General features: G+C 35.2%; 1 protein-coding gene and 1 pseudogene across 1 annotated transcript; both read left to right on the top strand.

Moving 5' to 3' along the window:
* The first annotated feature begins 93,582 nt into the window (after positions 1–93,582).
* On the top strand, positions 93,583–104,866 carry LOC133092939 (small ribosomal subunit protein uS2-like; annotated as a pseudogene).
* Positions 104,867–128,329: 23,463 nt separating this feature from the next.
* Positions 128,330–270,918, top strand: USP25 (ubiquitin specific peptidase 25). Its single transcript, XM_061194023.1, has 24 exons — positions 128,330–128,562; positions 154,226–154,303; positions 157,478–157,622; positions 168,834–168,957; positions 178,347–178,509; positions 186,212–186,298; positions 192,304–192,441; positions 194,987–195,063; positions 209,946–210,019; positions 214,052–214,200; positions 219,521–219,648; positions 219,997–220,092; positions 221,277–221,438; positions 222,065–222,291; positions 225,305–225,375; positions 226,451–226,679; positions 228,112–228,312; positions 237,298–237,437; positions 255,743–255,921; positions 257,736–257,814; positions 262,178–262,257; positions 265,855–265,978; positions 269,404–269,599; positions 269,909–270,918. Exons 1-24 carry the CDS (start codon positions 128,518–128,520, stop codon positions 270,079–270,081), a joined length of 3,165 nt encoding a protein of 1,054 aa, XP_061050006.1. The 5' UTR covers positions 128,330–128,517; the 3' UTR covers positions 270,082–270,918.
* The last annotated feature ends 17,440 nt before the right edge of the window (positions 270,919–288,358 follow it).

Raw genomic sequence — 288,358 nt, 5'->3', positions numbered from 1 at the left:
AGTATGTTGAATAAGATAGGTCTTATCTTAAAATTCTCACACAATAGTCACTTTGGCCAGTGGGAGGGCTGCCATCACTTGACCTCTCTGTGTTTCATTTTCTTTGCATCTAAAATTGAGTGAGTTGGTCTTTCAAGGACCCCTGTCAGTCCTCTTCCTACACTCCTATGTTAGTGTAGTGCACGCTTTACTTGGCTGTTGAGAGAAGGTCAAATGGAGAAGCAGGACAGCATGCTTTTTGTAGCCCCTTCATCAGGTCATATGCTGGTCTTTGAAGCCACACCCTCAGTCAGATGCGGCCACTCATCATCCACACTGAGCCCTCCTAGCCAGCCTCTGCCTTGAGCCCTGGTAACTGGTTAAACAAAGCACTTCAGAGGCTACTCCTCCCTGATCCATGACTTACAACTAGCATCTAAAATCCTAACTTGTGATTCGGCTTTTACTTTGTATGTCCTTCCTCTGAAATTGCTAGCCTGCTCTCCTAAGGAAAATACACTACAAAGACACTAGCTTTCTTTGAAAACTTGATGTTGGAGAAGACTTAAAGGGACTGGAGTTGGGCCCAGAAGAAACTATTGGACTAAACTGGTTGAGAGAATATCTTGTTCACAGATGGCATAAGGGGCTCTTCTTGGCTGAATGTAGGGAATTTTTAGAAAAAAATAACGTGGATATTAAGTACAGGCCAAAGAGTTAAAACTTACTTAATATACAGTTTTGACCCTCAGTAGATATTTTTAGTGCAGTCAAACCTCAGAGAGATTGCAGGTTTGGTTGCAGACCACCGCAGTAAGGCAAATATGGCAAGAAAGTGAGTCACACACATTTTTGGGTTATAAGTGCATATAAAAGTTATGTTTACACTATACTGTAGTCTATTAAGTGTGCCATAGCATTATGTCTAAAAAAACAATGTACAGACCTTAATTTAAAAATACTTTATTATTAAACAATGCTAACCATCCTCTGAGCCTTCTACGAGTCACAGTCTTTTGGCTGGTGGAGGGTCTTGCCTCAGTGTTGATGCTGCTGACTGATCACGGTGGTAGTTGCTGAAGGCTGGGGTGGCCTGTGGCGATTTCTTAAAATAAGACAGTAATGACGTTTGCCTCACTGATTGGCTCTTCCTTTTAGGAATGATTTCTCTGTAGCATGCAACGCTGTTTGATAGCATTTTACCCACAGTAGAACTTCTTTCAAAGTTGGGGGTCAGTCCTCTCAAATGCAGCCTTTGCTTTATCAACTAAGTTTATGTAATATTCTAAATCCTTTGTTGTCATTTTGACAATCGATGAAGTTCACCCTCTTACATGGGCGCGGTTCATGACACCCCAAAACAATTACAATAGTAACAGCAAAGATCAATGATCACAGATCACCATAACAAATATCATAATGATGAAAAAGTTTGAATTATTGCTAAAATTACCAAAATATGACACAGAGACACAAAGCGAGAAAATGCTGTTCAAAAAATGGTACCAATAGGCTTGCTCGACACAGGGTTGCCACAAACCTTCAATTTGTAAAAATGCAATTATCTGTGAAGCACAATAAAGAAAAGTGCAGTAAAACAAGGTGTGCCTGTAATGACTAAGGGATTTTACAATGATCACACCCCCCCATTCAAGATGGTGTATGCAAGGTGCGCTAAAATTTAAGAATGCTGAACAACCAGTTGGAGGGTTTTGCCCTGAAGAAGTTTTACAATATGACAGTCAGTAACAACCGAAAATTAGGAGAGCTCTATACAATAAGCAGTAAGCCAGACTTGGTGACTTTACATAGACAAGAATTCAAAACAACCCCAAAATTGCAAATCTGAACACTTGTAAATGATGGTATGAATAACAGAAACAAAAGGGGATTTTTTAGAAACGATGATTATCTCAGTTTTAGACTTTAGAAAGTTTCAGGTGAGAGAAAGGCAATATCCTGTCCTGGAATCTGAGCTCAGAAAGGCTTTAGGTGTCAAATATAGCAAAAGGTAAAAGATTCAAGACAAATACATATATATATATATCCTTGTGTATAACTTTGGAGAGAAGTCCATTGTTGGTGACCATGCATAGTAAGTCTTCTATATAGTGGAGCATTCCAGAGACTAACTCAACACTAAATAGTTATAAGAAAGTCCACATGGTGGGACTTGAAAGGTAAAACAGGGATTAGTTTGGAGGTGTCAATGAAAAAAATGTTGTCTGCCATATCAGTAAACAAAGGATGTTGCAGCCATCAAGCCATCACATTACAGCCACCCTGACCGTGAGCCCTGAGGAAACTCAGGATGGAAACAGGATGCCTGCCATCAAGCCAGCAGCTTGATGGCTCAGTCACCCCCAACGATGCACCCTGAGGAGACTCAGGATGAGAAAGCATAGGTTACTGGCCCCAGAGAGCTGAGGTGCATATCAAAGGAATGATTTTAGTGAGCCCAGACTCTTGCATCTTCCCATACATAGAAAAGCACTAAATTCCTTAACTTGAGATGTCTGGTTTTCTTTAACAGTAATCTTTTGATGTTCTTACTACCTGGTCTTTGTTGCAAAAACTCCTATATATCCTGGCTCCCCTCCCTTGTCTCTTCAGAGCAGTTTCTCAGAGCTATCTGAGATGCTGTGTCCCAGGCTTAAGTCCTCAGTTTTGTCTGCTGAATAAAACATAACTCTCAACTTTTAGGTTGTGCATTTCTTTCAGTTGACAGAGGGTAGAAATCACTACCATCCTCATCAAATACTTAAAGAGCACCTTCTGTGTGCTGGACAATGTAGTGAACCCCGGGAAGAGAAAAGGATTAACTATGATCCACTCTTAACTGCTAACATCTGGTTCTGGTGGCTGGGTGTCTTCTTCAACACAGATTATATCAACTTTAGCTAACATTTATTAAGGGATCATTCTGAGTCAGTCAGAGTTCTACATGTTCTACATAGATTATCTCATTTAATCTTTGTAACAACCATATAAAATAGGTCCTCATTACCATTTTACAGATAAAGGAAACAGAAAGGAGGTGTAGGAAATAGTTGACATAACAGGCCTGACTGTTACCCTTTGAATTGTGTGCTTACACAGTCGGCCCTTAGCTGGCATCTGAAACTTGAATTTTGGAAGTGTACCCACCATTCCCCAAACTGAGAAGAGTGGCTCATTACGCCTAACTGCTTATACAAACAACGGTTTATCATGAGCACCTGATTTCTTTCTGGGAGTCTGGAATTTTGGTAGATGCTAGGCAGAGCGTACCTACATGATCAGCCCCCAGTAAAAACCCTGAGCAATGGGTCTCTAATGAGCTTCCCTGGTTGACAACACTTCACTTGTATTGTTGCAACTAGTTGCTGCCAGAATTAAGTGCATCCTGTGTGGCTCCCCTGGGAGAGGACTTTGGAAGTTTGTACCTGGTTTCCTCCATACTTTGCTCCAGATGCCTTTTCTCTTTGCTGATTGTGCTTTGCACCCTTTCACTGCAGTAAATCATAACTGTGAGTACAATTATATGCTGAATGCTGTAAGCCCTTCAGGAGAAACGACATCACAGTAGTTCATCATCCTTCAAGTCTGGGGTGCTAAGAATGACTTGTTTGGTTGGAAGAGAGAAAGAGCAAGTGGTAAGGGATTAGTTTAGTTAGGGGTAACTCCTCACTAAAACAGAACTCTTCTTCCCTCACAAAGGCAGTTTTGCTCTCAGTATTGCCTTTAGAGAGGGGAATGAGAAACTGGTTGCTCTAGGGCATTGGTCTTACAAAGGAAAAGTTATCATCTAGTGCAGTGATTCTCAAACTTTAGCAGGCATATAAATCACCTGAAGGGCTTAAGTCACTGCTGGGTCCCATCCCCTCGTTTCTGATTCAGCAGGTCTTAGGTGGGCCCACGAATTCACAGATCTAACAAGAATTTGCTGATAGTGATGTTGATAGAGCCACAGATCTACTAATTCGCTAGCATCTCTAAGCACATATGGGCAAGGAGATAATACTCCGCTTCGGGAGAAGAAATGTTCATCTCACAGGATGCTTCTTGGAATACAAACACAGAACAATTGATTCTATACACAGTTACATAAGAAGTTGTTTATTTGTTTTTTTTTAAATCAGACTTCTAGCTCTTTTAACTCAAAAAATGTTTCCAGAATCATTTCCAGATTGCAACATTTGTATGTGGGGAGAACTTCTAGGGATAAGAATAGTTCAAGAAAATTCTGTGATTCTTTATTTGATGTGGATTACTATAAATTTTGTATATGAAAATTTGCATGTGTGGGCTATTTAATCATTTAAATTTCAAGCATCAATAGAACTGGTTCTCAAATCTGTAACATTCATTCTCACTTTCAGTATGAAATCTAATGATTTAGAATTTGAGCAAAGGCACTTTAAAGTGGAATGTTTAAAATTGGAATACTTTTCCCAGTTTTTAGTTCTGATGTCTTAAAATTTATAATTAAAAGTAAACTGTTTTGTTCCTATATTTCCCTAAAAGTAAAGTCAGAGGCCATGAGAGCTGGCTTGCCTACCTTAAAGAAGCTGCTTAGGCCCAATTTCCAGTGCCCATGAACCAGCCTGGATTCTATCTGATTGAATCTGGGGTGAGTGGTATGTTAAGTCACACTGACAGAGACTAAAGTTGTTTCTTATTAAAAAAAAATTGTTTAATGAGAAAACTTTGATGTATTCTGTAAGTTGAACTGACCCCAATTCTTCTAACAGTAAGAATTACCCAACTGGATTCCTATCTCTGATTTGAGGTCTTAATCTCAGACCCCTTAAACATTGAGGTGATGTAGTTTATCACTTAATGCAGGCTGAGCAAATGACTTCAGACATAGCCTTTTTCTTCTTTTTGTTCCCTAGGTGCAGGAAGTTGCTTTGATTACATTGCTCAGTTCAGGGCACATTTCATTTTTGCAAAACCCTTCTTGCTTTTTATTCTTTTTCCTTCCCACCACTATTCTCATTTCCACCATGGAAATTAGTAAGTGCTACACCCAAACCTTTTTTTCCTATCTTTTTTTTCTTTTGGAGATCTGATTTGTAAACATTTATCAGCACATCACTGGTTCCAATTTTAGTGTGGTTACTTGTATCTTTAGAAGGACTCTATGCTTCACCAGGTCTCAAATCTTCACCTGAAGAACGAGAAATGTGAGGAGTAATTTTGTGTGTCAACTTGACGAGCCACAGGGGCCCCAATATTTTGTCAAACATTATTCTAGGTGTTTCGGTAGGGGTGTTTTAGATGAGATTAACATTTAAATTGGCAGACTGAGTAAAGTAGTTTGCTCTTCATAAAGTAGGTGGGCCTCATACAGTCAGTTGAAGGCCTGTACAAAACAAAATGCTGACCCTTCCCCCAGTAAGAGAGAATTCTCCTGCTTATGAGCCTTCAAACTGGCCCATCGACTCTTCCTGCCTGATGGTCTTTGAACTGGACATTACCTGTGAAGATTTTGGACTCATCAGGCTCCATAATCATGTGAGCCAATTCCATATAATACATTCATTTATATTGGTTTTGTTTCTCTGGAGAATGCTGACGAATACAAGGAATCTGAACTTAGGTGGTCCAAATCTTTGAAGGATGTGGTTCTAAATAATTCTGACCAGAGAAGAATGTACTAATTTTCTTTTCAAGATCCCTTCCAGTCTTGAGGTTCTAATTTATATTGATATTCAAATTTGCAGTCTCAAAATGCAACATACATCTAAGAAAACTTCGGTTAATAGGAACACAGGATAGTTCTATTAACTATCTGATTCAATTAACTTCATGCAAAATAGTCATGGTATTTACACTAGTGTATATTGAAACTGATGGAAATTGAACATTGGGTAAATGAGGAGGGAGTTTTTAACCCTAATGTTTGTAAGCTAGTGATGCTAGGATTGGGAAATTGGTGTTCATCAGGTCCCTTTCAAGTGTGGGAGGACAGAAGAGGCTTGGATCAAAATTTTAAAGAAAAAAGGCATATCTGCAATTTTAAAAAAAGATAAAACAGAAGTAATTATTTTAAAAATTAAGAGGAAAAGGATAACCATCTTGGGAAAGTTACTATGTTTAACCCAGCTTCAACATTGATGGAAATATTAAAAAAATGGAAAAATTCAATAAAATGAATACTACAGAGCAGTTGAACCTGGTTCAACAAGTGTAAATTGACGTAGCTATAGTCAAAGTCAAATCTCTGTCCCCATTTTCATAGAAGTGACTTCGGACCCCACATACAAAGACAAAGGAGAAGCTGCAATGAGATGGTAGGAGGGGTGCAATCATAATAAAACAAATCCCATAACATCTGGGTGGATGACTCACAAACTAGAGAACAATTATACCACAGAAGTTCACCCACTGGAGTGAAGGTTCTGAGCCCCAACCTGGGGTCCAGCAATGGGAGGAGGAATTCCCGGAGAATCAGACTTTGAAGGCTAGCAGGATTTGACTGCAGGACTTCGACAGGACTGGGGGAAACAGAGACTCCACTCTTGGAGGGCACATACAAAGTAATGTGTGCATCAGGACCCAAGGGGAAGGAGCATTGACTCCATAGAGGACTGAACCAGACTTACCTGCTAGTGTTGGAAGGTCTCCTGCAGAGGCAGGGGACAGCTGTGGCTCACCCTGAGGACAAGGACACTGGCAGCAGAAGTTCTGGGAAATATTCCTTGGCATGAGCCCTCCTGGAGTCCACCATTAGCCCCACCAAAGAGCCTCTAGCCTCCAGTGCTGGGTCGCTTCAGGCCAAACAAGCAACAGGGAGGGAACTCAGCCCCACCCAGCAGCATACAAGCAGATTAAAATTTTACTGAGCTCTGCCTACCAGAACAACACCCAGCTTTACTCACCACCAGTTCCTCCCATCAGGAAGCTTGCACAAGCCTCTTAGATAGCCTCATCCACCAGAGAGAAGACAGCAGAAGCAAGAAGATTTACAATCCTGCAGCCTGTGGAACGAAAACCACATTCACAGAAAGATAGACAAAATGAAAAGGCAGAGGACTATGTACCAGATGAAGGAACAAGGTAAAACCCCAGAAAAACAACTAAATGATGTGGAAATAGGCAACCTTCCAGAAAAAGAATTCAGAATAATGACAGTGAAGATGATCCAGGACCTCAGAAGAAGAATGGAGGAAAAGATTGAGAAAATGTGAGAAATGTTTAACAAAGATTTAGAAGAATTAAAGAACAAACAAACAGAGATGAATAATACAATAACTAAAATAAAAAATACACTAGAAGGAATCAATAACAGAATAACTAAGGCAGAAGAACAGATACGTGACCTGGAAGACAGAATGGTGGAATTCACTGCTGCAGAACAGAATAAGGAAATAAAATGAAAAGAAATGAAGACAGCCTAAGAGACCTCTGAAACAATATTAAATGCACCAAAATTCTCATTATAGGGGTCCCAAAAGGAGAAGAGAGAGAGAAAGGACCCAAGAAAATATTTGAAGAAATTATAGATGAAAAATTCCCTAACATGGGAAAGGAAATAGCTACCCAAGTCCAGGAAGCGCAGAGAGTCCCATACAGGATAAACCCAAGGAGAAACACACCGAGACACATAGTAATCAAACTGACAAAAATTAAAGACAAAGAAAAATTATTAAAAGCAACAAGGGGAAAATGAGAAATAACATACAAGGGAACTCTCATAAGGTTAACAGCTGATTTCTCAGCAGAAACTCTACAAGCCAGAAGGGAGTGGCACGATATATTTAAAGTGATGAAAGCGAAGAACCTACAACCAAGATTACTCTACCTGGCAAGGATCTCATTCAGATTCAACAGAGAAATCAAGAGATTTAGAGACAAGCAAAAGCCAAGGGAATTCAGCACCAACAAACCAGGTCTACAACAAATGCTAAAGGAACTTCTCTAAGTGGGAAACACAAGAGAAGAAAAGGACCTACAAAAACAAACTCAAAACAATTAAGAAAATGGTAATAGGAACATACATAGTGATAATTACCTTAAATGTGAATGGATTAAATGCTCCAACCAAAAGACACAGGCTTGTTGAATGGATACAAAAACAAGACCCATCTATATGCTGTCTACAAGAGACCCACTTCAGACCTAGGGACACATACAGACTGAAAGTGAGGGGATGGAAAAAGATATTCCATGCAAATGGAAATCAAAAGAAAGCTGGAGTAGCAATACTCATATCAGATAAGATAGACTTTAAAATAAAGAATGTTACAAGAGACAAGGAAGGACACTACATAATGGTCAAGGGATCAATCCAAGAAGATATAACAATTATAAATATATATGCACCCAACATAGGAGCACCTCAATACATAAGGCAAATACTAACAGCTATAAAAGAAGAAATTGACAGTAACACAATAATAGTGAGGGACTTTAACACCTCACTTACACCAATGGACAGATTATCCAGAAAGAAAATTAAAAAGGAAACAAAAGCTTTAAATGACACATTAAACAAGATTAAGACTTAATTGATATTTATAGGACAATCCATCCAAAAACAGCAGATTACACTTTCTTCTCAAGTGCACACAGAACATTCTCCGGGATACATCACATCTTGGGTCACAAATCAAGCCTTGGTAAATTTAAGAAAACTGAAATCATATCAATCATCTTTTCTGAACACAGCGCTATGAGATTACAAATCAATTACAGGGGAAAAAATGTAAAAAAACACAAACACATAGAGGCTAAACAATACATTACTAAATAACCAAGATATCACTGAGGAAATCAGAAAATACCTAGAGACAAATGACAACGAAAACACAATATTCCACAGCCTATGGGATGCAGCAAAAGCAGTTCTAAGAGGGAAGTTTATAACAATAAAATCTTACCTCAAGAAACAAGAAAAATCTCAAATAAACAATCTAACATTACACCTAAAGGAACTAGAGAAAGAAGAACAAACAAAACCCAAAGTTAATAGAAGGAAAGGAATCATAAAGATCAGAGCAGAAATAATTGAAATAGAAACAAAGAAAACAATAACAAAGATCAATAAAACTAAAAGCTGGTTCTTTGAGAAATAAACAAAACTGATAAACCTTTAGCCAGATTCATCAAGAAAAAGAGGGAGAGGATTCAAATCAATAAAATTAGAAATGAAAAAGGGGAAGTTACAACAGACCCCACAGAAATTCAAAGCATCATAAGAGACTACTACAAGTAACTCTATATCAATAAAATGGACAACCTGGAAGAAATGGACAAATTCTTAGAAAGGTATAACTTTCCAAGACTGAACCAGGAAGAAGTAGAAAATATGAACGGACCAATCATAAGTATTGAAATTGAAACTGTGATTAAAAATCTTCCAACAAACAAAAGTCCAGGACCAAATGGCTTCACAGGTGAATTCTATCAAACATTTAGAGAAGAACTAACACCCATCCTTCTCAAACTCTTCCAAAAAATTGCAGAGGAAGGAACACTCCCAAACTCATTCTACAAGGCCAACATCACTCTGATACCAAAACCAGACAAAGATACTACAGAAAAAGAAAATTACAGAACAACCTCAGTGATGAATATAGATGCAAAAATCCTCAACAAAATACTAGCAAACAGAATCCAACAACACATTAAAAGGATCATACACCATGATCAAGCGGGATTTATCCCAGGGATGCAAGGATTCTTCAATATACACAAATCAATCAATGTGATACACCTTCTTAATAAACTGAAGAATAAAAACCATATGATCATCTCAATAGATGCAGAAAAAGTTTTTGACAAAATTCAACACCCACTTATGATAAAAACTCTCCAGAAAGTGGGCATTGAGGGGACCTACTTCAACATAATAAAGGGCATATATGACAAGCGCACAGCAAATATCATTCTCGATGGTGAAAAATTGAAAGCATTTCCTCTAAGATCAGGAACAAGACAAGGTTGCCCACTTTCACCACTATTATTCAACATAGTTTTCAAAGTCCTAGCTATGGCAATTAGAGAAGAAAAAGAAATAAAAGGAATACAAATTGGAAAAGAAGAAGTAAAACTGTCACTGTTTGCAGATGACATGGTACTATACATAGAGAATCCTAAAGATGCCACCAGAAAATTACTAGAGCTAATCAATGAATTTAGTAGAGTTGCAGGATACAAAATTAATGCACAGAAATCTCTTGCATTCCTATACACTAACAATGGAAGATCAGAAAGAGAAATGAAGGAAACAATCCCATTCACCGTTGCAACAAAATAATAAAATACCTCAGAATAAACTTACCTAAGGAGATAAAAGATCTGTACTCAGAAAGCTATAAGACATTGATGAAAGAAATCAAAGATGACACAAACTGATGGAGAGATATACCATGTTCTTGGATTGGAAGAATCAATATTGTGAAAATGACTATACTACTCAAAGCAATCTACAGATACAATGCAATCCCTATAAAATTACCAGTGGCACTTTTTACAGAACTATAACAAAAAATCTTAAAATCTGTATGGAGACACAAAAGACCCCAAATATCCAAAGCAATCTTGAGGGAAAAAAAACGAGCTGGAGGAATCAGACACCCTGACTTCAGAGTACACTATAAATCTACAGTAATCAAGACAATATGGTACTGGCACAAAAACAGAAATATAGTTCAATGGAACAGGATAGAAAGCCCAGAGATAAACCCACGCACCTATGGTCACCTTATTTTTGATAATGGAGGCAAGAATATACAATGGAGAAAAGACAATCTCTTCAATAAGTGGTGTTGGGAAAACTGGACAGTTACATGTAAAAGAATGAAATTAGAACACTCCCTAACACCATACACAAAAATAAACTCAAAATGGATTAAAGACCTAAATGTAAGACTGGACACTGTAAAACGCTTAGAGGAAAACATAGGAAGAACACTCTTTGCCATAAATCACAGTAGGATTTATTTTGACCCACCTCCCAGAGTAATGGAAATAAAAACAAAAATAAACAAATGGAACCTAATGAAACTTAAAAGCTTTTGCACAACAAAGGAAACTATAAACAAGACGAAAAGACAACCCTCAGAATGGAAGAAAATATTTGCAAACAAATCAACAGACAAAGGATTAATCTCCAAAATATATAAACAGCTCATGCAGCGCAATATTAAAAAAACAAACAACCCAATCAAAAAATGGGCAGAAGACCTAAATAGACATTTCTCCAAAGAAGACATACAGATGGCCAAGAGGCACATGAAAAGTTGCTCAACGTCACTAATTATTAGGGAAATGCAAATCAAAACTACAATGAGGTATCACCTCACACCAGTTAGAATGGGCATCATCAGAAAATCTACAAACAACAAATGCTGGAGAGGGTGTGGAGAAAAGGGAACCCTCCTGCACTCTTGGTGGGAATGTAAATTGATACAGCCACTATGGAGAACAGTACGGAGGTTCCTTTAAAACCTAAAAATATAATTACCATATGACCCAGCAATACCACTACTGGGCACATACCCAGAGAAAACCATAACTCAAAAAGAGACATGTACCACAATGTTCATTGCAGCACTATATACAATAGCCAGGACATGGAAGCAACCTAAATGCCCATCGACAGACAAATGTATAAAGAAGATGTGGTACATATATACAATGGAATATTACTCAGCCATAAAAAGGAATGAAATTGGGTCATTTGTAGAGATGTGGATGGACCTAGAGACTGTCATACAGAGTGAAGTAAGTCAGAAAGAGAAAAACAAATATCAAATATTAACGCATATATGTGGAATCTAGAAAAATGGTACAGATGAACCTGTTTGCAAGACAGAAATAGAGACACAGATATAGAAAACAAACGTATGGACACCAAGGGGGAAAGCAGGGGTGGTGGTGGTGGTGGGATGAATTGGGAGATTGGGATTGACATATATACACTAATATGTATAAAATAGTTAACTAATAGGAACCTGCTGTGTAAAATAAATAAATAAAATAAAATTCAAGAAAAAAAAAAATAAGTGACTTTGGAAGAAGAGAGTTCAGATCAGTTTAATGTCATTGTGTTTTGGCGTATATTATAGACTGAATGATTTGTGTCCTCCAAATGCATATGTTGAAATCCTAACCCCCAATGTAATGATGTTAAGAGGTGGGCATTGAGAGGTAAGTAGATTATGAGGGTGGAGCCCTCATGAATGAGATGAGTGCTCTTACAAAGGAGACCCCAGAGAGCTCTCCAGCCCTCTTTCCACCATGTGAGGACACAGCAAGAGAACAGTCTGCAATCAGAAAAAGGAACTTCAGCAGAACCTGACCATGCTGGCAACCTAATCTCAGACTTCCAGCCCCTAGAACTGTGAGAAATAAATTTCTGTTGTTTATAAGCCACCCATTCTATGGCATTTTGTTACAGCAACCCAAATGGACCATGACAGGATGGTCGGAGAAATGTGTCAACCAGTCAAGAATATGAGTACCTGCAGGTACTCAGTGTCCAAGAAGCAACAAGCTGCCTGGGAGGAAGTAACTACTATTTTTTGTATAAGTATTGGTACCAGATACTTTATGTATAATATCTTAAATCTCTTTTAAAAATGATATCATTCTCATTTATAGAGGAAGAAACTGAGACTCATAGACAGAGTAACTCACCTAAGGCCACAGAGGCAATAGTGAAGCCAGGACGCACACCAGAACCATCTGGCTCCAAACTCAATCCTCCTCCCTTTCCACATCATTCGGAAAAATAGATATAGGATCTCCTTCAAGAAAATTGATCTGGTTAAAGAGAGAAACAATAGTCCAAATCTTTAAAAGCAGAAGGTATTGGGCTACTGACCAATCATAGTTGGATTTAAAACTTTTAAGCAATTAAAGAGATTAGCGAATATTTATTAAGGCAATTTTGACTGGAATGCTTCCCTCCCTTTGATGATCTCTTTTACACCTCATTCATTTTCCTTCCCTACCTATCCACTGCTTTAGAATCTAGAGTAATGGTAAGAAAAGGTATTTGGAAGAGGATTCCACAAGGAAAAAAAGCAGAAGAAATAGACTCTGAAGTTTACTTATTTGAATTACAATGGAAAGAAAGAATGCCTCAATCTGTTGTTCTCCCACAGACTGTTCTGGAATTGATTCTGAATCATGCTCTACTATGAAATAAATATCAAAAGATCAAAGACCATAATTTGTAAAGTACATAAATCTATGTTTCTCAAATTTTGGTCATGCTCTGAATTCATTATCCATTGTCACAATAATACCTCTTAACAAAACCTCAATAGCATATGATAATAATTTTTTTTCCTGCTCCTGAGTCTGTGGGTCAGGTGGATGATTTTGTTGATTTGAGCCAGTTGCAGCTGATCTTGGCTGGCTCACTTATGCATTTGTAGCTGACTAGGGGATGCCTGGGAGCTGGTTGACTTAGGAGGTCCACAGCTGTGAAGACCCAACTCTGCTTCATTTGTTCCCACATCATCTAGCAGACTAGCCTCTGCTTGTTCTAATTGCTCAGCAAGGTTGCAAGGGAGCACCAATGTACAAGGCTTCTGAAGCCTAGGCTTGGAACTAGCATCTTGTCATCCCTGCCACGTTCTGTTGGCCAAAACAAGTTGAAAGGCCAGCCCAGAGTCAAAAAGTGGGGAAAAGGACACCTTGGGAGGAGCTGCCAAGTCACACTGTGAGCAGATGGGAATTATTTTTGCAATCAGCCTACCACATTTACCTACCATCTTTAGGAATTTTGCAAGTTCCCTTTATCTGCTCGTTAACATGCCTGTTATTTAAGACGTCCATATTACCACACCATATTTGTGAAATCATAGGTTTCAAGTTTTATTTTGTATATGCATTAAAAGTCATAACTAATAAAACCTGGAAAAAAATACCACATACCAGTTGATATTCTCTCAGTGAGACACACTGAATTAAGGTAATGTTCAGAAGTTTCTATGAGATCCAAAGAGATGGAAGATCTCTAACTTGCAGTGAGATAGTCAAAGTGTCTCTCTAACAAGTGCTGGACTCCCTATTGTATCTGAAGTACTCAAATAAATTCAGAAGAAAATACTAAGAGCTTAAACCCTGTCTCTGGAAAGTTTGCAATCCAGGGTGGCAAACAAGATCATCTTGTCCAGCAAACTTGCTAACCCTTCATGAGCGGAAACACTATGTGTATCACACAGAAAATAAGTAAAATAGTATTTCAAATTAGGAAGTGATCGAGGAGAGAGGAGAGGTAGAAGAAGAAGGCATGGATGGAATTGATTTTGAGCTGGACTTTCTCATATAGGGAGGAGAAGAATAGGCAACCTTGAGGTAGGGAGACTTTTTAAATTGAAAGAAAGCCCCAGCCAGAGGCTCAAAGGCAATCAATAAACAAGCACAATTAGGGCTCAGCAAAATTAGATAAAGTTAAAACCATCATTATCCACATTACAGTAAATAAATTAGATTATGTACACTTTGGCTTTGGACTTCAATATGGTGGTCATTGTGCACATCTGAATTTAAGAGAGACAAGGAAGAGTATTAAAGACTTGAGAAACGGGATGGACTCTACTTCTGGTAAGTAGGGCTGCAAAATTTGAACCAACATTGCTACTAATGGAGAAAAGCTGGACATAATATAAAAACCATTAGCTAGATTGCACTGGAAAGCTTACAAGATAGTGAAGAATTATCAGGTCAATATCCAGGAGAAGATAAAAGTCTAGAAAGGTGACCCCAGATTTGGGGACAGATTTTCCTCTGGAGATGTTAGCTTCTGAGAGCCTGACCAGCACTTTGACAGCCTCTCAGGCATAAAGTCATCAAAGGTGGAGTCCAGGCTCATGCTTTAGTTTGGGGCCCTAATAGCTACATCCGGAGTCAAGTTCAGGTAAAACTGCCCATCCACAGACTACAGCTCAGCTTCAGAGCAGCTAAATCTCTAAAATAGATATGTGTCCCAGGGCTACTAGCATTTTAGAAATTTTGTTTTCTAAGTCTATTTCATTTTTCGTTTAGCTGAGTGCTCCTTCTACTGGACACAGACAGAATCTCAAAGAGAAAAGACATTCATGAAACTACTAAGAAAATATAAAATGATGTGTGATGCAAAAGGGAATTTTAATTATCACACTAAAGAATTCAGAGCAAAATATTGCATCTTTATTCATTATCAAAACAAAAGCAAACAAAAGTAAAACTTTTTTATTGGAACCCAAACATGGGTTATTCGTATATTTGGCTTTCTATTGCTATCTCCTTTACTTGGAATCTGTTGAGATGACTTTTTTTCATTGTACGTGGAGATTGATTGCAAGATGTAGAACAAAAATAATTCTGAGTGGCACATGAATTAACAAGTCATATAGGAGAGAAGCAGACCCAATTTCTGAAGGTACAATACAGTTAGCCTTGTGCCATTAGTTTTGGTGGAGTTTTTTTTTATGATGCTTTCAGAAATTCTTAACATATAATCTCCAGATATAACTAAGAGTAGGCTCTGCTAAGCAACAGAAGTGAATTGTAACACATGACAGTTAGCATGTAGGCTTATAATCTGCTACTCTACTTAAAATATCCTGGTATGTCTTCCTATTTAATTCATTTTTCTGATTCTCAATATGTCAGAACAAAATGTTCTCATTCTTTCATTTTTGAAGACACAATTGTTATTTGTATAATTTTAATTAGCACTTGTCTACTCTGTTCTTTACACTGTTTTATATGTGGGCGGCTGTGTTAAATGAGTAAGCAAAGCATGAGCCACCAGATGCTGACTTGCAGAAAAGAATAGGCCTAATGTATCCAAGTATGTTCAGTGGTAAAATTTGCCATGGCTGAACATTCTAGTACAATGTACTAAACAGGAGTCTTTATCTAAGATATTCAAAATCATTTCAAATATTTAGTAAAATCAATTGCAAACAATGGCCCTAAAAGAAACTACTGCAAGCAATTATAACCAGATTAGATACAAGTGTTCTTCCCCTCCAAAGCTTCTATGATGGTTAATTTTAAGTGTCAACTTGGCTAGACTGTGGTGCCCAGTTGTTTGGTCCAGCAGAAGTCTAGATGTTGCTGTGAAGGTACCTTTTAAATGTAATTAACAGTTGAGTCAGTAGACTTTGAGTAAAGTAGTTTATCCTCCAGAATGTGGGTGAACCTCATCCAATTAGTTGAAGACCTTAAAAGTGAAGACTGAGGTTTCCCAAAGTAGAAGGAATTCTGTCTCTGAACAGCAATATAGAACTTCTACCTGAATTTCCAATCTTTAGACTCAAGATTGCAACATCAACTCTTAGCTGAATTTCCAGCTTTTCAGTCCGCCCTATGGATTTCGGACTTGCTAGCTCCCACGATCATATGAGTCAATTCCTGAAAATAAATCTTTTCCTCTATATACATATATATATATATATATATCTCCTACTGATTCTGTTTCTCTGGACAACTCTGATAAATACAGCTTCCAAATTATAGAATGAAGGTGCATGCAATAAATTTCCCATAGTCATTTGTAATACTTTGTATAAATTTATCAGATGTATCTAGCATGCATTCTTAAAATGATATTTTAATATTGTCTTGCATTTTTTAAAACAAGTGAATAGTAGCCATGTACCACAACCCATTTATCATGTATAATTTTTTTAGATTGTCCAGGAGAATATGTTCTATTGACCCTCTCCTAGGTTTCCTTTCTCACACTTATCCTACTGTTGCTTCCATACTAATTCTTAAAGAACATTCAAGTTTATTTTTTCCACCCTGAGTAAATTTAAAAATTGTAATTGTGTACCTTATGGCCCTCTATAGATTTCATAACAATGTTTTTTTTCTTTTTTTCTTTCATGAAAACAACTAATGCTATTACTTTTTTCTATTTTGAAAAAAATTAAATTGCCATATGTTAAAATCTATGGAAAGAAATGCTGCTGTTCTCTAAAACGGTTCCCAGATAATTATTATCAAGGGCAGTTTATCTAAAGTATGAGTGTTAGGGCCATTGCAAGGGCAACTTTTAGTTGTGGGAGGGAACAAAAATAATTTATTGGAAAAGAAAAGTGAGTTAGGAATGGAGAAGTCTAGAAGAGAAGTGTTTAATGAGTATATGAAGGCAGGTTTTGATAGTTTCATTCTCAACTCTCTCTTCTTGCTGTGGCCAGGTGGAAGGAAAGACTTGGGTTTCAGAGAAGAGGAGGGAAGAATTCTAAAAGGTACACATAAGGCTGTTCCTTAATCTTTTCTCATGACCTAGTGAGACTGAATATATCACTGTTAGTTGTGATGGAAAATAAAACCAAGTGTAGGCAGCTAAGGGGAGGAGACGGAGGGACTGAAAAGAGAACAGTTGACAAAATGTCCAAAATTACAAAATCCATTAAACTAGTAATTTTTCTAATGTGCTTCTTTATATAGTCACTTGGAGACAATGATTAACTATATTAGTTTCTTCAAAACATGCCTGAGTAAGGTTTAACAAAGTTATGTAAGAACCCATGTTCACAGGATGGCAAGAGAGAATTTTATCTTAGCAACTGGTACCAGTGATCTAAAAACGTTTGTCTTGTATGAGCACCCTAAAATCTGTTTTAATACATGTCCCCCAGATTTTTTCCAATATAAATTGGCAAGTCTTTGATTTCTTGTCATGTATATGACCCCAACCTAACTTGCAAGGTTTTATTTGTAATTTATTTCCTTTGCTATACTGACACCTAACTTAGTAGCAGGTTGGAATGAGGTAGGGATAAGGAGAGACATGGGGGTAATGGACTTCCTCTTCAAGGAAATCACTAAGGTGACATGGTAACAGAATAATCTTATTCTGATGGGAATCAGACAAGCAGAGGGAATCTGTTTCTGAGGGCAAGGGATGCTTAGTTGAAGGTGGGAAACAAAACACCTAAATATCCTATTTCTAGTTCTCAAATTTAGATATTTGAATTTGTAATTCCTTTTCTTCAAATCATCTAATTCTATCAAAAAGATCCATGCCACCATGCAGCCTTGAACTCCTGCTACCATACTTTGGTGGTAGCAATGCTGTCTCCCAGAGCTTGTTCCCAAGTGAACACAGAGGATGATGGAATTAGCAGTTTCACAACTTTTTGCTGTGGATTACTAAATTCCCATGCCAGAATATTATAGGACTTTTAACTGCATACATCTAGACAAGATTATCAATCCCATTTCTCCATATTTCCCCTGGGATATTTTGCATGTGTTGATCTACACTCTTCATCAATTAGGACATTGTTTTACAATAGGTAACAGAAATATCTAGTGGCTAGCTTACGGCAATAGATTGATTGATTGATAGGTATTTAAGGATAGAGACATATTTAAGAATGCATATGTATTTAAGGATACATATATATTTAAGGATATATATATTGAAGGATATGTATATTTAAGAATATCTATATCTATCTAAATATATGATATCAGGAGCTAACTATATTGATAGAAGGCTCTTCTGAAAGGGCATCGCTTAGCATTTCACTCATCTGGCTCAGATGTGGGCACTAATGATCTGAATAAATTGCTTCTATCCTGTTTGAATCACCAAATAAAGAGAGCAGGTCATGTATGAAAAATCCAACTGAAGGGATTAAATCATTAGCACTACCTGACAATCAGGGTGTACCCTGTTCTCTTTGATCTATATAGCAGGAAATAAGACATTGTCTACCAACAAGATCACACATTGTGGGAAATTATCCCCAAATAGGACACTAGACAGCCTTAAAATGCAAGTGGGTACTAAAACTTTTGGTATCTTTTTTCCCCAGCGTAGTCCCCACACTGAGTAAAACTCACTGTCGTGTTGCTAACTTGTACATGCTTCTGAGACAACTCTGAATTACTTCCACCCGGACATGTCTTGGCCTTTTTCTCCCCACTAGCAAGGATCAAAAGCAAGTTTTTTTTCACTGTAATTGTTCAGTCATCATGAACATATTAACTTGTGTTGATTTGCAAGGGAGAAGTCAAATGGCTGTTACAATAGCAAAGCCAAGTGTCCTTTGATCATAGAAACATCAATAATATTCATTCACTGTCTCTGGCACATGACAATTACTTTTCTACCAGAGAAAGGCCATCTCAATTGAACTTGTATTTCCTGTTTCCCAGGCATTTTAAGTAGGAGGAGGGCAGATCCAACATCTAATGCAATGGTTTGCATCCACTTAATTTGGTTGGAGTCTTAAACATCCTAAATCCTGATTGCCTACATTCCAAGCTGTGGGGTGTGGCAAAGAGCCCAGTTGTTTTAATTCCAGAAACTGCTCGATGAAGTTTGGTTAAACCTCTTTTATGTATACACCCTCATGAAGGGTGGGAAAAGTTTGAACTCTGGGCTTCCATTCATGTGTTATATTTATTGAATATGTAAGTGATTGAAGCACATTTATTTACTTGGTTTTGACGTTTCCAGCCACTTAGTGATAGTTTTCTCAGCATGCCTAGAGAGAATACCAAGCAAATCTTATTCATCACTTGTTCCCAATAAAGTCGAAAAAACAAATGTTTGAGACATTAAGGGATAATAAAAGATCATTTGGTAAGTAGCAAATAAACAGTACAGGCAGCAATAAGAGTAAGAAAGAATTTTGTTGCTGGTGGTGGTGGTAATGGTGAATTAGCCCCCTCCCCCAAGTTCTGCTTCAAAGAGAACAGCTTTTATTTTTTTTCTTGTGTGTTCAGGTATAAATTAACTCCAAATTATTTTGATTTGTGACACTTCTAGATAAATGTTTCTGCCTTCATTACCAAAGAGGAAGATACTGTTGTTACCAGCAACATCTGTTCAAACCTGTTCAAATCTATTCAAATCCAACTTTGAATAAAGACAGCCCTGAAGCTGTTGCAGGTGGTCCCTTGGTTGTCAGCCTTCAATATGTATAACTTGGCATTGAATCCCAGGTTAAGACCTTGGGAAAGAAAAATCCCTGAATTGCTATATCCAGAGGAAAATGTCTGATAATGTGACATGGGGCATTAAGACTTTTGGACCAAAGACTGAGAGGAAGTGTTTTCAGATCATACCTCCATATGCAAGTTAATAATCCTTATAAAATAGATTAGGTTGTGGGACTATCTGTGTCCATGGCTTAAGCAGAACTGTAGAGTTATACAAATAGGAAAATAAGTATCTTTAATAAACTGGTGTTACAGAATTCTCCAGTATGAACTCCAGGATACCCTCCCTATAGCCCTCGGGGTCAGTTTTACAAGTGTAAAAGAATGAACAAGATAGTCTTGCTGGACTGGTTCAAGGTCCTTCTCTAGCACCTAATATGTTGTTTGGAATACACTAACATTTGAGGATTCCTAAGTGTCAGGCACCACACTAAACAGATTATGAGCATATGGGTATGGAAAGAAAGGGAATTCTTCAACATATTTTTTGCAAACCCTGCATGCCTCTAATGGGTTTAGGAACTCTTTTCTTAAATTACAACTTTACCAAAAGCTTCTGGAATCCTACAATACAGTGCCTCCACTGCATTTTTTTTCTTTTAAGTCCATAATACAATGAAGACTTGCCCTTAAACTATAAAATATCAGATGAGTAACAAAGTAGAGAAAACTAAATTCCCCAGAGTGTTTGGTGCAATTTCTTGATGGAGACAGCAGTAAGAAGAGAAGCCTACACTACATTTCCATTTTCCTTGATTGTCATGGGAAAGGCCGCCAGATAGTAATGTGATCTTTTGGAAGAATATGAAGGGAGAGGTCAGTAACAACAATAAAAGAGGCATGATTCATGGTGTGATCTCACCCCTCTCAGATAATTAGGTATTTGAAGGGGCTTAGGAATGCCAAATGACACTGAATCACCCAGATATTTCTAGTTATTACTAGAAATTATGTATTACTCCTAATACATTGCTTAATAAAATTAATAGAAAAAAATCTGTTGTCGGAGACTTCTGGTTCTGGTCTGGCATGTAAGAAGCTTAGAAGTTGCCACTCCATCCTAACAAGTAAAAGCTGAATAAACTGAAAAATCAGCAACTCTTCTTAGATCCCTAAGAGAAGTAAGGCCACAGAGCAAACTGCTGGCTCCAAAACTGGAGAGACAGACAAACAAATACAAAGAATCACAACTTACCAGAGCAGAAACCTCCATGGGAATCAGTGCTCCAGGGTAGGAAAACCTGGAGTATAACTGATGAATTGCTGGAAGGTTCATGTGGACAATTCTGGGAGATAAAAACTCCAGAGGAGCCCAGTCATCAGTGGGCCCCTACAATCTTGTGAGTTTTATCTCCTGGAGCTCCACCAGGTTCTCACAGTAAGTAGAGAAAATTCTCCTTGTGCTGCCAGCAGGGTAAGGGAAAAAGGAGCCATCATGAAAGAAAGCACATCATTCTTTTCTTCTTAATAAGTTTTGCCCTCAGGAAGAGCTATTTAACCAGAGCCCACCTGCTTTGGTTTTATAAGGGCCTAACTGACTTGGGGGAAGGGAAATACCCAGTTCCAGTCTACCCCAGCTATCCTGTCACACATAAGGGGTGGGTGGGGTGTGACTTCTGAGAAGTGCTTACAAAGTTCAAAGTCCAGTACATAGTCTCACTAAAAGACTGAGACCTAATCATACGACTATAGAACATTTCTGCTCTCCCCACACTTTCCCATCACATTACTAAAGTCTGGTTCACAGCAGTTTCTTTAACCTCATACATCATATCCAGCTATTGAGAAAAATTACAAGGCATATCAAAAGATTAAAAAACCACAGTTTTAGGGAATTTCCTGGAGGTCCAGTAGTAAGGACCCCGCGTTTCCATTGCAGGGGGCACGGGTTTGATCCCCGGTTGGGGAACTAAGATCCCACAGGCTACGTGGCATGGCATAGAATAGAATAGAATAGAATAGAATAGAATAGAATAGAATAGAATAGAATAGAATAGAATAGAATAGAATAGAATAAGATAAAATAAAATAAAATAAAATAAAAATAAAATAAAATAAAAATAGAATAGAATAGAATAGAAAGATAAAATAAAATAAAATAAAATAAAATGCCTCCCTGAAACCCACTGGGGAGTTCAGATTTAAAAAACAAACAACACAAACAAACAAACTCCACAGTTTTAAAAGGCAGAACAAGCATCAGAACCAGACTCAGATATGGCAGAAATGTTGGAATTATCAGACCAAGAATTTAAAACAACTATGATTAATATTAAAGGCTTTAATGGATAAAGTAGACAGCATTCAGTGGTACACCCTGACAATGGAATACTATTCTGTGCTAAAAAGAAATGAGTTATCAAGTCATGAAAGGACATGGAAGAATCTGATGAAAACTACTGACCATCTCTCCAGAACAAATGCATTTGCATATTTTACACATCCACCGAAATCCATCAAGGGTCCCCAGGTTAAGAATCCTCATCTAAAGTTTAAAGTAGTGTTTCACAACCCTTTTTCTTATTATGAAATCCATAGAAATAATGATATTTTTACAGCACACTGGGATAAATTAAAGGGGATTTGAAGGCAATTATATGGGGTTTAGTGGAAAAAAATTGATTTTTAATGCTATCTCATTATAATGAGTAATATAAAACAAACATATTAAGGATGATATGAAATACTGTGTTTGTATAAGCTTCCAAATGAAATCTTCTCAAAAATAAATTAGTAGAAGACATAGGGGAAACTTAAATGCATATTACTGTGTGAAATAAGCCAATCTGAAAATGCTACACATTGTATGACTCCAACTCTGGAAAACGCAAAACTATGAAGACAGTAAAAAATCAGTAATTGTCAGGAGAGATGAATAGGTTGAACACAACAGATTTTTGTGACAGTGAAACTACTCTGTATGATACTATAATTTTGGATAAATGTCATTACACATTTGTCCAAATGCATAGAATGTACAACACCAAGAGTGAATCCTAATGCAAACTACAGACTTTGGAAGAAATGATGTATCAGTGTAAGTTCATCCATGGCAACAAATGTACCACTCTGTGGGAGATGTTGATAATGCAGGAGGCTATGCATGTGTGTGGGCAAGGGGTATATGAGAAATCTCTGTACCTTCCACTCAATTTTACTGTGAACCTAAAAATACTCTAAAAAATAAACTCTAATAAGAAAATTAGAAATCTATTTTCTACTATGAACCACAGACCTGGGTCCTTTAAAAGCTAAAGATTTTTTAAAAATTAACTCTGCATTTGTATACTAACTTTATGATAAAGCTCAATTACTTGAACTACTTTATCTCCTCATATCTACCCTTCTTCTTACATAAATGTTTCTAAAGTTCATTCAGTAACTGAAATGTGAAGAGAATAAGAAAGGGGAGGAGAAAAGATATGAGTTAAAGTGTTAGTAGCATAAGATGTCTGGAAAAGTTGAGAAGGATTCTCTCCACTTCTTAGTGAGTTTTTACATAAAAGGACTGAGAACTGAGCCAAACATACAGTGTTGTTCCTGAGTGGCTTAAACTTCTTGGAAAGGATTTTCACAGTGTGAAGCAGAAGAGCTTTATAGATGTGGGCTATAGACAAAAGCCTGGGGAGGGTTATACAGGTAAGTTGTCTCAAAAGTTTAGTTCCTGAACTTGACTTCCACTTGAGACAGCATCTCGGGCATAGTAATGAAATACAGTGGTGACTGGAACAAGTCAGAGAGTAGTATCTGAATTCACAGGAAACTTGTGGAGCCTTGAAGGTCTTCTGGGGCATTGAAAGTATTAGGAGGCGTGGCAGGTAGGGGGAAATAAAGATGAGAAGAGAAAGCTACTAAAATCATCTTTCCTATTATTTTACCCTCTGATGATAGTTAATCCAAAGGTGAAATAGGTTTAGTCTCTATCTCAATTGTGTCTCATCATTTTTGCCTAAACATTTTGAAATAGCCTCTACTCTTTGCCATTTCTGGCCTGTCTTCTATATTGCTGTCTGAAATTATTCTAATTTATGAATAGGATTAGTGCCTGGAAATAATAAGCACTCAAATATTTGTTGAGTAAATGAAGTTTCCTTTCATGATTAAAACCCTCCCAAGGCTTCTAATTGCTTATGTTATAGAGTCCAAATTCCTTAGCATGATCTATCTCTAAGACTTTAATACTCCACGCATCGTCTTCTTTCCTAGGTACTTAATCACATGTACCTCCTCATGATTTCCTGACTTTGAGATGTTCTCTTATATTTCAAATGATTTACATATGCTATTTCCCCTGCTGTCATGCCCTACTTCCCATTTTGTCTTGAATGCTTCTATTCCACCTCAGGCCTGTTCCTCAACAAAATCTTCCCTGAGATTTTGAGATAGACTAAGTTGATCTCATCAAAAAGTTCCCATGCTACAAACTTGCAGTTAGAAGATGAAAGAGTCCTGAAGATCTAATGCACAGCATAGTAATTATAGTCAACAATATTCTATACTTCAAAGTTGCTAAGACACTAGATCTTAAATGTTCTCACCACAAAAAAGAAATATTTACATGATGTGATAGAAGTTTTACCTAACACTACAGTGGTAATCATATTGCAACATATAAATGTATCAAATTAACATGTTATACACCTTAAACTTACCCAATGTTATGTGTCAATTGTAGCTCTGTAAAAAAATAACAATAAAACAATTTTCTTAAAGTTCCCATGAAACTAGTAAAACTTATCCTGCTTTTCAAGTGTATTATAAATGGTTGTTTACGTTTGTTTCTCCATTTAGATGGCATTTTTTGAGGGCAGAGATCTCAGCCCAATTGTCTATGTCAAGGCATGGAATATGGTGGAACAAATAAAGCAGTGATATTAGGCAAACCTAGATTAGACTTCTGGCTTCCCCTGTCTAGTTGTATGACCTTAGTAAAATTAATTTCTCAGAAGTTTGGTTTTCTTCTCTAAAAATACAAAAGAAAAGTACCTTGGCTAGGTCAGCACCTGGGAGAAAAAATTTCTATTTCTGATTTAAATGTAGTGAGATAGAAGCAGTGTAGTGTGTGTGTGTGTGTGTGTGTGTGTGTGTGTGTGTAATTATCAAGTTTCCAAAGGATTCTTTTAATATTTAATGATTTTTAGATTATTTTTTTATCCAAACTATTAATCCCATTCAAAACTTGTAACAAATGCCGCCTTGACAAACTCTATTCTAATTATAAATATTTGAAGCACCTGTATTTCTTTGTGGACATGAAAAGCTGAAACTTATGAAATATGCTTTTAGTTTTACTTCAAAATAGCATTTCTGAAGTGTTTTCCTTTTATCATCTGACAAGTTACCTGCTTAACTTGAGTTTTAGAATCAGTAGTTCTTATTCACAGAACCTACTAATATATTGTAGCATCAGAGTAAGTGAATACACTAAGAGAGTAACATGGGTGTGAATTAACCAATGAATGTCAAAATATAAAACTATACATAGGCCAGAAGTTAGAATCGCAGATCTTACATGTGAGCCAAACTTGTAACTGGTCTATATGGAAAAATTGATTAAAAGCTCATCTAGTTCCTAGGATTTCGTATTTATTCCAAGCCATCCTGGTATATTCATGTTTGCTTGTTTGATTCTTAAGTGTGGAAGTGAGGATAACTGGAGAGAAGATGAGTGAGCTATTGTGATCAAAGATTTAAAACTAAAAATGGCATGAAAGGCCATGGAAATCCAAAGCCATTCTCAAAGAGGAAATGTGTGGCCAGGCCTCTGGAAAAGGATATTTCAGCCTGAATTCAGTATGTGGTATCTCTTTGTTGTAAAGTAATTGCAAATCAATGCACTTTGAGTATTAAGTTTTGAAAATGTACCTTGGATCAAATGTAAAATTTATCCTCATTAGATTCTTTACCTTTAAGGATTTGAATTTCCTCTTACCCTATGCATGCCAAAAAAAAAAAAAAAAAGAATAAAATCAAAGCTCCCATTTTAAAAAAACACCTCCACAATTTGAAATTTGGTTGTTCTCAAAGGGTAAAATTTCTGCCACATGGATGACAAGCTGTTGTCAAGGCATAATGGGAAGCTTCTGTGGGAGTATGCGAGGCATTAATGCACAGAAGTTGTATCACATTTTGAGCTCACATACTCTTTGAAACAGAAAGAATCTAAATTTCAAAGCTTTTACTAATGCTTCTCAACAACTGTAGCATTTATTCATAGATGTCCAATATAATCTTGTAGCATTAATCCTATAAATAAAAATATTAACTTTTTAAGGAAATATTAAAATTATTTTCAATGCCTTTTTACCTTATTACTTTCTTGGAAATCTAAAATAACGCAATATGTCAAAGAAATAAAAACATACTTATCTTACAGATTAATAAAATATAGTTCCCAAATATTAAGATAATAGGAAGAATATAAACCAAGACTTCGTGAGCAGACTGTGTCCAATGACCAAGATTCTTTGCTTGACCAAACTTTATTCAGGCTCCTGAAACTTCTCTTCAGCCCACCTGTGTACTTCCTTGTAAAATCCAATTTTAGCAAGATCCTTCCTAGATCATTTTAGCAAGAGTCCCCCATCCTCTATATCTGTTCACCCTCAATATCTCATTGGGTTTCTCATCCTCCATCATCCCGCAGGTGATGTCTGATCACCATGGCCTGTCTTTAGCAAAGATCCTGTCAGGTGAGTCTAGCTAGAATCTCTCTTACCCCTGATGTTTCAGTAATTTTCCATACACTTACCCCTAAACTGCTTCTTGGCTATAAATTCCCACTTGCCCGTACTGTTTTTGGAATTGAGCCCAGTTCTATAGTGAGATCTCTTTTCGTTATTGCAATGGTTCTGAATAAAATCTGTTTTTACCACTTTAACTACTATCCAGGTCTGGATTTTCTTTGACACCAAGGGTTGTTAGGTCCTTTTGCATACTTTTATTATTGAATCCTTACAGCAACTACTATGTATGTTTTACTATTCTCATTTCAAGTTTAGAAACTGAAAGGTAGAGGGATTATGATTTATTGAAGATCAAGGAACTAGTTAGTGGTAGAAACAGAACTTAAACCCAGGGGTTTTGTGGATTTTTAAAAGTCCTACTTATTCCAAAAGTTGTGTCATTTCTCATTTTTACACAGTGTTTCAAATTTTTCTTCAAATATAGAAAACATAGAAGCAGTTAAGCAGGCAGTTTTTACAACATGGGAGATGTAAATAGCTTCCTCTTCTAAGATATAGTAAATTTATCTTAGCATCAACACATTTTGGAAAGAAGCCATCATCATTATACAAGGGAGTTTCCAGAAGTGAGCCAAAACAGAACCTTTGAAAATAAAATCATATGAACCTTTCATTTCATATCCTCTGGGGAAGTAAATGAAGAATCTGTATCCCACATGGTAATGCTCCCTGCTGACCATCCCATCTTTGGGAAGGGTCATGCTACATTCCTGGAATGTTTGAGGTCATTTGGAGAGATTGGCTGCATTCCCATCTACACCCATCATTAGGGAAAATAGAGTTCAAATTCAGCCAGCTGATGATTGCGAACTAACTCTCTATAACACAGAGCTCTCATCCATTCTTGAACTTACAAAATAGCCTTCAAAGTTACTTTATGGCAATAACCTGTTACTTATTTCTAAGGAAACTCATCATATTTTATTATTAATAATGATTGTTTGTTAACCTCACAATATCCAGATTAAATAATTTAAGAAATTATTTGACTCCCAGGTTTAAGAGTGAGGCATTTTACCTCCAATCTGAGGGAGAAGGATGCCTTCCACAGGGAAGTACAGCACTGCAAAGTACTTTGCACTATAAGTGCAAAATACAACACTTACAACCTTACATAAGGTTGTAAGTATGTTGACTCATACATGCCTTTCTGGTTTGTTGGGATTCGTGTTTGAGAAATCAAGAGAACCCATTCCATGTACTTTGTTAACTAGGGATAGTGATTAGGGATAGATATCACGTTTTAGCTGTTTAACTCCTTAAACATATGATTCATATATCATATTTAAATAAATGGACATGATAAAGAGCTTGAACCATGGCCAGTATAGAAGAGGAAAAAGAATCCTCCTCTATCCTTTTATGTTCTGCCCTGAGCCTGATAATTAACAGGAAGTAAGACAGAGTAACAGGAGAAAAGCATACAATTTTATTTAATATTTTTGTGTGCACCCAGGAGCCATCATAGGGAAAAATGAAGACTCAAAAAAGCAATTAGGATTGAGAGTTTATATACCTTTTTAACAAAATATCATAAATTTGTGGGGAAATGACAAGACAAAGGAAGAGGACTTAGGCTTTTAGGAGCAGTAAATTGTAGGGAAGTGACTAGAAAGAATATGAGGGAAATTAATGGAAGGTTAGGGTTATTTTAGTAAGTTTGTTTGTACAGATCCATTTAGGAATTGATATCCAGTCTCCAGTGGTAAGAATGTTCTTCTCTTACTGGTATGGGGAGGGTACCTTTTTCATGGGAAATATGACCTGCTTTTAGGTAGAAAGTGGGAAGTCAGAGAGCCCTTCCTGTATCTACTGTTTCTTAAGTGCCTTAAGCTAAAAATTATCAATATGCCGAAGAGGCATGTTTTGGGCTGGCATGCTCTGAACACCTTCACCATCATTAGCAGTAAAGGAAATGTGTACTTTTAGCTTTGGAACTTCAGGAAATAGAACACCTGAGGGAACGCTGTTAAGAGTCCATTTAATTCACACTCACCATCAGGTAACACAGAAGTCACTAAAAGAAAAGCTGTGGGAAAGCACTAGCCTCCAATTTAATAGTAGTTTAGTTCAAACAAGTGAATTGCAGTACATACAACTGACGAAGGAGAACTTGCCAGAGAGAAGACATATCCAATACCAAAAAGAAGAAAAAGAATTTATTTTCACATGATTCCCAACACTCATATTAACTACTTTACATCACAGCTCTCAATTTTCTGAATTAACTAGGCAGTTACCATACTCTAGAACTATTTGCTGGTTTACTTGCGAGCCTGTGAGTAACCTCTACCAAGGTAGGGGTAAACTGATGTGAAAAGCTTGATTCTATCACACTTACCCTAGGACCACCAGTACAGAGCACTATCGAGCACCTATTTGGTTAAAGGCCCGGGGGGAGGAAATGAAAAGATGACAAAGATGCTCTAGGGAACTGGACTTCACATGGAAAATTGAGCACAACTGGAGGAATGAATATGGTAAATGCTGTAATTAGTACAGTTGGGGTGTTATGTCGATTCTAACAAGCAGGATTGGAGAAGACACTTGGAGGCAGATCACTCTACACTGAAGTCTTCTTGAATCCCAATTCCAAACTGAGACCACAAATGTGAACCTTGAGTGGTCGCCAATACATCATCTATTAAGTGGTCAAAGCACATAATTTGCTACATGATATGTAAAGTTCTTCTCTTTCCCCTGGCAGTATCTAATTTTAGAAATTCCAAGAATCCATTTTAAGGAAAAAAAGTTCGATGGGCAGATAAGGCATTTGAATACTTAATGGAATATGATAAAGAAGACAACATTATTAAATAAGTTGTTTATATAATATGTTATACAGCACTGAAAAAAATGCAGCCAAGAAAATGGCTAGAGTCAGAGACACTTGATTCAAATACAGATGTTTTAAAATCAATGCAATCAAATGTGGAGTCCTGAAGCTAAAATTAAGATAATTGTCTTATCTGATTATTGATTCATGTAAACGTTACTGGGAATTATCTCCTTGATCATCTTTTAAGGGAGCAGTTTACCAACACAAGTTGAGTTAAAGGGTGTCAGAAAATCTTTTCACAGAAAACAGAGGTATCCCCCAGCCCTTGTACCTCAATTTTCTCCACTAATAGAGATCTATCAACAAATTATGAATGAACTTTTAACATGCTGTTTTCCCAAGTCTCTAAGCCTTCAGTTGACCCCATTAGGGTTGGTGTGAAGAAGCATCCATATGACCATATGGAGCCAAGGACAGGCCATGGCCCACCATCTGTCTATCAGTAATGGATTGGGAGGTTGTCATCACTGATGAGGCATGTCTTGGCACTAAGAGCAGAAATTGGTCATCTTCTGAACAAAGCAGTTTATATCGGATACAAGAAGTCCTTTTCACACTAAAGTATAATAGATCATCTACAGGTGGCCATTTTGAATAGAAATTGCCACTTCTTGATCATGTAGTGCTTATTACAGACTATGCAGGGTGAATGCCATTGAATCACCAATGTGTTTGACTTCATCTTAGGGTCTCAAAGCTCATTTCTGTCTTTTGCTACAGGTCCTGGAGCCTCTCTGCTTTGTATGAGAGAAAAAGCTTTTTATAAATTAACCAAATTCAAAGAAGTCTTGTGTGTATTCTAGATAGTAATATAGTAAACTTGACTTTAACAAGGTCTATGTACCAACACTTTTGAAAATCCCCCAAACACAGACAAATACATATACAGTCTCTTAGTTTTCTCAGAAATCTCATTTTTTCAAGAATCATGGCATTTCTGCTTATTATAATGTTTACTTTACATCCAAGTTTTAACTCTCCCTTGAGGGCCATATTTCAGAACATCAACAGTATTTGGCCCTCCTTGAAAGCTACTGCAAGAAGTAGAAAATAAGAAAGAAATCAAAAAGGTAGAGATGGGAGTGCTGGGTGGTGACCTAGAATCATTCACCAGGTAAGGGACTGTCTCAACTCACATTGAGTGATCAAATTCATGCTTCAGCCAAATTAAAGATGACTGTGTTTAGGTATGTGTGGAATAGTCAAAATCATCTTCACTGCTGATACTCCACTTGACATTCATCCACACTGGAAAATAGATAAGACATTCTTGCCACTTTACATGCTGGCCTGACATCAATATGAAGCATTATCAGAGTGTCTTCCATGTTGTTGGAATCCTACTTGTTTCATGTGATCTTTCTTTCACCTCGCTAACACAACCTTGGTTCTATGTCCTGATCCAATGTTCTCAAACTTACTATCTTTATTTTAGTTCTCTCTAGTGGTTTAGGCCAACAGTGTTTATTGTGTGCATGGTGTCTCCCAATCTCCCAACATGAATGTCTAACTTTCTGTATTTTATCCTTGCCACTGCTGTCTGTGGTCCTCCAAGATGACAATGGATTGATTCATGGAATAGACAGAAACATCATTCTAGATGATTGGGAAGGTCAGATGAGAAAAGGCTTTCTTTGCTCACAAGTTAAAAGATTTGGTTTAAGACAACAGCAGAACACTGGGGTTCTGGGAATAGCAGTGGAAATGATACCTACCCTATTTACTCTGGAGAAGAAATATGGGCAGGATGGGATGATACCAACATTCATTAAATCTGCAGGAAGGTATTTTTCAGGAAAGGGGGCCTTAGTTATCTTCTCAGATTAAACATTAATTCTTCATACCTTCCTACATGTCCTGGCTAGCAAACTTCCTTCCTGGTATAAGTGTACCAGGAAAGGCAATTGCTAGAGAAGCCCAACTTAAGAAAGAAAATAACAGTTTTTAAAAGATATTGTATTTGTTTTGATAGAACTTAATTCAGAATCATTATTCTGATTTAGTCACACTCATTCATCAAAACTAAACTAACCCCTGACAATTATCTTGATTTTACTTTCTCCGTGTTCCATGTTGGGAAGAAAGTTAATTTTTAATATTACTCTTATGAACCTCAAACTTAGTCTGTTGGAATATTTTAATTATATAAGTACCTGATTCATATTCACTCTCTCATTCTGATTTCCCATATCCACTTTTACATCATTAATATGTCTTTGCTGGCTTCCAAAAGAGTTTGAAATTCCCTATGTTCATTAGTGTTTTGTACAGATGAAGAAACAGGGCACAGAGGAGGAAGCTTTATTTGTGAACTCGCTGTTCTCTCTTGAATAACCAAAGCTCTTTCTACTGGTATCTTTGGGGAAAAAATATTCTAAGTATAAAGGAGAATCTGAGCAGTTATGCTCTTCGGTTGGTAGACCTTATTTGCAAGAGCACTTTACTGGACTCAGATCAGAGCCTTCAGGTAGAATGAGTCAAGTGGACACTGTCATAGCAGATACTCTTCCAAATGTTATGCAAATAATGGTATCAATTTGAAATTCCTATTATTTGTGGACCAAAAAAAAAAGATTGATTGACTCACCATATGATAGGTAGTCAGGCATTGGAAGTCTCCAGATAACATTTAGGGGGCCTGTGTAAGCAAATAGAGAGGCCCATGGATTTAAAACAGTATCAGAAAACTTAGGTTACAGATAACCAAAAAAAAAAAAAGGCAGTAGTGCTGTGATAATCTATTCTTCCCAGCATGTATCTCATGCCAATTGCCTTTTTTTTTTTTTTTTTTTTTGGCTGTGTTGGGTCTTCCTCTCTGCGCGAGGGCTTTCTCTAGTTGCAGCGAGCGGGGGGCCACTCTTCATCGCGGTGCGCGGGCCTCTCACTGTCGCGGCCTCTCTTGTTGCGGAGCACAGGCTCCAGACGCGCAGGCTCAGTAGTTGTGGCTCACGGGCCCAGTTGCTCCGCGGCATGTGGGATCTTCCCAGACCAGGGCTCGAACCCGTCTTCCCTGCATTGGCAGGCAGATTCTCAACCACTGCGCCACCAGGGAAGCTCGTCAATTGCCTTTTATTTTAGACAAAACCCATTTTCCTATCTGCTTTTGGGATACCAGTATGTAACATAGTATGATAATAATAGTAGCTCCCATTTTTTTGAACGCCTGCAGTGTATTGGATGCTAAGTGTTTGTCTCTTTTTACTTTTATGGCAGCTTGGCAAAGAAAGCATTGTTATTCATATTTTACAGATGAGAAATCTAAAGATCAGAGAGGTTAAAAGACTTGCTTAGGGTCTCAGAGGTCATAGGGATTGGAAGTGGGATACGAACCCAAGTCCGAATCAAAATCCCTTGTTTCTTCCCCTATGTTTCTTTCCACATTATGTTTACTGTTATGTGATGGAAATCAATGTGTAAAATACTAATGTCAATATTTTTCAAATAAATATTTATTTCGGCAAACACTTGTCAGGTTTTGCTGAGCTAGCTTTAGCTTTACTATTTGTATATATGTGGTCAAATGGAAAGTGCTTCTCCCTCTCACCTCTTACCCCATTCCCCACTCTCAATTTCCACTGATATGCTGAAGTAAATCCTGATGTTGGTAAATAAGGCCAAATATTTAAGCAAGAGTTTCAATAATTAGTTCCCATTAATTCATTCTGTGACATTTCCTTGAACCCCAAGACAGTACTGACCTTTCCAAAGGAAATATCAAGCTTTCATATTACAAGTTTGATATATAATCACGAATAGCCCTTTCGATGTTTTGGAAAAGATGCTTGTGTTGCCTCCTTTCTATTCTACTGGTAGCATTGATAAGTAGTTTCTGTAGTTAACAGAGTCAAATAAAATATTTCAGGGAGGTGCAAACACTTACAAACACACAATAATCTATATGGAATGGCCATGATAACCATGGGAACTATAATCTGGTATATTTCTGAGGGAAAAGCTTCAGACTGAAATCTGCAGATAGTTTTTTCAACTTTCCAATTCCCCCTAATTTTCAGTTAATATTCTGTAATTGGGATTAAAATTAATCAAAACAGTAAAATAACAGGAGAATAGCATAAGTCTCCTAGACAGAAGATTTCTTTAGCACTGATTTATAGAATATATTTTAACATGCCCAATCTCTGTGATAATATTGGAGCTGCAAATATGATTAAGAAAGAACTTAAAAAAAACTCATTTTGAATGATTTGGGAAGGGTTCAATAAATGATGGTGTATTTACTTGATGGAATAGTATGCAGACATTAGAACCGATGTTTTCAAAGACATGAAATTATGAGGAACTGTTTGATATCATATTAAGGTGGAAGGGAACAGAAGGTACTTATATGTATAGTAAGAGTACTGATTTTTTTAAACAGTTCTACACTGGAAAAACCTACCTCGTGATAAACCAAAACATCAATAATGATTTTTTATAAGTAATGGAATCATGGGTGATTTTGCTTCTCTTCTTTTATATTTATCAATTTTATGAAAACATTATAACAAGAAATAATAGATTTTCTGGAGGCATGGACAAAATTCTTAGCAAGAGCATAGGATAGAGACACTAATCCTGCCTGAGGAAGTTAGCCAGATATCACAAGAATATTCAGTTGGTATTTAAGGAAAGGTTGGTTGGGCAAAGGGAGAGGAAAGGACATCCCAGGCATGGAAGAGTAAAACTACCTGGTGTATTCAGGAGCAGTGGTAGTGTGTACTGTACTTGACCTAAGCATGCCATGATTAATACACCTGAGCATTATTAGGTCATAATCAAGGCAAGTCTCTCCAAAAGTAGACCTTAAGTAAGCAAACAGGAATTTAGGTAAGAACAAAAAGAACTGCATGAGATATTACAATGGATGAAACTGATTTCAAGGAATATTGATAATTCTATTATGCTCCAATAGCTATAATCTCCTATCATCCTCCTACTTGCGATATTGTAGGGTTACTTGTCCTTAGTCCTATGCAACGTTCAATAATTGTAAAGAAGCGGGGGCAACAAGATGAGGATGGAGAGAGATAGGTGAAGCCAGATGACATTCTGTCCTACAGTCAATTAAGAGTAAAGGCTCTTTATAAGTCCAGAAATAAATTCACACATACACAGTCAACTGATTTTTGACAAGGCAGACAGGAATACCCAACGGGAAAAAGATAGTCTCCAACAAATGATGCTGGAAAAACTGGATACCCATATGCAAAAGAATGAAATTCGACCCTTATCTTACACCATATACAAAAGTAAACTGAAAATGGATTAAAGGCTTAAATGGAAGAACAGAAACTATAAACCTCCTAAAAGAAAACATAGGAGAAAGATCATTGACATTGGTCTTGGTAATGATTTTGATGAAATAAAATTTATATTTTAAGGCAGGACAAAAAAATTAAACATAAAATTATGTCTCTGTGTCCATTTGGGCCTCCTCCATCCCTCCCTTATGTGCAGTGTGCATCTGCATTACACACTAACCAGAGCTCCTTAAAGATGGGAATGCCTGCTCAACCATAAATTTCAATTTTTTTCCCTTTCTTCTGATGCTAGTAATGTAAATTCTTTAATGAATAGTGTTCTTTCACAGCTCTGTAGGGGGTCATAATGACTTGTTTCTTGCTTTGTACGTGCTTACCTGGACTATGTATCTTTGACGAGCTTTATGTAAAATATCAGTATGTTATTTTGATGTATAATCCTTTGTTTTGACTTCTAACAGGTGGAACAGTTCTCAGAACTTTCTGAGAGTCTGTCTCCTGGATAGAATCCTCAGTTTGGCTCAAATAAACTTCCCTTTTTTCTTCTTAACTTGATTGTTAATTGAACTTTCTTTGACAATTTCTTGGACATTACATCAAAAGCACAGGCAACAAAAGCAAAAAATAGGTAAGTGGGACTACATTAAAAATCTTCTGCACAACAGAGGAAACAATCAACAAAATGAAAAAGCAACCTATGGAATAGGAGAAAATATTTGCAAATCCATATCTGATGAGGGGTTAATATCTAAAATATTAATATATAAGGAACTCCTACAACTCAATAGCAAAAACAAAAACAAAATCAAAACAAAACAAATATCTCAATTAAAAAATGGTCAAAGAACTTGAATAGATGTTTCTCCAAAGGAGACATATGATGTTGGATGACAACCAAAGTATTTCAAAAGGTCCACACATCTTTAATCATCAGAGAAATGCAAATCAAAATGGCAATGTGATATCACCTCACACCTGTTAGGATGGCTACTATAAAAAAGAAAATAACAAGTGCTGGCAAGTATGTGGAGAAATTGGAACTCTTTTACACTGTTGGAGGGAATGTAAAATGATGCAACCACTGTGGAAAAAAGTATGGTGATTCCTCAAAAGATTAAAATAGAACTGCTATATCACCCAGCAATTTCACTTCTGGGTATATACCCAAAAGAACTGAAATCAGAGTCTTGAAGTGCAGAGTACCTGCACTCCCATGTTGGGATGGGATGCACTCCCATCCTCCCATGGATGGACCTGGAGGACATTATGCTAAGTGAAACAAGCCAGCCACAGAAGGACAAACACTGCGTGATTCCATTTATATGAAATGTCTAAAATAGTCAACATATTAGAACGGTGGTTTCCAGGAGTTGGGGGATGGGGAAATGAGGAATTGTTCAACTGTATAAAATTTCAGTTATGCAAGATGATTAAGTTCTAGAGAGCTGCTGTACAACATAGTGCCTATAGTTAAAATATTGTATTATATTCTTGAAATTTTGTTAAAAGGGTAGATCTCATGTTGAGTTTTCTTGCCACAATTTAAAAAAAGAGAGAGACAGGAGAGCTCTTTATGAGAATGGGAGCTGCAGCAGCAGATTTATTTCTGTCAGTAGATCATTCTTGTAGCTGTGTAAAGGATGACCTGGATTAGGAGAGAAACTGGGGGCAGGAAGGTCAGAGAGAGAGCTGGAGAATGGTTCCAGGGCAACATGGTAGAGTGGAGAGGCAGTAATTGTGAAAAATGGCCAAATTAAAGTTTCCTCGGTTAAATGACTCCCTAACTCTATGATCTGAGATAAGCCTCTTTACTTCTCTTTCTTCACTTGTAAATTGAGAGTGATGGACCTTCTTCAAAATATCATTGTGAAAATTAATATATGAGAAAGTATTTTATACGTTGCTAAACCCTATAAAACTACAAGGTTTTAGTTGTTGTATTGTTATTAGTAATAAGAATATTAGTATCATACTATTGTACCATCCTAACAAGGCATTTATTTTGAAAACATATACCAAAGGCAAACAAGGAAAACAGGTGAGAATTTCTGCTTATAATAAATTTTCTGGGAAACAAATATGCTATAGCAGTCATATGGCTGCATTTTATAATGCAAGACTTTAGTACTGGTCTAAAATCAGATTTGAAGTTAACATTTTTTATTTAAAAATATGCGGTTAAAAAAGAATCACTGGCTTATATCATCGACTTTTTTGATATTGGAAAACCACCAAATAAAATGTTTATTTTCAAAAATGTATATTTTATCTGGCTAACTCTAGTGTTAATACAGCTTGAATGTGTGGGCTCTTTCCATCTTTTCCCAAGACTACTTATTCTCTTAGTTGAAATTTCTTCTTAATAATTTTTAGAATTAAAGAAAGGAAATATATCCTTTTCTTTTCAAAAGCATTTTTTCTCAATCTTGAATAACATTTGGATTCAATTTTTGAAAAATGCTTAGACTAAATTCCTTTGGATATAATGTTAAATACAAATAAAACTAAGAATACTTTATAGCATAAGTACAAACATACAACCAAACAATTTTTTTCAAGTTAAGTAGTACAGCCAAGCAAAACATTTATAATATCTAAATTAATAATTAATAATGACAGATGATATCAGTTTAATAGAAAGATGAAACCTTAGATCTAATCCTAGATTTGATCTCTCTCTGTAGTTTTACATAAATCCTGCAAAGGTAAGAACTGCTTATTCACATATGCATACTATAGGAAGCTGAACAGTTTCAAAACTTCACTAGCTCAGAATAATGACAATTTACCCAACAAACAATCTTCAAGTGTCAATCTAACACATGAATAAGGAACAAAGCTATGTTTACTTAAAGTTCAGGTTAGCATTGTAGTTTGTTGAAATCGACATCAAATATTTTCTATTTTATTGATTGCTAAAATTGAAAGCAGCAAATTTCTTCACTGCATATTTAGTGCCCACTTACTGTTGCTGAATTATTGCACGTCTGTACCAGAAACATTCGCATAAAGCAGACATTTGCTACGTGAAAGAGGTGCGTATGTATCCATCGACTCACGACTTGTCTATTTCAAGTGCTTTGAAAACTTTGCGCAGTGATTCAGCTTCCACTTTTCAAACACACTATCATACCGCAATATAGACTTGGGGACTCATGTAATTGGGTGTCCCTTATGTCACATGTTTGTTTTTTGAAACACTTATTGTCAACACAAAATTATTATTTTGGAGTTGTGCATTTTTCCAGTGATTAAATCACCGGGTCAAGGTCTGAGGCGTATGATATTTATTCTTTTGTAAATTGGCTATTTTTAAGACCTCATTTCTTGGGTTTTCAAAAAAATCAACATAAAAAAGTGTCAACTCTCATGTCTGAAGTGATTATTATCACAGTATGCCTTTTAATTTTACTTGTAGTTTTTTTGAATAATGATCTTTTTGGGTAATAATATCTTTTTCTTTTTGTATTAGAAAGCCATTCCAATCCAGATATCTGAAAATTAATTATTGAAACTTTGTTAAGGCTTTCTTTTTTAGTTTTAAATCTACTTTATCTGAATTTTCAGTTGCATGAATCCTGTTTTAACATCTCTCTCTTCCATCTTGGAACTTGTTTGACCTCTAAGTCCTCTATTTTACCACAAGAGCTCATATCTGACACCTGGCTTATTTCAGCTGATAATGATATCAATTCTGTGAGCTTTAGCTTTCAACAGGGATTGCTGGAACACCAAAATCCTTTCAGACTCAAAGGCCTGTGTATATTTTTAAAAGAATTTATTTAAATTACAAACAATAATTAAATGTCTCCATATATTTGGACTGAAGCTCCTACCTAGAAATCCTAAAATCCTACCAACTAGTCCTCAGCCAACTTGTAAACATGCTATCTTTTTTTCTCATATGGACTTTTCCTAAAAATATACATTTTTAAAACTCTTACATGTAATATATTAGTATATGGAGCCTACTCATAGCCTTAACTCTGATTTAAACAATGTCAAACATTAGGTATTTTAAATTAAAAGTCTTAGAAGTGACCGACCCAAGTAGAAAATGAGACAACCTAATAATTTACTTATTCCAATGCATTCTTGAAATCTACCAATGTGGAAGATCTGCAGATAGCCAGTTACCTAAAAGTACTGGATTATTTCCACCTTCTTCACTGCGTGGTGTATGTGTGTGTGTGTGTGTGTGTGTGTGTGTGTGTGTGTGAGATCGGGGGAGCTGTTCAACTTCATCCATTGGACCAGGTATCTGATTAAATCCGATTAAATCTTTATCTAAATATAATTAAAGCACAATGCAATGGACTCAAAGTATCATGAGGTCTTTGAAACTGTCTCTTTTTTTATTGAGGTATAGTTGATTTACAATATTATATTAGCTTCAGGTGTATAGCATAGTATTCAGTATTTTTATAAGTTATACTCCATTAAAAGTCATTACAAAATAATGGCTATAATTCCGTGTGCTGTATAATATATCCTTGTTGCTTATCTATTTTATACAGAGTAATTTGTAGTAATTTGTATCTCTTAATCCCATACCCCTATATTGTCCCTCCCTCCTTTCCTCTTCCCGCTGGTAACCATTAGCCTATTTTCTGTAACTGAGTCTGTTTCTGTTTTGCTATATACATTTACTTGTTTCACTTTTTAGATTCCACATATAAGTGATATCATATAGTATTTGTCTTTGACTTATTTCACTTAGCATAATATTCTCTAGGTCCATTCATTTTGCTGCAAATGGCAGAAATTCATTCTTTTTATGGCTGAATAATAATATTCCATCGTATATATATATATATATATATATATATATATATATATATATATATAAAATCTTCTTTATCCAGTCATCTGTTGATGGACCCTGGGTTGCTTCCATATCTTGGCTATTGTAAATAGTGCTGCTATGAATAGGGGGGGTGCATGTATCGTTTCCAATTAGTGTTTTCTTTTTTTTTCAGATATATACCCAGGAATGGGATTGCTGGATCATATGGCAGTTCTCTTTTTAGTTGTTTGAGGAACCTCCCTACTGTTTTTGAAATTGTCTTTTTTCCTAAAAATCTGGAATTCCAAAAGACAGGGTAGAGCTCCAGAACACTTCAGCACCTCTCCTGTATTTAAGCAACACATGACTAGAAAGTGAAGTGACTATAAAACAAATGGATTTGAACACTGTCCAGGCTCAGAGGTAAATTTCTAGGAATTCAGATACAGTACATCCAAGAAGTATGAATAATAGCAACTAAAAAAATATCTGTTTCAGAATCTGTTTCTTGACCTAAATTGGGATTTCAGATAAAGTAGTCATTTTATTTGAAAATGCAAGTAGGAATCAAATGGAAAAAATTACAAAAATAATAAAAACTACCTATAATCAGTTGAAACTATGTACCAATTCTGCAGAATGTATGGATGACAGAGTTTGCAATCAAAATGTGTTTACTTTCATCTAGTCTATGTGGAAAACTCTGTCCTGTGTATAACTGACTATAACCATGACCAACTCAACTGTATATCATTCTGTTAAAATAAATATTCAATCAAGAAAATAAAAAACAGGTAAATTGGACCGCATCAAAATTAAAAACTTCTGTGCATTAAAGGACACTATCAGTAGAGTGAAGAAACAACCCATGGAATGGGGGAAAACATCTGCAAATCACATATCTGATAAGGGGTTAATATCCAGAATATATAAAGAAAACTCAACAACAGAAAAACCAAACAACCCAGTTTAAAAAATGGGCAAAGAACTTGAATCTACATTTCTCAAAAAAAAAGATATAAAAACTCTCAATAAACACATAAAAAGATGCTCAAATTCACTAATTATTAAGAAAATGCAAATCAAAACCATAATGTTGTACCATTCAGTTAGGATAGTTATTATTAAAAAAAAAGAAAGAAAAGAAAAAAACAACATAAAATAACAAGTGTTGGCAAGGATGTGGGGAAATTGGAACCCTTGTGCATTGCCAGGGGTATATAGAATGAGTCAGATGCTGTGGAAAATAGTATGGTGGTTCCTCAGAAAATTTAATGTAGAGTTGCTATGTTCCAAAATTCCATTTCTTGGTATATCTACACCCAGAGGGAATGAAAGCAGGGACTTGAACAGATATTTGTACACCCACCTTCATAGTAGCATTATTCACAACAGCCAAAATGTGAAAGCAACTTAAGTGCCTATGGACAGATGAATGGAGAGACAATATGTGGTATATACATACAAGGGAATATTATTCAGCCTTAAAAAGGAGAAAATTCTGACACATGCTACAACATGGATTACCCTTGAAGGCATTATGTTAAGTGAAATAAGCCAGTAACAAAAGAATAAATACTGTATGTTACCACAAATATGAGGTACCTAGAATAGTCAAACTCAAAGAGACAGAAAGTAGAATGGTGGATGCCAGGGTCAGGAGGGGTGAATGGGGAGTTATTTTTTAATGGGTACAAAGTTTCAGCTTTGTAAGATGAAAAATGTGTTTGAGATGGATGGTGGTGATCATTCACAAAAATGTGAATTTAATGCACTAAACTACACATAAAAGTGGTTAAAATGGTAAATTTTACATTGTGCATATTTTACCACAATTTTAAAATAAACAAATAGTAAAATAATTAAAAATAAAATGAATATTGGGAACAAGATTTGGACTTTATAAAATGCCTGTGTTTCCATGATAGTGGGTCTTGATGTCTCGTGTAGAGAACTCTTTAACATATTCTTGTTTTGTAGAATGAGATAGTGATATTTGTGCCATTTCTGCCTCTTCCAAAATTTATATTTTGTATTTCTGATTACTCAGGGTTTATTATTTACTGAAATCTTCCATTTGAGAAGGTAACTCTGAGCAGATTTGAGTTTCACCATCTAAAGATGGCTTATGAAAACTATTTTAGCCTTCAAAATGTTTATTTCTTTCTCAAAAACTTTTTCATGCAATGTAGGAATTTCACCAGGTGGTAAAATGTCTTTATGACATGTTGGAGAAGATTTGTGCTATTCTGGATGTGATGATTCTCTTCCTAACCACTCATAGATTTAATTTTTTTCATTAAAATCATATTTCCTTTGTTACAGAGACTGAAATCAAGCAAACATCAAAGGTGACACCCAAATATTTAAGTATTGGTATAAGCAAAACTAGAAAATACATCGTCATCTCTGTCCATTTTCTGCTAATAGTAACAGTATTGGCTACTAATAGTTTCTACTAATAATAACATTTATTGGCTGTTTTCTTATGCAAGTACATGCAAAGCACTTAATATTTTTCTACACTACTTAATATTTTTATTCCAGTATACAATAGTTTATCGAGTCAGATTATGAATATTTCATTTTAAGGAACGCATTTTGTGATGATATCCATAGGCTTTGAAGCAAATTCCTTCTGTATTTTAAAACCATCCTTATTTCCAGGCAGCCAAATAATGAGATGAAATTAGCACCTTACTCTTGAGAGAGAATTCTTCGTGAATACGATGCTTCTGGTAATAGAAAGTTTTTATATCATTTTACTCCAAAAAAAAAAAAAAAAAAAAACAGACAAAGAAAAGAAAGAAAGAAAGAAAAAGGAAGTCTCTTGACATCTTAGTCTGAGAGTTGTTAGAGCACTCTGCATGTAGAGAAGTGTTCTACTATGAGGAAGCCCTAGATGAGGGATACTTAAAAAGATTTGGGAACCTATATTAAATGTTCAAGCTAAGAAGTCTAGGAAGAGGGTGAATAAGCTTAACCTCACCACTTTAGTCTGGAAGTTTCTCCCTTCTTATTTCTCTGGGTGATGGGTCTTTGGCTAATTACTGCTGCTGGCCAACACTCTTCATTATCCTTTGACTTCAGAATGTTTTATAGTTGCCTTTCATGTGTCATGTCTAGTTTTGTACTAGAGATGTGTTCTTCATTGCAGTTTTTAGAATCTATGCAATCCTAGCTTAGCATTGATGTCACATTTTTGGGAGGATGTGAATGGCTCCATGCAATGTTCAAGATACTTAGACTTTGAGAGTGTCTTGATGTGCCTGGAAGTTTTCAAATACTGATGGTGATGTGTACCTGGCACAGCAAGAACTCAGGAAGTCATCAAATGGGATTCTCAAAGATAAATACCAACTTTTTCAGTCCCCCTGAGAACACTATAACTTCTTATGGGACATGGGTTACTTAAGTGACCAGAAGGGGAACAACAAAGCAGGGATTCATTAAAGAATTTGCATGTTGGGGAAGTCCTTAGCCTAGTTAAGGTTTATAAAAACTCATTTCTTTGAGACGGACTTAAAGTATAGCATCCCGTGTTGCCATGACACTGGCATTACTCATGGGGTCAATAATCTCTTAGACCCAGATTGGTCTTTGTTTTCACCAAAAAGTCATGACTACCATAGGGAGGGGACAATAACACCAGTGATAACATTTATTAAATTATGTATGAATAAGAGAGAATTGCTTTAGAAATGTACTTCTTTTAATATGCTTTAAATGGTAAATTTTGGCAAAATGTTCTAGTAAGGCTCACTCTCCATGTATTGGAGGTCTTAATTCAGAATTATATGGGCCTTTTAAAAGTCCTTAAGCCCAATTTCACACTCTGTGTGGATATGTCTTCTCAAGCATCCTCTACAAATGTAATGGAAACTCCACTTGAATACCTACAAAGATACAGCATGTAGCCTTCCAAGAAAACACATTATAAATAAGTAAAATGTATAGCCATTGTTTTCAGACATGTTTTGTTGTTATACTTACCTATGATATCCATCTTAACTAAAATTTCCAAGCTTACAAGAAGTACTCCTTGCTTGTGGAAGAGGATTACTACACGATGATACTATGTCTTATAAAAAGTAAAAAAGAAATAGAGGGAGAGAAGATGGGGAAATCTACTTCTCTAGTTGCTTCCCTTTTTTTCTCCATAAATGTGCCACCAAAAGGTTAGCAAACACTTTTAGCAATTAAAATAAACCTAATAAACACTTTCAAACAGCTTTATTGACATATAATTTATATACCATAAAATTCACCCTTTTAAAGTATACAATTCGGTGCTTTTAATATTTTCACCAAGTGGTGCAACTATCATCACAATCCAATTTAAGAACATTTTTATTGCCCCAGCATACATACTTTTCTATTTTATTTTTTATTTATCTATTTATTTTATTTATTTATTTTTTTGGCTGCGTCAGGTCTCAGTTTCAGCACACGGGATCTTCGTTGAGGCATGCTGGACCTTTCAATGAGACACAGGCTTCTCTCTAGTTGTGGCATGCGGGTTTTCTCTCTCTAGTTGTAGCACACAGGATCCAGGGCATGTGGGCTCTCTAGTTGTGGCACATGGGCTCCAGAGCGCGTGGGCTCTGTAGTTTGCAGCACACAGGCTCTCTAGTTGAGGTGCGCGAGCTCAGTAGTTGTGGTGCATGGGCTTAGTTGCCCCGAGGCTCGTGGGATCTTAGTTCCCTGACCAGGGAACAAACCCACATCCCCTGCACTGGAAGGCAGAGTCTTTACCAGTGGACCACAAGGGAAGTCCCCATACATACTTTTTTAGTTCATTTTGTTTTTTGTTGTTGTTATTCTTTTTTTATATATTTATATATACAATTTTAAAGGCTACATTTTATTTACAATTGTTACAAAATATTGACTATATATGCTATTGATACTATGTATAAAATAGATAACTAATGAGAACCTATTGTATAGCACAGGGAACTCTACTCAGTGCTCTGTGGTGACCTAAATGGGAAGGAAATCCAAAAATGAGGGGATATAGGTATAAGTATAGCTGATTCACTTTGCTATACAGTAGAAACTAACACAATATTGTAAAGCAATTATTCTCCAATAAAAATTTTAAAAAAATAAAAAATAAATAAAACAGGGTTTCTCAACCTCTGTACTACTGAAAAAAAAAATATTGGCTATATTCCCCATGTTGGACAATACATCCTTGAACCTATCTTATACCCAATAGTTTGTACCTCCTACTCCCCCCACCTCTATATTGTCCCTCCTGTCCCACTGGTAACCACTAGTTTGTTCTCTATATCTGTGAGTCTGCTTCTTTTTTTTATATTCACTAGTTTGTTGTATTTTTTAGATTCCACATATAAGTGATATTATACAATATTTGTCTTTCTCTGTCTGACTTATTTCACTTAGCATAATGCCCTCCAGGCCCATCCATGTTGCTGCAAGTGACAGAATTTCATTCTTTTTTTATGGCTGAGTAGTATTCCATTGTATATGTATATCATATCTTCTTTATCCATTTGTCTGTTGATGGACACTTAGGCTGCTTCCATATCTTGGCAATTGTAGATAATGCTGCTATGAACATTGGGCTGAATGTGTCTTTTCGGATTAGTGTTTTTGTTTTTTTGGATATATACCCAGAAGTAGAATTGCTAGGTCATGTGGTAGTTCCAGTTTTAGATTTTTGAGAAACCTCCAAGATGTTTTCCATAGTGGCTGAACCAATTTACATTCTTATCAACATTGTAAAGGGTTCCCTCTTCTCCACATCCTCTCCAACTTTTGTTATTTATGCTCTTTTTGATGATAACCATTCTGACAGGTGTGAGGTGATATCTGTGGTTTTGATTTGCATTTTTCTAATGATTAGCGATGTTGAGCATCTTTTCATGTGCCTGTTGGCCATCTGCATTTTCTCTTTGGAAAAATGTGTGTTCAGTTCTCATGCCCATTTTTTCATTAGGTTGTTTGTTTTAATGTTGACTCGTATGAGCTGTTTATATATGTTGGATATTAATCCTGTATCGGTCATATTATTTGCAAATATTTTCTCCCATTCAGTAGGTTGTCTTTTCACTTTGTCGATGGTGTCCTTTGCTGTACAAAAGCTTTTAAGTTTAACTGGGTTCCATTTGCTTACTTTTGTTTATATTTCCTTTACTTTAGGAGACAGATCTTGTATTTCTGGGTAAACATAGGAAGTATTTTTATTAATTTGGCAATGGCTGTGTCAAATCTAAAATGAAGGGAAAAATAGGTGAAAATTTAGACAGTTGGCAAGAAGAAGATAATACGAAATAACTCTTTTATTCACTGTCTTTAGAAATGTGAAGATTTCTGAGAAGAATCCTCAAATCTTAATTTTCAGTAAAGGAAATTCTGAAAAGTAAAATGTGCCAAGCACCAGATATTATCATTCAAATTCTTTTAAGCAATAATAGATTGTATTTGTTAGGCAAATTTCTACCTCAGATTACAAAGACGTAGTTATAGATCCCTTTTGAAGAATTTGTACTATTTAAAGGAGAAAACAAAACCACTCAGCTTTAATCCTAGCTTCTGGCTCTGTCAATGCATGAAATATATTATCACGTGATTACACAGTAATAAGAGTTTTTATAGTGCTTATTCATATAGAAAATATTCTTTGTAGTCCTATGGAAACTATTAAAGACCAGATAGATGCTGTGTTATAGCATCTAGCTAGAAAAAAAAGGTGTGCATTCATTTTATGTTTACAAGTCTTATACAATTCTTACTAATTTGTGTGTTTTATTTTAAGTTTGCACTGCATGAGTTGAAAGAAAGCTCAATGGTCAAGTATTTGGCGGGATTAGTCATTATTCTTTATCAGGTCATTGTTGCACTGAGTTCAGTTGTCTTTGATAATTTTCTTCCAAACGTGACTCAATGTGCTTACCAAATCAATAATAAAATTGCTTTTTAACTATTCTGTCACCCCAATTTTCAGATATTACAAAATTTTTCTGCTTTTCCCATGTTGCCTCCTCCCCCCAAAAAACACACTTTTTACTTATTTATTTATTTATTTATTTATTTTTGACTGCGTTGGGTCTTCATTGCGGTGAGCAGGCATTCTCTAGGTGTGGCGAGCGGGGACTACTCTTCGTTGCGGTGCGCGGGCTTCTCATTGCAGTGGCTTCTCTTCTTGCGGAGCACGGGCTCTAGGCGCGCGGGTTCAGTAGTTGTGGCTCGCGGGCTCTAGAGCGCAGGCTCAGTAGTTGTGGTGCACGGGCTTAGCTGCTCTGCGGCATGTGGGATCTTCCCCGACTAGGGCTCGAACTCGTGTCCCCTGCATTGGCAGGAGGATTCGTAACCGCTGCACCACCAGGGAAGTCCCCAAAACACACCTTTTAGAAGAATTTTTAAAACACATTTTAAACCTTTTTCAAAATATACGAAAATGTTTTAAAATAGAAATTGCTGGGTCAGTCCTGCCTATTGAAACAGAATCTCTGGGCCTCACAGGCTGAGAATCTAAACTTTTTAAAACATCCCAGGCGGTTCTTTATGAAGTTGTCTTATTCCTTTCTGAGAGAAAGAATTTGGGAAACACTGAGAAAATACAGTGCAGCAGTATTTGGGAAGCAACTTGTTCAAAATTGTGGGCTATGGTGTTTCAGGAGAAATTCATGAGGATGAAAGGCAGGCACCTTCTCTGCCTTGTTCTCCACTCTTTGTAACAGTTACCACCACATTGCATGCCCACAAATATTCGATAAATTTAAGAATTTTCTTTATGGGCAGATCTCAAATTAAACTTGAAGTCACTTCAGAAAAAAGTAAGCCTGGGGACAAAGGAATCCAGAATGAAATGAATATTTCCTATAACTATTTTTAAAAAGACCTCTGGTTATTTTAGAGTCAAGAAAATTCTAGACATTTTAGTGAAAACTACACCCTGATTTGATCCACGTTTCTGGATGTCCATTAAATCAAAAGAAAATGGACAGAAACTGAGGAGTATGGCAGAAGTCTTTCCTACGCCCTGAAATACTTATTTGAAAAATCAGTTTTTCTAGAATATTTAATAGAATGACAGAAGGCTAGCCTTGATTGCAGTGCTTTGCCTTTGTTGTGTATTTCAGGGGATGTTGTACAAACCCTTACTCACCAGCAATTTTACCTGTTGACTCTTAGTTGTTTGGGGGCACAGCTTCACTCCGTCTAGAGAAGAACAGAGAGAAAATAAAAGGAACAGCACAGCTGGTTCCTCAGGCAGCATGACTGGAATTCTTTCTCAGCTTTTGTGTTCACTTAGAAATGTTATCTTAATCTCAACTGACAAGCGTGTTCTTAAAACAAAACTCAGAGGTGGAAGGCTAGAGGAATGCTTCAGAGCCATCCAAGAAGAACAAAATGAATAGGATCTGCACAGCAATTACATTTAGAAACTGAAACTTGCTACCCACAATTTAGACACTAGATGGAAAGACAAATTGTTCCTTTCTATTTTGGGGTGAAGATTATAATAGACCATAATAGTGGCTTTTCACATTAAATAATGTTTTTCCATTTCTGTAAAAATGCCTTAATGTCAAAAAGGAAGGAAAATCACTAAGTCACACTACAGGGAAAAAATAAGCTATGTAGTGGCAATAATTCATTTATTCTTCTATCCAGCAATTACTAATCACCTACTGTGTACCTGGTTTTGTTCTAAGCAGAGAAAGAGATAATTATCATAAGGGCTCTAAGAGAGAATCTCTTTAACCAGGGGGCACCTCCAAACAAAAACCAGGGATGAGGCAAGGTTTCTCAGAAGAATTGTAAGTAGGCAATATGGAGATTTTAGAAACTGAAATTTGAAACATTTAAAGCAGTATCATAAAATTGTCTTTCTACATAAATGTAGCTAATATTATTATTGAAATCTCTGTGTGTCCTAAGCATATACAACTCACAGAAGGAAAAAAGCATCTCCGTGCCATGTGTGGGAGGGAGGTATTAGATTTAAACATTTCTGATAATCCAGTCTTCATTAAAAATAACTAATGATCTTCACATGATTCAGACATTATGCTAAAAACTGAAATTAGGAGAGAAGAATTTTTTCAGGAGTAACTGAAGTGAGCAAATTTGAATCATAAAGCTTTGTTTCTTTGTTTTTAATTTTTATTCATCATTGTGGGAAGGATTCATTTTATTCTCCAGGGACCCAAGGGCCCTTTTTTTCCTTTCCTCCCTCCCTTCTTCCTCCCTCCTTCCCTTCTTCCCTTTCTTCCTTCCTTTGTCAACTGAAAAAAAACAAAAACAAAACAAAAACAAAAAATGCACAGCCTGAAAGTTGAGAATTATGTTTTATTCAGGGAACTTACTGAGGACTATAGCCCAGAAGACAGCCTCTCAGGTAGCTCTGAAGAACTGTTCCAAAGAGGTAAGGGAGGAGCAAGGATATATAGGAGGTTTGTTGACAAAAACAAAAACAAAAGCCAAGAATCCACCACATAGTCGAACATCAAAAGAATTACTGCTAATCACCAAAACCAGACATCCCAAGTTAATGATTTTAGCGCTTTTCTATGTATGGGAAGATGCAAGGGTCTGGGCTCATTGAAATTATCTCTTTCATGTGAATTCTAACCATCCAGGGCCAGTATCCTGTTTTTCTCCATCCTGAATTCCCCTTAGGGTGCATTGTCAGGAGTGGACACAATGGCTCATGGCTTGATGGTGGGCAACATTCATTGTTTACTGAAATGGCAGACAACATTCTTTGTCCACACCTTTTCACTCTTTCTCTCTCTTTTCCTTTTTGGATACCTCAGACCTCTAAGATAGATGTGACACAATTATTTTCAGTTGCTCTTTTGTATCCACCCTAAAAGTTCCAGGACTCTTGTAGAGTGTGCAGAAAAAGGCGCAGTCATTTAGGCATTCAGTGAGGATTGGGGAGGGACGGAGTTAAGGGCTGTTATGCAGGAAGATAATTGTAGTCATCACAGAAGGGAATCTGAGGAATGAGAGGGAAGAGTGAAGAAAAGATATATTAAACATCATGTTTTCAGTACTGTTGATGTTGCCTTCTATCCTTTCTTATAAGATGCAAGATTTAAAATAATAAATAACAAATGATTGATAGTCATATTTCTAAGCCCTTTTATGCCCGTTCTCTACTCTCAGTCCTTATGATACTACCAGAGTCAGGAGAAATTTTAGGTCATAGGCTAAGAGGAAAACAATAGTCAAGGAGAAGAATTCCAGGTGTGGTGAAATGGAAAATGCTATAGTTTTCAGAGCAATGATCAGGACACCTTGCCTTCCGCTTCCGAGTATGGGGCTGGGGAGGGAGAAAAGAGATAAGGCTGCAGCAGATCTGATGGGATCCCTACTGCACCCATGACGTCGTTCCCCCACTTTCAGCCAGTGTTCTCAAACTGCAGTGCTTATGGAATGGCAAGGGTGCTTGTTGAAAATGCAGAAAACTAAACTCCATGTAAGTGTTTCTGACAGCATACCTCTTTCTGAGACACACAGGCTAAGAGATAAGTTGCTACAAGTTCCTTGGAACACAGTGCAAAGTCTGTTGGGGAACTAAAAGAAGCCAAGTTGACCATTTAACAATTATCAGGTTCTTTGGGCAAATATTGACAGCTCCCAGTGATTAGAGGGAGGTGTTGGCTGACGATCACATAACTTTGCTACCTCATGGTATGTTATGAAAACAAGTTTTAGATTAAGGCCTGTCTAACATTTTCTAACAAGCAAGCACAGTCACATAAACAGTGCTTCTAAGCTTGCGGTATCAAGGCTAAGATGTCCTGAAAGCAGATTAGTGAAACTTCTGGTTTAGGTCAAGCAAAAGTGTCCCCTCTGAAACGAAGGTGCATCGCCAAAGGGAGCTGTGGGCCTCGCAGGCTGCTCCAAAGATATTAGCTGCAGCCATACTTGCCATATCCTGACTCCATCTTCATCCATGGGTATTGGTGCTTGTTGCCTCCTTGTATTCAATCACACAACTCAAGCACAACTCATTTTACTATTTTAAAAAGTCATCTTTAATATTTCTTATGAACTAAAAACTCTGGTATAGACTTCCAAAATGATATTTGAAGTTTTTATACTGCTACCTCTGAAGTGTGATTACCTGTTTAAGGTACTACAAATGTTAAAATGATCTTAGAACAATGAACATAGGAAGCATTCAGATGTTAACTAATACTGTTTTTCTTGCAGTTACCATGGTTGTCATTTTCCTCTCTGTTATAGCATATGACATGTTCACCTATTTCTATACATGTCTAACTTACAAAACGAGTGTTTTTCAAACCCATTAGAAGGTTATAAAATCAATTTAACGGTTTCTATGTAGCATTTTTGAATAAAATAGACAGAAGAGAAGAGAAAATATTAGAGTATATCAACCTTTGGTTCAGTCATAGGTGTATAAACTGAATAGCAATAGAAAATCTATTTTCTACTATAGGTCATGGTCAAAGAGAAAAACCCTATACTAGATTGTATGCCTCAAAATAAAGGAATAACAGCCACTGTCTTATTTATGTTTCTATCCTCAGGGTTTAGCATATGTGTAGCTGCACAGTAAATGTTTGAAGGCATGGATTCTTTTTTCTTTTTCTGCTAAGATGAATTTCACTGTAAAATGGAACCAAAGATATTTAAACCTTTCGCATAATCTGAAACTGAGTGTAAGTAAGTGAGCATTTGTAATTGATATTTGTAGAACCAAAGAGGAAAAGTGTTCTCTGATGCTCTGGCTTGAAGAGAACTGCAATTATTTCCCTAGAAATCTTTATAGCTCACTTTCTCTTATATCATAGGGTTCTGCTTTTTAAAAAAATTACTTATTTCTATGAAATACGTGCCTGTGTCCTTTATACTAGTTTCCCGTGGTTGCTGTAACAAATTACCACAAACACAGCAACTTAACATAAATTTATTATCTTACATTTGTACAGAATAGACATCTGACATGAGTCTCACTGGGCTAAAATCAAGATATCCACATGGCTGCATTTTTTTTTTTTTTCAGGAGAATCTGTTTCCTTAACTTTTCCAGCTTCTAGAGGCTTTCCCAGGCTCATGGCTCTTTGCTCCATCTTCAAAGCCAACCATACAGCACAGACTTCTGTTTCCATGGTCACAACTTCTTCTCTGACTTTGACACACCTGCTTCCCTCTTCCATTTATAAGGATCCTTCATTTATAAGAACTGCCCCAGGGAACAACCTTCCCAAAGCATTTTAGATAATTTTCATTCTACTTGATTTAATGACATCACCGTCTGGGTAATTTCTTATAAGACTTTTTTTTTTTTTTTTATCCACACCTGTGATTTTATTTTATTTTTTTCTAGATTATCTTTTCCCTTATAACTCAACTCTTGGAGAAGTTAGAAACTTTTTTTAACCTCATCCTTTTTAACCAAAATTATAGACCGCAATGTTATGAGTGTGGCCTTTTTTGTTCTTGGCTAGGATGTGACAAGGGAAGTGTTTGTTAAAGGGGACGTAAAGGGAAGGCACAGAAATAGCATTAAACAAAGAAATATAAATGTACATGCATCATAAGAAATTAAGACCAATATTCTTTTTTAACATAGGAGGCGTTTTGGATAACAGAATATTTTTAAAGGTTTAATTAAAGAGTATACATTCTTTAATTAGTTAATAAAATGCAGTAGCCATGTGTTCAAAAACAAATGCAAGAACCACTTATGTAATAGAATGATAATGCTTTTTGATATAATATTTGTAACACTGAAACTTGTCTACTTAGCAGCAAAAAATAAAAACATGAATTGGAAAAATGTAGTTATTAATACAAAATTCAGACCTAATACATATTTTTCTGATCTTTAATTATTATTCCCTTCCTGTGAATGGATCATGGTGATGCTAGGTTTCAAATGCATTACTTTTTATAAATAAACTGTATTACTCCATATGTTGAAAATATGTTCACACCATGCTTTTTTTTAAAATTTCATATGACTTTGGGGATAAGGGCGAATATAGTAACATCTTACTATCTGTGATTTTAGCATTCTTAGTTTGACAATTTGCTGAAGTTTGTGTAACAATTCTAAATTTTATGTTGAAATTTTAAAAATATATAATTTTTAACATCTGTATGGTTTAGTTAATAGCCTTAAAAGAAAGAATTATAGAAATAGACATACAATGCACAAAATTCTAAACCAGTGAAAGTGGTTTGTTAGTTTACAAAGATGCATCATCTGCATAAATCTGCATAACACAAAACTTTGGGGAAAGAATATGGCTGTCCAGAAGAAAGTCATTGCAGTGTTTCCTGAACAATTGAGGAAAGTGATTCATAAGAGCAGCTACTTATTGACAGAATGTTCTAACCCTGTCTACTCTGGTTTCTTTTGGAAGCCAATGCCTTCTAATACTCTATTTTTTTTAAATTGAAGTATAATTGATTCACAATATTATGTTAGTTTTAGGTATACAGCATAGTGATACAGTATTTTTGCAGATTATACTCCATTATAGGTTATTACAAGATAATGGCTATAATTCCTTGTGCTATACAGTATATCTTTGTTGCTTATCTATTTTATATATAGTAGTTGTGTCGATTAATCCCATACCCTAATTTGTCCCTCTCCCTTTCCCTCTCCCCTTTGGTAACCACAGGTTTGTTTTCTGTATCTGTGAGTCTGCTCCTGTTTTGCATATACATTCATTTGTATTATTTTTTAGATTCCAGATATCAGTGATACCATACTGTATTTGTCTTTCTCCATCTGACTTATTTCACTGAGTAATACTCTCTAGGTCCATTTTCAGTAACCACATTTCAATTTTTTTCTACACATCCCTATTTTCTATGAGAATTTGGATTTCCAATCAGATTTTTGCTATTTATGGGATTTATCAGCAGCACAGATCCTTGGCCAGGAATTATGTCCCTTTACCTAAAAATTTTATGGTTCCTTTTAAAATAAAATGTGCTCTGCACAGCAAATTTTAAAATCAAACATCTATCAAAGGATTACATATTTCTTATTACCTTGAAGATGTTAAATTGCTCTTATAAATTAGTTTCCCATCTTCTTTTTCCAGTCTTACCTTAATTCTCCATGGTTTTAATAGCAAGGTGAACTTGCTGGTTTCTCTTGGTTTATTGCTTTCCCTAAAAATAATCTTAATAGCTTAAGTAGGTTTGTAAATTTGATTCTTTCTAATAGTTTCATTTATAAGTGGTCACATTTGCTCTCTCAAGCACAAGTTATTATTACTATAAACAATTGAGTTTGTTTGGTTTTGAAATTATGCATCTATTTCAGTTTGAAACTACTATTGTTCATAACCAATATTAGCTGAGGCAGATGTAGCAGAACCTACCTTAATAGTAAATGTTTCTTGGAGTGTTTACACTAAGGATTCAATGAAAATTGGTTTGAGTCAAAAGGATTAAGTTGTAAAGCAAGCAGAGTCCTTACTGGAAGAAATCAACTATAAACTTTGAAGTCAAAACCGGGTTTGAATCTGGCTTTACCACTGATTAGCTGTGACTTGGAGTACATTACTTGTCCTCTGTGAACCTCAGTTTTCTCATCTGTGCAATATGGAAAGCACCTATATTGCAAAAATGATGTGAGAACAACATGAAAGATTGTAGGTAAATCTTTAGTATAGGGCCCACAGTAAGCATCTAATCAACAGTTGTTACTATTACCTTGAATATTTTGCTTTGGCTTTTAAAGAGGTTCCAACTATTCTTAAAAGATTTTTAATTGATGCATGCTATAAACTGTTTTTAACATCACAAGGAATACACAACATACCAAATAGACAAAGATCACAAAAAAATTCAAATTAAAAAAATTCAATCTACCAAAACTAAATCAAATAATTTTTAAAATGTTAGATTGACAATAATTTTTTAAACAGAACCTTTTTATGAATAGACTGGCATTGCAGATAAGTGTGTGTATGTGGGAGGGTGAGGGATGAATTTTTCTATTAAGGTGCTGAGACAGTTAGTTATCTGTATATAAAGAATAAAACTGGTCTCCTACCTCACACCATATTGAAATACCAATTCCAAGTAGAGAAAAGACTTAAATGTAAATGAAAAACTGCAAGACTAAACCAAAGTACAAAATAAATATACATGAATATATACTAAATGTACATAAATATATACATGAATAAAGATAAATGGTTGCATAAATAAATATATTGGGAAGAGGAGACAAATCTTTCTTACAGAAGATTAAAGTTAACATTCCCAGTGGTGTCTTGTAGATATCATGCACCCCTTGATATTCTGGGATGAGAATATCTCTTATGTAGTATTTTTTTTCAAAAAACCCTTAACCCCACTCTAATCATGAGAAAAACATCTAAACATTTAGATTCAAGGACTTTCTACAGTTACCTGGCCAGTACTCCTCAAGATTGTGAAGGTCAAGAAAAACGAGAAAAGACTGAGAAATTGTCACAGATTAACAGAAGTGACAAAGAAATGCAATCTTACCCAGGACTGGATACTGGAATAGAAAGGTGAAAAACTGGTGAAATCCAAATAAAATCGGAGTTCAATTAATAGTAATGTACTAATGTTGGTTTCTTAGTTTTGACAAGTGTACTATTGTAATGCAAGATGCTAACAAAGGATGGAACTGAGGGAAGAATATATGGGAACTCTGTACTATTGCTGAAACCTTTCTGTAAACCTAAAATTATTCCAAAATAAAAAGTATACTAAAGAAAGACTGTAAGACTTAGAAAATAATATGAAAAATATCTTTACATATTTATGATATAGAAGGATTTATTAACCAAGAAAAGAAAGTACAGAAAATTGTTGATAAATTTGACTACATTAAATTCTAGAATGTCTGTTCACCAAACAATGCTGCAAAGAGAGTAAAAATATAAATCACAGCCTGGAGGAAGATATTTACAGCAAATACATTTCCATGGCAGAGATCTCTTGCAATGCAAATTGAAAAAGACAAGAAACTCTGTGGAAAAATGAGGAAAAGAGTTAAAAGACACTTCAGAGAAAAGAAAATTTCAAGGATCAATGAATATATAAAGGATATTCAACCTCATTACTATTCAGGAAAAGTCCACGGTGGGATATCATTTCATATTTACCTGACTGGAAATTTTAAAGACTGAGAATGTCAAGTGTTATCAAGGATGTGGAACACCAAACATTTATGCACTGCAGGTGGGAGTGTAAGGCTGTATTGTCACTTTGGAAACAATTTGGCTGTATCTAAAATTGAAGATGTATTTATCCTATGTGTGGCAAAACAATTGCACTCCTACGTTTGTTTATACCCTAGAGAAACTTTTCTATATATGAACCAAGAAATATGTACCAAAGTACTCCCAGAAACTCTGTTTGTAATAGCAAACAAACAAACAAAACAAAACAAAAAAACAAAACTAGAAGCAACCCAAATATCTACCACAACACAATTCCATCTAACAATGAAGATAAAATAGTAACAAGCAACAACAAAAATGCATTTTAAGAATATAAGTTGGAGAGAAAAGAGGAAACTGTAGAAGAATGCATACAGCATGATTTCACTACTTAAAATTTAAAAATGTAGAACTAAACATAGTTTAGAACTTAGTGTTTAGGGTTATGAGCATGTGGGAAAGCTATAAAGAAAAGCATGAGAATGGTAAACATGATTCTTACAGCTGTTACCTCTATGGAGGTAAGCACACAAGAAACTAAAAATTATGCAATATACTCTATATAATGGGATGGTGGTTTTATGAGCATCTGTATTGTTATAATTTACATATTATGAGTAGCGTAACTAGTATTTAATGTCTACCTAATAAAAATAAATGAAAGAGAAAGAAAAAGAGAGATGGAGAGAGGAAGAGAAACATGAGAGGAAGAGGGAGGGAGAATGTGGGTTACCACTCCCGCTAACAACCATACCCAGGAAGCATGGTTACCCCACTGTACTAAGGGATTCCCAAGGTTAGAACTAAGTTTGTTAGTTTGGTAGATTCCACTGCCTCTTTTTGTTATCCCATATCTAAGTGCCATTTAAATTAGCTGGGATCAAAATACAGACGTGAAACTCCATTATCTGTACCCTCTAGCTCAGCCTCTTGTGACACACAGCGTCACAGGCCTGGCCCCATGCTTGCTTTAGTAGAATCGCAGTTCTCTCTTCTTCCTCTTCTCATTGTCACAACAGAAACTCTAAATGTCTCTGTCTACAAACCTGGACTCTTCGACACTGTAATAAGCTGTCCTTCCTGAGGGTTTATCTCCAGAGACTGGGCTGCCTTTTCCTTCCTCCCTACAACTTCCTTCAGCCACACTTTGCTCAAATCCATTAATGCAATGGTAACGGAAGAATTTCTAAAGCAAAGCTGGCCAGTCATTGCCAGAAACACCTCTTATCTCTTCCTGTTCAAGGAAGCTGTCAGGGATCCTGCGAAAGTAGCTTGAGAGAAATGCAGACCTCTTTTTTAAATGAAAGATTCGTATTAGGTTTGAGAATGTCTTGTTTGCTTCCGATGCCAGAAGAAAAATATTGAGTAAGTGTAGAGGTGGGAGACAAATGGACCGGTCCAGACAGAGAAGATGGTCTAAACCAAGGCAGCGGATGTGGCAGAAGTGGAAAGAGAAAAGAAAGGACAGATCTGAGAGAGATTTGTCTGGAGCCTTGTTTTTTAGTAGATGAAAAGCTGTCTAGAGGGAATGATGTAAAAGTGAGCCATCCTCTCTATGAAACAACAGTGGATGGAGGCTTAAAACTGTAAACCCTAAACTTACTGTCTACAATGACACAAGGAGAAAATGGAATACATACGAAAGCTCAGATCATTGGAGCAAAAGTATTAATGGAGCACCCAGCTTTCTATTTACTGCAGAAAGCAACAGAGAAAACATTACTTGTGACATAGTAAAACCTTATAAAATCAATGATTAATCTTATTCATGACTTGCTGTAATTATTAGTATTATACATGGATTGGACTAATTTTTAAGATTATACATGATTTGTACCATGTCACTTTGACAGTTCTCAACTATTCACATTTATCCTTCTTTGTTCCATGGCAAAGAAAAGTAAACAATATATTGGGAAACATGGATGTGGTTCATTAAATGCTTTTGGCTGGATAATTTATTCTTTTAATATTTATAATACAAGGGTTTTCTGAGAAAATATTAAAAAACTATTATGAAAATGTTTTAAGAATAATTTATAAATGATGGTAAAAGATCTGGAGGAAGGAAAGTGGTTTGCTTAGATCAACACCTCATACCATAGACAGAGTTTTTAAAACCAAAAAGAATTCTGGAAAAAAAAAGAGTTCAGCCACATTGTTTTTATCAAGGAGACCAAGACAACTATTTAAACTATAGAAAAAGGCATCAGGTAAATGTATTTTATGACTCTGAGTTCATCATTAAAAAAGAGCTTCTAGATCTCAGGTATATATTTTGCTCTCCCATGGGACAAAAATATTTTCATAACATAATTTCGCACATTTTATGGCCAAGGTAAGATATGCAAAAAATACACTGTAATATCAATGATAACTCTACAAGCAAACTACAGGGGGGAAAAATTACCCAAATATCAATTAAGTAGAATTCAAGATAAGTGTGGCACTTTTTATCCTCTCTTACATGTAAAATGCTTATGTGCTGTAAGTGTTTAGGGTGAATTAGCTCAAAATGTGTATTCCCTGAACAAAAGTTTGTTTTTTGTTTTTTGTTTTTGTAGGCCTGTATATCTATTTTGCTTGTACTTCAATGGATACAATATCCCAGGTCACATCTTTTACCATTGCTCTCATTACATTGTACAATTTTTTTCTTTTTTAGTTTGTTTTCTCCCTTAGAATGTCAGTGCACTGAGACAAAAACTACCATTCTTTATCTGGATTTCTTTAGTTCTTTGCACAGTGCATGGCACACAGTAGATGCTCAATAAATATATAATGAGTTGATTTCTATCAATGAGTAAACACATGTAATGTTTATTCCAAGATACTTAATTTCCCTAAAAATTGTTATCACTAAGGATAGAGTTAGATAAGCAGTAAAGACATTCTCATCTTTGCAGATGCCTGCTTAGACTCCATAATTATATAAAGTTCTGTAGTAAAAACTTTGTACCAGCTCCGCAGTAAAAACTTTGATTCATCCCTCTAAAATACTACGTAAATTTTGTAAACCAAAGAAAACCTCAGAGTACCTTTTCTCCATGAAATATAATACAATTAAATGGCTTTCTTATATTTTGGAGAGGGACTGTCTCATCCAGAAATGTAATAGAAAATCATGAATTTTAACATTTCATAAAATGAAGCATATAGGAGTATGAATCTTCTCTCTGCTCAGGCGTACATATTTGGCTCTGTGGGTTGCTAAGATACACTAAAAAGTACAGACATGCGATTTGGCTCTTTAAAAATAGGCTAGGCAGCTTTCTTATTTCTAACAAATTTAATCTCTAGGGAATATACACAATCTCAGTACAATCATTTATTTTGGTCACTTTCTGGCCTTACTCAATCAAATTGTGGTTTGTAAAGATTTTAATCTTAGGTTTTAATGTTGAGGTCAATGTTATCTTCAAGCCTTAACCAAATAAATACTAAAAGGCAGAGGCCTTTCGGCTTCCCACTCTTTATTTAGGCAATCTGTAGAGAACAAGCTAGATTCATTCCAGTGAAGATCACTGATTTCAATTTGCACAAGTAGCTAACTCATGTTCTCTGCCATGTCTTCTCCTTTTTGCAGAAAAAGAAAGGCTACACCACAGGACAAAGCCCATTTATTTTGAGGTGAAGTGGTGGAGAAAATGAGTGAGGGATATCATGCTGAATTCTTAGGTTATAGCAAACCTTTGGCAAATATATGTTTTCTAGTTGACCCAGATAACAATCATTATGGATATCTTTAAAAGGTTCAAATTATTCCTGTTGTAGAACCTGACTTCAGAACCTATCACTTGTTTTCAGCTTTCAGTATTTTCCAGCTGAATGACACTCCTGGTCATGCCCCTGACCACAGTCTCACAATCTGTTCACAGATAAGAAATAAAGAGTTGATTTTCTTTACAGTATCCTGGTCCTAAGTTGAAGGTACAAAAGGAATATATATATACACACATACACTAACATGTATATATTATATATACTATATATAAAATATATATCTTGTATCTATTAAAGTTTGAAATATATATAAATTTTTAACAATCAACACAGACTTTAAAATCCCACCTATAGGATTTTATGAGATGTCAAGTGAGAGCAGAAAAAGTATGGGCAGTAAATTAATCTGCAGATCCAGCAGACGGGAGGCTGGTAAGCCAGTGGCCACTGGCATTTCCACCAGATGCTTAGTGGAAGGGTAAGAAGTGGTCCTCACAGGCAGGATCTGTCCCAGAGCAACGAGGTATGTAGGCCACCAAGTGCTCCAACCAAAAAAAAAAAAAAAAAAAAAAAAAAAAATATATATATATATATATATATATATATATAATACATTACATATTTTAGATGTTATAGAAATATGGACCTAGAAATAGTAGATGCAGGTCAAAAATCTCTGCCATGTACTATCTCCTAATACCTAAGTTGGCTTCTATTTTTAGTCTTCACGTTATTCACATTCCCTGTGTTTCTTTTACATCACAACCTCTCTTAATTCTTTGCAGAATTTGATTTCCCTTCCATCTCTCTTTCATATAGTATCTCTTATTTTACCGGTCGCAGAATTCCATCTTTTTCTTTCTTCTTTCCTCACTACACACTCAGTCTAGGTGAATGTGTCAATGTCATGTTGCAATTAATATCTACATATAAGTGAATTTAAAATATTTATCTCAAACCCGTTCCTTTCTCTTTTTTATGCTCTAAATTCACTTCTCTGAAGTTATGTTTTCAAATTAATACTCATAAAACCAAACTCATTCTTCAGTACTTCATATCTGCCCCTCCTCCTCTGTTCCCCATCTAAAATTCTCATGACTCAGATTTCTAGTAATGTTTCCCAGTCCAGTGTCGACCCTCTCCATCTACCTCTATTTATTTATTTACATATTTATTTGTGTTACTAGATAACGCATAAGTGAGGTAGCAAATGCAAAAGATGCAAGTTCTCCAATTCCTCTCCCCACAGGAACTATGACCAGTTACTGAACAGTTACAACTTTTTCCAAGATGGCTTTTTCTCCGTAAGCGTATGTGTAAATGCATCCGTGTACACACACACATGCGCACACAGAGACAACATATTGTTCTTCACTTTTTTCATTTGACAGTACATTTTGGAACATATCCCATATAATTCATAAAGTGGTTCCTCATTTTTTTCAAAACTGTTGCAAGTTATTCCATTAAATGTTTTATGTAGTATGGCGTTCCATTAAGGTAGAAAAGCAAAATGTATGACAGTAGTGCAAAGCCTGGGAGAGGAGAAATGGAAATATACTATTGTGAAGTTATACTGCATATGAAGTGGTATAATACTGCTCTAAGCTAGATTATGATATGTTAAAGATTTACACTATAAACACTGAGGCTACCACAAAGATGCCAAAAAGACAGCATCTCTTTAAACAAGCTTCAAAGAAGCTGCAGAAAATTACTTGGTACGAACAATAAGTCATTGATTTTGGAAAACTATGCTCACCTGACTCCACAACAAAATAAAAACAATTACACATAATGGGAATAACTGCCAATATTAACAGCAGAGACCACTGAACTTTTTCTGGAGAGGGGCTCCTCAAGATAAATGGAGACTTTCAATTTTTAAAAAGCAGACATTGCCTTTGTTCCCCTTTCTCTTTTCTGAAACCAAGTAATAATTTCATAATACAATATCTTTATTTCTTGCTGTCTTCTTAACCTTGATCAAATTTTCCCTGTTCCTGGTTGCCCTACTTCATACATATATACTAAGTTATGGGGCTAAATGGTTTCATCATTTCCTTAAAGTTGACATTTCCCTTTCTATGTCTTTATGTTCATTAAATTATTGATTGACTTAAGAAAGGAGAAACAAGGAAGAAACGATGTCTGCTCTTTTAAAGCTTCAAGTACCTATTTCCCCTTCAGGAATTTCTTCACACAAAAAAATTCAAGAGTCTCTACCAGAGATGAGATGTTTACATTTACTCACAGCTACTATGCTTAATATTTTGGTTTTTCTGCATTCAGGGTACTATGTTTGAAAATCTTTATACCCTTAAAGACTTGAAAGTCTAATTATGCAGGTATAAGGAAAGGAAAAAAAATGATTCTGTGAGTTGTAAACTAAAAATTGTCCTTTTTTTTCCTTATACCATCATTAAACCTTTCCCATATTCTACTAAGCAGAAATAATTACTGCCAAAATCAATTCCCAAAACCCAACTATTAGACTTCAAAAACGTTAAAGAAATAAAATATGCTATGAGAATCTCAGGATACACAGTCAAGGACCGACCTGGGTTGGTACAATCCTCCCTTTTCCTGATGTTTCAGAAATCCAAACAGATTGTTTTAAACCCTCCCCCACCCGTAATCTACATGTAAATAATCTACTTTGTAGGATCATCTGCATTAGCATGTATGTGTTTACATCTCAGAAAACATTAATTGTCCCTTCTCTGTGCTATGATAGCACTTATAACTCATGTATCATTATTTCTTTGTGTCCACCTGAAACAGATTTTTCAACCAAGCAGAGGATCTACTGCTAAGTGTGAAGTGCTTCCTGTGTCCTGGCACGGTGCTAAATTCTGCACATATTTAACCCTTCTGCAATCACTTGGCCCTCACAAAAATCCAATGAAGTAGGTACTATTGCTATCCTATTTTAAAGATGCAAAAATGGAAGCAAACAGAAACTAAATGACTCGTCCACACAGCAATAAATGGTGGAGCCAAGATGAGAACCCAAGCTGTGCAGCTCCAGGGCTTGTACTCCTAACTAGTACCAAACTAATTCTCTTAATAAGACATATGTAGCCAATGATTTCTTAACCAAAACCATATTGATGAACATTTAAGTTGATTCTAAACTTTTGCTTTTATGAACAGTGTTGTAAGGAGTATCTTTGTACATACATTATTTTATATGGGAGGGTTTATCTATAGAATAAATGCCTTGAAGTAGAATTTTTAAATCAAAAAGCATGTACATTTTACATTTTGATAAGTATTGCCAAAATGTTCTTCACAAGCGATAGTAAGAATTTATAGTCCCAAGAGCTATAAGTTAGAGTAAAGCAATTATATTTTACAAATTTTAAGTTTTTTTGGAGTGTATCCACAGGTTCTTTACTTTACTTCTCCCTCAGGTTCCCTCCTACACTAAAAATCGATGCAATTATCCAAGGATTTGGACCACAAAACATTTTGTTCAAATATTCAAAATCTAGGTAAAAGTATGTCTTTGCTACTTTGAAGGATAGGGAAGGATGAAGTTTTCTGGATAATTATATCTGTTACCCCATTTCAACTGGTATGTTTAAATTTACAGATGTTAAATAGGGGACCACTTTATTATTAGATTCTCTGTGAATCAAATATCAACTAGACATGGGAAAACTTGTTTTTCCATACATAAATTGTGAAATATCTGAAGTATGTTCAAAGCAAACTAACCACAAAATGATTTAAGAAAATAAGCTGTTTTTTTTTTAAAGAGGGAAATTAAAATGGAAGATTGTGTCAAAATAAATATTTGGCAATATTGAAGACTTTTTAATACAAAATTTTTCATCTCACAAATTCAATGTAGAAAACTTTCATACCTCGATTTTTTTCAAATGCCAAATGAAATTTTAATTGAACCTAGTGCCAAAAATGAAAAAAGTAGATAATTTTATGAAAAGTTATAGTAATGTTTAAAAAGCCATTATCTTATTTAAATTAAATTATACAAATGGAAGTTTTAAATCAATTTGAGGTTTCAAAATAACTCGGATGCATTTTAAAATAATTTAACTTGCATTATGATGACATATTTTGAATGTTTTTTAATTGAGTGACTAATAAGAATCAATCACCTTCTCATGTTAGCTTATTTAAGACCTCCAAGAGCCATGTGAGATAGAAATTCTTCATCTCCCTTTTACAGATAAAACTGCAGTTCCGGTAGGTGATGTGACTTATCCATAGACTTGTATAGATAAAGATAGCCAGATCTCAAGTCCCACAAATATAAGACAGCAGATTCAGTTTTGACTAACAAGAAGATATTTCTGTCTGATTTCTGAGTGTCAGCTGAACTAGCAGTGGCTACCTCAGGTTTTGAATATTGATTGTTTTAATTCCCTACTATTTTGTTTTTAACTGTACAAAATAAACGGGAGGAAAATCATTGTTCTTTGCGAGTAAATTACTTAACTCTTTGCACTGCCAAGATCTTCATGCCCAGAGAGACGCGAGGCATAGTCAGTAGCTTTACCAAGACTCCTTTAATATGGTCTTATTAGTATTGTTAGTAAAATAGGCCACTTATTATTGAAAACCAACAGAGTAACTTTAAGAAGTCACTTATTCAAATGCCTTCAAGAATCTTACAATTCTAGAAGTAAGAATACGGCTATGGGATGTAGTAGGTCCAGAGGTTTATGGAAGAGGCATGTTTTTATAAAGGTGCCCGACTTCAAAAATAACCACAATCATAGGGACCAGAGAAACAAAGTGTGCAGACTGGGCCTATGGCTTTGGTGTCAGTGTCTTGGCTATTTTACCAAAACTGAACCTGAATAATTGTGATATCTAGAAATAAAATAAAATAATAATATTAACAATAATAACAGAAAGATGATTGTAAATTGGATTCCAAAAAATAAACTGTTTGTTAATCATAACAACCGGCAGAATAAAGAATACTGTAAGTATATATTTATTTTCAGCTTTGCTTGGAAAGAAAATACTAGTTTTTTAACTATGTACATATTTAGGTAGAATAGGCTAAAAACCTTCCCTATACAAATTTTAAATTTAAATAAACTGCTACTCAGATCTAACAACAGAAGCCCAGTTCTAGATCTCAAGAGAGAGGTAAGCTACAAATGAGAGAATATGATGCTGCCCACAGTCAGTCACACTCCTCAGTTTGTTACCATCTCTTCTCATTGGGAGGCTCTCCAGTGATAAAAAGGGTTTGCAATGACCATAGCTCTGAGGGTGGCTTCTGTCCTCTAAATCTCTGATCCCCTTTCCATGGTACCTTCCCAAAAGAAGAATGAAGTTCTGCATATTTTTATACAGAGAATGACAGAATAAGCTAAACCCACTTAAAAAAAGCAAAACCATAAACAACAAGGATTTATTGTATAGCACAGGGAACTACATTCAATACCTTGTAATAACCTATAATGGAAAAGAATATGAAAAGGAATATATATATATATATTCTGAATCACTTTGCCATACATCTGAAACTAACACAATATTGTAAATCAACTATAGTAGAAAACAAACAAACAAAAACCAAAACCAAAAAAACCCTATGCCATATTGTTGTGCATTCGATATTCAAGTTCTATAATAGTCTATACTTTCTAAGTGAAGGAATGCTGAATAAATTGTCCATTATTTTAGGTGTGTCAGAAAAAATGCTTACGGGTTCTAACTAAATATCCAATTTGCTAGAACTTAAGATACCTGACAGAAGATACCCACAGACCCCTATTCATGATCAGGACTGAAGAGTCTCCTGCGACTCAACATATTCACACCCAAATTCATTATCCTTCCCTGGTAAAGCTTTTTCTTCATCATACATTTTTTTTATAAGTTATTCAAGATGCAGCTTAAATAATCATCCATGACATGTGTTGTGAGTACCCTAATCACAAGATCTCTCTTTCTCTCTCTCCTGAAACTCTGCAGTATTTGTCTGCAGTAATCAGATAATTTTATACTCCCATATAAAATAAAAATTAAATTAAAACAGAAAAAAAAGCCTTATTCATCATGACAGGCACTAATAGTCCACTCCAAAAGAAGAATATTTTGTTCCTGGAAATGCTACTTGGAATTGAATAGCCAATACAAAACGAATCGTCATCTGCACTAAGTACTTCCAAATTCTCAAAGGACCATCTTCAGAGAGAAAACAGACTAAAGAGACTAAAAAAAAAAGAAGAAGAAGAAGAAAAAGAAAAGGTAGACACATGGAAGGGAACTGTGAACGAGAGGAAATCCTCATTTTCCAGAACAGTCGATTACAATAAAGCAAAATAATTCTTTTTGGTTCTGTTAAAAAAAAATCAGGTATTTCATTTTATCATAGTTGTTTGTACATAGTTACCATTTCCAATAACACTGTAGGCTCCAAAAAAAATAAGGGTAATATTGTATATCTTAACTATGTTTTAGTAAGAAGATGACTATAATATATGGTCCCAGCTGTCAAGGCACCAGAAGTCTCAATTCTTAGTCTTCCACAAATTACCTTACATAAAATAAGTGTTCAGTAAAATTTTTGAAATTCTTTTACTCGCTTCCCAAGCCCATAATAATAGCCAGAAAAGAAATTCAGACAAAGAATTTTTTTTTAATTTTATGGGACATCATATGAACATGCCAATTTTTTAAATAGCATAAAAATTACAGTATAAAAAGGACAAATTATTTACTTAATACTTTCAGTTTCATTAATGTATTTTGGGAGGAAAAAGGAAACCATAATGAATAATATAATAATATTACATTATATAATAATATTAGTTTCTGTTTTTTGATTTATTCTTTAGTTTTAAAATAATTAAATAATTAAAAAGAACGAATTTTAATTTTATTAATATTTAGATTTAGTAAAATATTTCATATAAACTAAAATAGGTATTTATCAAGTAAATATACCACACTTTGAAGTTCATGTTTTTCCACTGTTTTAATGTTTAAATACAAGTAAAAGCTACAAGTGATCATATAGACCATGACAAAGGAGCCAAGAACATGCAAGAGGGAAAGGATAGTCTCTTCAGTAAATGGTGTTGAGAAAACTTATATGCAAAAGAATGCAACCTGACTGTTATCTTACACCATAAACAAAAGTTAACTCAAACTGGATTAAAGACTTGAATGTAAGACCTGAAATCATAAAACTCCTAGAAGAAAAAGTAGGTGGTAAGCTCCTTGACATAAGTTTTGGAGATGATTGTTTGGATTAGACACCAAAAGCAAAGGCAACAAAAGCAAAAATAAACAAATGGGACTACATCAAACTGAAAAGCTTATGTACAGTGTAGGAAACCATTAACAAAATGAAAAGATAACCCCCTGAACAGGAGACGGTATTTGCAAATCATATATCTGATAAGGGGCTAATATCCAAAATATATAAAGAATATATGCAACTCAATAGCAAACAATCTGATTTAAAAATGGGCAGAGGATATGAATAGACATTTTTCCAAAGAATACATACAGACGGCCAACAGGCATATAAAAATGTGCTCAACATCACTAATCATCAGGAATGCAAATCAAAAACACAGTGAGATATCACCTCATGTTACAATGGCTGTTATCAAAAAGACAAGAAATAACAAGCATTGGTGAGGATGTGGAAAAAAGGGAACCTTTGTGCACAATTGGTAGGAATGTAAACTGGTGCAACTGCTATGAAAAACAGTATGGATGTTACTCAAAAAATTAAAAATAGAACTACCATATGATCCAGCAATTCCACTTCTGGGTTCTTACCTAAAGAAAATAAAAACAGTAATTTGAAAAACTATAGGCACCCTCATGTTTATTGCAGCATTATTTCTAATAGATAAGACGTGGAAACAATCTAAGTGTCCATCAATAGAGGAATGTGTAAAGAAGACGTGGTATTTATATACAGTGAAATATTATTAGCCGTAAAAAAGAAGGAAATCTTGCCACGTGCAACAAGGTGGATGACATTGAGGACATTATGTTGAGTGAAATACGTCAAATGGAGAAAGACAAACAACATATGAACTCTGTTATATGTGTAATCTAAAAACAAACAAAAACACAAAAAGAGTTTATAGATACACAGAACAAATTGGTGATTACCAGAGGCAAGGGATGGGGGGGGGGGGTGCAAAATGGCTGAAGGTGGTCAAAAGGTATAAATTTTCAGTTATAAAATAAAAGTCATATAGCTACAGCATGGTGACTATAGTTAATAATACTGTATTGCATATTTAAAACTTGCTAAGAGAGTATATCTTAAAAGTTCTCATCACAAGAAAATAAATTTTATGACTATTAGGGTGACTGATGGATGTGAAATAGACTTATCATGGTAATTATTTCACAATATGTACAAATATGGAATCGTTATGTTATATACCTGAAGCTAATGTAATATGTCAATTATACCTCAATCAAAAAATATTCCACTTTGACTTTCATACTTTTCCACTGTTTTAAAGTTTAAACAAGTGAAATCTACAAGCGGTAACATAGAATGCTAGAATTAAAGTAAATCAAGTTCTATTTCTTCATATGTTCAGTGTGCTGTCATCATTTATTTTGACCCACTGTTTAAATATAAGAACATGTGCTATCACAGGCGTTATAGGAGGAACTGCTCCCAAAGAAAACTCAAATGAGACTAAACTGCTACAAACTTAAACTACGAGAATGAAACTGTGTACCTGAGTCTGTGTGTGTGTGTGTGTGTGTGTGTGTGTGTGTGTGTGTGTGCATGCACTTGTGTGGGGGGAGGCAACTATATCCAAAGAATTTTCCAAAGTTACTTCCATTTATAAAACAATGTTCATTGAAGGGTAACTAATTTAAAAATGTGCCAGTTTGAAGCTTGCATACAATTATCAAAACACAATAGTTACCACAGTTATTGTTTAGAATTTACACCAAGAGATCTTTTTCTGGCAGGAGTACTTTAGCACTGACATTGTTTGGAGATGCTGATGCCTGGTGATAATAAAAAGCAGACCGACTTTAGTCAGTTTTATTATTGTTTTTGCAATATCCCCGTGCAATGCACTCCTTCATCCCTGTTCTGCCCTTGTTATTCCACTGCCTGAAACCTAACTGAGATAATGAATGTGAAAGTACCTGGCACCAGGTCACGTTATATTATGGTGGTGATTGCAACAGTGAGTGTTAATCATTGGCAGAGTTTATCCTTTGCAAAATACACAGGCGCTTCTTTTTAAACTGCTTTCAAGTTTAGTACACCAACCGTTTTGTCAGTGGAATACTACTATTTCTGGATTTTAAAAATTTGACATCTGAGTCATTTAAGTTTGGGTGACTCATTTTAAGTCAAGGACTTAATTTGTTTATAAAAAAGACATGGGGACATCTGCATGTCTAGGCTAACTGGTACAAGTGTAAATCTCAATGAGCAAGCATCTTCTGGTGTTATCAAGAGTCAGATGCAAGAAAAATCCTTTTCTAGTCCAAAGACTTTCAGAACAAGTGAAATATAAATGTGAACAGGGCAGTGCACCAAAATCTCCATCAATGGATAATAAAACTAAAGGAGATCACAAACCCAAAACGTTTCATCTGAAAAAGACAAACTCAGCTTGACACAAATAAAATTTTACAGCCTCTTCAAAAACAATAAGTTGTTCAAAAAACACTTTATAAATTCATCAAATGAGAGACCAGATTGTTGAAGAAGGTGACAGAGGGAAACATTTTGATCGGTTAAAAACAAACTCAGTATACCCACCTCATCCCCAACTAGTTTAAACTCAGAACTGGAAGTTTTTTGATAAAAATAAGCTATTATTCAACTATGACACAACTGATTCATGTTGGTTAAAAAATAAATAATATTCAATTTTTAATATATCATGATTACACTGTCCTTGTTTTATATAGTGTTGATTTTATTTTTAATGAAACTTTTATTAGCCTTACCTACTAATCATTTATAATGTATATTGATTATATAATATCAATAATGATGTATATTGATTTTTTGTTATTAAACCTATGTTATATATAAGCATTATAAATGTTTATTAAAGTATCTATAAAAATTTTATAAATTTGTACATAAAATGTATTAAATCTCTAGTACTGGTGCTTTGTTTTATTAGTTCTAGCAGTTCTTAATGAAATATTGGTATTAATAGCAGTATTTAAGCATTTCCCGAGTTAACCATATTATACCGTATCAAGGTACAGGTACTACAGTTACTGTATGCATGCTGTCCCAGCTTGCTCTGAAGAAAAGAGAGTATCTTTGTTTGTTTTCCTATTGACAAATATACACTAATACGTATAAAATAGATAACTAATAAGAACCCGCTATATAGCACAGGGAACTCCACTTTGGTGTACACTAGAAACTAACACAACATTATAAAACAACTATAACCCAATTAAAAAAAAGAGAGAGAGAGTATCTAAAATCCATCTTCGGTTTATCTTCAAACTCAACTGACTCAATTTCTGGATAAGCAAAAAACATGTTAGATTAAAGTATGATGATCAGCAATTTTTTTTCTACTCTAACCTTTTTTTCTTGCTTTTAGAACTCTGTTCTATAATTTTCAGTACATTTCATGCAAGATCATTGAGGCAAATTTAAATGTGTCTTGAACATCTACTTATCTCTGCACAAAAAGTCAATCAAATGTCTGGTTTTCTTGTCATTTTGCAAATGAAAATATGTTCTCGGGACTTCCCTGGTAGTCCAGTGGTAAAGAATCTGCCTGACAATGAGGGTTCGATCCCTGGTCAGGGAACTAAGATCCCACATGCCACAGGGCAACTAAGCCCGCATGCCACAAATTACAGAGCTCACGTGCTCTGGAACCCAGGCGTTGCAACTAGAGAAGAGAAAATCCACATGCCACAAATAGAGAAAAGCCCGCCCACCACAATGAAGAGCCCACGTGCCGCAACGAAAGATCCTCCATGCCTCAACGAAGATACCGCATGCCGCAACTAAGACCTGATGCAGCCAAAAAAAAAAAAAAAAATGTTCTAATGTACTGGTGTTGAAGGAAACAAGAAGGGATTCCATGGATTGTTTTTGATGTCACCTTGAGGAAATTGTCATACACCATCTGCTAGTTTATTGAGCATACAGAATGGCAATGTTGATGAATTCTTCTTTAATAAATGATACATATTGATATAGCTACCAGCCATACCCTAATGCCCAGAAGCATGGCCAGGTACTTTGAAATACGTCCAGCTTAAATTATCTATAGGTGTTTTGTATTTGTGAAGTGACAGATACTCTAAATAATCTATCTTACTTTGTGCTGCACTTCATTTGTACATGCTGGCAAGTGTGTATTTCAATCCAGCTCACAAATGACAAGGTTAATAATCTTCCCTGTCTTCATTGTCCTTGTGGGTTGTCATCTGAGAATTCTCACCCTGTTAGGAATGCACAGGCTGAGAAAAGGTCAGTCTGGTTGAATGTCAGAAAATATTTCAGGAACTATCCTCTCTGTTTTATTTTCCTTGGATTTAATAACATGAATGGGGGATGGTTACAACTATAGCCTAGAAATGAGAATTCTTTCATAAATCATTAAAATCATTCAGTGACTCCCAAGGAAGAAGGAAATTCAATGAAACTTCTTAAGCCTCCCAAAATGTGGGTGATAAGGAGAGAGAGGGATTGCTCATATAATCAATAAATAATCAATAAATAACTAAATTTAAAAATAAATGAATTATGTGAAAAACGTCAAGGAATACTTCGGGATCTCAATTCTACAACTTAGTTTATTGGAACACAAGCTGATAGATTTAAGAGAAAATAGAAATATGCAGTCAATCATTGGATCTCTAGCATTTTGGCATTGCTTACAATTTATGGTATTAGTCAAGGTTCAGTTTCGCAGTTGGAATCACTCTATGTACTTTAAGAAGGAAAGCAATCAAATCAAGGAATTATATAAAATCCTTGGAAGAACTGAAGGTGTGGATTGAAGACTGGGCCTCCAGATCTGACTTGCCAGAGTCAGGAAGGCAGGGAAGCAGGAATCACTGATGAAACCACTGAGTTATAAAAAATCATCACTGCCATTCTGCTCCAAGGATTAAAAAAAGCCACTGCCAGAGCAACTCTCACAGCTCCCGGGAAACTGGCGCTGGAACACTGGCCCCCAGAGACCAGCTGCCTTCTCCAGTGCACTTTCCTCCTGACATCTCTAACGCCACTTCTCAAGTATGTCCACCAGCAGAACAGAGTGTAAGCAAGCAGGAGGTGTCTGCAGCTCACTCCCACTTCCTGGGATCTGGCATCTCTATTGGGGGAACTCATTTTATGAAGGACCCATAGGTGCACGAGAGACTGGGTGTGATGGATTTTGGTCTTCCAGTCTCTGCAGTACAGAAAGACCCACTAGAAGGAAGTGGGGATGGATATTTTACCCCAATAAAACATATTCGATATATTTACAAAGTGTTTTCACTGTTAGAGGGATATGTACCCTTTATAAAAACCTACTGAGATAGGTAGTGTTATGCCCATTTAACAGAGCAGGAAATTTACAGTTTGAAGTTTTTCCATGTCTAAAATTACAGATGAATAAGGTGCTAGGAGGAGTAACTTGATAACAGTTTTGCTTTTGAAATCCTCCCCATTAATACCATACTGCCTCTATAGGGGTTTGCTGAGTGAAGGCATTATTTGTATTTTGGTTATCAAACATCCATAAAAGATTTACTCAGTTAAAACTTAAAAGAGAAACACCATCCAGTGAGAAATAATAGATACTTCTATAATAAATATGAAGAAGTTATGTTCTGAAATTGATTCTGTTATTCATTTATTGAATCAAAGAAATGATATGCCTCAAATTGATTACTTGAAGAAGTAGTGATATATCAAAAATCCTGATATATTTGGAAATGTTCATTTTTTAAGAGTTTTTTTTGGACATCTTTATTGGAGTATAATTGCTTTACAATGGTGTGTTTGTTAGTTTCTGCTTTATAGCAAAGTGAATCAGCTATACATATACATATATCCCCATATGTCCTCCCTCTTGCGTCTCCCTCCCACCTTTAATAGTTTTAAATGACAGAAGTTACGAAATACTGTACAATGTTACCTCAATTTAGAAAAAGACATATATGAAGACTACATCAAAATCAAATGGCTATCTCTGGATAATGGTAATTTGAGTGTCTTTATTTCCTGGAGATTTTTCTCCTTTTCCAAATTCACATTTTAAGCTAACAGAGCAACAAATATTCCTCTTAAGACAAAACAAAAACTTTTAAGAGTATTAAAGCATTAAGAAATAATACACATAGGGCAAGGGTAGGTAGAAGAATGTTAGGCAGGCAAAATTATCAAAATAAAAACAGTTGAAAATAAGTTTTAAAAGGTGTGGTTCATGTTAAGAAGGAAAAGAGAAAATGTTCTCAACTTCCTCCCCATATTTTTTTAAAACAAAATCATAAGAACATTACAGATTCGGGATCACAGCTAGATTATGTTCTAAATGGATTTATTTTCTTTTTAAATCATAAAGCAACACTCACATACATTATTTTTAAAATCCTTTTTTTATAAATGCAAATTTTCTTATAATAAAACTAAAGCTGTATATCAGCAAGAGACAGTGTTTGTTCTCAGTATCATCTCTGAATATCTTAAGTGATGTTCTTATTTCCTTAACTCATTTGATATATAATCATTCAAACAAGTTTTAAATCTTATTCACTATTTTATGTTATCCAACATAGCATCGTTCCAAATAATTTCATTTTTTTCTATAAATTGCAACTTTAAGAAGAAAATGAGTACTGTGAAAATCTCATAGCAACTGTGAAAATAAGGTTTTGCCTAGCTTGATCTCTAAAAAGGACAATAGAAAATAATCTTCAAGCATATCAAGTCATCTAATTAGAAGAAAAGAGTGATAGTATATAGAAGACATGGAGTCTAGTGCCTACAATGTCTTATTTAGTCTCAAAGAGGTAATGTGAGGCTAAAATAATAATATATATAGAAATGAGCTTTCAAATGCAAAAGAATGCAACATATATGTATATATATGATAGAATGACTGAGCTCTTTATTTTAAAAATAAATAAATAATAATTAGAAAAAAATTATTCCTAAGCCAACATTTTAACAATGGACCATAATCTATACCTCTACACTTCAACTAATGGAATGAAAAAACAAATAGAAAGGCTTTTTCCTAAATACTCTTCATAGCTGAGTAATTTTAAAAATATCTGCCTGGCATGGAAGGACTATAATTCAGCTTCCCTTTGTACCCCAAGCCCATTGAAATTTAGTTTCTAAAATAAAAAGAAGCCTTCAAAATAAATCTGAGCAAGTAATCAGTATTGCTTAACTGAAAAATGATTGACCAAAATTAGTTATTGAACAAGTTTTCTTTTTTGTTGTTTTTGTTTGTCTTGGGTTTAACTCTCTGGATGAGATTATTTGGTAAAGCAAATATGATTTTGAAGTTTTTACAATGGTGGTGATTAACTTTCTTTTTAAACTGAGAATCTCCCATTTAATTTGCATTTGATGTTATAATGTGTTCAAAGATGAATCACTGACAATGACTTCTTTGCTTGTGTTTTAATTTCTAAAAAAAAAAAAAATTACATAACTGTCTAAAAGGAATCTAGAAATAATTATTATTGAATTAATATGCCTCTATATTGCCAGTGATTATGATTTATGTATAATCTAGCTAAAAGGTTATGATATGTTTTCCCCATCTCACTTCAAATATTGTTTTTGAAATAAAACCTTAAATGCAGAAGTTCATTATTAAATTAAAGTAAAATCATACATTCGAAACAGAAGTTTATCTTAAATACTTAGAAATTGGTAACTTTACTTTTTATGCCAATAAACTAGAACTAGGATAACACATTTTTCCTTCTGGGACCTTGAAACACTGCGTGCACACACACACACACACACACATAAATAGCTCTGGTTCAGATAATATGATTTTTAAAAGCATGTCAACTTAGTTGTGAATTATTACCCCAATAAGATATAATTAGCCAATCATTTATTTCCCTCATGAGTTTACTGAGAATTAACAATGCTATTCCTGAAATGACCTTTCAGACTTCACCTCTGGACTGTAGCACACCATGCCTAGCTTCACGTTATTAATACCCTTGTACTGAATTAACTCCAGTTTATAGAATTAAGGTGTCTTTGGAGAAATCAGCAAATACTGTACATTCATACAAACCTGAATATTCATGGATAATTTATAGCTTCCTACGTCAAACGTTGATGGAAAGCATTTGAGAATAGATTGTGGATTATGCAGGGATGACATTTCAAGAGGATTGAATGGGGATTAGCTGCTACTTCTTTGGAATCTCAGGCCTATGGAATGCTAGACTGCCAGGCCTCTCGTCTCAGATATGCTAGTGCAACAGATTTCATAGTCATTAGTGCCACTCACCCCAATAGCTTATGTCATCTCCCGTGACACATCATGTCTGTTTCCTAATTGCTCACTTTTTCTTCCCAAAATATGTATTTGAGCCCTTTCAGGAATAATTCTTATGCTCTCCCAAGCCCGGCAGTCTCCTCTCTGACTTCTCTATTCCGAAATGGACATCAGCCAAGACATTTTCAGGAGATGATTTACCATCTCCAGTGCTACTCTACTGACAGCATTGAAAACCTAGACGGGGTCAGAAGGCACTCCAATGGTGATCACACTCTAGTCAACACTGCATCGATATCCACGTGGCTTATTCATTTTGCTTAAATGTTAAGGCTCATTTTTTCCTGTCACTCTCCCCACTCACCCACTCCACTGCCTGTGTTATGAACTACCTGTGTTTTCAAGTAGTCCTTGTCTGTTTAGAAAATGCAAACACATTGGACTATCAGCCCAAACAAAATATTATAATATTAACCTATAAAGTCCTGCTATGACCGGCCCGGAGAATACAGGGATTTATTTATTCTTTATTTGGGGGAAAACATATTTTCCTAGAATCATGAAATTTTTAAATTGGGAAGATGTTGCTCCTTTATGTGGTAATAAGTAAGAGAGTTTGGTGTTGACAGGACTGAACAGAGGAACTTGAATCAGATGGGGAGTGTGGGTAGATGTGTGCTAAAGAATTCAATTTCAGTAAAAAGTGAAGCCAGAGATATATGCGTCCATAGATCTCACAAAGCACATCTTCCTCACTTTTTCCCTTGTTCTTTGCCCCATTCATTTAACTCCTGCTACCTTAAACACCCTCAGTGGCTATTGGAATGTGGGTAGGGAAAGGTGAGGTGGGGGAAGAGGAAGGAGAGAGAGTAGAGCAGGACAGAATTTTGAGGATTTTGGGGGAGCAGTTGAAGGACTGGAGTTTCCACTGTCACTGGCCAAGTCAGACTGGAAAATTAGCAGCAACTCCTGCTGAGTTGAGTAGCTGGTGATTTCATTCCAAAGGCAGCCACACAGAGCTCTTTCCAAAGAGGGAATCAGCAACTGTTTACATAAAGGGCAGAATTACCCAACTGCAACCCTAAGAGAGTTACATTACCTGTTTGTGAGTTGAGTGTCAAAATATTTGGGGATACCTCCCACTAATTCCGTTTACAGAGAACAGTTTAGCATTGTCGGGGGAGGTTTGGGGAGAGGTGCTTGACACTCACCTCCCCACACCTTTGGAAGAGGGACAAAGCAGTTTTCACCCCGGTAACGTGGAAGAGCTGTCATGTTTTTTTGTTTTTGTTTTTTATTTTATTTTTTAACATCTTTATTGGAGTATAATTGCTTTACAATGGTGTGTTAGTTTCTGCTTTATAACAAAGTGAATCAGTTATACATACACATCTCTTCCCTCTTGCGTCTCCCTCCCTCCCGCCCTCCCTATCCCACCCCTCTAGGTGGTCACAAAGCACCAAGCTGATCTCCCTGTGCTATGCGGTTGCTTCCCACTAGCTATCTATTTTACGTTTGGTAGTGTATATATGTCCATGCCACTCTCTCACTTTGTCACAGCTAACCCTTCCCCCTCCCCATATCCTCAAGCTGTCATGTTACTTAAAGAAATCAGCTAAGTCAAACACACGAGCCTGAAGTTGCCGTTGTATTTGCTTATTAACGGTGTGAACTTTTCATTGAAAAAACTCAGTATAGCATATACCAACCTACAAATGCTGTTAGCTCTTTGATCCAAGGATGGTGTAAAAATATTTAACAACTGGTATAGCACAGGAAATGACCAGTTAAAAAGGACACAGGCCAGAGCATTGGAAAAGAGCCTTAGAAGATCTGGGGGTTCAGGGGAAGGACTGGTGTGACCAAGGCATTACAAGTATTTCATTACTTAAGTGACATGTACCAGCCAAACAATGTACCACCTGAATTTCAGCCCCACCTTGATATAATTCAGCTGTCGATGACATACCATTCACGGTCTTTAGCTGACTGATGTGATTCTGCCAGAAAGAACTTGCTAGTTCACAGCGGCACATACCTTTGCATCCTGTGCAATATAAATACATGTTTTACTCCACTGAGTGTTTTAACATTGGCTAATTATGGTTTCCTTACCAAAAATCTGACTCACATGAAAATAATGTCAAAACAAATTCTGTTGCTTTTCACAAAAATTCCAAGAGTTTGGCTACTATATTAATCAAGGGTACTAATGTGTGAAATAATGGATTAATTCATCAGATGTTCAGTCAGTGTACAGCTAATACAATATAAATATAAATAATAACAAAATTTCACATCAGGAATCTGCAGCAAAATTTACCAATAAAGGACAAAAGGTCAAAATAAAGCTTGAATGTTTAAAGAATATTGGTATTACATTTCCATTTCTTAGATTACTTTATAAATGTCTGATTCTACACATGTAAAATGTTTAGGTATGTTTTCTCAAGTTCAGTTAGGTATGATTTTTATGTGATTACTTCAGCCAACTTACTGTTAAACATAGTGATCATGGTAAAAAATATACCTATTAATTTATCAAATTATTAATGTCAAGTTTCCAGAAATCCTTGGCACCCCTGGGCTTGGAGCTGCATCACCCCCAGCTCTGCCTCCATCATCACATGGCTTCCCCTCTGTGTCCGTGTCCAGATTTCCCTCTTCTTATAAGGACACCAGATGTTGGATTTAGGGCTCTCCATAATCCAGTATGACCTCATTTTAAGTACATCTGCAAAGACCCTGTTTCCAAAACAAGGCCTCATTCTGGGTTCAGAATGGATATAAATTTGGGGGGACACTACTGAACCCACAGCAGTGGGTGAGGTGTTGGAGGATGAAGGGAACGAGAAGTGCCCACCATTGAGACTGAAAAACGAGGCAGGCAGCTCCATGTAATCAATGGATCGGTTTATTTAAAAAAAAAAAAAGTGGGTAAATATTTATAAGAATTATGCTTATTTTTTAATGCTTACTGAACCTCTTTGACATTAAGGCTAGAATTCCACACATTGCCATATTGAACACCTTCAACTCCTCTGAACTTAAGAAAGTGCATAAAATGGCTTATGAGAGGTGTTTTTTTTTTTTTAATTAATTAATTTATTTATTTATTTATTTTTGGCTGTGTTGGGTCTTCGTTTCTGTGCGAGGGCTTTCTCTAGTTGCGGCGAGCGGGGGCCACTCTTCATCGCGGTGCGCGGGCCTCTCACTATCGCGGCCTCTCTTGTTGCGGAGCACAGGCTCCAGACGCGCAGGCTCAGTAGTTGTGGCTCACGGGCTTAGTTGCTCCGCGGCATGTGGGATCTTCCCAGACCAGGGCTCGAACCCGTGTCTCCTGCATTGGCAGGCAGATTCTCAACCACTGCGCCACGAGGGAAGCCCGGCTTATGAGAGTTTTATGCCTTACTAAGTATTTTTATGTAATTTAAATCTTAAAAAGTAAAAGCATAAATAATGAGGAACTGTTTGGGGGAACACTGAGATGAAATCTAAGTAAAATAGTAAAACAGAAATCAAACGGACTAAAAAACAGGAGAAAACTCTTTCACATCTAAGATGGAAATACTACTCTGAAAGAAGCAGAGAGCAGTTAAGTATCACAACCCAGTTACCACAGGACGAGTCGATATGGAGGAATATAACAAAGACTATAACAAAGGAGAGGTGTTCCTACCAAGAGTACTAGTATCAGTTAGAATACTTTGTTTGCAAATAATAGTTTTTCTCAGTTAGATTAGGCTCCAAAAGAAAAAAGAGAGAGAGAAGAAAGGAAGGGAGGGAAAGAAGGAGAGAGAAAGGGAGGGAGGGAGGGAGGAAGGAAGAAAAAAAAACTGGCTCCTTTAATTTCTAAAGCCTTGAAAATAAGTTTCCTTCAGAATGTAGAAAAAGACTTCATTTTCTGCTCACTTAAATGTACTCTTCAAATACTAGAACTTCAAAAAACAAAAAGAAAAAAGTATTTTCCCATTTATGCTTTATATCATAATAATAATAGAACAGTTATAAAAGTGTTTTCATCAGTATTTTTGCTACAAATATATCTTGAAAGAGCCTCCTATTAAATAGGCTTTGTAGGCTAGCCTGGGAACTAGAATGTTTACAATAAAGCAACATTTTCTTTGTTCCAAACAACTTAGAAGTCTGCTTTTGAAACACAGCTAACTCATAGGCTAACTGCTTATATCAATACACAGTTGTAAAAGGGATACATTTATTACCACATTTATAGTGCTTAGTAACATTGATCATTCTGACAAATTAAATTAAATTCAGACTTTGTTTACTTATTGTAGATATTTTTAGCTGATCAACTCTCACTAGCGCTACTTTGTTTTTTCCAGATTAAATTAAATCAAAGGCACAACAAAATATTTTGGAAAATATGAGTTTTATTTATGTCTGAATAAAAATATTTTTCCCCTTTAGAGTATCCATTGATGCCTGCCCCTGACATCTAGCCCATTCTTTTATCTCAAAAGCATTGAAACATTCACAAAGGAGTGATTCTGTATCCTTCATGTTACAGATTCCCCTAGAGGTACCAGCTAAAGAAGTAAAATTTGAGTCCATTTCTGTTTTTACTACATTAAGCTGGGTCATGTTTCACTCATGATCCATTTTGTTTCCTATTCAAAGATGATAATTCAGTCAAAGGATCTTCTAACACACATGGATATGCTTCATCAACTATAGGGAACGGTTTTCCTTTTGTATTCATCTGTAGTTGGATTTAACCACTGGTATCAGGCTGTCTTGAATACATTGAATGAAATCCTTTCACTGCTTATGGGATCTTAGCTTCCCGACCAGGGATCGAACCTGAACCCCCTGCATTGGAAGGCAAAGTCTCAACCACTGGACCGCCAGGGAAGTCCTGACTCCTGCGTCTTTTTGAACTGATGTCTCTATACTGTAACAAGAAGTTTAGTAATTTAGGGGTAAACTGGTTTCATTAACACCAATGGTGAATGAAGATTTTCAACAATTTTTTTTCCCATCTTGATAGGAAGAGGAGAAAGTAAAATTCCAGATTAGTTCATTTAGGTCTTATATTTATTGATATTTTAAGGGGGGGGGTGTTAGTTTCCTAGGACTGTCGTAACAAAGTACCAGGAAGTAGGTAGTTTAAATCAATAGAAATTTGTTGTTCACACTTTTGAGACAAGAAGCCTGAAATCAAGGTACTGGCAGGGCCATGCTCCCTCTGAAGCCTCTAGAGAAGGACCCTTGCTTGCCTCTTCCAGATTCTGGTAATCCAGGTACCCCTTGGTGTGTGGCAACTCCAGTCTCTGCGCCCACCTTCACGTCATCAACTTCCCTGTGGGTCTCTTTTCTCTTATGAAGACACCAGTAATATTGAATTAAGGGCCCGCCCTGCCCCAGCATGACCTCATTTTAACTTAACTATGTAAACCTGCAATGACCCTATTTCCAAGCAAGTTTACATTCTGAGGTACTGGGAGTTAGGACCTCAACACATCCTTTGTTGGTGGGGGACAATTCAACCCATAACAGGGAGCTACCAACATAACACATTTGTTTCCTACATGAGTTCTGAACTAATTGAGAAGTAAATCTGAAGAGAAGGTGAATGGTGAGTACAATATCACTTGTATTGATGATAAAGCTCATTTTCTGACATACCTGAGAACAGCTGAGCTTCCTAATTCAAAGACACTGAAATTACATTACTTACTTATTCATTCACGGACAGCCTTGGGCTGCCACAGCTCCTTCATGTGACTGCTTGCCCCTGAAGGATGTATAACATGGAGGAGCGAAGCAAAATACATCTTTTCTGCACACAGGCACACTGACCCACCACTCCACCCCCCCAATACAAATAGAAAGGGAAAGACTCAAGCATGTCATGTTATTAGAACTCCCTCCGCAGAAAAGTTTCTGTTTCATCAGAAACAGGGAAGAAGTTTCCGCACTACGATAACTGAATATGCTTATCAAGGCATTTTCATTATTGTTAATACCATCAGTAAGGCTCTGAACATTTCTTCTGGAGCTTGATTTTAATTAATTGATTTTCTTAATATTTGTATTATAAATGCATATATAGTTTATTGTATATGTTCTGCAGAACTTGATGTTCCGTTTTACAGAATTTTAGCCTAAGTTTAAGGTAGAATATTAAGATAGAATGTAAGTCTACAATATTTTGTGTAACAGTAAATAGTTTAGAATCACACACCATTAAACCCATCCTATGTTGAATAAATTAGGGCTGTCACAGAGCGGGCTACCAGGAGGGTCACTTGTCTAGAATTGCATGTTCATGAAGGGTGTCAAACATTGACTTTTAAAATATTCTCCAAAAGGAGTAACATAAAATAGTACAGGATTGAAAGAATGTGTTTCACAACTTTAATTTGTATCCTAGTACCAGGCCATACCATCTATAGTAAGCAATTCGTTTGTTTTTATAAATTCTGAAGTTATCTTGTAAATTGAAAAATTATATTTTCATCCTAAAAGGATTAATTTGTTTAATATAAACAAGAAAGTTAAACTACAATTTTATTAACTTTTTTTAGATAGTTTTATTTCTAATATGTTAGAAGTTGCAAAAATAAAAAGAAGAGAGCTGTGCCTCTCCAAAACTCTCAGCGCCTAGTTGAGGCTTCCCGTGAGACTGCAGCCCCAGCCAACAGCTTGACTACAACCTCATGAGAAACCTTGACCTAGAGGCACCCAGTTGAGAAAGGCCCAGGGTCCCTGATCCACAGAAACTGTGAGATAATAAAAGTCCATTGTTTCAAGCCTTTAAGGCACTTATTGTATAGGAATTTGTTATGCAACCATAGATAACTAATGGAGGAAAGGGGAAAGGCCAAAGATTCTATTGTAATATGGTGTTAAGATCATGGTTTTAGAAGTCAATTTTTCCAATAACTTGGAAACATTTCATTTAAGTAATGTATAATGCTTTCTTGATCAAAAAATATCAAATACTAAAGGGGTATAAAGAGTAAAATTCAGTCTCTCATCTCCCTAAATTCCATGTCCCTCTCCTAAATTAATCATTACGTTATTTTTCCCAGACCCTTTTCTCTGCATTAACATTTTCATATGTAATGTTTTCTTCCACAGAAATAATATGGACTATTCTGCACCTCTTTTTTTTTTTTTTACTTAACCTGTCAAAGATTTTCTCACAGCTGCACATAGATATCTAACTTATTCTTTTACCTTCTCTAGTAATCTACAGCACATCCATAACACAATTTTATTTACCCTGCCCTGTTCTGATGCATATTTGAGTTGTTCCTAGTATTTCACCCTGACCAAAACTGTCATAATTAATAGATTTGTATTTATCTCTTTGTGCTCATGAACTAGCATATTCCTAATATAGACTTGTACATGCGGAGTGTCCAAGGGCATGGGCTTTTTTTTTTTTTTTTATAGATTTCCCAAGCTGTCCTTTATAACAGTAACAATTTACACTGCCCCTGCAGTGTATTAGAACACTGTTTTCCCCACGTCTATGTCAATATGAGATATTTCCCATCTTTTGAACACATTCCACACTCTTCTTCCACCCCGCTGATAAGTGATGCTTTGTATTTCTTCTAATTTCTATAGTTTTGTTTTTAAATTGTTTAGATCTTTAAATCAACTATTAGTTTTTGAATAATGTTTAATTAACTTACAGATCAAATTGGAGGAGATGACAAGAAGAAAACACTTCCAAATCTGAAATAAGTAATATTTTTCAATTGACTTTAAATGTAAACTCTGTTGAATCTCTTATTTCCTTCTTATTAGAATATCCTGCAGTTTTTCTATATAGTTAAGACTCAATGATTGAATTGAATTGATTAAATTATCTTGAGGTTTCATGTCAACAGTCCTTAAATTGTACAGTGGGTACCTATAGCCCAGACCTTGGTTTCTAAATACCATCCTCCACAAAAAAATAATTGGGGTTCCTTAGAAAAATGAATTAGTCAATTCACAGCTGGGGCAGGGAAAGTACAAGATAAGCCTGGAACATCTTGTGACAGAAAGTATGGAAGTGCTCAAGCTATGATGGGGACGTGCCAAAAGGACACAGGAGCTGGCTTGACGGGACTCCAACTGGTCACATTAGAACAATTTAGCCATAAACATGAATAACAATAGTAACTGATTAAAACCTATTGAATAAAATAAGAACCCATGAGTTTATGCTGATATAAATAAATATATGAAAAAATAAATGAAGAAGAAAGGAAAGTTTTTCCTTAAAAGGCCAACTAAATGAGGGGATGACAGAAAATCACCATTCAGCAATCATCATAGCAATGCTTGATTCAGGCAGGAATCATCAGTGAATGCTGAACCTGGTGAGCAAAAGTCTTATGAGGAATGGATTGTATCAGTCAGAGATCTCCAGAGAAACAGAACCAATAGGGAATATATAATATATATAGAGAGAGAGTACATCTCTCTCTCCCTCTCTTCTTTGTATAAAACCCTATAAAGATATATAATCTATTATTTATAATATATATCATATTATATAAATATACACAGTTCTAAAAAAATCCCAGGTTTTCAGATGGTAACTAGACTTGTGCTGATCATTACATAATGTATAAAGATATCAAATCACTATGTAAAACACCTGAAACTAATATGATATTGTAAGTCAATTATACTTCAATAAAAATTTTAATAATAAAAATTATTATTATAAAAAATAATAAAAATTTTAAAACTTAGGTTTTCCTCTTATGGTCTTCAACTGATTGGATGAGCCCCACCCACATTATTGACAGTAATCTTTTTATTTTTTTTAACATCTTTATTGGAGTATAATTGCTTTACAATGGTGTGTTACTTTCTGCTTCATAACAAAGTGAATCAGCTATCCATATACATATATCTCCATATCCCCTCCTTCTTGCATCTCCCACCCACCCTCCCTATCCCACCCCTCTAGGTGGTCACAAAGCACCAAGATGATCTCCCTGTGCTATGTGGCTGCTTCCCACTAGCTATCTATTTTACATTTGAGAGTGTATATATGTCCATGCCACTCTCTCACTTCGTCCCAGCTTACCCTTCCCCCTCCCCTTATCCTCAAGTCCATTCTCTACGTCTGCATCTTTATTCCTGTCCTGCCCCTAAGTTCTTCAGAACCTTCTTTTTTTTTCTTTTTTAGATTCCATATATATGTGTTAGCATACGGTATTTGTTTTTCTCTTTCTGACTTACTTCACTCCGTATGACAGATTCTAGGTCCATCCACCTCACTACAAATAACTCAATTTTGTTTCTTTTTATGGCTGAGTAATATTCCATTGTATATATGTGCCACATCTTCTTTATCCATTCATCTGTCGATGGACACTTAGGTTGCTTCCATGTCCTGGCTATTGCAAGTAGAGCTGCAATGAACATTGTGGTACATGACTCTTTTTGAATTATGGTTTTCTCAGGGTATATGCCCAGTAGTGGGTTTATGCCCAGGGTATATGCCCAGTAGTGGGTTTGCTGGGTCGTACGGTAGTTCTATTTTTAGTTTTTTAAGGAACCTCCATACTGTTCTCCATAGTGGCTGTATCAATTTACATTCCCACCAACAGTGCAAGAGGATTCCCTTTTCTCCACACCCTCTCCAGCATTTATTGTTTGTAGATTTTTTGATGATCGCCATTCTGACTGGTGTGAGGAGATACCTCATTGTAGTTTTGATTTGCATTTCTCTAACGATTAGTGATGTTGAGCATCCTTTCATGTGTTTGTTGGCAATCTGTATATCTTCTCTGGAGAAATGTCTATTTAGGTCTTGTGCCCATTGTTGGATTGGGTTGTTTGTTTTTTTGATATTGAGCTGCATGGGCTACTTGTAAATTTTGGAGATGAATCCTTTGTCAGTTGTTTCATTTGCAAATATTTTCTCCCATTCTGAGGGTTGTCTTTTCCTCTTGTTTATGTTTTCCTTTGCTGTGCAAAAGCTTTTAAATTGCATTAGGTCCCATTTGTTTATTTTTGTTTTTATTTCCAATTATCTAGGAAGTGGGTCAAAAAGGATCTATCCATATACATATATCTCCATATCCCCTCCTTCTTGCATCTCCCTCCCACCCTCCCTATCCCACCCCTCTAGAGTGTTCTGCCTATGTTTTCCTCTAAGAGTTTGATAGTGTCTGGCCTTACATTTAGGTCTTTAATCCATTTGGAGTTTATTTTTGTGTATGGTGTTAGGGAGTGTTCTAATTTCATTCTTTTACATGTAGCTGTCCAGTTTTCCCAGCACCATTAATTGAAGAGGCTGTCTTTTCTCCATTGTATGTTCTTGCCTCCTTTATCAAAAATAAGGTGACCATATGTACGTGGGTTTATCTCTGGGCTTTCTATCCTGTTCCATTGATCTATATTTCTGTTTTTGTGCCAGTACCATGCTGTCTTGATTACTGTAGCTTTGTAATATAGTCTGAAGTCCAGGAGCCTGATTCCTCCAGCTCCGTTTGACAGTAATCTTTATCCAAAGTCAACAAATCATAAATGTAAACGTCTACAAAATATCTTCACAGCAACATCTAGATTATTGTTTGTCCAAACAACTGGGCACCAGAACCTAGCCAAGTTGACACATAAAATTAACTATCACAGAGATATTTATATAATCTCTAAATAACTCACCAGAAACTTATTGATTTTAAAGGGAAAGATAGTAACTTCATAAACACCAACCTATTCATTTTGTCAAACTTAACATCATCAATAATGGGAAAAATCCTCATTGGATAGGAATCCTTGTATTCCTTTCCAAAATGTCTAGTATTATGTAACTATGGGAAAACATCAGAGACACTCAGATTGAGGGATGTTTTACAAAACAATTGACCTGTACTCTTAGAAAATGTTAAGGTCATGAAACAAGACTGAGAAACAGTTCAAGATTTAAAGAGACGTGACCACGAAATGCAATATGCGATCCTGGGTTGGATTCTAGACAGAGGGCGGATCACAGGAGGAGGGCGAACAGGGCTTTAAAGGGTATTAGTCATTAATGGAACAACTTGATGAAACTTTTAAAAGGAATATGTGTAGTTAATAATGTCAAATTCATATGGATTTTCCTGATTTTAATAATTATACTGTGGTCTTTTAAGATCATGCCCTTGTTCTCAGAAAATATATGCTGTTATTTAGGGATCAAGCAGCAAGATGTCTACACTTATCCTCAAAAGGTCAGAAAAAGTTGATAGAGAGAGAGAATGATAAAGTAAATGGTGCTAGTTATAAACAGTTGTTCAATCTGGGTCAAGAATATACGGGAGTTATTCATAAGAGTCTTATAACTTTACACTGTTTGAAATTATATCAAAATATAATTTGCCCAGAAAAGCAATGTTTAGGATTTGTTTCCCGTACTATTGATAATCAATGTTCTCTAAAAGTGGAAATTTTTTTCTCAAAGCATTTGGCTATAGTACTCTCTCTTAGTTACTGAGTTCAACACAAACTCCACTTTTAATTCTCTAAGGAATTTGGGAGCTCTTTCCCACAGTTAAATTTTCATTTGGTACTATAATTACTATGAAACCTATGATTTATAGGTTTCAAATTGCTGCAAATCACAAAGCAACACAAAATCAATTGAAAAGTGTGCAGAATCAGGAGACTAGGCTAATAGTCTAGAGGCATGAGTTTTATTTGACAATTAGCCCTCCTTTACTCATGAATACTGTGGCTCTTAGTGTTCATGAACTATTTTATATACTCTTAACTATTTTTAATTAAAATTGTCATTGCATATGTTGAATTTTAATACAGAAAAGAGAATGAGACTCTAATCCAGGAGGTAATTATACACTCCTCTAGGAGGTATAGATTCACTTAGGAATATTTTTAATTATAAGAAAAACAGAAAGAGAACAGCCCTTACTAGTCCACCCACTGACTAGCTTTCATTGAAAACTCTTTGTTTTTATGTCTAGTAAAACTCAGAAAATAATTGGGGAGAAATAACACATTTTTTCAAATATTAGTTTCACTTTTCATTCCTGGTTCAAATGTGGAAAATTTAAACCAGAAATATTATTTGTTCAATACTGTTAATTAAAACATTCTGTGTCCATGAGTTACACTTTCTGTGAGTTACAGTTTCAGAGACCAAAAATAACAATGGATAAAGAGAGTATATTTTCAGGAATGTAGAGTTTGTTATTTAAAAACAAGAGCAGAAATTTTGACATATTTTTGAAAATGGATAGATCATACTATTTGAAATTATATGGTTATGGTTCTGAATATGAATGCAATTTCTTACATATAAAAATAGTTGTTTCCCTATAAATATTAAGTAAATTGAATTTGTAATTAAAAGACTCCCCAAAAAGAAATCTCCAGTACCAGATGGCTTTACAGAATCCTACCAAACATTAAAGGAAGAAGTAACTCAAAATTTACACAATCTCTTCCAAAAACTAAAAAAGGAGGGGACACTTCCCAACTTATTTTAAGATGCTAGTATTACTCTGATATCAAACAAGAAAAAAAAAAACCAGTTCAAACAAAGAAAATTACAGGCCAATATCTCTCATGAATATACATACAAAAATCCTCAACAAGATATTAGCAAATAGAATTCAGCAATAAATAGAATAATTATACACCATGATCAAGTGTTTATTCCAAGGCTGTAAGGCAGGTTCAATATTTGAAATGAGACAAGAATGCCCACTATCACTACGTCTGTTCAACATTTTATTGGAGGTCCTAGCCAGTGAAATAAAACAACAACAAAAAAATGAGATGCTTAAGAATTGTAAAAAGAGAAGTAAAATTTAATTATTTGCAGTAATATGATTGCTAACAGAAAACACAAAACAATTTATAAACTATTAGAAATAATTGGAGAGTTTAGCAAGATAATAAAGTCAGTTGCATTTCTACAAACACACAGCAAACAACTGGAAAGTTAAAGACAAGATGCCATTTGTAATATGGTCAGAGAATATCATGTATCTAGAAATGAATCTAACAAAACATGAGCAAGACTTCTACAGGAAATTATAAATCTTCATTAAGAGATATTAAAGCAAACAAACATAAATGAAGAGATATATCATGTTTATCAGTAGGAAGAACTATTATTGTAAAGATGATATATTCTCCACATTGATCCTATAAATTCAATGCAAGTTCAATAAATTCCTAAAATGGATTCTCATGAAAATTAACAAAATCTTCCTAAAATTTATGTGAAAGAATAAAAAGTCAAAAGTAGCCAGGCAACTCCTGCAGAAGAAGGGAGAGGAGATATGTCCTCTCAGATATCAGGACTTAGTATAAAGTTATAGTAATTAAGACACTGTGGTAGCAATGGTGTACCCAAGTCAACCAACAGAATAGAATAGATGCGCAGATACACCTAAGAATGTATAAAACTTTGGAATTTGATAGACATGGCAAATGAGATAAGTGGAGAAAGACAGGGCCATCCAATAAAAAGAACTGAAAAAATAGTTACTTGCTTGCCAAAATGATACTTAATACAAAAATGGTACCAAATGAATTAAGAACTTAAATTTAAACATTTGAAGCCTTAGAAGAAAAAAATTAATTGACTATCTTTTACACCTTAAGCTAAGACAAGATTTATTCAACAGTACAGAAAAACTGATTATAAAAGGAAATATTAATAAATTTACACACATTTGAATTAAAAACTTCAGTTTATTAAATAAATCTTAGAGATAATGAGCAGTAAGCAATTACAGACTGGATGAAGATATTTGCAATAAACAGAACAAATAAGGATTTAATAACAAGAATATGTAATTAAGCATAAAATCAATAACAAACTGCAAAGAATTTGATAGTAAAATGGGCAAAAGACAGGAGCAGTCATTTTACAGATGAAAAAACACTTATGTCCATTAAATGTATGAAGAGATATTCAATATCTTTCATCATCAGGGAAATGAAAATACCTAGATATTAATTAGATAACTCTTTATATCACTTTTATTGACACAATAGAAAAATCTGACAATACCAAGTGTTGGAGAGGATGTAAATCCACAGGGTCTGTTATTTTTCACTGGTGGGAATGTGAATTGATTCAAGTACTTTAGAAAACAGTTTGGTATTTTTTCTTAAAGTTGAATATTTACATTCCTTAGGATCCAACAATTCCTCTCCTAGGTATTTATCCAAGAACAACTTTCGCACATGTACAAGGACACATAGTGTATTCTCCAAACAGCAAAAATCTGAAAAGAACCCAAATGTCCATTAACAAGAGATTGTATGAATATACAGTAATATTTGCAGAGTGGAATATTTTAGTCAATATGAATAAACTGTAGTGACATGCATCAATATGGATGAATGTTAGTAATATATTAAATGAAGAACTCAGTTCCAAAATATTTACAAAGCAGTCATAAAGTGAAAACAATGAAAATAAAAATATGCTTTAAAAAAATAGTTGTTTCATGAAGAATTACACTTTAGTAGAAAATATGATTTGGAAATTATTATTCTTTAAATATCATTTATTGCTACTAAAGGAACTTGCAATTTTCTTTAATAGTCTTATAAATTCAGTCCCATCTAGCACAGTGGTGATGTAAAATTTTATCTATTTCATAAATTCTAATTTAAGAAATCAACAAAGTATTGATGTGTTATACTCTGGTGATTAAAAACCTTAATGTCTTTGGCCATGGAAGTAAAATGGGCTCTAATCAAAGCCTAGCATGAAAGGATTAACCATGTTATAGAGGTGATTGTTGTACATTGAAGCATCGGGTTTTCCAACGTAAAAAAGGTACAGTTGTCTACAAGTATTTTGGACAACTATTTGGACAATGGGGTGAAATAACTACAAAGCTATTCTGTTTTTTAAGTATTATTTATTTGGTAGTACTTGTATTTACAGAATACATTCCAAATTTAAAAATACTCCAGGTCCTAAATAAGTTTTAGTTGTCTTTCCATTCTCTGATTAGAAGATTAATCTTGTCAATGTATGAAGTTACCACTTCTTTTACTAAAATGAGTGCCTTGATGAGCCATTATTGTCGTATTTCATTAATTGTAGGGTATCTGTTTTCAAAAAGTTGATAGAATAATGTTCATCCCTTTTCAATACCATGACCTATTTATAACTAAAGGCAAATATTGGAAAGATGGCTGACTGAATCCAACATACTGGCTGAACTCAAAGTACTGTTTGTTAACTGAAACTGTATATGAAATAAACCTATTACTTTAGCCACAGCTATAGCATGCTTTCATAAAATGGCCTGTGGAGAATGGCAGTTGTCTTATGGAGAAATTTCCTATGTAAGATACCTGCTCAACTAGAACTTATTTGCAGTGTTTGCATATAGAGTTACATTTTGAGTCCAAGAACTTCACTCCAGTTTTATGGCTACTGCTCTGATTCAAGCTATTACCAGCTCTTCCTTGGTCTAATGCAATAACCAAACTGATCTCTCCCTCCTTCTTCTCTTGTTCAACTATACTTTATTTCCTATTACCGCCAGAGTAATTTTGTAAACTTTACATCATTCCTGCTCGAAATTCTCCTGTGATTTCCAATGGCAATTAGAAATCAAACCTGCATGATCTGGGCACGATCTCCCTCTTTGGCTTTGGGCCATCTGACTCTGTTCCTCTGAGATGCCACCATGGTTTCTGCTGTAAGTCTTCTGCATCCTTGTCTCTCTGTCCTTCCTCCAGCTCTTCGCAATGCATTCTTCTGCTCAGGATTCAAGTTTCAGCTCAAACATTTCCTTTCCAAATCAATCCCCATAACTCTATCTTGATTCACCCTGCATTGTCTTCAAAATATTTATCACTATCTATCATTATCTTGCTAGTTTCCCCTAATGAAAACATTAGTTCCCTGAGTATTAGGACATTTGTCTCTAAGAAGATGCTTGGAGTAAAAGCAGAACTCAATAAATATTTGTTTTATGAATAAATCTTCAAAATCAGCATCATTTTTTTTTTTCTTCTGGCTAGGAACTATTCCTTTTGGTGAAGCCCTGAAGTTTCATAAACTGCCTCTTGGCTCTACATAAACAAAAACTTCTTTAAAATTAAGATGGGAATCATCAGGGTTTTCTTAATGTTTATATTTTTATTCCTTTTAAAATTAAAAAATATAGAGGTAAAATTCTGTTTTGTGAGTTTAGGGAAAATGTCAAAATGTCTGCTTTGTGTTCAAATACAGCTACAATGGAAATGCGATTGCTCTAGTGTTATGAAGTGCGTAGTGTTATTTTTCTTTAAGCATTTACATAACAGAGATTCTGATCATTGTTGAATTTGCAAACAACACTTAGTGGAGAGAAGGAGATGGCAAAAGGCTATGTCTTGCTTCATTGCAGTGGAATAATATTTAGCCACCGTGTTGTTTAAAACACAGAGCAGGCAGATCATACAGGTCTTCATCTGGGAAATGACATGAGTCAGATTCTAACCATGCCCTGACTGCATAGTCTCCATTGTAATCATAGGTTTAGACAAAACTGAAAACTGTGCACAAGCCTCTTTCAGGTCATTTGAGCATTGCACAGTCAACAGGGAGTATGTGCTAGGCTCAGCTGCCCAAGGAGAGGGGCCCAGTTAGATCCATATCTATATTCCCAATACCTTGCATAGCCCTGGTGATAGATAAGAAATGAACAAATAAACAAATCATATAGGTAAGAACTGATCAGCCTAACATATTATCCGTCATCAATAAATTTAGTTGTTCTAAATTTTCATTTCCAAGTCAGCCATTTTTCTATTTGCAAATACATCCCTCATTCTAATGTTAGCTAAATTGGCTCATTAAGAAAGAAATTTTGCACTTATCCCTTCATCAATATTTATTAAATGATTTTTACTATGCTAGGCAATATAGGTATAATGGAGGGAGCAGGGGGACAGACAGACCTGCCTTCGTGGGACATATGATCATTTAGGGAGAAAAAGTGTGATCAACAATCACCCAAGTATATAATTATGAGCTGTGATAAGTGCATTTAAAGACGCTTATGAGAGTGTGTGGCAAGGACACATGACTTAGTCTGAGGCATCAAAGAAGGCTTTGACAAGAAAGTGACTTTTGAGTTGAGATTGGAAAAACGGTTAAGCATCAAAAGTGAGGAGTTTGGGGACAGTTGTATTTATAGGGAGAGAAGATCATGAACACAGGCCTGAGGTGGAAGAGAAAATGGAATATTGAAAGAAATGAGATAATAGCTGTGTGGCTGGAGATGACACAAGGAAGGAGAGAGACTGGCGTAAAATGGGACTGGAGAGCAAGTCAGGAGATAGATCATGGGGGAGGTGGGATTAGGAGGCATTGTTAACAGACATTGATAAGTTTTATATCTAGATAACAGGATCAGATTTGTGGTACTGTTATTCCTGCAATGTGTTGGAAGTGGGACCAAACGCAAGGCTTCTACTGGAGACTTGGAACATCTCTCAGGCAATGGCAGTGGTGGCAAAGGGAACTAGCTAATGGCATCTGACCTCTTAATCCTACCATTTCCTGGCACACAGATGAACAGGCTCTTACAGTAAGCTAGCAGAAACCTATGCTTATTATAAACCATTGGGGCTGGGGTTAGTGGGGGGAGGTGGAACACAGAGTTTGCCATGATTACACCATCACTGAAAAAGAATTGTTTAATGATGCTATAAACAATTGTAAACGAAATTCATAATGTTAAGGTCTTGTCATAAAATGATTTTCAACTCCAAATAATAATTTTATAGAATTCTCTCTTTGCTACATAAACAGATTTAGTGAGTGTATAGTTTTGATATGTTTAATTTATAGAAGCATAGAATTCAAGCATTTGATTTTACTGTGACCCTCAATGTCCTCCATGACTTTACTACTTGAAATGTGGTCCAGGGACCAACTGCATCATCATCATCATCTAGGAGCATTTGGAAAGTCAGAACCTCGGAATCTCAGCCCCCACCCAAACCTATTGAATTAGAGTCTGCATTTTTAAAAAATCTCCATGTGATTTGTTTACACATTAAAGTTTGAGAAGGATTGCTTTAGAACTTCATTCATGTCCAGTGTAGGAAACTCTATTTGAATAATTGAAAGGGTTAAGTTGTACGATTTTTTGTTCAAGTTCATTAAACATTAATATTCTGCTCTTTCAATAAGGAGCTATTTAACACTGAGTTGTCAGAGTCAAACTGGAAGAGTTTGGCAAATCAAACTTTTAAAATTCCTATTCCTCAAGCTTTTCTCCTCCTTTCCCTTCGATAAGCATGTTATTTATATATACCTATTTAAAATGAACAGTGTGAGATACACAAACATATTTTAATGCCTTCCTGGTAGAGGAATAATGTTATTTCTGGAGTCATACTTTGAACAATGTATTTGTGATAGAAATAAAAAATGTCATAAATATGATAAGAGGGCTTGAGCATGAGAGGGTTCTTTTCCATTCATTTTAGGGTTAGATAACTATTTTGTAAAGCAAAGTTTGTTAATGTTCTTTTTGATTTGGTAAAGCAAAGTCCCAGAGCTTGGACTAGAGCAGATGTTGAGTCAAAAGAATTAAGATATTTCACATCAAAATGAATTTGGATTTGTTATCTTGGTCCTTGTATTTGTGCTCTATTTGTTGCTATGAAAATTATTACAAACTTAATGGTTGGCAATAACACAACTTTATTATCTTATAGTTCTGTAACTTAGAAAACCAACACGGGTCAGCATGAGGGCTCAGTCCCTTTCTGGAGGCTCCAGGGAAGAATGCATCTTCTTGCCCTTTCCAGCATCTAGGGGCCTCCAGCATTCCTTGGTTGTGGCCCCTTTCATCTTCAAAGCCAGTAATGATCAGTGGAGTCTTACTGACATTGCTGTCTCCCTCTTCACTTTTGAAGAGCCTTGTGGTTACATTTGGATCCACCCGGGTAAACCAGGCTACTCTCCCTGCTTTAAGGTCAGCTGATTTGCAACCTTAATTCCTCTTTGCCACATAACATATTCACAAGTTCTGAGGATTAAGACATGGACACCTTGGAGGGACCATTATTCTGCCTACCATGATCCTTGTAGGGAGGAGTGAGTGGCACGACCTGGGGAGAAAAGTAGAGAAGAAATTCTGGAGAGAGATAAGGATTGGGCATCTCCTGGAAAGAGTGGTAGGTCATGTTCTCATGAGAAAGATATCCAGTCAGAGTTTCCCTATAGTAGGAATTGATTGTCAATGAGACTTTCAACTGTTTTTTATGATGGTCTTTAATACCTCACGTTGCATTGATTGTTTTGCCACATATTTCTGCATTTCTCCATTAAACCCTTACATGGAATGAAAAATCTGTTGCTTAGGGTGACTTTTTGGAATGGAGAAAGAGGGTCGGGAAGCCATGGTCAATGGAGCCTGGGGTAAGGCTAAGCTCAGAGGGAACAAGAGCTACAGGGAGAAGATGATAAAAAGGAATAGTGAGTCAAGCCAAGAGCAGAAATTCACAGCAAGAGAGTACAGGAAGCTCACCTCCATTCCCACGCCCTGCCACTCACAGTGTTCAGAGGAGGTGTGTTCATGACAATTCATTTCATCTAAGTAGAAGAGATCATTGATTTAACAAATACAGACGAAGTTCCTCAAATGCGTTAGGCTCTGTGATACAAAGGCACATAAAATATGTCTCTACCTTCATTTTCAAAAGTTACATTACCCCAAAGGACACATCGAAATCAAACCCACAGTGATTATTTTGAAACCCAGACAACTACCAATTTTTACCGAAAACAAGCAAAAAATGTGAACACGAAGCTATGTTTTTGTATAGTAAGTATATACTGTAATTGTACAAAGGCACATAAAATATGTCTCTACCTTCAAAGTGTTTGCCGTCCAAAGGAGAAGACTGACAAGTAAATGCAGTTAAATTATAAGGCAAAGTATGCATAGAGCAATGCGCGGGGAGCATCTGAGAGCACGAGGAGAAACTTCCAAAGCAGATTGCCCTTGCCAGGGAAGGCTTTCCAGAAACGATGTTTGAGCTATGTATGGCAATATGGCTGGGAGATGTGTGTACATGGAGGGACGATGTTGGGCCTTTCAGAAACAGCAAATAGCAATGTGTACAAATGTGCACTCCGAGTATAGATACTAAGGATAGACTCCAATCTTATCTTTGTCACCCATTAATTCTTTCTCGCTTCTGTCGCAATGGTGTAGAGTTTCTCTTCCTGTAAAAATGAATCGCATCTGATCCTATCCACTCCTGCCATCTAAGGGTCTCTAGGATACATGGGTTTTCCTCTTTCCTACTTGAGTCTTCATTCTGTCTCTGGATCCTTTTTTTCTGTCCTTAAACTAGTTCTCTAATGTCTCCCATGTTTAATAATTTTGCAGTCTCTATCCCAGCCCCACACCTTTATTCTGCTGCTTCCTCCTCTCTCTTTCCTTCCCTGTCAAACTTCATGAAAGGACTCTCTGCACTACATTTTTCTCCTTTCTAACATCTTGTTTACCTCCAACTCTTAACTAGCTGAGTTCCAAATGCTCCCTGCAAACCTGCCTAAAACTGCTTCCATCGAAGGTACCAACTTTTTTGTTGAAATCAAACGGTGTTTTTTAGTCACTAATTTTCTGAACTCTGACACATTTGACACTGTGACAAACTTCCTTCTGGGAACACTCTCTTCCTTTCTCCTCAGGGATGACAAGATTCTGATCCCCCACTTCGCTGGCCAAGCCCGCATCCCCTTGTCAGCTTCCTTTTCTTCCACTTCTCCACTAAGAATCCGTGTTCTAATGTACATTTATATACTTTTTTTATTTTAAAGTTTATTCAATCAAATAGATTCCTTGTTGAAAAAAATGTGTCTTAGAATTCACTTTAGTAGGATTCAACTTTAAAAGTTTGCTTCAAATAGACAAGTATTGCTTCAGAGAGATGACATTGTAATGAGAAAAATAAGTGAAGTCCGCAAAGATTACAAATAGCTTTGTTATAAGGAATAGAGTGTGGGAAATATGATGCCTTGTGCTTGTCCGCAGACACATTTTCTCCCAGACATTTCTGTTACTGCTGTTGAAGGAAAGCAAATATGCCAACTTGACTTGAAAAATTCTGTTCAAGAGTGGAGGAACAGGACAGTGCAGTGGAGAGAAGAGGGTAGAAAGTAATTGTGGTTTTGAACTTCACTTTGAAATAATGAGTGGCATAAGAATAATCAATAGTAATGAGCTAACAGTATTTACATACAACTTCTATTTCATGATTTTTTTTAAATTGGGGCAATTTTTCAGAAGAATAAATTAAATTATCAGCATCAAATAAACTGCCATCTCATTTCCTCTTCAATGACTGCGGTTAATTTTTTTTAATTGAAAACATCCTTTAAAAAAGTCAAGAGTATTTTTCTGGTGTTGAGAAATATTTTACTGCTTACAAGGCTCTACCACAGCCCTCTGCCCACAAAAGAGTGGTTTTGAAATAAGAGTTTATTTTCTTAAGAAAAACAAAGTGTTTATACAGAGCTGGCCAAAGCAAGTCTCTACAGGTTGAATAGATTAAAAGGTCGGAGCTATTGGAACCCCAGAGTGTCTTGCACAGGGAATCGAGTGGGAATGAATGGAGAACCTGGGCTTGGGCAATGAAGCAATACTCTGATGGTTAGAGTTATTCCACATATCCTATAGAAACTTGATTATGTAGACACATCTTTGTAGATGGAGACACAATAGTCAAATGGTATAATAGTGTTTACATTTTGACTTAAATTCTACAGAAATGTAGCAGTCACACTAAAGATAAATGGTATTTTACCTAATCTAAGTATTCCCAAAAATGTGTTGGCACCTTACAACTATTTTGTAAAAAGTCATCATTTTTTAACGTTCTGGATAAATTCAATATTTTCTGAAAATATTGGCTCTTTTGAAGTCGAATAATTATATCCTAAATTATTTTGTAAGTATGAATTATTTTTATGTCTGGCTCAGACTGTCTTTTTTCTGTGATTTATTGCGGAATCAAATCTTAGGGGAAGGCTTCGTTCTGGGGAATTATTTATAAAATACATGTGACAAAGGGTTAATATAGTGCTTTTGTAAGTCAGTAAGAGTAGGTATTACTAGTGCTACCATTTATTGATGTGAAGAAATCTTGGATATAATTAGGTTTGGGAGGAAAACTAAGAATTTTTTCAGGGAGTTCTCGATTTGAGCTGCCTGTACAACATACAAGAGATGTTATGTATATAATTATATATCATATTTACATAACTAAAAGGGCATTCAAAAGGTTTTTTTTTTTTTTGCTTATTAAGATTTTACCTTTAATATGCCATGAAAATCTTAACTTTATATTTTTTAAAATATGTTCCCAGGTGCATCTCTCAGGCTTCCAAAGATTGCTCCCATCTTCTTAATGCAATAAAAAGATGCTGGATACATAACAGATTACTGTGCAGTTACTTAAAGTTGTAGTTCTAAGTAACTTATAATGACATGGGAAATACATGTGATATAATTTAAGTGAAAAGCAAGATATATTTTATATAAAGTATGATCACAACTAAGTAAAAAAAACGTTGTATAGAAATAAATATTTGGAAATAAATATACCAGAATGCTAATTAAAAAAATATGCTGGATATAGCTCTATCCTGCTCCTCTTTTTCAAAGTTATTATAATGTCAATGACTTTATTTGTCACACATCTTTATCTAACAAAGGAAAAAAGTTTATAAATGTTAGAAACCTGGGACTTCCCTGGTGGTCCAGCGGTTAAGAATCCACCTTCCAGTGCAGGGGGTGTGGGTTCAATCCCTGGTGGGGGAAATAAGATCCCACATGCCGCGGGGCAACTAAGCCCTGGCGCCACAACTACTGGGCCCACAAGCTCTGGAGCTCGTGCACTACTACTAGAGAGAAGCCCGCGTCCTGCAACTAAGACCCGATGCAGCCAAAAACAAATAAATAAATAAATATTTTTAAAAAAGAAATGCAATTTTAAGAAAATGTCAGAAACATGGTTTTGAAACATTTCCATTAGTTTTTTAATTCAATAAGCATTTTGTGGGTTTAAAAAAGAAAGGCAACTGTTTGAACTCATAGCTTGCTGGTAAACACATTTCTCCTGAGGGAAAAGTAAGAGAGTGAAAGTGACCTTTGCATGTCTTCATTTTCAAAAGTTACATTACCCCAAAGGACACATCGAAATCAAACCCACAGTGATTATTTTGAAACCCAGACAACTACCAATTTTTACCCAAAACAAGCAAAAAATGTGAACACGAAGCTATGTTTTTGTATAGTAAGTATATACTGTAATTGTACAGCTTCTCAAATAATCTAAGAATTGTCTTACATTCAATGGTCAAGACATTTTTTTTTTAATTGGTAATTATTTTCATTTAAAGAGAGTGTTTCCCTTCTCCTTAAATACAAATACTGTATGATTTCACTTAAGCATGGAATCCCCAACAAAAGAAATGAACAAACAGAATTTTTCTGTAAACCTAAAACTGCTCTTAAAAATAAAGCTTATCAGTCATCTTTTTTTAATATTTGGTAAATTAAAAAATACTTCACTGCTCTGTCAGGGTTGTTGAAACCAGCTCATTGACATGATCTCATTACCATATTCTCATAAGACCAACCTGTCACAGGTGCTCTTTGCATCTTCAAAAAGGCTTTTGCTAAGACTCTTCTCATGTGCTGTCAGTGGGTATTGGGCTAGTAGTCACAGGCGTCCCCACTGGCTTCTGCCCAGGTTTCCCTTGTTTAGTTGCAGTAGGAGGTGCAGGTTCTGAAGATGGAGTCCTTGATGCTAGAGCGATGGGTACAGGTGCAGAGGTGGGAGCCAAAGCAGGGACAGAGGTTGGCGCTTGAGCCAAAGCTGCTGCTGTGGCTGAACCACTGCAGCAGTGGTGGCTGGATTTGATCTCTGGGCTGCATGTATCTGGGCCTGCTGTTTCACCGCTTTGGGTTCCGTCACCATAACCATCAGGAAATTTTCCTCATTATGATTATATTCTTTGTGGATAGTATCGTTGTTAAAGATTTTGTCTGCAGAAATTAATTTTTGTCTCACTACACAAAATGCATTGCTCCCCTTCAGTGCTTTTACTGCAAAGCTGCAGCCAACTCCAAAGGGTCTAGTCAGCTGCACTAAGCTGAATTCTGGAACCCAGGCCCTCACTGAGCCTGGAGCCTGCAGCCTAGATCACATTCCCAGGGCCAGACTCCTGCCCCCTTCCCCAGCTCCCCATGTCAGAGTGCACTGTCCAGGTCTCTAGAAAGCTCTCCTTTCCTCAGACCCACTGCCTCATGTGGCCCAAATTATCTTTAAATGATGAAATAGAATCAGTGTTTCTTGGTTTAAAAAGAAAAAGGGAGAAAAACAGTCCTATACTGGTTAGTTCTCATTACCTTAAAGTAAGCTAAAGAGGCATAGTTCACACTGGAGAGATTATATCACACTATTTTTTTTTAAAACAAATTTTAACTATTAAAAATGATTTTAAAACCACCTTTCTGTTCTTGGCATTTGGTACCCGGCAAATGTATACAGTGAAGAGGCTTGTGGAGGAACATTTAATCAAGAGTTCAATTTTGAACAGTCTATGTGTGAGGAACTTGTCAATATCCATGTAGAATTGTTTGTTGAGTAGGCAGATATTAATTTTAGAATTTTTATGGAGAGAGCATGAAAGCTATGGGACTAAATAACATTATCTGAAAAGTGAATATACGTAGAAAAAAAATCTCTGGGGCAGAGAGATGTAGAGAGTGTCAAGGTAAGGCAGAACCAAGTTCCTCAAAGGAGGCTGAGAGGGAGTGGTCAGAGAGATAGAAGAAAATCAAGAGCAAGGAAGGTCTTGACATGAAGTGAAGAAAAGTGTTTCAGGAAGGAAAGGATGATCATTTGTTAAAAAAAAAAAAAAAAAAGCTGTTGGTGGGCCAAAAGCTGCTTATAGGTAAGGCTATATCAGGACTATATCAGAGAAGTGACTATTGGGTTTGGCTGTATGGAGGTAACTGGTGACCCTGAATAAACAGTTCTTGTGGAGAAAAGGAGACAGGAGGCAGATTGGAATAGGTTCAAGGGAGCGTGGGAAAACTGGAGTTGTAGACAATGGGTAGAGGCAATTGTTTTTAAGAGCTTTGGCTGTAAGTGGGAGCAGAGAAATGGAAAATGTTGCTGAAAGAGATGTGGAATCAAGGTGAATTTGTTGTCCTTTTTTTTTTCCTTCTTTTTTTTATGGAAAAGAGAGGGGACAATTGCTGGAGTGAAGTCTGAGCAGGTGAGAGGTGATGAGAGGCAGTACACAAGAGGAGGAGTTGACCTTAGGACCAGGGACGGTCCATCATGTTTAACTACAAAAGGGAATATAGGATATGTGAGTACAGATGCAGGTTGGAAGATTGGTATTTTTTCTATGAAATAGGAAACAAGGCCATCAGTTTAAAATGATGGGAGGAGGTGCTGGAGGCTTTTGTAGAGAGGAGAACGTGTGAAATGGTTATGAGAGAGTGGGAGATGGAACTGTCTTGGAGAGATCTCACAAACTCTCCTCTTAGGCAAGTCAGATACCTATACAGGAAATTCAGACTGATAAAATAGTTTGGGGTCTTTTTGTAAATTTCATTTCATTGAAAAATTGAGAAATCCCAACTAGTTTCCATTCTTCATGAACTGCATCCAGAAGTACGAGGCTTCAAAATTTACCTTCTTCATTGTCCCACAGAATTTCAGGGTTTCAGTTTACTTCAACTAAGAATACAGCCCCATTTAAATTTATTTCTATTTAAGCCTATAATTATAGAGCAATTCAAGAAACCACCAAGATGTTTGAGTTATACAGAGGTACCCTGCTTCCGAGGATTGGCTGATTGAAACCACAGCCTGAGACAAAGGGTCACATCCCTGACCCACAGTTGACCTGACATGTAAGACAAGATATCAAATTATCACAGAGCTCTTCGAATGAGGAAATCCTTCATTATAATATACCAGAATAATGATCATTTAAACTTGGATAATGTTAATGGTTTGTTACAACATCTGTCAGTGACCACCTCATACTAACAAAAAACAAGAGACAAAAATAAAACTTTCTCTATTTATAATGTTTGGAAGAAAAAATATCACTTTTCCTTTACCTTCCAGGTTGTTGGCTGGATCTCTGTAACAAAAGACAGATTAATTGAGAAAAGCATATAAATTTATTTAATGTAAGTTTTGTGTGACACAGGAGCCTTCATAAGGAAGTAAAGACCCAAAGAAGCAGTTAAACCTAAGTGTTTTTATGCTGAGTTTGATGAAGAGTGGAAAGATGAGAAAAGATATGACAGGACAAAGGGTGTGAGGTAACTGTAGTCAAATGGGGGAAACTTAGCAAGACCGGTCCATTCACGTTCAGAGATAAGGCTGCTCCTTTCCTCCTACTATAGAAAGGGCACCTCTCACTTGAGGGCCTTATGACTTGTTTCAGGGGAGAAGGGGATGGAGAGTCCTTCCAGCACCTTCCATTTCTCAAATTCCTTCAACTTAAAATATTCAATATACAATGGTGCCATATTTGGGGTTAGCACATTCTAAACCCCATCAGTAATAATACTTTCCCTTTATTCCAGAAGAGCTTCAATAATCAAAATAATCCTGGGACTTCCCTGGTGGCGCAGTGGTTAAGAATCTGCCTGCCAATGCAGGGGACACGGGTTCGAGCCCTGGTCCAGGAAGATCGCACGTGTCTTGGAGCAACTAAGCCCATGTGCCACAACTACTGAGCCTGCACTGCAGAGCCCGTGAGCCACAGCTACTGAGCGCAAGTGCCACAACTACTGAAGCCGACATGCCTATAGCCCGTGCTCTGCAACAAGAGAAGCCACCACAATGAGAAGCCCACACACCACAACCAAGAGTAGCCCCGGCTCGCTGCAACTAGAGAAAGCCCGTGCCCAGCAAATGGCTTGGTTGCAAAGACCCAACGCAGCCAAAAATAAATTAATTCATTAATTCGTTAAAAGAAAAAAAACTCTGTAGGAGGTGCTTTACCTATTTACAAAAAAAAAAAAAAATCCTGAGATTGTGACACAAAATGTGATTTTTAAAAGTATTTTAGGTTAAGAAACCAGAGCAAGTAGTTTCATAAATACAGTGAAATGCTGAACTTGATCAAAGTTTCCAGACACTGTAAGTTATTTAAATAAAGATAATAATACCCAAAATAGACAGAATAAAATAAGACCAAACATTACTCTTGATTAATGGGAGTATAAATAAGGTAACCTCTGAGGAAGATTTCGTGAAATGGCAGTGACTGCTATTACTACGCTTATTAATTGAGAAGCAACAGTTTCTTAAATTAAATAACTAAAAGCAATGTTCACTATGTCAACAGTGAAAACTGACAAAAATTAAAATATTAAATGTCAACAAATCCTAAACACTGACTGTTTTTTTTAATTAAGTTTTAAAATATACTTAAATGACAAGATATTTAGTTCCGATAGAATAGTTTTAAATCTTGCATTTAACTATTATGTGTGTCTACAAGTTTAGAAACATACAATTAGAAATGATTTGATTAGGCTTCTGGGTTCAGCTCTGACAGACGAAAAATTTGGAAGTTGTCACTGCTGTCCTTACAATAAGAAAAGGCTGGATCAACTGAAAATCCATGACTATTCTTGAACACGTCAGAGAACTGAGGTTGCAGGGCAAATTACCAGGCAGAAATCTGAAGGGACAAGTTCATGCAGAGACGCACAGGTGAGACTTGCTGACCTGAAGCGGAAGCTGCTGGAGCCATAAACCGGCAGGAACACAAACAGTAATTCTGGTGAATATCTGGCTGGAAGCAGAACGTGCATTAAGATAAGAGCGAGAGGGCTTCCCTGGTGGCGCAGTGGTTGAGAATCTGCCTGCCAATGCAGGGGACACGGGTTCGAGCCCTGGTCTGGGAAGATCCCGCATGCCGCGGAGCAACTAGGCCCGTGAGCCGCAACTACTGAGCCTGCGCGTCTGGAGCCTGTGCTCCGCAACAAGAGAGGCCACGATAAGTGAGAGGCCCGCGCACCGTGATGAAGAGTGGCCCCCACTTGCCACAACTAGAGAAAGCCCTCGCAAAAAAAAAAAAAAAAAAAAAGATAAGAGCGAGAGACTTCTCGGGCTGCAGCCTTAAGAGGGTCCCTACATTTTCATGGACTTTGTGTCTGGTACCTCCACTAGGTTCTCACCATGAAGATCCAAGAAAGATCCCTTTGGCTCTCGGGGGGAAGGGAAGAGTAATCATTGTGAAATAAACCAACACTTGAACCATAATGAAGGATACTCTCCTGGCAAAAGGACTTTTTCAGAGCCTTATCCCAGCTGGTGGAAGGGAACCCCTCCCATTCCACCCCCTTCCAGGCTTCCTGTTTCACCTGAAGAGGGAAAACAAAAACAAAAAACAAAAGCATAGTCAACAGGGATCAGAGGTTCAAGGAAATAGACTGGGAAGGCTGCACCAGGGAAGGGAGTGCAGGGCAGTGGGTAGGGGAAGCTGTACCATGGAGAAACACCTGTGAAGGTCACAGTCCAAGATCAAGGCCGATTAAAACACTGAAATTTAATTGAAAGATTATAGAACGCTCCCCCTTGCCCACACCATACTACCACACCAACAGGGCTCCAGTAAAACAGTAGTTTACACTTCTAAGTCCTACAAGAAGCAGACTCTCTCTGAGGAGGCATTCTCAGGGAAGCCCAATGTCAAGAGGAAAAACAAAGCAAGGACACTAGAGGAATTCGAATCTTCTAGAACCTATTGCTACAGCAAAAGTTAACATAAATCTTCATACTAAAACCCTATTTACCTCATTCTAATTATTCGTACATATCATATTCACCATTCAACAAAAAATTATAAGGCCTGCCAAAGGCAAGAAAAAGCAGACTGAAGTGACAGAGCAAGCATTAGAACCAGACTTAGACGTGACACAGATTTGGGGATTATCAGACAGAGAATTGAAAATAACTGTGATTAGCCTTTATGTGCTACCCAGAGAGGGGTCCATACAGCATTGTTCTGGGTTCTGTTGTAACTTAGAGGGAAACTTTCACAATGTCCAGAGCCCTCAATGTCCTGCAAATAAAGAGGAAGAGTTCCTCAAATTCCTTGCAGCAGGAACACTTAGGTGGTACCAACCTTGACTTCTAAATGGAATAGTCCATCACCAAAGGTAAAGTGATAGCATCTACCTCATAAATCTGAAGAAAATCTGAGAGAAGCTTCTGCCGGCAGCTGGTGCCATTGTTGCCTTTGAAAACCCAGCTGATGTCAGTGTCGTATCATCCAGCAATATTGGCCAGTGAGCTGAGCTGAAGTGTTCTGCTCTATTGCTAGCTGCCTTACTCCTAGAACTTGGAACTAGATCCAGGAAGCCTTACTGGAGCCTAGAGACTTTTGGCGGTTACTGATCCCAGGGCTAACAACCAGCCTCTCACAGAGGCATCTCCTGCCTACTATTGCTCTGTGTGACACAGACTCTCCTCTGTGCTATGTGGACATTGCCACCCATACAAGGGAGCTCGCTCAGCAGGTCTGATGTGATGGATGCTGTTCCAGAAGTTCTACGCGTGCATGGCACCATCTCCCAGGAACACTCATGGAAGGTCATGCTTGATCTCTACTTCTACAGAAATACTAAAGAGGTTGAAAAGGAAGAGGAGGATGCTGCTGAAAAGGCTGTGACCAAGGAGAAATTTCAGAGTGAATGCACGGCTCCAGCTCCTGAGTTTACTGTTACTCAACCCGAGGTCGCAGGCTGGGCTGAAGGCATGAAGTTTCCTCCTGTGCCTTTTCAGCAGTTTACTGCTGAAGACTAGTCTGCAGCTCCCACTGCCCAGGCCATTGGGCATGTAGGAGCAACCACTGAGTGTTCCTCAGCTGTTCATCTACAGATTCTTAAACAGAAAATGGAAATAAGCTTGTTGGAAAATAAACAGTTTCTGAAAAATTTTTTAATAAAACAAAATAACTATGATTAATATGGTAAGGGCCCTAATGAAAAAAAAAATGGACAACATGCAAGAACAGAGAGGTAGTGTAAGCAGAGAGATGAAGAATCTAAGAAAGAATCAAAAAGAAATGTAAGAAGTCAAAAAACACTGTAACAGAAATGAAGACTGCTTTCTGTGGGCTCATCGGTAGATGTGACATGGCCGAGGAAAGAGTCAGTGAGCTTGTAGATCAATAGACATAGTTTAGTTAAAGAATCTAAAGGTTGGAAGAGACATTAAAAGTTATCTAATATATCTTCTCATTTTCCTTCTGAAAATTTGGATTAAAAATACATTCTCTTTTCTGATGGTATGCCAATGACGTAAATAATTATCTAACTCTTGCCATCAAGACTATTGCAAATAGAAGCGTATCATTTTGACACAACTAACACAGATGTAACAACTTTCGGCATTTAAATACCATTTGCCTATAAAGAACAATGCAACACACAAGTTATAAACATTTATGATTTAATTTGGAAAATTAGAACAGGATTTATCCCACAATTGCATATTATCATGAACGATTCTTTTTAACATCTTTGTACTGTCATTCTTTTACTAAGTGCCCTACATTTTTCATGCTTTATTTTTTATACTTGTCTACCGCTACTTTGATCCTACTGGCATTAATGATCAGTTGTCAAACATTGGAACTAAAAGCTCTTATCTATGGCCTTGCCTCCTTGGATTCCAGTATTTAACATCACTCAGTCAGTGTTCAACTTCAGTCCAGCTGTTCATGTTTGCACATTTAGGTAACTTGCTTCCAAATATTCATGACAGTGAACTATTGAAAGTCAAGTTACTGTTAAGTGGACTTTTTTATATATTGTAATGTCAGAAGAATAGTGCAGTAGTTTCTTAAGATTATTAGCTTTTCCGGGTTTCATTGAATGAAATTGGTATTTAAGCTCATATTCATATATTTCATGTACTCATATGTGAAATTCTGTGCTAGTGTGGAGGTGGCTAAGAAGAGGTGGCCCCTGCCTTCAAGGCATGATCAAGCTAGAACTGTAGTATTAGAATTAACTTGGAAGATTTTTAAAATTCTGTCATTCAGCCTTGTTTGAGTCGAAGCCCAGACATATAATATTTCTTAAGAATGTCTCAGATAATTTTAATGTGCCACCAGGATTAGAATTGCTGAACTATATTGATAAAAATATCATGCAAATAGATTTGAAAGTGATAGATAAGGATGTTACACACACATACACACACACACATGCATGCACTCATGAGATTTCAGAGGGTGGGGAGTTCATGTTCAATGGAGAGAGGGCAACAAATGTTTCTGAGCTTAAAGGGCTGTAAAGATTTTGGAGAGGAATACCTGACTGAGTGGAGTTGCATTCCTGGCAGGGGGACACTAATAATGAAAGAAAACAAAGAAATGCACTTGACAATGACCTTTTTGAATGATATAGAGAGGAGCCAGATCCAGAAGACAATACTGCAAGGAACTGTGGGAAGTAAGATAAGACAGAGAGCAGGGTCCCACACTAAGAAGACCTTAAAAACTTGAATTTCAGGGTGATGTCATTATAAAGCATTTCTTAAATAGTTTCTTTTTTTTGCATTATTTAACTATCAGGACACTTAAATCCATGATCCTGTTACCCAGCTTAAGTATTAAACATTATTAATTCAGTTGATATCTCTCCCTTCCCTAATCATAACTGTCCCACCCTCTGCAGAGGTAATCCTCATCCTAAATTTGGTGTTTATTATTCTCATACATTTCTTAATACTTAGATACATAGGGACATATTTTCCCAAACAAAACCAATTTTTCAAGTTAAAAATTTATTGTAAAGAATTGAAGGGAATAAATATGGCATTGAGTTTACAGACAAAGGAATGGATATCAAGGAATGGGAAGGAAATTTAGCGCCTTAAATATAGAGAATGAGGAAACAGAATGAGTCAAACAAAGGTACTGGGCTTTGACCTGAGAGATTAGAATCATGATGTGGTGTTGACAGGTTCAATGAATCATGGAGGGAGAACTGGTTCCTGGCAGTGTAGATGCTGTTTTATGGAATTTGGCTCTATTGACCATTCCCTCCTTGATGAAGCACTTGCCTCATGGCTTTCTGCCATAACTCTCTTTCGACTTTGTTTCTCCCTCTCCCATGGTTCTTTCTCAGTCTCCCTCGTGTCTTCCATTTTGTGTTACAGCTCACACTTCCCTGGATAGACTCATTCCCTTCCAGGGCCTTAACACACAAATGCTGATGACTTCCAAATCTGTCTGGTCAACATGTATGTCTCCTCAGTTCTAGACCTGGATATCTAATTGCTTGTGGTTATCTAGCTCCACAGTCACTTTCAATATGTCCAAAATTAGTCCTATTACCATCTTATTCTCCTTCTGTTTTATTCATCTTTTTAATGACATATTCCCTCTCCCTTTACTCTCTATCTTTGCAAATCATTCCCAAGATCTATCTTCTTACCCAAGCTAGAAAACTTTCCCACGCTTTTCCCTAAACATCAGCTGTGCCCGCTAATTAATGCTATGTCAAGTCAACTTCCTTAATTGTGCTTGTATTGACCCCTCCCCAACTCTCTCCACTACCCGAATCTCAGGTTCATTTTGTCTCTTCCCTGGCCAATTATGACAGTCTATAACCTTATCTCCCCAGCCCCAGTTTTGTCCAGCTCCTGCTATCTGTCTCCCATCTGCTCTCAGAGCGATTTTCTTAAATATAAATATGATCATTCCCTGCCCTCACGTGTAAAAAAAAAAGAACCCATTACCTTCTGCAGAGGCTTCCCGTTTTGCTCTTCTGAGCCCTAATTAGGATTCTACAGAGTTGACTCAAAGACAACCAATGGTACAAAGTTAGATGCTGAAAGGGCAGATGACTCTTTTGGGGAGACATAAAAGAGTTTTAGATCTGTGTCCTAAGGCAAAAGAAATAAATGCAAAAATAAACAAATGGGACACAAACTTAAAAGCTTTTGCACAGCAAAGGAATCCATCGACAAAATGAAAAGACAACCTATGGAATGTAAGAAAATATTTGCAAATGATATGACAGATAAGGGGTTAATATTCAAAATATATAAACAGCTCTTACAACTCAATATCAAAAAAATAAACAACCCAATCAAAAAATGGGAGAAGACCTGAATAGACATTTTTCCAAAGAAGACATACAGGTGGCTAACAGGCACATGAAAGGACACTCAACATCACTAATTAAAACAGAAATGTAAATCAAAACAACAATGAGATATCACCTCACACCTGTCAGAATGGGTATCATCAAAAAGAACACAAATAACAAATGCTGGAGAGAATGTGGAGAAAAGGGAACACGTACACTGTTGCTGGGAATGTAAATTGGTGCAGTCACTATAAAAAACAATATGAAGCTTTCTCAAAAAACTGAAAATAGAACTGCTATATGATCCAGCAATTCCACTCCTGGGTATACCTCCAGAAAAAATGAAAACACTAATTCAAAAAGATATGTGAACCCAATGTTCATAGCAGCACTATTTACAATAACCAGGATATGGAAGCAACCCAAATACCCATCAATGGATAAATGGATAAAGAGATGTGATATATATATACACACACAATGAAATATTACTTATATATGGAATATAAAAAATAATATAAATGAATGTATATGCAAAACAGAAACAGACTCACAGAAATAGATAACAAGCTAGTGGTTATCAAAGGGGAGAGGGGCAAATTTGGGGTATGGGATTAAGAAGTACAAACTATGTATAAAATAGATAAGCAACAAGGACATATTATATAGCACAGGGAATTATAGCCACTATCTTGTAATAACTTTTAATGGAGTATAATCTTTAAAAATACTGAATCATTATGCTGTATACCTAAAACTAATATAATATTGTAAATCAATTATACTTCAATAAACATGTTTTTAAATGTGATATTTTCACTATCATTATTTTTTCCAAAACAAAAAAAAGAGTTGGGGGAATTCCCTGGTGGTCCAGTGGTTAGGACTCCATGCTGTCACTGCCAAGGGCCTGAGTTGCATCCCTGGTTGGGGACCTAAAAATCCCACTAGCTGTGCAGCACAGCCAAAAAAAAAGAGTTGGGTTCAAAAGCACAGGCCCTTTCCCCGGCTTCTATCCTTCTGTTAAGTAATTCATTTACCTAGTATTTATTGAGCACCTACCATGTGCCAGATATTCTTCTCAGTGCTATTATACATGAACTCTTTTAACTTTCACAACAACTCATGGATGTAGGTAATATTTTTATCCCCACTTTACAGATAAGGAAATGAGTCATATAGATGTTAAATTACCCTACGTCACTCTGCTTGGTGGAGTCAAGAACCAGGACTTGAACCCAGGTAATTTGACTCTAGAATTTTGCTACTCAAAGTGGGATACATGACCAGCAGAATTGTATCACTGGTCATATTATTAAAAATTCAGACCTTCTGCCTCCATCCCAAACCTACTCAATCAGAATTTGACTTTCTACAGGATTCCCAGCTGATGTGTATGCCCATTCATTTTTGAAAAGCACTGGGTTCTTAACTATTATATTGCCCCCATATATCAGTAATTCACTTCCTCTTTCTTCTTTAGACACATGGGCTGGCTCTTCTTTTTTATGGGCCTGTCAAAAGCAAAATACAAACCCAGAATCTTGCTCCTTTACATTTCACTGAAAGGATGATAGCAAGAGGAACCCCATTTGTAATATATGAACGTGAGTTCCCAGTAGTGAGCTGAGCCTTCCTGAACACTCCTCCTTTTATGGCTGTTTCATCATTTGTCTCGAAACTGGCATCTGATAATCTCAGCATAGTGAAGACAGGAAATTAAGAAGCTAGAACTTTTCTGGTCAAGGGACGTAAAAACCAGTTATGCTAATAGTTATTATTCTAACCAGTTCTTGGTGTAGGTGAATTTTATAGCTCCTGAAGAGGAAGTGAGGGACTGATGTTCAAAATGACCCCTGGTTGTCCAAACACTTGATATTAATTTAGTACCACTGGCTAAGCAGGCAGGAGGAAGGGGTGAAAGCCGCTATGGCTTAGAGACCAAGTAGCAGGGAAAGTTGGAGATCAGATGCCAATACAACCCTAATTGACATCATAATCACACATCACAATCTTAACAGTGAGTTTAGGTGACACGTATCTTTCAAGTTAATACGGGAGGAGCAGGTGGGTTTCAGGATACACTGTAAACCATTCATGTTTATGAAACTCACTCATAGAGGTTTTTCAGGCCAGCCCCAGCCTTGGCTCCTAATTCACCTGGAGATTGTCGCCAGCACTTTGTTGGGTCTCTCACAGAGTGCTCAAAACTCAGCCAAACAGTAATGATAAATGGATGGTTTACAGAGATGGTTCAGAGAGATGGAGAATGTGCCACATCACACACCATGTGGCAGAAACTTAAGTAAAATCCTCATTAGACATGAGGATTCCTCATGTCTTTCTTTCCCAAGTGCTTTCTTCCCAATCTAGCTTTTTCCCCCTTTTCTTTCTTTCCTCCTTTCTTTTTTCACACAGTATCTAGCTAACTTCTGTATCGTTACAAGCATGAACTCTAAGTTAAATGACTTAAGCAAAACATAGACTGGAGAGTTCAAAAAAGAGTAGTTCATTTTCTAGCTGGTTTTACTATCTACAGCATCCATTCAGGGTCCTTATTCTCAGGATCCTGCCAAACAAAAGCAGGTCTCTTCCTAGCTGGGGGTAGGGATATCTATTGTTAAGAAGATAACAATAGTTTCTCCGTACTGCTATACTCTCCTCTGTTGTAGTACTTCTTCATGGTTATTTTTTTTTTATATATATAGAACTAAGACTAAAATCCTTTACCCTATTGGCAAAGGTCTGAGTGGACATGCCATTCTCAACATTCACAAGACAAGGTGCTTGCTTGTTGGAAGGACGTATTTATGTGAAAAGCATTTTAAACAGGTCTTTGTGTACTTCAGTGACTCTGGGTACCTCACACACACCTAATCAGAGAGGCCCGACTTATATATATTTTTATACATTGGATTTCCACATGATATTTCTTAGGAAAAGGAGCTGCAATTCAAGAAGCAGTTTTTAAAATATCAAAAACAAGTGACAGACAACATAAAGTCTTACAAGTGCAAACTTATTTGCATGGTGCAGGACTCTACATTATCTGGCCTCTGCCAGCCTTCCCAGCCTTAACTCCTGCTAGTCTCTTCTTACCCCACCAAGCCCTGATGCTGCCAGCCAGCACTCTTGGGGTTCCCAGAAAGCACACGACGCTTCAAGCTTCTGTGCCTTCGCTTGTGCAGCTCTATCCATTTACCTGGGGAGAACTTATATCCATTTTGAGACACAATTTGTGTTACTGCTGCAATGAAGATGTTCTGGCTGCTGTAACAAAGCACCATAGACTGGGTGGCATAAACCACCTAGTGGTTTCTTTGCTCACAATCCCGGAGGCTGGAAGTCCAAGATCAGGGTGGCAGTATGGTTGCGTTCTGGTGAGGGCACTCCTCCAGGGTACAGACTGCTGACTTCTCATTGTGTCCTCATATGGGGGAAAGAGGGCAAGAGAGCTCTCTGGGGTCCCTTTTATAAGGACACTAATCCATTCATGAGGGCTAGTTAATTCTTGAGGGCTCTGCCCTCAAGACCTAGTCACTTCCCAAAGGCCAACCTCCTAAAATCATTACATAAGGGATTAGGATTTCCAAATATGGATTTCGCTGGGGGACACAAACATTCAGTCCATGGCACTGATCTTCCCCATTAGAAGTGATCACGTCTGTTTTTGTTACCCTGAACATACTCATATCACTGTACCTATATCACTTGTATTAACATGTGTTTTAGCTTTTATAGACAATAAGCTTTTTGACAGCAAGGACCCTTTTTCTTATTTGTCCTTGAACATCAGCCAGTGCCTGACTAATATAAATATCCTTTGAATCTTTGAATGGGAATTCATTTGAATGGTTATTTCCAATCTTAAACAACAACAGACTTGGATGCAAGAAAAGTTGCATAGGTGTACAGTCTGCATTAAGGCATAATTCTGCCTGAGAAGAGTTAATATGCCATGGATCCTTTTTTTCACTCTTGTATTTATTTTTAAAGTATCTCAGGTAAATATACAACATTAATAGTTTAGTCAGAACCAGTATCAATAGTGCATTACAGGATAAAGGTGTAATTTTCAACTACTTCATAAAGTCTGAGAGGGCTCTCTAAAGTCTCAACAACAACAACAAAAAAACCCAAAAAAACACAATTGTGAATGAATCTTAATTTTTAAAAAATTTCTAAAATTTCTAAAATTTTGTCAAATTCTGTAGACAAACAGAATTTTTCCTAAGAATAATTCCATAATTTCATATATCCCCAACTGTTGTGTCGGCTTATTAAGAAAATAAACTTATAAAAATAAACATTTTCAGAAAGTTTGCAATATATATATTTGCATATATATGTGTGTGTATGTGTGTGTATATGTATGTGTGTATATATATATATAAATATATATATATGACATGATACTTAGCTGGTGATTGTCTTCTAGAATTGTTATTAGATACCTGGAAAAATTGAAAAGCAATAAGAAAGATTTACAAATTAATTTTCATTCTAAAAAGTAAGGCATACATTTGTGTTTGAATGTGTGTCAATAAGATGGGCTGCCTGACAGCACAAGAATATTGTGAAAAACTATCACTATGTTTTAAAAATGAGAAGTCAGAGTTAGGGCAAGAAATTAATGCAGACCAGACCACTTATACCTTGGAATTAGCATAGACTTGAATTAAAACTGAAATTGTTAAGAGTTCTTTTCTAATTGCACTGTAATAGAAAAACTCTATTTCTAGCCCTGTGATTTATTCGTATTCATTCTATGACTCACACTTATGATTAAATTTGGACACTGCCTAGATATTCATCTAGATATAAAGGAAAGAAAAAAAGCTGTTTATCACCTTAAGAATAGAATTAGGAAAAAAACACATTAAGGTGTGAAAAATGAGCAACTATTAGTATGATATTTTATCCAAAATATGAAAGGCAACTACTTAACCTTCTAAATTCAGTAAATCCTGTTATATAGGCAGAATATACTCTTTTCAAATGCCAACTTTATGTTCGGAAAAAAACAAATACCAAAAAAAAAAAAAACCACCAAAATCTGAAGAATCTTTTTATCTCCAAAAAAGAGAAGACAATAATTCCCAACTGTGTACATATTACTTGCATTCCTCAACAACTTAGTCCAAGAATAAGGAAGTATCTTAGGTTTTCATTTAGCTGAATTGAGGAATAAGAATATATAAATTTCCCTAGATTTTTAGTTATTAATAAACAGAATATAAACATAATTTTTGGCTTTGAGGACATCCCTGAGTACAATTTTTTGTCATTAAGTTTTCTTTTTGTCAGTTGTTCCCAAAGAGAATATCAATGTTGAAACTCAAAGCCAATTCCAATTTGTTTTAGTGCATGTCTAGTATCTGAGAGGTTTTCTATTTAATATTTAAACATGTTAATAAATATTTAAACAGCAAGTACTTGTGCTGGGTAAATTCTAACCACAGTAGAATGGAAACTACTTTACTGTTCCCAATTACCTTAAGTTGGTAATTCTCAGATATGAGGCTTTCTGATGTGTGATTGTGTATGTGTGTGAGTGTGTGTGTGTGTGTGTATGTATGTGTAATCACTTTCAGTCTATTCAATGTAAAGTAATTTCCAGATTAATTTTGGGCCAAGTTGAATAAGCAATAAAGCTAGTTGGAGGATTAAAATGACTCTTCTTAAACTTTTGTTTAGTATATGCTTTTGAACAAAATGAAAGTTTTAAGAGGAAAGCAAAATTCTTTTCTTTTTTTTCCTCCTATCTATTTACTATTATTATTATCCAATAATAATTATTTAACAAGAGATTTACCCTCTTAGCAATTTTTAATGTGTACAATATTATTAACTATAGGCACTATGTTGTACAGTAGATTTCTAAGATGTATTTTTCTTGCATAACCAAAACTTTGTACCGTTTGACTAATACCTTCTCATTTCCCCTGCCCCATCCCAGCCCCTAGCAACCACCATTCTATCTTTTGCTTTTATGAGTTTGACATTTTTAGATCCTTCACATATGTGGTATCAAGCAGTATTTGTCATTCTGTTCCTGGTTTAAATCACTTAGTATAATATTCTTCAGTTTGATCCATGGTGTAAGAGGAAAGAAAATTCTTTTCAGATCCTAATTCTTAGCCATTAGTATGTCTGCTTTTACTTTTCTTTTGCTTATCTTTGATAACAGATTACCATATTGCCCTTAAGCATACAATTTAGGGTCTCTAGAGTATAAATATTTACAAACAAAATACTTTGCAATTCTGTTAACTATCTTCATGACAAATATCAAAAGTAGAGTAATAAAACGGCTAGAATTTTATGAGGGATAATTATGTCCTATGTCCTTTAGAACAAAGGTCCCAGTGTACTAGCCAGTCCCGTAAAAGCTCTATATTTTAAATGACAAAAAAGAACTGCAAACTTCGACTGGCAGGTAAATTTGGGTTGGTAGATAAGAATAAAGAGAAAGTGGATTAGGATTAGAAGGAATCTTTTGATCTGTGTGGTTCTAGCACAGAACTGCCCCCTACAGACTATGAGAAGAGCCTAATGGTCATTGAAGATTTTTATCAGTGTCTTCAGTCTGTTGAAATGCTTTCAGAGTATGTGTTTTTTAAGGACATAAAATAATCTGCTATATATATATTATTAAATGAAAAAAAAACAAGGTAAAGGGGCTTCCCTGGTGGCGCAGTGGTTGAGAATCTGCCTGCTAATGCAGGGGACACGGGTTCGAGCCCTGGTCTGGGAAGATCCCACGTGCCGCGGAGCAGCTGGGCCCGTGAGCCACAATTACTGAGCCTGCGCGTCTGGAGCCTGTGCTCCGCAACAAGAGAGGCCGCGATAGTGAGAGGCCCGCGCACCGCGATGAAGAGTGGCCCCCGCTCGCCACAACTAGAGAAAGCCCTCGCACAGAAACGAAGACCCAACACAGCCATAAATAAAAATTAATTAATTAATTAATTAATTAAAAAAAAAAAAAAAACAAGGTAAAGAATCAAGTGTATGTACTGCTTTTTTCTCTGGTTTTGTGTATGCACAAAGTACAGGGAAAAAAAACTGTAAGAACAATTGTCCCCACAGAAGAAAACAAGGGGATTGGATGAAATAAATATTTTTATCTGTGTATCCTTTTGAAATGTAAAATTTGGTTATATGCATGTATTATCAATTAAAAATCTACACAGATGCTGGGTACCCAGCTCTCCTGAATCAGAATCTCTGAGGTCTGGCTGAGCTCTCTGAATTTGTATAAGCTATAACTCTCATTTGGTACTTACTGCCTTAAGAGAAGCTCACATGAGAGTATTAACTTTTATTCCCCTAACCAGAAGAGGATATGAGTTGGGAGTGGGGGAATCTTATGCTTCCTGTTGAGCAGAGAAGGGCAGGAGTATAACTGTCACTCTTCTATCACCTTACATTATAATGAGGAAGGGTTTTGGAAATAAATTTAACATAGCAGAATTATGAGGTCTTTAACATTATTGATTTGTCAAGGTCATATGTCAGTAAGTGCCAACAACATGATATTCTCACTAACTCTTATTTTTTTAAGGCCATAATAATGAATTAATTGAGCCCTAGACATCTGCAAAAGCTATCAGTGAAGTCCAAAGCTAAGACTGTAGGCCTTGGGGTTGTGAGGTTACCAGATACAGAAGTCACATTACCTTACAGAGAGGTTCTCAATCTCTAGGGTGATAGATGTGGGCAGTCCCATGGTTCTTTGTCATTTCTTCTATTGGTATGTCCCCAGCAGGATGTGCTTGTTCAGGTTATGAAGGGCATCCACGACAAGGATCTGTTGTTTCCCCATATTCTTCTTTTGGACACAGTACTGAAAGTCAGACCCCTTCCAGCCTCCAGGCAACTTCAGACTACTGATTAGTACTTTGGGGGGTATTCTTCAAAACTTCCCAGGATCCATTATTGTCATGTACCCTTAGTATTACCTTTTTTCATTGATTAACCCCTTTGGAGGGTAGGAAGATGGTCCTCATGCAGGATGATCCAAGATGCCCAGAAAGAAGCTTCAAAGGTCCACCGTCCCCCACAATGGCATATTGCACTGCCCGAGAGGAAGTAGCACATGGTGTCTGAAGATGGGGCAGCGGCCACCCTCATCCTCTCACATGGGAGAGAAATAGAAACAATCAACTGGGCCTTTTCTAGACTGGTTTGGATGAATGGTTTTAGGAATAAAGACGTAGATATAGAGAATGGACCTGAGGACATGGCAGGGGGAGGGGAAAGCTGGGGCAAAGTGAGAGAGTGGCATGGACATATATGCACTACCAAACGTATAATAGATAGCCAGTGGGAAGCAGCCACATAGCACAGGGAGATCAGCTCGGTGCTTTACGATGACCTAGAGGGGTGGAATAGGGAGGGTGGGAGGGAGGCTCAAGAGGGAGGGGATATGGGGACATACGTATGCATATGGCTGATTCACTTTGTTGTACAACAGAAACTAACACAGCATTGTGAAGCAATTATACTCCAATAAAGATGTATTTAAAAAAAATCACAGCAAATTTATAGCTCTAATTAAGGGGACCAGGACCCTCCCTTCTCCTTCTGGTATTAGCCAGATGTTGTCTGGTCATACCATTGATGAGAATGAGGACTGCATGAGGGAATTAGAAGGTCACTCCATTCCTCACCTCATACATGTGGAAGTTCATTAATGTTAGTTAAATTGAGGTTGGGCTCAATCTTCTCTCTAAATTATGAGAAGAACCTATCTCTGGAAACAACATGTGTATGGATATAGAGAAATGTAAGGGCTTGGGAAAGAGGATAAATATCTCTAAAAGAGATGCACGCTGCTCATTATTCTGTAATAACCTAAATGGGAAAAGAATTTGAAAAAGAATAGATACATGAACATGTATAACTGAATTGCTTTGCTGTACATCTAAAACTAACACAACATTGTTAATCAACTATGCTCCAATATAAAGTAAAAATTAAAAAAAAAAATAAAAGAGGTGAAGTGTTGGTGAGTCACTGCTAACCTGAATACTTGTCAATGCAAGTTGGTTAGAAGGTATGTCCTTGTCTATCTCTTCTTCAGATTATAATCCCTGAACGAGAATGTACAGAAGGAAGCTTTGTTGAGTAGAACTGAAAATGCCTCTTATAATCTCCTCTCCCTGAGTGTCGGTGGGACCTGGGGCTTACTTCTAACCAATAGAATATGGCTAATGTTTTGGGATATCACTCCTGAGATTATGTTAAGTGGAAAATGTGAAGGGATTTTGCAGATACAATAAAGTCTCTAATCAGTTGACTTTAAGTTAATCAAAGGGGAGATCTTCAGGGTGCATCTGACCTAAGAGGATTAGAGACTCTCTCCTGCTGCCCTTGAAGAAGAAAACTGCTATGACTTCTACAACTGCAAGGAAAGGTATTGTGCCAACAGCCTCATAAGCTTGGAAGAGGCCCAGATGAGATCCAAGTCCTGGTGCTTCCTTGATTGCAGCTGGGTGAGACCCGGAGCAGAGGGTAAGCTGGGCCCAGATAAACTGGGCCTGAACTTCTCACTCGTGGAAAATATGAGATAATAAAAGTGAGTTATTTTCAGCCTCTGAGTTTGTGGTAATTTATTATGCAGCATAGAAAACTAATATGCAAGCCTATGGAATATTACAGGTAACTCTGGTAGCCTTGTACCATTATAATAAGTTTTTACATGTCTGTATTCTCATACACTTCGTGAGAGCTGGACTCCTCTTTGGTTCTCTTTGTGTCTCTCTTCACTTAGTGCGTAAACATTCCTTGAATGTTCTTTGAACGAATAAATTAATGGATGAATTCCTTTTTGTTGTACTCTGGTTCTTTTTCAGTTCAGTCTTTCTGTTAAGAAACTGCCCTTCCCATCTCCTAGTTTTATTCCTTCCTCTGACTGTTCCCAACTGGAGAAATGGTTATATCCAATAACCAGCCATTTCTGGTTATAATTAGCAAGCATTACCATTGCCAAGTATAGTGAAAGTTTATCTCCTTGGGTTTGGGTGTCCTTGTGAGCTACTCAAATTAATGTATTGATATCTTTCTTCATATTCAATCATAAAGACATTTTTCCATTGGCATGTAATCAGCTGTCACTTAACAATTATTAGGACATTCTTAAAATGGATTTCCCATAAAAATTGTCCAATTAGAAATACTACAAGATACAATTATGCTATACATTCTGTTACTTAGGAAAAACTGTGTCAGTCAGGGTTCATTGCTAAAGTGACAGAAATCAATTCTGCCTTTAAGAAAAAAGTGTTGGAAACCTACCCGGCAGTTGACAGGATAAAAAGAAGGATAGAGAATTTGGATTGGAAAAATAGGTTGGAACCAGGGGAAGATGGAAAGTTAGAACCCAAGCTAAAGTGATGACCTTCATGCTGTCAGTGCAGCGTGTTGCTACATTCTTGGCTTGACGCTGGACATCACTCACGAAGCCCTCATCACCACCATCCTCCCATTTGACCCCCACTCCCACCACCAGAAATAATTCTCAATTGTCTCTTTTTTTGCCTCACTAGCTAAAGATTCAGTGGACTGGGGAAGCATCTGATTGGCAGAGTATTCTATGGATCTGAGAGAGCAAGTATCTGGCATTTTGGTTTCTGTGGCAGTAGGTGGAACCCTACCTCTCACCAAGATACAATGGCCATTTGTCCAAACATGGGGTTCAGATAGTGGGCTGCCTCCACCCAAAAACACAACCCCTGATACATCCAGTACAAAATGTTGGTGTTTTCTTAAAATAGTCTTAGTTTGATGGAATTGTTGAAAGAAAACAGATAAGAGTTTCCAGAAAGACTTGAAACAAGGGCAGAGAAATCTGGAACATTAGAGTAAGATTATTTAATGGCCAAGTGTACAGCCACTTTTGGCAATAGTTACATAAAGAAGGAGATAAACCCAAGTGGTTCTGGAGACTTCTTGTCTTCCCAGAAATTGCCATTCATATGCACAGCTGTGGATAATTCCATTTAAGTGAATGAGGATTCTGCAACGTTCAAAAAATGTGATTGCCATACTGAAGGGTGTTTTTTTTCACCCAGTGCCTCCTACTCACCAACTAACTGTTATAGAGATTCTGGCTACAGGGCTTCCTGCCCATCTCCTCCAGGTAATTGGTTCAAAACAAATACAATAGGTTCATGATCATTTACTTCAAGTTTCTGTGAACCTAAAGTAAAGGAAAGTTCAAGTTTTTAGTACCTTTATTCAGTAGGCTGGGACACGAGACCTGTGCTGTCAATTACTTCTACTTCATTCTTTCTCCACCAAGGCCTATATCAAATGTCACGCTCTCTGTGAAACCTTGCTTTATTTTCTTAGACTAAGTCCATTTTTCCTTCCTTTGACTTCCAGTAATTTGTAAATAAATTTGCTTATTAACATCTCTTATTTTGTTGTTTATATTCTTGATTCTCCTACCAGATTGTGAACTGTGTCAGAGCAAATACTATCTTCTTTAGGAAGAGTTAGGTGCTCCTTATTCCTGGTTTCCTCATTACCTGGTACACTATGACATTGTTTCTGTAGCTGACTCCCCAGAAGGCTGTAGGCTTTTGGGGGTTGAGTTTGTTTTCCTTCCGTCTTTGTCCATGGTACTGAAATTCAAGAGTCAATAGGGTGGGATCATTGGTTTGTCTTAAGTGGACTGGTCATAAACAAGATATAATAAACTTCCATTTATTTGGCAAAATTATCATATTTTTGGAATTCCAGTGAAATTCATGTGTGTGTGTGTGTGTGTGTGTGTGTGTGTGTGTGTTTCTGTTTTTTGGAAGTTAATCCTAACATGCCATGTGAAAAAGAGTTAGCATTGCATCATCTACTCTTTGAAGATAGAAAAAAATAAATTTGAGGACAGAGTATAAGCCCTTAATATAAGAATGCATTTCTTCTTCATCTGTTATTGCTCTCCTGACAAAGATCTGCATAAGTGAGTGGTAAGTCAATACCACAATGTACCTTTTTGAATTCATTTTGGATAATGTTGGCAAATGAGGCAGTGTTGCAAAATATATTATCTTCTGAAATCAGCATACACCAGAGCTAATACACTGGACTAAGAGTCTGATCTGATTTCTTTATTTTTTTATTTAATAAATATTTGCTGAGGTATTATGCTAGGTACAAGGTTTAACATGACCATACACTTGCTGTGTACTGTTGGCAAGTCACTCGACCACCCTGAGACTAGGCTTCCATATTTGTAGAATGGATATAGAGTATGTCCTGCCTTGTCCCATAGCATAGTTAGTGAGGGTCAAATGAGACACCATATATTCAAGTGATTAATATATGGTAAAGCACTTAAATATAAAGTTATAATACTTATTATGTTCTGTTAGTTATAACATGTATAATATAGCTACATATTATATTAGCTAGTGCAATAAAATTATATTTATTAAATAGCACTATAGCTAGCTCTCAAAACCAATTCCTAATTTCCATAATTTCATACTACCACAATATTATAATAATTTATAACAGTATCATACATTTGAATTGTCCTCTACCATTTTCAGAGTACTTTGAAGTAAGTCTTCTTTGATCCTTTCAACAACAGAGAAAGTAAAGTCACCTACTCTGCTTTATTTTTTCATTCACATATTTCTAGGGATCTACTTTTCTACATGATAATTTTTAAATCTAGAGCTAAACTAGCTTTTGAATGGTACTTAAGTAAGCAAGAAATTTTGGTTCAATTTATTTCTACCTCAGTTTCTCAAAGGATCACCATAGTGATACATGATACCTGAGAGACATAAAGAATTGTCAGATCAGTTTTATTTCTAGTTCTTGCAAAATGCCTGATGACAATGGAAGTCTACAGCAGTGGGTTTCAACATTTTTGAAATGGACTGCATTTTTTCTAGGACTGCTTTATACACTGAAAAATTAGTGAGGACCCTAATGAGATTTTAAGTCTGTAGGCTGTATACCCTTCATATTGGAAGTTACAGCTGAGAAATTTCAAAAATATGTATTTATTATTTCATTTAAAAACAAGAAATGCATTACATTTTAATATAAATATTACTTTTATGAAAAGTGACCACCTTTTCCAAAACAAAAAAGATGAGCGAGAAGAATGACATTGTCTTACATTTTTGCAAATCTCTGATATCTGGTTTAACAGAAGACAACAGAAATCTCTAATTTGCTTCTACATTCTATCTGTTACCATATATTGTTTGGGTTGAAGTATAAGAGGAAAATCTGGTCTCACACAGATATATAGTTGGAAAAAGGAGCATCTTGCAAACCCCCTGAAAGGGTTTTGAGGACCTCCAGGATCCATTAACCACACTTGAAAAATGGCTGGTCTACAGTGTAGAGGGTTTAAATGCCAAAGCTTTGAAGTCAGACAGACATTCTACCTGAATTCAATCCAGTTTAATATGTTTTGGTTGTGTGTCCTTGGATAATTTACTTAAACGATAAGCCACAACTTCTTCCTCTGTGAAAAGAGTGTAATAATTCCAACTTCATGGGGTTGTGGTAAAGATTAAATTGCTCGAATTGTGAAGTGCTTAGCATAGGTCCTGGCCCACAGTAAGTGTATGGAAAATAGTAGCTGGCTGTAATGTATCATAGGCTGTTTCTCGTACCCTGTGCAAAATAGAAGGCCTAGAATAGTCAACCTAACTCACCTGACAGTAAGGCCAGTCTTAGAGGGAATGTTCTGAAATTGAAACCAATAGGATCTAACTTTAAAATATGCTATCCTATTTTCACTTATACAAGATTTATTCTCAGTTAATATTGCCACACAATTGCGGGTGTTTATGATAGCCCAAACTAAAGCTATGGTAGATTTGAACAGAACAATTTAACTAACCTTCACATAAAAAAATTCCATGCATTGTTCTTAATGAAAAACAGACCAAACTACTAGACTGAGAAAATAGTAGATTATTGTGTACACATCTCATTTTATAAGATGGTAGTAGGTATTCTAAATATACTAAAACCAGTTTCTGAAAGCCTAGAAAGTAGGAAAGGGGATTTTTAAAATTTGGTTTTATTCATTTATTTACTTTTAAAATTTATTTTTTTTTATTTATTTTATTTTTGGCTGCGTTGGGTCTTTGTCGTTGCACACGGGTTTTCTCTAGTTGCAGTGAGCGGGGGCTACTCTTCGTTGCGGTGCGCGGGCTTCTCATTGCAGTGGCTTCTCTTGTTGCAGAGCACCACTCTAGGCACATGAGCTTCAGTAGTTGTGGTACACAGGCTCAGTAGTTGTGGCTCGTGGGCTCTAGAGCGCAGGCTCAGTAGTTGCGGTGCATGGGCTTAGTTGCTCCGCAGCATGTGGGATCTTCCTGGACCAGGGCTCGAACCCGTGTCCCCTGCACTGGCAGGTGGATTCTTAACCACTGCACCATGAGGGAAGCCCTAAATTTGGTTTTATTTTTGTTTATAAATTAATTTTAATTACACTTATTGAGCACCTATTTAGTATAAACATTGTTGTGCAGAATCCAAAAATGAGTAGCACTTCTGCCTAATATTTAAGGTTTTTTTCCTTTTGTTCTGTTTCTACTTGCTAATAGCTTTGTTTGTCCAAAAATAAATTTCTGATTTGCCATATCTCTAGTATGTATTTTTAAAAATTAAAGACACTTATATCTGAACTTTGTGTCTTTTTTACTATCTAAGAGAGAACACAAATGATCATCAGGGGTCTGAAATTAGTGGTAAAGTAGTTGCCCAGGAATAACTAAACGAGTTCTTTTGTACATTATATGATATATGAAACTACTACAGAAATGTCAGTAGAACAGTCCCTTCTTAGACTGTCAGATTTTGTAAACTGATCTCACTTAACTCTGTTACTCGTCTTGTTTTCCTAGACTCAGAATATTCAAACCCAGCTGAATAATTCTTCTTGGTGTTCATCTAATGGTTTTAACTTCTCAATTTATAGATCATGTGGAATCCCTAATAATAATCATAGCAAGAACTTACATTTATTATGTACTTACTTTGTGCCTTTTGGTGTTCTAAATATTTTACATGTATTTAATCATGTAATCATCAAAATAACCCTATATTATTATTCTCATTTTATAGATTACAGAGACCCAGAGAACATATGACAGTAAAGGTCGTGTCAGAAAAACACAATACTCTCTAAATATTTAAATCAAGGGATAATTCAAAGGACTGGTTACACAGGTAAGGGAGGAGTACACCAAAGAGGGACAGTGAGTTAAATCAGAGTTTAGCAACAGCAAGAAATTATTATGACTCTTAATTTGGAGAGATGATGGAAGGAGGTAAGATTTCCAGAGCTCAGGGACTTGCTTCACCAGGAGGACCTTGAACCAGGGTAGGCCATCTGGTGAAAAGTGGAACCACAGAAGAGACATAGCTCAAAGAGATGCCTGCAAGGGGAGAGGGAGAAGGAGAAAGCAGAATGGCCTGGCTTCTCCCTTTCTCTCACATTCTAATACCCCACCTTTCCCTTTCATTGGCCAATCCATTCTGAAGCCAGCTGAGCTGAGAGCGTGGGATATGCATGTGTAGTTCTTTCCGTGATTCAGAGCAGAGCAATAGAAGGGCAAGGAACGTTCCTGATAGCAAATAGGCAAGGAATATGCAGAAGGCTTAAGTAAGTTGGCCAAGATTACCGAGCTATCAGTCTTTCAGTTGCTCTTTGGAATTTGGACATACGTGGTAAGCATATGCCCTGAATAAGGGAGATAGAGGTTTTGAAAAGTGACATTAGTCTCTTTCTGATGTGTTTTTTTCTGCCCATATATGTCATAGGATAATTTCAGGGAAATGTTTGCCTACCACTATAGCAGGGGAAGAGAGGTAAGAAATGAGAAAGGGTCTGGGATTCTAAACCATTTTCAGTGTCAGAGTATGCCTTTGAGCATGTTCAAGGTAAGAAGAACAAGTGATTCATGCAAGAAATCTCCACTTTATTGTGCTGGCTTTCAGTTGATGAAGTATAGCTTTTTCTCCACGTAGACCTTGCAAAGATATAGTTCACATTCAACTAGAATCTGTTTTCAGTTTTTCAAAACTATTCTAATTGGAAGTGTCAATATTGGCAGAAAATGTGGAGATACTATCTTTTAATGTGTTAATGCATCTCTTGCCAATCTAAGAGGTTATGGGATGGGGCAGGAAAAAAGGATATTTGATGGCACATAGGCATGAAGTATAGGACTATAAGTAAAGTAGGCTAAATATAACTGCTATGAGCTGAACTGTGTTCCCTTAAAGTTCATAGTTTGAAGTCCCAACCCCTAGTACCTCAGAATATAACATATTTGGAGATAAGACCTTTAAGGAGGGATTAAGTTAAAATGAGGCTGTTAGAGTGGGGCCCTAATCCAATATGATTGGTCCTTATAAAAAGAGGAAGAGACACCAGGGGAGTGTGTATACAGAGGGTCAACCAAATATGCAGAGGCAGCGTCTGCAAGCCCAGGAAAGAGGCAGCAGGAGAAACCAACCTTGCTGGTACCTTGATCTTTGACTTCCAGCCTCCAGAACTGTGAAAAAATAAATTTCTGTTGTTTAAGCCACTCAGTCCATGGTATTTTGTCATGGCTGCCCTAGCAAACTAATACACTGACCAAAGAAGCAACATCTGGAGACTCTCAGTGTGGGAGGCATTATTGATAGCTGGAGATACTAATAATGATATATTTATAAAACAATATGGCTGCCAGGACCACAAAGCTGTCCAATTGGAATGAGAAGTTAGAGTTAGACACACACTGTAAAAGCATAAATAAACTTGTTTTTCTCTCCTTCATGGCTGCCCATTTAATTCAATATGCATTTTATTGTGCATGTATTAGTCAGGAAGTACTCTTACAGGTTCCAATCTCTGAACACTCTATTGCTGAGTGGTGCTATTGTGACATCATAGAAACCTCCTCTTTGAATGATTGCTTATGGTTCCCTTATTGGTGGAAACAAAATTGTCCCAGAATGTCAATACACCTTAAGAAGAAAAATAATTCCAATCCTCTTCAAAGTAGATTTAAAAAACACTCTTCTGTTGTGGCAATTGTTCAAATCTACCCTGTGAACTGAGTGTTTCTCACTTGTTCATATCTTACAGATGTGCTTTGGCAACATATTAGACTTCGGGTGTCCAGAAACAGATTTTCAAACCCTTTCTAAATGAAAAGAAATAAAGAGTCAGGATAGAATAATACCAATGTCCTTGGTTCATATATAAGATATAATATTAAATATTGTTAGAAACATCATTTTGATCCACAATAGAAAAATAGACTTTGTGTTAAAAACTAAACATTTAAACAACCTAAATATCCATCGACAGATGAATGGATAAAGAAAGTGTGGTACATATATACAATGGAGTACTACTCAGCCATGAAAAAGAATGAAATAATGCCATTTGCAGCAACATGGATGCAACTACAGATTATCATACTAAGTGAAGTAAATCAGAAAGAGAAAGACAAATACCACATGATATCACTTATGTGTGGAATCTAAAATATGGCACAAATGAACCTATCTATGAAACAGAAACAGACAGACATAGAGAACAGACTTGTGGTTGCCAAGGGGGAGTGGGGATGGGGGAGGGATGGACTGGGAGTTTGGGGTTAGTAGATGCAAACGATTACATATAGAATGACTAAGCAACAAGATCCTACTGTATAGCGCAGGGAACTATATTCAATATCTTGGGATAAGCCATAATGGAAAAGAGTTTAAAAAAGAATGTATATATGTGCATAACTGAGTCACTTTGCTGTACAGCAGAAAGGAACACAACATTGTAAATCAACTATACTTCAATAAAAATAAATTAAAAAAACTAAACATTAACTTTTATATGAAATTTATCACCTTACTTGCTTACCTAAGTGTCAACAATCCAGAGCAATGCAATAATTTAGGAATTATTAAATAATATAATGAGGATATATAATTCCAACAACCATCCATATTAAGGCTGACACATGAACAGCAAAACTGATATTGGGGCACATTTTTAAAATGATTTAAGATATCTGGCAATGGGTCTTATGTTCAAATTTATCTCAAATTCTCACATTTTTATCCTCTATTCATTCCGATTGTACGCTTTCTGGAAAAAAATTACGTATAAGGAAACATGAAATTTACTTCTCAAAGTTCTACAGAACCACAATTAAGATTTAAAAAAAATTAAATAGGAAACCATCAAAAGTGATCAGGGAATGATCAAAGTGGGCAGGTACAAACTACCCTATAAAGAGCTTTATTTGGTAAGAATATAGTAAGCACTGGTAAGATAATTTTTTTGTGGAACTAAAATCTAACTCAGGGGTGGGATAGGGAGGGTGGGAGGGAGGGAGACGCAAGAGGGAAGAAATATGGGGTTATATGTATATGTATAGCTGATTCACTTTGTTATAAAGCAGAAACTAACACACCATTGTAAAGCAATTATACTCCAATAAAGATGTTAAAAAAACTAAAAATAAAAATAAAAAAATAAAAAATAAAAAATAAAATCTAACTCAGAGGAACATTTATTGCCAAATTCTAGAAACTAAACTTTAGTGTCTGGCAATATCCTTATAAAACCACAGTACCAGATTTTTATGTTAAATTTAACTTTCTTAAATTCAAATGTCATGAACTGGATAGATTTTTAAAAAAATCTGTAACACAGACAAACTTGGAGTTGATATGTGGAAAGAATTTTCATCTATAAATGAGGAAAAATGGGCTGTAGTAAGCTTTTGTTGACAAGTCACCCTCTTTGGGTCTCAGTGTTATAAAAAATGTGTGCATTCTATCAGAACTGTTGCATTGTTCCTTAAAATTCTGGGTTTCCAACCACTTCACAACCTTTCAAATTCTTCTGTTAGAGATGTAAAATAAAATTTGTAATCTGTCAAAATCAAATGAGCAAATAAACATGAAAACTCAAGGTAAAGACCTCAAAAGCAGTTGAAGACATCTAAGGTGCAGAGCAAAGACAGCTTGTAAAGTGCACAGACTGATTACAAAACCTTAGGAGTTACTGTAATCCATGATTATTAAATAAAACCTGATACTATTTCAATGATCACGTACCAAACTTGCTTTTCTTGCCATCAGATTAAAAACTATATCCAGATTTGCATATGTGTGCATTGTATTTGTGACAATACGCACTGATTATTCCTCCTCTCCCGCCACACCATCACCCTCACGTCCCTATCTGTTTCCTGTCCCCAGATTAGCTCCTGAAACTTAAGATATTTTTGAGGCTACAGATTGCTTTCTCAATATTAGGTTTTCCTTACAATTCCACATATAGTCAAGTATTTCAAGCAGGGTGGTTAACAGATAATTGTTTGGCAACTGGGATATTAGGTGATGTGTCATCTAGGCAGTGATACTTTTGTAATATTGTCTGTTGTATAGACCGTATTTCATTTATATCAAACCTTTGGAAAATATACCTTATTTCTCCAGAGCCTAGCAGTGACTGGCACATGTTTGAATGAAAGAAGTAGGCAGAGAATATCAATATTCATTTACGTAATGATTAGTTAAGGATTAAAGTACATTCCAGCATAAGGGCTTCTGACAGCCTTTTGCTTAAACCACACTTGACTTTTCCCTTCGGGCGAGTTTACTGCTTGTGAAATTCCTAGAAAGACCAGAGACATAGAAAGGAGCTGGGATTCGGGACCCAAAGCGGTTTTCGGACGTTATGCGGCCTGGAGGGAAATGTTTTTTCTTGGAGGAGTTCGGAAAGCCAGCGATCTAACAAATTCTGGGCACAGAGAAAAACGCTGCCCTCCGGCCCTCGGCTTGGAGCATCGCGGAGCCAAGGGCAGGCGTCGCGCAACCTGCCGCAGGGGCGGCTCCGAGGCCCGGCCCGCGTGGCGCTCTCTCGCTCCACCCCCGGGAGCGCGGGTACGGGGGGCGGGGCTCCGGGCGGCTCCGCCCCGCCCCGTCGCCCCGCGGGTCATAATGTAGGGTTAGGGCGGCCGGCGGGCGGGCGGGCGGGGCTCGGCGGGGGAGGAGCCGCCGGGCGGGGGCGGTGACGACGGTTGGGGGAGGGGAGGAGGAGTCGCGGCGGGAGGAGGACAGCGCCATTCCGGCCGCTCCCTGTGTCCCCTCTCCCTTCCCCGCAGTGGCCCGCGAGCCGCCAGCGAAGGAGCGCGCGCGTGACGCGTCCGGGGTTGCTCGCGCCCTCCCGCGTCGAGCGTCCGCCGCCCGCTCATGGCCCGGGCCGCGGCCGACGAGCCGCGCTGAGGCGGGCCGCGGGGAGTCGTGGGGCCGCCGCCGTGGCCCTCGCTGTCCGCGCCTCGCCGCCAGCCCGCGGTGCCCGCGCACGCCAGCCGCCATCGCCTTCGCGCCTGGCTGGCGGGGGCGCTGTCCTCCCCGGCCGTCCGCGCCGCTCCCTGGAGCTCGGCGGAGCGTGGCAGTCAGGGCCGGCGGAGGCTCGAGGAGCCGGACGCCGCCGCCGGTATCGCCGCCGGCGCTGCGGGGGCCATGACCGTGGAGCAGAACGTGCTGCAGCAGAGCGCGGCGCAGAAGGTGAGGCGAAGCCGCGAGCCGGCGCGGCCCGGCCCCGCTCCTCCTTCTGACGTGCCGCCCTCACCCGCCTCGGCCGGGACCTCCCCGGCCTCCCCCGCCGCCGCCCGGGCCTCCTCTGCCCCGGGCTTCCCCCTCGCTGCCCCCCGCCCCTACCCGCTTTGGGGGCGTCGCGCCCAGTTCCGGGCTGCGTGTGGAAAGCGGGGTGTAGTTAGCGGGTTTCAGTCCACTTCCTTATTGCCGATTGTTTTCCTGTAACAGACGGTGCCGGGTATTGGTTGAGCGCGACCTCACATTCCTACACTCCTCTATATGGCTTCTTAATTAAACTTTATCTTCCTCCTCTTTTTAAAAAAAGGAATAGCCGGTTGTCATCCCTTCTGAACCCAGTTTTTATTTACAAGGTAGGAGCATTCCAGGCCTGCTATTTTGCAAAAGGGTCTCCACCGGCATTGAATAGTCGGCCTGGCGGGACAGGTACATTAACCAGGTAGACTCAGTGTAAAAGCAGAGGATTTGCTTGGTTCCTTTTCCTTCCTCCCTCCCTCCCTCCCTTCCTCCCTTCCTTCCCTTCCTTCCTTTCCTTCCTCCCCTTCCTCCCTTCCTTCCTTCCGTTTCTTTTTCTTTTCTTTTTTTCTTTTTTGAATATAGAAACTGTCCCTTAAGGAAACCTTTCTGGCCATGTTTATTCCAGGAATCCTTTGTCCCCTAAGTTTGACCTTGTTCCATCGTTCACCCTTTACTCTTGCCTCAGTCACACATTCAAATGGTCACTCACTTAAGGAAAAAATCTGGGTTTGTGAATCTTCAGATCTTTTACGTTAAGTAATGAGAGATGCTACTTTTTTTCTAGATTTTGCTTTCAGAATCTCAAGTGCACTATCACGGCTTGCACCATATCCTGAAAAGTAGTTGGTTGTGACTTAATTTTTTGGGGGTGGGGGGGTGGTCATTGGTGTGAAAAGCATTTTGGGCAAAAGGAAAACATTGCTTTACTCGTCTTGGAATTATGGGGATAACCAGCGTTTACAGAGAGCAGCTACCAAAAGTATATTTGATTTTTCTGGGAGAGTAGTGAATGCCCCACCCTGTTGTAGTTTTGACATTGTTATATCCTACCTGTGCTTGATTTTAGAATAAGGGCTGCTGTCCTGCTGACTATGTGTACAAGCAGCTTGCTAAGTTTTTGCTTTGAGATTATTTTTAGAATTTTATTATAGTACTTGAGGTAATTGAAGATGCTCAAGAATTTTGGAAAGCAAGGATAGTGCATTGTTAGTTTAGGCACTTTGGGAAAGTTGTCTTTGGAACTCTTGTGTGCTGTACTGGTTAATTTAGAAGACTATTGCAGACTGCAGTTTATTTACAGTGGAATAATTCTAGATTTAATAATGGGAGTTTAGAACAGTTTATCTCCTAATCCCCTCCATTCTGTTTGGAATACCTTAAACTTTAGTTTTTGATGTTGAGTATGTGACAAAGTGTTAATACTTAGAGAAGGATCTTGTGGTCCTGTGTATACTAAGCAATATTTAATAGGTTTGGTGTCGCTTCTGTTTATAGTTCTCTTCAAAGTTGAATATTAAAGCCTATGTGTTTCAAAGTGGGAAATATAACTCATATTTTTCACATCTCTTAAATTTGAACATTGGCAAGAAATTTGTGAGTTTTTTAAATTGATTTTGGACTAAAGTACTTCTTTAGCATAAAATTAGGTAATGCAGATCTGCCCAATTCAGAGGTTTATGCATAAAATTGTGAATCAAGAATCAAATTACTGAAAGTGATCTTGGCCACCAAGTCCAGTTTCCTAGTTTACTGAGTCCCCTCCTTAAACAAAGGGAGTAGTTGTTAGTCTAAAATATTACCATTATGATGCTGTTTTTAGTGTGTGTCTGTCAGATCATTTCATTGATACTGTGGACATTTTTTTAGAGCAATACAATTGCATTTATTTTTATACTTCCATCATGGTGTTTATGTATTATTTTTAAAAGAAACATGTAATGTGTTTGCTTTCTATATTAATATACTATTACTTTGTTACTCAGAACTACTTAAAAATATTCATATAGGTTCAAATACCTTAAACCATCCACTTAAAATGAATTGACGATTTAAATCCACCATGCTAGTAACTAGGAAGTAGACTTCAAGCTAGTAACTAGGAAATGAACTACTTTAGAAGAAACAAAAGTGAAACTCTTTGCTTTTAAATTAGAAACTTTATGAATTATTAGTAAAACGAGAAGTGTCTAGTGCATATTGCATAACCAAAATCTTAGCCTGTTTTCTGCTCTTCTTTAAAAAATTGTGTGTTGTATGCTCATGTGTAATATTAGCTTTATACAAAGAGCCATATTTTGGTAGTTGGAACAGTTTTATATTTTTCAAGATTTTTTTTTCTTCCAGAAGGATGTATGATTAAAAAAAAAAAAAAAAGCACAACACTCATATGTCTTTTGTCACCTACAGAGTAGCTTGTCACACGGTAACATAAGGCAAGGGCTGTCTTTTCCTCTGATGTGTTCTTTGCTTGATTGCTCAAGTTTAGCCATGGCAGGGAGTTATGAGATTAAGTGTTAACTGCAGAGAGCTGTTTTTTTGAGGTTTAAGATGATACAGGTGAGGTGGAGTTGGCAGCAGATTAGCTACAGTTAAATTCTGTCATAATTTTGTTCTTGCACATGTGTATTCAGCCTTTGTGCTTGATATTTACCTAAGTGTAGGATCCTTGCATCTCAGAAATTTGATTCATAGATCCAGGTCCCAAATAAGGATTTTTTTTAAAAAAATACATCTTTATTGGAGTATAATTGCTTCACAATGCTGTGTTAGTTTCTGTTGTACAACAAAGTGAATCAGCCATATGCATACATATATTCCCATATCTCCTCCCTCTTGAGCCTCCGTCCCACCTTCCCTATCCCACCCCTCTAGGTCGTCGCAAAGCACCAAGCTGATCTTCCTGGGCTATGCTGCTGAGTAGCATTGACATATATACACTACCAAATAAGGATTCTTTAGGGCAGCAAAATAGAAGCCTTCCTCCCAGGGACCAAATTAATTTGTAGAGTTAAGTGAGCTGGATACTATTTTCATTAAATGTATCCTCCTGAGTTGAATAAAATATAAGGTTCATAAGGGAAGGTAGTTTGCCTATTTCGTTTCACCCTAGGGCTTAGAACAGCTCCTTGCACGTAGTAGGTTTCAGTAAATATTTGATGAATGAGTGAGTATTTTCTAAAAGGAATGCAAGCGGAGGGGTTATTTTAGTTCCCTAACTGAATCTCACGATTTAACATTATTGAGAATCGATGAAAGCTCTAAACTGTGGACAACTGTTAGAATATAGGCCGTGTAGTGAAAAGACTAGGATGTGGGTTGATCTAAATCACCTTTCTATGACCTTGGGCAAGTCATTAAATGCCTCTGAATCTTCTTTTAAAGCCTTAAAGTTAGTATGAATAGACATGAGCAACTTTTTAAGATCTGAGTGTTTAGTGGAGCTAAGCATACATTTATTCCAGACAGGGAGGATAAAAAAGAAATAGTAGAGGATGGAGGCAGAAGGAATCTTATGGATCAACAGTCAACTTTCACTTAGTTATACTGGGGGTTAGGTGGGAAGGATGTCACAGATTAACCAAATTAAGAGTTAAAACAAAACTTGCAAAACAATACAAGCTGAATTCAGGGTAAATTTCTTAGTTAAAATAATGTAGTATTTTCTAATTTAGGTATTATCTAAAGTTATAAAAATATAATACAACATTTCAAGGGACAGTTAACATTATATAAATCACTCTAAACATTATATAAAATGGATATTCTTTAGTATGAAATAGTTGGTTATCTTGGTATTAGCATAAGACTTGGTTTGCAGAGAGAAAGGGATCCAGCTGCTTATTCCCTTTTTACTCCTTTCTTTTCTCACCTAATTTTGATTTGTTATACTAACATTGTATCCAGCTGCCTTAATGAATTTTCATTAGTTCTAATATTCTGTTGATATTCTTCAATATTCTTTGTATGCAGGCCATATCATTTGCAAATAATTATCATCTGACCTCCTCTTTGTCAATCTTTACACCTCTTAACTCATAAACTATTTTATTGTTTTAGCTAAGATTACAGAATACTACTAGGGTTAATACTAGTTTCTGTTATGTATTGTTTCATTGTAATATGAAATGTCCTTACAGTTATAAGTTTTTAAAATGCTTTGAAATCAGATTTAGATGTTGACTCTTTATCAAATGTCTTTTTTTTTTGCAACAACTGATGATATTTTATATGTCAATAATAAGAACGATTGTAACAGAAGGAATATTTACTATGTACTATGTTAAGAAATTGTGCTAAGAGTTTTATAACTTTTTTTCATTTAATCTTCCCAACCACTTTTTTAGGTGGAGACTTTTTTTTTACCTTCATGTCCCCAGTTGAGGAAACAGTAATAGAGAAGTTAAGAACTAAAGCAACATTTCATTGTTAGTATATGTTAAGAGTGGGATTTAAACTCTGGGCCCCGTGACTCAGGGGCTTCTGCTGTTAACCATTAATCTGTACTGCTTTCTGGCAAAATCGCTTTCAGTCGTGATGCCTCCAAATTCAGTATACTACATTTAAAAAAAATTAAGAATCTTTATTTTTAAATGAGATTGGTTACAAGGTTTGCTTTTATATGTATATGGGCTGTTAAGGTTAGCTCATAAAAGCATTAGAAAGCTTTTTGTTTTTTTCCTACACTTTTGGAATTGTTTAGTGTAGCATTAGGTTAAACCATTCAAAATTTGTAGCTTTTAACTATTTTTGATCTTTCAACCTAAGTACTTGTTACTTTGAAGTTTTGATGAATAGGACTATATTAGGCTGACCATTTTATTTAGAGCAAGTTTTAGTTACGCTTTCCAAATTTTGACTAGTATCTTTAAAATTTTTTCTTTCATTGTTTAAAAATATTTTTTTTTTTGCTTTTTTTGTTGCATTTTTAAAATTGTGGATTCTTAGTTTCAACACAATTGAAACAGTGCGTTTAGAGAATATGATTTGTAATAGTTTTAGAAATTTATTAAGAATTTCTTACAACTAAGTACATGAGGTTTTAATGATCATATGAAAAGGATATGTATTTTTTGAGAGTTATAGAGTTCTGTATTTATATATTAAATGAACACTTATAGTGTCATTTGAATATTTCATGTTTTTTTCTTTATGTCTTAAATTCTGAGAGATATTGACGTCTCTACTTTTAATGTAATTTCATCAAATTATCTTTGTATTTCTGATGGATCTAATCCAAACTTGTGTTTTTGCTGGTCTTTTAGTAAGATTTCATCGTTTATAGTGATAACAAATTTAATCTTTTTATTGCCCTCTGACTTTCATTTATTTAAAGAGCTTTTTCTGCTCTTTTAATTCTAAACAAATATATTTAAACACATTTTTCTGTAAATAATTAATAGTTTTCTCTCCTTCCCTGTGCCCCCAATAAGATAAGACTGTTTAGCATATTTTTACTTAATAGCATTCTTGATTTTGTTGGGATAATATGGAATTCTAATTAAAATGATGATATTTAAAATTTTTTTTTTTTTAAACATCTTTATTGAAGTATAATTGCTTTACAATGGTGTGTTAGCTTCTGCTTTATAACAAAGTGAATGAGTTATACATATACATATGTTCCCATATCTCTTCCCTCTTGCATCTCCCTCCCTCCCACCCTCCCTATCCCACCCCTCTAGGTGGTCACAAAGCACCGAGCTGATCTCCCTGTGCTATGCGGCTGCTTCCCACTAGCTATCTATTTTACATTTGGTAGTGTATATATGTCCATGACACTCTCTCACCCTGTCACATCTCACCCCTCCCCCTCCCCATATCCTCAAGTCCATTCTCTAGTAGGTCTGTGTCTTTATTCTCATCTTGCCACTAGGTTCTTCATGACCTTTTTTTTTTTTCCTTAGATTCCATATATATGTGTTAGCATACTGTATTTCTTTTTCTCTTTCTGACTTACTTCACTCTGTATGACAGACTCTAACTCCATCCACCTCATTACAAACACCTCCATTTCATTTCTTTTTATGGCTGAGTAATATTCCATTGTATATATGTGCCACATCTTCTTTATCCATTCATCCGATGATGGACACCTAGGTTGCTTCCATGTCCTGGCTATTGTAAACAGAGCTGCAATGAATATTTTGGTACATGACTCTTTCTGAATTATGGTTTTCTCAGGGTATATGCCCAGTAGTGGGATTGCTGGGTCGTATGGTAGTTCTATTTGTAGTTTTTTAAGGAACCTCCATACTGTTCTCCATAGTGGCTGTATCAATTTACATTCCCACCAACAGTGCAAGAGTGTTCCCTTTTCTCCACACCCTCTCCAGCATTTATTGTTTCTAGATTTTTTGATGATGGCCATTCTGACTGGTGTGAGATGATACCTCATTGTAGTTTTGATTTGCATTTCTCTAATGATTAATGATGTTGAGCATTCTTTCATGTGTCTGTTGGCCATCTGTATATCTTCTTTGGAGAAATGTCTATTTAGGTCTTCTGCCCATTTTTGGATTGGGTTGTTTGTTTTTTTGTTATTGAGCTGCATGAGCTGCTTGTAAATCTTGGAGATTAATCCTTTGTCAGTTGCTTCATTTGCAAATATTTTCTCCCATTCTGAGGGTTGTCTTTTGGTCTTGTTTATGGTTTCCTTTGCTGTGCAAAAGCTTTTAAGTTTCATTAGGTCCCATTTGTTTATTTGTGTTTTTATTTCCATTTCTCTAGGACCTGGGTCAAAAAGGATCTTGCTGTGATTTATGTCATAGAGTGTTCTGCCTATGTTTTCCTCTAAGAGTTTGATAGTGTCTGGTCTTACACTTAGGTCTTTAATCCATTTTGAGTTTATTTTTGTGTATGGTGTCAGGGAGTGTTCTAATTTCATACTTTTACATGTACCTGTCCAATTTTCCCAGCACCACTTATTGAAGAGGCTGTCTTTTCTCCACTGTATTTGCTTGCCTTCTTTATCAAAGATAAGGTGACCATATGTGCGTGGGCTTGTCTCTGGGCTTTCTATCCTGTTCCATTGATCTATATTTCTGTTTTTGTGCCAGTACCAAACTGTCTTGATTACTGTAGCTTTGTAATATAGTCTGAAGTCAGGGAGCCTGATTCCTCCAGCTCCATTTTTCGTTCTCAAGATTGCTTTGGCTCTTCGGGGTCTTTTGTGTTTCCATACAAATTGTGAAATTTTTTGTTCTAGTTCTGTGAAAAATGCCAGTGGTAGTTTGATAGGGATTGCATTGAATCTGTAGATTGCTTTGGGTAGCAGAGTCATTTTCACAATGTTGATTCTTCCAATCCAAGAACATGGTATATCTCTCCATCTATTTGTATCATCTTTAATTTCTTTCATCAGTGTCCTATAATTTTCTGCATACAGGTCTTTTGTCTCCTTAGGTAGGTTTATTCCTAGATATTTTATTCTTTTTGTTGCAATGGTAAACGGGAGTGTTTTCTTAATTTCACTTTCAGATTTTTCATCATTAGTATACAGGAATGCAAGAGATTTCTGTGCATTAATTTTGTATCCTGCTACTTTACCAAATTCATTGATTAGCTCTAGTAGTTTTCTGGTAGCATCTTTAGGATTCTCTATGTATAGTATCATGTCATCTGCAAACAGTGACAGCTTTACTTCTTCTTTTCCGATTTGGATTCCTTTTATTTCTTTTTCTTCTCTGATTGCTGTGGCTAACACTTCCCAAACTATGTTGAATAATAGTGGTGAGAGTGGGCAACCTTGTCTTGTTCCTGATCTTAGTGGAAATGGTTTCAGTTTTTCACCATTGAGGACAATGTTGGCTGTGGGTTTGTCATATACGGCCTTTATTATGTTGAGGAAAGTTCCCTCTATGCCTACTTTCTGCAGGACTTTTATCATAAATGGGTGTTGAATTTTGTCGAAAGCTTTCTCTGCATCTATTGAGATGATCATATGGTTTTTCTCCTTCAATTTGTTAATATGATGTATCACGTTGATTGATTTGCGTATATTGAAGAATCCTTGCATTCCTGGAATAAACCCCACTTGATCATGGTGTATAATCCTTTTAATGTGCTGTTGGATTCTGTTTGCTAGTATTTTGTTGAGGATTTTTGCATCTATGTTCATCAGTGATATTGGCCTGTAGTTTTCTTTCTTTGTGACATCTTTGCCTGGTTTTGGTATCAGGGTGATGGTGGCCTCGTAGAATGAGTTTGGGAGTGTTCCTCCCTCTGCAATATTTTGGAAGAGTTTGAGAAGGATAGGTGTTAGCTCTTCTCTAAATGTTTGATAGAATTCGCCTGTGAAGCCATCTGGTCCTGGGCTTTTGTGTGTTGGAAGATTTTTAATCACAGTCTCAATTTCAGTGCTTGTGATTGGTCTGTTCATATTTTCTATTTCTTCCTGGTTCAGTCTCAGCAGGTTGTGCATTTCTAAGAATCTATCCATTTCTTCCAGGTTGTCCATTTTATTGGCATAGAGTTGCTTGTAGTAATCTCTCATGATCGTTTGTATTTCTGCAGTGTCAGTGGTTACTTCTCCTTTTTCATTTCTAATTCTATTAATTTGAGTCTTCTCCCTTTTTCTCTTGATGAGTCTGGCTAATGGTTTATCAATTTTGTTTATCTTCTCAAAGAACTAGCTTTTAGTTTCATTGATTTTTGCTATTGTTTCCTTCATTTCTTTTTCATTTATTTCTGATCTGATCTTTATGATTTCTTTCCTTCTGCTAGCTTTGGGGTTTTTTTGTTCTTCTTTCTCTAATTGCTTTAGGTGCAAGGTTAGGTTGTTTATTCGAGATGTTTCCTGTTTCTTGATGTAGGCTTGTATTGCTATAAACTTCCCTCTTAGAACTGCTTTTGCTGCATCCCATAGGTTTTGGATCGTCGTGTCTCCATTGTCATTTGTTTCTAGGTATTTTTTGATTTCCCCTTTGATTTCTTCAGTGATCACTTCGTTATTAAGTAGTGTATTGTGTAGCCTCCATGTGTTTGTATTTTTTACAGATCTTTTCCTGTAATTGATATCTAGTCTCATAGCGTTGTGGTCAGAAAAGATACTTGATACGATTTCAATTTTTTAAAATTTACCAAGGCTTGATTTGTGACCCAAGATATGATCTATCCTGGAGAATGTTCCATGAGCACTTGAGAAAAATGTGTATTCTGTTGTTTTTGGGTGGAATGTCCTATAAATATCAATTAAGTCCGTCTTGTTTAATGTATCATTTAAAGCTTGTGTTTCCTTATTGATTTTCATTTTGGATGATCTGTCCATTGGTGAAAGTGGGGTGTTAAAGTCCCCTACTATGATTGTGTTACTGTCGATTTCCCCTTTTATGGCTGTTAGTATTTGCCTTATGTATTGAGGTGCTCCTATGTTGGGTGCATAAATATTTACAATTGTTATACCTTCCTCTTGGATCGATCCCTTGATCATTATATAGTGTCCTTCTTTGTCTCTTGTAATAGTCTTTATTTTAAAGTCTATTTTGTCTGATATGAGAATTGCTACTCCAGCTTTCTTTTGATTTCCATTTGCATGGAATATCTTTTTCCATCCCCTCACTTTCAGTCTGTATGTGTCTCTAGGTCTGAAGTGGGTCTCTTGTAGACAGCATATATATGGGTCTTGTTTTTGTATCCATTCAGCCAGTCTGTGTCTTTTGGTGGGAGCATTTAATCCATTTACATTTAAGGTAATTATCGATATGTATGTTCCTATTCCCATTTTCTTAAATGTTTTGGGTTTGTTATTGTAGGTGTTTTCCTTCTCTTGTGTTTCTTGCCTAGAGAAGTTCCTTTAGCATTTGTTGTAAAGCTGGTTTGGTGGTGCTGAACTCTCTCAGCTTTTGCTTGTCTGTAAAGGTTTTAATTTCTCCATCAAATCTGAATGAGATCCTTGCTGGGTAGAGTAATCTTGGTTGTAGGTTTTTCTCCTTCATCACTTTAAGTATATCCTGCCACTCCCTTCTGGCTTGCAGGGTTTCTGCTGAAAGATCAGCTGTTAACCTTATGGGGATGCCCTTGTGTGTCATTTGTTGTTTTTCCCTTGCTGTTTTTAATATGTTTTCTTTATATTTAATTTTTGATAGTTTGATTAATATGTGTCTTGGCGTGTTTCTCCTTGGATTTATCCTGTATGGGACTCTCTGTGCTTCCAGGACTTGATTAACTATTTCCTTTCCCATATTAGGGAAGTTTTCAACTATAATCTCTTCAAATATTTTCTCAGTCCCTTTCTTTTTCTCTTCTTCTTCTGGGACCCCTATAATTCGAATGTTGGTGCATTTAATGTTGTCCCAGAGGTCTCTGAGACTGTCCTCAGTTCTTTTCATTCTTTTTTCTTTATTCTGCTCTGCAGTAGTTATTTCCACCATTTTATCTTCCAGGTCGCTTATCCGTTCTTCTGCCTCAGTTATTCTGCTATTGATCCCATCTAGAGTATTTTTAATTTCATTTATTGTGCTTTTCATCGTTGCTTGGTTCCTCTTTAGTTCTTCTACGTCCTTGTTAAATGTTTCTTGCATTTTGTCTATTCTATTTCCAAGACTTTGGATCATCCTTACTATCATTATTCTGAATTCTTTTTCAGGTAGACTACCTATTTCCTCTTCATTTGTTAGGTCTGGTGTGTTTTGACCCTGCTCCTTCATCTGCTGTGTGTTTTTCTGTCGTCTCATTTTGCTTATCTTACTGTGTTTGGGGTCTCCTTTTCACAGGCTGCAGGTTCGTAGTTCCCATTGTTTTTGGTATCTGTCCCCAGTGGCTAAGGTTGGTTCAGTGGGTTGTGTAGGTTTCCTGGTGGAGGGAACTAGTGCCTGTGTTCTGGTGGATGAGGCTGGATCTTGTCTTTCTGGTGGGCTCGTCCACGTCTGGTGGTGTGTTTTGGGGTGTCTGTGGCCTTATTATGATTTTAGGCAGCCTCTCTGTTAATGGATGGGGTTGTGTTCCTGTCTTGCTAGTTGTTTGGCATAGGGTGTCCAGCACTGTAGCCTGCTGGTCGTTGAGTGAAGCTGGGTCTTGATGTTGAGATGGAGATCTCTGAGAGATTTCTGCCGTTTGGTATTACGTGGAGCTGGGAGGTCTCTTGTGGACCAGTGTCCTGAAGTTGGCTCTTCCACCTCAGAGGCACAGCCCTGATGCCTGGCTGGAGCACCAAGAGCCTTTCATCCACACGGCTCAGAATAAAAGGGAGAAAAAATGGAAAGGAAGAAAGAAAGAGGATAAAATAAAATAAAATAAAGCAATTATAATAAAAAATAAGAAAAAAAATTATTAAGAACAAATTTATTAAGAAAAAAAATTTTTTAATTTTTAAAAATAGATTAATTTTTTATACTAAAAATAAGAAAAAATTATTAAAAAATTTATTAAGAAAAAAAATTTTTAATTTTTTAAAATAAATATGAAAAAACTTATTAAAAAATTTTTTTAATTTTTTTAAAAATAGAAAATAAGGAAAAAATTATTAAGAAAACATTTATTAGGGAAAAAAAATTTTTTTTTAAGTAAAAAAAAAAAAAAAAATGACGGACCTAACCCTAGGACTAACAGTGAGAGCAAAGCTATACAGACAAAATCTCACCCAGAAGCATACACATATACACTCACAAAAAAAGGAAAAGCAGAAAAGTTAATATATCCTGCTCCCAAAGTCCACCTCCTAAATTTGGGATGATTCGTTGTCTATTCAGGTATTCAACAGATGCAGGCACATCAAGTTGTTTGTGGAGCTTTAATCTGCTGCTTCTGAGGCTGCTGGGAGAGATTTCCCTTTCTCTTCTTTGTTCGTACAGCTCCCGGGGTTCAGTTTTGGATTTGGACCCGCCTCTGCATGTAGGTCGCCTGAGGGCGTCTGTTCCCCGCCCAGACAGAACGGGGTTAAAGGAGCAGCTGATTCGGGGGCTCTGGCTCAGTCAGGCCGGGGGGAGGGGGCGGTACGGAGGAGGCGGGGCGAGCCTGCGGCGGCAGAAGCTGGCGTGACGTTGCAGCAGCCTGAGGCGCGCCGTGCGCTCTCCCGGGGAAGTTGTCCCCAGATTACGGGAGCCTGGCCGTGGCGGGCTGCACAGGCTCCCGGGAGGGGCGGTGTGGAGAATGACCTGTGCTCGTCCACAGGCTTTTTAGCGGCGGCAGCAGCAGCCTTAGTGTCTCATGCCCGTCTCTGGGGTCCGCGCTGATAGCCCCGGCTCGCGCCCGTCTCTGGAGTTCGTTTAAGTGGCGCTCTGAATCCCCTCTCCTTGCGCACCGCGAAACAAAGAGGCAAGAAAAAGTCTCTTGCCTCTTCGGCAGCTGCAGTCTTTTTCCCGGACTCCCTCCCGGCTAGCACCGAAGCCCGAGCCCCAGCTCCCAGCCCCCGCCCACCCCGGCGGCTGAGCAGACAAGCCTCTCGGGCTGGTGAGTGCTGGTCGGCACCGCTCCTCTGTGCAGGAATCTCTCCGCTTTGCCCTCCACACCAATGTGGCTGCGCTCTCCTCCGTGGCTCTGAAGCTTCCCCCCTCTGCTACACGCAGTCTCTGCCCATGAAGGGGCTTCCTAGTGTGTGGAAACCTTTCCTCCTTCACAGCTCCCTCCCACTGGTGCAGGTCCCGTCCCTATTCTTTTGTCTCTGTTATTTCTTTTTTCTTTTGCCCTACCCAAGTACGTGGGGCTTTTCTTGCCTTTTGGGAGGTCTGACGTCTTCTGCCAGCGTTCAGTGGGTGTTCTGTAGGAGCAGTTCCACGTGTAGATGTATTTCTCATGTATCTGTGGGGAGGAAGGTGATCTCCGCGTCTTACTCTTCCGCCATCTTGCCCCTCCCTCTATTTAAAATTTTTTACAATATACCTTACATCAAAAATATTACTTAATTGTGTTACATGTTAGTAGCTAATAAGTTTTTTAAAAATAGGTATTTAGGTGTTTAATTTTAGCTATATTTTTCTATGTAGTTTAATACCGTTTGTTTTTTTTTTGGTAGATAAGTTGTTAACTCTCTGTATAAGCTTATAAGAGTTCTTCTTTGTTTTAGAATTGAGAAATTTCACACGTGTGTGTGTGTGTATTTTTAACCATCCTGGCGAGGATTTTTGATCTGAAAACTCTAGTGTTCTTCTCAGGAAAAAGATATATATTTAAGAATTATTTCTTCTATTCTATTCCTTTTTTCTTTCTCCTTCTGAAACTACATTATTTGAATATTAGATACCATTCATCTCTCTACCTTGCTTCAAATTTCATTTTATAATTTCTTTCCCTTTTTGCTCTATGTGCTAGGATAACTTTTTACTTTGTCTACATTATTATGTTTGTAATGCTCCACAGGTGGTCAGATACTTTTTTGTGGGTTTAATTTAATAATGTATACACTAATTGGTTTTGAAGTACACAGAATCGAATTAATCATAAACGTTGGATCATGATCAGCTATCTATGCAAATATGTTTTTATTTACTTATGAAATAGTATATTAATCTTTAATGATAAGTACACATTGAATGCACTACTTAAAACACAAGTGAGAACTTTGTAAGTAACCTATATCTAACCATATAGTCCCCTCATCGCATCCCTCTATTTTCATTTGAGATTGTAATCAGCTTGAATCCTGTCTTCATTCTCCCCTTGAGTTCCTTTTTCCTTTTTATTGCCGCTCTGAATTCCTGAAGGTATATATTTTTAATTTTAGTTGTTTTAACTTTGGAAATGTTTTTCACCTTGATATGTAAATGAAATTCATCTATATAGTAATAAGAATTTTAAAGTTACGTTTGTAACATCTAGACCTTATATTGTCTGTAGTTAACTTTTTGTACCTGGTGTGAGGTAAGGATCCAATTTAATTTTTATTTTGTATATGATTTTTTGTTGTTGTTAATCTTACCTTATTGAAAAGTTAATGCTTCATAATAATCTCTAGTACTGAAAAAATAAGTTTGCCCCTCTTCTTCCGAAGTGTTATGGTACTTTATCTTCCTTAGAAAGTTTAGAATAATTTTACCAAGTTCTCTGAAAAACACTGTTTGAGTTTTTTAGTAATTTTATTGAATCTATATACCAATTTGGGATCATTAACATCTTTATGATATTGAGTCTTTCTATCCATGAAACAGGGTATACTTCTTTTTATTTAGGTCTTCTTTAACTCTTTTATTTTAGTTTATAATTTTAACAGTAGAATTCTTACACATTATTTGTCCTATGTAGTTGATACTTTCTGATAATAATAATACGTGGTGCTTTAAAATGTTTGTTATTTGTTACTGGTGTGTATGAATGCAGCTGGCTTTTGTATAGTGATGTTATATTTAGCCACCTTGCTAAACTTTACTCTAAAACTTTCATAGATAATTTTAGAATTTCTACATAAAAGATCATATCATAAATAAATCATGACAGTTTTATTTATTTACAATTTCTATGCCTATAATTTCATTTTTTCTTATACTAGGTAAGACATATGATAAATGTTGATTAGAAGTGATGATAGTGGATGTTTTTGTTTTATTGCTGCTTTTATTTATTGTTTTTTAATTTATTTATTTTTTCAGCTTCACCCCCCAACAAATGAACAAATGGTTTGGTTTATTTTCTTTCTTGTTTTTTACTCTTGTGGACTAAAACATGCCAATCTACTCTGGGACACTGATAGTATAAGATCACACCCTTAAATGTAATAATTTCCAAGCTAATGTCACCCTAGGAGACCTTTATAAACAGCTATCCAGAGTTTTCTTGCTACACCCTGATCTTGTCATAGTGAAACAGAGCAGGACCCTATGGTCCTTGACCCCCCCCCGCCATGTCCTTAGCCTGCCTTTGTAAAAAATTAATTAATTAATTAATTTATTTATTGGCTGTGTTGGCTTTTTGTTGCTGCACGGGCTTTCTCTAGTTGTGGCGAGCGGGGCTACTCTTCGTTGTGGTGCGCGGGCTTCTCATTGCAGTGGCTTCTCCTGTTGCGGAGCACAGGCTCTACGCGCGTGGGCTTCAGTAGTTGCGGCATGTGGGCTCAATAGTTGTGGCTTGTGGGCTCTAGAGTGCAGGCTCAGTAGTTGTGGTGCACGGGCTTAGTTGCTCTGCGGCATGTGGGACCTTCCCGGACCAGGGCTCGAACCCGTGTCCCCTGCATTGGCAGGCAGATTCTTAACCACTGCACCACCAAGGAAGTCCTAGCCTGCCTTTTGTCTGTGGAAAAACTTATCGATGACTTCATTTTAATCCTCCTCCCTTATTTTCCCCATGATTTCTCCATCCAGTTTTAGTAATGTTTTATGGTAACTCTGTAAACTGCCTCACATCCCTCTTTATTGCTGCTTTTAAAGGACAGTTCATTACTTTGTTACCTGATGTACTTCTAAAGTATTTCTCTTGGACAAATATATAGGAGTGGAATTGTTGTAAGATATGGCTAAATGGTTATTCAAAGTGGTTGTACCATTGTACATTCCCATCAGCAATGTATGAGAGTTCCAGTTGGTCTATATCTTTGTTAACACTTGGTATTGTCAATTTTTATATTTTAGCCATTTTAGTGAGTATGTAGTGGTACCTCATTGTGGTGTCAGTATGTATTTCCCTAATGACTAATGGTTTTGGACATCTTTTCATGTGCTTATTGGCTATTTTTGTATGACTTTTAAGTATTGTTTCTCATATATTATTCAGTTTTACATTCTCATAGGATCAGCAATAACAAAAGCTACTTATTTTTCCAAGTCTGAAAATGGCAAAAAAGTTAAAGATGTTCCTAGAGGTAAAACACTTAGGAGCATGTACTGATATGCTTACAAAACAAAATGAAATTACACCATTTTTCCTTCATTTTATATTTTTTAAAGTAATACCTCATAAAGAATGCTCACTACTGAGGAATGAAAAGCCTTTTCTTCTTCATGCCTTAGACTAGCATTAATCTCTTTAATAATTAATAGCACACACAAGAATAATCTTTATGATGTGTATTTTTTCCCACAGGGTACAAAAATACTTTCACATTGTAGTTAGCTTGGAAGTTTGGAAAGAACTTGTGGGACTAATGATGGGGTGGGATGAACTGTGGACAGGTAAACAATTGAACAGAGAAAGACTTTTCTTATGGTTTTTGGTCCATGTGAGAATAAGACAGAAGAATAGCTTGTTTTGAACTAGAAACTTATTATTTGTTGGGTTTTTGTTCGTGTTGTTCAGCCTGGAAGTGGCTCTGTTGGGGTGAGTGGCACTAGCTTTGAGGACAGGATTGGCTGCAGAGCTGAGAGCTAGGTCCTTAGTGAAGAGGAAAGATGTGGGGGAGGAGTGTAGAGAGAGGGACCAGGAATGAAGAACCATTAGTGGCCAGGATCTGATGCTGTGCTTGCACTAATGTGAGAACCAACCATACACTTGCATATACAAAAGTTTATGCATCATAATTTGAGCCAGAATACATGCAAAATCAAATGTCTCATTTCTTTGAAATGGAGCTACAGAAACAAGCTTGGGCTGGAGGTGTGGGGCTTGCTGTATCCTCCACTGAGGCCTCTGAGCTGGTCTTGGTGTGTCAGAGGGAGGGCCCCTAAAGTCTTCCCATGAGGCCTTAGAGAAAGGCTTTGGGTCAGGACAGGGCCAAGGAAGTGGGTTGAAAGGAAATTAGCAGCAGTCCACTGCCTCAGGTCTAAAATTTCCAGCTTTTGGAGGGAAGAAGGAGCTCTCTGCACAGGCCTCCTGGGGTCATGGACACTCTTTGTGCCTGTTCTAGTTGTACCATACATATTCTCAGAACTGACTTCCGGGCTTCTTCCCCAGTGGGGCTGGGACTTCAAGTTGATAATAAGCCTGCAGAACTAATAGAACTGATAATACTTCCATTTTTGCTTGTGGCATCAGAGGGAGGGCACCCAGTGAATCTGAGCATGTGAAGCTTTGGTGGGATAGAGAAGGAAGCATATGAGCATATGTGGTGGTTATTTATACTTATGGTTACACAAGAACTTAACCATTCTGGTGTTGATAACCTAATTGGTTATCTTTTTATATGTTTATGGACCATTGAGGTTTTTTTTCCCTGTGAAATTCACATTTGTTTCTGTTTTTTTTTTTCTTGGGGGGGAGATTGTTTTACCTTTTTTGATTTGAAGGAGTTCTTTATAGTTTATATACTACTTTTTTTTTCCAACTTACATATTCTGCAAATATCTTTTTCCGTTTATCAGTATGTCTTTTTACTCCCTTTATGTTGTTCTTTCATGAATAGGAGTCCATTTTGATTTAGTCTTATATGTAATTAGTTTCCTTTATTTTGATCTTTCATACCTGTTACATAAAGATATTCTCTTTTATTGCCGTGTAATCTTTTTCTTGTTTTGCTTTTGGTATTTAAGTCTTATTCCAATTGGATTTGAATTTTGCATGTCTAAGTAGGTGTCCGAGTTGATTTTTCTCATCTGAGAACCAGCAGCTTTATTGAAAAGTTTCTCCTTCCCATTAATACTCCACTTGATGGCAGTATTTTTTTATCCTTGAGTTAGGACTGTTTTAAAGGAAGACAGGAAAGGAGGTTTCTGGAACTCTTTCTTGAACTAAAGTATTTTTATTATAGTTTTACTGAAGCTTGCATAAATATAAAATAGACATACATTTATTATGTTCTATTGTGTAGCTTTTATGCACTAAAACCAAAAACCAACTGTTAACTCAGATGTAACCAAAATTAAAAAACCAGGATAACAAGGTTAGCTTAATTTGACAGATGGTAGTGTTTTACAGAAGCTAACTTGGCAGTTGCAGCTTCAGCCAAGGAAAGTAATATATGTATATCAGGATATTCTTGTAAAATAGCTTTATTAAACATTCGGAGTAGATTTTATTGCTGTTGTCATCCACATTCCATCTGTGACCCTGGTACTTATTTGATAGCCTTTGTCTTAAGAGTAGTGTTCTCAGCCTTTTTGTTGTCAAATCTTCAGAGATGTGCCACCAAGTATGACCATAGTTTAAAACTTTTTTTTTTGCTATAGCTTAGTAAATGTATTGTAATTATTCTAGTATCCCTTAAGCAGAATGTTGAACTGAACAGGCTTTGTGATTTAGTGTAGAGTGGAATACACTTGCTGTGAATAAGAGGTAGCAATTATAGCTTACTTTTAAGTTAGTGCCGTATAACTATTATGTTTTGGAACTTGTCAATATTTTGCCTGTGAGCATGTCTTAGTGCCTGGGTAATCAAGAGGGTGAGATACTACTGGGCAGTGTGATAACTCCTTTTGCAGATACCATGCGACAGTATTGTTGTACTGGAATAATAATTGTGTTGTAATTATTACCACTTTAGGAGTTGTTGAATTTTGTTGTGGTGAAAGTTTTAAACCTTTTCAAGTATGCTGCCAAAAATATTTAATATTTGAACAAGTACTACAAACACAAAGAAGTTGAGAATTGACGGGTAAGAAGACAGTAGCAAGTAGGCCTAGCTATAGGCAAGATTTTTGTAAGCTTGTCAGCTTTTGCTGTGTACTATCAGTACATATATTTAAACTATTTACATTTGGGCAATACAGCATGGTAAAATTTGGCTGTTAATACCATATACTGTGTGTCTGCTTAACTGTAGGAGTTTTTCAAGGTTTAGTCTTTGACTTTCTGCTTTCTTCTTTGCAAGCTTTGAGAGATTATGTAGTTTCTCAGTCATATATGTTCACTACTACCAAGTTTTTATTTTCAAAATAAAATTTTCACCCTCACATAAACTCTTGTTTCAGGTTTTCAATTCCTGTTGTACATTTCTGCTTAGATACCCAGTCGACTCTTATTATCATGTCCATCCATTCATTTATTCTTTGTCTTAAGCAGATAGAGAAATAAATAATACACTATAAAAAAGCTTATAGTTTGGTGGGTGGGAGCCAGAAATGCATACATTATATTAGAAGTTAAGTGAAGTATATACAGGATATATTGGTAGGACCAAGGAGAGGATCTAAGAACAGGAAGGGCCTCATAGAGGAGGTAATGTTGAAGATGTATGGGGAGATTGAAGGTAGCATTCTAAACGAAGAGAAGTCCATGAGCAAGGACAAAGAAACAAAACAATTTGGTGCCTTCTGTTATCTACAAGTAGCTGTACAGGCTAGGTGTGGTAAAATAAAAAGTAAATATTTAGTCTTTTCCCCTGGTTTCTGCCACAGAAATTTACTGTCTTTTGTATGCTAATGAGATAACTCCTGGTTGGGGGACTAGATAGTTTCAGGATGGGGGCTGTGCCTCAGAAAAACCAACCACTATGATTAGCGAGTTAGAACTTTCAGCCCACTCCCCAGTTCAAGGAGGAGAGAGGGACTAGAGATTGAGCTCAGTCACCAATGGCCAATGATTTAATTGATCTTGCCCACATAATGAAATCTCTGGTGCCTTATACACTTTTTAATAAGTGCTCAGTAAGCGGTGGTTCTTGGATAGCACTTACCATTTATGGTTAATTTTCCTCTTCCTATTGTTTTTGAGACTTACTCTCTTAAAAGTACAGAATTGCATCATTAACGTATTATTAGAATACAAAAATTGCTTTTAAGGAAGTTGTATGAGTAAGAGTCCAGTTAGGACACAGAAACTACACAGTAATTTGAACAGGGAAAGCTTAATACAAAGAAGTATTGACTAGTAATAGATGATTGGCTGCTAAAGTGCAAAGAGAACTCTAAAGAATAAAGGAAGGAATACATTTGGGAGAGGTCTTACCAATCTCCAAGACTGAGATTCAGTTCTTATTGGAGAGGTTGTGATTGAAGCCCACTGGATGGAAGACAAGTTTGCTGAGGTGCTGGAGGCTGAAGGCTTCTGCAAATGGCTCTTTTATGGGTCCGGGAAAGAAAGCTTTATTAAACCTAACATTATATCTAGAAGAATGGAGTTCCTAATAGTCAGTAGGATGTATTATGAATGTAATTAGTGTGACCAAATACTGTATTTGCTTTAAGGAATTGTTTGTGACACATATAGCTGCTAGGAATTATGTAGTATTCTAGTCTGAAAGTTCTACGTAGGGCATACTTATTTTGTTTTATTAGTATAAGGGATTTTATTTTTGGACTGAAAGTTAATTATGAAAATTTAAGTACAGAAACCAAGAGACACATAAAGATTTAATTGGACACAAAGATTTTATATATCTTAGAGAGGTATATTAGGAATCAGCCAGATCATTAACATCAAAAACAAGTTAAATATATACTTTATTTAAACTGAAAACATTGCAGTTCAAGGATATGATTTGATTCACAAAAGTTTTGTTTACCCACATTTTCCATAATATAGGCATTCTAATTTAAAAACACAGTTCCAAAAGATTTTGCAAGTTGGGTTTTTGGACCTCTAAATGCATATTGCCATAGAAACCATGTTTCATGGTATTAGGTTCTTATTTGGCCAAGATATGTATTTAACTTTGTGTGAACTTAGCTTATAGCGGTGTGTAACAGTATATTTGGGGAAAATTGTGTTTAGAGTTTCTACTTCTGATGCATGTCTTATATCTGCCAGTTTATAGGGATGGAAGATTCTATTAGGGGCATGGACATCATGCAGATGTTAGATTGGTTGAAGGGCTGGAGTGGAAGGTAAGCGTATGAACTCTTATGTGAGGAAGGATGGAAACAAACATTTATTGAGGGCGAACAAAGTATCTCATTTCTTCACTTTCTTCTTATTTTTTGGTGGGGGGGATTACATAATGCTTAAGATTGTAGCTCTGGATTCTATAAAAAGGTGGGAAAAGACTTTAAATTCAGAATTTCTAGCATTTCTAAGGCTAAATGTAAATAGTGAAGAATAAAAAAGCATACTTTTAGATTTATACATCCGTAGAGGTATGTGATTAATATATTTTAGTAAATAAAAAATAAAGTGCTGTTAACCCAGCAAGACTGAGATAAACCTTAACTCTGTGGCAGTAGAAAATACAGGATACCCCAACTATTCTTGAGATTAATATGTAAATTATTTGCAGTTGGGAATTTGAACAATATTGTACTGTACACTCCCCTTCAGGCAGGATTGACAGGACCAGAACTAGGTTATAAAGTGTTCTGTGAACTTCTAGAGGCAAGGTAGGAAAGTGTAGAAAATTTGCTAAGTGGCATGATTTACGCATGCTTTTTGTTCCCATCTCCAATAATTAGTTTGTACCTCCTTCCTGTGGATGAGTTCAAGCCCTGTGATCTGACTTACTCCAGTTCACCTCTGCAACTCTGCTATATTCATTTATTCAGTCAATATTTATTGAGTTCCTACCGTGTGCCAGACACCGTACTAGTTAGTTACCAGGAACACAGTGATGAGCGAAATAGACAGTCTTGTGCTCTCTTCGATTTAGTCTGGTGATTAACATAGTATGTTATTACAATCTGTGGTGTCAGGGGAACCTCTAACCTTAACAGAAAGGTTAGACCTTTGAATTAGGAAGTTGAATAGTATTTTGTAGACCCTAATGAAAGAGGGAAGAGGAAGAAGGGGAAAGTAGTGCAGGGTGAAGCTAGAGATAGCTGGGGCATGCAAAGGGCCCTTTAAGCCATGAGAAGGGTTGTACTGTAGGAAAATTCCTCAGAGAGGTCATAGATTATTACATATGAAGGGAAATGAAAGGTCATCATGTTGTCCTCCTTAAAATTACGGATAAAAATAAAAAACAAGACTAATGAAATGAAGTTTTTTTTTTTTTCTTATATATCTGGTTAGAGGCAGGTTTGGGTCTTACAAAGATGTACTTGAAGGATATATTATGTACTTGAAATTATCTGTCAGTGAAGTTTGGGAACTTTTTGTTATGGTAAGAGATAACATGAAGTAAGGCAGTTCAGTGTTAATTAGGTAGATGCAGAAGGTATTTGTAAAAATAGATATATGTATGGTTATGTACCTTAAAGGCAGTAGTATAGTTAGTCCTTTCATTGATAGGTAACTTTGAAATGTTTACCATTTGGTGCCTAGCAATGCTGATTCTGAAGTTTAGGGCATGTGATTCTGAAGCTTATGAATACTTTGGGATTTTCTATCAAATTGGGTTTTTTTCTTCTTTTCTTAGAAATTTTGAGGTTTTTTTAGAGGTTATTCTAAGAGTTACCATTTTTTCCCCTGAAGATGGAAACCTTTGTCTTTCTTTCTTTTGCACTAAACCAAGTTTTATTTATATTTAGAAATTCAGTCAAAGGAACCAAGGACTGACTTAAGAGTCACTCACCCCTTAACACAGAAAGCTTTCCTGCCTTGTGGTCATCAGTACTCCAGTTTTCTTGTACCATTATCTAAGTATTTTATGTCAGCATAGTAATGGATTTTTGGGCTGAGTTTTCATTTTTCACTGAATCTTTAATCTGCAGAATCAGACACCATAGAGAAAATGTGGAAGAGACATGGGCTGTGGAAGTTGAAAAATTAGTCAGTCATTTCTGTCTCTGTACTTATTAGTCTCTTAAATATTCTATTAGTTATAAAATGAGAGTAACTTTCTAGAGGGTTTATGTGTGTGCACGTGCACATGTATTAAATGAGATTATACACCGGAAGCACTTAAAACAGTCTGGCACACAGCAAGAGCATAATAAGTGCTTGTCTTCTTTTTTTGGCTTAAGCCAGTGATCCTTTTTTGCATTCTCAAGAAGTTATACCAATGTTAAATATGCTGTAGTCTTACTTAAACAGATTTAAAACAGACCCAGCATTACGTAGGATCAACGGAGGTGGGGGGGAAGGAATTTCTGTGAAACACTCTGATCCTTAACTTTATATTGAAATTACTGATGCCTTCTTCTCCCTGAAGTGCATAGTACTGGATTTTGCATGTAGTAGACACTTAAGGATGTCATCACTCAGTAAAAATTACATCGAGGAAGGAATCTGAAGGCCTGTAGATAGTCTTGGTTTGTTTGCTTATTGATTTTTGTGGTGTTTGCAAGCCATTGAATCTCTTTGAACATTGTGTCTTGCTCTTCTTGGTCCAGCAGTGTGAACAGGTTGCACCCACCTCCTTATACTGTAGTAGATAAGAAATCCATACAAGGAAGAACTCAGAGCTCAGAAAAGGAATTCTAGAAATGATAGTGGGTTAGATCCACCTTGGATCCAAAATCGCTAGTCAAGGAGGAGAGAACCATATGCAGGACATTTTTAGTTGAGGATCAGGGTGTATCAGACCAGAAGTTTGGTAAATAAGAAGGTGCAAACCTTGAAAGAAGACCAGGGTCTTAATCACAACAGAAATAATAGCAACAAAAACATATAATTGTAGGAAATGAAGGTGCAAATTTTCAAAGACAGGAAAAGCACAGCTGGAAGATGCCAATAACAAAGGGGAAAACTTGACAAATGAGGTGGCTTATCTTCCATAAACTTAGAATTTTTCTCATAGCTCACCTCTTTAGATCTCGGTCCCGTTTCTTGCTAACTTAGCTAAGAAAATACATTTACTTTTTCTCCTTCCCACTCTGCCTTCTTCCCCACCCTCATCCTTTTCTCTTTATTGTTTCATTTTTCAGTCAAAATTCATGAGATGAAGAACCATGCACCTGAATTATTTTATTAGGATATTTAGCTGACATTATTGTGAAAGATGAACAAAATACTAAGTGAAAACAAAGTCTTAGGACTTTCCTGGCAGCGCAGTGGTTAAGAATCCGCCTGCCAATGCAGCGGACACGGGTTCGAGCCCTGGTCTGGGAAGATCCAACATTGCCACAGAGCAACTAAGCCCGTGCACCACAACTACTGAGCCTGCGCTCTAGAGCCCATGAGCCACAACTGCTGAGCCCTTGTGCTACAACTACTGAAGCCCATGTGCCTACAGCCCGTGCTCCGCAACAAGAGAAGCCACCGCAATGAGAAGCCCATGCAACACAATGAAGAGTAGCCCCCACTCGCTGCAACTAGAGAAAGCCCGCGCGCAGCAACGAGGACCCAACACAGCCAAAGATAGATAGATAGATAGATTAATTAATTAATTAATTAATTTAAAAAAGTTTTAGACGTTGCTTCTCTTCATAAAATACTCAGTATTCTTATAGTACTCTCTAGCAGTCAACTATCAGTGTAACAGACCACACCAAAAGTTAGTGGCATACCAAAATATTGTCATCGTGTTCAGATTGGTTGGTTGGGGTGGCTCTTCTCACGTGCCCCATTTTTCTGGGGCAACACATACCTCATTCTTCTGGAGCAAGTGGGCTCCCAGCTTATGTTCTTCTTGAGGAAGTTGCAGAAGTTCAAGAGGGCAAGCCCAACCATGCGAGCACATTTCACGTCTGCTTGCATACTGTTTGCTAATATGCCATTGATGAAAGCTTGTCACATGGCCAAGCCTATCATCAGTACAACAAGGAAATATATCGCGTTTCTAGTGAGAGGAAGTGAGAAGTGGCAAAGGGTGTGGGTACAGAGATGGGAGAAGAATTGGGAGTCTAATGCAATGCAGGCTCTGTAAACTTTTCTGGGTTTACATTCTTTTTTACATCTTACCTTGTACTCATTAACATATACACACAAAATTTTGTATTTTACCACTTTAGCTTAATATGATTTTGTAAAGATTAAATTCTATATAGATTATATATTTGCTATTTAAAAATATACAGTTTGCTTAAATCAAACTGTGCTTCTAGGTTCATTTATATCAAAGGTATTTGTAAATACCTTTACAAATTAAAGAACGCAGAGTCATTTAGCAGACACCCTTTGTCCTTTGCCCTTTACCCTACCTAGAATTTGGACAGGATGCTGGAGGAGGAAACATTGAGTGACATTTAGTGAATGTCACATACGAATGTTTAGTGGGAAGACAGAAGATTTCAGCAGATCCTTTTATTCTAGTGGTGACTTGTTTTCCATGTCATATCCATTGAGCTTTCTTTATTTCATGGTGCCGTCTTACAGTTTTGGGGAACTTGTTTTAAGAAATGCAGAGATGTAGGGAGGAGCGTGGTTCTTAATTAGGGAAGTTTAGGGGAAGGGTTTTGGTAGTAGAATCTTATCCTACCTCTTTTTCTCTCCAGTAGAGTATAGTCGATTATATAGATCAATAGAGTATAAACAGATTTAAAGCAAATGGGGGCAAGTGATCAATTTTATTTCGGATCTTTTATGACAGATTGGAAAATGAGATGATCCTTTTTTTCCTTGAATAGGGTAGAATTCCCCCTGGTGTAATATATCCACCTAGTGCTTGGCCTGCCAAAGGCATGTTTTTTCCAAACATCCTAGGTGCCTCAATGCTGGCTGACTTTAGGTAGAGAGAGCGATTAATAGGGCTGCCTGGATTTCATTCTGTGGTCTCATCCCCTAGTTAAAGTAGCCCAATGAATACCTGTTTTCCTTAGTTCTTCTTAAGTTTAGCCATCAGGCAGATCACTCCTTTTCTTGTTGGGAGGCATAAATTAGGCAGTGAAGAATGGGCTTTTAGAAACATGAGAATGGAATAAGGGCTACCACAGTATGGTTCATTCTTCCTAAAAGAATGAAATTTATTCAATCTTTGTCAAGTTCTATTGTTTTTTTGTTTTTCACTCTAGTTTATTTTGTGTTTTCTGTTTTTTTCCCAAAGGTCATTTATTTTCTTGTCCTTGTATATTTTCAGATTTCATAGATAACACTTTTGGTTTTTCCCTTCCTCTAGCACCAGCAGACGTTTTTGAACCAGCTGAGAGAAATTACTGGGATTAATGATGCCCAGATACTACAGCAAGCCTTGAAGGTACGGCCTTTGTTTTGCAACATACAGTTTCTAGTACACCCTCATCTCCACTGCCTACCATATTTGAAACTTGAGTTTTTTAATTATACCATGGGTAGTAGTAGAGATATAGGAAAGAACTTTTATAAAGTAAGAACCTTACTTAACATAACATACTGCAACTTCAAGCATGTTAGCTTTTAGCAGCCTAATGTTCCAAGATACCTTGGAGTGAAAGAAGACCTCTCCATGTGAAACACTTTTCATGCACAAAGGAGGGAAGTGAATCCAAGTGCTAATGGCTGGTTTTACCCAAGAGACATGATTTTAGAGTTTAATTGGGGGTGGGGGGTAAGGTGGGGTAGAGGAGGAGGAGGAAGAGGAGGTGGGAGAAAATTAATAGAGTGTCAGAAGTTACATTTTTTTTCTTCCAAGAAGGAGAAATATAAATTGGCTAACGTTCAATTAATTGCACCTTAAGAACATTCAACATCAAACTGTTTTATTATGCACTAAATGAAGGGCATGATTTTTGTTACATTTTATGAAGTATGCTCATTTCCACACAGTGGCACCCAGATGAGTCAAATCACATGGATATGCACATTGAAAGAGAGCAAGTGAATGAAAGATGTTCAAGAACTAGAACTGCATTTTAAGTTTATTTATAGATTGCTGCCAAAGGCTAACAGCAGTACAGCATTTTTGCTGCTATAGGCATACACATAGCTTCAGTCCTTTGCAAGTTGCTCTGAGAGACAACATTAATTATATCATTTTTGATTTTGAGCCAAAAGTTCTTCATTTGTTTCTAGAAATAATTTATCTTGTGGATGATTGTAATCATAATCATCATAATTGTAGTGATAATAACTAGCACTTATTAAGCACTACAGTGCTATTCTAAGTACTTTATGTGGCTAACTCATCCTCCTAATAACTATGACGTAGGTATTATTTTTATCCCCTTTTTAAAAGATAAGGAAACAGAGAAGTTAAAGTGACTTGCTGAAGATCACATAGTATGTGCAGGAGCTTGGAATAGAAACCAAGCAGCCTGATCCCAGTGCCACACATAATTTCTGCTTTTACTGGAAGCTTTGCTTCAGCTTTTTTCCCCATCAGGAAAACGATGAAACAGTACTGTTAGGAGCATTTTAATGCATGATTATGATGCCACTGTAAGTATTTGGAGAGGAAGCAAAAGTGTTGTACCTCAATTTTTATGATTATGACATTTAGATGATTGCCAGTCCTTTCTTTATTCTGCTAAATATGATTAAATCATTCCATGTCTATTTTCAGAAATTGCCTTTCCCGTTCTGTATCACTGAGTGTGGGGCTACACCCATTACTTTGTCAGGGCAAATTTGGGGAATTCACTTATTTATTTATTTTTTTAACTTGGGAAACACGTAGTATATGCTAAATTAAATAAACGTAAAGAATTAAATTATTGTCCACATTTCCTTTGAGGTAGGTTGTGTGACCATGGTTTTTTTTGTTTTTTTTTTAAACTTTTGTTTCAGTTACCAGTATCTGGGGAGGAAAACAGTGTACTTAAACCTTAATTGTTGCTCAATATAAATTTGTAAGATGTTTAATAATGAGTTGACTCTCTCAACAATATACTGACAAGGAGTCTACTTTTGGGAACCACAATGTCATTGATCGATTTTAGCACTTTTACTGTATTTTATTTTGAGAATTTATTTATACCTCCAAAGTAAGTGTAGATCCCTGCTGCATTCAGTTTATTATTATTGTATGAGAGAGTATATGGAAAGCCCTTAGCACATTTCTTGGCACATAGCGTTCAATAAATGTTAGCCATTGTTATTACAATTATTTTATGACTAGTTTACTTATCTAACTATAGACTATGCTAAACCCATATTTTGGATGATTCATTTAAGAATCTTATAACGGTTGTGACAGATAACAAAGTTTAAAACAGCGGTGCTTTTCAGACTGCACTCTTACTTTTTTCTCTCCTCAAAGGCTGCTAGAATTGGAGTTAGGATGGGTTGGGGACTTCATTCTTCCAGTTGCTCAGGCCTCAAATCTTGGAATCATCCTGTTCTTTCTCCTTTTATCCCTCCCCACATTTAATATGATAGCAAATAATGTTGGACTCTCTGCTTGTACCCATTCTCTCCTATAGTCTATTCCCAGCATACAGCCAGAGTAATCCTTTTAAAATGTAAGTCATACCATGTCGTTTCTGTCCAAAACCTTCCACTGGCTTCCTATTATGCTTCGTGTGTATGCTAAACTTCTAAAGGCCTACATAGTATTATGGGTTATGGCCTTCTGTTACAAAGATAACTTCATTACTAATATCTGGATTTCATAATGTGGTTTCAGTTAGCTGTCATAGAGCTAGCGTCATATTTATTGTTAACTGTGGAGAGAATATAGAGATAAGTGGGCAAGTCTCTTCTCATTTTGCTATTTCAAAAATTCTTAGTTTTTTAGCATCTGTTTTCTTCTAAATTAACTTTAGAATAATTTTGTCCAGGTATACTTTTTCTTTTTTTTTTTTAACATCTTTATTGGAGTATAATTGCTTTACAATGATGTGTTAGTTTCTGCTTTATAACAAAGTGTCCAGGTATACTTTTGATGAGAACTACATACAATTTATACATTTAATTTGGGTAGGATTTTCCTCTTGATAGTATTGAGTATTTCTAGGAGTTCTGTGTGTCTCTCTGTCAAGCTTCAGACAATTTTGCTGTTTTCTTCTTATGAGTCTTTGATATTTGCTTGTTAGTTTGCCTCTAGGTAGGCATTCAGCATACACACTAAAGGGAATATCTTTTATTGTCCTTGTTTGCTGAAGTACTATTTTAAATATTTATTTTTCACCCTTTTATGTGGCCAGTTCCAGAAAACATTTTTTAGTTTGTTCATTTGTTTAGGAGTGTAAGTTATGATTGGATAATTAGTTATAGAATTGATTTTTACATTATATTAGTAGTTTTAATTAATAGAAAAAGGAATTACTATTTATGTAGTCTACTTTGTTTACAGTGAATTTATACTGTAAAATTAAGAATCACATAGAATAATTTTAAATCTGAAAATGATTTTTACTATTAGTATTAGTTGTTATGGAGAAAATTACATAATTATATGAGAATGTATAGAGTTATTCCAAAATATTTGATGTTCCGTTCTTGATATTTGAAGGATAGTAACGGAAACTTGGAACTAGCAGTGGCTTTCCTTACTGCGAAGAATGCCAAGACCCCTCAGCAGGAGGAGACAACTTACTACCAAACAGCGCTACCTGGCAATGATAGATACATCAGTGTGGGAAGCCAAGCAGATACGAGTAAGTTTACTTCTCTTTCTTAATATTTTAATTAGAATGTAATGAGAAATTTTTCTTGGAGCTGTGTTTTGTTTAAACAGAGGTGAAGAAAAAAAAGGAACTACTTCAGCTTTGGTTCTTTTTGGTGTAGTTGAAAGGCGCATATGTTTTTATTAGTTGCTATATTTGTTTTCAGTTGAGGAGTAAAAGATTATATTTAAGTTGTATATCCTTTTATAAAACATTTCATATCGTATTCATTGTTTTGAAATATGGAACATCTAAAGGTCTTACTCATTAAAGAAACAAAAGTTTCTAGAATTTTAAATGGGGCACAGTCATTTGTTTTATTGATGTTAAGTGTTGGTAGAGATCTTAGTATTATTTTTGAATATAAAGTATTGTTTCTAATTACTGATAGATTTACTGTTCAACAGAATTTTCCTTCCCTTAACTCCAACCCCTCTCCAGAATAAAGATCTTGGAAAAAGGCTTACTACAACATAACAAAATAAATAAATACACATATACACATACATACATATGGAAAATTTTACACGGGACTCTAATTTTTCTTCATAATATGAATAATTTATGCTTATATAGTTAAGTTTTGAAAAATATGTTCATTTATCTCTATCTCATTATGGTGTAATAACTGCATTATATAAAATGTAGGTATTTCTATGCATTCTGGATTTGAGAAGTTTGATTACTAACTTGTACTTAAAGAGAATTTTTGATTTTGTTTTATAGACTTTCTCAAAGTTAGGAAAAAACCAGGAAGATCCCATTCACATAGATGTTTATAGCTATTGATTGACATTAAATGCTGTTTAATGTTCATTGATAAAATATTTTAATTTCAAAATTTCAAGGTAATCTTAGTGTTTTTGCTCCCAAAATGGTCTTATGTCAGCCAAAGCTAGGATACTCCTATCTCACACGTGTAATAGGTGATGGGAGAAGTTTTATGTATGTAAGACAGACTCAATTGCTGTGTCCAAGTTCAAGACAAAGTGTGGTTTGGCCCCTATCTACATCTCTACCTTCATTTTCTACTGTTTTCCTCCTCTCACTTTACACTGTGATAATACAGAATAGATTGGAAGTTCTCATTCACCCAGTGCTATTTAATTTCTTCTGTCTTTACACTTGTTGTTCCTTCTGTCTGGAATCCCCTCCAGCCTTTATCCCTAGCCTAATTTCTTCTGATGTTATAAGACTTAGCTTAAGAGCTGCTGGCTCTAGAATGTTTCCTCTAGCCTCTAGATTGAACCAAGGGCTTTTCTGACTCCCAGAGCATACTTCTGTCTTAACAGGTACTGTGCTATTTTGAAATTACTTGCTGTGCCTTTCTTGCTTACCAAACTAAACTTAAAAGGGCAAGAGACCATTGGTAGTCCCACCATTATAATAGGATGTTATTGTTTCTCAAAAAGTGTTTGTTGAGTTGTTTTTGATAATATGTGTAAAAAAGCTGTTTTGAAACCAATGAACGTTCTCTTGAACAGGGTTGAGAAGGTTGTTATAAGAAGTTGGAAAAAAGAGAAGTGGTATAAATAGAGGAGGAATTAGTATGTGAGAATAACATATCTTTCAAGGTTCTGAGACTTGGGAGGAAAATGAAATTAGGTAGAAAAAGGAAAAAAAGAGATTTTGACTGAAGACAGCTGGTTAAAATGAAGGAGACAAAACTGAGTAAACATGGTGCAGTGTTCTAGTTGAAAGGATGGAAAGATTTTAGAACGATAGCTGTGAACTCAATATAGATGGTAGACTTTGAGACGTGGGACAGCATATATAGATTTGCAGGGGAGAATTAGGATTATAAGACTGTCATTAAAGATGATGTCTTATTTGCTGTGTGAAAATTAGAAAATATTGTTTAAGTCACATGTTAACACCTGTTAAAGACTTTTGACAAGGAATAGTGAAAATGTTATGGACAAAAAGAGAGATTTGATTAGGTGCTCTTAGGGAGAAAGCAACCTGATTTCAGAAAGCATGTGTCCCATTTGTTGATAATTGAAAAAAATTTTTTTTGTGTGTGTGTATATGTGTAGCTCTCAGAAAATATGCACTAAGTACTTTCATATTCCACTTGAAAGAAATGGTAGAGAGATGGAGTTTCTGGTTTCATCTTATTGATTATCTTATTGAGCAAATTGCTTGTTGTTGTGGTTTCTTTATTGATAAAATGAGCTATCCTTCTAACCAGGATGCTAATTCATATTTAATAATTGAATAATTTGGATAGTGCATTCATAAAGTTGGTTTGAGATTACTGAGAAAAAAACTTGTAGAAATATAGTGGGGTGATTGTATTATAATAGTATTAGTATTAAACTGAGAAAAATATAGCTGATGAGGTGACAGTAGTTCTTTTCTATTTAACAAATTTGTGCCATCTTTCATAAAGTTCTAAGAAGTACAGCTGCCTTTAAGAAATAGTCTTTATTCAGCATTTAAATTTAGTAGTGTCATAATAATACTACAAGTGTTATGACACTTGTATAATACCAAGTGTTACAAGGTTTAAAACTGAGAAAGTAAGTAGATGTCATGCATTCAGCAGATTCTTTAAATTACTATGCTGTAATTGCTGAGTAGAAATGAAATCTCTGTATTTTTAATTCTTGGATGGGGTGGTAAAACGTGGGAAGGATAGAAAATAATTATAAATGAATATATATATTCAAACTCAGGCCTCTTCTTAGAGAAAACTCTGTAAGTGCTGAAGGAGTGTGGAGTATTGGAGTGATCAGAGTGTAAGGAAGTTTTCAAGGGACTGTTCTAGATATAAAACCCTTTTTGAGCATTTTCTCAATTTTATGTGAAATGCATTGTTACTTGAAAATTGACCATAGTCGAACTTAATTCTTGCAAATATGATAAGGGTTTTTATTTTTTCAATTTCTTCTTCTTTTTTTTTTTTTTTAAGTATAAAGTCTGTTACAACCAGGCTAAAGCATAAACAAAGCCTTGCTGACTTTAAGTGTGTCATCTGTTGGTTGTAGTGCTGACAAAACATCTATATTTTGAGGTAAAAGTCTCTAATGCTAAATATATAATGGTTCTTTATTGTTATAAGCTAGAATATAGCTTATAACTGAAGGTCTCTTTTAGAAGATCTAAAATACATGTTTTTTTGATGACTAGAAAAATTTAGCTTTCAAACTAATTAGAAGTCACTTTTGGGGTTGCTGGGAAATTTTCATATACCCAAGTATATCAGAAGAGAAAGCAAATTATGTCACTTGATTAGAACACATATTTGTGAACTTTAATATTGATGGAGTAATTACATTTTCAATTGTTGGCCTTCTCAGTGTATTTTTACCTTTCATTTTTGAGAGAAAAAGGAAACATTTCAAGGAAAGCTTGTACTCTGCATAATAAGGAATTAGGAAGTATTGCTTTGGTAACATTCCATACTGTAATATAATACTCTGTTGAATTCTGGGAAAAGACCCAAACCATTTTGTAGTACTGTTAGCAAAAATTTGAGGCACCTTTTTAAATTACTTATATCTCCTGTCTAGACTGGATATTGTGAATTGTCAAATGAGTGCCTCCTACCTCTCGCTTAAATGAGAAATAAAATTACTGTGTTAGGAGTTTTGCAGTTAAAAATGCAAAGGGAACTAGGAAACAATGCAAGATATTGAGATATCATAGGTGTATTTAATAATCAGAGAAGAGATTGTGTGAAGTCTTTGTGTCATGGCAAACTCTGTCATAGACATGACCATATAAGGCTTTTGCCCAGTTTGAAATCAAATAGTAATATTCTTTCTTTCATGATCATTAAATTCTTTTGAACTTCTTTAAAACAGGAAAAAAAACGGTATATACCCGCCAGAACGAGATGTGCTACAATTGAGCAATCAAAGTATGGATCAAAAGATAAGAGGGATTTGGGTAGGTAATTTTAACACAGAAAATAATGCCGCATATTGGCTTAAGTTTTAGAGAAATTAGTATAACACATTGGAGTGAGTGTTAAGTGGTAGACCCTTCAAAAATTTAGAATCACTGTATTTTTTTCTTTTTAAGACACACTGTATTTTTTTCTTTTATCCTCCAAAAGAACTTGAATTATTTGGTAAGGATTGCATAGAAAGTGAGAAAAATGTTGAAGTTCTGTCCTAGAACTTTAATCTTGGTTATATTGCTTGGCTAGCCTAAAAGTGATTTAAAGCACAAATGATAAATAGATCCCAGTCTAATGCTCTCATCCCTGCTGAGGGCAAATCACTTATGTTAAGCAGTTTAGGATTTTATTAATTGAACACTGATATTTTTCCCATTCACCAAATTTGTTAAACAAGCATCTGCAGATAGAAAAAAATAAAATTAGTGAAATGGAAGTTAAGTCTCTTTCTGTAGAGATTTCTAATGCATAAAACTATTTTGATGATTCACCAAAAGTCAATGTTAAACTTAAAAATGAGGTGCTACAATGGTATGAAAATTACTTGTAACTGATTGGATACAATTAGACTTACATTCTATATTAGACATACACTGTAGAATTACTTGTATAACTTTATGAATTTTCTTTAACTTTAGGACAGAATGATGGCCATGGGCCTTTGCACTTTTTGTTGACTAATATAGAATGTTAACTTTTAATTTTTTCCAAGTTGGAAAACACAGTAAAATAGATGACAAAAATCAAGAATGGCTCCTTTATTATTACTTTCCTTACTTACTAATGCTGCCATTATAAATTTAGCAGCTATTATTAAAAGCAGAGCAAGACCATTTAGAGCTGAGCTGTTCAATACAGTTGCCAATAGTTACATGTGGAGACTTAAATTTAAACATAAAATTAAGTAATACTGAAACTCAGTTTTTTCCATTGCCGTAGATACATTTAAAATGGTCAATAGTAGTCACATGTGACTAGTAGCTACCTTATTGGACAGTACGGATAATAGTACATTTCCATCATCACAGGAAGTTCTATTGGACATCACTGTTTTGGAGAATCTGAGTTTAGCAATGAGAAGATTGGAAAAGTAGGAACATGTTAAGAGAACTGACTGACGGCAGGGGAGAATGGGAGAGTGGGATGAGCAACACAATTTACGTTGCTTATGTCTTCTTGATTTTAAGTATTCTTTTAACATGATACTTTATTATGCTATTTGTCCTTTTACTAGAAAAAATTTTGGGTAAAGTATATATTCTCAAGTATTCTAACTAGTGCCACTGTGGAGATGACTCATTAATTTTTATTTCTATTCCATAGTCTAGATATTAACCTTTATTTGCTTAACACATATTTATTGATTGCCTAATATGTGTCAGGTACTCTTTTAGGCAGTTAAAAAATCAAAAAGTGTCTCCGTTTACATAGGGGGAAGACAGACAGTAAACAATAAATAAATATTGTCAGATAATAGTAAGCTCATGAAGAACAATAGAGCAGGGTAGAGGGACAGAGGCTGGCAGGGGTGAGGTTGTAGTTCAGACATGGGGTGTGCTATTTTAGATGGAATGTTGGTTGGGAAGTGTCTCATTTATACAGATACCTGAGGAAGTGAAGGTGGGAACCTCAAGGATGTCTTAGAGAGGTGTGTCCCAGGCTGGGGTCTTGAGGTAGGAGTATGTTTTCGGCTCAGGAGGTGAATGGTGAGGACAACCGTGGTTGAAGCAGAGTGAGAGTGGGAATGGTATTTTTCTCATTTCCAATCTGCTGACCATCTCTTTCTTCATATTTGCTTTTTTCTCTTAAGGGTATCCCTGTCCTTTTGGTGGGCCAGAGAGTTTTTCTGCTCTGGTACCTACTCTTATTACAACTCTTCTCAAACTCTTATTCAGCACTTTTAACTCCTCTAACTCCCAAAACAGTTATTTCTACTCATATCACTCCCCTGCCTAGAAATCTTTGCTGGTGGTAAATATAAGCTTGGCTTATTAAAAATAAAAAAGTGTTTCCCCTAGGTTTAGCCTTATGTAGGTAAGGAAAATAATGAAAGAACTTTTTTTTTCTAAAATAAAAATCTTTGCATATATTCAATTAGATTATAGGCTAAATTGGCTCTTGTGAACTAACTTGGAAGCCTCATGTCATTTTATATACCATTTTCATGAGAAAAAATGAGTGATAAACAATTCATACATTTGAAGTCTAATTTATTGTTAAGTTGATGACTTTCTGTGTTTTGGAGTTAGCAGAGAAATGTTTAGTAGTTGGTGTGTAAGTTTTTAGAAAGTGGAAGATTTATTAGGGTGGATGTTATGTTTTGGTATATATATTTCTGACTTTACAGGAAAAAATGTTTTATTTTGGTCAATCTTGAAATGTAGATTACTGTTCATAGGCTTTTGTAATGTGATTTTCTACAGTGTTATTCAGCTAGCACTAACACACTTGTGCCCTTGAATTCTGTTCACACTAATGCTAATACTAATACCGGAGGGAGGATTGGTTCAAACAAAGTTTGGTGTTTTACCAAGGTCCTCCCTTGGCATTGACAGAAAAATATTCATAGTACTTTGGTACTTGGATGGAATTTTTACAAAGGCTAAGTTCTTATAGTTGACTTTTGCCAATTAGAAATTGTTTACTGCTAAGCTTATTCTCTGTTCCTTTTTGAATAAACACATAAGAAAATCATAGAGGGCTATTTTATAGTTTATTACATATTTTACAGAAATCATTCTATTAAACTCCTGAAAAATAAATTTAGGATTAACCATTCTATTAAAAGAAAGTTTTATTTTCTTAATATCTGTTCTTAGAATCATATGTATTTGGTATGTGAGTAGGTTATAATAATTCAAGATTTCTGTATTGTTCTAAAATGACCTATGGAAAGAAGAAGCTTTGTGAAGTAATGGGAACATCATGGAGAAAATTATTGTAATTATAGTGAAACTACAAATAATAAATAAACCTTCTCCATTGCTTAAATGAACAAATCCCAGCTTTTCAGTTAAGAACTGATAGTCTGGTCAGCTAACCTTTCTAGCATTAAAGACTATAATTGCTTGTTTCTTCCTCTGGTCATACTTATAATACTTCTGACACCAGATATGTGAGTTTTTTCCCCCCACACACTACCAATTCTCCAACACCAGCTGGGTGTTCTACAATTCTGATACCATCTACCTGGAGTTAGCATCAGACCCCACAGGCTAAATGCTCAGTCCCATAAGATTGCCCCTACCTTAGACACCAATCACAAGTAGTGGGTCCCCAGGTTACCCACATTCTGTCTGACTTGGCTACAACAAATTGGGGGTTCTCAAGACCCCCTCAAGTTTGATAATTTGCTATAATGGCTCATAACTCAGGGAAACACTTACTTTTACTGGTTTATTATATAATAAAGACTATGATAAAGTATGTACAGCCAGATGGAGAGGTATATAGAGTAAGGTCTGGAAGGGTCCCAAGCCAGGAGTTTCTGTCGTGTGGAGTTGGGGTGCACCACCCTCCTAACATGTGGATATGTTCACCAACCTGGAAGCTCTCCAAACCTTGTACTTTAGGGATTTTTATGGAGGTTTCATCAGGTAGGCCTGATTGATTATTAACTTAATCTCCAGTCCTTATGTCTCCCTGGAGGATGGGAGGTAGGGCTCAAAGTTCCAAACTTCTCATCATGGCTTAGTCTTTCTGATGACCAGTGGCCCATCCTGAAGCTATTTAGGAACCCACCAAGAGTCACCTCCTTAGAGCAAAATATGTTCCTATCAAGCTAGGAAATGCCAAGTGATACAGGAGCTCTATGTCAGGAACTGGGTCAGAGACCAAATATTAGAACAAAAGATGCTCCTAGTGTCTTATCTTGCTCTTCGAATGGATTGTTTATCCATGCATGATTTAATAACACAGCGCATTGGTAATTTGGAGAAGGTTTCCTTCCAAATGTTGGAAGAAAGTCTACATTATAAAACAAATAGAAATTGTTAATATCACTTGATTTCACCAGAAAAGCGTTTAAGTATTGGGAAGATGTCAAGCTCATAGTGGTAGGAACAAGTTTTCTGAAGTTTCAATTTTTGCTTGAAAATTCCATGCTAATCATTGGCAACAAATACTCTTCATTTGTTCTTCAAGTGACAGGCTCACTTTATTTTTCAGAAAATGTCTGCCAAATACTGACATCTGAATAATCATAGTTTGTAGTTTGTCAGTTGTTCTTTCAAGTACAAATAGTGCTCCATGAAGAAAAATCAGTTCAGCTTGCAACTCAAGCAGTGTACTAGTGTTTTCTTTACCAACAGCATACTTTGAATATAGAGCAGAAGTACTATGCATACTTTCTATTTTGTCACATAGAATTAAAAGAACATGTAAAACAATGTTTGAGATTTAATAAAATTAGTTTCCTCATTTTATCGAGGATTTAAGAGAGACTGGCTTTTTTTTTTTTTTTTGAATAATGGGTATGCATAGTTGTAATATAATTAACTTGATGCTACTGCCTTGATTTGTGCTAAGATGCTGTGGTTTTATGCACTGTTGTTTTGCATAATCACTGCAAATGTGACCCCAGTAGGAAAGGCAAATAACATCTTAGTATTATTACGAGAGTATTTTTTACTTAAGGAAACCCTTCCTTCATAGGGTCATTGGGATCCCAAGGATCCATGGATTACACTTGGGTACTGCTAGTATGGAGGAAAGACCACTGGACTTAATAATTTGAAGACTTAAATTTGAAGCCTGTGTACCATTCTTTATTATACTATTAGACTTCGTTTCTTGCAACTTCAGTTATCTCATTTATGAAATAGGGTTAAAAGCATCTTGCCTAGTTTTTTGCTTTTGTGTTGCTTGAGTTACAATTGCTAAATTATGAAAAGTTCTAAGTATAACTTGTTGCCATTTCTACGTGAGTTCTGCTCTAGCCAGTTTGGTTTACTTGTCAGTCATGAAACAGTAAACACTCTAGATAGTTCCAAAGAAGAAATTTAATACTGGGAACTAGGTTCTTAAAAAAATCAGTGGAAGCAATGGAGGAAGGATCTCTAGCTCAGCTTTCTGAAATGACTCCTAGATTCTTGCAGGACTGGCCAGTCAGGGAAGCCGTTCCGTCTGCCACAGTCAGGAAGATAGTGAATCAGGAGACTGCCTTTGGGACTACAGGGTTCAAGAACGTACATAGCTCTATAGCTGCTGCCCAGGGAACAAGCAGCCAGGATTAGGTAACTGCCACTGAGCTGTGCCTGGGCATTGGAGTGCAGAGTCTGGTTACCACTTCTATTTTATCTCTTGACATACCTGAAGCTGTAAATTGGATACTGGATTGCTACTGTGGAACAGCCCACATCTGTTCAGTCATGCTGGAGAAAAACAGCCAAAAGCAGCAGGTTAGGGGCTTCCCCCCTCAAGTCTGCCTTCCAAATCTCATGCTAATGCATCCGATTGGTGGAACCTAAATTTTATCCAGAACCATAACTGCAGGTGAATCAGGAAAATAGGTTTGTTTGTTTTAATCTTTTCAGCTTCCGTAGTTGTAGAAGGCACACAAGGAGAATGAGAGAGTCTGAGGGCTAATTGATCGTGTCCCCAAAGCCTGTTTTTCTGCTTCTTTGTGATTTTCAAGTTATTTTCTTTACTTCCATTATTCTCTCTTTACTCACCCAAGTTCTAGTCATTATTTAATGACCATGGTAGTTCTCATTTTTATGAGGCCACTTCATGCCTCTCCAGTCCTAGCTTCTTTATCAATATTTCAGCTGGACTGAATGACTATACCCAGGTGATATCCATCTACAGCTGTGGTTTGGTGGACTTGGAATTTGTAAACCAGAATTAGGAAACCTTTGGCCTGCTGACGTACGTATGCATGCTCCATCATTTCACTTGCTCTATAACTCTGTTCCACATTTTACTTGACTGAATTTTTTGGACCCTACTTACTACATTTTTGTGAGGTTTTGTTATACTCTCTAAGAACATTAAAAAAATCTTCCGTGGCCAACTGTTATTTTTAATATTCTCATAAGCTGCTGTTTGGAGAAAAAAGTGTATATAACAATAGAAGTAGACTTTTGAAACTATCAATATACTTTATTTTTTATTAAGTGCAAAATATTTTTTTTCTAGTAGTTATATATAACTACTAGATGTAGCCAGATGGTAAAATGCAGACACTTTATCTCCCATCCCCAACCCTTTTGTTTGTTTCCCTCTTATAATATTCTAAGATTACAAAGAAAAAAATTAATTTTAACATGTCTTGAATACAAATAAACAAAATGATTATAAAACTTGTCCAGAATACCAACCAGCATAATCCCAACTATGCAAAGATAAGGTAGTAACAGCTATACTTCTTTCTCTTTCTCATCCCAGTATTTTGTAATATCCTACTTAGCAACATGTTATGGTCTATCATTGTTTAAATGATAATAGGAGTATTACTGACATCTTTTGAGGTAAGGAAATAAATCGATGTATATTGGCAAATTGGATTAAAAATCAGTTTTTTTGAATGCGGTAATAGTTGTAGACTTTATTCTTTGGAAGAAGAACACTTACAGCATCTAGACTACTTTATTTTATTCTAACAAAAGAAAACCTGTCATTTACTTGCATATTTTTCTTTTTTCTGAAATGAAAACTTTTTTTTTAATTAAAAGGAATGCATAGAACAGAAAATAGAAAGTGAAAGATCCTTATACTTCCTTCTCCCCATAACCCTCCTCATCAGAATTAACCACTGTTAACAGCTTCATACATTCGTCCAGACTTTAAAAGTGTATATAAATATAAATATATATGGTCAATTAGTTTCTGAAACATAGTTTTTGAGAGCTCATTTAATTATTATACTTTGATAAATGTCTAGGTAGTATAGACGACTGTAATGTGTGTGTATTTGGGTTAACTTCAGAAAGCATATATGTAAATGTTTAATTATGTTGGCTTCAATTTTTGTTGTTAAAGAACCTGTTTTTAGCAATCTTTCTGCTTATTAGCTTTTAATCAGAGACTTCATAGTAAATATTGAGATTCCTCTGTAATGAAAAATATTTATACTCTTAATTGCTTTAGGTATATTTTATAGAGAAGAACATTAAATTTCAAAGTATAACCAATTCAAAAAGTGTTTGCATTCTCTTCAGAGAGGCTCTTATACAGAATTAAGTTGGTGCTGACTTTGATTGGAAAGGGTATATTGGGTATAAAATCTCCATTATAAGAATTACCTTTCATTTTGTTTGACTTTTAATTTTGAGAAAGATAGTTTTGCTTTTCAGATGTGATTGATCTCACTGGAGATGATAAAGATGATCTTCAGAGAGCAATTGCCTTGAGTTTGGCGGAATCAAACAGGGCATTCAGGGAGACTGGAATAACTGATGAGGAGCAAGCCATTAGCAGGTAAAAATATAATTTGTATAAAGTAGATATAAATACTATTTATAATAGAAATAATAATTTACTTTAATTTGAAGAGGCACAAAGATATACTTTGCAATTCTAAATAAACTATTAATAAACTTAGTATTGTTTTTATATTTTATGTAACCCAGATTTTCTTATTCTAGATCCAATTGCATTTGAAAGTTAGATTGTTTTTAGGATTTTGGAGTGACGTTGTGGGGCATTAAATTTAGGTATATATTTTAATATTTCTTTGTTTTTTTTTCTTCCCCTAATTCCTTTTGGATACATTGTCCAATTCAATTTATAGTCATTTATGGCCAGGGTCAAGAAACTTTTTTCTGTAACATGCCAGTGGTAAATATTTTAGGCTTTGTCAGCCATCTGGTTTCTGTTACATTTGCTCAACTCAAGTGTTGTAGTGTAAAAGCAGCCATCGATAATGCATAATTTAATGAGTGTGGCTGTGTTCCAGTAAATCTCGATTTACAAAAACAGACGGCCAGCTGGATTTGGCCCATGGGCCATAGTTTGCCAACTTCTGATCTATAATATGATAGTATATTTATAGGTTTTTTTTTTTTTTTTAAAAGAAATAAGCAAGATTCCAAGATGTGTGATGGAATGCATCTTTTGATTTAATTACCAAAACTTTTTAGTTTGAAAAAATTTGATCCACCAAAGGATTAAATAAGTTTGATTTTAAAAAAAACTTTAAATTATAACTAAACATCATCTTCTAAACAACTCTTTGGAGCCAATGGTAACTTCATCTTACTGAAGAAGAAATTTATCTTTTAAGAGGTTAAATGATTTTCCAAAGGTACACAGCTAAGATGGGTCTTATGACTCCAGTGTTCTTTTCCCCTGTTAACAGAGTTGTTTGGTAGCAGAATGTACCAGCTTTCTTAGATAATTTCCCTTGGCACAATATTAATAGTACATTTCTTTCTGAGTAATCTGAGATTACCGTAGGAGATGCCTCAAAATGCTATGTTTAGCAAAGGCACATAATTTTTTGTAGTAATACTTTTTAATGTCTTTGTTACTTTGGAAACTGCTTTGTATAATAAGATATTAAGATGGCAAGACTTAATTAAAATTCATTATCCTCTTTTGTTGTGGCTAATATCATTTAATGCCAGTAATTTTAAATGAAAACCAAAAGTACATGTGCTATTTTTAGACATTTTATTTAGGCTTATTTTTTGAAGGATTTGGAGAAACTATAAAGTTAGATTTTGTCTTATAAAAATGAATTGGAATGAAATATTTGTCTTGAATAATTATAAAATTTGATAATACTTAAGCTTTATGAGAAATATTTTAAACATGAAATACATCAGTTGCAATTCATATTTAAGGGGAATGATACTCTAGTATGTGAAAAAGAGATTATAAAATAGAATATATACTATGATACAAATATTTTTAAATGTATATATATTTATATATATATTAATTTATATTAGTACATACATAGAAAAAAGTCTGGAGGATTATATACCAAGTAGTGTCAGTAGTTTTGTATCCTGTGCTTTCTAATTAAAATTAACATAATAATTAGATAATCAGTAAAAAAAAAAATAAATAAAAGTTAAGGTATTTAGATTATTCCTAATCTCTATTACATACAATATATGTTATATATTCTTTAAGATACTAATTTTTGTCCAAGTGGAAAAAAAAATCTCTTTAAGATAATGCCCTTTTTTTCCCTTGATCTTTTAATTTTAATAAACTCTTAAAGTAGTAAATATTTTGCAAGTATTTTTATTGTAGATAGCATTGCAGAGAATTGGTATAGTGTAATATGACAAAATTTTATGTAAAATTATACTCAGAAGTAAAAAAAATATTAATTTACTGTTGCAAAATGTAATTTTTTTTCCTTGATATGCGTAGATTTTATAATATATAGTTAACAAAAAAAGTTAACTGCAACATTCAGTAAATAAGCACATTTATAAATCATATTGTATTAGAAATAAGGGAATATGAGAATTCTAGTTAAGCATTTGACAAATATAACATTGCAGTGAGTTTTATAAGGCTTAGACTCTAAATTCAAAAGGGAAAATGATGAATTTTTTAAGGAAAACATTTATATATTATGCTTAAAAGTAAATTTATTTGTTCATTACCTAGTAAGTTCAGATGACAAAATCTTGCCAAATAAAATCCTAGAATCATTTAACTATGGTTGTATTTCAGTAACATACTTCAATATGAATTCACACATTTGGAATACTGAGTTATTGTGTATAACTAGATGAGATAAAACCTTTTTACATCTTACAATCCTGTGTTCCGGCACCCATAAATTTCATGGTAAAATTTCTTAAGTTGAACATTTTAGAAGTGTACTTCTTAATATAATTACTTCTTAATGTCAGGATTGGATGCATTTATTATAATTATCTTAGTTATCACTGCACAAACAGGGAACAAGTAGAGTGTGGATAGTAGAAATTTGTTAATAAACTGCATCGTGGCTAGTTTGTGTCTAGCATATTTGTTGTGAAAATGGCTTGCCTCATGAAATGACTTTGAATAAGTTGGGTAGAAGGTAGGGCTAGGTTCTAGTTAAAATTGTTAAAAAGAGCACACCTTCAACAGTTTCAGGAAACATGGTAGACTAAAACAGATTTTCTAGTGGAAACAACCAGAATGTGTTGTTTCTGTTGGATGTAAAATATTTTAAGATCTCTTGAAAGTATTATAGAATTGTTAAGATAGTAAGGGCTATAATCAGACTAAATCAAAGTGAAAGCTGGAACCCAAAGAAGTAAGTTCGGAATGCTGAAAGTCACTTTTTGACATGATGACATTTGCTTGTGTGTATAAATTTGAATTTCAGTTTTGATATCCTTGTTGAATGTGGGAAAAAGAAGTTAAAGGCCATTGTCTATATTAGGTGGGAAGCTTTAATAGGAAATCATTCCCCTCATAAAGTTATGTCAGTGGATGACATATTCACAATAAGGGTAAATCAGAACTATCCCCCCTCTGAAACCCCTATAATAATACAAAGACAGTTGCCTTAGCTATGAGGAGTGTTGTTGGAGGGGATGAGATTTGCCCCTGAGAAGTTGTACCATGTTTGTACAGCTGAAATTTGTGTCACTTTAATGATTCAATAGGTCTCTACATGAAAAAGGACTGTGAAAATATCTTCTAGAAATGAAAACAAGAATTACTAAAGTAAAAAAAAAGAAAAAGAAAAAACAAAACACAGGTTTAATAGCAGATTAGAAATAGCTAAAGAATTTATTAGTAGACTGTAAGCTATATGAGAAGAAATTATCCAGTGTGTAACAGATAGCTAAAAAGGTAAATAATATGGAGAAAGGTTGAATGACACGGAGAATAAAATGAGTAGGTCTAACATACATTAATCGGTGTTACGGAAGAAAAGGAGGGAGTGAGTCAGAGGCAAAATTTAAAGTGATAATCACAGAATTTTTTAGAAGTGAAGAGATAACTTGTAATTTCATGAGCCAACAAATCCCAATCAGAAAAATGAAAAGAAACCCACACATAAATTCATTATAGTGACACTCCAGAATACTTAAGACTGGGAAAATCTTAAAATTACTCAGAGGAAAAAGGTAGAATTATCCTAAAAATAGTGACAGTGAAAGTGACAAATGACACAAATTTACATAGCAGTTAGACACATGAAAATAATAAGTTGGACAAGTTAAAAGTGGACAAGTTGCCATGTTGGGTATGATGATAGATTATAGCAGTGGTGGTAATCTTTGTGGTGCAAGTTTGATGAGTCACCTCATTGGAGAACAGCCACCACTATATATCCAACACAATGGCTAAAATTAAAAAGACTGACAATATCAAATGTTGGCAAGCACGTAGAGCAATTGGAAGTGTCATATATTGTTCGTAAGAATGTATAATGATATAGCCACTTTGGAAAACTGGGAATTTCTAGTGTATTTCAACATATATTATGCTAGGACTTAGCATAGTCCACGTTTCCACTTCTAGGTATAGACCCTTGAGAAAGAAGCACATAGTGCCTTTACTGATAATAACTAAAAACTGTAAACAACCAAATATCCATAAGAGCAGAATAGTTAACAGTGGTTTTATATTCACACAGTGGAATACTAAGCAGCGTAATGGAAAACATTTTCCTGGTACTTCAAAAAATGTGGAGGGATCCACAAAGCAACATGTTGAGTGAAAGAAACTTGACACAAAAGAGTAGCTGCTGTGTAATTCCATTTATGTGATGTTTAAGGACAAGCAGAACTAGTTTATTGTGGTAGAAGTCAGAATGGTGATTATCTGAGAACTAGAGAGACACTATTGGTTGGGAAAGGGCATGAGAGAATTTTGGGGAATAATAGAAATTTTCTATATCTTGGTCTGGGTGGTGGTTACATGGGGGGTGGTATTCATTGGTAAAAATTTCACTGAACTATACATTTAAGGTTTGTGTATCTTATATGTAAATCACCTCAATAAAATACTCTTACCAAGAAAAGATGTATTTAGCCCTGTTGGTTGATAATCAGTACACAAAAGGTTATGTTTTTATGTATAAGAAGGAATGATAAGGAGAAAATTTTAAAAGCTACCATTTATAACACATAAAACTATTGAAGACCAGGAATAAATCTAATAAGTGTGCAAAAACTTCTAAGAAGAAAATTATTAAATAACACTGAGACATACTAATGAATATGGAAATAATTGGAAATGTGTTTCGCAAATTGGAAGACTGAATATTGTAAAACTGGTCAGTTCTCCTTAAATTAACTTATGGGTTTAGTGCGATCACAATCAAAATACCAATAGTTTTTTTTAAAGGAAATGTAGAAGATGAATACTCCCTTCCTCCCTTCCTCCCTCCCTCCCTCCGTCCCTTCCTTCCTTCCACCTTCTTTTTTCTTTTCTTTTTGGTTGATCTGTATAGCTTAAATGATATGCATGTTTTCCAGTGAGTATGTTGCTTGCTTGAAATAGACTTAGATGATCCAAAGTGGAATGTTTTCTATCACGCAATTTAAATAACAATACAAAAGAAAACAAGCAAAAAAAAAAAAGCCCTCAAAATCAGTACGATAAAATTCTACTAGGAACATGAACACTTAGCATAAGTAAGTGCTTTAAAGATTCACTCAATACAGTGTGTGGAAGGAAAAGAGACAGCAAAACATTTTGTCATCTTTTTATATTGTTGAATGCCATGGTCATGACTGGTGTTGAGAAGATAAGGTGATTGTAGTTGGGGTTGGTATTTGTGGCTTTTGGGCTTGCCTTTTTCAGTATGCTACATTTTGTTCTAAGTTTTTTCTGAGCTCTGAGATTTGCAGTGTTATTTTTTTATTCTCTCTCTCTACTTGCAGCCTTAATATCTGAAATGTAGCTATTGGCATACTTTACACTTTAAAGCGTGGGTAGAATCATTGGCTTCACTTTGTTTGGTGAGGCCAGGGAAGGAACCCTTATGAGGACTTGGCTTTATATAAAGCTTATATTGATATGCCAGGACTGGACTATAGAAAAGGACAAGGGCTTGGGAATGGAGAGCTCATATTTGGGCTAGAGGTTGGGCTTTTGCCAAAAAAAAAAAAAAAAAAAAATGGCAAAGAGATAGCAACATCTAATATTTTAATCTTCCATCTACTTCAAACACTTGTTTAGCCCCCCCCCCTTTTTTTTTTTTTTTTAATCATGTATGCTCTAGGGATGAAACAAATCCATGTTTCTATCCTCTGGATGCTGATGGGAGAGACTGGTTGATTAATAATTTTGTGCAGTGTAATAAATGTGTTTATAAAGTCTTTTAGGAGCCAGGAGGAAGTGGTAGGAGGAAACCTACTGGAGCATGTTGTAAGTCCTTGGTGATTAAAAAACTAAATGTGTTATAAGCTCTAAATCAAGATCACAAAGTCATGGCATTCTTTCATCCACTATTTTTAGTACCATAATTCTACCATATTACCATATGTTTAAGGAATATTATAATAAATCTACTTCTTTAAAACTCATGCTTTTATTATAATGAATGATGATCTCTACCATATGACTGAATTGATTTATAAGAATATTTAATTATATACATTTAAGTATGTATACCCACCCACCAAAAATAAATGTGGTTTAGAAATGGATACTTTAAAAAATTTTTATATCTTAGGTCACTTTGAGAAACAGTGAACATGTATGTCTTAAGCTCTACTCAGTTATTACAGTTTGTATGTAATTTTACCTCTGTAAAAAGTTTTATGGGAATGCTGGAGAGATGGTATCTTCAGTTTATATCCTTGACTTTCTTTCCCTCCTCTTGTAACAAAAAGTGCAGGTAAGCTGCTTGGTCCTAGAAAGTACATTTGATGCCATACATTCTCCCAAAAGTAGGCAAGGGAACTAAAAAGCTTATATTATCACATTAATGTTTTCATACAACATGAAAATCAAGAGATGTATTTTCTTGGTGGGAGGGGGCTGAAGAGGAGGGTACCTGAACTGACTGTATCGAAACATTCAAAAAATACTTTCTGGTTTTTAGTTTTTAGTAATCTTAACTAGATCTGGAATAAGAAGAATGTCATTATCTCAGGGGAGTCTGGATTGTAGATTTGGGATAGGTTGTTGACACTTGTGGGGAACAGGAGACCTAGTTTTACTCAATATGGTCTTGAGGCTGAGTCTCATTTTGTTATTATTAACTTCATGTGACTTATTTTTATTTTTTCAATTTTTAATTTTTATTTTTTTTAACCTCTTTTGGAGTACCTGTGACTTATTTTTAGACTTTAATTTTTGTAGACTGGGTACATTTTGTAGAAATCAGGTCTTCTCAAGTTTTCCATGACTGTTGTCTGTGTGACCTGTTTCCTGGTCACTATGATACAAATGATCTGGTGTGTTGGCATTGAAAAAGGTTATTTCTAATTAGTATTTTATTATAATTAGAAGTTTAAAAATATGTAATGGTAGAGGATCATCCACCTAGAAGATTTAGGAATGAGTGTAGTTCTCCTTGTTTTCCTTCACTTTTGATCAGTTTATGCTTTTGGAATATACTGTAGAGTCCTCTTTTTTAATGGTTATTGTACATGCCCACTGGTGCTAATCAACTGCTGGATGCGTCTTCTATCTCTTATATATGACCACTGGTGCTAATTCTTCTTTCCTGTTTGTGGTATTGTTGCTACTTCACCCAGAACCCATTGCTTGTTTTAGTTCATTCATTTCTAATTACCAATATAGAAATAAGGTTCCTTTATTTATACTTCTGGATATACATATGTTACAAAAGGAGCAAACTTTTCAAATGAAAACACTCCCATTTATAAAAGTCAATAAATAATTAAATATACCTTGTTATATAAAATAGACTTTGGTGTTGTATTTACCTTTTGTATACTATGTGTTAACTTTTCTCTTTTGAAGCAGTCGCCTTGTACAAATTTAATTTTTCCAGTTGATTATTCTTATTCTTATATTATGTTGAATTGTACAACTTGAACAGTAGGAATTCTCTCAAGTTGGCTCTTTGACTTACCTCCCCTTTATGTTCTTTAAAACTTATTTCTGATAAGAGTGGGATGTTCTAGATAAATGCTGATTTTCTTATGCCCCAATTCATCTAACTAAATACCTTCCAAGGAGTTCTAGTACCTTTTAGTGGTCAATAGTTTAAGAGAAAAAGCTGGTATGGGCCGAGGTTGCATGGAGAGTTGATATTTGGGCAGAGTACTGCTGCTAATGTTGGACCACTCTTAAAAGGGTATACTGTTTATTTTTAAATATGTGAGTTTACTTTGATCTTTACATTGTAATGTATCATGTTGTTTTCTTTTTTTTTAATTAATTAATTAATTAATTTATGGCTGCGTCGGGTCTTCGTTGCTACGCACAGGCTTTCTCTAGTTGTGGTGAGCGGGGACTACTCTTCGTTGTGGTGTGCGGGCTTCTCATTGCGGTTGGTTTCTCTTGTTGTGGAGCACGGGCTCTAGGCACGTGGGCTTCAGTAGTTGTGGCTCACGGGCTCTAGAGCACAGGCTCAGTAGTTGTGGTGCACGGGCTTAGTTGCTCCGTGGCATGTGGGATCTTTCCAGACCAGAGCTTGAACCCGTGTCCCCTGCATTGGCAGGCGGATTCTTAACCACTGTGCCACCAGGGAAGTCCCGATCGTGTTGTTTTCTGCTTTCTTTTTTTCAGTGTGTGGTTTTACTGATTCCCAAAGAAGACTCTCTCCTACATTCATATAAGTTATTTTAAGTAATACTGGTTTGGAATCTAATACATTGTATCTAATGTCATTTTGTAAGGTTAGAGACAAAAGAATAATTTACTTTTTTGCATAATTAAGGAAGATAGCTGTATTATTTTGACATTAATCTGATAGACCAAAATCTTTAGGAGAAAGATAGTGTAGCATGAATGGGATTTTCTCAAGAAGCCAAAAAAGTTGAAAAAACTTATTCTTGCTGAGGTTTTATAATGAATACAAAATGAATTAAGATATTTAGCTATTATTTATGCTTATTTAGAATAGTAAGTAACACATGTCTTGAGCAGGCAAAAATGCATGGTTAGTTTATATGTGGGGATTAGGGTTTTCCAGCATGTTGTTGCATGCTTAAGAGCAAGAAGAACACCATTAAGCAAAGTAGCATTACTCTTAGCCGTGTTTAGATATTTTAGATATATTTTTAGATATTCTGTAGGTGCATTTATTTTGAAGAGGTTAATCTTTTATTATTCTGATATGTAGATATTTATTTCAGTAGATTTTTCCCTAGGCAAACTTTTGGGTAAAAAAGTGAACACATAAATATTCTCTCCCTTTATTTAGCTCTTGTAGAATCATGGATCTCTAGAACTGAAAGGAACCCTAGAATTTACCTTACCCTTTTTAAAATAGAAAAGGAAATTAATGGTCAGAGGAATAAAAGTACAGTTTTTTTCAATTTTTAGTTTTCTTGATTCAAAGTAATTCTTATAAAAATTAGTCATTATGTTATATTGTAAATATGTACTTCAATACAGTGACTTTTCAGAAAACTTATCTAGGTACTGTATCCCTGGTACTAAGCCTCTAATTTGTTGAAACATAATTTAATATATTTCCTATTACATAATGCTGTCTTTTTGTGTTTGAAATTTCCTTTTTCTGAGAAAAATAGGCTGCATGCCTCTTGATGTGTTGGCATTGCCACGGCTATGTTCTTAAAGAAAACTAGCCTCCTCTTGAGTAAATTTAGTTTTAAATATTACTTCCCCAGATGGATTGTCTAGAGCTTAATCTATTAAAATCCTTAGTTTATAGTATGCTATTTTCTAGGGTACAGCACTAAATTAATACTGTACTTTTTCCCCCCATCATCTTCTTCCCATTGTTTAAGAGTTCTTGAAGCCAGCATAGCAGAAAATAAAGCATGTTTGAAGAGGACACCTACTGAAGTTTGGAGAGATTCTCGAAACCCTTATGATAGAAAAAGGCAGGACAAAGCTCCTGTTGGACTAAAGAATGTTGGCAATACTTGCTGGTTTAGTGCTGTTATTCAGGTAAGAGTCTTTATGCAGATCTTATTTGGTGGGCCTGACAGCAATGGAAAGTGGGTTGGGGTTGTGTTTCTTTTAAGCTGTATACTTTATATATAACTGCAGACCAGGTTTTAGTATGCCTTTCTGTCTACTAACCTAGTTTGGGGATTGCAGTATTCCCCACCCCACTTTGTTCCTCACTCCCAGTATGGAGTTTTAATGATAGAACACTACCTAATGCCTTATTCAGAATTAATTTTTCCTCCTTCCCATTTGTTGGGAATTGTCAGAGTGGAAAGAAAATATTTTTGTATATAAATCCCTGCAAATTTAGGGAAGGATGTAACCAAGACATGAAACCAAAACTGTGTTTTTTTGTGAGTCAGATCAGAATTATTTATATATAATGGAAAATATCATTCAAGAATTATAGTCATTTAAATACTATTTTTATGTAAGAGAGCATTTTATTTGAGGAGGGAACAGATTGACAAATAATTCTCAATACGTATATGAGAATGATGTAAAGAATAAATGTTGATAAATCAAGAATAACATATTTTCTTTCTAACTTGGCAAGGCCTTAATGAAATGTTTCTTGAGCTCCTTATTCTAAAATAAAAAAATGTTTGTATGCATAGATATCCATCATCTTCTCAATTTGGAGTAGTTTTCTTTTTTTTTTTTAAACTTTTATGTGATATGACTTTTGTCATAAATCTTTACCATTCTCAGACATTGATAATGTTATCTGTCAAATTGCAAAACGTTAAATTAAAGTCTCCTTAAATAAAACAATCTGTGAATAATAACATGCTCTTAATTTTAATTGCCATTTAGGAAAATTAGTATTTGTGCTTATTTTCCTAACACAGCTGAATTGTAGCTTATTTATTATTTCTGATGAGTACTTTTAAAATCATTAGATGTTTTCTAATTTACATTCTTTTACACTCAAATTATCTCTTCATTTTGTACTTTTCCAAAACTGTATATGGCGTAAACTTTCATATGATATTAAAGCAACTCACAGGTTATTAAGTTCATTTCTACAAGGTTGTTAATTGTGTTCTCTAGGCGATTAACCTGTAGTTTTAACTTTTTTTCTACTTCCGTGTTATAATTTCCAACTCTTTTCTGCCTTTCTGGCAAATAATATTATATAATTTGATTTCCTTTGGTTTTCTGGATTTATGCCTCACTTTTTAATAAACTGTGGTGTACACTAATTAATAATATGCTATGTTATTTGTTTTCCAGCCTATTAAAATGTTAAGGAATACCTGGATTAGCATAAATTTGTGATGATACTTTCGTTCTTGGCCTTGAATATGCATTAATTGTTCACTTACATGCCAACAGTATCTCAAACTTTATTTACTATCTTAATCTCTTAGACCTTCTTACTAGGCTATCTTGCTTTACTTGCACTGTTAGTAAGGGCTTTTGCATTTCATTGTTCAATCTAAATTTCATAATTTAGTCATCATTTTAAAATATGAAGCACAGTTTTAAGGCTCTGATCTGAGTGTTTATGAGTATGCTTTGCAGCCTGTATTTGGACAAGTAGATGCTACCTTTACACTACTACAGCCAGTAAATGAGGCTCATTGGTTAGCTGTTTCTCTTAGAAAACTATAAGAAGTAAGAAAGTGCTTCTAAAAAATCAATAGTTTAGTTAGAATAAACATCTAGGAGAAGTAACCGCTAACCTTGAAAAATTTGAATTATAATAAAGTAATAAGATACTGACTTGGGGATGTGGAAAAACATTAAGCTTCAGAGTTCAGAAAATTGTGGGTGGGAAGAAAACTTTATCTGGAGATAACTTCGTTTTGTTTTTGAATGTAATTTTAAAGTCTCTTAACCCATTTTAAGTACCTTTTACTTTTCATTTCTAGTAATTGAAATATTTTATTTTTTCATTTCTTGACATTTGCTTAATTCCACAGACATCTGAAATATAACAGTTTATCATCATAAATGGAGCTTTTCACTTATGAAAGAAAATTTGGGTAGGAAATCTATATTAGTGTTGGAAGTTTTTAAATTGTATTTTCCAAAGCAAGGTGGAACTTGTTCAGACTGTGACATAAATGTACTTTGAAGTTTCAATTACAAACTTTTCTCAGGGATGGAATTTATTATACTTAGTTGGCAAGACTAGTATGAAACAACTGGGAATTCTTTTCTTTGTAAGTATTTCTACCAATTATAGTAGTTTACTGGGATTATAAATCTCTAACTTCAGAGTAGGTAATGAGGATAGACTACAGAAGGCACAGCTTTGTTATATTTGTTCCTTTAGGTACGGAGACCTAAGTATTTTGGAAGAAAAGGGGAACAGAATATCAGAAAGAGACTGTAAGCAAAGAGAAGGTTGTACAGAGAATGGCTTACATAATCTTTTGGATGCTAATAATATTAGCCTGACTGTCTTTAGATTGGGTATCAACCAGTTATCTAGTCAGGACTACTTTCATCCTGTTCAAAAGGAACTTTTATGTAGAAAGTACGAATTGGGGCTGCTTTTTCCACTAGGGTGTCAGTGAATTAGGTAGTTACTTATAGGAATATGTTCCCTTCTTTCTCTGGTTTGGGGTGTTAAGTTCAAGTAATCCATGGATTCTCATGATAAACCTTAGCACCATTCCCATTTGGATACCTCTGAGATGCTCAGAAGTAAGGTGCTCATACTTCTCAGTTTGCCTGGTACAGTCCCAGTTTACTCACATGGTAGATCTATCAGCACCTATTAATTAGTCTTGAAGCCCTTTTTCATACTCAGAAGGGTTATGGGTTGGACGATAAGGTATATGGTCGCCTTATGCATGAAACTCTAAGTTGACTAAAATACAGGCATCCTGAGGGCAGAGAGCACATCATCTAGGTTACTGTTCTGTACCAGTGTATAGTAGAGTGTCTGACACGTTGGAGCAACCCTTTAAGTAATTACTGAGTTAGTAAATGAATGAACCGTAAAGGAGCATATATTACTTATGGTGGAATTGAAGACTTAAGGTGCTTCTACCACTCTAATGTATTAAAGTATGGTATTCAAAAGGTGCTGCAAGTTTTCAAAACATTTCAGGATATCATTTAACGTGTTTTTCATAGCACTTGCTTTTGTCTCTAATTTTCATCAAAGAACATGAGTACATAGTTCAAAGAGAAAACCAAAAATTCCATAGCAATAAAAGCCTTGTGAAAAACAGCAGTCCTCTGCTCCAAACCACCCTGCCTGAGAAACATAGTCCTGCTTCTTAAAGGCATCTACAACCAATTCTAGCTGTTTCTCTTGCTATCTTCGTTTTTCTAAATGACATGGCTTTCTGCAAAGACAGATGGGGATTTAGCTCTTTCATTTCACCTACCTAGAATTGCCTTTCCTTTCATCTCCCAACATAGTTATATCACCAGTTAAAAATAGTCAGTAGTCAGTGGTTACATTTTCTTTGACTTTGTAGACATTATGGTGGTTTACTAAGACTACCCCTCTGTAATTCTTTGTTTTCCTGGAGTTGTCAGTTGCCACCTTTTCTTCTTTCTGTTTTCTGTATACTTATTTATCCTTAAAAATTTCCAGCTGCTTCAACCTCTCTTTTGAGGTATTATTAATAGTGTGTTTCATATACTCAAACATCTCAAACATGTTAACTCTTTTTTTTTCTTTTTTCTTTTTTTTTTTTTTGGTGAGGGGAGTCCTTTACAACATGAGATTTCTGTGCCTCAAATCCAGACTGGATTCTCATTTTTTTGTGGTTTAAGCATGGTTGCTAACTTTCCAAAAGCAGGTCTAGAGAAAGGGAATTGGGGAAGGGACAATTGAGGGTCAATTGGCAGGCTTTTACTTAACCCTGTTTGTAGCCCTGAATCGCATCCTACCCTGAAATACAGTATGACTGATTTTTATGAACCTGAGTCAGTTAAGTTATATTCAAAGTTTAAATTTTCCTGTATTCCACAGAGGAGAGAGTACTTGTCTGATGCTTCTCAGTCTGGGAAGGACATAGGGCTTTAATTGCTCTGTATACAGACTTCCAGTTTTTAATCATGCCAGTCTCTTTTTATCTCACCTTGAAACTTATCTGATACCATTTCATTTTTTTAAAAATCCACCAAGGAGAATTTATGTTGCTTTTCCTCAGTATCTTTCATTATAGACAGTTTATGTCTCCCTTTGCTCTCTTGTCATCACTCTTTTTGTTTTCCACAAATTATGTATTTAAACTCTCATCTTCCATTAGCTCTCTGATATTAGCAAGAGTTTAACCAAGCTCTACTTTAACAGATTTCAAAATTGACACATTAGCTTTGGACTGAATGAAAGGATACTTGTTTTCAATGTGTATGAGTCACAAACACAATTTAGGCAGTAGTGACAATTACTCTTTCCCACCCCTTTTGAAGGAATGTGTTGACTAATACTACTATGCCTGATTTAGGGTATAGATTGGTACTTAAAATAAATTTCTGTGATTTGTTGTGATAATCCATGGTCACAAATTCTACTTTGGGTAGTAGCATATTAAGTTGTTTTCGGCCGTCTACCTGCTCATATTTTGCTGGAGTCCAAAACAAAACAAAAGAAAAATGAAATCAGCTTTTTGAAGGCATCATAAACACTAAAGCAGTGAGGAATTTTGAGGCTACACTTTGAGAGAACAAGAATTTCAGAGAGTAAGCTTCACATTTTGGGCTGATTTTATCTTTGAGGCAATTTCCGGAGTGACTGCTGATTGGCTGGGGAGCTAAGCAAAGTTGCACACAGGCTTGGAGCCCTAGGAAACACCTGAGATTTTCAGTTAAATTCTAAAGGGCTACACCCTAGAATTAACTGAGAACTGAAAATAGACCAGGCTTTATAATTTGTGAATCCCAGCTTGAGATTTTCTCAGAATTGATTGGGTTAAGATGATGTAGGTTTGCAAGTAGTCCCAGTTTTGCTGCCTGCCAGAAGGAAATGTAAATTCTGTTAGAAGATACTATCATCTCGAACTTTGAATTTTCTCCAGTTTTTTACATACAATGTCTAGCACTCAAATCAGTCATAATTAGTTATATCAGAGAATAAGACATGTCCAAAAATGAAGAGAAAACAATGGATAATTAGAAATATACCTACAAGGAAACCTAAAAATCAAATTATTTGTTATGTAACTATTACTGTGCTCAAGGAATTAGAAGCATGATTGAGAATTTTGATAGAAAACTAAAATCTATTAAAAAGAACAAAATAGAAATTTTAGAACTGAAAAATATGATAAATGAAGTTAAGATATCAGTGGAAGAGTTTAGCAGGATATCAGACACAACTGAAGAGAGAATTAGTCAACTGGACAGTTTGTGGAACATTTTCACACTAAAGCCATGAAATACAGATGAGAGCATATAAGAGATATTTTGGACATGGTGTAAATTGTACTAACACAATTTATTTTTGGTTCCAGAGGGAAACTAAAAGGGAAATAGGATAAAAACAATATTTGAAGAGATGACAAAGAATATTCCAAACTTGATGAAAGAGATGAAGCCATAGATTAGGGAAGCAATAGGAACCAGGTAGTATGAATGTAAAGAATACTACATCAAGGCACATCATAGTAAAACAGCAAAACACTCTAGACAGAGAAAATACTAAAAGTAGCCAGATGGAAAAGGTGTATCGCCTGTATGATGGAGCAAAAATAAGACTAACGGTTGACTTCTCAACAGAAATGCTATCTTTAAAGTTCTGGGAAAAGTTAACTGGCTGTCTAGAATTCTATAACTAGCAAAAATCTTTAAAAAATGAAAAGAAACTCCACAATTTTCAGTTTAGCAGAAGCTGAAATAATTTGTTACCAGGAGGCCCACACCAAATGGAATTCTAAAGGGTGTTCAAGAAGAAGAAAAAAGTTTTCCAGTGGGAGCTCAGAGCATAGAAGTGGCATTGAGATTCTCCAGATTTGTCAATATTCTCTTTCCTATTTAAATTCCTTGTAAGAACAGTCTATACTTTGTCCCCCTTAGTTTTATCGCATTTCTTCAGGACTCATTGCTGCTCTTCTTCCATTCTGCCATTCTACTGGAAAGGTGACTTCCCAATTGACAAGTCTAAAGATTATTTTCTTGCCCTTACCTTATTAGAATGTGGCAACCTTCAACCTTTGCTAATCTTGTCCTTCATGAAATTTGCCAGTGATTCTTTGATGTACTCCAGAATCTTCTGTGGTACTTTATATCTTTGTTGAGAGGTTTCTGACATAGGATTTTTTAAAGCTCTGCAGTTATTCTGATACACAACTATGTTTGAAAGCTTTCTCTGCTCCTTTTTCTTCTGTGATCTCATACTCCACACTTCCTTTACTATTTTTATTTTGTCTTTCTTATAGCTCTTTTTCCTCTGGCTTTTAAATGCTGCTTCTTCCTTAAGTTTCTGATTTTGGTCTGTTATTGTACTTATTATTTCTGATTTATAACATCTGCTCTCATTGTTTTAACTTGCAATAACAAGATAGTACAAGGGCAGAGACTTGATATATTTTATTCTCTGCTGCCTGTCTTCCTTGTGTCTGGCATGTAGTGGGTGCTCCATAAATATTTGTTAAATGAATGAATAAATGAATGAATATGTTCATATTGCTTAATTAAAAAATACTTCAGATCACAATTATCAGTTTTATGGTTTTACCTTTCACCTTTAGGTCTTTAATCCACATCTATATCTATATATCTATATATGACTATTTCTTTATATATAGTGGACCAGTTTTCCCAACACCCAGTACTAAACAAAATCTTGTTTTCTTATGGATTTGTGGTGCTATTTTTATTTTCTAGCAAGTTGGCTAACCCATCTTTTACTAAGATTTAATATATTATCACCTCCAGTACAATGATTTTCAAACTTTATAAACTGTGTGACTCACAGAAAGGAATACGTTTTACATTGTAAAACACTTTACACATACATATGTATGTAAAAATATCACCAATGAAAATTTTACAAATGATACTCTGGTGAATTGACTGTTTATGACATGTTCTGATATTTTCCATTATATTTTATTTCAGTTTTTAAAATTAATGTTTATCATGATGACATTAATGGGTTACAAGCTATAGCTTAAAAACATAGCTGCAGGAAGCTTTTTCATGAGCATCTTTCACATGCTTTCATTATGCTCTACATGATCAATATTACTGTATTTTGGAGTAACACTGCTATTGTTATAATTAAATATCTGTCTCCTTTCTAGGTTGTGTGTCTCCTTGACGATTAGCGATAATAACGTAATTTCTTTGTGTCTCTATCACCTAGCATCTGGCCCATAAATTTATTTGTACTATATTTTTGTAGAATTGATACCTCTAGAAAACTCATGCTGAACATAACATGTCTAAAAAGTTCTGGACTTTGCATTTGTGTAGATTTTATTTTGAGGAAACTGCTTAGGCACGTAGTAACATAAAGAAAGGAAACTTTTAATAATATATATTATGTTTTTTTGAGTTGTCCATGAATAATTTTCTCCTTTGCGGTACCGTAAATATTGTTAATGATCAAGAATAATATGTCAAAATTAAAAAAATGTGACTTCTTCTCAGGGAGAAAATAGGCCTTCTTGTGCTAGTGGGAAATATTCTGTATATAAAATAAATCTCTCAGGCCAGTCATATGTTCATAGTTCTGTTAATAGAATTTTCCCTTCGGTTATCTTAAATTGTTGTTCTTTTTCAGTCATTATTCAATCTTTTGGAATTTAGAAGACTAGTTCTGAATTACAAGCCTCCATCAAATGTTCAAGAATTACCCCGAAACCAAAAGGTAAAATTATGAAAAATTTTTAAGCAGAGTATATATGGTCTTCATATTCTTTTATCTGTGCTTGCTTTTGGGAAATTTGCCAAATCAAATCTGAAATAGTGTCAAATTTGAATGTGAACCTATTAATCTCAGCTACAACAGTAACTTCCTATTCTTGGTTACTATATTGTAAATATGAATTTTTCTTCACCTGTGTGTCAGTAATAGGCCAATTTTTTTGTTTCACTTTAGTAATTGCTTTTTTCTTCTTTTTTCTGGATGTCAAATTTCAGTAAATTTTATAGGTTACCATTTACAATTCAAGGTCTTTACTCAGTTGCCTCCTGAAAAATTGTGTGGAAATCAAAAATTTTTCAGTTATTTCTGTAGATGTGCTCTTTAAAAGGTTAGTTTTGCACTGGTTGTCTTTGCAGTGCAAATCTGTAACTTCTAATATTGTTAGGCAATATAATGTGACAGAGAGCACAGGCATCAGGACCACATTGCCTGGGTTCTGGCTGTGGACCTGCTTGATCTAGTTACTGCTCGTTTTCCTTATCTGAAAAGCATAAATAATAACAGCAATTATTTTATAGAGTTGCTGTGAGAATTAAATGAGATAAAACACATAAAGGACTTAGAAGTACCTGGTACATAGTAAGTACTAGGTGTCAGCTATTGCTAGTTATTATACTGTTCATATTAGCTTTTCAAAAGATAGGACTGATTTGCATGCAGAAATTCATATTAATGAAAAAAATTAATTATGGAGATGATATCCTTGAGTGTAAGACTTCAGTGATCTTGTCATAAAGAAACTGTAGCCCTAAAGGGGACTGGTTGCAAAGACAAAGAAGTTAAAGTTTTAGGTTTCAGAAAGTGTTGAACTTTGTGTGACCTATTGTTAGTAGTAATAATACGTTATTAAATTATGTTTTCCTTTTAGTGTCTAATTTTGAAAACTACTTTTCCTGCAAACATGTGAAACATTTATAATGCTAGCTAGTGGGAATATAATTTGATTTATAACCAGCTTTTCAGGCTGTAATCTTTGGCCATAAATTGTCAGACTGATAAGCCATTTTCAAAAGGGAAGCAAGATCACCTGACCAACTACTCATACTTCCAGAGAAATTAAGCAAACACCTTTCAGTCATTACAGTTTTTACATGAAACTTTTTGGACTGTTGCCTCTCTCTGTCACAATTTGGTTAGTTCTTTGTTCTGATGTCTTGGTTGAAGTATATTTATAATTCTCATGATTATTTAGAATTATTACTTGCAATTAGAAAGATATCTAGATAATCCCCCTAGTACTTGGAAATTATTTACACCTCTAAATAATCCCAGGAACAAAGAACAAATCAAAGAGGAAATTTCAGGGTATTCTGAACTGAATAAAAATTAAAACGTGATGTATCAAAATTAGAAGTATTTAGCTAAGACAGTGGTTAGTGGAAAATACATGAGCTAAATGCCTTATTAGAAAATAAGAATTGTTTCAAATTAATGGCATCAGATTGCATCAAGAAATTAGGGGGGAAAAAGCTCGTTAATTTGAAAGCAGACGAAAGGAAATAATAAAGACAAAGTACATAAATCAATGAATTAGACATCAGGAAAACAGTAGAGAAAAATTAATGGAACCACAAGCTGCTTCTTAAGAAAGTTGGTAAAATTGATAACCTTCTAAGTAGACTGAGTAAGAAGAAAGAGAGAAGAAACAAATTACCAAAATAAAGAATGAAAGAGGGGCACATCACTGCATGTTCTGTAGACAATAAAAGAGAATAGTGGAATATTATAAACAACAGGCAAATATCTTAAAAGCTAACAGCTATTGAAAATGATGGAAAGATAGATAACCTGAGTATCTCTATATTATATTAAAGAAATTGAGTTTTTAATTAAGAACCTACCCACCAAAAAAAAAAAAATCAGTAGCAGCAAGGTTTATTGGTGAGTTATACCAAACATTTAAGGAAGAAATAATAGCAATTCTCTACATGTTTTCCCAGAAAATTGAAGAAGAGGTAAAACTTCCAAATTTACTCTATGAGACCAGCATTACGCTGAAACCAAAAGTAGAAAAATATGTTTCAAGAAAACTACAGACCAATATTCCTCATGAATAATAGAAGCAAAAATTGTCAGATTTTTGGCAAGTTGAATGCTGTAGTACATATAAAGGATAATAATACCTCATTGGCAGGTGGGGTTTATCCAGGACTGAAAGATTGGTTTAGTGTTCAAAAATCAGTATAATTCATCATATTAACATATTAGACAAGAAGAGCCATATGACTATTTCAGTAGATGAAGAAAAAGGATTTGACAAAAGCTAACATATATTTATGGCAAAATCTCTCAGAAACTAGGAATAGAAAAAAACTTTTTTATCCTGCTAAAACTCATTTATGAAACTTACAACTAATTATAATACTTTATGGTGTAAGACTGAATCCTTTTCCTCAAAGATCAGGAACAAACAAGATGTCCCTCACCACTTTTCTATTAAACATTAGACTGGAGTTCTTAACCAGTGCTGTAAGGTAAGAAAAAGAAATAAGCATGCAGATTGGAAAGGAAGAAACAAAGCTGTCTTTTCATTTATATGACTGATTGTCTAGTTAGAAGATCCTAAGTACTCTACTAAAAAAAAAAGATGCTAGAATCAAGAAGTGAGTTCATTCAGCAACATTACATGATACAAGGCAAACATACAAAAATCAGTTGTATTTCTTAATACTAGCAACACACAATTGGGAATTTAAATTAAAAAATACTTATGTAAGACAGCATAAAATATGGAATATTAGAGATAAAGTAGACAAAAGATATGGAAAACCACAAAACATTGCTGAGAGAAATTAAAGAAATAAAGAGATATACTATGTTCATGGATCAGGGGATTCAATTTTTTTAAGATATCAATTGTACCAGTTTAATCTATAGAATCAGTGCAATCCAGTTATAATCCCAGCAGGCATTTTCATAGGAATTGACAAATTGATTGTAAAATTTATCTGCAAAATCAAGGGATATGGAATAGCCATAGCAGTTTTAAAGAGAAAGGCAGCGTTGGAGGAATTAATTATTCGGCTACAATGATCAAGACACTGTGTTACTGGTGAAAAGATAGTCATATAGATCAGTAGAACAGAGTAGAGAGTCCAGAAATAGAACAACACATATAGGGGTAATTGGTTTTAATCAAAGTTGCCAAAACAATTCAATGGTCAAAGGAAAATCTTTTAAACCAATGATGTCTTAGACAGAAAAATACTTTTCAACCTTTACAGGACACTATTTGTGAAAAAAAAAATCATAATGAACTATAGACCTAAAACAAAGAACTAAAACTATGAAAATTCTTGAGGAAAACATAGAAAATTTTAGGGTTCTGGATTAAGAGAAGATTTCTTAAGAAGGACAATAAACAGGCACAAATCATACAAGAAAAGAATTGATGTTTCATTTTCATCAAAATGAAAAGCTTGTCTTTGAAAAATTCATACAAAATGAAAAGGCAAGCCACAGATTGGGAGAAAATATTAGCAAAACATATATCATACGAAGGAATTGTATCTAAAATATATACAGAACTTTTACATCTCAATAGTAAGACAAGTAACCTATTACTATATTGGGAAAAATATCTCAACAGATTACAACACCAAAGAAGATACACAGATTGTAAATAACTACATGAAATGATGCTCAATGTTACTAGTCATTAGGCCAAATGCAAATTAAAATGAGGGGTGCCACTAGAAGAAGTAAAGTTAAAAAATATAGCCCATATCCAAGTGTTTTAGAATGTGGACCTAGAACTCTCATTACACTGCCAGTGAGAATATAAAGTAGTTTAATGCCTTTGGAAAACAGTTTGTTTGTTTCTTAAAAACATCTACCATACAGCCTTGCCATTTCCCTTCAGTTCTTTACTCAAGAGGAATGAAACCATATGTCCACACAAAGCCACATCCAATAATATCCACTGCAGCTGGAACAGGTTAATGGATAAATAAGTTGTGGTCTGTCCACACAATGGAATCCCACTCAGCAATAAAGTGGAATTAATTATTAATGTACATAATCATATGGGTGAAGTTCAAAATAATTATGCCGATTGCAGGAAACCATTGACTAAAATGAGTACATAGAGTATGATTTGATTTATATAAATTTCTAGAAAGTGTAAAGTAACCATGGTCACCTGGGAATGATTAGGGAGGGGAGTGAGGGATGAAGAAAGTTTTGGGGGTGATGGACAGGTATGTTATTGATTGTGGTGATACATTCATGGATGTATACGTATGTGAAGCTTGTAAAATTGTACACTTTCTAATGTACAGTATATTGTACATCAGTTATATCTTGATAAATCTGTTTAAAAAAAGATAAAGAACTGTGTTTGAATAATTTCTAGATGTGGTGGTATTTTCATAATTTAGCCATGCAGTGGCTAGTCTTAACAGCAATCACTAATTTTGCCTTTTGAAATTCAAGATTTTCTAGCCATAGGAATTGGCTGAGAGCAAAAAATGTTTTATTAAAGTATTTAACTTTTCACATATGCGTCTCAGCAGAATTTCACTTAATTTTCAAAAGTCATTTATTTCATTCTTGTCACTTGGCAAGGAATGTCTCAAAAAACTGCCTTGCCTTAGGTACAGTGATAAATGAAGAAATTGATCACAGGAAATTAAGGAGATTTCTGAAAATTATTTTATGGATTAAAATTTTTAGCATTTACACTCTTGAAACCTATTTGTATAGGGCACTTGTTGGGGAATAGTAAGTACCACAGAAAAATCATGGATTAGTTTTTTATCTCATTTAAAACTTTTGCATTTCATCTTTATCATCAATGGTGGAATTTATTATGCTTAAATAAAATCCATGTTTTCTATAACTTAGCATTTTTATGTTAGACTTTATGTACTTTCTGATTGCTGTAATGGGTATGTAGTTTTTAGATCAAATAAATATTTGGAATCAATTTTATTCCTTTACACCTATTTCTTAGGACTGCTTTTTAATGTATTGTGGGAGCAACTGTTTCTTTATTAATTGATTATATTCTGGGTAACAACTGTACACACACAGACACACACTGCTACAAAACTATGCAAACTTGGAAAATTTTTCTAATATTTAAATAGTATATGTAAGCTTTATCTGTTAAAATTGTTATTTCAGGAGCTAACCATAGTAAGAACTGCCCGTCTGATTTGTTACCATAATGTATTTCACTAAGACATGTGAATTACATTCTTATAAAAAGTTTTCTTCTTATTTTAAAATAAGTTGTTTGTGATTGATAATATTGGGTTGTTTTTGTTCCTTCTGGAAGAAGAAGAAAAACAGTAGTGAGTTTTCAAAGGAACACTAGAAAGATGATACATTAGTCTAATATTAGGATCTAGTCTAATTACTTATTAGACTAATGTGTCTGATAATTAGGATTTTCACATAACAGTGGCAGTAGTGATTCATTGCTGAATGAAAAACATTAATTTCAGTAGATGTGGAGTTTGAAGAGATCATTGACTTGGAGGGGCCTTGGGGAGGACTTCATGGAAGAGGGGGATTTTTGCTTAAATGGGTTTATTGAGCGTAAAGTACTTAAGTAGTGCCTGGCACGTGGTTAGCACTCATTGAATGTTGGCTCTTGTTATTGCTGTCCTCAGCAGCAGCTGGGCTTTGCTGAATGGAAAGGATTATAATAAACAGACTTAAATGAGGATATTCTTGGCTGGGTAATGACATGATTTACTGTGAATATGTGGCATTTATTCTAAAATTGTGAGCTTAGTCTAGGTCCTCTGCTCTTTCCGTGTTTGACTCCTTCTTTCAGTCTGCTAGATGACACGGTCACTCTTCTTTTTTTATGGTAATAGAAGTGCTAGATTCATCCCTAATCTATATTAGTTAAATTTTTGGTTAATTTTAAAATGAGTATCTCTTTACCAGTAAAGATTTTAATCTTCACTTAAGGATTTTTTCTTTTTTTTCAATAGGAGCATCGGAATTTGCCTTTTATGCGTGAGCTTCGGTATCTATTTGCACTTCTTGTTGGTACTAAAAGGAAATATGTTGATCCATCAAGAGCAGTTGAAATTCTTAAGGATGCTTTCAAATCAAATGACTCCCAGCAGGTAGCTTTGTTGAGCTTACTTGTTTATTAACTTTTTATTTTATTTAATCTGATCTTAAGCAGTTTTTTTCAAAGATAAATGACAAAGATGTTGTCATTTATCTTTATACAAATAAGCTGGAGCCATTTAAAACATTGTTTTATTTGGAAGATTTACTTTTAAATTAAGAAATAGTGATAATCTTGAAAGTATATGATAAATGAAGCTGTAATTTATATTATAATTAAAATTACTAAATGAAAGCAGTGGGTAAAATTAAGAATGTTCACAAATTTTTAATTAAAAATCTTCACCAAGGTGTGATAACGCAGTGTCAGTGTAGTATACATGCTTTTGATATGCCTCTCTTTGCTGGCAGAAAGTAGTTTTCCGTAATTACTCAGAAAAGGTTTCTGAATGACATTAACATTGTTATTAGTTCTGTTATTTCCCAATCTTTATGTAGTGCTGTTTGGTTGCTTTTTTATCAATTTTTTAGAAAGAATATTGGGAATTTTCCTATAAAAATAGAAAATGTCTATAAACAAACCAACATTTTCACATATAATGTGAGAAGTCAGAGAAATTAAAGAAGGAAAGAAAGCAGAGAATAATAGCAACAGTGTTGGAAAAGATGACAATGACATAATGGGCAAAAGATAAAGACAATACTTGAGAGGAGATTTAAAAAATCTGCTACGTTTGCAGTGTAGTTGTTGTAGTACTTGGATATATATCTGTTACATGGATGTGTGGAGAGCTGAAAGATGTCTGATTTTGCCACTGCCTTCCCTGTGCTTTCTTTTTTTTTTTAATTCATTTTTTATGGCAAAGATAAATGAACAAAAAAGGTGGTCACATCAGAATTTGCTTATATTTGCTGTTGTTTTCAGTTTTTCTCCCCCCTAACATTTTCTTCTAAAGAGTATTGGATAAGTAGGAAACCTTTTTGTTTCTTGTCAGATATAACCTTGCAGGGTAAGTAATGTTATAGAAAAGTATGGAAAGCCATTTTAAAGTATTATATTAGTTTGCTAGGACAGCTGTAACAAATTACCACAAACCGAGTGATTTTAAGACAATAGAAAATGATTCTCTTATAGTTCTAGAAGCCAGAAATTCAAAATAAAGGTGTTGTCAGGGCCATGCTCCCTCCGGTGGCTCTCAAGGAGAATCCTTCCTTGCCTCCACCATCTGGTGACTCCTGGTGTTCCTTGGCTTGTGGTGCCAGTCTCTTGTCTTCATCTTTACACGACCTTTTCCCCTGTTATGTCTGTGTGCCTGCTCTTTTTTTTTTTTTTCCTCTTATAAGAGTACCCATCATTGGATTTAGGGCCTACCTTAAACCAGGATGATCTCATCTTGAGATCCGTACCTTCTTTACATCTGCAAAGACTCTTATTCCAAATACAGATGGATTCTGAGGATCCAAGTGGACATATATTTTGACAGGCCTCAATTTAACCCACTACAGGTGGTATGGATGTTTATAACTGGCATTTTGTGTTAAGTTTAGTTGTCTTTATATGGCTTTAGAGCAATTTATTTAAGCTTCCTAGACCTTAGTTTCAACATTTTAAAGGTAAATAGGTTGGCCCAGATGCTCTTCAAAAAACTTCTAGCTGTGAAAATGTATAATAGTAAGTTTGTTTTGTATTTGGGACTATTTTGATAAAGGCAAATTGCTTACACTTATTTATCTGTCTCTGGGAAGTCATAGTAGGGTTGCTTTATCCCCCCAGCCCACCCCAGCCCACCCCACTCCACTCCCCATGCAGGTTCTATACAAACCTGTTTGCTGTGCTCCAGGTCAGAGTGTTGAAAGAATTTTATGGTAGTTGATAAGTACAACTGCCACTGCTTATTCCTGTTTATCTATGTCAGGTGATGTAGGACCGAAGAGATGGCAAAAGGTGAAGATTGTGCTGGTTCTGATTGGAGAATCAGTTCGACGTTCATGAGGTGGTAGACTTGATAGTTGGGGAGTCAGTGATTAATTAGGCTCAACCTATCCAAATTAACAGATATCTTAGTAAAATGGGATATGGCTTAAAAAGTTGTGCGTTAACAGTTGAATTGAAAAAATGAATTGTTTAAAAACACATATTCCTTCTAAGACAGAAGCCAGTAATAAATCTTTATATAATGAAGAACTCTTTGGTAATGTGGGTCCTTCATTTTATAAAGATCCATTAGAGAGCTCTTTGTGGGGGGGTAATAACTCTTTTTAAAAATCTCATTGATAAGTTTGAATTTATATATATATACACACACACACACACACACACACACACACACACACACATATATATTGTTTTCCCTCCTAAGGTGAAACCCAATTACATGATAATGAATATAATGCTTGTTTTTCTCAAATACTGATTTTATGCTCTGGTTAAGTTATAAGTATTTCTTGCATTTGATGTGAGACATTTCATATGATACCTTTGTGAGGAGTCAGTTAATTATACATTTGAAAAGACTGGCTGTAAGTTTTATGTTGCAGTATTTAGTGTTTTCATTGGTAGGCTCGAATATCAACAAGACTTTTTTTTTTCCCCCACAGCAAGACGTGAGTGAGTTTACACACAAATTATTAGATTGGTTAGAAGATGCCTTCCAAATGAAAGCTGAAGAGGAGACGTAAGTTACTGTGAAATTTAGTGATGGAAATAAATTAGGAGATCGATAAATAACACTCATTTTTTTTTTTCTTATGTATTCATTGTCAACAGAGAAATAAGAATCTGAGATAAGTGTGTGGAAACCTAAATGTTATCTGTATTATTGACAAGCTGTTTGGAATTTGTGGCTGCAGATGTTGGGTAGCTTTAGATGTCCAATATAAGGTCAGAATCTAGTGAGAGATATCTAAGAAGTGATCTCTGAAAAAGCTAACCCCACATCCTCAGTTCTTATTCCATGAAGTCATATTCCATGAAGAAGAATGGGTTAGTGGTAGGGAAACATGCCAGGAGTAATAATTCTGATGAAATCTTTTTACGTGGAATCGTGAAGACATTCATGATTCCTTCCATGTAAAATTTCTCCTTAACATTCCCTGGGGCTTTTTATTTTGTGCCCATTTGGTTGAACCACTAAGACTCTGGTAATTTAAAATATATGGGCAGACCTCCTTAAAGGAAGGAATTCACACACTTTCAGGGTGGTCCTACTCCCACGCTTCTGAGGCCACTCTCCTGAGGCCACTCTCCTAACACCAAACGTTGGTTCCTTTGTGCATCTTCCTGAAACATTGGTGGACCATTTAGGATTTGCCCCCGCAGGTTCTGATGTGATTCTACAAGATGCATTACGTAAATTAACACCTAGAATACAGGCAGAAATCCAAGGCTGAAAAGTCTTTCCTTCTCTTTTTATCTATTTTTGTTTTTATTTGTTCTTCTTCCAGTTTTACTGAGATATAATTGACATAACAGCACTGTGTAAGTTTGAAGTATACAGCATAATGATGTGACTTACATACATCATAAAACGATGACCACAATAAGTTTAGTGAACATCCATCATCTCATATAGATACCAAATATAAGAAAAAGAAAAAAATATTTATTCCTTGTGACGAGAACTCTTAGAATTTATTCTTACAAATTTCAAATATAACATACAGCAGTGTTAATTGTATTAATCATTTCAGTACTTATTTATCTTATGACTGCAAGTTTGTACCTTTTGACCACCTTTGTCATCATACAAAGATATTCGATTATTATTGACTATATTCCCCATGCTGTACATCCTGTGACTCACTTATTTTGTAACTAGAAGTTTCTGCCTCTTAATTTCCCTCACCTATTTCACTCATCCCCCGCCACCATCCACTTTCCTACTGGCAACCATCTGTTTGTTCTCTGTATCTATGACTCTGTTCTGTTTTATGTTTGTTCATTTGTTTTTTAGACTCCATATGTGAGTGAAGTGATACAGTATTTGTCTTCCTCTGTCTGACTTATTTCACTTAGCATAATACCCTCTAGGTCTATCCATGTTGTCACAAATGGCAAGGTTTCATTCTTTTTTATGGCTGAATAATATTACATGGAATGTGTATACATACACACACACACACACACACACACACACACACATCTTTATCCATTTATCTATCAGTGGGCACTTAGGTTGCATCTATATCTTAGCTATTGTGAATAATGCTGCAATGAACTTAGGGGTGCATATATCTTTTTGAATTAGTGTTTTTGTTTTCTTTGGGTAAGTATCCAGAAATGGCATTGTTGGATCATATATGGTAGTTCCATTTTTAACTTTTTGACAGCCTCCATACTGTTCGGCATAGTGACTGTACCAATTTACATTACCACCAAGAGTGCATGAGGGTTCCCTTTTCTCCACATTTTCGCCAACGCTTGTTGTTTGCTGTCTTTCTTGTTTGTTTGTTTAGCCTCCATGTGCTTGTGTTTTTTACATTTTTTCCCCTGTAATTTATTTCTAATCTCATAGCGTTGTGGTCAGAAAAGATGCTTGATATAATTTCAATTTTCTTAAATTTACTGAGGCTTGATTTGTGACCCAACATGTGATCTATCCTAGAGAATGTTCCGTGTGCACTTGAGAAGAAAGCGTAATCTGTTTTCGGATGGAATGTCCTATAATATCAATTAAATCTGTCTGGTCTGTTGTGTCATTTAAAGCTTGTGTTTCCTTATTAATTTTCTGTCTGGATGATCTGTCCATTGGTGTAAGTGAGGTGTTAAAGTCCCCCACTATTATTGTGTTACTGTTGATTTCCTCTTTTATAGCTGTTAGCATTTGCCTTATGTATTGAGGTGCTCCTATGTTGGGTGCATATATATTTATAATTGTTATACCTTCTTCTTGGATTGATCCCTTGATCATTATGTAGTGTCCTTCCTTGTCTCTTGTAACATTCTTTATTTTAAAGTCTATTTTATCTGATACGAGTATTGCTACTCCAGCTTTCTTTTGATTTCCATTTGCATGGAATATCTTTTTCCATCCCCTCACTTTCAGTGAGCATGTAAGTGTGGGCTTATTTCTGGGCTCTCTGTTCTGTTCCATTTATCTACCTGTCTGTTTTTGTGCTGATACTATACTCTTTTGATTTCCATAACTTTGTAGTATAGCTTGAAATGAGGAAGCATCATACCCTTGGTTTTAGCTAACAATTTTTTTACATATATCTATTCTTTTTCAGATTCTTTTCTCATATAGGTTATTACAGAGTATTGGTTAGAGTTCCCTGGGCTATACAGTAGGTCCTTGTTGATTATCTGTTTTATATATAGTAGTGTGTATATGTTAATCACAACCTCCTAATTTATCCCTTCCCCTCCACCTTTCCCCTTTGGTAACCATAAGTTTGTTACCTATTTCTGTGAGCCTGTTTCTGTTTTGTAAAGTTCATTTGTATCATTTTTTTAGATTCCACATGTAAGTGATATTGTATGATACTTGTTTTTGTCTGACTTACTTCACTTAGTATGATAATCTCTACTCCATTCATGTTGTTGCAGATGGCATTATTTCATTATTTTTTATGGCTGAGTAATATTCCATTGTATATATGTACCACATCTTCTTTATCCATTCATCTGTCAGTGGATATTTAGGTTGCTTCCATGTCTTGGCTATTGTAAATAGTGCTGCAATGAACATTGGGGTGCATGCATCTTTTTGAAGTATGGTTTTCTCTGGATATATGCCCAGGAGTAGGGTTGCTGGATCATATGATAGCTCTATTTTTAGTTTTTTAAGGAACCTTCATACTGTTCTCCATAGTGTCTGTACCACTTTATATTCCCACCAACAACATAGGAGAGTTCCCTTTTCTTCATGCCCTCTCCAGCATTTATTGTTTGTAGACTGTTTGATGATGGCCATTCTGACCAGTGTGAGGTGATACATCATTGTAGTTTTGACTTGCATTTCTCTAATAATTAGCAAGGTAGAGCATCTTTTCTTGTGTGTGTTGGTCATCTGTATGTCATCTTTGGAGAAATGTCTATTTAGATCTGCCCATTTTTTTGATGGGGTTATTATTTTTATTATTATTAATTTTGATATTGAGCTGCATGAGCTGTCTGTGTATTTTGGAGATTAATCTCTGGTTGGTCGCATCTTTTACAAATATTTTTTTCCATTCTGTTGGTTGTCTTGTCATTTTGTTTATGGTTTCCTTTGCTATGCAAAACCTTTTAAATTTAATTAGGTTCCATTTGTTTATTTTTGTTTTTAATTTTCATTACTCTAGGAGGTGGATCCAAAAAGGATCTTGCTGTGATTTATGTCAAAGAGTGTTCTGCTTATGTTTCCCTCTAAGAGTTTTATAGTATCTGGTCTTACATTTAGGTCTTTAATCCATTTTGAGTTTACTTTTCTGTATGGTGTTAGCAAATGCTCTAATTTCATTCTTTTATGTATAGCTGTGCAGTTTTCCCAGCACCACTTATTGAGGAGACTGTCTTTTCTCCATTGTATATTCTTGCCTCCTTTGTCATAGATTAATTGGCTGTAGGTGCATGGGTTTATTTCTGGGCTTTCTATCCTGTTCCATTGATCTGCAAGTCACTCTTTGTGCCATTACCGTACTGTTTTCATTACTGTAGCTAAAGTCAGGGAGCCTGATTCCTCCAGCTCAGTTTTTCTTTCTCAAAATTGCTTTTGGTATTTGGGGTCTTTTGTTTCCATACAAGTTTTAAGATTTTTTTGTTCTAGATCGGCAAAAAAATGCCATTTGTAATTTGGTAGGGATTACATTGAATCTGTAGATTACCTTGGGTAGTATAGTCATTTTGACAATGTTGATTCCTCCAATCCAAGAACATGGTATATCTTTCCATCTATTTGTATCATCTTCGATTTCTTTCATCAGCATCTTATAGTTTTCGGAGTACAGGTCTTTTGCCTCCTTAGGTAGGTTTATTCCTAGGTAATTTATTCTTTTTGATGCGATGGCAAATGGGATTGTTTCCTTAATTTCTCTTTCTGATCTTTTGTTATTAGTTTATAGAAATGCAACAGATTTTTGTGTATTAATTTTGAATCCTGCAACTTTACCAAATTCACTGATGAGCTCTAGTAGCTTTCTGGTACCATCTTTAGGATCTTCTGTGTATAGTATCATGTCATCTGCAAACAGTGACAGTTTTACTTCTATTCCAATTTGGATTCCTTTTATTTCTTTTTCTTCTCTGATTACCATGGCTAGGGCTTCCAAAATTATGCAGAATAAAAGTGGCTAGAGTGGACATCCTTGTCTTGTTCCTGATCTTAAAGGAAATGCTTTCAGTTTTTCACCATTGAGTATGATGTTAGCTGTGGGTTTGTCATACATGGCCTTTATTATGTTGAGTTAGGTTCCCTCTATGCCCACTTTCTGGAGAGTGTTTATCATAAATGGGCGTTGAATTTTGACAAAAGCTTTTTCTGCATCTATTGAGATGATCGTATGGTTTTTAATCTTCAGTTTGTTAATGTGGTGTATCACATTGATTGATTTGCAGATATCGAAAAGTTCTTGCATCCCTGGGATAAATCCCACTTGATCAAGGTGTATAATCCTTTTAATGTGTTTTTGGATTCAGTTTGCTAGTATTTTGTTGAGGATTTTTGCATCTATGTTCATTAGTGATATTGGCCTGTAATTTTCTTTTTTTGTGGTATTTTTCTTTTTTTGTGGTATCTTTGGTATTGCTATCAGGGTGATGGTGGCCTCATAGAATGAGTTTGGAGTGTTCCTTCCTCTGCAATTTTTGAAATAGTTTCAGAAGGATACTTGTTAACTATTCACTAAATGTTTGATAGAATTTACCTGTGAAGCCATCTGGTCCTGGACTTCTGTTTGTTGGAAGCTTTTATATCACAGTTTCAATTTTAGTGCTTGTGATTGGTCTGTTCATATTTCCTATTTCTTCCTAGTTTCTTTCCTAGATTCTTATTTCTCTGTTGACAATATCTCGTCACAAGTTTTGCAAGATTGTACCTTTCTAAGAATTTGTCCATTTCTTCTAGGTTTTCCATTTTATTGGTATATAATTGCTTAGAGTAGTCTCCTATGCTCCTTTTTATTTCTGTGGTGTCAGTTGTAACGTCTCCTTTTTTTGTTTTTTCTAATTTTATTGATTTGAGCCATCACTTTCTTTTTCTTCATGAGCCTGGCTAAAGGTTATCAATTTTGTTTGTCTTTTCAAAGAGCTAGGTTTTAGTTTCATTGATCTTTTTTATTGTTTTTTTCATCTCTATTTAATTTATTCCTGTTCTAATCTTTATGATTTCTTTCCTTCTGCTAACTTTGAGTTTTGTTTGTTGTTCTTACTCTAGTTGCTTTAGGTGTAAGGTTAGGTTGTTTACTTGGGATGTTTCTTCTTTCCTGAGGTAAGATTGTATTGCTATAAACTTCCCTCTTAGAACTGCTTTTGCTATGTACCGTAGGTTTCGGATCCTCATGTTTTCGTTTTCATTCATCTCTAGGTATTTTTTGATTTCCTCTTTGACTTCTTCAGTGATCCATTGGTTATTTAGTAGCATATGGTTTAGCCTCCACGTGTTTGTGTTTTTTTAGTTTTTTCTCGTATTTGTTGTCTGATCTCATAGTGTCGTGGTCGGAAAAGGTGCTTGATACGATTTCAATCTCAAATTTATAGAGGCTTGCTTTATGGCTCATCATGTGATCTGTGCTGGAGAATGTTCCATGTTCACTTGAAAAGATTGTGTATTCTGCTACTTTCAGATGGAACGCTCTATAAATATCAATTAAGTCTATGTGATTTAGTGTGTCATTTAAGGCCTGTGCTTCCTTATTGATTTTCTGTCTGGATGATCTGTCTGTTGATGTAAGTGGGCTGTTAATGTTCTCCACTGTTATTGTTTTACTGTTGATTTCTCCTTTCATGGCTGTTAGCATTTGCCTTCTATGTTGACGTGCTCCTATGTTGGATGCATATATATTTACAATTGTTTTATCTTCTTCTTGGATTGATCCCTTGATCATTATGTAGTGTCCTTCTTTGTCTCTTGTAATAGTCTTTATTTTAAAGTCTATTTTTTCTGATATGAGAATTGCTACTCCAGCTTTCTTTTGATTTCCATTTGTATGAAATACCTTTGTCCATCCCCTCACTTTCAGTCTGTATGTGTCCCTAGATCTGAAGTGGGTCTCTTGTAGACAGCATATATAAGGGTCTTGTTTTTGCATCCATTCAGCCAGTCTCTGTCTTTTGGTTGGAGCATTTAATCCATTTATGTTTAAGGTCATTACCGATACGTACTTACTGCCATTTTGTTAATTATTTTGGGTTTGTTTTTGCAGGTCTTTTTTCTTCCCTTCCTATTTTGTTCTCTTCTCTTGTGATTTGATGACTGTCTTTAGTGTTGTGTTTGTATTGCTTTTTCTTTTTTGTGTGTGTATCTATTATAGATTTTTGGTTTGTGGTTGCCATGAAGTTTTGATATAGCAGTCCATATGTATATACAAGATTGTTTTAAGTTTCTGGTGTCTTAATTTCAAATGCATTTCCAGTATTCTATATTTGTACTCACCTCTTCTCACAATTGCTGGTTTTGATACCATATTTATGTATGTATATTTTCCTACCTTTACTGTATTTTTGCCTGTACTGGTGAGCTTTCCCATTTGTAATTTTCTTGTTTCTAGTTGTGGCCTTTTCTTTTCTACCTAGAGAAATTCCTTTAGCATTTGTTGTAAAGTAGGTTTGGTGGTGCTGAATTCTCTTAGCTTTTGCTGGTCTGTAAAGCTTTTGATTTCTCTTTTGAATCTGAACGAGAGCTTTGCTGGGTAGAGTATAAGAATATACTTGTAGGTTTTTTTCCCTTCATCACTTTAGATATATGTGTTAGTCCGTTCTGGCCTGCAGAGTTTCTGCTAAAAAATCAACTGATAACCTTATAGGGATTCCCTTGTATGTTATTTGTTGCTTTTCCCTTGTTGCTTTTAATATTTTCTCTTTGTCTTTAACTTTTGTCAATTTGATTAATATGTGTCTTGGTGTGTTCCTCCTTGGGTTTATCCTGTATGGCACTCTCTGTGCTTCCTGGACTTGGGTGACTGTTTCCTTTCCCATGTTAGGTAAGTTTTCAGCTATTATCTTTTCAAATATTTTCTCAGGCCCTTTCCTCTCCTTATGGGACCTCTATAATGCGAATGTTAGTGCATTTAATGTCCCAGAGATCTCTTAAACTGTCCTCATTTCTTTTATTCTTTTTTCATTATTCTGTTCCACAGCAGTGATTTTCACCATTCTGTGTTCCAGCTCACTTATCCATCCTTCTGCCTCATTTATTCTGCTGTTGATTTATTCTAGTGTGTTTTTCATTGCAGATATTGTATTGTTGAACTCTGTTTGTTTGTTCTTTAAATCTTCTAGATCCTTGTTAAACATTCCCTATATCTTCTTGGTCTGTGCTTCCATTCTTTTTCCAAGATCTTGGATCATCTTTACAATTACTGTGAATTCTTTTTCAGTTAGATTGCCTGTCTCCACTTCACTTAGTTGTTCTTCTGGGGTTTTATCTTGTTACTTCATCTGGAACGTGTTCCCCTGCTGTCTCATTTTATCTAACTTTGTATTTGCAGTGTCACAGGCTGCAGGATTGTAGTTCCTCTTGCTTCTGGTGTCTGACCCCTGGTAGGTGAGGCTGGTCTAAGAGGCTTGTGCAGGCTTCCAGGTGGGAGGGACTGATACCTGCCCACTCGTGGGTGGAGCTGGGTCTTGTCTCTGTGGTGAGCAGGGCCCTGTCAAGCAGTGTGTTCAGAAGCAGCTGTGGGCTCAGGAAAACTTTAAGCAGCCTGTCTGCTGATGGGTGGGGCTGTATTCCTACCCTGTTGGTTGTTTGGCCTGTGGCATCCCAGCACTGGAGCCTACGGGCTCTTGGGTGGGACCAGGTCTTTGCATCAAAATGGTGGCCTCCAGGACAGCTCACGCCAATGAGTACTCACCAGTACCTCTGCCACCAGTGTCCTTGTTTCTGCAGTGAGCCAGAGCCGCCCCCCCGCGTCCCCAGGAGACCTTCCAAGACCAGCAGGTAGGTCTGGCCCAGGCTCCTATGAAGTCACTGCTTTTTCCCCTGGGTCCCGGTGTTCACAAGACCTTGTGTTCACCCTCCAAGAGTGGCATTTCTGTTCCCCCCAGTCCTGTGGAGTTCCTATGATCAAGCCCTGCTGGCCTTCAAAGCAAATGCTCTGGGGGCTCCTCCTCCTAATGCCAGATGCCCAGACTGGGTAGCCTGATGTGGGGCTCAGAACTCTTTCCTGTGGGAGAACCTCTGCGGTATAATTATTTTCCAGTTTGTGGGTTGCCCACCCAGCATGTGTGGGATTTGATCACGAATACGCCCCTCCTACCTTCTCATTGTGGCTTCTTCCTTGTCTTTGGAACTAGAGTATCCTTTTTTGGTTGGTTTCAGTCATTTTTTGTCGATGGTTGTTCAGCAGGTAGTTGTGATTTTGGTGTTTGTGTGAGAGATGGTGAGCTCAGGTCCTTCTACTTGGCCATCTTGTCTGCTCCTAGATAGCTTAAGGAGCACTGACTTTGATGACAAAAACCAAGTCCTAGCCAATCTGCCAACTAGGTGTGTAAACTCAGACAAGTTGTGCCTTTCTGAGCAATAATTTTCTCATTCCGAGAAAGGAGTTGCACTTACATGTGCTTTCCCACTAGGCACTTAAAACCAAACTCACAGGCCCTGTGCCACCTCAGACCGGTTCCAGCTGGGTTACTAGGGGCAGCTTGATACTTTTGGTTTTGCTCTTTTTTCTCAAGACTGTTTTGTGTATTCAGGGTCTTTTGTGTTTCCATACAGATTTTAGAATTATTTGTTCTAGTGTTGTGAAAACTGCCTTTGGTATTTTTATAGAGATACGTTGAGTCTGTAGATTGCTTTGGGTAGTATGATCGTTTTAACAATACTAATTCTTCCAATCCATGAGCACCATATATGTTTCCATTTGTTTGTGTCTGCAGTTTCTTTCATCAGTTTCCTAGTTTTCTGAGTACAGGCCTTTTACTTTCTTAGTTAGATGTATCTTTTTTTTTCTATTTTAAAATTATGGCCAGCCTTATTGTCCAAAAAATGCATAATAACGTAGTCTGCAATGAGATTGAATTAAAGTAAAAATATTCTAATTATATATTGTTAGCAACTAGGAGATGCTTCTAAAATTTTATATAGCCCATCTCATTTGTTCTCAAATTCTCAGGGGAAAAATAAGTTTCCAAATTATATCCACTTGATCTTTTAAGGAAAAATCCAAACAAATTATACTTAAAAGTCAGATTCTTTTGCCCTTTAGTTGCAGTCTAACAAAAAAGAAATCATTTTTGACTTTCTGAGTTTGTTCAGCCTTTACACTACAGGCCTGTCTTTTCTGTGCCTGAATTGAGTTGAGGTTCTTCAGATGAAGCCTGCTTTCTCTTTCACTTGTATGTGTGTAGTTCTTTCAGTCCTTCAGATGTTGAATTTCATATATTCTAATTTTAGATTTTGAAGGATTATTAGGACACATGATTAACATTGATCTCTTACTTTCAAAATTTTGAAACAAAAGCAGAACTTCAACCCTTTAACTTTCAGTCCAGCTATAATATTCCTAGATCTTAGTGCAATCCAGACTCAAGTTATTGTTGCTAAAGACTGTAGCAGAAAATCTGGATAATGTCATAAATGGAGGCAATCATCATGGTTTTAGTTCTGCCAAGATGCCTGTCATTAAGGGCCAATTGGTCTTAGACAACTAACGTTGGAAGAAATCTCTCGAGATTATGGCGCTAAATCTACAGTATCTGAGGGAAAAAATTCTACTGTTGGAAACTGTCTTGAGAATGTGGCATTGAACAAAGCCACTTCCTTCTTGGCATGTTTAGAAGTTTATGATGCTAACAGCTCTGGTCAGGTGCCCTTGTTTTCTGTCCACCAGAACTCTTAAGTTACATTTTTCTTACGAGCTTCAGTTTGCTGGCCCTCAGTGCTGCATTGAATGTAAGCTCTTTCTAATAACATATTTTTGTGCCCAGTGGTTGCTGCCATTGCATTTTGGTATGGGATTGCTTAGGCCTGTAAAACCTGCTTTCTAGGTAGTTTCTTTCTTCTCTTCAGGTTAGCTTCATTTGGTAAATCTCCCCATCAGATTGCTGAACTGAATCTGCGGTTGATGCTTCTGAAACCTGAGTTCCAGCATCCAGTGAAGATCATCATCTCTATGATATGCTCTTTCCTCAGCTTTTGAAAGTTCTAGGCCTTGAGTATATTTCTTTCTGCTACTTTTTTTTTCTGGGCGGGATAGCCCTTTAAGGTTCAGTTACATATACGTTTTTTTCATTCTTCTTTAAAGAAGGCTTGGCTGAATTTTTAATAGTTTAACCTGCTTCTTAGTTCTACCTCATTCAGGACCAGCTCTGTTTGATGGGCGAGTATCTTCTCTTTCTCTTCTTTTGACTTTGTTTTCTGCCCTATAAATTTTGTTTTTGTATAACCTGCTCCTCTGTATTTTCTTGATAAGGCCCTCATAATGAGAGCTAGTGAAATATGAGTTAGGAGTATGCCCAAGTAATTTATTGTTCAAACATGCATTGTCCACCTTCACCTCTTTTGTGTTGCAGAATTCCACCAGGGTTCTGTCCTGTCAGACCAGCAGACAGCCCATGTGTGGACTTGATCTATGATTGTCCACCCTGGCTCCTCTTTAGTAAAACTCATGTTCCTTGTACTTTTCCTTAGAGTTCCAACCCCCAAAATTTATTGAGCATGTTTCCTCAGAATGTGAACAATATCTGTATCCCCATCTATGATTACTGAGTCTCTTTGAAGTTCTCTCAGTAATTCTTTGAATGCTTTACCCTGAAATCCCTAGTTCCTCCTCGAATCTATCCAGATTTTCTATAAGCAGCTCATATAGTAACCTATCTGCAACACAACTCCCTGATTACTTTTTATCTCTAGCCTTAGAAGACTGCCACTTGACTGTTTCCTGAGTCCTGGTTATTTCTGAAAGGATCATTCTTTTCTGATTTTGGAGATCTTTCCTTATTACTCATTTACTTTTGAAAACTTTCTTTGGGTCCCAGTGTCAACGTTTCTGATCTAGTAACTAACAAGTTCTCTCCCCATTTCCTAAAACTGTTTTAAAAAGAAGCTAGAACTTTCCCATTTCATCTAAAATTGTCTTATTTGAAATATGTCCTTCTCCTCATTCATTTCTCAGTAGTTTTGTTTTTTCTTTACTGTTTATGGAGCTAAAACTTTTTGAACCACTATGCTCTGCCTATCTAGAACACAGCTTTCCAGTTGTTGTGCCATGGTAAGCCAGATGATAGGTATGTGGAGGTATTGATCCTGTTTCTGTTATCATGAGAAAACATGTGGTTTTATTCCAGAGTTCTCTGCATATATTATCTGTGCGCCAATGACATTAAAAAGATTGGGAAGCACTGAGTAGGTTACTCTATCAGTTGCCCTAGATCTCTGAACTCTTTCTGTGTCGACCTAATTCCCAAGGCTAAAGTGTCCCTGATACAGGTTTTCTTTAGTGATTTCTTTTGGCCTTGGCTATTTGTGTCAGTCTAGCTTTTCTTCATGCAAGTGGTGGGTATATCATTTCTGTTATATCAATAGAAGTCTCACGTCTTTTAAATTGCTCTTCACTTGTGTTCCTTACATTTCTGTTGATAACCACAGTCTTAGTCCCTGATATTCAAAGCTTAAATGCACAGTAAAGAGTAAGACCTCTGAGAGGTTGCAAAGAAGGACAGGGTAACAATTTCTAGAAGATTGGTCTGTCTGACGCCTTAGGGGAGGTCAGTGTGCATACCACAGGTCAGTGGAGAGCAGACCAAAATTCAGATATGAAGATTTGGAAAGAGAATTCAGAATTAGTCGAGCAGCTCTTACCCAGTTTCTTCTGCCAAAGTCACCAACCTGGTATGTCACTGCTCTTTCTATGCAGTATGTCTGTGACAGTAAGGAGAGAAACCAGGAATGTTGCTTTTCTACATGGAAATATGACATGTGGAAATGGAGATACTAATATTTATGTCTAAAGATTCATAGACTTTTACATCAAGAGAGACAATCTTTGGATTCTTCCTCTCCCCCATATCAGTCTCAAGTCCTTTTTATTGTCACAGTGTAAAAAATAAGGTGTGAAATAAACTGTTTTCATAGAGTTAAAATGCGCAGAGATTAAGTATGCATAGTGGGAGGATTCATAGGTTTTAGAGGCAGACTTGAGTTTGCTTTTCAGTTTGAGCACTTACTAGTTGTATGAATTTGGGCAAGTGACTTAGCGTAGTCTACAGTTTTATTACCAGTGCAATAGAGGTAAGAGTGCCACCTGCTACCATTTAGGGTGGGCTAGATGATCCTGTGGCAACATCCCCAAAACTTCAGAGGTTTATGTCACAGCCTTAGCTATGCCCAATGAGTGTGAGCAAGGGGCTGTGCACATCCATTGACAGGGCCTTACGCTGACAGAGGCCTCATCTCATCACAGGATTCTGGGATCACCACATCAGTGAAAAGTATATTGGCTCTCAAAGTTACAGCCCAGAAATGTAACACATTACTTCCACTGACATTTTGTTGTGCAAAGCAAGTCATGTGGTTTATTTAACTTCAAAGTTAATGGGAGCACCTCATACCCATTAGGATGGCTGCTATCAAAAACCAAAAAACAAAAAAACCCTCACCAAACCAAAACCAAAACAAAACAGAAAATAACACGTGTTGATGAAGATGTGAAAAAATTGAAACTTTTGTGCACTGTTGATGGGAATGTAAAATGGTGCAGCTGCTGTGGAAAACATGGTGGTTCCTCAAAAAATTAATACTAATATAATTATCATTTGATGTAGGGAATCTTTTCACAGTGTATACATATGTCAAATCTTCACACTGTACACTTTAAATACCTTACAATTTTGTTGGTCAATTGTATCTATAAAGATGAAAAAAACAAGAATTAACCACATGATCCAGCAATTCTACTGCTGAATTTATATCCAAAAGAATTGATAGCATGGTCCCAAAGAGATACTTGCACACTCATATTCATAGCAGCATTAGCACAATAGACAAAAGGTTGAAAGCAACTGATATGTCCATGGATGAATGGAAATACAAATGTGTTATACACATACAATGGAATATCCTTAACAAGTAAGGAAACTCTGATACATACTACAACATGGATGAACCTTGAAGACATGATGCTAAGTGAAATAAGCCAGTCACAAAAAGACAAACACTGTATGTCACTTATATGATGTGTCAATAGTTGTCAAACTCAAAGAAACAGAAAGTTAGGATGGTGGTTGCCAGGGCCTGGCGGGAGGGAGGAATGTGGAGTTGTTTAATCAGTTTCTCAAGATGAAAAATAGTTCTGGAAGTTGGTTGTACAACAGTGTGAATATACTTAACACTGCCGAACTGTAAACTTAAAAATGGTTAAGGTGGTAAATTTTATATTGTGTGTATTTTATCACAGTTCAGATTTTTTTCAAATTTCAATAAAAAGTAAATGGGAAAGTGCTTCTTACTATGTACCTAAAAGTAGAGAGACAGAAATCTTTTTTAATAGCACTGATGACCACCACACTACCTCATAGGATTGTTCCAGAGATTAAGTGAAGTACTTCCCACCAATTATTTTATGGTTTAAATGAGGGTGAATGTAACACATATATCAAGAGACAGATAGTGTCCTTCTCTCTTTTTTAAAATAAATCAGTTTTACTAATTTAAACACAAAATTTATGAAGAAAAATCTCTCTGCAGTTGTGGATACAACATACTTTTATATAGCAAGGCCAAAATAAACTTTGTGTTCTTAGACCACACAGTACAAAGCATTAAAAAAAAGTTAAAAATTGTCAGTTTCTATTTGCTTCAAGCAAAAAAGAAAAACAACAAATTTATATGTTAAAGAATTTGGAAAATTCACAGATGACTAATTTTACCAGCAACATGAAACTTTATAAAAGATTGGAGTTTCTCTTTAGCTACCTGGGTTGAAGCTGGTGTTTTTCTCCTTCACTGCTGATGGCTAGTGTTCATTCTTCTAGGTAAATGTGGGAAATGACTTATTAAAATTTTATAGAAATTTATTTTGATTAAGAGTGGCTTTCCCTCCTTCCCAACAAGTCCAAATAAGCATGTGTTGTACAGACTAAAAGTTCAAAATCAAAATGATAATGGAAAGATCAGGCACTTCATGAATACAGACTCTACTCAGGTCTTCTTATAACGAGGTCCCACATAGTAACTCATTTTAACCCTTACAACAACCTTGTGAGTTCCATTACTATTATTATCCTCAGTTGACAGGTGAAGAAACGGAAAATAAATTTAAGTACCTTGGCCCAACACTGTAAGTCGCAGCACCAAACACATGATAACCTCATAAATGTTATTGTCTTGGCATATATTATTGTTCTTTTAATGTTTTCTCTATTATTTACAGTTCTAAAAATTAAGAATTATAACCACATTTATATTTTTAACGTGATTTTTAGGGATGAAGAGAAGCCAAAGAACCCCATGGTAGAGTTGTTCTATGGAAGATTCCTAGCCGTGGGAGTGCTTGAAGGTATAGTTACACGTCTGCTTATTTATTACAATTGAGATATTATTAGCTGTTAGCTCCTTTGTCATGATAGTGACTTTATTTGTGGAATGGTTTTTAATTTTAATTTGACTTACTCTGTCTAGTAGTTTCTGCTGCATTGTTACTGCTAATCATTTATATAAAAAGCAAAGAATTGAGTGCATGTAAAGGAAAGTACAGAGTATACTGTCACATGCTACTTGGTACTTAGTTAATGTTGTCCTGATGTTCTTTGCCTGGGACGGGTTCTGTGATACTGTGAGTTGTTAGGATACAGGGATTAAGGGAGCAATTGGTGGATCTTTTAAAAATAATATTGGAGTTTAATACTGGGCTTGGTATGATGGTCAGTGTTTTTGAGGGTTTCAAGTCTATGCATGTTGAAAGCTGTACTTAGCAATTTAGCATAGTCAGGGTATTGCAGGGTTTCCATTTTGGGGGTGATTATAAAATTCTTCAGAATATAGTTTTCAAGAAAGAGTTGTACCCTGTCTTCTGAAAAATCAGTTGAGTGATACTATTCCTGTTACGTAAAGTCCAGGCCTCACCAGTTACTCTTTGGCTTTCCTAACAAGGGCAGGGAACTGACTCATAAGATATACTTCAAGTAATAATATTACTAAGTCCCAAAGCATACATTTTTGAAAAATTGTTATTCCCAAATGACCCTATACATCAGCTTTTGAAAGTTCACCCAAATGACCCAAAGTATAAAATTTGGGAAATTAATTTTTCTTCAGGATCTTAAGTGATGGATTCCCATGAAGTTTTGTTTGAATGTAGTTTTATATTTGAGATTTGGAAAAAGGTAGACACTAACTCAGGATTTAATCAGACATCCTAAAGGTTATATTGAGGTGTTAGTACATTTTGTTTGCCTCAAATGCTAAATATTCATTATATAAGTAGTGGAATATTTTATATAGTGCATTGTATTCCAATTTGGGATGTCCACACTATCATACCAGTTTTTATTTGAAGTAGAACACTATATAGCAGTAGAGGAGCTCTAATCAGGTTGTGACTGGGCACTATTTATAATACTTCTCATGAGCACTTCTACCTATATTATCTGGATTCTTAAAAGTGATTATTAAAATTTCTTAATCAGTGAAGTCTTCATACTTGAATTTGGTAAGTTGTTTAAAGGCTACTGTGCTGCATAAATGTGATTTTAATACATTTCCAGGTGAACTATGTGTTTGCTTTGTTAACAATAATTTATTTTAGAACACTTTATTATTTTTACATATATCTTCTTAATGCCTTTTTTTAGACTAGTGACTCTCAATTAGGCGTGATTTTCAGTTTGTTTACTAAAGTACTCTATTGCAAAACTTCTTCAACTCTTCTAGAATTTCTAGGCCATTGAGCCCTCCATTCTGTTCTTCTCAGTCTGTGCTTTACTTCCTTCCTTGTCCATTATGATCATCCTTATACATTTCTAAAACTCTTTCCCCTCATTCCCTTCTGGCACCACCTCTCTGGCTAGGCTCTGACCCTCATGGAACTATTCCTCTTCTCTCTGCATGTACTGAGGACCTGACGGTTGCTAGGAGAAAGTCACTCAAATGAGCTAACTATAATGGATCGTAAAGTTGTAGTGACTGTAAGCTTCACTGGTCCCAAGCCTGTAACCCTACCTGGCAGTCATCTTTGTTTTGTTTAATCACTGTCTTCTTTCCCATTTTCTGCAATAACAATTTCCAGTTTTTCTACCTCTAATCTAATTTCTTTGTCTCTTCATTTTCTGAGAAAGATCTTAACTCAAATTTCATGGATTTACCATGAAGTTAATGAAGCCTAACCATGGGTCCTGGCTAAGGCCCTGAATCTAATTTTGTGCTTATAACTTTTTTATCATAGTTCTTAAAAGTGAGTTCCTCAGATATATGAGCTTCAGGCTTCCCAACTTGGATCCGTTCCAACCTCTATACCACATTCTTTTATTTGTCCCTCCAGGTAATAGAGGAATTATTTAGTCTAATATCAATGGCTATTCATTACATGTGCTCAGAATCTCATCCTTTCATGTTTTCACTCAGGCCTTATTCTGTCCATTATCTTGCTTTTTTTCTGTACCTTTAGCTTCTTCCTTTCACTGTGTCTTCCTCATCAATATTTAGACATGTTCTGGTATTTCACATCTTTAAAATTAAAAAAATCTCCCTTCACATGCTCTTTTTCAGTCAGTCTTATTCAGAAATAAGCTCCTTTAAAGTGAGAAGTTTGTTTTCACCTGCTATCTCTCCAATTATTCTACCTGTCCCACTTTCATTTTCTGTCCCCAGACCTCTTCTAAAAGGGGTCTTTTTAAGGTTATTGATTTCTTAGATGTGTGTTAGTCCATTGGATCCCTCTCAGTTCTTACTGAATTCTTATCAACTATTAATGCTGTTGACTCCACTCTCTCCTTCTCCCCCTTTTTCCCACTCTTTACTTAAAAACACTTCTCTGGCTTCTATCACACCATATTATCTTGGCTTCCTCATGCCTCTGTGTGTACTTCTCATGAGTTATATTTATAGTTCTGTCTGTATCTAAAGGTAGGAGATCCTTGGGAATCAGCTTAGGTCCCCTTCCTCTTCCTGTCAGATAATTCCTTGGGCAGTCTCATTCACTTCCTTGATTTCCTGCTACCAATAAGCTAGCAATTCTCCAATTTATAGCTTCACACCAGTCTTAGTTACAGACTTATTTATGTCCAGCTCTTTTCAACTTGAAATCTTATGGGCCATTCTAAACCAATGATTTTCCCTGCTGCCTTAAAACAAAAGTAAAAAAAAAATCCTCTACTCTTCCTTCACTGGTGCCCCTTTCAGTACATAAAAATCAATTCAGTTGTTCATGCTAAAAATCTGAGTATCATTCTTGATACCTTCCTGTCTCTTCTATTCCCCATCCTGCCTATGAGCCATTCAGTCAAGTCCTGTCGGTACTCCCTTTTGTATATATTTATAAATGTGTGTATGTCATTTCATCTGTTTTTATACACTTTTACTAACACCCTATTCAATGCTACCTTTATTTTTAGATAGATTCTATAATAGTCTCCTAACAGTCTATCACTTACTTAACACAGAAACCGTAAGGATGTTTCAGAGATATAAATCTGAGCCTCTTATTCCTAGATTTAATTATTCAGTGACTTTCCATTATATTCAGTATATACTGGAAAAAAATTCTTAACAAGGGCTACTAGACTTTGTTAAGAATTTGATTTTGACCCCTCACCTAACTCTTCATTGTCATCTCCGTCTGGCTCCCTTAAGCTATACTTTCCTTCCCTTAATTCGTTAAAACACGCCAAGTTCTTTGCAGCCTGAAAGTCTTTGCGTGTGCTGTTGCTTGGCCAAGAATACTCTGGCTCCCCGACGTTCTGGCCTGGCCAGCTCCCATTCACCTTTACAGTCTCAGCATAAATGTCATTTTGCTATGGAAGTTTTCCCTGCTTCACCCTCCAGCCCTAAAGACTAGGTTTGTTCCCCGTTTTTATACCTTCTCACAGCACTCTGTCTTACCACCCCTTTTATAACATCTGTAATAATAAACAATTGTTTGTTCATAATTATATGTACAATTAATGTGTATAATGTCTTTTTCCAGAAGAGGATAGGAGTTTCCTCCGCTCAGAGGCCATATCTCTTTTGTGCACTGCTATATATATTCTCAATGTTAGCACACTCTCTTACCCTTAGAAGGTACTTTTTTAAAGAATAAACATATATATATAAATATGTATGTTTATATACATATATACATAATATGTACTTACATATGCATGTATATAATTACATACATACACACATAGGGGTGTGTAATATCTATAGCATAGCTGGATGTGAATATACATATGTACATGTACAAACCAATAGGAAAATTATACCAACTACTACTGTCTGGAGCATAAACAGTTATAGTTTTCAGGTTCAGGAGATAATTACTATATACATCTATTTACTTTTAGTAGCTAAAAGGCCATATTGAGGAATATTAATTTCCCCCCTCTTATAGGTAAAAAATTTGAAAATACTGAAATGTTTGGTCAGTACCCACTTCAGGTCAATGGATTCAAAGATCTACATGAGTGCCTAGAAGCTGCCATGATTGAAGGAGAAATTGAGTCTTTACATTCAGAAAATTCAGGAAAGTCCGGCCAAGAGGTGAGTTTAGCATCTTTATTCCCCTTCCCTTCAGGTCTTTCTTAAAATGTTGTGAAGTGCAATTTAGGGCTCTAAGGATATAGCTACTAATAATTGAGAGAATACTCAGAAAATGTATTTGGATTTAATTATGATAATTTATACATATTTGGGAAACCTGCAGAGTCAATATAGTCTATAATCTAAGTTAAATTTTCATTTAAAATTTTTTCTCAAAATTTGATGTTAAAATCCTCCTTTAGGACACTGTTCAGTCTTTTAAGACTTTTCAGTCATGGTACCAGCCATTACAGCATTGCTAGTCCTGGAAGTAAGGAAGAAAAACACTGATGTTAGAGTGGAATTTTATATAGACATATGTTACTTACATTAAATATTGTTGGAATATGTCCACACCCAAGTAGGCAACACCACACTCCTTTTCTTGTAAAATTACTGTGTGATTGCCTGAAGGGCAGATGAAAAAACTTGCTTTCTTAAGAAAGAAAGAATTAAAAAAATATATTACAAAACTATTTATCTGTCTCCACTGGTCTCTGTCTAATAACCTATCTCCATCTCTCAATTCATCTCTCCAGCTCCATCTGTATATCCTTCCATCCATATATTCTTCTAGAATAATAAAGTAAAGGACAGATTATGTGCGCCAAAATCAGCCATCATTAAGCAATTGCTGATAGCTGTCTAGATGTAAACTCCATGCATGAGGGTGGGGGTCTTCATCTGTGCCATTCACTACTGTATCCCAGACAGTGTGGTGACTGCAGATAAAATTACATAATACATATTGACTGACTGAATGAAATGTCTGAGTCATATTAAAAAAGTTTCCAAGGTCTTTATTCTGAATGGTACTTAATAAATATTAAGTGATGGCATCTCTGTTTATCTAAAAAGGGACTAGGTTCTTGTATTTTTCAGAATAAATTGCTTTTATTTGAGTTGTATGCTTTTTTAAAAAGATGTAATTCTAACGCCATCCTCATTTCCTCTTCTTCCCTCACATACTCAAACAAAAAAGGAAATAAATAATATTTACTGTTTTTTGGCTGTTTTTGTGAGAGAGAGAAAATATTTGAAATAGTTTTTCTCTCTACATCATAGAGCATCTATTTCAGTGATTCTCAACAGATACCTAGACCTCACTTCAAAGCTATCAAATCAGAATCTAGGGTAGGGATATGGTATACGGCCACCAGAGCTCCACAGATGACTCTGATATAGACCTTTAATTAAGAATACTTAAATTAAGCTTATTTATTTTATTGATTGGGAAACAAATCTGTAAAGATTGGGACTTTCCAAGGATCCCAAAATGGAACAAGTGAGCAGAGCCCCGTAAAGTGCGATCTGTTTCCTATTAAATAAAAGAATGATGGGTTTGGGCAGGGAAAAAAGGGATGGCATTTTCCTCACATTGTCAAAGTAGCTTATAAATGAAACACACTATGGTTTATTGTTAAATAATTTAATAATTGGTAAATAATCTTTCTCACATATTCCTAGCTTTTAAAAATGTTTTTCTTACGTTGACTCTGATTGTCATTATTTATTTTTTAAAAAATCTAGTTTGTCCTCTGTCTTTGGCTTCATACTCTGAATGCCCTATACTACTATATATATTTTCTGCCAAGGTTTTCCCATCTAACCTAAGATACACAATGGTTTGTTGTCATCTCTGAATTCAGTTTCTAAGCAGTCTCATTAATAGCAAATTTGATTACCTGTGATTCCTAGTACCAGTTGCCTAGATTTGCTGAACACAGTAGTTTCAATAATAATTCAGCCTGGTTTAAGTGACTGTTACCGACTAGAGCAGAATATCTTAAAAGTTTTTCGTAACACCCTTAAATTATAGTCTTATTTCATTATGTCCTTCAGAAAAGCTATTTTGTTTCTCTATAAAGACCAATGAGTAGCATTTTAGGCTTGTTTCTAAATTGGCATAATCCCCGATGTTAATACCTTTTATCTCTTACACTATTATTTAATAAAAATTATTGATTTTACTTTGATACAGAAAACATCTTTTTTTTTTTTTTTTTTTGCTGAAATAGCTGTGGCCAACTAATATAGGAAGATCTCTAGTCTCCAGAATTGCTTATGTTAAAACATCCCATGGGCTGTAAGAGTTTACATTTCTGTAATGATGTACCAAGAGGCAACTGAATAAATTTAAAATGATTATATGTAAGATAATTACTTACAAAATATTTTTCTAAATCATAAATTTTAATTAAATGGTATGCCATTTGTAGATGAGTTATACTCTCCAAGAAACCTGGAGCTATTTTTTGATTGCCTATTGGAGAGAAAGAATTTCAAAGAGTAAATACCTCACTTCTGGTGTGGGTATTCACTACTAATAATATGATGTACATCCTTTTAGACGATTGCTATGAACATACAAATATTGTATTTGTCTGTTCATACTGTCCTGAGACTTGCATTTTTTTACTTACCAGTATATTGTGAGCATCCTTCCATGTCAGTATATAGCTTTACATCATTCTATTTAGAACCTGCATAGTATCAGTGTAGCCCGTATTTATAAAATTAAATTGTTGTAATTCTTCTGTGAGATAGTAGTTGGACAAAGAATTATTTCAAAGAATGTCTTCCTGTAAATACCCTTGAGCACTTAGGAATGAAGGATAGTTAGGAGTGGAATCTTTAGGTCACAGGGCATACTCATTTAAAAATGTAAGTACTGCCAAACTTCCCTTCACAAAGTTGTACCAAGTTATAATCAAAGTGCTGAGAGAAATTTTACAGAGCTTTAACTAAAAAACTAAGTTATAGAAATAATACCTACGTGTACTATATTAGATATATGGAGATATTATATAGGAAATATATAGGGCAAAGGAGTGAAGGCAATTAAATGACTGAAACTAATTTTTGAATTGGAATTGCAAGTTTTCTCTTCTCGTGCTTAGTTTATATCCCAGCTTTGTTTGGTGTTCTGTGGGGAATTTGCAATGATAGGTCTGTTTTTTCTTGTCCCCCCCCCCCCATATTCATGTAATCTTCCAAAAGCAAGGTAGTTAAAACATATTAATAGAAAAATCAGCTATTAACTCATAAAAATGGCCACATTCTCTCTAGAAAATATTTTAACAGGTCAGATTTATATTTACAGTAAATTCAGGAGTACTGCTGTTGCCATTGCTGATTATCTAAGTTCTTTTTTCATTAACTGCAGAAATCTATTACCCCTGTCAGTTCATTTTATAATGTAGTAATAATAATAGTAATCATAATGATATGTGTTTTGAGATATGGAGAATGTAAGCATCATTTTTACCTTTAATGACCTGTGTCTCACAGCATGGCATACCGGTTAGATTAGGGATAAAGTATAGAGTTTCACTGAATGGAAAAATATTTTGAAAGAAAAAAGTCTCATTGTTTTATAGTATTTGAAATTCTGCTTATGTCCTGCTGTACTTATGATCTAAAAATCACAGAGCTAGACATACCCGTAGTATTTTTGTAAATGAATTTAGGGAATGGTCTGGCTATCTCTTGTCCTGATCAGCATTATAATGAAAAAGTGAAATCCTTCCACTCCTGTAGTAGGAAAAAACTGTCACTGCTGTTGGAGGAAACAGATCCACACAGAGACATATTACATAATATATTATGAACATTCTTTCATAAGATATGGAACCTATTTCCTGGACTATTTTTGGCTTACAGAGAAGCATACCGCCAATTTGGGTCATTTCATTTCTGTTGGCCATTGTAGGTTCCCATGAATTAAAGTATGTTAACTATTTAAAGTTAATACTTAGATTTATTTTTAAATAGTAACATTTAAAGCATTGCAAGAAAAAATGAAGGTAATAGTACTTGAAATCTACTTGTTTGGGTATTATAAAATGGAATAGAGAATATCATCCTAAGGCATCAGACGTTTTCCTTGTGATATGTGTGGGGTATATTTTAATTCTTAATAGTAATTTTAGGTGTGGATTAAAGCTAACTAAAAAAAATTCTTTCCAGTGCCGTGGGAGAACAAAGCAAATAAGCAAACTTTGCTCAAGAAATTTTAAAACTTAAGAGATGTTTCTAATATTAGATCTTCCATAACTTTCTCTAGTCAGTTTCAGGTAATATCCATAAAGCAAATTCCTTAAACTTCAACTTTTAGTAAAAGGTAAACCAAATCCAACTCAGGAAATCTCAATTCAGGTAATCATTAGCATTTTGGGAGGGAGAAATAGTTTTTAATAACCATTTATTTTTATTGATTTTATTTACAGAAAAGTAGCGACTTTCAAGATCATATTCAGTTTGCCACATGTGCAGTTTCTGCTTTTCTTTTTCTTGAACGTTTGAATTGAAATTAGCATACTCTTAGCTTATTGACATTTATGTGGTGACATTTTTGTGGCACTTGAAAATACCATACACGATATAGTATGCAACAGTTTCTTTTTACAGAAGTACATTGCACGGCTTAAAATAAGCACTTTAGAAATACTTGTTACATTATTTTATACTTCTGTATTTGTTAATTCACAAGTTTGTTCCTTTTTCTTTCTCTTTAAATAAATAAGGTTTATGTAAGGCTTGAATCTGTTTATTGAAATAATTTTGAAGTTTTGTTGCATTTCACGCTTAACTGAACAGTTGCCAAAGTGTGTGGAGGAGTTGCCTCATAGCAGTGAGGCATTCAATTCTTTAAGCACTAGTCATTTTTAAAAATATTAAATGTAGTTATCATCAGTATAAACTCTGTTTGCTAATGATAGATCTTTTTCTCAAATTTGTCAAAATTCCAGTGGGAACATGAAATTTAAAACAGGAAAGTATCAGTTTCTAGTTTTAGCATGAGAATTGTGATCATTTATGCTGTAAAATATTTTTTTTCTTTAGTGTACTACCTCTTACATGTCACAGGTTTTTGACAGTGTGGTTGATTGTATTAAGTATATGTGCCATTCCTGGTAGTAATTGTGACATAATATTGAAGAAGCCAGAAAACTTGAGATACTAAGCCATACTTTTATTCAGTGTCTTTCTCTTTGGGTTAGAAATTCTAATGTAAAGAATTAATCATTGAAGAAGGAGAGTCATTAGAAGATTTTTCTCTTTCCTGGTTGTGTGTTACCCCATTGGAATTTTCAAAAGGTGTGAAAAACTTTTAGGAGGAAGTTCAGTTTTAACTAAATTGCATACCCAATCATTTGTGATGTTAGCATTATGATGATGCATATAAAAATGCCACTGCTAACCAACATCCTGTGCCTAAAATTGCAATGGAGAAAACAGAAAGGTGATATTAAGGGGTTTTGTTATTGTTTTCTTTCAGCATTGGTTTACCGAACTACCACCTGTGTTAACGTTTGAATTGTCAAGATTTGAATTTAATCAGGCATTGGGAAGACCTGAAAAAATTCACAACAAATTGGAATTTCCTCAAGTTTTATATCTGGACAGGTATGGTTTGGTATACAGCATGACTTAGTTTTGAAACAGTTCAGTATCCAGTGAAGAGTTATTGTGCTTAGAGAAAATTTTTGCTTAATTTCCTTAAAATAATTTTTACTTTTTGCATAATGTATCTAATACTATTTGTCAAGGAAAATGGAGTTCTCTTTTTATTTAGAAAAGTATAGTTACTGGGAATAATGTTATAAGGAAAAATACTAATTTGTATTGTCTGTATGATGTTTTATTATAAAATTTTGGATGAGTTGATCTTCTGTGGTGATGGCTAGACTTAATATTGTGTCTACTTCTATATTTGAAAATACTAATAATTGCTGTATTTCTTTTTCCTGATAGATACATGCACAGAAACAGAGAAATAACAAGAATTAAGAGGGAAGAGATCAAGAGACTAAAAGATTACCTCACAGTATTGCAACAGAGACTTGAAAGGTATTGAAACTTTTGTGAAATTATGAGCTAACTATAGGAAGTCATATTTTTAGTGACTATCTAGAGCTTTAATTTAAAATTTGCTTTGAATGATTTGTGATTCTAGGAGTAAATAATCATTCTGGATTGATATTTTGCTTGAATAGTTTAGGCTTGAGTTTCGTTAGAGACTAAAATAATTCATAGTTGGCATTAGAAGATGATTTTATTGTTTAAAATTAAATATTCCTACCATCAAGAGGTAATACGCATGGTACTAAAAATAGATGTAAAGTTAAACTAATCTATGATCGAGATTTCTTCTTGTGTGAGACTAAATATTACTCTTGAGATTTCCCTTAAAACGAACGGTAACTTGAGTTTTTCTCCTTAACACAGAAGATACAAACTCAGATGCCTACGAGAGGCTCATGGAGGCTTTATAAAGAAGGGGGGAAGCAAGTCAAGTGTAAGCTGGTGGGCAAAGGGAGTCAGAGAGCACATCCCTGTGGAGAGAGGGTGGCTGCTATCGGCACTAGTAGGCGGTGCCACGCGTGACCATCATCTTCCTATTGTCTATAGCTTCGCATTGTTTCCAGAAGAAGCCAGAATCTAGAGTATGAAATATTCTGTAGTTCAGACAAAAGTCTACAGGCTGAAATATGGTCTGAAAGATCCCAGTTTGCAACCTGTGACCTAATCTGTATTCCCTTGTTTTAGTATTAATTTGAAAGTTAATAGCCTACAACTTTTGTACAAAATAATGTTATTTTTCAATAGTTTTAATTCTTAAAAGGTATCAGTAATCATATTGAAAAATAATCAGACGTAAACGGTGGGAGGATAATATTAGTCACCATCTTGAGACCAGATAACAGATCTAAAAATAAAAGTCTCAGGAGATGGAAATGTCAGTTTTCATTTTACTATTGGGTTACAACTTAGAGCAGCATCTAAAATTTATAACAGTATATACACACATTCAGTCTTAATCAGCTTTGGTTTTGTGTTCCTTTGGAGAACATTTAATTTATTTCTTGAGTGTATATTTAGTTTTACCATCTTCATTTGAAAGCAAAATTAATTTCATTGTTGAGGAATATTTATTGAAATGTTTTTATTATGTTTTATAACAATTATTGAAAAAAAAAACAAATGTGCTTTTATACACAAATGAAAGCATTCATACATTTTATGGTTAACAGGTATTTAAGCTATGGTTCGGGTCCCAAACGATTCCCCTTGGTGGATGTTCTGCAGTATGCATTGGAATTTGCCTCAAGTAAACCTGTTTGCACTTCTCCTGTTGATGATATTGATGCTAGTTCCCCATCTAGTGGTTCTGTACCATCACAGACATTACCAAGGTAAAAAGTTTTCTTGATAGAAGAGACAGCTGTGTTACTGTATTACGTAATAATATAATTGATGCCTTTAAAGACGGTTTTATAAAATGCATGTTATGATTTATTTTAGTGAACTCTAAAAAGATGACATTCACTTAGAAGGTTGTATGCTTCTGGGGGCTTTCTTATTTCATTGTTTCAATGGATTTTATGGTTGTGAATTGAAATTTTCATCATACTTTTTTTCCATTCAGAATTATACTTTAGGTTGTATGTTATATGTATCAACCTTTCATCCATGAAAATACTACTGTTAAATTAGAAAATTTTCTGTAATGTGAGCTGCTAAGTATTAGCAAGGGAAGGTTTTATAATTCTGGTATATGTAAGATTTGTATAAATAAATATGATTAAGTCATTTCTACTATAAAGCCCCAATTTTATCCTTATAGTAATGTAGTTCCATATATTAAGAATCTCATTAGGTTATTAGATTAATCCATGTATTTCTGGGGTTTTTTTTTAAGAAAACTTTTTCCTTTTGAAATTATAAGCCAATTTAATGCTATTTGTTTGGCACATAATCATTGTCCAGAGCTTCAACTTGAAAAGTTTAATAATGAATATTCTGTGCTTTAAAAATACAGCACAACAGACCAGCAGGGAGCTCCTTCTTCAGAACTGCCAAGCACATCACCCGCATCAATAGCTGCCATTTCATCGAGATCAGTAATACACAAACCATTCACTCAGTCTCGGATACCTCCAGATTTGCCCATGCATCCAGCACCAAGGCACATAACAGAAGAGGAACTCTCTGTGCTAGAAAGCTGTTTACATCGCTGGAGGACAGAAATAGAAAATGACACCAGAGGTAAGAAGCTTCTCATAGCAGAGCTACTCTACCTCAGATGGACATGATTAATGTTAGAATTGAGAAGGGAAGTCGCCTGTGGATTATGGGTTTCATATGTAAATATTAATAAACGTTTTTTTCCCCCCTACAAAGTGTTTTCTATAAGATAAACTAGTTTGGCTTCCTTTTTTATGATCTTAATATCAGGTTTAGAGAGACCAAAAGATTTTCCCTGGATTACTTAGCTAATTAATGACCTAACAGATGGTCTGATTTTCTGGTTTAGTGCTCTAAATTTATATCAAACTGGTATTCACAGGTACTCCATTGGTGAAACATCATACAGCATCAGATTTTGTACTTAATCAGTTACGTACCTCCCTTGATGTTTGTGCAGTGAGTTCAAGTGATACAATGTTTTCTTTAGGTTGAAGAATTAGAAATGTGAATTTTAATATTCATTCTGCTCTAGTAGGTTTCCAAATATGATCTATTAGCTCAGTGCCAGTCTATAACGAGTTTTAACTGGCATGTAGTAAAATAAGAAAAGTAAGGACACACACACCTTACTGGGGTGTGTGGGGTGTGTGTGTGTGTGTTAGTGTTAAGTTGCCATCTGTCCATGCTTGGAAGGAACTCTCCTTTATTCTGAAATTATCTCCTTCCTACTTTACTGCCGTTAAAATCTCCTTTTTCTTAAAATGAAGTGATATTAATATTTTATGGTAGTTTTATCATAATTTTTCTTGCATGTCAAAATATAATAACCTATTATTGCTCCCTAATTTTATCCTAATTTTATTGATCTATGAAAAAAAATCTAGGAGTTACTGTTTTTATACCAAAAGGTTGGACTTGTACTAAACAATATCACTTGTTAGATTTTAAATGCCCAACTAGATGCTTTATAGACAATATGGAAATAAAGAGCAGTCCTAATTTAATAGGGAGTAAATAGGGTGTGGTGGCAACTAACAGTTAGCATTAGTAACTAAAGATTTTCCTTAGTATTTTTCATATCTAAGGAAATTTTTTGTATTTGAAATCATTATAAACATTAATTAAGCACATAGTTTTTCCTGAATACTGTGCTAGGTGTTGGATAATTTTCTACTGGACTTGGCAGATTGTGTTTGTTTTCATAAGATTACATTCAGAAGGCTGAAAGCTAAGAACTTCTGACACCAAGGTAGTAGCATTGAGGGAGAAAAGAAATGAATTTGGTATATTCTTTGATGTGGGTCATTGACAAGAGGGAAGAGAGAGAGGGGGATCAGGGATGATTCCCTTAGTTGCTCATAGTGATATGTATAACTACATAGATGGAATGCACTTTGGAAATGAGCAAACTGGTGGGGAGCAGGCCCCCACCTTGGGGGAGGAAGTAGGAATATGATGAGTCCACTTCTGGCCATTTTAAGTTAGAGGAACTTGAGAGACATTTTATAAGGTTTTGAACCTATAATACTATGCATCAAGTATTAAAGATTTTCCTTGGAATATTTGTTTTCTCTCTTTTATCCCTGATTATATTTGCTGTTAGCATTATTTTTTAAACTATTACATAGTATTCCAATATATGAATATGATATAATTTATTCAATTTCTATGTTGTTACTAACTACCAACAAAGCTGGCCTTCTGCATACATATTAACATACTTTTTGAGTTGAATATATTAAAAATGCCATTTCTGATCCAAAGTGTATATACTTAAAATTTTGACTATTTAAAAATTTCCCTCCCAAAACAATGAGGCAGTTTACATTCCCAATAATTTTGTGTGAGAGAACCTGTTTCCCAGTATTCTCCCTAGCTCTGGGTACTTTTTAATTTGTGGTAGTCTGATAGTTGAAATGAAAATGGTATTTCAGTGTCTTGATTTGCATTTCATTAATTATGAGTGAAATTCTATTTTTCCATAAATTTGTGACCTTTGCCCATTTTTTATATTGAACTATTTGTCCTTCTCTTATTGCTTAATAGAAACTTTAATGTTATGGGTATTAACCTGTTGCCTGTAGTGTATGCTGCAGATGATATTTTTCCAGTTTGTCATTTGATTTTCTTTGTGTTGGTTTTTGTTTTGTTTGTATAATAATAGATTTTCTTAAATTTGGGGAGTCTTTTCATTTATGGTTACTGGATTTTCTAACAAGCTGTAAAAGGCCTTTACCTAGTCTAAAGTTCCTAATTTTCTTTTGTAGTCTTTGGTGTTTTTTTCCTGATTCTTTTTAACAGCTTCATAGTATAGTGTGGTTATACTATAATTTAACCATTTCCCTATTGACAAATATTTAGGTTGTCTCCACTTTTTAAAAAACAATTAGAGGCAATATAACTGTGAAACATCCCTGCCTCTAAATAATTTTGTAGGATAGATTTCTACTGGAAGTAGAAATAATGAGTACTGGGAGTCTCATAACTTTATTTCCATTGGTGATTATAGTGGATTTTTATTCAGTTACTTCTATACATATACATATATGTATGTGTGTGTGTGATGTGTGGTGAAGTTATTTTATTTCACTCTAAAGGTTTTCGTATAGGTTATAGCTCCCCTTTTCCACTTATGTGCCCTAATTTCCTCTGGCTCCAAACTTATATATTTTGACACAGGGGGAACTTCATCAAGATAAAGAACTTTGTTTTTGATTTAGGGCAATAAAAGAATAAACTACAGGAAAAAAATAAAGTTTTTCCTGTTTCATAGAAATATGTAGGGGGGGTTAGCTTTAATTTTCATTGGAAACTTCCTTTATAAATTTGAACAAAGTTCAGTTTTATTGACTCTGCACATTTTTTAAATAAACCATATTTGTTTCGTTTTTCATTTTTCATTTGTGCTATATCTTTTATTAAGAACTAAATTTCATTTTATACAAATTCTGAATAGTAAGTTTTAGAACAGTTTTAGAAACTTTTTCTTATTCCTCTAACATATTGGTAGGAAAACCCTTATTCCCTACCTTACAAGTCTCAGTAGAAACATACTTGATGTTAATCATTAAATGGCATCTTCTATCCTTAGATTTGCAGGAAAGCATATCTAGAATCCATCGCACAATTGAACTAATGTACTCTGACAAATCTATGATCCAAGTAAGTTGAATTTTGAGCTAGTAAGCATTATCAAAATTATTTACATATTTTAATTTATGTTATTTATCATAATTCTCATACTTTTTGTTATAAAATTGTTGAACTTTAAGATTTTTATATTAATATTTTCCTCATTCAGTTGTATTCTCATACTGTATTTATTGCCTACCTTTTTATTCTTTTATAATAAAATTTATCAAAAATTCCCAAAAGGCCTTAGCATTTTAAAAAACTTCTATGGGAAAATTATATGGTTGTTTAACGATATTAAGATTATGGGAGTGGGGCTTCCCTGGTGGTGCAGTGGTTAAGAATCCGCCTGCCAATGCAGGGGACACGGGTTCAAGCCCTGGGCCGGGAAGATCCTACATGCTGCGGAGCAACTAAGCCCATGCGCCACAACTACTGAGCCTGCGCTCTAGAGCCCGTGGGCCACAACTACTGAAGCCCGCGCGCCTAGAGCCCATGCTCTGCAACAAGAGAAGCCACCGCAATGAGAAGCCCGCGCACCACCATGAAGAGTAGCCCCCCACTCACCGCAACTAGAGAAAGCCCGTGAGCAGCAACAAAGACCCCGCACAGCCAAAAATAAATAAACAAACAAATAAATAAATAAATAAAAGATTATGGGAGAAGGTAAAGGGCTCAGTTACATTTTAACTTCTGAGGCTCATATAATGGCTTGTTATATAAGCCATTTTGCTGAACTCATCCATCAATTTATAACTGTGAAGATATAAACAAATCATGTGCTATATATAAAAGTGTTCATCATAAGTTCTTTATTCAAAAGAAATAACTTAAATAGATTGACAAATATATTTCCAGAGTTTTGAAAATCATCTTATTTACATACCTGTCTGTTTTACATGTCTTTAGTTTGCTTATCCTCTCTGCCCCCTGCCTTCTTTTATTTCATAGTTTAATTTTTTCAAAACTTTAATCCCAGCCAATTTACTCTTGTTACAAAACATATGCTCCTATGGGATCCCCCAGTCAGATGGTTTGTGGGTTTCATGGGATGTGGTGTAATACACTGCATAACTACAGTTTAACTCTTCTTTTTCATATTTAGGTTCCTTATCGCTTACATGCTGTTTTAGTTCATGAAGGCCAAGCTAATGCCGGGCACTACTGGGCATACATTTTTGATCATCGTGAAAACAGGTGGATGAAGTACAATGATATTGCTGTAACAAAATCATCATGGGAAGAGCTAGTGAGGGACTCTTTTGGTGGTTATAGAAATGCCAGTGCATACTGTTTAATGTACATAAATGATAAGCCACAATTCTTAATGCAAGGTAAGAATATGAAATATATAGGGTGGTATGTATTTTTAAATAAGTAACCCTTTTATGTGACTCTGGTCTCTGGTGTGATTAGTTAAGTGTAGTTTACTAAAGAGTGTGATGAATATGATTAGGAAATGCTGTTGGGTTATTGTAGGTGAGAAAACTGGAATTGAAAAGTAATGTGACCAGGGCTGAAAACTGGAATATATTTTGTATTCAAAGTTAACTATTTAGTAACTATTATAAAATATAAATCGGACTTTTTTCTCCTTGTTGAAATCCCTTTAATGACTATGTCACACATTGACTCATATTCAAGCTCCTTAACCTAACATATAAAGCCTCCATCTTCTGGCCTCTAATTGTCTCTCCAGCTTCATTTATAACCATTGGCCATTTCAAACTTTATGTACTTTACTAATATTTGAACTTCTTTGGCTCACACCAAATCATTTCACACACATCTATATGTTCTTATGTTTTTTATTTTTATTTTTTGCCAGTAATGATCTTATTTCTTTCTTCTTTTGCCTAATTCCTTCTCATCTCTCCAGATTCAATTCAGATGTCATCTGCTCTGCCAAGTTTTCCTTGACCTGCCACAAAGTATCCCTCCTTGTGTTCTCATAGCATACCTCTATTGGGCACTTATTATGTGTTGGAATTGTATGTTGACTTGTCTTTCCCACTTCACTCTGATCTGCTCAAAGCCAGGGACCATTTCATACTATGTCTTAATCTTTTTACTTCTCATATTCTAATATAGGCTTTGCATATAAAAAGCACTTAATAAAGGTTTGTTGAGACTGATAAAAATAAACTTTCCTTTTGTATTTAACCATTTAGCAAAACTAGTTAGGCAGTTCATTTATGACTGAAAGCTAAAATCTATTTTGTGTGTGTGTGGTAGAGGTTGAGTAAGCCTTTTAAGTACTACTTATGTGATGTTTAAAGAAATCTTGCTATATTGATTGATTAGTTTTCAAATTGCATATAAGTATATTGCTATACTTAACTGCTTCAGATGAAAAAGAATTTTAGTTCTATTTTGAGCTTTTGAGGTTATGAGTTATTTCTTCTCATTTTGTGGTAAGTTTTACTTCATGAATAATCAAACGTCTGGTATTTTATAATAGAAAAAGTAGAACTATGTCAGTGTTTGAAAAGTAGCAAACAATTTTGGCCTTATGTCTTGTTCCATTTTTTTACTCTTCAGCCTAAAAGTAAAAGCTGAGAACATTACCTATAATGGATTATCAAATGTTTGCATCATTGTTTTTCTGAGCATTTGTTTGAGTTTTCTTTTAATATATAGGTAATATTGATTCGCCAAGTGGTAATAATTTGTACTTTAAATACATTTGAAACACCTTCTATTTTGAGCTTTGCATTTTTTCTTTAATCCTTAATTTTATAATAGTTTTTGAAATATGATTTGCAGAGGAGTTTAATAAAGAAACTGGGCAGGCCCTTGTTGGAATAGAAACACTACCACCAGACTTACGAGATTTTGTTGAGGAAGACAACCAGCGATTTGAGAAAGAACTAGAAGAATGGGATGCACAGCTTGCCCAGAAAGCTTTGCAGGAAAAACTTTTAGCATCTCAGAAATTGAGAGAGTCAGAGTCTTCTGTGACAACAGGTTAGTCCACTTTTATTGCATTTTATTATCAATATCATATTTATTGATATTTTATTATAAAAATAAGATATGCTCATTGAAAAAGCAAAAACAACATAAAACTTTAGTTATACTAAAATATGAAGACTCCAGTAAAAATCATCTGAAATTCCATCACTCAGAGATAATAAAAGGCAACAATTTAGTTTACCCCTTTGCTAGATAACACTGTATGTACATATATATTGTTTTCAAGTTAAATGAGATGATTCTGCTAACTCTCCCTCTACCTATTCTGCCTACTTTGATTGACTTTTCTTGGCAAGATGCTTAGAAAAACTGTGAAACCGCAGGTAACCCAAGCCAATTCACTAAAGCTATCAAAGGAATGAACTCTAATAATTTCATATTTGAGCAAAATAACACTACTGGTAAATAGTATTAATTCATGTAGTGTATTTATTTGATTTTTTTTCAGAATTCTTAAAGTTAAAAACAAAATTAGCAGGAACTAAATATTTAATATATTCCAAACAAAAATCTATATAGATCTGTAAAACAAATGAGAAGATAAGTGTATAAAAATATAAATATTAAACATTCTACAATTATTAGGTGATGAAATCAATAAAATATTAAGAACACTGTACAAAAATATGTTCTAGCAAAGCTGAAAATACAATGTCTAATGATTTTTTTTAAGATTAATTTCATCACTAAGTTGTCAAAATATTTTAGGATGACATTTTGTACTGTAGGAAAGGTGCTATTTCTGTTTAGTGGTTGGGGAAATGAGAAGAGATAAATTAAACAGATATTTTCCTTAACCCCATTTGTCTCTTTCTCTCTCTTTTTTTTTTTTTTTTTTAAGTAACTCTGAGTGGATCATTTTGAATCACTCTTTTTTTTGTAAGATCTGTGTGTTTTGTTTTTATTTTTTAAGAAAGCATTTTAGGTGTTTGTTTAATTTCATCTTTTATAGACAGATTCCCATGCAGCTTTACCTAGGTAGGTTTCAGCATTATCATCTGAACTTTAGAAGGAATTATTCTTTCAATGAGAGATTTATAATACCACAATATGGTATGGTGACTGATGTAGGCATGCACAGATCTTTCCAAACTTGGAACTTGTTCTCATATGAGTTGAATAGTTGAGTCCTTGATCTTGATTTTAAGTGACATTGATTCAGAATTTTTAAAAGACCAAGATAATGGTATTATACCAACAAAGATACCAACATATTGATACAGAAATGCAGTACAGTATATCTGAATACCACCATTGTAGTCTCTGGTGAGCTCTACCAGACGAGGACTGTACTTTCTTCCTGTACATCAAGGGCCACTGTGTAGAACAGGTGAAACTCTATAGTTTCATAACAATGCAGTTTCATTATAGTAACTTTGTCCATATTAGTAGGAAGTAAAATAGCTCAGTAGATATCAAGAGGTTTCTGAGTTCAAATCACAGTGTAGTAACTATGTTATAGTTCCTTTCATTTTTGAGTCAGTTCCATCTCTTTGTGATTTCATCCCTTGTCTTCTGTACATATCCTTTCCAAATTACTCCCTAGAACTTGCCCCAAGATGGAACTACTCTGTTATTCTTTGCTTAACTTTTAAGTGCTCCAGTTGCACATGGCTCTTCTTACCTTATTAGTGGGAGGACAGGGCTGCATAATTGGCGTGATAGTGGCACCTAAGCACTCAGATGAAGGTGAGTGCTCCAGTCATTGGTTAAGCTCCAACCCTATTATTCTTGGCTCAGTTATATTTTGTAACATCAAAATATTAAATTCTGTACAGTCTCTTTTCCATCTTTTCTGTTTCTCACAAGACTATCTAAATTTACAGACTTAACACATTTTATTTTTACTAAATCAGACTAATACATATTCCCCACTAATATTCCTGTCTGACAGGACTAACCAGCTTTTCCCCATCATTTACATTTGTCATCTTATATTCCCTCGCTATGAAAAGGCCACATGTGTGTGCTCCACACCCTTTTTATCCTGATCAATACTTCCTATTATACACTTTATATGCTGTTTTGTAAGTTTTAAAAAATTCAGCAGTAGGTATTGGGCATATATGTTCATGTCCCTCTTTAGTATTTAAAAAAAAAAAAAAAACTTGAAGAGAAATACAGATGTATTTCTGAAAGGAGCCAGAATAACTAAAAAATAAAGAGATGGAAAAGGTCAATTCACATGTAATTGTTATGATAGTTATCTTCCAGACTGGGTTTTTAGAAAGCAGTGACAATACTCCCTCAGTAGAAAACATTGTGTCCTGTATAGAATTGCTAGAAATATGCATTTTGAGTTAGTAGAAATAGAATGTTCTAAATCTATAAATTTGGGGGTGAGATTATTGTTTGAAAGATTGGTTTCTATTACTGTATTATCTTACATATCATATTAAGAAATCCATCTTCTGTTACAGGGGAATTTAACATACCACAATTGAATAAGGGAATCTATTATAGTGTTCATTGGAATCACTTACATCCTATCATTAGTAGAGAAATTTTACTTTAATGCCTATGCCATCTTTTTCCTGTTTCTCCTCACAGTTTTCAAAGTAATTTGTTTAATTTGGTATAATACTTTCAGACTGTCAAAGAGAACCTGTGTTTAAATCTCTCAGGTGTGCACTAGGATTATGAGTGACTAGTGGAAGTAATACAAGGAAATCTTGTTCATAAAATCCATCAGAGTGATTTTTTTTTCTCTCCCTGCAAATCTTTTCAGTAAAGCTGTAACCTAAGAACCATTAAAATCCAATTTCTTAAGGGTGATATTCCAAATAAGAATATTAATTTATATAGTATTAATTAAATGAGTATTTGTTCCTCTTCTCTAACAGGTGACCAAGAAATCCAAAGGCATCACTTCTCCCACACGATTCATTGTCTTACTGAAACTAAATAATAAATGATAGAAAAGTATTCTTTAGTCCATCTCACACTACCTCCCTAACCTGCCTACTGCAAAAGAAAACTTACCTTAACACTTATGTTTAGAGATTTAGCCAACAGTTCTTGACCGCGGTATATATCGATACATCAGAATTACCTGGGGGACTTTTTCTGAGTATAAACAGGACATACCACCTAAGATTTACTAGGATCAGAATCAGTGGAGGAAGGGTCCAGAATATATATTTTTAAAAAGATGGTCAGATAATTCTGAGGTGTACCTGTGGTTAAGCAGCATGGCTCTAGGCTGTAATGTATAAAACAAATTATTCTGAAGGAGAGAGAGCTTTGCCTGTTACTGTTTTGCTTGTGTTACCCATATCTTATTCAAAAACTATTTGAAGTCCTTACAATATATATAACATACTCGGATTTTAAAAACAAAAAGAAAGAAACTGAAACCAAAAAATGAGGTACAAATGGTCTACAAGTCAAAAATAAGCTGATATTCCAGGAAAGTACAGTTGGTTCCTGAGAGTAAGACCTGGTAGAATGAACAATATCCTCAATATTTTCAAGTTCCTTTAAAACAGGGACCGGGTGATGTTCTTATTTAAATCTCCAGAATCTAGCATAATAAATGACACATGGTTGATGCCACTTGAATATTTTCTGATTTGATTTCATTCCCTATGGAAATTGCAATAATGAGTTTCCTAGGGGTGATCCTCAGTGTATGGAATGCAACCATTTTAAAAGGATAGCCAGTGTAAAATAGATAGCTAGTGGGAAGCTGCTGCGTAGCACAGGGAGATCAGCTTGGTGCTTTGTGACGACCTAGAGGCGTGGGATTGGGAGGGAGGCTTAAGAGGGAGGGGATATGAGGATATATGTATGCATATAGCTGATTCACTTTGTTGTACAGCAGAAACTAACACAACATTGTAAAGCAATTATACTCCAATAAAGATGTATATGTAAAAAAAAAAAAGGGTAGCCAAAATAACTATACATTAGGGAAGAAGGCTAAAAGCATGTTGTGCAGATATAGCTCTATCCTGGATAATTTTTAGGTTTAACTTTGGTTCCTAAGCCTCTACTCCCCACATTGCTGAGAATTCTGTTTGTGGTGCCACCTAGGAATCTGAAGTCTTAAAATTGTTTCTGTGATGATTCTATGCAGCCAGCTTAGCATGGCTCTTTATAGGCTGCTTTTGGGGAATCATTGATTTTAAATACATTTCTGTAACAAAAATGGACTGCTATTCTTTGACACAGTACTCTTTAAATATTGTTCTAAATTTGCATGTAATAAGTATGACTCAGTAGTAAGTTAAGGTATGAAATACTTCTGAAAGATACGAGTTATTGTTCTTTTTTTAAATAGTTGATTAGAGAGCAGATCCTTATGCTTTAAGAGAAAGTCAATTGCTTGTCAAGTTGACTCTCTTAAAATGCTAAAGACCATAACCAGGAAGCAGGCACAGAACACCCCCAAGGTCCTCCCAACCCCTTACTTCAACATGAAGGTGGACTAAAGGAGCAAGTTCTGAGTACTCTCAGAATGTTGGATTTTATATAACAGCCAAATAGGTGAATGAATAAGTTCTATTATCAACATAGAACATGGCTGGAAAATATCTTATGTGGAGGATAGCCATCCAAAAATCTCAGTGAAGCATCCATAAACTAAATAAATGATTTGAAAGATACTCCAGGTACAGGGACATTTTACACCTCTACAGAGAACTGGTCATTCACGGTGAAATGAGTGTGTTTAGGAGTTTGTAGCTGCAGGTAGGTAACCAAGGAAGACGTCCAGGAATTAAGAATAACAAATGTCACTTAAGTAATCACCAGCTGTATTTCAAGCTGAAGCCTGAACAATGACACTTTAATAACTGTGGGATCAGTTAGTACATAAAATGCCAGTTAGTGCATAAAGGAAACAGCGTGGTCTCTGTTTATTGAGCTCCTACCATTTATATAGGCCAGCAGGGATGAGACTTCTCTAAGGATACAGGATGAGCAAAAACTGTTGCGTGAGACTCCTATAGGGTTACAGGATGAACAAAAACTGTTGTGTGTGCAAAAAACATAAAAGAGCCAGATGTTTTGTCCTAATGCTGTTTTTAACAAAGAAATGGAAATTGCCTAAATGTATGGTAAAATATTAGTTGTATGAGCCCTTTATACAGAAGAACACGGTATAATCAGTAAAAATTGTATCGACAGGAAGAATGATTGTTATATTAAGTTTAAAAACAGTATATTCAGAATAACTTTTTTTAAAAAAAATTTGAGTAGGTAAAATCTGGAATATATAATACTAAAAATATTAATAGTGCTTATCTCTGGATAGTGGAAAGAGCTTTCTATTTTCCTCCTTTGGTTATTTGTTTGTTCTAGTGAACATGTTTTTTACTCTTCTGGTTTGACAAAATGAAGCTAAAACCTCTTTTCTTTTTTATGAAGACCCTCTATTATAATCTGACTCCCTTGTAATTCTTCCAAAACTACTATTCTATCTTTCATCTAAACCAGGGTATTCCCCATTATTCTTGCTTGTAGGTTATTTTCCTGTAATTAAGGCTTTGCTCATGAAATATCCTTCATTTGGAAAATGTCCTCTTATCCTCACTATTCTAGAAATTTTGTCCATTTTAAGACTTTGCTCATATCCCCAAATCTTTATGAATCCCCCTAATTACCCCTGTAACAATTATTACCTTTTACAGTGCCTTTGCATATGCTATTCCTTCTGCCTGGAATCATCTTCTTTCTCATCAAGATAATTTTCTCTACAAATCCTTCGAGACTCAGCTCAGTTGGCATTCCTCCGTTCTTAGCATGCAGCATCATTCCAAGTGTGTGTATTAGGTCCACAGTGCTTCTGTAGGACCTTGTGCATAAGTCTGTTATTGCGTTCAGTACTTCGTATTGTAATGGAGTATACATTTATCTGATTTTGTTGAGAGTTCCTTAAAGTGAGTAAATTTTCTGTCTTTTTTTTTTTTTTTTTTACATTGTTAATACCTAGCTCGGTACTGAAAATGGCATATGCTCAACAAACATGTTGGGAATGAAGTTTGGGTTTCTGTTTCCAAACTCCCAGAACTCGAATCCTTATAGGTTTACCTACTGTGATTACAGTACCACTCAAATAAGTTCCCTGGAAGATATTTACACAGGGAAAATTCTAGAGGAAATAGTTTTATATGACATTTAGGCAGAATCATTCAGAATCACATAAGGTTTTTGGACTCAAATCCCTATTGGAAGGAAACCATGACGCTGGGGACCTAAGGTGTATTTGACTGTGTCGATCAGATAAAATTACTTTTTCTCTTAAGGACTTAATTTACATACATTGTCCAGGTTTCCCTGGCTTAGACCAGTGTCACACCAGATGGATTTCTTGGCCCTCATTGCATTAAGCTCACATCCTACTATCAACTACTGATGTTTTATGTATTACAGTGAGAAGAGACAAAGGGGGAAAACACAAGTAATGAAATCTTTATCAACAAGAAGTCTGTCTCTGTTAATCCCTAAAGCAGCTGACTTAAGCCACTTATGAAACCTTCCAGAAGCAGAAGCCTTGCTAAGCTGGAGTTGCAGTGGTTAAGATTTTCTTAACCTTGTCTATCATACAGGGACACTGAAAGAACATTGCAGTCCAAAGTCAGGAAATATAGAAATGAGGACATTTAACTTTTTTTAACTTCTTTACCTATCACACACATTGTAAGCATTTCTTCCTTTAGTTTTCCTTGTCATAGTATATTTCACTCCCATTATCCTAATTACTCATACCCAAAATTTGTTACCTTCACATCAGTCTCCAAACCTTTATGTCTAAAATGCATCTTGAATCTAACCAATTCTCTCTTTTTTGCTGTCTCTGTTATCCAAAAGAACAGTCGTTTCTTGCTCATATTGCTGTAGTACCTTTTAGTACTTTCATTGACTTCTAGTTTTACTTTCCTCTCTGATCTGTTCTTTGCAGTGTGGTCAGAATAATCTTTAAACTTGACATGTTGCCATTGTATTTAAAATGTTTATTCACTTCCTTTGCCCTTCAAAACTTTTGTGACTCAAAGGCCTCCGTTTTGTCCCTATCTGCATCATGTCTTGGCCACCTCTCCCCTCTTGTAATACTATAGTCCAGCCACACTCGATGCCTTTTGGATTGAGCTTATGCTCACTTCATGGGCTGTTCATTCTTCCATTTTCAAATCTAATCCATTATCCTTCAGCTAAGAAGTCAGTTTATCTCATATCCCATAATTAAATTACCCTTGCCCCATTTTATTCCTATAATGTATTATTATGATATTGTCACAATTCATATGCGTGATTCTTTGGTTAATAACTTTCTCCATAGTTGACTATAAACTCCATGGGGGCAGGGACTGGCTGCTTTGTTCACACTCAGAGTCCCAGTGCCTAGCCTAGTGCCAGGCACATAGTTAGACACTTAATTAGAATTCATTGGATAAATGAATGCTCATGCATCTATGTTGAAATTACAGTATTTCTTTTTGAATAATATTTCACTTTGAGAAAAGTTTTAAATTGATAAAATATTGGAAAGGATGACAGTAATCCTGTCGTGTCCCACCAATTGATTGAGCAAGGACTCACTTAACCTATCCCAGTAACGCTGTAGAATATTTTAGTGTACTTTCTTATTTCTTTTTATCCATTCATTAGCTTATTAATTCATGTGTTCCATTAAGTTATTGTGTGCTTATTATATGCTAGGTGTTGAAGAAATAGCAATACAAAAGGGAGATAGCATAACTGCTCTTTCGATTCTTACAGTCTAGCAGGGGATATGGGCTTGAAACAAATACTTAACAACAATAATGAAGTTATAATTGTGGTAAGTGCTATTAAAAAGAAAGTATACATTTACTCTAGAGCAGTGATTCTCACCTGGGAGTGATTTTGTCCCTCAGACGGCATTTGACAATACTGGAAACATTTCTGGTCGTCACACCTGCGGGGACAGTACAACTGGCATCTAGTGGGTAGGTGCCTGGGTACACAGGACAATCCTCCACACCAAAGAATCATCTGAACCAAAATGTCAGTAGTGTTGAGGCTGAGCAACCCTGCTCTAGAAATGTGGTTATCAGGAATACTTCCATAAGGAAGTGGTATTTAAACAAAAGGATAGATAGAAGTTATTAGATGGGGGGGATGAGAATTGGTGAACACACAGGCAAAGGGAAGAAAATGAGGAAAGATCCAAAAGTTGGAAGGTAAACCTCTTCTCTGTTGTATTAGATAAGCTGAAAAAAGACTAGTATGTGTTCCTTTTTGAGTAAAGGGCAAAGGACACCAGGCAATGTTGGAGAGCTAGGCAGAGGCCCATTTATATAACGCCTTGTAGGTTGTATAAGGATTTTGGGGTTGCCTGTTAAATAGCCAGTGGACATTCAGAGTACATTGTTGCATCTGTGGGTTTCGAACTCAGAACATAGGCAGTAGATATAACTTTAGGAGTTCTTCACAGAAGTAGTATTTGAAGTCTTGAATTTATATTGGTACCAGTTTGGCAAGTTGTAATTGTTTTTCTCTGACAACACTCAGCTACCAGGAACAGGTTCAGAAAAGATAGAAGGTTGGGTTCATTCAGGGTTAGGATTTTGTTAGGTAAGTATGAAAAAGGATACTGTGTCCAGAAAAACAGCTACTGTGCTCTCTACAGAAACTCAGACCAGGATTGTTGTACAAACCACCCCCCTACCTCTTTTTTTTGGTAGAATGCTCGTGATTTTCCAAAGGTAGACTTTGATACTTATCATGACAAAAAAATTTACTATGAATTTCTTAGCATAAACTATAATGAGTGCTTTCTTCAGTAATTATTTGACTCCTCTGAGATCTGATTCTTTCTTTTGGTAAATTCTGGGGGAAGTGCTGTATGTTGAAGCATGTATTACTTTAAATTGAGTAAGTAAAGTAAAATTAATTATTGTATAACTTCAAATGAGAAATAAATAACAGATATATCTTAGTATAGACTCAATGATTTATATTAGATATACAATTGATTCTTTTCTCATGAAGCACAAGCAGGAGAACCAGAATATCTAGAGCAGCCATCAAGAAGTGATTTCTCAAAGTACTTGAAAGAAGAAACTATTCGAATAATTACCAAGGCATCACATGAGCATGAAGATAAAAGTCCTGAAACAGTTTTACAGTCGGTAAGAATTTTTCTTTCAGCTCTCTGAACATACCCATCAATGTTCACAAGGTTTCCTAGCAGTATAAGACGAATGACCTGCCTGGGAGTCAGGAGAGACCAGGCCAAGGGACGGCTCTGCTTGAACATGATGAGTGATTGTAGGTGTCACCCAACTGCCAGGCTGTAATTTCCTCAGCTGTAATTTTTTAAATGCTTCTTTTTAAAAAAATAAGTTTCTGTCTTCCTGTTAGAGAATTATGAAAAATTATAATCATAGACTAAAGTAGTCATTTGATTTGGAACTTAAAAAAGAGAAGTACAAAATTTAGCATTATTTTTCTTTTCCCTCAACCCCTCCTCCCATCTTTAGTCTTATTACATTGGAATAGTTGGGAATATAAGGTATAAATTTCATTGTTTCATGGACTGTGTTTAACAAAATACTAGATAGTCTAGGTTAGAGTATTATTAGTAGAATAAATATGATATTATAAAACACTTTATGCATATTTCAGTAGTGTCCTGTATAAAATTGTCATTATAAGCCTCCTTTATTGGTAATTTTCAAGTATTCAAGTGTGTCTTTTTATAACAGTAAGTTGAGCACATTGGTATTGCATTACGTTTCAATGAATATGATATTCTGAGAGATGTTGTTTCAAGAATTTCATACTACAAAACTATTCAGTTGCTATAGTCATTTATTTTTTATTTTATTAGTGAGCACAAACAACTCTTAATACAAGTTTCGTGATAGCTAATTTTAGGATTTGAAGATTCCACTCCTAGAGTGCTAAAGCTAACAGGACATGTAATTTTTCAACACATAATTTTCCACTGAGTGAACTTAATCTCAACAATAGCCTGCTAATTACAGTGATGTCTTTAATATGCTAAGACCTTGATTAACCAAAATGTTCAATTAATAGGGTATTCTGTTAATTATGTTTTGATGAACAAAGTAATCAGAAATTATTCTTTAATTTAATTTCCTTTTTGAAAACGTTTGATTATATATCATCTTACCATAAAAAAATGTATTAATATAGATAGATTTTTTTTTTGATCATTTCAAATTTTTCAAATGTCCCTAGAGACTCTAAAAAACTTGAGATGAGGAACTGCTAACTCTAAAGCGCTTCCTGAAATATGCTTCTTTTAATAGATCTGGGATTTCTACTTCTTGGGGGATGGTAGAAGAAACCCTAGGGAGGGAGAAAAAACACAGGAGTAGATAACAAGGGAGAAATATTTTTGCCTGATATAAAAAAAATAATTTGCCAGGGCTTTTGCTAATTAAGATTTTTATTTGTTAGAGCCTACATTATGGTTAATAAGTATCATTCTTTTAACTGGTATCAGAAAGCTGGAAGCATTACTTAGCTTAATGTAGAATCATGATTTTTTTTTTTTTTTTTTTTTTTAGTTTGGCTAATCATGTGTAATTTAAATTTGTAGAAATCAGCACTTAAATTTTGATTGATTAGTTTATTCATATGGATATCATCTTATAAGCTAGCAACCTACTGCTTCACCTTTACTTGAAAAAAGATGGCATTGAGGGAGTATGATAGCTAGCATAAATATTTTTCTATCTGGCATATCTTCTGGAGTAGCACCAATAGTTGGCCACATTGTCTGTATAAATTCTGCAGCATGTCTAAGAATATATTAATCATGACTGTCTGACCAGTGGTTCCTGGTCTCATGGTCAGTTGCTTAGGATCATGGTAACCACCTACTGGGTTTTCTCATTTAAAGGTATACCTTAGAAACTAAATTTCAGAGTCTTCAGATTTGGGGATTAAATAGTCCTGGGTTTTTGAATATTAATTTTACTTCTTGCTAGCTATGCAAACTTGAATAAGTTGCTTAATTTTTCTAAACCTTAGTTTTCTTTTATATAAAATGGAGGTGATTGTCGGATGAATTAAGATCATTTTTTTAAGTGCCTAGCATGTAGTGTAGGCCCTAAGTCGCTCTTTATTTCCTTCTGTTACTTAAATCCTAAACATTTCACAAATATACAATATATAAAGCTCCAACCTTAGTAGAAGAAGAATTTCTTGGAAAGCTTAGAATCACAGAAACCATAGAGAGATACTCTCCAAATGTTTAGACAGCTTGCTTTTTAGAAGAATGTCTTTAATTTTAAGTGAAATATTTTAGAAAATTTAAAAATTCAAAAAAGTAAACTCTAAGAAAGAATCATACATATTTCTACTACCCAAAGTTAATCACTTAATAAGTTAGTATGTTTTCTTTCATTCTTTTTTTTTTTTTTTTTAATTATTTATTTATTTATTTATGGCTGTGTTGGGTCTTGGGTCTTCGTTTACTGTGCGAGGGCTTTCTCCAGTTGCAGCAAGCGGGGGCCACTCTTCATCGCGGTGCGCGGGCCTCTCACTATCGCGGCCTCTCTTGTTGTGGAGCACAGGCTCCAGACGCACAGGCTCAGCAATTGTGGCTCACGGGCCCAGTTGCTCTGTGGCATGTGGGATCTTCCCAAACCAGGGCTCGAACCCGTGTCCCCTGCATTGGCAGGCAGACTCTCAACCACTGCGCCACGAGGGAAGCCCCTCATTCTTATTTTTATATACAGATTTGGGATTTATTTTTGTAATTGAGTTACTACTGCATATAAAATTTTATATCTTAACTTTTCTTCTTTTAATCACTGAACATAACTGTTTCCCCATGTTACAAACTAAAAAACATTTAATGGTTGAATAGTATTCCATTAAGTGATTAAATTCTTATTTACTTACTCATTCCCCCTTATATATTGATTTCTACTTTTACGTTATTATAAATAGGCTGTTAAAAATGAAACTTTTTCCATATTTCTGGTTATTTCTTTAGACTAGATTCTCCATAAGTTAGTAGGTTAAAAAGGTATGAGCATATTAAGGGAGCCAAAGGGGTTGAAGATATATAGCTTTCTAATCACCCTTTTATGGGACCGCTTTTTAAAAAAATCACGTATTTAATAGATTTCAGGCAATTAATAAAAATCTTTGTGTTCTAATTATTTTTACAACTTATTAACTGAGGAACTTATTTTTAATCTCTTTCAAGTTCAGCTTTTGTTAAGGTGTCCATATGGGACCTGACAGTAATAGGAAAAGATAAATGTACTTTACTTCAGTGAACCCTAAAATTCTTTATATGAAAATTTTTTATGGTACTTTAGGATATCTAAACTTGATGGACACAGAATAACTACATGTGCCCAAAATTTCTTCCCTTTTTCAACTTTCACCCAAATAATTAATTAGTGTTATTGCTGTTGAAACTCTTCTGTGGCAACTGGGAAGGTTTATAGAACATTTATTTTTCCTAAGTGCAGTTTTTTTCCAAAGGAAATGTCATTTTGTAAGGATACGTATTCTAAGGAATACATTTTCTGGTTGCTACTTGCCTTAAATTTGTATTTTTTCTTCTTAATATAGTATTGTTTTGGGTTGGTTTGCTTATGAGAAATTTTTCACCAAAAGTTCAGACAAATTTCTTAGTTTACCTGCTTATATTTCACTCTTGTGAATGGAGACGTAGGACAATTCTTCCTCTCTCAAATGCTGGAAGGATTAAAAATCCTTAATTAAATGTCATAGACCAAGCTTATCTCTACTTACAGAGATAATATTATATTACCCATAGTAATATTGCGTTAGGATTATTCAGGTATAAGCAATTTCAAGAAGCATAATAGTATAATATTTGTAATACCTATCATTTATAGAACAACAATTAATGTGTCAGGTTTTGGGTTAGCTGAATATTAGCTCTCACGATCATGACAACCATGCAGGTTGGTTGTTCCCTCTTGAAAAATTGAGGACTCAAACAGAACGAGGAAAGCTTTTCTGAAAATGTTATGGTTAAAAATAACATTTCTTTTAAAGGAAGCAATGCCGGTCTTGGCCATTTTTCTTGTTTTATTGTTCAGTTAAACTTTTTCTGCATATGTACTTTGGAAAAGTCAGGAAGTCTTCACATCACTAAAATTTACCTGTATTTTAAACTGCAGTAAAACCACTCTGTTTTTATTAAATTTTTCTGTTTATTTGATGTCAAAAGTAAAGTTCATCTTTGCTTAGGGAAATTTTTATGGTGCAATTTGAAATTACTTAAGCAAGCTGCTTTCAAGCACCTTAAGTACGTCTGAAATTTGTTTGTAGGTAAATAGTGAATATGCTAGTTATAAATCTATTCAGTAAAGTAAGATCCTTGTGAAATCTGAACAGTGTTTTGAATGAACCGTATTAGTGTCTTTGAGTGGACTTCCTGGATTTCACACTGGCTTCCACTCTATTAGTTTGGGTTAGTGAAATTCATAGAATTTGTTAACAAAGAAAAGAAGAAGAATCTGACTGAGTTGTTAAAAATGGATATCACTTTCTAGCAGCTTTCCCCAAAACAAGAATTCACTGGACACTCATGATATAAATATATTGTACTAGGTCTCATAGGCTGCGACCGAGTGGGTTTAAGCACAGTAGTGTGGATATTAAGTGGCTATACAATCGATTACTAGAAAGGATAGAAAGGTAAAATCATAAGAAAGAAAACTTACAGGCTCTCCTGGATTCAGAGGAGGTCATATCTTATTTTGATGGAGGTATCAAGAAAGGCTTTGTGGAGTTATTAGAATTTAAAAAAGTAAATAAAACTTTCACCTGTAAAGACAGCAGTAGGAAATACAATTTCAGTATTAACTATTTTTAAGAATTTGAAGATGCTTTGTGGGAAAAAAAAATTAAAATTTAATTTAGTGTTTGAGATGCAAAGTGAAAGCTGGAAATCTTGTATTATTACCTGATTAATGCATTTGCTTTAATGTTCAGTTTTAGATGTTTTCATTTCATACTAAAAAAATGCAGGTATTTTTAAAAGGATCAAGAGTCTATGCACTTAAACTGAGTGCTTCCATTGTTCTCTTTTCTCATGTTCACACTAATGATTTTCTTCTGCAGAAACCTGAAAATACCACAAGCCAACCACCTTCTAACCAGCAAGTTGTAGAGGTGGCGATTCCTCATGTAGGGAAATTTATGATTGAGTCAAAGGAGGGGGGTTATGATGACGAGGTACCTTTATTATAGCCCTCTGCACTGTTTCCACTTGTTTTTTGCTATTTAATGCAAGTACTTCGGGCATGCCTGCACCCTCATCACATTGTCTATTGCTGCATAACATACAGCTTTGCCACCCACAGCCTGAAATTACCTTACCAATTGCTGACAGTACTTCAAATTTCAAATGAAAATTTAAGTAGAAAGCTTATGGATTTGTCAAAAGAATAATTTTATGTTGCTAGAGTTAATTCTTTTGTGCAAACATAGGATTTGTTTACTCTCGGGTTGATAGGTTTTGATAAGGTTTGTTTAATTAAATAGCAGAAATTTTGAGCACTTAAAAATATTTTCCTTTCCTATTTTACTTGAATTATTGATTATAATACTTGCCCACCATTTCCTACCAGAAGATCCTACAATCTGATTAGATATAGATTAGATACAGATTAGTGTATTGATAACTTTTGTTTTGTTTTGTTTTCTTCTGCACTCTCTGTGTGACTGAATTGAATGATTCATCAACATTGTCGAATGCCTACCAGTGTTGTATACACTGGGCACCTCCATCTTACCTCTTCTTACTGCTCCACTGTTAATTCTCATCTACTTAGTTTTCTAACAGTATGGAGGCATTTTTGTTTCCCATGATATGGTTCTTGGGAATCCTGATGAAAATTGCTATTGTCCTGACCCCATCAGATTTTTTTTCCCCTTTACCACTTTTTTCTTTACACTGTTCAGTTTTGATCTTTTCTGTATTTGAGAGGGGGCCAGTAAAGCCGTTTCTGAATAGTAACAACAGAAAAGACAGACCCTGGATTCTATCATTTGTTAGTTTTTACTGGCATGGATGAGAATTGAATGTATATTGAATAGTTTTTTCCAAGTAATGTTTTTTTCAGACTTACTTCAAGGTTATAATTAAACTCTTATATGAGTTAATCACCAAAATCAGAGGTGTCATACAGACATTACTATTACTGTGCTACTGTAAGAAAGCATGGGCCATAAAGAGAATAAGAAGCAGGTTTGTGAGTCAGGAACTGGCCAGAAGGATTTTCTGAAGCAGTTAATGTTAGGTATATTGCAACTGTCAGTGTGTACTCCAAAATAAATACTATGGGTAATAGGTTCAGTGAATCAGAGGTAATGGATGCAGTCTCTTTATTGCTCTAATATGATAGCTTCATAGTGTCTTGAGTTGTTTCACTTTGCAGATATTTTAAAATACAAACATTTAAGAATACAGCCATCTCTTGGTATCCATGGTGGATTGGTTCCAGTACCCTCCCTGTCCCCAGCAGATACTAAGATCCACAGTTGCTCAAGTCCATTATACAAAATGACATAGTACATAATAAACTATTATGAAGACAAAGAAATGCTTAAATATTTAGTACTTAATAGCAGTACGTTTTTCTGTTGAACTATTACCATGTTGGTGCTTGCAGATTATGGAGACTGGCATGTTTTTAATAAAAATGTTAATTTGTTGATGAAGCACCTTAGTGCTTGTTTTAGGGTGAGCCTTCTGGCATTTAAAAAAGTAGAATTGTGATTAATCATTTAACACTACCTTTTGTGCAAGTGCTTATGCTCTTGGCAGAGTTTTGTGTTTTGTGTATATGTTTTTTTTAATTCATTGGAGTGATAGTTTAACAGTGCATGTGCCTTGTAACTTTTAAAAATAAGTCATATGGGTACAGGGCTGCTGCTTAGATATTTAGACTGTATGGTTGTGCAGGCAGGGGTGCCTGGCCAACTGGCAGAAGTGGAGTTGGAACTGAGCTAATGCTGAGCTCCCCGAGCCTTAAAGAAGAGGCATCTTTTTTAATAAAAAGAGTGTTGCTTTTTCTAAATGGTTCTCTTAGAGAGCAGCACATTTTTCTAAATTGTTTGTCAAGAAGGGGGTGCCTTTTTAAAAAATTCTTCAGTTCAGACAGGATGCCTTTTTGCACTTCGCACAAAGGCACGATGTCAGCTAACTGTGGCCCTGTATGGAAGATTTCGAGATACTTATATGCATATCAGATCACATTTGCTACAAAAAAAATGCAGTGTTTGATTTATAAATAGTGAAAAACAAAGGACTTTTAACATGCATGTAAAAACAAAGGACTTTTAACTTGCATGTAAAGGAATTATTTTGGTTTTTTGATTTTTTTTTTTATGATAACCATTCAAAAGTTCTTACTTTAAATCCCTTGTGGCAGATCATGATGACACCGAACATGCAAGGTATTATCATGGCAATAGGTAAATCCAGGAATGTATATGACAGGTGTGGCCCTGAAGCAGGGTTCTTTAAGGTACAATGAACATTTTCATTTTATTTATTTTTTAAATAAACTTCTTAAAATGTTTTATTTCCTTGAATTAAATTTGTTTTCCTATATACTTTCTCTCTTCCTATCCATGGCTAATCATGGCCACCTAATGTTCTATGGGTTTCTTTTATGCATGAATCTAAGACTGATTATTCTTTTTAAAGTCAGATAATTCAACAAAAACAAAGCAATTTACTTGAGTTATCCTAATAGTACACCTCTGATTTGTTAGCAGAAATTTATTGTATTTGTATTTGAAGCAAATAAAGGGTATTGATGGGCAAAAATAGGAACTGAGTAAATGCTTCTGGTAATAGTTTATTTTCTCCTCTGGTAATACTGTTAGTCAATATTACAATATTTTTCTTTAATTTTATTATCATTTCATACTAAATTGCTTTCTTCATTTAGTTGTTTCTAAAATGATTCATTCATTTATTATCTTATATTTCTTATTTGTTTTCTCCATAATTAATTTTAATATCCTAGTCATTTCAAGACTTGAGACCATCAAGCTGATGCATTATTTCATGACTAAATCTTTATTCCCTCTAATACCAGATCTATTGTTTTGATTACATTATTATTTGTTCTTATATATTTGAAAGATGAAAACGCTGTGTTTGGCTTGTCACTTTCTTTAGGTTAACCAAAGCCAGTTCATTATTTTACCCCCCTGGCCCCTTTTAGTGTTTGTTATTTTAAAAAAAAAAAAAAAAAAAAAAAAAACAGCTTTATTGAGGTATAGTTCACTTCAACAAAGCTACATGTTCCCTTCCTTGACATTTAAAATCTAAAATTTTCCCTTAATGTTCTATACCACCATTCACCGCAGTTTTTAAGAAACTGCTTATTTTCAGTGTTTCTTTCGGTATATAGTATAAACAAAGGCCTTGTGAATAGTAGCCTTATATCAATAAACACTTTTGAACTGGTTAGAATTAGAGTGACCAATCATCCTGGTATGCCTGGGACTGAAGGGTTTCCTGGGATATAGGACTTAGGGGCTAAACTGTTGAAGTTCTGGCAGACTGGTCCCAAGATGAGTTGTTCACTCTGTTAAGATCCCATGAGAGAGGCTGAAAACTACTCTTATCAAAAAAAAAAATAAAAAAAGAAAAACAACTTTTATGTTTAAAAATTAATCCTTATTCCCGGGCAGTCTACATTTCTTTTCTTAGAAAACACTAAATATGTGTGTTCAAAAGTTTTCTTCTATTTCTTATGGAAGAGTTATCTGTCATTGATAGTACCATTGTCATCTTTGTCAAGTTGGGTATCTTTATCTATCTTCCAGTTGAACTGGAAACTTCACTTTTATTAAATTAATACCTGCATATATTTTAAAGAGCCAACTAATTATACATACTACAAACAACAGTAGTCACATCATATCCCTCCCACCCCCAGCTCTGGTAACAGCTTTCAGTTATTTCATCAAATCCTTTTGGCATTAATTCTATATCTTTAAGTAGAATGCTTGTGATTTTGTGATTCTTAGTTTACACATTTCCTGTTGAATTCCCTACCATGGGATGTGAATGATGAGCCCTCTTTATTCTCCTGCCCCATATACACGCACCAGCACATACAGTTTTCATCCCTCCATCGACATACACACACACACACGCAATATGTGTATAAGAATCTTGTCATTTGATTAATTCAGAATTCTCAGCTTGTATTATTATTTCTTGTGTGCTACTCAGGGTTGAACTAAGTCATACATATTATTACTTTTACTTCTTTTCCCTCATCTTTCATTTTCCTTGGAATTGGTTGTTTTGTTTTCTGTTTGCTTAGTTTTTTGCTCTGTTCTTTGTCAGTTTTATTTTCTTGTGGAATTCTCTTCTGGAACTTTATGACCTGCTCCAGTTTGCATTGGTTTTCCTTTATTCCTGGTATATAACTGATGTCTTGAGATCTCCTTTCATCATCACTTTGGGGATGCCCTTTGCATCTTATCCTTTGTGTATTTTCTATATCTCATATACTTGTCTTTTTAAATTTACCCTCTGATTTTGATGCAGCAGAAAATCTCTGAAGTTTATATTTGTGTATATTTTCATCTATCTGTAATTGAAGAATATGTAGGTGAACATTATCAGTTTATAATTAATGTATACTTTTGGTATAGGTAAATGATTAGCATTTGGAAAGTTCTAGCTGATAATATAAAATTTGAGAAAATTTGTCATATAAATAACAAAAAGAACGTGTACAAATGCAATCATTCAGTAATATAGAGGTGTCTTAAGTAAAACTAATAACGACAGTCTCTGTTGCTGCCCTGTTGTAACCACTTCTAACATTTGTATAACCTTTCTGGTTTTTTCCTTTTGTTTTTAAAGACATGCATATATAGAGAAATTTTTTAACTTTTACTCTTCATATTATTTTGTAACTTATATCACTCAGAAATATATTGTGGGTATTCTTAAAGTTAAGACAATATATCTACCACATTATCTATACCACCTGCATTTAGTATTCTATGGTATAGATGTACTCTCATTTATTATATATTACTCTCTCTGTGGACGTATGTCCTATATTTTTTCCCAGTCTGCCATTTCTGTTTGAATTTAGTTTATGGTACCTTTTTCCATAAAGAAGTTTTAAAAATACTGTGCTATCTATACTATCTTTCTTCTCCTTTCTGGGTTCTGGAGTTTCACTGCTATACAAAAAGTCTTCTTCAACCTAAGGTATTATAAATTTTCTGGAATATTTTCTTAAAACACTTTTCTTAATAAATTTTTATTTCATAAATTTAAAAATACCCTACTTACATTTAGCTCAGTAGCATTTTATTTGGGCTTTCTGCATTCTATATTAATAAAAAAATTGCTGTAAGTTATAATTTGGAGGCTGTCTTCCTCAGGTTTGATGTCATGCTTATTAAGTTCATTTACTAAATTCATTTAGTAAATGAATTTGAGCTCTCCTGTTTTTCTTTAACTCTAGTATAGTTTCCATAGGAATTAACTGTTCCATAAGAGTAAACTAGAACTCACTCATAAAACCGTATGAGCTTAGCCCCTTTTTTGGTTATAGGTCTTTTGACAGACTTTTGGTTCCTTTTACAGCAGTTGACCTTTTAATTGTTCTATATGTTCTTGGCAATTGACTCTAATCATTATCGACATTCAGTATTAAATCACAAAACATATACATAGCACAGAATCTAACATATGATTCCTTTTGTCTTCCTATGTTCCCTAAATCAGATATAGTATAGTTTTAATTTTCTTTCTTTTTAATGCTTAGTTTATTATAAATTGAGGGAAAGAGTTTTTTTTTTTTCTTCTATCCTGTCACATTACCCAAAAAAACTTTGTTGGGTTTATTTTATATTAGCTTTTTGGCTGTGAGAAGAAGTTTTTCAACTCTGTGCATGTTTAAGTACTTCTGTATATGGATTTACTTATGCATTATGATCAGAACAATTTTTTAAATGTTATGTATGTTTGCTAGTAGTAAAACCATGTGATGAAAATGTTCGCTTTGTTACTGATAAAAAGATAAGTTGGGAAATGAAACTTACATCTAGCTGGGTAAGTGGATTTGCTAAGGATTAACTTTTGAATTAGGAAGGGTTACCAGCCCAGTCAGTCACAGTTCCTATTTCAACCACAGGCCCTCCCACATGGGAGTCTGCCCCTGTACACGAATATTAAAGAGTTAATAGGCAGGCAGATGTGGAAAAACAAATGAGAAAAGACATTTACCTAAGTCCTTTTCCCAAGTTGACTCTATTTATTAAGATTAGTTTTCACTGTTAACAGAAAGTCCCCAAATCATAGTGGCTTAAAGACAGAAGTTTCTGTCATGTAAAAACAAAATCCAGGGAAAGGCAGTACAAGGCTACTGTGATGAGCAAAAAATAAAAGCCAGAAGGAAAAAAAGGAATAATATTCTCAAAGTACTAGTTGCCTGTATGTATATGTACAGGGGTGGAAGTGGGAGGGTCACATCATAATTATAATCATGGGATTAGTACAACTTTTTTCATTTACTTTCAAAGACATTAAAATTTCTTTTTTGTAACATTTTTTTTTTTTTTGTCTGTACCTATTAAAGTGCCCTTAGGATTTTAATGAAGCAATAACACTTCTATATTATGAAACTTTTTTTCCTTACTGGTTATTTCATTGCTTCATTACAATTGTTCCCAGTTGACATAACTTTATTAGTTTGTTTTTTACTTTATAAATGCCTATTATTATTACCCCTCTGTTTATTCAGTAGTTATAAAAATATTTTTATTAAGATGTAAAACATGCTGAAAAGAACACAGTTCGTGAGTTTACAGCTCTGTGAATTATCGCAGTGCACATATTCATGTAACTATCAACCAGGCCAAGAAATAGAACATTATAGTATTCCAGAAATTACCTTTGTTTCTTCTTTCTATGAACTACACTTTCCCCCTATCCAAAAGTAGATGTTATCTGAACTTCTAACAATGTAAGTTTTCTTGTTGAACTTTATATACCTAGAATCTTTTACTATAGGTCCTTTTGTGTCTGGCTGCTTTTACTGAAGAACATGTTTGGAGCTTCATGTATATTATTGGATATAGTTAGAATTTGTTCATTCTCTTATGGTATTCCGTTGTATGACTACACTATTTTTTTTTCCATTCTGTTGATGGGCATATTCAAAAGGTATTACCTGCTTATATCAAGGTACTGTACTAAATCCAATGAATATAGCTGGGGAAATGATGGACTGAGTTCCTGCCTTAATGAAGCTTATTTTCTAGGTGGAAGCAAACACTAATTAGAGTCATAATTAGTATGACAAAGGAGCAGTTTGTGGAAAGAGACCTTATAATGGAAAAACAGAGCTGTTATCTAGAGGGCTTCTTAGAGAAAGCAATGTTTAAACTAATAAAATATACATATACCAAAACATAGAATGTAAACATTTCTCTCTCACTTTTTAATTTTCACTCCATAGTTAGCTTCTATTGATTATTTCTTGTATATGCTCCTAGGTAGATAAATGAGACTGATATTCAATACTCATCCATACATTATAATTTAAATAAAAATAGAAGTATGCTCTTTCTATCTTTTCTTTTTCTAGTTTTTTTTTTCATGTAATGTGGTTTATGATTATTCATGTCATGATTTGTAGATTTATTGTTTTTCATAGGTACATTTTATTTCCTGTTGCGCTTACCAAAATTTATTTAAACATTTTTTTAGAGCAGGGCATTCCAGTTTTTTCCTTGTTATGACAAACATGGATAGATCTAGTGATGGATCTGGCCACCATAAAGGCTGATGGGATTAGTATCTCAGAATTCTTACAGCTTATTCATGGCCTAGGTTAGAAAGTTCTGTCCCAGGCGAGCTGTTACTAGCAAAGGCTCTATGGTCAGATGGCCTGGGTTTAAATTCTAGCTTTATCACTTAATAATTGTGTGATCTTAGGCAATTTACTGACATTATCACAGCCATTTTTTTTTATTTATAAATGAGAAGTTATCTTGAGAATTAAATGAGATAATCCATGTAGACATCATTGAACAGTGTCTGTCACGTAAAGTGTCAGACACATAAAGTGTCAGTGTCACATAAAGAACACTCACAAATTGTAACTTTTATTAAATTCATCATTACCATTTTTGTTGCTGGGCATTTAGGTCATTTCCAGTATTTTTGTGAACATTCTTGTACATATATCATTTGAAAACTCATGTGAACATAGCGTAGTAGAATTTCCAATGTACCATCATTGATGCTTAGCTGACAAAATGATATAAAAAGGGTAATCCCATTATTTTATGTATCGTTGATCTTTAGTTAGGCTAAGTATCTTTCTCTAAATTTTTTGGCAGTTGGTATTTCTTATGTTAACTGCCTGTCCATTTTTTGCACACTTTTTTTTTTCTTTTTTTTAAGTTAAATGAGCATCTGATCTGCTAAGAAATTTGATTCATCTATAATTTGAAAATTGTATTTTGTGGTTTGTCATTTATCTTTAAATTTGTTTTTGGTGTCTTAACTGTACATAATGTTTTTAATCTTATAAAATATAGCAATATTTCCTTAATGGATTTGAGACTATATGATCACTTCTAAAATTATGCAAATCTTTAATTGTTACTTTAATGATTTTTATTGTTTGATTCCCAGATATGAGATTTCAGTTTTCTCCAAATAGAGAAATATCCAAAAAGTCCAAACGTATCATGGCTAATAACACTTTGACTAATGCATTCTTTGCACACTGACTTAAAATACTGTATCGTATACTAAACCCTATTTATAAATGGGTCTCTTTGGGTCTCTCTGTTCCATTGATCATTTTTCTGTTTTTGAACATTACACTTATTTGCATTATGGACCATTTGTAATATATTTTGACATTTTGTAGTAGAAACACCTCTTAATTTTTTTTCTTTTATAAATGGAAAGTTTGGCAAGTTTCATTTTTTCTTTTTTGATAATTTTTAACCAACTGCAACTTGTCTCCTTAAATCCTTTCCAAATTTGATTGTACTTGCATTATATTAAGTTACAGTGAGGTGGATAATTATATTTTTCAGTATTTTGAGTCTTCTCAGAAAGGAACATGATATGAATCTTCAGTTTTTTGGTCTTCTCTTATGTCCTTAAGTAAGGTTTTATAATTTTACTTCATAATGGTCTTATACCTTCTTTTTTAATCTAATCTTAGATATATAAAAATTATTTCTGTGAATCGAGTTGTTTATCCTCACTTTTAATACCAAATTATTGGTAGGGTAGGTTGTGGAAAAACTAATTACTTTTATGTATTTATATTGTATCCAATTACTTTATTGAACCCTTTATATTTTCTAATAATTTTTTGGTTGATTCTCTTGATTATTTCAGTAAACTGCCTCCTAATAACTATCTCATTATTGGGATAATTTCCATTATACTTATTTCTTATTTCTGGTTTTATTATGTTGACCAGCCTTTTCAGAATATAAATAATAAAATAATGGTAGTAAACTCCTTTGTTTAGTTCCTGAGTGTAATGTGAATGTTTCTAGTGTTTTATTATTAAATAGAATGTGTATTGTTGGTTTTTTACAGATCCTCTCTTATAAATTTAAAAGCACTTTCTTAAATTTACAGTTGTTTTCTTTTAAACTGGTTGGTATTGGAATTTAGATAATTTTTTAATGCATCTATTTGAGATGCTGAACAGATTTCTCCTTAATCCTTGCAAAGTAAGGATCTTAGCATTCGTCTATCTTTTTTTTAATCATTGTAAACACTATCTGTTCCTATATATTCTTTATGTACACAAGGTAGTTTATCAAAAACAGATGTGGGTCTTGGCATCTATGTTCACTGACAAAATTGATCTATACTTTCTTTTTTCAAAAATATTTGTCAATTTTTGATATTCAGGTTATACTAGTTTTATATAATCATTAAGCAGGCTTTCCCCCTTTTTCAGGTTCAGAGCAGTTTAGATATAGGAATCATCTGGTCTTTGAAGATCTGACATGACAGCACAGCTCTAAAACAGAATGGGCCTAATTCCTTTATTGGGCATAGATCTTAGGCAACCTTTTCAATTATCTATGTTTTTTCTGCGTCTCTTCAGTTTTTCTGCCTCTTAAAGTAATTCTGATAACTTATATTTTCCTAGATAATCATCTGTTTAATAAAGATGTTATAGTTTATTGGCATAAAGTTATGTATTATTCTTTTATAAATTTTAAAACTTTTTCCTGTATCTTTGGTATTATCACCTTCCTTATTTCTGGTGGTGTTTTCTCCATTTTTTGGTCTTCCATTCAGCTTTTTGGAAAGAAAAAGCCTTTGGTGGTCTTTATCTAATTGCCACATTATTTTATTTCTTCTACTTTATTTTGGTTTATTTTCTTTTTCTAGCTTCTTGAAATAAATGTTATTCTGTATTGCTTAAGCTGGAATTTTCCTTTACCAATGTGGCTGTGTCCTTTTGGTTTTGAGATCTCATATTCCCAGTATTAATATAATTTTGATTCCTTTGGTCCAAGAATAATTTAGAACAGTATTTTAAAATTCCTAAGTGTTTAGTTTGGGAATTATCTTTATTTTTAATTCCTATTTATATTACATTGTGCTCAAAGAATATAACCTATATGATTCTGACCCTCTGGAATTTGAAGTAGTTTTTCTTCATCTCTTAGTACACTATCAGTTTTTAAAATAAACAATTTTAAAAATAAAATGATATACCTAGCTTTCTGAATTTTACTCCAGCTGATTTTCCCTTAGATCTTACTGCCTCCAGAGTATACTGTATGTTTGTATATTTGACATTTTCTAATGTATACATATACTTACATCAAAGTAGTCTATAAGAAGTTATACATTTAGAATATGTTTTATCATATGATTTAGAAAAGTAGAAAAAAGTCTAAGTAGAAATCATTTGGAAGAAGATTTCAAAAGAGAGAGACTTTAACTAGTCTCATTGAATGAGTCATGTGTGGCTAGATGGGGAATGATCAAGGACATCATGCATGTAGAGAACTTAAGGAGCGAAGACATGTGTGCATTTGTGGGGAGTCGAACCTGATCTGGGTAGAAGAGTAACAGGAAATAAGACTGAATAGGTTAACACTGAGCCTGATTAGTAGGACCATGTTAAATGTTAAGGGTAGATTGTGTACAGCTCTCCTAAATATACCAGTGTGGAACACCTTGTTGAAAATCTGAAGGAATATGTATGGTTGCAGTATATTGTAGAAGTCAGAAAACTTCTTGAGAAGAAAGTTCATAAAAAAAAAAAAAAAAAAAAAATAGTTGAGGGCTTACCTGGTGGCGCAGTGGTTGAGAGTCTGCCTGCCAATGCAGGGGACACGGGTTCGAGCCCTGGTCTGGGAAGATCCCACATGCCGCGGAGCAACTAGGCCCGTGAGCCACAGTTACTGAGCCTGCGCATCTGGAGCCTGTGCTCCGCAACAAGAGAGGCCGCGATAATGAGAGGCCCGTGCACCGCGATGAAGAGTGGCCCCCACTTGCCGCAACTAGAGAAAGCCCTCACACAGAAACGAAGACCCAACACAGCCATAAATAAATAAATAAATAAATAAAAATTTAAAAAATAAATAAAATGACGTTAGAGAAATAGCAATTCATTTAAAAAAAAAGTTGATAATTTATGCTGATAAAATGTGGTATTTTGTGTTTGAAAAATTGCTCCTAGATATTTAGAAGTACCTTTCTACTTCTACTGGTTTAATAAAACACCTATAGATTATGACTTTGGCATTTACTCATTAAAATTAGGAGAATCTTAAATGGAGCAAAATCAAGAGATAAACATAATCTTAGAGTTAAAGACGATGTATATTCTAGCTCTCTAATAGAAATCTATTTACTATTTATAAAAAAAAAAATAACAGCCTGTGTTTTGAAGGCAGGAGGGAGAATGGATAATCATTTAGTGTTGTAATTCCTTATGTCTAAACCTATGATATTATTTAAGAGACAAATTTATTTTATTCTGGTCATACTAATTTCGGCCAAAAGCATGACATCTGAAATATTTAAATATCCAAAAACCTTCCTATAGCCTATGCCAATCATTGTCTAAGGGCCATAATAAGGAAGAACAGTTATTTATTGTTTTTCTTTTACACTTATTCTCAAATTCCATATAGTTTAGTTATTAAATGACCATGTGCCTTTTTTTCAAATTGGAAAAATTTTTAATTTCAAATTGGGAAGATTAAAGAGTTTATAAGCAAAGCATGCAGTAAAGTGAGCCATGATAGTCTTACATGACTAAATATAGTTAATTTTCATGGCTATTTTTAACCACAGCAGTAACACTTTAGAATGACATGTATATCCAAAATAAAACTGGAATAATTTATTTTAGCTATAGAGTAATTATCTTACTCTATTTATAATGCTAAGCTGTATATCAATAGAAAGGACTTATTAGCTCCCCTAAGAATATATAACTAGAATATTTCATTTACTATTTTTCAGTTACGTTTTCTCACTTCTATAAAATACAGCCCCATAGGTGGTAGTTTCTGGATGGCCAAGAATTGCTTAGGAAAGGCATGCATTTAAAAGAAAAAAGAAAAACCCTTTCCAGTAGAATGGACTTTTAGTAAAATATATTTTGCATGTAGCCCCAAATGTTTTATGGTTAGCAGAGTTAGAATTTAGATGTGTCTAATATAAACGAATATTTTTAAAGTGTTATCTTTAACTATATGGGCTTCTTATTTATAGTAGTATTTGATATATAACTGTACACATATTTCTTTATGAACAGATATTTTTCAAATCATTTGCTTATGTGTGGGAACATGCGTTAGTATTTATTGTTTCCCATTATAATATGAATTCTGAGGTGTTTATAAAGAAAAAGTAAGCTCAAGTATCAAGGTAGTAATAGTGATATTATGCATTAATAATCATTACACTGATAAAATTCAAATATTTTTGAAACAATGAAAAATGTATTTTATGGTAAATAAAAAACTTGCTTTTTCATCCCTTATTTGTCAGCTCTACAGTTGAAGTTAATTGTGGTGATGTTATGCATTTAAGAGCCAGCCATTTTCTTTCAGATATGGGTATTCTAGGAAACTGCAGTTCAGCCCTAGAATTTGAAACATTAGAGGGGTACATCAAACTGAGCATAGGTTAAGTAATATACCTAGTATCTCTGTCTTATGCCTCTGAATAGACTTTGACCAGGCTCTGATAAGTTTTACAAAGTTACTCACATGGTAAGCTTAGATGTATTTAAACTATGGAACATGGGACAATATTCTTAGATGTACTACTACCTTATTTGTAATATTTTAAAAGGAAAAAAGCATATTTCACTGTAAGGATAATTAAGTTATAATATTGAAATATTTTAATTATTATAATTAATCAAGATTGACATTTTCTTGTACTTTCTAGGCAATTAAGTTGGAATATTCAAGGTTGGTTAAATTGGCCCAAGAAGATACCCCACCAGAAACAGACTACCGTTTACATCATGTAGTAGTCTACTTTATCCAGAATCAGGCTCCAAAGAAAATCATTGAGAAAACATTGCTAGAACAGTTTGGAGATAGAAATTTGAGTTTTGATGAAAGGTAATTTGAAAATGTTAAATATCTTATTCGTATGCTCAAATTGTCCTTGTCTTTTTTATAGCTCCCAGTGCAATTTTTGAATGTTTATTTTACACATACACAGACATATTTCAATAAATGCAGTACAGAATTGGACTTCACTTAATTTGAACAATTGCTTTGTAATTTATTTGGGATTTATAATCATGACCTTTAAAAGTTTGAACTAAAAATAATTTAGATCGCTTTAGTACATTTTAATTGTGAACTAAGGTACTGAGCTAGGCAATGTAAAGATACACAGAAGAGTGTAATATAATTATCACTGCCCTTTTGGGACTTAATATTTGAATTTCTCAACCTCTCCACTATGGATATTTGGGGCCAAATAATTTTTTGTTTTTGAGGGTCTGTCTGGTAATTTGTAGGATATTTAGTAATGTTCCTGGCCTCTACCCACTAAATGCCAGTAGTACCCTCCAACTGGTGACAACCCATACTGTCTCCAGATACTGCCAAATATCCCCTGAGGGAGCAAAATCACCCTTGTTTGAGAACCACTGGAGAAAAGTAATTAATCATATGTACAAATAAAGTAATTAAACATCTCCTGACATAAAGAGAAGGCTTAGAATGGTTAAATTAATTTTGGTTTACCAAAAAATGTTTTCTCTTAGAAACTCCTATAAAACTATTTACTAATGTTAAAATTTTTAATTTAGTCTAGTTAGAATGAATACTATTTAAAAAAATTTAGGCCTCAGGTAAAGATCCAAAGTACTGAAAAGTTATTTTAGAATACAGAAACATTTATACTATCTTGGAGTGCATTGTAAACACATTTTAATTCTGAAGTAAATGATTATCCTTTCATGAATGTCTCAAAAATACTGAATTAAAAATATGTGAGTAGAGAAGAGTATGAGGGAAAACAAAGCATCTAGGTTTAATTTCTGCCTCACCATGTGTCTGCTGTGAAATTTAGGATTAAGTGAAATAATACAGGTAAATGGTTTTGAGCATTATCTGGTAGACAGTAAATGCTCAGTGAGTATTGGCTATTAATATTTTTATTAGTAGTAAGGTTGGCATCACTTATTTTGTTACATATAACTGTGAAGAGTTCAGAAGTTATAACCCTCATTATCTGGACTGTCAGTGTACTATGTTCCAATGAGTATATGCTATTGAATTTGGGGAGGATACTTACGGAGTACTCACGTTGATTTTTCGGTCTTTTGCAGTTATTTGCCCTGGCAACTAAAAATAGTTTGTTTTAAGAAATCTAATTTCTCTTGTGCTTGAAATCCAGAGTAAAATGTGTGTGATAACTAAATATATTTTGGGGAGATTTCTTTAGCAATGGTTCTGATCATAAAATCTATTGAAATGTTTCCATTCCTACCTGAAATGATAGGCACATTTTGGATTCCTTTTTACTATTTATGAATAATAGCATTTGGGGGAAAATAAGATTTCGTGTCTCTGGAGCTTACTTAATAATACATTATAAATTTTAAAATTTTTTTTACATATTCCATCTTTATTAATAGAATATAATTTAAAAGCCCTATGTATCAATAAATATAACATGGTAAATTTGAATTAGAATTATTGCTTCTGTCTTCTTTATATACTTTGTAACTATCTGGTATTGTCCAAAAAACACATTTTTCACTTAAGCTATTTGAAAGTTGTTTCCTCAAAAAAATATTGCTCAGTGATAGTGTATTTCATTTTCATGTGTGTTGGGTAGTTTAGTTTTGTGTAACACATGTTTTTCAGTTTTTATGGAGTTTGCTTTTGATTTAGAAATACATTTCTTTTATTTGAAGGTGTCACAACATAATGAAAGTTGCTCAAGCCAAAATTGAAATGATAAAACCTGAAGAAGTAAACTTGGAGGAGTATGAGGTAATGTGCCTTTTGAGAGGTTGAACTGTAGATTGAGGAATTGTTTAATTCAGTAATCTTTCATTTCAGCACAGCTAAGCACGTGAGAAAATTTGACATAGAGTGGTGAAGTAACTTGCCTAAAGTTCTCATAGCTTCACGTCACAACTTTGTTAACAGAACCTATGTTCTTAAATACTGTACTACAGTGAAGCCATGCTGTATTTTTTCTTTGCTTCATCAGATATTTTGGGGGGAAGTTAGAAATTCGTTTTAATCATTGTATGCCATATGTATTTGTCATTATTGGACAGTGTTGTGTGAGAGATCTCGAGCACACACATGAGCACTCGTATCATGCCTGTGGTAATTTTTGTGCAAAAAATTCTCTTTGTGTTAACTTTGGCTTTAAAACTAATATTTTTTTAAGTTACCAGTTCAAACACCTAGTATTTTTTCAAGCTTTTAAATTTAACTTTATACATTGTCTTTTCAAAAATTTATAAATTTGGTAAATTTTAACTTGCTTTCGTGAGTGCCTTTGATTAATGACTGCTCTCATTTACAAACTTAATTACTTTATATTCCCTTAAACAATTAGTGTAATTCACTACATTAACAGATAAAAGGAAGGATACAGAAAACAGTCATTTTTTTAATAATATAATCGTCGTTTATTTTTCTCCACTTATTTTTTGTTTTGTGTTGTATTTTTTTTTTAACATCTTTATTGGAGTATAATTGCTTTACAATGTTGTGTTAGTTTCTGCTGTATAACAAAGTGAATCAGCTATATGTATACATATATCCCCATATCTCCTCCCTCTTGTGTCTCCCTCCCATCCTCCCTATCCCACCCCACTAGGGGGACACAAAGCACCGAGCTGATGTCCCTGTGCTATGCGGCTGCTTCCCACTAGCTATCTATTTTACATTTGGTAGTGTATATGTGTCCATGCCACTCTCTCACTTCGTCCCAGCTTACCCTTCCCCCTCCCCGTGTCCTCAAGTCCATTCTCTACGTCTGCGTCTTTATTCCTGTCCTGCCCCTAGGTTCTTCAGAACCATATTTTTTTTTTTTTTTTTTTTTTTAGATTCCATATATGTGTGTTAGCATACGGTATTTGTTTTTCTCTTTCTGACTTACTTCGCTCTGTATGACAGACTCTAGGTCCATCCACCTCACTACAAATAACTCAATTTCGTTTTTTTTTTATGGCTGAGTAATGTTGCCATTGTATATATGTGCCACATCTTCTTTATCCATTCATCTGTCGATGGACACTTAGGTTGCTTCCATGTCCTGGCTATCGTAAATAGAGCTGCAATGAACACTGTGGTACATGACTCTTTTTGAATTATGGTTTTCTCAGGGTATATTCCCAGTAGTGGGATTGCTGGGTCATATGATAGTTCTATTTTTAGTTTTCTAAGGAACCTCCATACTGTTCTCCATAGTGGCTGTATCAATTTACATTCCCACCAACAGTGCAAGAGGGTTCCCTTTTCTCCACACCCTCTCTGGCATTTATTGTTTGTAGATTTTTTGATGATGGCCATTCTGACTGGTGTGAGGTGATACCTCATTGTAGTTTTGATTTGCATTTCTCTAATGATTAGTGATGTTGAGCCATCCTTTCATGTGTTTCTTGGCAATCTGTGTATCTTCTTTGGAGAAACAAGGTAGCTACTTTAATCTACTAAAGAGTGTCTTGGAAAACAAAAACAAATATCATAAAGAAATCTGAACATTGAAAGCTTTCCTTTTGTGATCAAGAAAAAGACAGGCATGTATGCCATTACCACTTCTATTCAGCATTGTACTGGAAATTCAAGGACAGTAAGGCAACAAAAAATAAAGCAAAAAGTAAGAGATTGCAAAAGAAGAAACAAAGTTATCATTATTTGCAGATTTTATACCTAGAAAATACAAAATCTACAGATAAATTTATGGGAGATAAATAAAGATAAGAGAGCTCTGTAACATACAAGTCTTATGTCAAATATCAGTTTTATTCCTTTATACCAGTAACAAATAATCAGATAGAAATTCTTAAGAATAACAGCATTTTTAGTAGTACCCAAACTGTGGAGTACCGAGAAGCAAATATAGCAAAAAATGTGCATGACTTTAGGAGACATTATAAAGAAGACCTAAACAAATGGATATATGTATCGTATCGTGTTTGGGAAACTTGGTATTGTAAAGATGTCAGTTTTCCCCACAATGGTTTATTGATACTGGGCAGTTTCTGTCAGAATTCTAGCAAGTTGTCTTATGGAGCTTTAATAAGCTGATTCAAAAATTTTATGGAAATGCAAAGATCTCACTCTAGTCCTGACATTCTTGAAGAAGAACAAGGTAGGAAGGCTTTTTACTTGAAATCAATACAAATTATTTTAACCTTTATGCTTTATAATAATATTAGCATAAGAATAGGTAAATTCGAACAATAAAGCAGAATAGAAAATCTAGGAACACAGCCACAAATAAATGGACACACAGTACATGCCAGAGATGGCAGGCAAATTGGTTGCTAACTCTACCCTTGTCTCCAAGATTCAAGTAACATGGGACTTGATTTTTTAACTGTGATTTGATTCTACAGTCTCTCTACAAGCATGCTTCATCAGATTGGATTCAGCATATTTTTATTATGAAAACTTCTCATATTTTTTCTAACTGCAGATCCACTAAGTCTTATAGGTATTTACATGACATGTTTTTGGATTCTGTATATCCCTCATATCTTTGTCTTGCTCTAAGTCACACATCAGCAAACCTTGCGCACAGACCAAATCCAGCTCACTACCTGCTTTTTTTAAATAAAGTTTTTTTGGAACACAAGCCATTTGTTTAGGTATTGCACATCAGCACTTTCACACTACAACCGCAGAGATGAGTAACTACAACAGAGACTGCATGGCCTGCAAAGCCTGAAACATTTATTGTCTAACCCTATAAAGAAAAAGTTTACCTACTTAACAACTTCTAAGGTGATTCTAATGACAGTAGAGTGGCAATTTGAATACTTCCCCCAGAAAAGTTAACTTTATGCTTGCAAGACAATTTTACCTTTATTTATTATTAAGGTCTACTAATAGTGTGGAAATTATGCCTTTTAAAGTTAAAAATTAAAATGATTCGTATTCAAGTAGAATGTAGCTGGTCAATAACTGGCCTGTATGTTTCTTGTTTTCATTTACTTATAATAATATGTATATAAAAGCTTTCACACTTCTATCATCACTGTCTCCTTTAGGTTAGTCCTATATTGAATTTTAGTTATGATTTTCCTTGAATCAATTTTTATTAAGTAAGTTAAGAAAATCTTGATTTTTTTTTTTTAATCATTTTCTAGAGTTATAAGTTGTGAGTTCTGAATCATTTAGTCACATTACATGCCCAATAATTGTGAGTTGTTTTGGAGGAAGGGACTGTTGAAATGTGAAATACATCTATCTTTTTCACCATAGCTCAGCTGAAAAGAGTATTCAGCAACCACATTTAAAATTTAACACAAATTTGGGAAAATTAAAAGGTTAAATAAATTTATTATGATGTAACATTTTGCTTTTTCTTTCAGTTCCTTAAAACTGTGCTTCAAATAACAGTCTTCAAGCTTTGCTTCCTGTTAGAGGAGTTAGCTTCATTTACCTTCTGCCTTCAGTGTGATGTAGATCTATAATAATATTTTTTTAATTTAAGTGTATTTGCTTTACATTATATTAGTTTCAGGTGTACAGCATAGGTTCAGTTTACAGATTATACTCCATTAAAAGTTATTACAAGATAATAGCTATAATCCCCTGTGCTATACAATATATCCTTGCTGCTTATCTATTTTATACATAGTAGTTTGTATTTTGTAATCCTGTACCCTATCGCACTCCTCCTTTCCCTCTCCCCATGGGTAACAGTATGGAGGTTCCTCAAAAAAATGAAAACAGAACCATCAATATAATCCAGCAATTCACTCCTCAGTATATATCTGGAAAAAATGAAAACACTAATTTGAAAAGATACATGCACCCCAAATATTCTATAATGATATCTTAATAATAACATTTTACACTGAAGAATTTTTGAGAGAGAGAGATGACGTACCTGACTGATTATCTTGCCTTTGTATTTCTGTTTTCTTCTAGTGAGATCATTGTTGTTTAATTTCTCATCAATGTCTAATAATTTTTACATTTATTATTATACCGATAAATAGTTTTGTATGTAAGACAGTAAAGTCTTGATTTAGGTCTAGTTTATCTTTAATTATGAACTCTTTGCTTCTATTAATTCAAACAGTTATCAAAACAATGCATTTATAAGCAGTTTTCATTGTAGTTTTAATATCTATATACTTTTACTCTTTTCTTTCACCTACAGGAATGGCATCAGGATTATAGAAAATTCAGGGAAACAACCATGTATCTCATAATTGGGCTAGAAAATTTTCAAAGAGAAAGGTAAGGCAAAATGGACACACATGAAAAGAAGAGCTTAATTTTTGTATTCTATTCAGATGTGACCTCATCTATAGAAAAGGTTTTGTTCGCAGTGTATATTTTCAATAAATGTTTTACTTTAGAACAGTCTTAGATTTACAGAGAAATTGCAAAATTAATACAAAGAGTTCCCATATACCCCACATACAATATATTTTCCATTTTAAGCTAAATCTGTAAAGCTGGCATTATTGTCATTGTTTTTATCAGCTCTCAAACACTACAATTGAAACTTAGAATGGAATAGGATTAGATTGAAGCCTAGAAGTTTGCTGGGGACCGAAGAAGCTGGTAGCCCAGCAAATGGAATTCTTTGTATTCTCCAACATCCACCTTCCAGTCACTAGCCTTTTTCCTGTTCTTTCTGAGTTTAATCTTGACTTCAAATTAGAGATAGTGTTTCTAATCTGTCTCTTTCTCTGAACTTCCAGGTACTATAAAAAATATAGCTGTAGAAAACTAATCACTTGTCTTCTAAATACTGCGACTGTAAATATTTTAGATTACTTCTCATACAAATTACAGATGGTTTTAAAGGAATTTCTACTTTTTAAATTGCAATCATTGTTACTGAGAAGAGAAGGATACATATTGATTTATTGACCATTATAGATTATTCACTAATGTGTATTTACTTATTATCCATGTATTTCTCAATTCATATCCTTTAACATTAATTTACTTGACTAAGGATTTTTTTATGTGCTATATTTAAAATACACTGTAATACTGCCACCAAGTAAAAGGGATATTGATTTCTTTCTTTTTTTTTCCTTTTCTTTTTTATTGTGTAAAGTATAAGAAACCTCCACTTGAGGTAATAATGTTGTTTTTTTTAAATGCCAACATGGAACATTACTTCTAGAGCTATGCTGTCCAACATGGTGGCCACCAGCCACATGCAAAAATTTAAATTTAAATTAATTAAAATTTTTAAAGTTAAGAATTCGGTTTCTCAATCATACTAGCCACATTTTGAATGTTCAATAGTTATGCGTGACTAGTGGCTACTGTTCTGGCCAGCACAGATACACCTCTTCCATTATTGCAGGAAGTTCTGTTGGACAGTGCTCCTCTGTTCGTTGGACAGTACACAATGCCATCATTCTTACACTTATCAAAATCTTAAAAGTTATCACACAAAAGTAAAAAGTAATGTTAATACTTGGATACAAATTATTAAAGTCCTAGTGATTGTGTACTTTTAAGTTAATTCACTTTGGTCACTGAAATAGAAAACTATTTTGATCAGCTCTATTTTATTAATATTTTGGTCGAAGTTTTATTTAATAGGGATATTCTAATTAGCTTTAGGATTTGGAGATTAAGTTTTCTGAGAAAAATATTAATATGGTCTTACAATTGAATAGAGTATCTAAAAGGTATTTCCATTTTATAGGTAAAGAAACTGGGCTTCACAGTGCTGCAATAACTTTCTCAAGGTCACACGACTAACTAGGGAGAGAAAAATTGAAATAGAGACCTCTGTATTCTTGTATAATTTAATGAAATCAGAAAAGGACAAAATGTATTCATTATCTCAATAAGAATTAACAAGATGAACCTGTCATTTTCTTGCTCTCTGCATAGCTTCTACATTAGCTTTTCTGAGTTAGCATTTGTTAAAGGACTTTAAGTATAACTTGGAATTATGTTTAAATTTCATAATTTGCTTATTCTTAAATATATTCTTGTTGGTAAAGTGAATATTCTTAGCATAGCAAATGTGAAAGATCAGCGAGAAAATTAGTAATGGTGACAAATAATATTTATGGAATATTGAAAAAAGAAATGTTAATTTTACCACTTTACATATAGCGGTTACCGTAACTAGCAGTGTATAAAACATTGCCAAAAGGTTCTGTCAAACTTGTTTTTAATGAAAACTTAGCACTTGAAAACCATAAATTGAATTATTTATTGATGGGTCATTATTACTTCTGTGAGTAGTGAAATGAAATCATGTTTTTAGGAACCATAATTTTACAGCAGTAAAAATGGAAGATAAAGAGAATCTATCAGGCTACATAGTCTTATTTTATCTTAAATAAGAATTTGGTAACTGGACTGCTGAATTTTATTCTGATTACTTGAAATGTAAGCACCTTAAAGGTTGATAAAATGTAGAACGTTTTGTGTACTTCACTAGAAAATTGGAACATGTTCATGGTTTCAGAGCTATTCTCAGAGCGATGACTCAGGTCTAGAAAGCCAGATATGGATGTCATTCAGGGGAGACCTTTCAACAGGAAGCTTAATAGCTGTAAAAGGAAAGGTAGATGTGCCAGCAAACTAATTCAACTCAGTGGCGTAAAACAACATTTAATATTATTATCACTCTTTAAACAAAAAAAGCTTTAGCTGAGACTATACCCATATTATTTCTAAATAAGATTTCATACCCTAAGTTTTCTCAAAAACAAATTCCTGGGAAAAGCTGTTTTCAAAACATACTTAAAAGAACTTATTTTTTATGAAGTAGTTTCAGGTGTGTAATTTGATTTGTCATGAATGTGTACATTAATTTCCACATAATTGTACATTTAACATTTGGAATATAGACTTGACTTGTTTCTGAGCACCTGAAATTAATAAACAGTAACACTGATTGGCAGTAAACATTGTTTCTGTACAGTATTTCACTTTTTAGGATGTTGCATTTTTCTGAATTTGTGAGAGGATACATTACGATTGGAAAACCTGACACATAGGAAATATCTTAAAATATCTTTCATATTTCAGTTATACAAATATATAGCTGTATATATTTTTTCCTGCAGCATGTTAGGAGAAGAATAATTATTTTAGAGACAAATATAATACTCAAACATTTTTCCCATATTCCCTTTTTAAAACCTAGTTTGAACTTCTTAAGGTCTAGACTTATATCAATAACATATTAATATTAACTATAAAACAGAGGCCTAACCCTGCCTGCCTTTTATGTTAGTGTTTTCTTTTGTCTGTTTGTATCCCACTAGATTTCCCAGGTTTAGAAGCATTTTTTCCCTTCTACTTCACCCATCTCCTTTGGATATTCTCCCCTCTGTTACATTTTTCTCAATGAGTGGAACTGTGCCCTCACATAGAAAAAAACCTGACTAAAAAAGAGTCACTGAATGAATTGAGTGCTGTTCGTGATAAAGGAACAAAGTAACCTGATCCTTCCCTCAAACAAAACTGGCATTATGTTGTTTAAAAAGTATATCATTAACTTTCACATCAGTGTTAATTTTGAGTCTAAATGGAAATAAATACCAAGGAAGACAGAAGGAACTCTGAATTCATCAATTATGGCCTTTTGCTCTCAGTTTTTTCTTAATTCCTAGCTCTGTTTTTTGTTTGTTTTATTTTTAAGACAACTGTCTGCTGGTTTCAGATGCGGCTGTTGCTCAGAAGATGCCTTCAGGCATACAGTGTATCATCAGATGATAGTTTTTATTTTAATGTTGTTCCGGATAATCAAAATTTAAATGTATACTTAAAATGCTTTGTAATTGTAATTGACCTTTTTTTACAAAGATAAAATACTAATGCTATACTTTTTTTTTTTTTAAGTTATATAGATTCCTTGCTGTTCCTTATCTGTGCTTATCAGAATAACAAAGAACTCTTGTCCAAAGGCCCATACAGAGGACATGATGAAGAATTGATATCACATTATAGAAGAGAATGTTTACTAGTAAGTTGAATGCACATAGTATGTGTTTACTTTATCATTTTGTCTTACATTGGGGCAATTTTCCAGACTCATATATAAGTGATTGACTATTAATTCTGATGGGGTGTCATGATGATGTCTATAATCTGGGTCTGTTCCCTTGAGGTGGGAAAATACACTCAATTCTTTATCCCTTCTTCTTTAAGGATCTTAAGTTTTACAGATGATGAACCAGAAATGTTGTTAAAATGAGATCAGAATAATTACATTTTTATATTTAGATTTCTTCTCATTCTGCCATTCCCTCTTTTGATGACAGAAGAGGGGCTAAATGATGTGATGAATTATCATCATTATTATTCCAGAAAAAGAATAGATTTTTCTGAGTTTTTATAAATAGTGTATATAGTGTACATGATGTTAAAGGATTCATTGTAGTATAATATCCTTTATTTTCACCTAGTCAATGGAATTTTTTCCTCAAATATTTTTACTATCCATGTGCTGAAATATTATTGTTGTTGTAAACTTTAAGAAATCTTTTTAGCAAGTTTTTTTTTTTCCCCCACCAGTTTACTCTCTAGATATCTGGAGTACTTTGTTAATGTTTCTTGAGTCAGCTAACCTTTATGTATAAAATTACAAATTCCATCTTTATACTTTTTTCTGATTAGATTTCATTTAGCTATTAACATGACTATAGATTGTGAACTTCTAAGTTGCAATTTTTTTCTATAAAATATATAAAGGTATTCAAGAATGTATGATTTTTGAATCTCTATAGGTTACTTGGTTTATGTGTACTTTAAAAAACTTTAAGTAGGTGTACTGGTGAAATGTTTTCTTTCAGTAGAACTACATAGTATATGTTAATTGTAGTCTGTGGTATGTTTTCAGAATTTTTGAATGGGAATATTAGAAGCTTGTGATCTTGTTATTTTTCTCTTAGCTGATTTTGCTGCATTTGAGTGTATTTTAAGACTTGAATTATTGATGGTTTGTATCCATTAAGGATGGTATTCTTAATTTGGTCAGTTTCAAAAGGTTTTTAATCAACCCCTGAGAAGGAGGACCTGAATTATATATATTTCAGTTTAAAAAAGTACAGAGTTTTATATAATTATATAAAATTTTGCATTGAATGAGTTAAAGCAATTTTTAATGTAAAAATGTTACAGTGTTGGGATATTGAAATATTTTGGTAAAACTGTTTTAAACATAAATACAACCAAAACTTGATGGTTATTCTAAGACATTTATAAAATGGTAGAATGTGTTTCTTTTATCATTTTAGGTTAGTAAACCAGCCACACTTTGTTGTTTCACATAGGGATTTAAATAAAACCTCAGGAGGATTATTTTAGTGTTCCTTTAAGGTTCTGTTTTTTTTTTTTACATTGAGTATTTACTGAATGTCAGATTCTGAGGGATGCAAAGATAAGTAAGACCTATTATTTATCCTAAGAGAATTCAATCTGGTGAGAGATGTACACAGATAATTTTTATATTTCAGAATAAGTATTATTATGAGAAATATGCAAAATAATATGCCTGGAATTGTTGGGGAGAAGCTTAAGAGATAAGATAAACACTGATCTGGATCTTGATGGATAAATAAGAGTTTAATGCCTTGTAGAGAAGAGAGAAAAACATTCCAGACAAAGGAATATCATATGAAAAGGCATGGAAAGTATACAACAGAAAATGAAGATAAATCCATTGTGGCTAAGTTATGAGGAACAGGGTTAGGTGGAAGTGATGAAGGCAACAGGATTTGTTGATGTCAGACTGTGAAGAAGCTTATGCACCATTCTAATGCATTGGTACCATTGTAAAGTTGGTGTAAGTTTGGCATGATCAGGTTTGTTTTTGGAAAATAATTCTGGCAGTAGTATACTAGAAGATGAACTGGAAAGGAGTAAAGATTGAAATGGAGAACGCTAGAGGAGACAGACAGGGAAGAGAGGGCGAGAGCATCAACTAAGGCAGAAGTACAATGAATATGAAAGAGAGGGTATATAAGATGGTAAAGGAAATGAAATCAAGGACTTGGTAACTATTAGATGAGTGGGAAGAAGGAAATAGAAGCATTAAGGCTGCCTGACTTACTAGTTCTGTCTTTGGCTTTCGGGACTCTTAAGAGAATGAATAAGGTTGGCTTTGGACATACTATGTTTGAGTTGTTTCTAGGATATGTTTTGATTTAGTGAACTTAACATCGAATTTCAGAATAATTATATGTCTTTGAATGCAAATTATAAAAATTACACTAGATACTTAAAGGCTTACCTCATTTAATCCTCTTAACCACTGTGTAAGGAAGGTAATAGTATCTCATTTTTCATATAAAGACGCTGAAGCTAGGAAAGTACTTGTTTGCTGAAGGTTAAATAATTTGCTTAGTGGCTGAATTGGACTTTCGGCATAAGCCTCTCTACAAAGTCAAGATAAATTGCACAAGAATGACATAATATAACCATAAGAAATAATAAAATTTTTGTATTTGAAATTCAGCTTAAAACTATTTAAAAATCATATTTATCATTCTGTAAACATAAGACTTCAGACACAAACGTCTTATTATACCTGTATCTTTTTATCTGTCTCCTATGTCTGTTTCTTATCTCATGGATTTCTCTCTTCTACTCAATTAGATGTCAGCACACTTGACCTGTGCTCCAGCCTACCACTTGTTTTTATAAATAAAGTTTTATTGAAACATAGGCATGCCCATTCATTTACATATGGCTGCCTTTGTGCAGCAGTGGCAGAGGTCAGTCATTGCAACGAAAACGATATAGCCCTCAAAGCCTAAGATATTTCCTATCTTGTCCTTAACAGAAAAAGTTTACTGATCCCTGTGTTGTAAGGGATTGTAAGCTCCATGAGAGTTTTCTGTATTAATCGCTTGGGTACCCCTGCATCTAGAACAGTTTCTGGCACATGGCATGTACTGAGTAAGAATTTTTTGAAGGAGTAAATGAACTAATGGATTACCTTTACATTTTTGTATCAAGAAATATAACAGTCCCTGTTCAGTTGACATTTATGGAAAAGATGATGAGTCTTTCAAAAATTTCTTTGTTTTTAAAATTACTTTGAGTGCTTGTCAAATTTTAGAATTGGGGGAAATTTACCTCTGGAGAACAAATTTAAAAATGGTCCCTATAGTGATGATCAAAGTAAAATAAACTGAACATAAGCTTTAAAAACATGGCAACATGATTTCTCCCACTTCTTTTTTGCTTTTGTTTCTGTTGTTACATGCATAGCCTTTTCTAAGAGACTTTTCTTGCTCAGGAGGTTGAGGTTGCTTTTTGTGACTTCCATTTGTTCTAATACTGTCTGGGAACATGCTTGTTATGTTGCCTTCAGTATTAACACTTACATTTTTATTTAATTAAAAAAGGAAACAAACCTGTTGTTCTTTTTTTCATTGCGTTAAGAAATTAAATGAGCAGGCTGCAGAACTGTTTGAATCTGGAGAGGATCGAGAAGTAAACAATGGTCTGATTATCATGAATGAGTTTATTGTCCCATTTTTGCCCTTGTTATTGGTGGATGAAATGGAAGAGAAAGATATACTTGCTGTGGAAGATATGAGAAATCGATGGTGTTCCTATCTTGGACAAGAAATGGAATGTAAGTTTAAACAATGCAGGTGGACACCTGGGGTGTTGGGATTAAAAGCAGTTAGAATTAGATGTTAGTTATTATCATTTTTTATATTCTGTAACATGTTTATATTCACATCAGTTTTTTTTCTTATTTACAAACTAAGCTGTGCACACTACTGTTGCCATTTATGTTTTACTTCTTCCCCCAAAATGGTAATGATTTTACATGTTTTGAAATGAAACATCAACTGACCACTCCAAATTAATAAATCTTGTTGAAGATAATTTCTCTCCCTGTCTATCTTTAGTTACATCTAATTGTTTATATTTGCAGCAAACCTCCAAGAGAAGCTGACAGATTTTCTGCCAAAACTGCTTGATTGTTCTACGGAGATTAAAGGTTTCCACGAGCCACCGAAGTTACCTCCGTACTCCACGCATGAACTCTGTGAGCGATTTGCCCGAATCATGTTGTCCCTCAGTCGGACTCCTGCTGATGGAAGATAAACTGCACATACTTTCCCTAAACACACTGTATAAACTTTTCTTTAGTTCTTAACCCTTGCCTTCCTGTTACAGGGTTTGCTTGTTGCTGCTATAGTTTTTAACTTTTTATTTTAATCACCGCAGAAGACAAAAGGACTCTACAGACTTTAGCCAGACTGCAAACAAAGCTGAGAATCGCATGGCGCTCACTTTGTTTTAACCAGAACTGATGTATAATTACAAATCCAATTGATTTTATTATGGCAAAACCATGCTTTTGCCACTTGTCTGTTACAGTATTACTTTGCTTTTATCTTTTCTTTATCTACAGCTTTCCATTCAGTCTGGATCCTCCATGACTACAGCCATTTAAGTGTTCAGCACTGTGTACAATACATAATATTTGGTAGCTTGTAAATGAAATTAAAGAATAAAGTTTTATTTATGGCTACCTATGTGTTTGTAAGCAGGTATATTATATATTAGTGTATTTTTTTAGTTATATAAATGAATTTTGTCTGGGGATTGTTTAAGATTGGGTGACAAATAGATTAATACACACTTTTAATTTTGCTCTAATGTTAGCACATTAGAAATTTACTGAGTACTTGACACTTAAATATATCTATATTTTTGACTAAGTTGTTAAACTTAGTGTGGCACCTAAACCTGTTTTGAATTCAAATCAGGTTTTCACTGAAGTGAGCGGCTGATATTTAAGTCAACCACACTGAAACTTTTAACCTTTTCTTAGATTAACCTTTTATTTTTTTATGTATTTACATATAATATAGCAAGGTGATTATTTCAAGAGATACCAGAAAAAAAGTACTTGAATAAGGGCTATTTAATAGTGAAACTTATAAGAAATATGTATATGTATATATACATACATACACACATGTATACACACACATATTCTTCATAATGGAGGACAGTGTTTGCATTATATAGTCATTCTATTTTTGTAAATTGTATACTACTTTATTTGAAAATGTTCTCTACTAATCATTGCTGTGAAATGAAGTTGATATTGTTGAACTAGAAGTTATGAGTACCTTACCTGCATTTATTTACCTCCTTTTCAAAAAGGAAAAAGCTGTAGAACATTTTGTAGATGGAACTGCTGTTTAAGATTAATGAAGTAATATTGTGAATGAAATTCAATGCTTTAAAGGTAATCATTGTTACCAAAAACCTATTTTTGAATTTATAAGAATTCTTTATAAGTGATACTTTGTTAGCGTAGTAAAATATATCATTATACCATGTGTATGTTTCTTATAGCGTCGCCAAAGCTAGTGCTCTTTATAAGTGCCTCTCATAAAAGATGCTGGATGGAAGAGGAACAAGAAAATATTAAACTGTTATATAATACTCCTTATAAAAGTATCAATATACTGCTAAGGTATTAATGACAAAGAATTGGTACTACTTCTGTTGTAAAGTTAGATTTTGCATATTATAGCCATCAGAATGTGCTTTGGTTTAGATTTCAAATTCTCTACTGAGCAGAACTAGTGCTCTGCATCGGTTTTCAAGTCCTATTGCAAGTTTAGAAACTTCATATGTATCATCAAAGCATTTATAAAGTATCTTCAGTATTTTATGATATTCTACCATAATGGTAAAGTTGTTTGTGTTTATGTGTATAATTGACCACTGAGACACAAACTGCTAAACACCATATGGAAATTACTTCTTTTACAAGGCACATCCAGGTAAGTATTATTATCATATTTACTCTGTACTTAAAAGCCAGTTTATTCATTCCTAGTTATGAATCTGAAGTTCTTATTTTAAAAAGTGACCTTTTTCAAGACCTAGGGAAACAGCTTGTTTTTATATCAGCTTTTAATCTACTCTTAAGATTTAGGTTAGTGAAATTTTCTTAACATTATTTACTGGATTAAATATAACTTATGGCTAGTAATTTAAAAATTGAAACCTCATAGAACTGTTGTCCATGGCAGATTTCACTTTGATTTAATGACTTTCATTTTGATTACTATAGTACTCCCTTCCCACTCCCCCAAAATTACATTTTGAAATAATTTAGGGTAGAATTCAAATAGATAGAAGTTAAGATTTGTAGGAACTTGTTACAGACATCTTGTGTAAGGAGACTGTAGCCATGAGTGAACCTGTGAGATCCCATAATACTTTTCAGATTCATTAAAATACAATACACTAAATACACTAAATAAGTAGTTCTCAAAATGTGGTCTCCAGCCAAGCAGCTTTTCAGCGTCATCTGGGGACATGTTAGAACTGAAAATTCTTGAGCCCCATATCAGAACTACTGACTAACACTTGTTAAAACTTGAAGAGTTAACAAGTTTCAACAAGTCCTTCAGAAGATTCGGATATCTGCTGAATGTTGAGAACTACAGCACTAAATAAAACTATCAGTAGCATTTTATGCACCTTAAGTTGATGTTTAATTTCTATTTACTTTTGAACCCTCATTTCTTGGAAACTTTTCATTATTTCCCTCACTGGCAATTTCAAAGAAGTGACTAAAAATTCTTTTGCTTAGTTTTAGATTTATTGAGACTAAGGTGGATTCTCTCCTCCTATATCTAATTCTCCAGAAGTTCAGTGTCTTTGTTTTATGATTCAGAATTGTTGACTTTGGCTTCTGAGTCCTATTGTCCTCCCTCTAAAGTACAATCGCACAGCATACTTGGGAAGAGTAAGTAGGGATACAGTTGTATAATCATTTTTTTTTAATTTACGTTACATTGTTAAGCAGATTAAATATTGTTTGTTGTGCCAATGATAACCTCATCTAAAGCATATGTGTTTTTCTGCTAGGACTGCCATAATAAATGCCACAGACTGGATGGCTTAAAAAACATAAGTTTATTTTCTCACAGCTCTAGAGGCTGGAAGTCCAAGATCAAGATGTTGGCAGGTTTAGTTTCTCCTGAGGCCTCTCTCTTTGGCTTGCAGAAAGTAGCCTTCTCACTTTGTCCTCACATGACCTTTTCTCTGTGCATGTGTGCATCTCTGATGTCTCTTCCTCTTCTTATAAGGACACCAGTCATACTGGTTTAGGGCCCCACCCTTATGACCTCATTTAATCTTAATTATCTCTTTAAAGGTCCTGTCTCCAAATACAGTCACATTTGGGGGTAAGGGCTTCAACAAATGAATTTGGGGGTGGGAGACACAATTCAGTCCACAGTATGTGATGGCCCAGTTTATATACCTCCTTTGCAGACACAAAAGTATTGTTGTTACAAGATCACTGTGCAAATATCTGTAGTTCTATTCTTTCATCTGCTTTTCTTTTACTCTCACTTTATTCTAAAAACCATATCAAAGTTATAGCAAACCAAGTTAGAAATTGCTTACAATGCATCCACCTAATCATTTCAGTGTGTTTTCATTGAACAAATTTTTGCTGAATGAATGAAATAATTCATGTTGACTTGCCCTTGTTCATGTTTATTTTATTAGTTTCACTTAACATTATACCATAGATCTGTTTCTGTTTTGCTGGTGTTTTTATTCTTACCTACTTTATATCCCTATTCCCCAGCCAGTACTGGAGGCACTGGTGTTAACCATTGTGGACACATATTTTTCCATGTTTGGATAATGTTGTGCGGTGCATACATATAAGTATTGGTGGGGGTTTTTTGCGGGGGGTTGGAGGGTGGAAGGGGAGAGGGTCATTGCTTTTAAAAAATGAAAAAAAAATCTATTTTACACATGCTTTCCCCTACCCCCACCTGTACTTTCTAGCCTCCAGTTCCTTCTTTTTCTAATTAGCCATTTGATAGAGGTGACTTACAATAATCAAATAATAAGTACTATAATACTACTAATAAAAGTAAATGAGTCATGATTGAGAGAACTACATATGCAATTGAATGCACACAGACATACACACCAGAATTTCTAATATCCTTACTTACTCCATGCACAGTTCTTCTTTCACACCTTCACTACCATCCTCAACCTCCTATTCAATGCAGCTCCAGTAAAATAGGATGATCTCACCTTTACCAAGAAAGTTGGGGAGCTTGGATATGAACCCCTTCAACTTTTCACCTCCATACTTGTAAATTTACTGTTAATTATTAACCAGGATGTGACAAGGGGTAGACATTTTTGATAACCCAATGTTATGAGGAAGATATAAATAAAATCAAATTTAGTATAAAATGAATTTATAAACTTAGTTAAAAGTACGTTCATTATTTGGGAGACATATTTGCTCTACTACAAAATTAGCTCACTGTTTTGCTTTGTATTAGCCCAAAGCCTGTACAATATCAGTTTGTCCTTTGGCAAATGGTTCTTTTTCAATAATCTGGAACTAGATTAGTATCCTTAACCTTAGGTGTGCATCAGAAGGGTGAGCTTTCTTTATAAAAGGTGTCTAGGTCCTATCTATCATGTGGATTCTTAAAAGCCTTTTAAAGTGAGAACTGTTTTGAGAACATTTGGTAGGTGCTTCTCCAACTTTAATTTTTCTAAGGATTACCTCTGGCCCTCCCCTCAGAGACTAATTGAGCCTGACTGAAGTAGGGTGGAGAAATGTGCGTTTTGCGTTATTGTATGTCACGTGAAAAGGCAGGGGGTGTAAATTTGCTGATGCCCCCCCTCAGCCATACTGCATGTGCATTTTCGTCTGCGCTCCAGCTGAAGCTGCACTCAGATGTTCTTCAGTCCTTAACTTACTGGACTTCTTTCTCTCTTCTGAGTGGCTAAGAGTGCAGGCTCTAGAGTCAGACTGCCTGGGTCCAGATCTTGGCTTAGCTCCTTACTGCGGTGCTGATCTTGAGTGAACTCTTTAACTCTTCTGTGCCTACGTTTCTTCATCTGTAAAATAGGATTACAGTAAAAACTGCCTTATATGATTTTTTTAAAAGATTAAATGGGTTTCTATATTAAAAAACTCTTAGAAAATGTCTGCCACAAAGTAAGTGTTCAGTAATTATCAGCCATTTTATAATTTGTCACTATTGGCTTCTGCTCATTATTTTCAGAATCTCTGCCTTCCTGAGACAAGCTTCTTTGGACTACTCTCATTCCTACCTGCATTCTTTGTTATTTTCTTTTCTTTCTGCTCCTTAAATATCAGTGTTGTCAAGGTCTGTACTTGGCCCTCTTCTAACTCTTCACCCTTCCTGGATGGTCGTGTCTGCTAGTTTGTCTTCCTGTGTTGCCTACATACTTATGATTCACAAGTTTGTGTTCCTAACCAAACCTCCCTTGTGCATTTTAGATCTGTACGTATGTCCAATTGTCTGTTCAACATAGAGACGTGGATGCTTCACAGGCACTTTAAACTCTGCACATCCAAACCTGATTCTCTTACATTCTTTTGGTGAATGATATAATGATTCAGAAATAGGGAATTATTCTCAATTTTGCATTTATTTCCCATTGATTACTAGGTGTTGACAGGTCAGATTTTTAATACCTTGCTCGTGCATCCCTTCACTACTACTGTCGATGAGGTGTCTCATCTTTTAATTTGGACAATTGGATTTGGCCTTGAGTGGCCTATCTTTGCCCTTGCCCCTTTAATCCATCTTATATACTGTTGGCAGAATAATCTTTCAAAGAGGTTTTGCATATCTGTCTTCCATTGCTGGACTGAACTCCTTTAGAGGGAAATAGTATCTCCTGGTTTTGTAATCCTAGTACCTGTTAAAATATCTGGCAATTTAATAAAGGTGCAGTCTTGCAGGTTGTCTGGTCCTCCAATCACCTTAGACCTGCATGGTCTAGTATGATAGCCACTAGTCACCTGTGGCTATTTAAACTTAAACCAAATAATATTAGTCATCCTAGCCATATTTCAAATTCTCAATAGCCACATGTGACTGTTGGCTGCCGTATTGGACAATACATTTTAGAACATTTCTATTATTGCAGAAAGTTTCATTGGACAGAGCTACCTCAGACCCTTGCTGATATGGACATCTTCCTCTATTAACACCCCTGGAACATTCAAACACCCTCCAAAGTGCTAACCTGAGCAAATTGGCCGTCAGCATTTACATCTCCTTATCTTGATCCTGCCATTAACCACTTTACTACATCTGCTCTTCAGATCATATATCCAGTCAGGAGATGTACCATCATATATCCAGTCAGGAGAGCCCACACAAGGTATTTCAACAGAGGAGATGTGGTAGAGGCATTAGAGAGTAACCCAGAGAGCCTAACTGCAGGATACAGCTACTATTCCTAGGGGTAGGGAAACAAAAGGGGAAAAGTTGGGGTTACCAGAACCTTGGAGCTCCAAAAAAAGGGTCCCCATGGAGTTGGTGCTCAAACCTCTGAGAAGGTTCACCACCTAAGTGCTCTTGCTACTTCTGAGGGATGCAATGAAGATAGCTCGAGAAGTTCTAAAGTTGAAGCTCTAAGTTCCAGTTGAAGACTGGAATCAATTGAAATTATTAGGTCACCGGTAGGATTGGCAAGCAAAGACAAAGAAGTAAATCTTGTTTTCCTCTTTCTACTTTCCAACTTTTCTTTAGTACTTCATATTGACAGAACCTAAATGGAGTGCAGCAAAGAGGTCAGGAAAATGCAATTTGCAGAGTCCCAGCCACAGCATCACAGAGCAGGGGATAAAAGGGTGGATGGAACTGGAGCTGAGAGACAATAGGTATAGAACCTACACACTAGTTTCCACTCAAAGATTTCATTTTTATCCAAATACGTTAATCACTAAAACACTAAATATTCAGAAATGTATCTATAGATTATCTCTGGGACCTCAAGAGTAAATGCACTAGTTCTGATTGAAATCCTGTTGCTCTTTTTTTATCAAATGAAACTTTTAAATGATGCTATTTAATGCTTTATTTTTAAAGTCAGCAGTGGAAGGATGTATATATAATATGAATTCATGCCCATTCACACGTTTTGCTTGTGTGCCATATGCCACAGTATCTGCCAGGTAGTATGTTTATAAAACAAACTTCAGTAATTAGACAAAAGTAATAATCCCCCCAAATTCATCTATCTTCCCAGAGTTAGACACTTAACATTTTTGCGTTGATTCCCCTGGACATCTTTCTGTGCATGTGCACATATACATGCACACATACAACTATATCTAAATAATTTTCATAAAAATTTAAAAAATATAATAGATGTAGACATATTTCCAAGAAAGTATGTATATATCTCTCACTGCTCTACAGTATTTGATTATAAGGAAGATGTACAATATTTATTCATGGATATACAATGTAGGCTGCTACTTATGTCTCTGTGTGTGCTACTTTTATCGCTTGTCTTTCTGCTAAATTTGTAGATGTATAACTTCTGTCTGAGTTACAGAGTATACAGATACAAAATTTTGAGCTAAATTGTCAAACTTCACCAAACTATTCCTTTTTATACTGCCACCACTAGTGCATGAGAGTGTGTTTCTTCACAGGTTCAACAACATAGAATATTATCAGTCTTTAATATTTTTCAGGGACAACCGAAAATTTATTGTATTTTTTAAATTTTTAATGAGAGTGAATATGTTTCAGTATGTTAATGGCTGCTTGTACTTGCTTATGACCTTTGCACTTTTTCTGTTGGGTGTTCACGTCTATAAATTTGCAGTAGCTCACATTAGGAATCATTAATTCTTTACTACTACACACACTGCAAATTTTTACCTTCTGTCATTTATTTTAAGCTTGCTTATAATATTACTGTTTTATGACTTTATTTTTATGTAATCAAATCTGTTGACCTGCTTTATAATTTTCACCTTTGATATCATGTTTAGAAAGGATTTTCCCTGTTCAAGATTATAAAAATACTCACCCATATTTTCTTCTGATATTTTTATGATTTTGTTTTTTATGTCAGTCTTTAGTGCAGTTGGAAATTATATTAAAGGGTGAGGTAAAAATTCACAAATTTTTGCCAAGATTATCTAGTTGTCTATAAAATATTTCTCCTTTTCCCTTACTGATCTAAAATGTAATCTGCACTAGGTAATAAATTTTTATATTTGAAATTTATGAACGCTCTCTTCAGTTCCACTTAATGTTTTTGTCTATTCAGCTACCATTACTAATTTAATGACTGTTGTTTTAACATTGATTTAAAATATCTGTTTTATAACTAATATACATTTTCCTAGTAGCTAATATGTTGTGTTACTACCCAACAGAGACGCACTTAATACTCATTTTTTTCCATAATTTTCTGTACTCTTTTACAGATAAACTTAGAATTATTCAATCTTCTTTCAAATAAAAATCCTACTGGCATTTTGATTGTACTTACATTGGCTTACATAGATTGGCATATAGAGAAATCATGGAGGCTTTACAATGATGAGTCTGTCTATCCAAAAACAATATTGTCTATCCTTTCATTAGATTCATGTCTTTCAGAAGAGTTTAAATTTTTTTAAATTTAATGTGTTTTAATGTTTTTGTGGTGTTTATGAATGAGCTTCTTTTTCCCATCTTAAAAAAATTCATTCTAATTGAATATTAGTGGTAGAGAACAGCAGGTCTCCAACTTTTTGGTCTCAGGACCTCTTCACACAAAAAGTTTTGAGGATCTAAAAGAGCTTTTGTTTGAGCAGGTTATATCTATTGATATTTTACCATTTTAGAAATTGAGTAAAACAATATAATATTAATTTTAAAATGATAAAAATATCAGCATAACATGTTAACCAAAATAATATATTTTAAGTGAAAAATAGTTAAATTTTCTGCCTTGTTTTTCTTTTGGAGTCTGGTGTGCTTAAATCACAAACCTGAGGCTTGAAAGGAAATTAAGTGCTGATTATAATTGCTGCACCCCTTACAATAATTATGAAAATTATGCTGTTCTCACACTTCCACATGACACATAGAATTAGCTTAAAATTTGGACTAGCAAGCACAGTTATTTTAAAGATAGATAGGAATCATTTTTCCAAGTAGTCATGTAATTTCTTAGAAAAATAAAAATCATCTAACAGTTTCAAACTTCAGTGTGCCTTCCATAGTCCTGGAAATTTCACCGAATAAGACACCTGCTCTTTGCTTGGTTTGCACTTCCCATACCCCATATTTTAAAAATGTCTCCAGGAAGAAAGCTTATCTGGTGTTCTACACTGCCCTTGAGTATTGCAACCTTGCATGTCCATTTTCCAAACACTGAAAAGAGTTGCTTCATATTTTTTAAATCCAGTTTTATGGTTATTGATATCAGGAAACTTATTCTGATACCAACTGTTCCATGATGGCTAAATCACAGAAGTCTATAAATCTTTTAGAAGATAGTATATGGGGAGTATCTTTAAGATCTTGGAATAACAATGGATTTCTTAACACAGAAAAAGAATTAAACATGAAGGAAATTTTTGATAAATTTAACCACATGAAATTAAGAATTCTGTCCATCAAAAGATTCCCTGAAGAGAGTGAAAAGACAAGGCAATGTAGTGAGAGGATATTTGCAATGTGCAAGATGGCAGTGCAGTAATAAAAATAAAGAATGGACTTACGGCTTGGGTGAGATAATCATGATAACATACTTTCTAAAATGTTCCCAGATCCTTTTTTCATTAAAAAAAGGATAGTTAAAGAAAAACACATAGGATTTTTCAACAAAGTGAAGTGACAGGAATTCTTATAAGCTACAAAATACAAGTGGGTGGAGCCAAACTACACACAACTACAATATTTTGGCAAGACTTTGACAGGTTTAGCAGATGTGAGGAGTTATCAGTAAAAAGCAAGCAAACAACAACAACAACAAAAAAAACCCAGGAAATTCTGTATGTCCTAAGACCCTCAGAAAACAGAAATTGCCAATAAATACCATAAAGTGAGAAGACCCCAATCGGAATCTTCTGCAAATAGTTCTGAGAACAATAAGCAAAACAGGGAGAAGGCTTCAGTTTGTGGATGAGTACAAAAGGATGTGGACAAAAATATCGGAGGGGTCTGAGGCAGTCTAATCCTTAAGGAAATAAAAAATGCTCAAAATCAAAATTGCTTCAGAAGGGCAGACATCATCCTGGAGAAAATGCTGGGAATAGAACCTAGTTGAGATGGACCTAACCCAAAACTCTTAATATCTGACCTGCATAAATTCCTGCTCTTGCTGGTGTACCATAATGACATTCCTACAGCCCCAGGAATTATGTCCATCATACCTGAAATGCTTGATTATATCCTTTTCCCCAGTGCACAGTCACCTTAATAAATGGGGACTTTCTCAAGGAGACTGAGTCACCTCTTCATTCAAGTGGCTCTGCGGCTGCAAACTGGCTTGTCTTGGAATTGGTTGAGGGGCCACGACTCTTCATTTGCTGATTCGAGTGAAATTTCTATTCAACAGATTTATAAGCTTTTCTTCTTTAATAGTCTACCTATCTATTTTAGTCCTAGGACACCATGACAATTAGACGTTGACAAAAATCAAGACCTCCAGTTATTTTTGGCTGTGCTGCCATTAAAGTAACCATACCTACATTGTCTCTACTAGTTCAGTGATGCTATATGACCCCTACCTCTCTGGGATCGTATTATTCCCATTGAATTCTGGCAAGTTTGAGGGCAGCACTTCCCATTGTCATTTCTAGTGCACAGAGAATAGCTACAAGAGCTCTCTTAAAGGATGCTGGTGCTCACGTCACCGGTATATTTCCCAAGGATTTGATGAAGGGAGTATCTTCTGGCCTCTCCAGTGGACATAGCAGGGATACATAATCTACTCCAGCATTGCAGTTTCTGTAAACTTTTGGGCAATTCCATATGCAGTGTACCAAGAAAGTTCTGGCATCTCATCTTTGTTCAGTTTTGGCCACATTCGAGTCCAATTTCAGTCACCCAACCAAGAAAACTCTTAGAGCTGCTGCTAGCCTTTGAAGCCAAAAATTGAATCCAAGGTCTCTGCTTAGTGCTTTCATATCAATCAATTTAGCATTATATTCAATGTATATTCCCTCACTCTTATCAAACATCCATTCTCACACACTGTCCTCAGGTTCCTCTCAATATAAACTGGCAGAATTTTGCATTATTTTTAATGTACATAGTGTCTCCTCTTGGGTCACACTTTAAGTTTAACCCTGGGGCCTGCTAGAATTTGAATCTGAATATAGGCCTACAAACAATGAGAGGTGGTGTGAATATTGAAGAAGATCAGCAGGTCCCTGCTAGACAGCCACCTCAGGTGAGGCCATTACAAGTTTTTCAGGCAAGGGAAATCTAAACTCAATACAGGGGAAGAAGGCTGCTCTTATTGACAAGGTTCAACAGAACTTTGGGGTTTAAGGTCCTCAGCTTCACTGGAAATTTCCCATGTGTCCCTGTTCCAATTTTCAGGGTCCCACTCTTTCCCAATCAATGACCTGACTTTAACATAAGATATCCTCTGTAATGCTGTGAACTCAGTTTGCTTTTTAATTCAGCCTTGCACAGAATTAAACTTTGGGTATGGTTTTAGAAAAGACCTTGTGGCTATAGGAGACAAGGGTTTCATTTAAGATCGTTGCAGTTTTCTTGTCCTTTACTCAGACTTTGAGATGAGAATGATTTAACCCCCTGAGCTCATCATTTTCTTTCTTCAAATTCTTCAGTGCACTTTGATGCAACCAATCAATCTGTTAATACAACAAATTTTCACAGAAAAATGGCAGCAGCTACTTAGTCACTCTAAGTCTTTCCTTCTACAGGTGATTTCATGTGATAATTTAAGTCACAGTTTTGCCATTGCAATTCACGGCCTACCAGCATCGCCTTTATGATAGGCAACATTAATTCATTTTAATCTAATTGGATTGGAGATAAACATGATAGATTAATGTACTCAAGATTCAGTTACCCTGGAACCACTTCTGACACCAATATCTACATTTATGAGGTTAAATGAGGGAAGCAGAGCTACTATGAGTTGTGAGATAAGTTACTTGTAATAATTAAAACTTACACAATTATGGCAGGATCTGGGAAGTGACATTCTAGGAGAGAAGTTGGCAAATCAGAGGAGGTATCACTGACCAGTAAACCTGGGGAGCCAAGCATGCCCAGCTGCTGAAGTGGGACTCTGAAGAGAAGGCTCCTAGATCTGTGAGAAGGTATACCCTGTATAGCTACCACCTCTGCAATGATGATGGGCCTGGGGCAACTGTTGGTCAACAGAGTTAGTTAGCAGCCAAAGAAAGCTGGGTGTGGAGTGGAGGAGAGCAGGTTCAAGCTAGAACCTATTGGCACCTCTGCATTTGTCAGTCACCACATCTAACAAATGACCTTCAGAAAACAAGGCTCATTCACTTCTACTTTCCCAGTCTTGCAATTCTTTTGGCCAATGCTAACTAGCAACCATACAGGAAGGAGATTCTAGAAAGGAACTTACAACTTTCATTGTTGACACCGTTCAGGCTACCACAGTTCAGGCTGTGATGAAGGCATAGAAGAAAAACATAGCCACAAAGAAAAAGAATTATATTTATATATAATACAAAAATGCCTGAGAATCCAATAAAAACGTGAACTTGAATAGAGGCTTTACAAAAAATAATCCAAATGACTGATAACCAGAAAAGTGTTCAACCTCATAAATAATCAGGAAAATGGGAATTAAAATCACAATGAGATACCACCAAACACCCACAAGATTGGCCAAAAAAAAAAAAAATTAACAAATATTGGTGGGGATGTGTATGTAGCAATAGGAACACCCAAATTATACTGGTTGGTGTGTAAATTAATGCAACCTCTTTGGAAAAGTGTTTAGCATTATTTTAAAACAACTGAAGTTATGAGTACATTATTCAGTAATTCCTAAGTATTTTTCCTAAAGATATTTAGGTACATGTATATCAGTTTACACATACAAAAATGTTCTTGGAAGCATTGTTTATACTAGCAAAAACTAGAAACAACCCAAATATCCATCAACGATAAACTGATAAATTGTAGTATGTTCATATAATGGAATACGGTACAGCAATAAAAAGGAGAAGGTGACAGCTGCATATATCAAAATAGGTGAATCTTATAAAGATATGGCTGACTAAACGAAACAAGACAAAAGCATATACAGTAAAATTCCATTTATTTAACATTACAAAAACCTAGGTAAAATACAAATATATAGGAATGCATTAATGAATGGCAAAACTGAAAAAAAAATTAAAAGACAAGAAAGGATTACCATATAAGTCTGGATAATAGTTACTCCAGGAGGGAGGATAAATGTGTGATTGGAAAGAGACACCTGGGAGGCCTCTGGACTTGCTTCCAATTTCATAGCATTTAGTAAGTTTTAATTTTCTGTTTCTATGCAAGTTTGCCGTTGGAGTTCTAAGTCTGGAGCTTGGTAGAGGATTATCCTCTAGAGACATAAATTTGAGAATCATCACGTCTGAGATGCAGCTAGTCAAGGGAATTCATGTTATGTGATAAGATGATGTAGAGAGAAGAGAGGAGGGCCCAGGACTGAGTTCTGAGGAGCATTAAAAGGTGTTATGTTGGAGGGAAAACCAGCTAAGGAAATAGAGTCTCTCCAATGAAGTAGGAAGATCTGGTGTCTCTTACTCCAAGACAGAAGAATTTTTCTAAAAGTAGGAAATGGTCACCTATGATAAGTGCTTCTGGGTAAAATGAGGACAGAAGAGTAAGTGATTTTGACAAGGGTCTTTTCAGTGGAGTGGTGGAGACAGAAAGCACGTTGGATTGGCTTCAAGAATTTAACAACACGGCTGAATTGATAATTTAAAAAATGCTTGATGACAGGATGGTTACACTGAAATAACTTGATTGTTGTCTTCTAAATTCCCAGTAGGTGGTGTCATAATACTGTATTTAGAGAATAGCTTGTTTTTTTTTTTCTTTTTAATAAAGTAGAAAAAGAAGAAAATGCTAATATACTTGCTTAAACATATGTACTTTCATTTTAAAAGCTTCTTTACTTTTTCCTCTAAGATGACACTATTATAAGCACCTTAATTCTTTATGATGATTCCTTAATTCACATTTTTACAAGAAAGTATGTACTACATGATGGCTTTTTATTCTTTTATTCTCTGTAGCTATACAATATTACATAATCAGTCAAAAGAATGAGATGGTTAAAATGTCCCCACCCCAAGTTTCCCAGGATCTTTTTTTACTCTTATATCTTAGACATATGAAGAAAGAAACTGTTTTCATCCTGGAAGTCAAACAGGAATGCAGGACCTGTCATTATAACCATTATAAGCTTTATTTTGCCCTCAAAATGTTTTCTACTTTTAGATACTCTTTTGAATTATCTATATCATAAATGATTGACTTTGTGGAAATCCAGCTATTTCTAATTGAATTCAATGTACTCTTAATCTTCCTACCTTACATTTCAGTAATCCTTACATTTGCTTTGGCCATACAATATATGCAGTGAGATAGTTATAACTTGGAGGGTAGTATGGCCTCTGTGTGAGGATGACTCTCAACAGCTATGTAACAATCTATGTTTTTAGGGTCTCCTCAGCTAGATTATATATTCTTGGAGGATCAGGCCAATGGATTAATGGGTGGTTTTGTTTTTGTTTTTGATTTTCATAACCACCACAATGCCCTTTTTAAACTATGCAAAACTATATAGTAGATGTTTGTAAATGTTTATTAAATAAATGTGCTACTATCTACATATAAACAATTCTCCTTGAAATTTTCCTACATCCTAGAGATATGGTGTCTACACTGTGAGATCTATTACTTTGATAATTTCATACTTGTGATGCTTCAATAGTCAGGAATCTGAAGATGTTTGCTCTCCATGGGGTTAGTCTTTGATGGAATAACGTAAATTCTTTTGAAAAAGTTATAATTATTTCACTTATTTTTTAAAGTCTGCTAAAGAAGTTAAAGCATTTTTAACTTTCTATTATTTTCTGAAAATTAAAATATTAAAATAAGATAATTTTAAGTTAAAAAAGATAGTTTTTGAAAAATACTGAGAATCTCATTACATTCAAGGAAATGTTGAACACCCAGGCCTTCGAAAGAGCAGAAAGTATGACCATTTCAGGGACTTAATAAGAATCCATTGACATTCCTGGGGCAAGTTGTTTCTTTACTTTATCACTGAGTGTATCGGTATGAAGAGCCATTTACTGAAGGCTCTGTAAGAGTTCTCTGGGTCTGAACCTAAATTGTAATGGCCTCTAAAGTATAGAAATAATGAAATTTCTCCTTGAGAACCAAGATCCATTACCCCAGGTGTTATGGGCTGAATTGTGTTCCCTTAAATTTTGTATGTTGAAATCTTAAAACCTAGTACCTTAAAATGTTACTGTATTTGTAGATAGTGTCTTCAGAAAAGTAATTAAGTTAAAATGAGGTGGACCCTCATTCAATATGATGGGTGACTTCGTAAGAAGTCTGTACATGGACATGTAGAGGTGGAAGACCATGTGAAGACACAGGGAGAAGATAGCCATCTACAAGCCAAGGAGAAGGGCCTCAGAAGAAACCAATCCTGTCAGCACCTTGATCTTGAACTTACAGCCTCCAGAATTGTGAGAAAATAAATTTCTATTTTTTAAGCCACTCAATCTGTGATATTTTGTTATGGCAGCCCTAGCAAACTAATATACCAGCCAACGTTGGTATGATCCTTTTGGTTTCTTCCTTTGGTACAAATCCTCTCAAATCTCCCCTTTGCTTAAAAATGAAAGAGAAACTTCGTAGAATGCAAATCTGAGCACTACACACAGAGGTCAGCAGGCCTGATTCTAATCAAGGTGGTCTCTAGCAGCATGAGGATGCCAACATTCTCTTCTTTGAATTCCATTCATCCTGGTAAGTGACTCTTTCTTGGGGGAAAAAAAAACAAAACAACAAATAGATTCAGAAACCTAAGGTCAAGAACTAAACTTTTGAGTGGAGCTTTTATTTCTGAGAATATTACAATCAATTGTTTCAGAGAAATCTTCCCTGTTAAAAAAAAAAAAAAAAAAAAAAAGCTGCACAAAATAAAGTACATATATCTCTGTGAAGGCACTGGAGAACTACCTAAGTAATGAGAACTGAGGATTTGTGCACACTTGAATCCAGAAAAGAATGAGAGCAGATGTAGACAAGCCCAGCATCAGGTGCTTCTTTTCTCTTCAATATATTTACCGGTTCCTAAAGAGGCAGCTCAGAGGTGGGGAAGCTGAGCAGCGCTTTCGGCTGACTCATGGGGCAGCAGGGATTGCAGTTCAGGACCCATATATGAGAAAAACCCAGCACCTAGAATGGTTACACACTAAAGAACAAAAGCAAACAGAAAAAGGCCCTCAGAGGGACTAAAGCCCAGGTTGGAGTCATTTCAGTGACTGATAAAATTAATGTCAATTGGAGTTGCTAGCACCCTTAACTGAGCTGCCTGTCAGAAATAAAAGTAAATCCTCTGTAGGTAAAGATATATCATCCAGAGCCTGATATGATCTCTTTGAACTTTATGTATAATCTGTACTCAAGCAAATCAAATAAGATGAAGCAAACAAATACAACAAAAAGTAGAGAAGACATGAATCTGAATTTAAATGACAAGCAAAAAGTCATTAGGAAAAAATATGTGGAAGATTCAGATCATAGAATGATCATACAAGGACTTTAAAATAAGTGGGATAAATAGAATTTATTCAAGGAATTTAAAGGAGTTCAAGGAGTTTAAAATAGAAAATTTCAAATGGCACTTAGAGATGTAAGAAAGGATGAATACCAAAAGAAAAAGTATACATATGGGAGAAGAAAAATATATAATGGTGGAGTAAGGACCTCTGAAAATATATTCCTCTATAAAAACTATGAGAACATTAGAAAAATTATCAAAGCCAATTTATTTCAGAACTCTGTAAATTTATCAAAGGATTGTGACAATCTGAAGAGTGTTATTCATGAAAAACGACAATCTTTTTTTTTTTTTTAACATCTTTATTAGAGTATAATTGCTTTACAATGGTGTGTTAGTTTCTGCTTTATAACAAAGTGAATCAGTTATACATATACATATATCCCCATATCTCTTCCCTCTTGCGTCTCCCTCCCTCCCACCCTCCCTATCCCACCCCTCTAGGTGGTCACAAAGCACTGAGCTGATCTCCCTGAGCTATGCGGCTGCTTCCCACTAGCTATCTATTTTACATTTGGTACTGTATATATGTCCATTCCACTCTCTCACTTTGTCACAGCTTACCCTTCCCACTCCCCATATCCTCAAGTCCATTCTCTAGTAGGTCTGTGTCTTTATTCCCGTCTTGCCCCTAGGTTCTTCATGACCTTTTCTTTTTTTCTTTCTTTCTTAGATTCCATAAATATGTGTTAGCATACGGTATTTGTTTTCCTCTTTCTGACTTACTTCACTCTGTATGACAGACTCTAGGTCCATCCACCTAACTACAAATAACTCAATTTCGTTTCTTTTTATGGCTGAGTAATATTCCATTGTATATATGGGCCACATCTTCTTTATCCATTCATCTGTTGATGGACACTTAGGTTGCTTCCATGTCCTGGCTATTGTAAATAGACCTGCAATGAACATTGTGGTACATGACTCTTTTTGAATTATGGTTTTCTCAGGATATATGCCCAGTAGTGGGATTGCTGGGTCGTATGGTAGTTCTATTTTTAGTTTTTTAAGGAACCTCCATACTGTTCTCCATAGTGGCTGTATCAATTTACATTCCCACCAACAGTGCAAGAGGGTTCCCTTTTCTCCACACCCTCTCCAGAAGTTATTGTTTGTAGATTTTTTGATGATGGCCATTCTGACCGGTGTGAGATGATATCTCACTGTAGTTTTGATTTGCATTTCTCTAATGATTAATGATGTTGAGCATTCTCTCATGTGTTTCTTGGCAATCTGTATATCTTCTTTGGAGAAATGTCTATTTAGGTCTTCTGCCCATTTTTGGATTGGGTTGTTTGTTTTTTTGATATTGAGCTGCATGACCTGCTTGTAAATTTTGGAGATGAATCCTTTGTTAGTTGCTTCATTTGCAAATATTTTCTCCCATTCTGAGTGTTGTCTTTTGGTCTTGTTTATGGTTCCCTTTGCTGTGCAAAAGCTTTTAAGTTTCATTAGGTCTCATTTGTATATTTTTGTTTTTATTTCCATTTCTCTACGAGGGGGGTCAAAAAGGATCTTGCTGTGGTTTATGTCATAGAGTGTTCTGCCTATGTTTTCCTCTAACAGTTTGATAGTGTCTGGCCTTACATTTAGGTCTTTAATCCATTTTGAGTTTATTTTTGTGTATGGTGTTAGGGAGTGTTCTAATTTCATACTTTTACATGTACCTGTCCAGTTTTCCCAGCACAACTTATTGAAGAGGCTT

Source organism: Eubalaena glacialis, chromosome 6, assembly GCF_028564815.1.
Source record: "Eubalaena glacialis isolate mEubGla1 chromosome 6, mEubGla1.1.hap2.+ XY, whole genome shotgun sequence".
NCBI classification, from domain to species: domain Eukaryota; kingdom Metazoa; phylum Chordata; class Mammalia; order Artiodactyla; family Balaenidae; genus Eubalaena; species Eubalaena glacialis.
Note: the sequence above shows the minus strand (reverse complement) of the source record. Positions and strands in the feature narration are given on the sequence as shown.

Excerpts from the sequence above, each read along its gene's own strand:
- USP25 (XM_061194023.1), top strand. The coding sequence starts at position 128,518 with ATGACCGTGGAGCAGAACGTGCTGCAGCAGAGCGCGGCGCAGAAG. Across the intron at positions 210,020-214,051 it reads AGCCGTGGGAGTGCTTGAAG|GTAAAAAATTTGAAAATACT; the intron begins GTATAGTTACAC and ends CCCCTCTTATAG. Across the intron at positions 220,093-221,276 it reads TTGCAACAGAGACTTGAAAG|GTATTTAAGCTATGGTTCGG; the intron begins GTATTGAAACTT and ends TATGGTTAACAG.